This window comes from Pempheris klunzingeri, chromosome 19 (genome assembly GCF_042242105.1).
Source record: "Pempheris klunzingeri isolate RE-2024b chromosome 19, fPemKlu1.hap1, whole genome shotgun sequence".
Classification (NCBI taxonomy): Eukaryota; Metazoa; Chordata; class Actinopteri; order Acropomatiformes; family Pempheridae; genus Pempheris; species Pempheris klunzingeri.
Window position 1 is genome coordinate 3,974,452 of NC_092030.1, and position 205,323 is coordinate 4,179,774.

General features: G+C 40.1%; 2 protein-coding genes across 2 annotated transcripts; both read left to right on the forward strand.

The window, feature by feature from the left end:
- The first annotated feature begins 58,295 nt into the window (after nucleotides 1-58,295).
- On the forward strand, nucleotides 58,296-180,101 carry cntfr (ciliary neurotrophic factor receptor). The gene is made up of 9 exons (XM_070850680.1): nucleotides 58,296-58,377; nucleotides 92,288-92,521; nucleotides 149,234-149,351; nucleotides 151,163-151,329; nucleotides 157,575-157,738; nucleotides 171,140-171,208; nucleotides 171,611-171,731; nucleotides 177,567-177,693; nucleotides 178,650-180,101. Coding segments are annotated over exons 1-9 (1,083 nt in total). The 3' UTR covers nucleotides 178,651-180,101.
- Nucleotides 180,102-194,179: 14,078 nt separating this feature from the next.
- Nucleotides 194,180-197,232, forward strand: tmem267 (transmembrane protein 267). Its single transcript, XM_070850973.1, has 3 exons — nucleotides 194,180-194,217; nucleotides 195,580-196,044; nucleotides 196,775-197,232. The coding sequence occupies exons 2-3, from the start codon at nucleotides 195,637-195,639 to the stop codon at nucleotides 197,108-197,110; spliced, it is 744 nt and encodes a 247-aa protein (XP_070707074.1). The 5' UTR covers nucleotides 194,180-194,217; nucleotides 195,580-195,636; the 3' UTR covers nucleotides 197,111-197,232.
- Nucleotides 197,233-205,323: the final 8,091 nt, after the last annotated feature.

Below are 205,323 nucleotides of genomic sequence, written 5' to 3' on the forward strand. Positions count from 1 at the left end.
GGACCACAGAGACAATACATGAACTGCATTTGTGTGTACCATAAGGTGTGCGTTGCTTCTCTTCATCCTCACTTCTGTTTGTATCTTTATCTCTTTCCTGCCTCTCTGTCTTTCCCTCCCTCCTTCATTCCCTCCTGCCTCTCTTATCTCTCTCTCATGGGTCTATATGAAATATTCTGACCAGGCTCCAACAGTGAACACATAATTAGAAACCACTGAACCGTGACTCCAACATGGGGGCTTTTCTCCTATCTGTTTTGGGAAGGAGGGTTGAAGAGGAGGAGGGGGGAGCCTGTAAAACATCTTCATGGTCAGAATGCTACACCGGCCTGAAATGGTGGTGTCCTACAATACATTTAGACAGATAAGAGGAGAAAGAGCAGGAGAGAGGAGCGGGAGGATGAGGCAGAATGGATAAATGGATTGATAGATGGGGGAGAAGGGAGAGGAGGATGGGAGGCGTCGACAGTGAGATTGAAACAGAGAGTTATGGCTTGTCTTCATTAGCTCTGTTTTCCACAGCCAGGGCTAACACTGGTATCCTTCATTGTTTGGTTTTCATCTTAATTAATTAACCAGCCTCACCAAACAACACTTAGAGCTTAATAAAAATCACACCTGCAGGTGGTAACAATAACAGTAAACCCATTACATTTTTATTTTTTTATTTTTTGTGTTACAACATGTATCCAAAAAGATAAAAAGTACCCAAAGGTTTTTAGTTTACAGAGCACACCTCACGTTTGGAAAAGTAGAACCAGTAAACATTTGGTATTTCTGCTTTATTCGTGACTTAAATGAGAAATCAATGCCTCACCTCACTGCGGTCGTGTATAGCATGATATCATAGAGTAACCCTTATCTCACTTTGGCCATGCACGGCTGTATTTGCGTGACCTCTGCCTTATGATCGCCACATAGCTGTAATGTGATTTCATGATGTCATTTTTACTTTCCGTATGTCCTTTACTGCACTTTGTGATGTCACGTCGTGACTCACTGCGGACGTATTGTGTGTCTACACCTCTAATATGTGACCATGGTGTGACTTTTACCTGACTTTGTCCCTGTATAGCTTTATTGTGTTGTCATGGTGTGACCAGCTAGTTATGGTTTGTGCTGACGGCTTATTGCTGCATTAGAAAAGGACAGAGGAGCCTTTGGGACAGTTTTCATCACCACTTGTCCTTGGAACATGCACGCGTTCACACATTGTCACACATGATGCTGCACACACACAAATTGACACTCACAAACACACTAGGACATGTGCACTGCTATATTCTCACACACACACACACACACACACATGTGACATATCCACATGCACATGCACCCAATTTTTTATGAGCCCTCCCTTACGGCTTTAGCAGGAAATGAATGTCCAGCAGCTAAGGCTGTTAATTAACATTTATGGCTGGAGATGACCGTTGAATCGTTAGACTCGCTCGCTCAGCCTTCACGTCAAAGCAACCAGGGTATAAAAATCCAATCTCTGTCCCTGACTCTCTGCCAAAGTAATGATTGTGGATCATGATGTTGATTTGTTTTATAATATGGCTTTAAACGGCACTGATCCCCTTTGGGGGTACAGTATTTGTTTGTCCCCTTGGACAGTATGTGTCTGTCGTTCCAATGTGGATGTTTTGTACGGACACTGGGTGTGTGAAATCCCACATGCTAATGGAATATGGGATTTCCTATGGGTCTGTTTGTGTGCTCAGTAATTTCCCCTGTCTGCGTCCGTCAGAATTCAGTCTTCACAACTATTTACAATACAGAAACAAAAATCCATATTGCTATTGCCAACCTTGTTTGCAACCTTTCTTGCAATTACCTCAGGATACCTCAATGTGCATTGCAATGCAATTGCATGCATAATCTTGTATCTAACCCTAATCTATGTAAAAATTAGATGAGACAAGGATATCTACGGATTGTATCGGGCCAGTTACAGGTATGATTTAATGGGTGTGCATTGACCAATATAAATTTGATCAAAATACAGTCCTTTCTTTTATTGTACTCTGCTGTATTTTACTCACCAGCTTCTCTTTTTAGCCAGCACTGTCTGTGTAACAAAGGTCAATGCTGGTTAAAATGAAATGTTGCCAGCACCAGCTCATATCAGCTGTGGCTTATTAAGGCAAATTCAGTGAGTTACTTTATAACAGGCCAACATTAATCTTTTTTTCAATTATTTAAGCTGATTAAATTAGCAGTTTTGAACCAGGACCTCCAGTATTTGGATGAAGTGTCTGAGCTGGGCAGAATTTACAAGGCTACATATTATTTTGATGTATCAGAAACATATTTAATTATGGTAAATATAAGTATTGGATCGGACTTGGTATCTGCAGATACTCAGTATTTAAGGACTTGGATTGGAATCAGAGCCCAATAAACTATCCTAATAAAAAACCCTAACCACTGAATAATCAACATCACATATAGTTTTTCTTCTTCCTCTGTAATATCACTTTGGAAATGAACTTTAATCACACATCATTTTACCATCAGTAACAAGTGTCAAAAGTGTCTGTAGGTTCAATTCATTACAATTCGTAAGTAATTGCAATTTAAAAGCTGTGTATAAAACTGTTGCCGGACAAAACTTAATACTTAATGTTTCTTTTTTATTTTTCCTCTACTTTGTATTCTTTGCTTGCTTTCCGGCATAAAATCATACAAGTTGTTCAATTTAGTTGAACTTTGTAGTTGCTTTTGCCAGAGTGTCTTAATTATGGGCATACGCTCTCTTCAAATACAGTTCATAATGCACTGCAAAATGCCTCAATTGTGTCACCAGCTCATGTCTTTGATTGTGCCACAATGCCCTTGCTCTTATTCCCCTCTCTGCCTCTCACCCTTTAATTTCTCAGTTTCTCTCAGCCTGTTTTATCCCACAGTGCTGAGTCTTTACGTCTTCTCCCCCCTACAGCCCTGCCTGCCTTCCACTATTGAAACATTGATTACATACATGTAATGGTGAGACACATTGTGTGACTAACAGCACTTACAACAAAGAACTTGCAGTAGGGAGCAAACAAAACCAAGACCTCGATTGATCTTACATATTCTGTGTGGCGTATACTTATTTTATATAAGTATTATTCCTGGACCTCTGCTCTTTTTCGATTTTAAAGCTCAGTTCACTCGTCACATGTACAGTATACACACATGTACAGTATACACACATGTACAGTATACACACAAATGAGCACAAAACCACACACAAATGCAGGCACAAACCACACATTCACAGACATCTGAGTCAGTTCCAGTCACAGCCCCAAACACCTGTCTGCCAATCTTCCAATAGTGTTTTGTCCATGTCTGCTTTCCCCCAGCCAAAGGAAACTGTGTGTGTGTGTGTGTGTGTGTGTGTGTGTGTGTGTGTGAAGGGCATGTGTGTTGATATGTCAGTTTGTGTGTATGTGTGTGTGTCAGCGGTCTGACGGCTACAGATAAGGCAGCAGTTATCTTATCATGCTGAGCCAACCTACCCTAAACCCTCACAAACCTCAGGTGTCACAGCGCACTGGCTTTTCCCCAAGCATCCCCTCATTTTCATGTCAATTTCACACCATTTTGCTGTCTCTCAGTCTCTGCCCGACCTCCCCTCTGTCTCTATCCCTCGATTTGCTCCCCCCCCGTCTTTCTCATAGGCAGTTGAGCCCATTTTAGTCCAGTTGTGCTCCTCTGTTCTCCCTTCATCCCTCTCGGTTTCTCCCGCCTGCTCTTTTGATCTTTCTTGGTATCCGTCCACTTGGCCTTGCGATCAATCTCTCCCATCTTTGGCCAACTTTGACAGCGTTTGCTATCCCGCGTATTCCCTCGCTGCCCATATCTGACTCTTTTTTTCTCTCTGTCTTGCACTTCACATATCTATTTTTGTTTTCTCTGTATCACTGACCTCTCTCCCCATCTCAGTCCTACATAGTGCAGACGAGGTGACAGTTGACTTTAATGTTACCAGACCATCTCATTCATTCCCAAAGTCTTTCTCACTTCCCCTCTTCCACATTCTAATCCTTTCTTACCACACCTTCGTCCAGTTATTTATTCACGGCACAGCAGAGATGACAGCCTTTTTATCAATCTGCCAGTCATTTTGCCTGTCACGCGTTAGTCAGTCTTCAGCCTGCCAAGCTGTCCAGCCCTCAGCCCTTCCCTTTAGCCTCATAATAACATCTTAAATCATATGAGCTCAGTTTCTGTTCGGAGATAGTCATGAAATTATTCATACAATCCACTTAAGCAGACAGCTGAATAATCAGAGAACTGTTGGGTCTGGTTTAAATGGTGACAACAAGCAGCACTGTATCTAATTTCAGGTGAGCGCTAACTTTTAACAACAACTCCTTTTATGTATTCTAGATGTGAAATTATAATGATACAACACAGAGTTTTTCTTATCTCTAGAACAAAATGTTTTGAAGAAATGTGAAGTTTCTAGAACAATCACCGTGTTTTTCCAAGTTGAAAACAAGGAGCATAACCTGCGAAAAACCCAGCCAGTGCTGCATTATTAGGTTGAATTTTTAGCCAATTGTATTAGACCAGTTGTGAATCATCTTCAGCTCTTTAAAAGGAAAATCTAACCACCGCATTTTCGTCCATGGTCATTAATGATACCCCTGACTCAAGCAAATGTTTGGTAACCCTTGCCAGACCGCAATGAGTAAAATGCAAACAGGAAAGGTGAAACGTGTTTGCTGGCTTTGCAAAAGCACCTTTTTTAATTTGCTTTTTTTGTGGTTTTACCTGCAGATTCAAAGTCTTTCACTGGTATTTTATGCATGCAGTTGGCCATTCAGGCCAAAATGAAATAATTATTGAAATTTAACTTTTCAGCTCTGGTTTATTGTGTTTAGTACTTTTCAATTTCCCAGTTATCTTTCCGTCCTTGTAAATTCCTGGCAACACATCAGCATTTTAACTCACATTCTCAGTCCTTCCCATTGACTTTCATTTCAAACCAGTCTTTCTCAAATGGCCAGTTCAGCACCTTGCTCTATCTCCCTCACTCAAGACTGAACAACATCAAGCCCTTCAAAGCTCTGCCAGTACACCTCTCTACACCCTCTATCTTCATCTCTCACCAAATATGACCATCTTTGTGAAACTGTAAGCTGCCCTCATTCATGTATTAAAGAAAGCCTTTCAATTCATTTACCTTATATCACTTGTCCCTTTCCTCCCTCTGCCCTTGCATTCCCATCCCGGACCAACTCAGACAGTTGTTATCTGTTTTTATTCCTGCCACTTTCCTCCTCCTTCATTCTTTTATTCCCCTCTCCCTTCTTCCCTTCCTTATGCTTTGCCTGCATTTACTTCTCGTGGTGCAGAGGTGGACGGATGCGATGATGAGAGGAGTGATTCTGCTGAACATCCCTCAGGGGTTTCACTCTCCTCTCTTTGTCCTTCTCACTGGCTTGAGGGTTCATTATTTTTCTCTCCTTGGTATTCTGCATTTGTCTCTCTCACTGTTTGAAATGAAACCTTTTTTATTGCTTTTGGCAAGTTGCAACTAGTTTTCTACTCCTGATTTGCAGGAAGAAATAGCTTTGTGACCATCATTGTCACAAAATGCTAATGTAAAAATCCCTCGTTACTCAGGCCATTGCAAAAAGGCCATAAATAATCATGAATAGTTACAAATACTAGTCAATAATAATATTTATTTTAATGTTTTAGTGGTGCATAACTCATATTGACACAACATGGTTCATATTTCTGACAGTGCAGGGTAAAATGTAATATACTCTGAATATTTTAATATTTTAAGTAACAAGCAACAACCACGTCTTTGACATTTACATTACTTAGCTGACTTTCCAAGCATTAGAATAACTGCCAGATTTTACTTTTGATTTTTCAAAAACACATGAAACAGACCCTCCGGGATGATGTTTGGTGAGCATATTTTAAGGTTTGCTTTACTCAGGTGGATTTATTTGTCACCTCTGAATCTCTCCTTAGGAACAAAAACGGGTGACTCATGGTTAATGGGAGTACAGTGGGGGAGTACATGTGATAGTTTTCATATCTCTCAATTGTGAACGGAGGTGCATTTAGAAATACAGTATGAGTTGTAGCCTACAGCCATCATTTGTGTTCTGGTGAGAAATGAAAGATTGTCCTCGTTAAATGATTGCCTTGTAAGAAGTTCAAATGTTGGTCATATCCAGTGCAGAACCCAGTGCTGTCTATTCTTTTTCTGTCATAGAGCTTTATATCTTTAGTCTCTCCATTCTTCCCGGTAGAAATGGCTATTCATCTGTGTATAGTGTACACAGCAGCTTGCCTCATGTGTTTCTTTGTATTTGTTTGCATGTGTGTGGGTGTGTGTGTGTGTGTATCTTGTGAGACTGGCCTTGACCAATTGTTGACTCCTCCTTGCTGACCCCTAACAGAGGGTTGTTGCAGGCAGGATCTGCACAGCCTCGTGGTTCTGTCTGTGTGACTGTCTATGTGAGAAACAAAGCAAAACACATTGATAGTCATGGTTTTACATGCCCAAACTTGAAAAAACAAAAAACAATATTACTTTGCTCTATATTGTTTAAAAACTTAAATCTTACTGAAACACACATTAAGTGAGGGCTTAAGTTTTGAGCTCCCCAAAGAATCCCGAGAAGCTAAATCTGACCAATTACTCCTCCTATAGTTTATAGGTAAGTCAATGCCAAGAGTCTTTGTTTAGCTGGAGGGATGCCACATCAGGACACAGGTAACCAGATAAGACAGAAACTAAGGCTGCTGGAAAGATCTCAACTCACAACACATGATCACAGTTTACCTTCTGTATGACTGATGTCAACATTAACATAGTTCAATGACAAAATAGAGGTAAACTTATGTAATTAGGCTTTTACATGTCTCTCTCACACACTCCCACACACTAATATGCCCATTTAGATAAGATCATATGTAACATACATTTTAGTCCTGCTCTCTAAGAATATCCCACTTCCTGAATCAGCTCTGAATGTTAATGGATAATGAAGAACAGATATCACTCGGGCAGAGTGCTCTCAATGATATTTCACTGTCTTACTGACTTTTTAGAAATGATTCTTTTTGGAAATTTGTGGCAGATAAAAGTTCAAATACAAACACATGTAGAGTACACATGATCTAAGCACTACTATCGCCCTTTACTTTGTAGATTTTAATCTTATACCCAGCAAATTGATGTAAAACATTGTTTTTTATTCTATTTAGATTATATCATTTCTGCCCGTTTTCCTGAATTGTAAGGACTTGTACAGTGTAGCATATAGTTACCTTAGAATGATCACATCTTACTCTACCTCTCAGCCAGCTCATTCCCAGCTAAATTAGAGCCAGACCCGTGATTGCACGGGCTGTAACACTGTAAGCAATGGAAACCTTCAAATGTATGCAAAGCACAGGTGGCCATGAAAATAAAATCAGCACATTGCTGTATATATATTCACTTTACGGTTCATCTACATAAGACACTTGGTGGTGTCACATTTAAAAGTAGAATACAAACAGCTACATAAAAACACGTGCACACACACTCACACATGCATGGTCACACCCTGGCACGCTTGTTTCTCCTGTCTGTTCCTCTCCGTGTTTATGGCAGTGTATAGCTGAGAACTTTCTCTCACCTCTTTATGTAGTGGAATATGGCTGTGCTAAACCATCTCTGTGTATTTCCCTCTCCCTCCTGCCTCTGTTTTTTTTTTAACATTACAGTATGACAGAGAGACCCCCACCCATGGCATTATAATAGGCAGAGAGAACAGGATCCAAGATAAAGCATCTGCTGCAGTGATGTCAGAGGACAGTTATGAAGCAGATTATGAGGCTTATAGTCTGAACTTTCTGCCTCTGGTTTGCTCTTTTAACCTCTGACATCTTAACTGCACAATCCACATGGCTTTTCTTCCTCACGGTCAGATTTGCTTTTGCTTTTTGCCACATTCATTTATTTCGCATTTCTTGTCTTTTTCTTGCTTTCTCTTTGAAATTATGTAGATGACTTCAAATATTTGCCCGTTGGTCTGTCCTCACCAGATCACTGCAAGCAGTGCTCAAAGTGAGGCCTGTTGTGAATCTGGTGATCATTAGGTTCTCATTTTAAAATGGAGCTGCGTTCTGCTTTAGTTGTTGTTGTGACTTTACAGAAGAGTGAAGTTTACAGATGCTGGTTCAGCCAAAATATTTAAGGGAGACAGCTTCTCACTTGAACAACTGAATGGGATGAGGATGGCACTGATAATATACTTTAATGACTGTTTGCCACTTCAGCTAACCTGATTCCCATCTCAGCTTTCTCTGCTCCCTCTTAACAGCTACTTTGTTTTCTTTGTTCTCTCTTGCATGTCAGCATCATTATCCTGCCATCATATTCCTTTATCTTATTAAAGACAAAAATAAGAAATGAATCAAATCTGCACTTTCACACCAGAAAAAACATCAATTTAAGATTTCCTTGCTTCTTTGAGGATTCATGCTTTGTTGTGATTTATGCAATGACGTTTCTTGAAATTTCTACCAGTCTGTGAATGTACTGCAATTAAATTGGCAGGTCAGCCTGTTGTTTGTGGGTTTACCCCCCACCATACCCATAGTTAAATTATCTGTCTCTCCATGCTCTTTTGCCTTCATCTTCTTAACCTGATCCCCTTGCTTGCTAATAATAGCCTCGGCTTTAACAGAACAGGCAGGGAAACAGAGCAGAAGGGGAGAACTGGGGGACTGTTGGCTGGATTCACATTGGATTTTGTGCAATGTGCAGTTCAGTGGCTCCTATGGCTCCTTTTAGTCCATTGATTTACAGTAGTAACTCTGCAAGGGTAACCTTTTAATTTCCTTTCTTTATTTTTAGTTTGTACAACGTGATTTTTTTATACTCCTAAGTTTGCTCATCCGTTGGCTGTCCTAGATTTTGGAACTTCAAGCTAAACATGTGAATGTTTGAGAAAAAAAAATATTGCAGACGTATATATAAAATCAGAAACATTTCTGTCAGACCTTAATGAAAGTATAAGTGAGACTAATGTCATAGTGTGTTCAGATGGAAGACATTAATAAGAGGTAATGTTCAAAATCTGTCATGTTATAGGAAAGTGAGGAATATGACTTGACCTCATTACTTGCTTGCTGATGCTGAAGTGACAGAATAACAGAAAGAGACAAATGAATAAATGCAATCCCTGGTTTTGGCTGTTGGCTGCTGTGAATCTCCTTCTGCTGTAATCCTTTATCGCTGCAAAAAAATTATAATTCTGTGAAGACATCTGTTTGTAAAATGCATTATGTTTGGCCAGCAGACATGGCGAACTACCACATCTGTCAGTGTTACTGAGCAAGTTTGATAACTTAAACAGCAGGATACAGTGATGCAAACTAATTCATTTAGTTTCAGTCCACATGTCTATATTGCAAAATGGATACAAAGGTAATCCAGTGTTGGTTTTGCATTGCAGATTTATGGCCTGGTTTAGGATTACATAGCATAAGATCAAAAAGGTTGAAATACGGGCTCTGAGGCAAACATGGCATGGTGCTGCTGAGTGCCTCAGCCAAAATGTGACTTATTTTGGGTGCTTTTCCTAGTCCTGGTCTCTGAAGGAATGTGGACATAGACCACCTTACTGGGCATCAACAGAAGTTTAAATTTTACTAACATTAAGCTCATGCAATGAATTTGAAATTCAGAGTGTTAGCCCAATATTTTCATTTTAAATCTCCTGTCTGTATCTGTGATTGTTATATTTTACCAGGATTTGGCTGCCCACTGAAGTGAAAATCCGCTAATGCTGCGATGCATTAGTGTTATGATTGAATATTATTAAAAACTATGGAGTTTGGATATCTGTGGCTAAGGAATTAGGGATCTGTTGTTATGGGGGTGTTGAAAAGACACATGCTGAGTGTGTAATTATCTCTGAGAGTCTTCTTACATTCACATCTAATCTATTTTAATCCCACTCTCTGTAGTAGCTACTGTATATTTAGTTCCCCCTCTTATTCTCTTTTGGTCTTTCTTTCTGTCTTTCTTGCATAATCATCCTTTCACTCTCAATATACATAATTTTAGCTCAGTCTGCTAATACTGTCAAGCTGCCTATCTGGAACTGCACAGAGGCCTGTGGGATTTGTTTTTGCTGATTTTCTTGGTTTTCTTTTGGGGTTACTTTTTTTGCTTTTTTGTCTAGTGTTATTATTTGTGTGTTCTTAGCTGGTGTGAAATCTCATCGTGTCATCTGGAGAGTTGAGGAATTGCTGAATTGGAAAAGTACAGCTGGTGTCAAGGTCTGGAAGAAGGAGAAAGCAAGAGAAAAAAGTGTGTGTGTGTGTGTGTGTGTGTTTGTCTGTCTGCGTGTGTGGAGAGGCACAGAGCGAGTAAGGCAAGCAGACAAAAAGAGCAAGGGAGACTGAGACAACGAGAGAGGCAGATAGTGGAGGAACAAACAAGAAGAGCGAGAGGGAGAGCATCTAAATGGTGATGTTTCACATGATAGCACGCTCTGCAATGTTGCTGCATGGCAGCATCAGCAGATCTACCACCTTCAACTACTTTTTTTTTTCTGTCTCCCTCCTCTTGCGGAGCAGGTATGCAAGCAGGCATGCAAGCAGGCTTGAAATAAATAAATAGCCTTTCAGCCACGAGACGGGCTGCCTTGACTACATGAAAACAGCAACAAAATAGAAAACAAGCAGAATCTCTAACTGTGATTCTGAGGTCAGGTTCATCCGTGGTAAAAAATGTAGGGAGACATGATATCTGAAAACTGTTTGCACTCAATTAAAACACCTCAGGATGAAACGAGGAGGCCAAATAGCACTGAACAACTTTTTTACAGCCAATGCAATTAATTCTTCTTCATATTTTGAGTGCACAAGTAAATTCTGGCCAAATCGGGATTAGTAAGGAATTGATTGCTGTGATTACAGCAGGATTTACACAAGGCCAGAACATGTGTTTTCCCTCATCACTGTTAAGGAAAACTATTCATAGCCCTTAATGCTCCGGCAGTAGTTATTGCACTGAGATGAGCTGTCCGCTGGTGCTCTGATCATCATTTTTAAGTCCAGAGTACATAATCGTTTTCTTGTTGGCTCTCAAATGAAACGTTTAGAGGGCCAGCCAACCAGTTTTTCTTCCAGGTAAATTCAATAAAATGTCAGTCAGTCACAAATAATAAAATAATGAATACTGTTTCTGCTTTGTGTTAGTGTTAGTACCATGTATAATACAAATGTTTTAGACATTTATGGTGGTGATAGTTCTGGATGACAGCCTTGACAATTCTGTTGTTGGACTGTAAAGGTAGGAGGGAGTCACACGAAACATTATGCTTAGAGAGTGACATCTAAAGTCCGAGTGCCTGGAGAAGTAAATGTTGACTCACAGGTATCGATCAACAATCCTGTAAAGCCCCGGCAGATATTGTACTGTCTCTTTGAGGTAATGCTTTATAGAACAAATATATTTGCAGGGAATTCTGTTTGACTGCATGTTGACTTACTGGTTAATTATCTCCATTCCAGTTGGAATAATTTGAGCACTTGCATGCTTGTTCTCCTGGTGATACTATCCTGTTAGGCTTTAATTCTACTTTAGTATTAAGTTGACTTAATTACACTCAGCGTTTTAACTTTTTATTAAATTCTTTACTTTCAAACCTCAAAAGTTCAATTTCAGGGTCCATTTTAATCAGTTGTACCTGCTCTATTCTATTCTGTTCTTTTTTCCAGTATTGGAGTTTTTGGAGCTTTTTATATTCGACACTAGACCACTTCATCAGGAGCGTGACGTGGCTGTGGTAACAGCCATTTTACAGCACAGCAGATTTGGCTGATGTGCATGGCACGCTAAGTTACCATGAAGTAGAGCTAGTGTGGTTTTGTGTGTCCATATGAGTGTGTGCAGTAGACAGCGTGAGAGGCGTGTAATAGGCTCACCTGTCCCTGGCTGCAGACTGATGGGCAGGTGGAAAGACTGGAAACCAGATGGAAAGAAGGAGCAATGGAGGAAAGGGAGAAACGAATGCACAGAGCAGATAAGCCTGCACTGGGCTGCCTTTGTGCTGTATATTGTATGTTTAGATTTTGACTTTTCATATGTTTGAATACTGCCTGATTAAGCAAACACCATTACAGAGTGAAATGTAGATGTGATAGAGAGTAGAGGGGAGAAAATAATTTCAAACATAACTGCATCTCTTCCTTCAACACTGTAATTTATTTTTGAGTTTCCAAGATTTTTAGCAGAATAGTATCTCTTTCAATAGCATTAAGTGAAATTATTTTGCCAAATAAACTTCAACACTGAATGATTTTTCCACTATGTTAAAAAAAAAAATGGGAACAGCATAACAGGAGTGACCCTCAATGCCCTCATGGATGAGTTTTCATTGAGGATCATAACCAGAATGCCAGATGACTGTTTGATTGACTGCTGAATCCCAGATCAGATTGTTATATTCTAAACTCAAATCCTTTGCTGCATATTTTCTGAGCATGTAGAGTCTAACTCTAGGTTGCTTTTGACAGGGTGAAGAGGAGGATCGTGCTGCTGACGTTTTGTCCCGTCCAAGGTAAGCTTAGTTCCTCTCTGTTAATATTCTCTAGCTGTCCTTGCTGTAGTTTCAGCACACTGCTTCTCATTTGTTTGTCCACTTTTCAGTTTTTACCTAGTTTAATTTAGACTTCATGTTCTGCTTTCGTTATTTGTGCTGAGTAAGTTTCACAAGCCAGGGGTCCGTGAAACTAATTTCTTTTTCCTTTTAAACTGACTAAAATGTTGTTATAGTTATTTGTTTTCCTCCTCAACCATATAAGCAGTGGATCTGCATCATCTAAATTTGTCTTACCATCAGATCAAATTTCCCTTAAACCACTTTGAAGATGGTTTCAATACTGAGGAGTCCGTAAGAGATCAAATCAACAATGGGAGCCAGATGTGTGAAAAGCCACAAATACTGTGAACCTGTAAAGCATATGTGAGAACAAGGCAGATATATGAGATTGTGAGAAGCTTTCATGTCTTGAATCAATACTGAGATTCACAATCAACTGCTCTTAGTTGGATTTGATCTCAAGGTTATTGTTGGAAAATTCTACATTTTCTGATTCAACAAGTGATCCCAGCAGCTGTCCTACATCCCAAGTTGAGAACCTCTGGCCTGCCAGTTAGTGATCTCTGCTTCTCTGTCAGTTGCATGTCCTCGGTTGTATTCGATTGCCGTGGTGACATGCGTGTGTCAGTGGTAGGGTGTGTGTTACGTGTTTGTGTGTGTGTGGTGGCGGGCGCTGACAGATCTCCATGGAGGTGGATCAAGTTCCTCCGTCCAGAAAGGCCAACGACACACACATGTCGACGTTCAGATACAGAAACTTCAGAAATATGGGGATGTAGACGCACCCACCGTCACACAGGCACCCGCAGACACTCAAGTACACACACTCATACAGGAAATTCGCAGGCGAAGTGGACACACACGTAGACAGACATTCAGATTCCATACAGGCTGCTGCCATGCATTCAGACTGACAGCTCAGGACTATAAGGTTACATACAGGGGAGTCCATGCCTGTCGCAATGCTTTGAACACTAATAGTCTGTATACACACTTTTATGAACTCACAGAGATCGGAAGCTAAAGTTTAATGCCAGTGCTTTTAAATTTAAAAAGCGAAGACCTTGACAGATTTATTTTCATCCATGAATGACAGATGATATTTGCATACAGAATTAGCAAATGCAAATTGTTGCTCACTCAGCAGCTGCACCAGAGGAATTTTGGGTTAAGGGCCTTGCTTAAGGCCATCTTGGATGTAGTCGATGAGGGAGGGGAGGGCATTGCTCATTTGCTTTCCCCAGCCAGATTTCCCCCATACCAGTCTGGGGATTTGAACCGAGGACACAAGGCTGCAGGAGCTTTAGGCTCCTGCTGACAGCCAGGTGTAATGCAATGTAATTACTCTGGGATTCTGTTTTTGCCGTAACTGTAATTGAGTTCAAGTCCAAGAATTTATTCTTCCCATCGGGACGCTTGGCTTACAGCAAAGCGTGTGTCATATTGCAATAATCACAATAAACAAAGAAATTCAGAAACAGACAGACTCAGGAGGCTGAGACTCAGGAGAGCAGGGGATATGCCTCCCTTTAACAGGTAAGGATGATAATAGAACTAGAGAGAAATTATTTCTGAAGTCAGATCACTCCAGTCATGATACATAATCCATTATTCTCACATATGTTATGATGATTTTCATTTTTGACCATATGATTGCATTACAAAGACAGATAGATGGACTGAGGACTTCATAGTTTGATATTTGTATAGTTTGGATTTATAATGCTGTTTGTCAACTGGATCTGCATAAGCAAGTGTGAATTTGCAGATTCACAACAGTAATGAGCATCAGGTAGACAATACATCTTTCTCCATAATTTGTTTTTCACTATTGTGCTGTAATTGTTAACAGCTCCGTTTGCTATCGAAACACATTTATATTTAGACTTTCAAGGTCGCCATTGTAGCTGTGTTTTTATTCTTAAGGTAGCTTTCTGAGGTGATGGGGAGACGACAAACAGCCAAAGAAGTCTGCAATGTCTTGACATTTATTCCACTGAATGCTAAGTGGTTTTGCAGCACTGAACTTAGCACAAACAAAACAACATCATGCAGCCCACTCTACTCTTATTGGATGGTAGAAGTCAGAGTGACTAACTGAAATGACTGCTCCACATACAGAGATTAAACCCCACAGCTATACTTATCCATGATGCATTCAAAAAGCTGCTGTGAAGTGGTACATGTGAGATGGTCCACGAAAATGACAACCTTTCTGTCATCTTTCGCTCTTTCTGCCGACTGCACGCAGGTCGGCAAATTGCTTTGTAGACTCCACCGTGTCATCTACACTTGTACAAGCGCATGCATCTCCTGCCTGTGAGTGTCTGTGTGTGGGGTCGTCAGTAATGTGACACTGTGTGTTTTGATCCCTCGGGTCGCCTTGTCGCCAGAATCACCTTTACACACACACACACACAGTCAGTCTCCCTCACTCTCACAGGACACACATACGCACACTCTTGTTAATTTTTTATCAGATCGACATTTATCGATTTGTCCACAATGTACCCTCTACCAGTGCTTGAGTTATTTTGCAAATGCAGTTTCGTGTAAATTGACTTTGAAATTGATTAGTTTTAGAATTATGACACATTTGTTTTTATTTTTTTTCCTATCTGCATGTGTGTGCAGCAGTTTGTGTGTGTGTGTGTTACCTAAGATGACTTTGTGTCCGAATGGAAGCATCAGATTATGTTTTGATCCTTTTTATAACATGTAATATTCTTCATTTTTCCCTCAGCAGGTCTTAATTGATTTATTAGTTATGATGGGACACAAGGAGTTGTTGATTTATTAGCACAAGTTTTTGACATTCAAAGAAAGAATAACAAGTACGCAAGACAGTATAGTAGAGTTTACTGCAAGGTAATTGCTTTGATATTTACGATATTTCTTGTGAACAAGTTAAATGACTTCAATCTATTGTATGATTATGAAATACAACAGAATTATTTGTCCATCTGAGACTTTTTTGCTTAGACAATAGCATGTAGGGTTCCAGAGGCAGGATGGACATGTCATTCCCCATGATACTCCATGCTAAGGACAGTATGAGTATCAGTAACTGCCATCTCTGACCTAGAATTGTTGACATGGGAGTGATAAAGAAAGGAATAAACTAACACCAGTGTAGTCCTGACTGTGCAGACAAGCTACGATTTTACTCCATCTCGCTCTCTCTCGCATGACTCCGGGCCTTTGTTGACAGCCAAGATGTAGTCTATGCAAATTGACAAGGCAATATTAAGATCAGTGACGGCTGCCATCTCTGTGACCTAGAATTGCTGACAAGGGATAAGCCAATGAATTGTATTAACCCCCTGACAAGACGTTATTTTCCAGCCCTGTTACTGCTGTTAGACAGCTTTGAAGACATTGCAGGATAACGCTGCTGAGAGCAGTTTGTCTGCTCTGTAAGATACCGTTGCTGACAAGCCAAGTGCACTGCAGTCTTAAGCACTGTTGACCAGGGAATGGCAAGTCAAGGAATAGAATTACAGCTAGTTATATCGACTACACATGTTGACAAGGTGAGGACTGTGCTACCCTGCTCGGCCTTGTGCTGCTGACAAGACACTGGATGCTTGGTGACAAGCTGCTTGCTATTCCACACCCATGTTAGCGTGGCTAGGGTCACATTGGCATCTGCAATCTGGGGAAACTTGAGCCTATCTTTCCAGCAAACATTGTGAGCATGTGCATGTGTGTACCCATTGATAGGGATTAGCAAAGAAGTGTGAACCCAGCTCCCTGGGATGGCCCTGGTTACTGCTGGAGGTCAATGCATGTTCGCTCTAATGTCCGTGAGTGTCTGTGTGTGTTTGTGTGTGTGTATTTGCCAGGCAGTGGGGGGTTAGGCCTGGATTGCAACGACAATGGAGAGGAATTTAAATGAGAGAAAAAAGGGGATCAGGGACGTTTGCAAGGAGGATGGAAGAGGCTTTGGCACCATTGTTATTCTTCGTCTTTGTCATTCTGCCTCTCTATCTCTCTATTACAAATCCTTCACTCTCTGCCTCTCTCACTCTTGGCTGCTACATTCCTCACAAAAATCCCTCTGCCTCTCTTGATTTTATCCCTATCTCCATTATCTCCCTGTGAGTCCTTCCACCCTTGTTAATGTATCTCTTATTCTGAATCATAAGTGTTTCACACCGTGTCATGGTGGTAAGTCCCGATAATATTTTCCCCTGATCCATATTTGAGTTTTAGAGCACTGAGTATCAGCCAGTGTTAAACCAGAAAGTTCTTATTTTTCTTCATAATACAGCTCCTTTGTCTATACCACTAACTCTTCATGTGTTAGTGAAATGGTTAGATTGCCAGTTCCTAGTTTACTGCTAATACGACTCACAGACATTTGAAATGAATCAGGCTTTCTTTGCTTTTTCTTATGTCATACCTGTATTTGGGGAGTTACCTGCTGAAACTATAACGCAGCGAAAGGGTGTAGTGACTGTGCATGGCAGCAGGTCTTGTTCTCACATTGGGTTGCCAGATTTGGGGCACTTGTAGAGATTCAAAGTTGTTTAAGGGTGTATTATTTTATTTAATTTTGATTCTGTGCATTGCATGATTACATTATTAATGCTATATCTCTGTCAGTAAATTTGGCGAGTTAAAAATCTCAGTATGGGTCTTGTTAACAACATATTCGGTTTGGATAATCAGTGTTAAGTCTTTTGTAGCATTTTCCAATTAATACAAGGGATATGCCAATATTATTCAGGTTTTTGGAACATTCTCTGCACTTGTTTACAACACATTTAGAATATGTTTCTCAATTGGGATTTTTGCCACAGTTTACGACACATGGCCTCCTGCCTGTTTACAGTCAGCTCTGCACGTTGTAAACAAACCAACCAGCCAACAGTTTCTAAGGCTGGAGTACAAATGCATTCCTAAAACAAAAGTCCACATTTCTGTTCAGAAGATGAAACACTTTTACTTTTAAACATTTTGAAAGACTTGGATACCAACAGGGTTTTGGATGTGCAAAAGATTTTAAGTTTGTATGGTCGAAAAAGTTCGCCCCAGTGGAAAACTCTCAAGAAACCCTGTTTTGATGAAAAGAAGCAAAATGTCAGAAGCAGCTTCAGGCGTTCCATTTTTCCATATTTTGAAGTGATAAACAACATGTTAGTGCACCAGCACCTGTCAAACACAGCCGAGAGCCAGAGCATGCATAGCTGCATGTAAACGGAAATATTAGTGCAATGTTGATCTTGATTACTCATGTAACAACAGCCCAGTAGAAATATTGCCTTTTTCACACTAAAGGTAAAAACATTGGAATATATTGTGCTTTTATGCAGTGTCACTTAATTCTCTCTCATCAGTAGTGTTTTGCTTTTTCATCCTCCTGCTACTCACTGTCTCTCTGTTTCTCTCATTGTCGGTCTCTTCTGTCTCTTGTGTTATTACCTCTGCAGCCTGTGGTCAAATCCAGTCCAGTTGCTAATATAACAACTCTCAAAACAGGCTCATTGATTTTAATCTCTCTCTCTCTCTCTCTCTCTCTCTCTCTCTCTCTGCGTGTGTCTGTCACACACACACACTCACATGCATACATGCTTTCTCTCCCCATCTCCGTTTGTCTGCCCCCCCCCACCTTCCACCCCCACCCCTTTTGCAGCTCTAATTGCGATCAATTAGGAAACTTCAGAAGGCTGAAATAGGAGCTGTGACAAGGGGCATCCGCTGAGCTGGCAGAGAGAGGGAGAGAGAGAGAGAGAGAGAGAGAGAGAGAGAGAGAGGGAGAAATGGACGAGGAGAAGGGAAAACAGTGACACAGGAGTGGACAGAGGATGGGAGGGGCAGGAGAGAGAAGCCCAAGTTGGTGTCGAGAGATGAGCTAATGGTAATAGTCTGATTGATGTGGGCACAGCAGCTGAAAGTCACATCGTTTTTCATGCCAGGTATCGATTTCTGACAACCTCTTGTTAGCTTTGGGGCGCAGTGGATGGGGCATGGCACTAACATTGCCATGGTTAGGGAACAATGCCTGTTTTTCAGGCATTTGCATTGTAACATGAAATGAACAGAATTTGTTCAGGTTGTATGTATCGATTTTATTTGATGCAACCTAACAGGTGCATCATGATTTATATTATAAAACAACAACAGTGGATATAAAAGGTAAAAGACATGTCTACATGTCTGGCCTGGTCTGGATGCAGTGAAAATTCTGAGCTAAACCAGGTGAATTAAACCCAAAATGTTAGCACATGCCAATACAACATTACATTGAGCAGGAAGAATTTTAGTGATAACTTCGACTTAAAACCAGAGGCACACAGTCTATCTGCGTTTCTAGTGTAGTTTATTACCCACCGTTTGCTCAATTAATATCTGGCCCCTTCTGTATTCTCAACCTTGGAAGATGGAGGCCATCAACATGGCAACAATAATTGTAATGGGAACCAGAGCTTTCATTTGTATTCAGGTATTGTATACTAAAACTCTCACAGTTTGCAGGTTTTAGATGAAAACTCTAAAAGCGCAAACAGTAGCTTTCAAGAGGAAAGAGAAAACACTCGTAGCATCATAGCCTGCAGTATCCAAATTGCAGCATCTGTCGCTTTCTTTGACTGTAGATGGTGCACATGAGTTTGTCTACTCCTCTGAAACTCTTGCAGCTCTGCTACTGAGCGGGATTGACTTTGTATTGTGTTGGGTGCTTCACATGAATAATACTGTTTGTCCTTGTTTCATTTGATTTGAACTGCACAGATAGTTTTGTGTCTTTTTCCAACTGCAGCCTTTCAGAACAAAACTCCTAGTGAGGATAATGGGAATGAAGGCAGCTGATCAAATAGACCCGAGTCTCAACTTTCCCCTCATTTTCAGGTTATGTGTGTATTACAGACTGTCCCCAAAACCCAAACTTCAAGACGGCTTTGCTTTAACAGTCTTAGAGAAAAACAAGGAACTTCTTCCAGTTAGAGTCAAGTATTCCCCCCCAAAGGCGAAGATTATAAATAGCATTATTATCCGGAAATTTTCCTTCACAGAGACTAGAGCATGCCGGTCGCCTTAAGCTTTCTGAGGCAACAGCTGAAGAATGTTTCGACCACAGCGATTCTACTAGATTCATGTTATTTCACACAGAGCTCGACATGCAGATAAAAATAAGCTTGTTGTAAATAATTCTAATGGTGATGTTCGGACAGTTCCTGTCAGAGATATGTGTTCACAGCCTTGGGTTAGTTAAGTGTCTCTGTTTTTGATACATTTACTAGAGGCTGAGAGCCTCTGGTCTCATGTTTAGCTGGCTTTGCCTTGGGGCATGCAAACCCTTTTATCTTGTCACCCTAATGCATGTGTGTGTATGAAAGTGTGTGTGTGTGTGCGTGTGTGTTTTAGACATAAAGAGCAGAGGAAGACAGAGATAGCAAGAGAGGGAGATGGGAGGATCAATACTAAGCCGTCAGGAGGTCTGCTACTCCCAGAGAGAGAGGGAACAGGACACCCAGCAGAGAGTGGACAGAGAGAAAGTAATAAAGAGAGAGAGACAAAGAGAGAACAGAATCAAGAGGAAGAGGAGAAGGAAGAGACAAAAAAGAGGGAGGAGACATGGGTGGACAATGCAAAAGTAACAGAAAAGCGAGATGGATAGGGATGGAGATCGAAAGGGAGAGTAGATGTGGCCGGTGATAAATGAACAGATACAAAAGACCGGAGGAGAGGAAAAAACTAAAGTGCATGAAAAACTGTAGAAAATGAAAGTAGAGGTGAGGAAAACAATACTTATTACCAAGTTGAACACACAATAAGCAATAATTAAGCACCCCGTCCATCATGTCAGTTTAACTTTTCTAAAGTTAGCTGTAGACCATTTTCAATTTTGACCACATGACATTTCCATGGTTGAGAGACTTTGAGACCTTTCAATTATTCTAAAGCATCACAAAACAGCCAGTGTTATCTCTGAATCATGCTGAAGTGTCTAGAGCAGGACAATAAACCTCTTTCACTTGCTGAGCTCTGCGGGCGACATCTTAAATGTGAATGTTATGTTTAAGAGAGAAATAATCTCATAACTGAAATATCACACTTTTGATCTCTAAAATTGACAATATGTTCATCAGAATGTCAGGTGTCCTGTTAAAGTGTTATTTAGCCAATTGTTGTGCATTGTGCCAGCGAAATGCCTTAGATGCAAATGTCAGCTTGTCATGTTTGTATTTCGTGTCGCTCTGTAGTATCTAATACAGAAAGAATCTATCTGCAGCTCAGTGGATGCGCCTCAGTGTCCTGTGTCCATGCACTTTTACAAAAGGGTAACTCCCGTGGGATTTAAATGTCAAACTGGCAGTGTTGGTACCACACATGGCCTCCCCCTAATAAACACAATAAGAAAACATAAGAGAATATTTATAACATTCGTTTTGATGCATAATTCAGAGAACATAAACATCAGATGAGAAAAGAAGCGAAACCGTATCCCACAAGATCTAAAAGCTTCGACTTGACACTCATAATGAATATTTAAACCCTGATGACCTTACGCTGCGTATGTCTGTAAATGATTCACTGTTCTGCCTCCCACGTGTCTATTTTTATACCTTTTTGTCTTTTTTATTCCCGTTTCACCTCTTTTTATCTTCCTCTCTTTCTTCTCTTGACACTTTTTTTTCCCCAAGTGCTGGCTTCCCAGTACTTTGACATTCTTAACCAAGACAGATAGCAGTGGGTGGTGAGGCTGATAGCTGCAGAAGAAACTGCAGAAAGTAAAACTAAAAGAAAAAAAAAAAATCTGATCATCTGTGACTTATCTGTGAATATCATCAACTGTAATTATCTCTCTGCAGTGTATTTCAGCCCCCGATGATTAAGTTTCTTAATGGGCTCTGGGAATAGTATTATTTAATGTAGGGGAATAAGATGGGGAATAATACCCCATTATTATTAAATGTATCCGAGATGAAGAATTTCAATTGTGGGTTTCGTTATACTTGGGCCAATAATGACCCAGGTTCTTTAATGAAAGAGATGACTCTGAGGCATAACAGTTTTTCACAATGAAGCAAAAGGATGTAATGAAACATCTCTTCCCCACTAATGCTTTGTCTGGTTTGTAGCGTGGCAGGAAAGGGGGACTTTTACAATATATTAATACTGAATTTCACTAAATGATTTTAATCAGTGGGTCACAATAGTTAATGACAGGACAGGACAGAAAAATACAGATTTATTCTCAATATGATGTATTTAGAATATATTGCAATCTGTTCTAAGTGGATCAGGAATAGCATAAAGGTGGCACATGACATGAGGGACATTTGCATTGCCACAAGCCGGCTCTGAAGCCATGACAAAGTACATGAGGACAATAATCTCAAACACAAAATAAACTGAAAATGCGATGGGATGTGGTTCATCAGTATAATCAGTGGTGAGGGCACGTGTGAGTGAAACATGTAGTGTGAGGAAGCAATGTTGGATGAATGAAAACCAAGACAACAAAGTGCGGGGGATGGGAATTTATAGTGCGAGCGCACCAGGCCCAGACGCTTCTAACTATCCTGCTGGGGACTCCACCCTCCAGGTACCTGCTGTACTAAAGAGAAACATGAACCACAGCCAGGGAACTGTCACAGCATACATTAAACTTGCAGGGAAAACCCACATTTTTTTAATAGTTTTTTTGCGATTCTGACTACATCAAAAGCTGCCAAGTACCCAAAGCAATCTTCATCTATCTGGTCATGTTTGTGGCACTAACATCACCACATTAGCCAGTTTTTGTGGTTAATTTTGAATTCTGAAACGCATGACAACAAAAAGCCTTAAACAAAACAATCAAAAACGAAAAACTATTTAGTTTAGTGTCATGTGGCTCTAAACTGCATCAAGCCTAAATGACAGCAGCTTCACGTTTGCTGGCGAGGTTATCTAATATTAGACACATTCACTGATGAAGACCAACAGCCTCATTTATACCAGAATATGGCTCTGCAACCTGCATCCCTCTTTCTGTCTCAAGGTTAGGGCTCACAGGGGAGGAGAGGGATCAGGTTACACTAATGCATCATGGCTGCTGGAGGACACACATGCACACGCCTCGTCACCCTCTGTCTCACCCTATCTCCCTTTCGCTCTCTCTCACACACACCCTTGTGAGCTGATACCCTTGTGCAGTTCTAAAGTACCACCATGGCCTTGTGTTATTGGGCCCTTGCTACCTGCGAGCAGTCTGCTGTCTGTCTCAGGGAAAATCACTTGTCTCCAAAAATAAACTGAAACCATGTACACTCGCTAAATGCCTGGCTGAGGTTAAGCTGTGGCAGAGCAGTATATTTCAATTTAAGCTCTGTGTTATAAGATATCCAGCATTAAATTGGAACAAAATTGATTGGTAGCAGGAAAATTAATTTTGGAAATTTGATATTACAGAATATTCATTGATATTGCAAGCATTATCTGCACACAGCTACTTCAAACCTTTAGCTCACACAGCTACTCAAGTGTATTTTCATAATGCATAACCCAGAACATTTGTGTAAATACTTTGTATTGTGTTTGAATACAAAAATACACCTTGCACTTTGTCAGAAATCCATCTGTACACCTCTAATCCCTTTATTGCCCGGTTCTGATAGCGCTGATACTGATATTTCTTTTCATTATTGATCAGTCTTTTGATGGTTTCTCTGTTTTGCCTACAATCGTGAAAACAGCTCATCACAATTTCCCAGGCCACAGTCGGCCAAAACCCAGACACGTTCAATTACTGTTTAATATAAAGCAGTGGAAATCAGCAAATCCTCATATTTGAGAGACTGCAGCTGTGGAATATTTTGCATCCTGTATGTTGACTGATTTGTTGATTATCGAAGTTGTTGCTGATTCATTTCAAACTAATTCTTTCAGGTATAGTGCTGATTGTTTAACCACTGCAGTATGAAGGATTGTTGGAACTGTCTAAAAAGTCACGGTTGTTTCCAACTGTTGTTGGAAAAGGTCCGCACGTCACAGTTCACACTAAAATTGCTTTGTCATTTTTATGATTGTATTAAACCTATTCGGTCTGATTGGATGCATATAAGATAATTGCAACATTTTGACGTAATGAACAAACATGATCATCACTCCCAAGTCAATCAGCGGTTAATTTAGACGAGATGAGGATGAGAGGAGCTGATGTGTCATTACTGACAAACCCACATTCCTCCTACTCGTACTGCGTTCACCCCACCCCATCTTCTTTTCCAGTGTGTGTCACAATGTGCAGGGATTGCAGTTGCTCATCAGCTCATCCAAATTGCCACAAGCATGAGCTTGTAATTGTGCTTAGAACCAGTCTCTTTAAAGTAGAAGCCTGAATCTCCATGCCCATCCATTTAGCTATCCATCCATTGGTACTAAAATTGTTATTCAATGAACACAAGTGTTGATTTGATATTTTACATTTTAGACTGTTGTTCAGTCTAAACAAGCAATACGAAGACATCCACTTGAGTTCTGAGAAATTGTTAAGGGGATTTTTCATTATTTTTGACATTTAGACAAATGACCAATATAATTAGTCTGAAATTGACAGATGACTTCCATTAGTCATCGTTCTATACTATTATTATATACTTGCACACTCCTGTTCCTTTGAGAGCTAGATCTCCCAAAGTAGGAGGTGAAAGGCGAAGAAGCACTCTCTGTAGTCTATGTCACTGGGTTAAAACACAGAAAACACTTTCACACTCACATTCAGCAGGCGAAAACCTATGGACATCCATGCTGATAGGTAGAAGCCTCCCTGTACAGATAAGATGCACTTCCATGTGGCCCTGCAAGAGGCCACAGATTGAAATTTCCATCGGAAGACCGACCATTGACCTTTAATATTAAGGAAACACTAGAGTGCAAAGGGGTCATTTTCCCCCTGAATGACATCCTCTCCCTTACACACACATGCACACACATACACACTCTCTCCTCTGTGTAGTGAGAGAGCCTTATTGTGTGAGCCAGAGGAAATGCAGACACAGCAGAGGACAGGCCATCCATTGATCCGAGTATAGACTCCTCTCCTCCTCAGACTCTCCTCTCCTTTCTCTCCTACTGCTATCCCACACTGTCTCTGCCTTTTTTTCTGTCTCAACCCTTTGCCTTCTCTGCTCTTTGTGTTATCTGCACTCTCCACTCTCCCACATATAGTTTTTGTCTCCCTGTGATCTACCATCCCCCCTTTCTCTGTACTATCGGTTTCTCTCTGTCGACCATTTCTGTTACCTTTCTCACTCGCCAGCTTGTGTCTGGTAACCATGCTTTCTCCCACACTCCTGTCTGCATTTCTGTTACTACATTTCTCTTCATTATCTCTGTCTGCCAAAAATCACCCATCCTTCCCTTTCTCTTCGGCCTATTGTCCTCCTCTCAAATGCCATTGTCTCCCACCATTCATGGTACTTTCGGAGCAGAAACTTTGTTCAAAAACAGAAAAATGAAGTGAAAGATGGAGTCAAGGAACAAAAAGGGACAAGGGAAGGGTACTGAAAAGATTAAAGAGGGGAAAACCGAAAGAAGACAAGTAGAAGAGAATTGGGCAAAGGCAGGTTGTCGGGAGGAGGGGTAAAGAAAAATGGAAATAATGAAGAGATGACAAGTTGACCAAAGGATGGAAGAATTGCGGAAAGTGGAGTCAGAAGGAAGCAGAGGAGAAAAAGAAACGAGCACAGAGGGCAGTGACAGGTAGTTTGTATGTTAAAAGGTGTTGGAGCTGTGCCAGTAAAAACAGGCGCAGAGCTGAACAGGAGGAAGTGATTTAGAGAACACACACACTCACTCACACACAGCGCACCTTCAGAGATGTCCAAAGCAACCCTCTGGTGACTAGCAATCCTCACAACTCTCCGCCTTTGTACATCCCTCCTCATCTCACTCACTCCTCTGCCTCCTCTCCTTCCTTCCCTCCTTTACTGCTTCAGCAATTCCCTCTTCACCTTCATCTTCTCTCTCCCTCTTTCTTTCTTTGCTCTGACACTTTCTTCTGTCTCCCTCCTTCCCTCCCTCCCGCCCTCCTCCTCTCTCCTTCCTCTGTGCCCCGCTCCCTTCCTGCTACACAGACTTTTATATGAGCCATGTGGACCTCCCTAATGACAAGTGGACCTGTTTGTGTGTGTCTGTGTGTCTGTGCGTGTGTTGAAGGTGCAGACATGTGCATGTGTGTTTGTGTGTCTGCGCGTGTGTGTGTGTATTTGAAGTGCTGACGTGTGTGTGTGTGTGTGTGATGGAGGTGCTGACATGTCTGATCGCGGTGTGGTTCTCCTACTGAAGTCATGCCGATGGCCTCTTACCTTTGAAGAGGCCAGTGAAGAGAGGAGAGCAGGGCAGGAGCGGGAGGAAGAGGAGGGCAAAAAATTAGAGTGCAGGACCAAAAGGAAGAAAAAAGAAAGGAGGATAGAAGAGTGGAGCTACAGGATGGGAAGTAAAGAGGATCACAGAGCTTTGAAAAGCTTTTCTTATTATTATTGAGGGATTCTGTTCAGAGGGTTGAATAATTTTGAGACTGCACTAGTCATTAAAAGTGGCATATTATGTTGAATGTGGAGAAACCACCTGTTATATTAGTTGTGTTGAGCTATTTCAGTTGTTCTTGTTTGAGTTGTTCATTGAACACAGCTGACAGTTTGTACATTTTGCCAATACACCTAATCTGCAATGGAGGTTGAGTGATTTTAGGTGCAGCTGTGTATGTATAAGGAAGGAGAAGAAAGGAGTGATGCACATGATTATAGGATGCAGATGAGAGAGGAAAAGGTTACTGATCAGACACACTCCTGTCTCAACAATGCCAAGCAGATCCTCTTGATAGAAAGGCATACTATTTCATGGTAGTTTGTACTTTACAAGAAAAAGGTTCTACAGCATAGACCTCTAATAGATGGAGTTGGACAGATTCTTATTTTTAATGTAACACAAGCTTCAGAGACACCTAAAACCTGCATATCTGGTTTTGCTACAAACCTTTTCAGTCAGTATCATTGATGTGAGTTTGAAAAAAAAATCCATGAAACACTATTGAATGATTTTTGACTAGAACGTAAAAGTCATTGAACGAGACTTGAGTCAAGGATGTGAATGTGAGTAGGAAGAGATAGCAGAGGCACCCTGGAAGTTCTTTCTTTTTCTTTTTCAATCTTCAAGGTACAGGTCATTGGTCTGTTATTCCATATCTTACACGTGAGAGCTCGTTGATATTTGTATGTTCATATCTCAGTGGTCTAATTTAGTATGGATTTCTCCCTAATGTTAATCAATTTACAACATCTACTTTTTCTCACTAGACTGTCATGGGCATCACACACTGGCAGAGCCGTGTAAATAAGTATAGTATGGAAGTAATAAAATACAATAAAAGCTGCAGAATATAATGTCAGTATAGTGGTGTAACTGTGTTTGAACCGTCCAGTGCAGGGGATGTTCAGTTTAGTGTGGAACTTCATTTCAATGTGTCACACAACCCAAAGAATTACTGTCAAAATAATTTAATAATCCACTTGCTGTTATTATTCGCCCTTATATCTGTAATAAACTATCTCACGTCTCCCCATCCCGCTTCCCTCTCTGATGGCCGGCACATCACCTTTGACTGAAACCGCTTGCCTACCAAAAACGTACCGAACTGTGACCCTGAAACCTATGTACATACTGAACTGTGAATTTTGTGTACTACTACTACAGTAGGTGCATTACAACCCCAGTGCATCTATATCCATATGTATTTATTTTCCTTCTCCATACATCACATAGAGGGAATCTGGGTTGCTATGTGTGCCTTGAGGAAAAAGACAGCTCTCCAAAAGACAATATAGTTTGGTGAAGGGATCAAGTTGGCATTCTGAACTTTTTTTTCTACTCTCTGTCCAATTGTATTTTTCCAAGGACCCGTCACTCCTTCAGTAGTCTGATCCAGCGAGGTCTGTGTGACTGAAGCACCATAGCATCTCTTTGAAGTGCTATAGTCACATTTGAAAGATGAAAGGAAAGAAAGAAAAATAGACCAATTGTGTACTATAATAGACTTTTGGACAACAAAATGCAATTTAGAGCGTGCAGACACACTCAAATGCACACAGAGCAACACTGAAGGCTCCTAACGGTATATAGTGCCATGTGAAGAGGAGAAAAACAAAAGTGTGTGTCTCTGAACTACTTATTGACCATGTGTGTACTTGTATTCAACACACTTGTATTAATCAGTTATTGTGGAAGCTCTGCCTTCTGGGGACAAAATCTCCTTGACTAATGCTTAGATTAAGTAGACAAAGTATAGTCAACCCATTTCCTGCAAGTCATGCATTAAAACTTACCGTCTTGTAAGATATTCCATAATATTTATCATTAATGAATGCCTTTTTCCAAATTTTCAAGCCAGGCCTTCAAGTTTCCAACTTGAAGTTGAAGGCAACGGGTTTTGTTTTTCAACCAAGTAAACCTCATGTGTCAGTGTGTCAGTGTATTTAGTGAGTATTTCAAAACAAAAACCTGATGAGTGAACATCCTGGCAAATATACTAGGACACATTGTGAGCAAATGTCCGCTGTGTTGTCTCCCTTGACATTTTGACAAATAGAAATTAGTTGTGTACAGAGTGTATCAGATCTTGGAAATGTGAGGTCTCACTTGGCCCTGTTGCACATAAGTGGCTATGGGGTCCCAGAAGTTGGCGTAGGAAATGTTTGACAGTGTGGCTAGTTAAGAGTGATTGATGCCCGCAGCCCTCTCAGCTGTTGAGGAGAGATGAGGGGAAACAAGTGATGCAAATCGGATTGGAAGCTGCCTGCTGGCATCTGACTTCAGGAATGGTGATTAAAAACACATTATGACAAAGACAACATCTGGTGGAGCATTAGAAGTGTCAGCCGAACAGTAGTGGTGTGCAGCAGCACCCTGGCAGAGTAGCACAGAAGATGAAAGGTGTGCTCCAAAACTCCAAACTCCATTCTGAACAATGGGACATGAAAAACAAAAACAAGGTTAGAATTAAAATCAAATTTTCACTGCTTCATGATGTTTAGAGCAAACTGAAAATAATCGCCAACTAATTAGTTTTATTGTCATGGTATTTTCTGGTCTTTTGAAAATTGCTTTTGAAACCAGTCTAATATTTGCTCTGCAAACAAACAGTGGGCCTGCCAAATCAGAACATTTTGGAACATACACTATTTTGGAACTTGGCAAACATGATTATCCTTCCCTTTTATGTCCATGAAATGTCTGCTTTGGTTTGCTTCTTTCCCATAAAGATTGTGTCACCTATCAGCTACAAAAAAGGTAATTAAAAAAATTATTACAAATGGGGACAGTTTTTTTTTTATGTCACACCACAAAACAAAACATCTGTTCTGGCGCTGATACTGTAGGGCTGTTCATCATCCTGGTAAAGCATGCATGGATGATTGTCAGAATGAATTTTACTTTGGATGTGATGACTTTTTGTCAAGGTCAGTCAACTTACAGGATGGATCACAATGTCAGGTCTGACTCCTCATGACATTCATCAAGACAATAAAGCCAACAACATTATTTTTATTTATTAAAGACCTCTCTGTTACTATGGTTTTTGCTTCGCAGAGCTTCGTCGCTGCTTGATCTAAAACTTTTCTATTCTATCTGAATCAGATTCTGTATGTCATACCGCTGCTTCTTTGTGTTATATTTCCTGTGAGCCATAACAACTGAGGACAACAAACCAGAAAAGTAGCAACTTCATTGTTGTACAGGACTGTAGTGACACAACAAATGTAATTTTGTTGTTGGATGCACTGGCAGTTTGACATTAAAGTCAATAAAATTGCTTGTACACATGTAGACAGGTCAATAACTTTATAACTTTAAAGATTTCTGCTTTTTCACATGTTGTCAAAAACAAGTACCTTTCAAATTATAGCCATGTGTCCACACATGCAGTATGTCTGTACGTATGTGTAAAAGTGTGTAGTTAAAAACGTTTCATCCTGCCTGGCTTGATGTTTTAACTTCACACCTATGGTGGTAATGAGGCCAATATGAAACCAAGAAAATCAATGGTTGGCTGAAGCTTCGGTCTGACCCCCAGAGACAGAAACAGAAAGACTAATGGAGAGAAACTTAGAAAGATGTAGAGAGCACATGGAAAGACATAGAGAATATATGGAAAAATATAAAGGACATATGCATATCAAGTAAGCTTAATATGTAGCTCCCTAAACCAACAACCCACTGCTGAGGGTTTCTGAACAAGACACTGAACATGTAATAGCTGTAATGATCAAAAACAGCTGTGACATTACATATAGACATAGTATGAAGAGCAAAAGTCATTTGTTGCACAAAAAGTAGTTTGAAGGAATGAAAAACTGTCACTGCACAAGAGAAACACAATCATGACACTCCACGATTATATTTGCATTTCATTCACAGTATATCCTCAAATTCTGAGAAATACACTGACACTAATGTCAGTTCAACTCAAAAAAGAGAAGGTAGGAAGGAGTGACATTTCTTTCTTTTAAAGCTTGAAATGTTGTGACTTGTCAGTGGGCGACTGTCACTCCCCACTGAGTTAAATTAAAATACGGTTATTTGAAACCTCATAATCCTCTCTCCAAAAGCCAGTGAGAGAAATTCTTCGAAGACAAACCTTCTCATATTGACTTGACCATAACAATTCCCACACTTTGGCCTTTGCAATGATGTCTTAAATCTGTGAGATGGTTTTGGTAATCAAATGTGTTGGTCCGATTATGATGCAAGACTCAGAAACATTTCAAACAATTATACTGACTTTGGAGCAAATTAAATCTTGTGTTCTTGAACGATGGAAATTAATGTGATTTATAGTTTGGATTAAGACTGAAATCTAGTCGAAGAAGACATGGAAGAAATTAGCTGTGCTCAAATTACAGGTCTGTTGTGTCTATTGTTGTGTGTATCACGGTTCTCACTGAACATGTTGACTCAAATGTAACTTCACCCATGAAGCCTTGTTACTACCTGAAGTAATGTGGGAAATGATTCTGCTCCATAAAAAAATCATAAAAACAATAAAATCATGTTGAATTAAATTGTAGCTTGAGATTTCCTTTCCTTAGTCACTAGCATAGATGAAATGCAGACAAGGTTTGTCAGAAAAATTAAGAAAACTGTTAATGTAATAATAATAATTAAATGTTTGGCAGGTGTAACAAATGTCTGGAAAAGTAAAGAAACTGGAAGTGGCTGTGCCATGGAACACACAGCCAGAGATTAAATGTTGCACATATGCCATTTCTGAGATATTTTCTACTTAAGCAGCTTTGGCACCATAACATACAATCATTTGGGATTTGAGGTTCAGCTAACTCAGACAATATGTTTTGAAGCAAACACAATGCCACCTGGATAGAGTTTTACATTAATATAATGAGGAAATGTTGTTATTTCATGCAACATATCAGTAAAATGTGCACTGACAATTATATAATAATAATAATAATTAGTTTTCCTCCAAAATATCTGAACTTGCAATACAATATCTGCTTGTAGTTACAGCTGAATTATGTTTATGATGATTTTAGCCACTTAATTTATCACTTAGGAAAGATTGTGGTCTTGGCTTAGTACAGAAAAAAGTCTGTAGTGACTTGAGCCATGAAAACACAATCGATCAATATGAAGCCACTCAATGAAAAAAAAAAATATATATATATATATTATCGAGGCAGCAGTTACATTTGGCACTACAAAGTAATTGGGAAAGCTATTTATTACTATATATGAAGGTCATTTCTAGGAGACGGGGTTGCCATTGTATATCATTCATAAATTGATTCTTTTTTGTGTTGTGGTCATTTCAGTTCATCCTCAGAAAATGTTACATTTTTTTTACTATTTTCTGACATTTTGTTGACTAGACAATTAATTGATCAATTGAATTAATTGTGAGAGGGCTGCAGCTGTTGAAAATAAGGCTCAAAAAGTAATATAGAGCATGTAATGACTTTTTCAAGCAGCTCTGAGATAACCGGTTACGGGTATATGCAAATTAAAATTACTCTGGAAAAAAGAAGAAGAAAGAAAAAAGCAATTGCCCAGAGTCGATTGTTTGTCTGGCCGAGTGGAGACGTTTAATTGGTCATGGTCTTATTGAAGTGTAAGCACAGACATATGCACACAAACACAACCACACACAGTCTTAGCAATAAAAACATAATGATATGGATTTGCACAGACACAGACACACAGACACACACACAGAAGCACATACACACCTCTGAGACCTGGCCAGGGTCTCCAGTCTAAATGCTACAGTTCATCTGTGTGAGCTGTAGTGAGTTAGTAGCTAATTAGTTTGGCACAGCGGCGTTCTTCCCAGGCCCTGAGTGTGTCTGTGTGTGTGGTGTGTGTTGGGGGTGTAGTGGAGGGGTTAATCCTCCTTACTTGTTGTTCTACACCACTACCCCCACCCCCCCATAACCCCCCTCCTCCTTCCCATCAACCCCTTCTACTTTCTGCCTGTCTTCTTCCTCCTTCTGTTTCGTTTCCTCTTTTTAGTGTTGGCTTTTCAGCCAGATTCTTTCTGTTTTCTCCATCTGTCACTTCTTTCTCATTTTCCTTTCTGTCCATTTCCGTCTCACTTTGTCTTCTACCATGCATGATGTCTGCCCAGTTGTCCTTTATTTCTCTTGCACGTCCTTACTCTCCTGCATGTCTCTTCCTCCTCCCATGCATGCATTATTGTTTTATTTCCCACTACTCTCTCTCAGACTCTTATTTTCCCTGCTCATCCACCCGTCTGTCAGTCCGTCCATCCATCCATCGTTCCTTCTACCCTTCCCCCGTTTAATGAATGCCCCAGGTATTGGACTAATCCAGTGGTGGAGTGTTCTCACTATCTCCTTCTCTTCATTTCTCTGTATCTCACTGCTCATCCTCCATCTTTACATTTCTCCCTCATCCTCAACTAATGGAAGTCCCCCGCTATCTTTGTAATCCAGTGTCTCTTTCCCTCCACCTTTTTGTTGCTCTTTCTTTTCCCCTTCCTCTCTGTAGACTAATGAAAGTCTGTGGTGTTGGTCTAATCCCCTGGCTGTGTGCTCACAGCGTCTTTGTTGGTCAAATCTGACTAATGCCCTCCGTCTCACTCCACAGCACAGGAGCCTCTTACCTCAGCCCTCATGCACACACACACACACACACACACACACACACACACACACACACACACACACACAGTTTCACACATCACAGATGCCTTGGGAAATAATATAGTTTTGTTGAAAATCTATGTGTCTGTCTGGTTTGTAAATGCCTCTTAAAGAAAACTGACACCGTATGAGTTTACATGCACATACATACACACTCACACACACACACACACAAACAATGGCTCCTACCACTCGACTCTGATTTAGTGTTTTTTTGCACACTGTTTTTTATATACACACACCAACGTGTCTGTTTTTTATTCACACTCAAGCATATTGATATTAAAGGAAGGGTATATAACTTATCTTAGAAGCACTTTTGTTACATTTGTTGAATAACAGCCCGACAGCAATTATTTAATTGAATAGTCTGACGAAAAAAAGAAAAAGAAATCTGTGGCTATCACAGGCCTATAAGAAGCCTGTCCAATCATTATATTGAGCTGAATGACTTGGGTGTCTATATATGTACCTACATACCTGCACACACTCGTACTAGCAAGCTAGTCACACAGGAACAACGGCAGAGAAAACACATGAAGCACGTACCCACTGAGCTGCAGAACAAGAGGGAGCTGTAGCTCTCAAATCTGTGCATCGTGACAAACTGTTGTTTTGTGAGCTAACAGCACCAAACACACCCTCTGAGCTGACAGAGGAGTAACTATGAGTTAAGGTAAAGTTACATTTACGGGGTTGTAAAATAAGAATGAAAAGCTAAAAGAGGTTGTTAGTCATTGTTTGTGTACAGGCCACATGGAGGACCTTTGGGGGAGTGGCTTTGGAGGGAGGCCTGAAGGGAGGAGATGGGATTCTTTCAGTCAAAATCTAGTTCAGTCTTGCTAGTTTCTTCAGTATTACAGACCCAGCTTTTAACTACTGAAGCAACATAGTCAAATGATGTTTTAGTTATTTTTTCTTTTACTGATCACTAACATGCCATATGAGCATGACTAGCCGGAAGCTATTCATGGTACAATCTGTGCTTTCGTTATTACTAGCAATTCTGCTCCTAGTCCTCAAAATGTCGTCCCAGCTCAACAGTGATGTTGTGAACCTGGATGAAAATTTGAGATTTGGAGTAGTGTCGAGTTTTATAGATTCCTAATATGATGTTTGCTATGCTGGCCTCTGGCCACACATTAAGATTGGACACTATATTAATGGGAGCAACATTTAGGAGTGTTTCTAATTCAGAACTTCTTCCTATTTACTTAGTGTCTGTGCTGAACTGCATCACCACATGACTACAAAGACACTTTGACAAAAACTCCACGATGCTGTTGTTTAGGCAGGGAGTGCACAGCCATCAGTAAAAATACCTTCAGTTATCTTCAAATTTCCATTGGGGCTCTATAACAAATGACTTGCATCATCAGTTCAACAGCAGCCCTAATGGTAAGTATTCCTCAACTGGGTACCATTATAGTTTGTGGTTCAGGCAGAAAAGCTACATATTGCAGCTTTAAAGGTTTGCTCAGAGAGAAATGATCTTCCCCTCATTTGAATGAAGACCAGACAAAAACACCAAACCTGGCTTTACCAGAAAGCCACAGAAAGCAGTATGTCAGATTGGCTGATGTGTAGGCACCGTAAATGTTTGGTTAAATTAGACCTTCAGCTTCTCTGCATGGCACAACAGTAAATCTTTGCATCCATGAACTGCTGTCAGCATTGATCCAACCTTAACTCACTTACGCTGTAGAGACACTGCAGCTAGGCAGTAGACTGACCCTGGCAACGATGGTAAGGCCGAAGCAGATCATTGTCAAGCTCACCCCCATCAGTCATAGCCATAACTTCATTCAGCCAGTATGCAGGTTGACCCTCAAATGACTGCTCCATTATTGGGCAGACAGGGACCTCATGTAACCCCAGCCGTCCTCTGCGATGTCAGTGGCTTATATTGACATGCTGATACAGTACGTCCCAATAACACACATGAAAGTGTTTTAGTCATGTTCCCTGATAATGTGGAGCGACCTGTCAGAAATATGTATGCATGATAAATACAGTATGTGCTGCATTGTGTGTCACATATTGATTTTTTTTTTCTTTTTTCTACCATCTCCCTGTGTTTGCTGCTGGCAGCATAGCATCATTGACTTTGGATCATGATGTGGTTTTGTGTGTATCTGAGTATATATATGTATGTGAGTATGTGAAAGAGTGAATGCACATGGGAGTGTACATTTACTTTTATGTGTGCGGGTATGTGTATGCCCTCGTGTGTTTTTGAGAGTTTGGTCTTACACAATTCTGACAGTGTTTGTAATATTTTGCAGTCATTAGTTTCTCTGTTTATGGAGAGTATGCAATAAATCATGACAAAACATAACCAAACACAAGTGTGTGTTTATCAACAAGAGAAAGCTGTTTCAGGCCTTGCACATTTTCAGCTGTGAATGTGACACTGAGTTTAAATTGTCTCAGTCGTGCTAAAACTACATTGAAATTGAGTTCTAGTGTGTTCTAAGGCCACGTGTTCATATACTATAAAGTATAATGTATATGTATGGAGTTATTTTGTTGGGTAACAGAGTAATTGGCTTGGAAGAGGAGCATACAGACCTACAGTGTGGGAGCTTATATGGAAAAGCAAGCTGTATACATGTCCAAATCATTTGATACAAGAACATGTTATAGTATAGTATTATAATGGCTCATATTCAAAATTCAGATTAATGTATTTCCACAGCACAAAATGTGCAGGTGATGCAGAGTTATAGCCAACAATAATCAGAAAAAATACATAGTTTGAATAAAGTGGATAAGGACAGTTTTTCCATTTTAAAAGAGAAAGAGTATCATAGTGTGACGGCAGCAATGTATGTCATCCTGAATTAATCAAATTCTAATATCAAAAGTCAAATTGTGGAAAAAAATCACTGTAAATAGCATCAACAAATTAAAATGGTGGTCCCTCTCGAATGTAAATATATTTTTACCAGGTCTAATTTCGTTGCTGGTGGCATATTTTTGCACCTACATTGTATTTTGGAAGTTTAAACTCCACATGGCATAGAAGATATTCTTCATATTATCTCAGTCAAGTCTTGAAATGTAAAAATGACAAAAGTGTTTTTATTTATATTAGAGCTTGAAATTCATACACGGACTGCAGATGTTGTAATATGTCCCCAGGGGCTAAAATACAGGCACAACACAAGATAAATTCTTGACAGGTACGTTTTTTTCCTGGAATACTTTTCTTGAAAATTAGATATCATTTGAAAAAAGTGACACCTACTCACTTTTGAAAGCACAGAAAGGAAATAAATTATACACAGCACATTTTAAAGAACACCAGCACTTGAAGTCTCTTGTCAGCATCAATAATGTTTACAGCTTTGCCCTAGATCCACTGGCAATGCTAAATTATCCACTTTTAGGTAATGGTTTCCTTTTCAAGAATGAATATAAAACATCCAAGGATTAAGCCCATAGTTAAACATGGCCTTCAGTATTTATGTACTATACTTTTGAAATATCAGCATTCCACATCAGGTCTTTGTTTTGAACGTCTCTTTTCTATCCTATTACTCTTCCTCATGCTCCCAGTAAATGTAGAAGGCCATATTTCACACCAATTTCTCTCATGTGGGAAGTTAAACATGTACAAGTCAGCCAAAGGTGAAATCCAGCCCTGCCAAGGGAGATTTTAAGCTTACAAGGTCTCAGTCAAGACTCCTCTAATTCATAAAGGGTGTGTAGAGGGAGCGAACAAATGTTTGTAAGTGTGTGTGTGAGAATGAGCGTGTTCACCAAACTTCAAACTGTATTATCCACTGAGGTTTCTGAGTGTCTTTCTGTTTTCCCTACACAAAGAAAATAACAAGTAAATTGCTGTAATTTATTTTATGATGAACGACTAAATTTCACTGCATGCACTGCTGAGTCATCTTTAGAAACTGATTAATAACCAAATATGTCTAATAATGATCAAAAGTTAATTGCTCAGTATTCCTGCTATCCAGCTATCTAGAGTTGGAACTCATGGTGGTAGAAAGCCAGAAAGTGAAAGACAGTGAAAGTAAGGGGAAGAGAGGAGAGGAAATGATGAGAGGAATGAAAAGAGACAAGCAAAGTCAGCTGAGACAAAAAGGGTGGAACAGACAAACGGAGAACAGGGACATAAGCCCACAGACATGGAGAGCATAAACACCGGGGACGGTAAGAGGGACAGGGTGAAAGGTGTCCCCACCTCTCTTGGCAACCCTCTCCAGCTTCCTGTCTAAGCTGACAGAAGCCGCCATGAAATCAGCTCCCCTGCTCCTTGCCTCCTGCCTCGGGTGTAAAACCACGGTAGAATCAAGCAGAGAGAATAACGGAAGAGCCGGGGCACTAATCCACCCGGCGGCCTGCATGCTCGGGGATTTGGGACTAACTCCTATCACTTACCATGAAGGAGGAGGAGGAGAAGGAGGTGGAGGAGTATGAGTAGAGGCCAGAGAAATGGCTACGTTCCCCCTGTTCATCACATTGCTCGCCTCTTTTCTGCCCGTCAAGCCTCTGCTTTCACCCTCACTGCTTCCCACTATTAAAATATGGCCATTTACGGTGCACTCTCTCTCTGTCTGTTTCAATCTATGCAAAATTATTCTCTCTACATCCAACGCTGTCCTTCCTCTGTCTACAGATGATGTCATCTCTCTGTGCCTCTTTGTGTATACTGCCACTACCCCCCTCCAACTTTTTCAGTGAGCTTTATTAATATCCCTTTATCTCCAACCACACTGTGAGCCAATTTAGATCCCCAAGCAAAACAAACTTTGTTACTGCTGCCAGTTCACAAAAAAAGACATCCAAACGAGTTATGTAGATATGGCAGTTAACAACCTATCCATAGGGAGAGGTTTCACATGAGATTAGGGTTTATTGCTCAGATATTAATACATTTAGTGCACTAATTAAATGTATTAATTTTAATTTTCACTAATGTCGGTTTTATTAGATAGTCTACAATGGAGAATATGGATAACATGAAATAATGGTCCTCAGCTCAATTTAAGGCAACCAAGTAATTACAGCACATTTGACCCACACCACCAGGCTACAGTCATGTGCTTCTAAAGACAGCTACAACACATTTCCACTCCTTATGGTAAGCTAAATCATCCAGTTACTGCACATATGGAGCATAAAGACATGAGAATGTTATCAGTCTTTATCAGTTTTATCAGGGAACTTTATCAGTTCACCACAACCCCTCAACAGGATATGGATGAATAGATGGATGGATTAAGCTGCTATTAGAGATATGTCAAAATTGCTGACTAATTAATGGATGAAAACTATCGTTGATAAGACATATGGTAGATCAGCTTTTGGCTTCTGAGTCCATCTGGAGTCAATGTGAGTTACTGGGATGAACCCTGTAACTGCTCAGTATCTAAACCCCAGTTTGTGTGGATGCTGGCAGCTGCGGTGGTGGGGAGTTAGATATTGGCACCACTGTAAGGAGCTGGAGGCAGAATGTTACAGAAGCAGCTGATTGGATTAATAAAGAGCATGCTGATTAGTGATTGGCTGCTGCACGGGTAGTTGTGAGCAGGGAAGATGTCTTTTGAATTTCAAAGTGTGTGTATAAAGGAAGAGAAAGGGAGAAAAATAAGACTAAACTAGCCCCAATGAATTTTCTAAAGTAGATAGAGGGGACAAAATGAGACTATTACTAACCCATCTTCATGCACAGGGAGAACCACATCAGCCTTCTCTCTCTCTTTCTAAAAGTTAGAGCCTGAGATCGAAGCTATTAAGGCAAGGAGTTCTACTCACCCAGAAGAGATTGAACTTGTCACTTTGAGTAATATTGTCAATCAAAAAGGAGCAACCACACCTGGCTGAGTAACAGGGAATAAGATGTTAACATTGAGAGCAGGATAATAGCTCACAATGAAATACAACAACGTTGCTTTAAAAGTTCACTCCAACAAACCCATTTTACCTTATGATATACAAAGTTCTATACTATCTTATCTATAGTTTGTGTGCTGTTTTGTGTGAGCTTAGCAGCTCCACAAGGCCTGTGGGAGCTAATTGACCTTGCAGAAGTGAATATGTGCATTGAATCCAGCATATTGTGAATTAGCCGAACCCAGCAATGCACTGTAGATCTCATCCCATAGCTAATTATTATCAGCCATCTGCTAAATACATACGCTCTGCCATCAGCCATATTGCTGTGTTTTGACATTGTCTCCTTTTCCTATGGATGCTTTTGTGCTTTTTCTCCCTGCTGTTTGACAACTTTCCCCACTACTTTCTCATTGTCTTTCTATATTTATCCCTTTGTCTCTCTTGCTTTTGCAGCTTTGTTCTGTCTTTTAATCTTAGTATTCTATTCTATTCTCATTTTGGATTTTACCTCAGTATCTACAGTGAGGTCCAAGGCTCAAAGTAACACCCATGCATCACCTGAAACCAGCTTTATCATTTGCTTTGGTGTAAAATGTTTCCTGCGTAATGCTCTCTTTTCCACATAAACACAACACAGACACTGAAATGGCTCCATTCACTGTGTAGATTTGAACACATGGCTGAAATGACATGTAGTAACAATATCATTGAGCTATGACATCCATTATGTCACCTTTATGGAGCAGCTAAGCAGTTATATCCATCATAGAGAGATTGTTTTGGGGGGTGGGGGTGATGCAGTGATAGGATTGTTAAAAGAGATGGAAGGAAACTAAATGGCTGTGAAGAAGAAGGGATATATAAGTATAGAGATACAGAGGCAGAGAATTTAACATGTAATTTGTTGTGTGATATGCCAAATGAGATATAAAGAAGGGGCGGGAAAGCATTTGAAGAACAAAAGAGAGAAAGTCAAACTGTAAAAAAAAAAAAAAACAGGCCCACCAGAGAAAATACGTTTCTAGCTACAGCTGTAAGTAAGCTGTGCTCACCCGAGAGCAGAGAGACAGTCAGCCAAGATGGTCGCAATCGGCCCTTGACAGAAAACATCAGAGTTTGTTTGATTGCCTGCGATTACAGATAAGTGCAGTAGTTTCACATAGACCCATTTGTTTTGATAAAGACTTATCCTCCTCCCCAAGAGAGAGGTGAAAAGAAGGCTGAGAAAAAATAGACTGAGAAAGAATGGAAGGGATGAGGGAGGGCTCTCATTGATATTAGATCTGTTGATGCTAATGCTCAATTATTCCCCATCTCCTGTATCCATCTGATTTTCTCTTCTCAACTTCTTTCTAGATGTTATCTCTTCCCTTTTCTTCATTAGTTTTGCTGCAATTCTAAAGTTTACTTTTTTCCCCCTCCTTTTTTTGCTTTCCTTCCCCAATGACCTTCTCTTTTTCTCTATCGCCCCTTCACTTTCCTCCTCTGTACCTCTGTTAACACAAGACTGAATCCGACTCTTGGCAGTAGTAGAGGCAGCTGCCTTGTAGACTGTCCTACAAATCTAAACTGATGACACGCTCATGTTGTGATTCTTCCCTGTGCTTACAATACTGTTTTCATTGTTGATCGTGTTCCTCTTCTGTACCTACTGTCTAGCTCCATAAAGAGCTGACTAAATCAGTGGTTTTCAAAGATGAATCCAGACAGAATCTTGGTCAGAGCTAGACTAAAGCTGCACCAGGTGGCGGAGTTTTACATTTGCATGTTGTCATTCGACTTTCGACTTTCATAACTCTTGAATCAGTGACAGAGAGTTTCAGAAACACATGCATCCCATAATGGCACATGTGGCTTTCTTTACGTGATGAAACTGTGTTTTGTGCTTGAATTTCCTCAGACCTTGTGTGACCTTGCCATTGTGTTGCTATGAATTTGCTGTGATTACAGAGAATTCTGGACGCACTGGACAAATCAAAATCAAGGCCAAAAAAAACAAACAAATTTTAATATCATCATACAATAGAGGCATTTTTGCATATGTAGATAGAAATGCAACCCATCATTTGAGCAATGGTGCCATGCTTTATAAATGTAGAAATATCAATTATGTAATCTCATTAAATTTATTTATTTGAGTTTTAAGGGGGTGGGGACTCCCAGTGGCGGGGGGTTGTTCCCAGGCGGCTGGCAGCCAAGAGGCCTTTGGTTGGGAGCGGCCACTGTAATACTTGGTTTTGTTGAAAAAATCCCCATGAATAATAAGTAAACAAATTAATGAATAAGTAACATAAATGCCTGTTTGATAGAACAGAATAATGCCCTGTCATCCACCTGAGCCATCTCAGAGCAGCAATATGACGGCAATTATCATCGACAACAGCTTGCATTAGTCTCCGGTCACTGAGCCGCTTGTTTCCACTGCAGTGGCTTTCTTTGTCCCCTGCAGACATCCCATTTAAACCAAACCATTTATAGCCAGCCCACTGGCTGAGCACCGGACAGACTTCTCAGGGCCACTTGTCTGAGAGGATACACAGAGTGATGGCTGTCACAGACCCGTCATGCACTGGCCAGAGGCCAAATCCAGGCATCATAAGGTCATGTTAGAAATAGGAAGGGTGGAAACTTCAAATAAAAATGTTGCTGCTTCTGACATGCTGCTGAAATTACTTACTATTCATTATAAGGCCCTTAATGTGAATCTGCCCTGCGATAAAAGTGCAGTGGTAACTGTTTCCTTTCAAGTTCACAGCTGCCAAGACTGCTCCTCGTATGACCTTGTGGTGGCTGTAAACAGAACAAAATCAGAATTCTAACTCTAATTCCCTTAGGTGTTGTCCAATTCCCTGAAGGGAACTCGGCAGCACTCACTGTACGTTGTAGCACAGCTATGTTGCAAATATGAAATGAAAACTGTGATGTTCACCAAACTCATATCTGTGGTCTTTACCTTAGCAACAAAATTGTTATTCAATGTAAAAAAAAAAGGGCTTAAGTTGTATTGCAGTAATCCCTTAAAGTACACCAATGGTGGACTTAGTTTCAGCTCATTAACAACAAATGATCTACTACACTGCCAGCAAAATTCCCAAAACACAACATACATTTATACTGTGGTCTCCTGCGACGATGTTCATTCTTTTGTAAAAATGAACTTGTAAAGAGTTGAAACCTGCATAAGGTAATCCATCCAACTTCAGTTCATTGCAACATCAACACATGTGTCATCAGGTATAGGTGATTCAAAAAGACACATTAGGAACATTGATCAAGTAAGCAATCCATCAACACAATACCCTAAACAGGTTGCTTGACATTGTTACCATCTGTGCACAAGCTTGAATCATAGTTTTGCTGGTACTTTTCATGAACCAACACACTAAGGCAATTACAAAATGCTGTGTGTACCTATCTGAGAAGACATTTTGGCAATTTCATCCAACAGCTACTTTGTTTGGTTTCCATTTTTCCTTCGAATCATTCACAAATACTGTGGAAAGAGGAAAACAAACACACACGGTGTAGAAACAGGAGATGGGACGACAGAGGAGGCACATGCAGTGCTTTGCACTTTTGCCCATCACACATCATCTTCTTTAAAAAGCAGCGATGTTTCCATCGATGAGTAGAGTGGGGAGAGCCCCTTTCACCTTGAAATGTGCAGCGTTTCTGTCTAATCTTCTTTCCTCCTTAAAAAATTACCTTTCTGAAGGGCGCTGGGGTTCAGGGAATCAATAGATCACTCAGGCTGCAAATGTATTATCTTACAAAGGAAGGGGGGAGGGAAGGGAGGAGGGCTGAAGAAAGGGAGGAATGGATAGAGAAAGGATATGAGGCAGCGGAGAAGAGGGGGAGATGATGGAGGGAGGGCATTGGAGAGTGGAGAAGGTAGAGGAAGTGAGGGATAAGGAGTAAATAGGGTGAGAGAGCTGGCAGAGGCTAGATGGATCAAGCAATGGAATGATGAAATTGTAGAAAAATGAGGCAAGGACAGGAGAGGAAGGCTGGCAGAGGGAAACAAAAGAAAAGAGTTAGAAAAACATTTCCAGGTAGCTATTAAGGATGGTTAAAAGACAATTGGGGAGAAGGAAATCGAATGAGAATGTGGAGGTGTAAAACAAATGGCACCTGTGTACTATTCTAGTAATGTGATGAAATTCCAGGTAAGAATAATAACAAAATTCTACAGTCATATTCATATGTTTCAAAATGTGCAAGGTTGGTTACTCATGTTTTAGTGCAACTGATCCTCTTATGCCAAAAAAGAAAATGAAAGCCGAAGGTTTCATAATGCCTCTCAGGTTTGTGAGTGTTATTGTGACTGTATATGGAAGTTTAATTCCAACATTCAGGCCAGTAGACTGTACAGGGATTTGTCACAGTTCAGTAATGGTAACAACATGAGTTGGGACCTAAGTGCAGACATACAGGCAGAGCCAGAAAGTTTTAGTAGTTCACTAAGAGGTGACAGGGTTATGCACTGGACAGATGAGCGGGCGGACACGACAGGGTGCAACAATACTGATTTGTGGGAGCAAACGATGTGAGTGATTAAACGAAGCACAGCAGTTCAGGAAGGTGGAATATTTTTCATTCATAATTAATGGGCACATTTTTTTTTCTTGGCCTGTTTAGGGGTGGAACCTGCAGAGTATCAAAGCCTCAGGAGAGATAAGAAGGAGAACTTCCCACTTAAGTGGCTCTTTGATGCCATTTCTCACAGCGGCATTTGTCTTTATCTGCATTTCTAAGGCTGTGCCATTCTATTAAATCGTATTAATAAGGTTGAATGAATTCTTCCCCAATTTAGAAATAAAATTTAAAAAAAAAACACATGTATGAAAAAAAAAGACAATGCTTCCATACTTAAAATACACTAGATACTGTAACAGCATATTGGTGAATGTGGGAGTAGTATGACCTAAAGAACTGCTAGAGAATGGTACGTGTGTGAGAGGCCCCTGACTTAGTAATGATGTCATTATCTTACTCATATCGTTTTTGTGTGCACACACTGCACAAGATCGCTAGTAAGATGAAAAACCAACTTACCTGAACATGACATCGAGGGCAACTCGCCCCCTCTCTCCTCTCTCTCTCTTTCTCACACACACACACACACTGCACATGCGATGCACGTACAAACACATCCACAGACGGATAGATCAATACAGTCTCATTTCACACCTTGTGCAACCAAAGTTCTCCATTGCAGTGGCAGCAAGACACAGACAACAGATATAGATAGTTAGATGAAGAGAGGTAGAAAGACAGACAGAGAGACAGGGGTGCATGGTTCAGTGTCAGAAAAAAGGTATCCATGGAGAGCTGACACCCGATAAAGGTTGAAAAATTGAGCTTTTGATTTTTTTTCCCTTGCTTGGTAGGGGGCTGTCTCTCAATTACTCTGTTTTGTCTCCTCTCCCCCTTTCTACATTTTAGACATTAAGCTGACAAGCTTTCATCCATTTGTAGCTTACAGTAAATGCAACAGCAGATTAAGCTGTAAGTCTAACTGTGCACTGTGCTGTACAGCACTTCCAAAAATAGGAGACACAAAAGTCAGAGTGTTAGAGCTCCTACAGCATTTCTTTGACCCTACTTAATAATCATCTTAGAGAGGAGGAAGTTTAATAGAACAAATCCTCTCCTCTCGTGTCCTCTCCTCTCCTCTCCTCTCCTCTGATTTCCACAATTCTCCTTGCTGCTCCTCTCAAGTGAAAAATAAAGCGAGACAACAGCAAGCAGGTGGAATCGCCTTTAGTTTAATCTGTGTGACGTGTGTGCACATTTCAATGCCGGCAGGAGACAGATGCTTAAAATTTGTCCTTGCATAGTCCCTCCATTCCCCCAATGTGTGTGTTCGTATGTGCATATAATCCTCCCTCATTCACCCACCTCACATTGGCTCCACTCCACAGGCTGCAGACTTTAGTAATCGATATATATGTGTGTGTCTGAGTGTGCAAGCGAGTAATGGAGTGGAATCTGACAGCAATTGTCAGTCATCTCACACTGCTGCAAAATAGAATCTAAAATGGAGCTCTAAAAAGCTGCGCATATGCCTCCACTCATTTATATGTATGTGTATGAGAGCTAGAAAGCATTTGATTAACATCCAACTCTGCATCACCTCTTTCTGAGCCACCTCTAAACAATAAAAACCATTACAGCCACTTTGCTGTACACCAGTGAATGTTTGTCATCCTGTTGTGCAGGATAACAACACTGCAAGATTACTTTTGTTCAGCCGTTATTCATCCTTTTACGTTTCCATTCTTTTCAAAGAATTTCCATGCAAGTCATCTTTCATGAACTGGAATCCTGTTTGTGTTTATTCCATGTCAAAGCCCAGACTGCAGGTTTGTTGTCTTGTGTGGTTTGTTTAGTTGAGTGCGACATTAACCAGTTAGAGTCTACCTGCCCACTTACCTGTGGTGGAAAGTTACTATGCCCATTTACTCAAGTACTGTACAAATTTGACGTATAAATGTTGTACTTTTTGCTCCACGATGTTCATTTGACAGCTGTAGACACTAGTTACAGATTTGCAGATCCAGATTAACACTACAAAGTATAATCAATAAATTGATTAATGATCAATGATATATTTTTATATCACTGAGGATTTATTGATCCCTAAGGGGAAATTCCCAAGCTACAGTATATAGATTACTATACAAAATATATATATAGATATCCAATAAAACTCATTTATCTTTTAAAACAAAATGTTTTAGCCTTTTTCACTACACTACAGTTTGCAGATCTGATTATGGCAATCAAGGGTTTCATATTTCAGTGAAAAACTTATTATTGCCATATGCCTGCCCTCTAGCTTCACTCACTCAATCAGAGAGCCAGAATCGTCGTTTGAGCAAATGAGATGCCTCTGCATGTGTACACTAACAGAAAAATCACCCAGCCTTGTCACAAGGGAATAGCATGAAACCAAGAAATTACACAAGGGCCAACATGTATTGCTTACTGTGATAGATTACCAAGCTTGGGTACTTTTCCAGTTGGTGGAAGTTGTTTTTCATCATATACAGCAAAAATGACACCAAATGGCTTATTTCAAGGAAAGAAAACAAGCCCCATTGGACCTTACACTGAAGGCTAAATCTGGGCAAACACCAGTAGGGAGTATATAATAAAAAAGGCACCCTATAGACAGCTGATACAACTGTATCAGTGCCACAAGAATGCTGAAACATTTAAAACATGAACCAACTGAAGTATGGCCCCTTCTCTTATGAGTAAAATAAATCAAATTGTGGTTTTTTATCCCTCTTGAAAAGAGAGACCAATTAACTAGATTGTGGTCCTGCAGTGAGCTATCATACTTGACACAGTCAGAATTTTATCAAACATATTTTCAAATTGGTAAAGCCAAATGCATATAGTCCATTATAAACCCTGACTACTCACTAATAATAATAATAATAAGTTGGACTTATATAGCGCCCTTCAAGAAACCTAAGGATGCTTTACATAGAGAGCAAAGAATCAAGTATTTATTCATATTCAACTAGGTTATTCTGTAAACGACAAGGGGCTTTACATCTGTACTTAAAACCAAGAAGATGGTTTTAGAGACAGATTAATTAAGTAATACAAACATGCAATTTTTGGCCAAGGGAGGAGGAATTACAGGTCCAACTGCATATGTGGACAAAGAAAGATTTCAGTAGTTTAAGTTTCCACCAAAGCTTGAACCTTGAAAAATGCAAGGCCTCATGGGAACTCCTTAATCTGTAGAATTTGAACATTGGTTGATATCTTGGCGTTGTTTTTCTGTTAGTCAACAATCATCATTCTGGCTCAGTTCTTGAGTCATTAAATGTTTCCCGCTGGTGCGTGACAGTTATTGCTTGTTAGATTGAAATGAGATGAGAAAAGCTGAATAACTTCCCCCAAGATTCCAATAATACACTTTTTCATTTCTTGTTTTGACATTTTCATACGGATAATACCTAGCCACAGATGTCAAAACCCCTGTTGTGAAAAGATAAAAATACCACTGCTATGATCACTATTCAGGGTTCATTCTCTTACTCCTAAAGTTTATTCTTTCAGTCAGTGTAATTTAGGACCTTTGTTCAGCTTGGATGGTTGGATATTTGGTTGAGCAACGCAGGAGACCAGAGTTTCCAAATCCCGTGTGAGAAAAATGATTTTGAATGTTGAATATGTAAGTGCTGTTGCATAAGAGTCTTAAATGAGTTCATGATAATCGGTAGACAAACACAGTTACATAAACTGCACACAAGCATCAATCTGTGTGTACTTGTGTGTGCGCCTGACCGTCCCTGTCTATTGGTGTGTGCAGCAGCACTTTTGAATATGCTTTGTCCTCTGTGTACGTGTCAATGTACTCGCAGCACTGTGTGTGGATTCTCGGCCGAGGAGACTCCTGCTCCTGTTGTCCTAACTATTCTTCGTACCCTCCTCATCTTCTTTTTGTCCGACTTCATCGTCTGTATTCATTGTTCCACAATAGTACCACCTATTTCTGTCTCTTCCTCCCTACCTCTCTTCCTGCTGTTATGTTTTGCCGTTTATTTTGTTCTGACGAGCGTGACCACAACCTTTGAGACAGCTCTGATACGATATTTCCCCAGTGCAGGTCATTTAGATGCAGCCAGGGTGGATGCGGGGTGTGTGTGTAGTGCTGATGCTTGGCCAAACCTTTATAACGGATTGCATCACTAATAAACAATGAAAGGGCAGGAGCAAAGTGCTAGGAGTGTCTGTGTGTGTGTGACTCAGTGTATACGTGTGTGTGGGTAGGGACAAATGGGAAGAGGATGCTAATAGTTCTGTCAAGACCTTGATGAGTCAAACGATTACTTAGGGCAGCACACATGCAGTTGCTCACCTACGCATGGACACACACGCACACACATTTGTGCGGCTTCAATCAGATCTGTACCTCATTGAAGCAATGTTAGATTATTTTCTCTACCTTTTGAGATTTACTCTGCTGCTTTGTGTTTGCTTCCATAATCCACGTTTTCCATTGAATTCTAATCTCCTCTCTTTGCATGAGTAAAGAAAAATAGCCACTTGAAATTACACAGCCACTTACCAAGCACTCACAAAAATAAATAAACGTGTTACTTTCTATAATCATGGATTGTGCAGGTGGAGCCAATTTCAACAGGATAATAAGAATTCAGATGATTACTCACAGACCACCTCAGGCTGAGGGAAATTAAAAATATATATATTAACCTTTATTTGTTCAGAAAATGTTGGCTGATGTATGTTTATTTCAGCTACTCACACCCATTCTGCTATTCATATTAACAACTGGGAATTGCCAAATCTTCTTTTTGTTGTTGGCCACAGGGCAGCTCCACTGGAGCAGATGGAGGCCTGATGCCTTGCTTAAGGGCACCTTAGAAATACTTTGCCGTGGGAGAGGGAACTGTTATTATGTTATTTGTCTTTCCCGCCCACATCTAAGAGCTTGAATTGTCAAATTCCCATTTAAATAAGCTCCGTTTTCAATCTTCAATGTTTAATTTTAGTAAAAATTCAAATAATCTATTTCTAAACAATTCTTTATGGGGCTCATAGACAAAAATCTACTTTGCATTTTGGCTCATTGACATCCATACTAAAGCCCATATCTGCTGTATGCCAAGCTAAGCCAGTCTATATGAAGACAAATGAACTATTGCATTATACACCATACGAAACGGATTTAAATTCAGAGGTTGTCACCATCCCTGCTTAGTCATTGGTGTATCATCGCCCTACCAATTCCTCCGGGAAGTTCAGGGCTCTCTGCTGTGTGAAAATAGGAAACGCTGTCATCAGCGTTTACTGGAGGAGAGAGAGAAAAAAAAAGATACACGGAGAGAGGTCGAGAATGAAAAGGACTGGACCCAAAATAAGACAGTGAATGACAGAGGTGAGAGCATATGAGAAAGGCGAACAGAGCAGGGCAAAGAAAATGTAGGGTGAGGATGACAGATAGGCAACGGGTGGAAAGAGAAACGTGGAATGAGAGACATGGATCGAGGGAGAGGAGAAAGACAGCTCAGGTTAAATTGTTGAATTATAGTGTCTCTGGAAGAGACATAGCAAGAAAAAGGCTGACAGAATGTGTGCCTATAGGGCCTGCGGAGCAAAAAGAGTTGACTGAGGTAATGACTGACTCTCTCGCTCCCCATGACACACAGACATGTATAGATACAGGGTGAGCTTAGATAATGACATCAGTGTTAAGTCAGCGATGAGTAAGTGTAGTCCTCCAGAATAGTGCTGTTCAGCAATAGATGACTACTACTAAGCACACAAGTGTGATGCAAGATGATGTCCTGAGTGCTCAGCAGGTTTAGGTACATTCACTGCACTTGTGTGATTGCATTTGTGTTCTAAATTATAACTATTGTCATAACATAAAATAACCCCACAGAGGTATAACTAGAGGTCTCCCTAGCCCATTGAGCTTTGGGCAAGTTAAGAAGCAAATCAAGTTATATTTTAGGAATATTTAAATGTATAATATTTGAGTCAGTTTTCAATTTTTGGCTTTTCTTTCATATTGAATTACTTTTAGTGGATGTCATAGTTGTGTGTGTGTGTGTGTGTGTGCGTGTGCATGTGTGTATATATATTTATATATTTGAAATTGGAAAAAAGAATTGCACAACAAGCACAACACATCCTTGCACACACAAACACACACACACACCTATTTCAGTCATTTAGTTGCTCAAAAAGAACAAAGATGTAACTGTACTGTAGTGAATGCTCCAATATAGTTAGTATGTTTATCTGGTTACTGAGGTTCTTGGCCACCCAACTTACAGTACTTGTGAGATTTTTTTGTATACCTGGACTATGTGGATCCGTGCATGTGTGTATTGCGCAAGTGTGCTTAGGATTTAGTGCATTGTGTCCATTGTACTGTGTTGTGTGTAAGTTCTATTGTGTTTTCCTTGATGTTCATGTATATGCTTTCTTGCATGTGTGTGTGTGTCTGTGTGTGTTTGTATGTGTGTGTGTGTGTGTTTGTGTGTGTGTGTGTGTACAGTTTGTCTGCTTGTGTGTGAAAGGCCACCCAACTAATAGACAGACCTACATGAAGGCCATAGGAATCAATTCTACAAATAGCCTCCTGTGGTAAAGACCAGTGGACAGTTGAACACACAGCATTTGTGTGGTGTATGTGTGCACGATTGTGTGTTAGCCCGTGTTTGAGTGTGTGTAAGCCTGGTCTATGCTGCTACTGTATCCTCTATATTTACTAAAGAGGCTTGGCAAACAGGTTGAGTAAACATACTGTTTTTAGTTTCCAACACATGCAGGGAAACTCTCAGGCTTGCATTCATACAGACACACACAAACACACACACACACACACACACACAGACGAAAGAAAACTATCACCATCCTTGCTTGCAAAATTGTAAAGACAGTGGAATGCCAGGCAGAATAGACTGAAGATACTGTCATTCAAAAACCTTTTTTGCTTTTGAATTCTTGCATATTTGAATCTTGATAGATACTATACAACTGTAAAAAGGCTTGGGGGGGGCAAATGATTTACACATGGGTGCAGCAAAGCATTTGGACATGGGTTATTTGCATTTAGCTGTAATGGTTGTGCAAACTGATATTACTGTATTTTAAAAAACTACAGTGAGATTACATTATCATTCTGTGGTTTCATAAGGACTCGTAAAAGGATACATTGAATGAAGTCCCCTTATGTGTTATGGTCATGGTTACATTATCTTTCTTTTGGTTTGTGGTTTTAGATTTCTTCCTCACAAGTATATATTCAGAGCATCCAAGATCTGAAAAATATGTAGCATTCATGAGCTCTGTTGCTGAAAAACCCCACAGATGAACACTAAAGAAGCACACATGAACACTACAAGATAACAATGATGCATTCAGCAATTTCTTGCATTTAAAACATTCATCAGCTGACTCTTAAATCCCAGTTTCTCTTACAGTAAGGCAACAGTGCTTCGGGCAACAGGCAACAACCATCGGCACATGGTATCTTTGCATTTCAATGGTGAAAAAAAAAAAAGATAATTTTGAATCTGCCTGGGTGAAAACCTGGAACCTGCTGGACCCCATGGAGCCTAATGAGACTGACTTGCACACTGGTTGAAGGAGAAGTCAATTATTCCTTATGTAACATCAACCCTTCATCACACTGGCTGTAAGGAATGCTTGAACTTGGCTGGTTCAGAGCTCATTATTCAGCTCCTCAAAAGTTTTCGTAGATGTATAACATCAGTATTGCACCACTGAGTTGGATTCTAAGTCTGCATTGGTAAATGAATCGTGATTTAATGGCAACAAACTTCCAGACTCCAACAGACCCCAACCTGGGGCAGAAATTGAAATAATTGAGATCTCTTTCTGTAGTTTTATACTCAATTCATCACATGGTACAGTTACTGTTACAGACAATGCAATGCTAAAGTTTGCTTATTTAGTCTGTTGGAAGTGAAATACTTATCACAAATTCTTCAGTTACAAAAGCTACAAAAGACTGTTACCAAAGCTAGCAGTAAAATGATCAGAAAAAGATTACTAGATAATCAAGAGAAGTGGACATGAAATGGTGGTAGCAGTCCTCACCACATCTATGTTCTGTTTCCAACATTACAGGTAGCAAAGCCATCTAGAAGCACATGCATATGCATAGAAATTATACTTTGTTTACCAGAGTCTATCTACATCACAGAGAAATTGATGCAGTTAACTGCAAGTCAGTACTATTGATTTGGGGAGAGGCAGGGCAGCAACTGTGTGTGTGTGTGTGTGTGTGTGTGTGTGTGTTTCAACCACTGTGGGCAAGGCCTCAGCTCTGGTTCTGATTAACTCCCTGTAAAAACACCTCTGTTCAGAACATCACAGCCTGTACATCACACTCTCCATCATACGCACACGCACACGCACACGCACACGCACACACACACACACACACACACACACACACACACACACACACACACACACACACACACACACACACACACACACACACACACACACACATTTTCTGTGCAGCTCCTGGAGGCTCTCTCTTCACAAAGGGGAGTCTACACCCATCATTCAAAGCCTTATAGGCCTTAAGAATGCTGACACACACACGCTCAATCACACACACACACACACACACACACACACACACACACACACAAGTGCTCTGTTTTCGTAGCTTTGATACACTTATAGAGTTCAGAGGTGAGAGGGCTGGAGGTAACACTGTGTTTTTCCAGAGCTTTCTAACCATCTAAATCTGCTTCTACACACACAAGGAGGTCCAGATGGCTGGGTGGAGACAAAAACACACATACACACACATACACACACATTCATGCTCAAATTGAAAAAAAAAAAAAAAAGCCACACGATAAACACTTCTGAGACCTGACATAAGCATGATGAGGCCCAATTATCTGCCAGTTTTCAGGTTGTGTTTAAGCTGTTTATTCACATACAGCCTCAGGATTGAGCCAAGTTAATTACCCGTTCTGCCATGTTTAATAATATTAGGCTTTAATACTAATTCAATTCAGTACATAAATACTACCCATAGATTATTAGAGACAGCCTCCGCCCAGGATGAGTTCATACCACGGCCTCATGAGGTATGCACGTTAAATACAGGCTACTTCTGTAAAACTAACACAGGTTAAGTCCTGCACCTATGTGATGAGGGACTTCAACCATCACTGCAGCCGCAGCACTGCTGTAGGATACATGAGACATAGTCGCTGACGTGTTCAGGTCCTCTAAATCTCAGCCAGCTGAGTGCAGTCACATGTGATCAATGGCTGAATTTATCATTCGGAGCCGAGTGCTGTCATCCACATGCACATGCACGAGAGCGTGTGCACGTGTGTGTATATGGGCTCGTACCCTGCTACCTCTTGAGTCACGATTGACGTTGTCTTTAGCGAGCAATTACAGCCAGAATGACTGTGAAAAAGGTCACAGCCATCCAGCTATTAACACCCCGCACCAAATGCCAACTGTGCACATCAGCGTATGTGTAAGTCCGTATGCATGTGTGTATGTGCTGTACCCAAAATGCCAGTAGCTACACCATCAGGCTCAACTCCCCCTTCCACCCCACCTCAGTGCTTGTTGGTAATCTGCTGCAATCCTGCATGATTGATGAAAGAATTAATGTTGCCAAGCAAAGCAAAGCATTATGGGAATTAGGAAGTTGTATTATTGGATAGGGAGCATGGCATTAAAGGTTACAGTGGTAACAGTTATGTGTGATTATGTCTTTGTGTATGCGTGTTAACGTGCGTGTATAGTCAAAAAGGATTATTCGAAGGACAGTTATTGATGGATGAGGTGCCATGAATCCATTTTTCTTGTTATTATGGTCACCAAGGTTGGAGGCACAGTAAACACATTAACATTTGAGCTAATTAATGGTTAAATCCTAGGTGGATAAACACCTGTCAGAGTTTATAGTCAGTGTTGGCTGTTGGCACCAAAACAAGACATTTCACTTTTCATCATTTCAATAAGAATGCAGAAAATCCTGTTTCACCTGAAATTTTGATTAGTGGACTTTTTTTTTTTCTTTCATATGTCTGAGGACTTACAGTGAACTGAAAAATCTCCTGACAAAATTGCCTGTCTACATTAACTTGGAAAAAAATGGTGCTTCCGTATCATTGCCCCAAGGTAGGACAAATGTGTCAAAAGTAAGTCACTTAGTCAGTTCATTGATGATGGTGTGCAGAACAGGGGTCTTAGTTCTGCAGTGAGGATCCTTTTGATACACAAGTGTACCCTCTGGTCAGGATGCCTTACCACAGAGTTTCAAGGTTTTACTTTTCAGGATGATGAAATTAGAATATCCTCCCTGAAAGTATCCGGAGTTATTCACCCTTTCTCCTTGTCCGAGGCAATTTTTCCTTATGATTTCTAGTCATTTTAGACTTTATCACTATCCTGTGTATCTTTTAAAAACTTCCGGATTTAAATGGAGTGCTCATTTAGTAGGCTTTATGTTTTAGCTCCAAGAGAACAGTTGTGTGACTGCCTGTTTTGTATTCTCCCTGGCTGCTATATGAGGCACTCTTTCCTGTTTATGTACACAGCCCATCCCTCCAGATGGTGACTTGTGTTGCCATGAGCAAGCAGGCAGAGAAAAGTGTTGTTTTACAGACTTTTAACATGCTCTATGGTACCAGACACTCTGGTCTCAGCATTTTTGAAACGGGCAGCCTTACATCGCCTTACAATCCTTAAACCTCAATTCAGTACATAGACTAATGACTGACTGACTAAGATAGCTTTCCATAACCTTTAATCATTTGTTCCGTTTATGCTGTAAACTTTTTTTTCAGAGCAGGCGTCAGTTTTCTTACAGGATGAATATTATTCCTGCTAATGGCCATATGAACAACAATTGAAGCCATATACGGTTAGCCTGTAATGCGGACTGTACGGTTGATGTTCCTGAGGACTTTAAACTCTGCTCTAGCTTTATAAGCCAGAGGGCTAATTTATTACCCAGGAGGATGTTTGTCTTTATTTTCTCAACAGACGCATTTGTAATGACTTTTTTTTTTTTGACTCACTGGGGGAATTTGACCATTTTGTTTTTTGAGAAAATGAGACAGAGAGACATTATTTATTTGTTGTGTCTATATTTCAGTTGTTTATTTGATGGTTTTACCAAATGTGGATTATAATTAATTGGCAAGAAGAGGCCACTGACACTAACTGAACATATGACTGTGTGGACAAAAAGTCAAGGGACAATCCTCAAAGTTTTCCATTACTGTCTGTTCTCTTGTGTCAATTGGCCAACCAATGTTCCTGTGTGATTTTGGGTGTTTCACATTTTGAAAGAAAAAAAGACCAAAGAAAGAACGGGAGGACGTACATTTCTTTAAGAGAAGCATGCCTTCTGTTTTTTTCCACACACACACACCCAGGCCCGCCTCTTGTATTTCCCTCCTGGCTTTCCAATTTAAATGCAAATGTTCCCAAATCGGACTTCACAAAGACGCAGCGATGAATTATATATTTTAATTAAGCAGCCAAAAGAATCACGCCTATTCAGCCCTTTCCTCTCCAATAAGAAATGAATAAATAAATATGGAAGGAGGGAGGAAGGAGAGGGGAATAAATGGGAGGGTCAGGGGAGGGATGGATGGATGGTTAAAGGGAGGAGGGTTTGTATTGAGTTTGTGTGATTGCAGCGTTAACCGCCCGTGGGTTGTCATTATGTGAGCGATCCGAAGCTGTCAGATTTCAAAACTGTATTGTGTGCTGATAGACAGGCTAAATACCCCCACAGTTTCAAGCATACACACATACATACTCCAGCATCTGCACCCAGAGAATCCCAAATGCATTCATACACACAGACACACACACACACCAACCATTTGGATTTTGATGGGCGAACCAGCACTTGAAGAGCAGAGATGGGGATTGTGATGCTCTGACAAGGGATGCAATTTTAATTTCACCCCCTGTCACTCTCCTCAATATCTGCTCAGATGAAATACATATGAGCTGCCAATCACTCACACACAAACACACTCTGTCTCTCAATCATATGCACGCAAACTTTCAGTTACTATTTCTGTCTTTTGAAGTCACAGGTGCTCACACACAAAGACTCATCTTTTAATGTATTGAAAACTCAAATTTAGACTCTTTCCCTTTTAAATGCAGCAGCTCTTGAATATCATGAATTGAGATCTCTGTATTTTTGTATTTTACAAGAACTATCATGCATTTGTGAGAATGTGTGTGCTTGTGTGTATGCTGAACATTGGATGTGATGAAACAAAGATGCCCTCCTCAAACCTGCCTTGTGGCTAAATACTTGTAGCTAAGTCCTTGTAATGCCATCATGATGCTAATATGGTACGTTTCAGCTTTGTGGCAAAATATGTCTTAATTAGTCTGAATTAAGCAAAATGAAAAGTATGTAACCACAACATGTAGAAGATTCAAACAGTAAAGCAGTGAATGCAGTGGATAGCTTCAACATTACAACAAAACATCCAACGACAATGAAACAACAGGCCAAAATGACTACATACAACACGTTTTCCCTCTGTATCACTGCAAATGGTACAATATATCAGGTTACCTGTATTAAGACTCAGATGCTACCAATAGAAAAACTCAGGCCTAATAAAATGGTAAAGAGGATGCTTTTTTCCACCTCAGAGACTGTGCTTTTATTTTTTTTACTAAAAATATGTCCACATAGTCTTGTGTATATGAAGGAATAACATCAGAAAATTACAATGAACAACACAGAACTTAATGTAACATCACCACCAGCTGAATGAGGAATCAGATGTTTCCTGGTTTTGTGCATTTCCTAGTTCACCTGTGTTTTTTACATCCCCTCTTTGATACTGAGGACGGACTATGGGCTGACACTGTGGCGAAGTGTTAGTGGGACTAGTTCAGTCTCTCTATCTTTGGTTATGGTCGATTGGCCACATAGGGAGATTCTATAACGTGGGCAGCAGTGGCAACGTACACCTTGTGGACTCCTGTTTGGCAGAAAACAGATTTGTTCTTTGTCTCTTGGTGGTTAAAACAGTTTTTGTTTTTGTCATTATCCTAATGATTTCTAATGAGAATAACCGTCTCCTAATTACTTTGTGTTGCCTTGACATAAAAACACATTTAATCTTATTTGAAAAAAAACCTGAATTAATAATTTGTATGTGCAAGTTTTATTTTAATTTTTTCAGACACAGCTAAGAACTGTGTGACTGTCAAAGCTTGTCTTTTTTTAAACAAAATAAGTTTGGTGGTTCATGAAAATATTTTCTGCTATGTTTAATGTCTTTAACTGTTTTGTTGCCTTTTGACATTTAGTCAGACTGTAAAAGCTTTTTCATGTTCTTGCATGTTACTCAGCAATACTTGCAGGCGTGTTTCTGTCTTTCTGAGATGCTTCAACATGGTGAAGTGGTGTTCATATTCAACCTTAACAAAGAAAGACAGACACAGTATGAGTACACAGTAAGATATAGTATGAGTGAGGGAACTGGAAGGATACACCCCGCCTGTACTGAAGAAAGTGAGGAAGACAGGGTGAAACGGTAAAAGAGGAGAAGTGGACAAGAGTAGGAGTAAGAGGGGAAAAAAAGAACTAAAGCTGAATAAAGAACAAGAGGTAATGGGAGATGACAGTGGTTTGTGACAGCTGGAGTCTTGCATCTAAAGAACAGGGAAATTCACTTCCCATTCCTTGCCAATATTTAGAGCGCTTACTCTGTTCTCCACATGCAGAAACACACCTTCCTCACACACTTCTCAGCTGCAAGCAGACCCTTAGACAACCTTTGTGAGTTAGCCAACTATGTCTCTGCATTGAACAGAGGAGAGAAGACGGAGGAACAGCCCAAAGAGAAGAGGAGGCACAGGGAGAGAACAGAGAGAAGAGAGAGGTCACATTTTAATGGGAGGATCTGGGTTCAAGCTCACTTCTTGGCAGGCATCCGCCCTGATCAAGTGTCCTTGAACACAACGGTGAATCCCTACGAGCTCCAACAGTGTAGTCATGTTGGAGCTGACCCTGACCTCTGACCTTTCACCTCGTGGTGGAAGTGAGAAAACAAAAAGGTTTCTCAATAGGGATTATTTCCAAAGCTGCGTAATTAACACATATCTTGTGTGTTTAAGCTGTATGCATGAAGGAACTATTTCTTGGTGAACGATAGTCAACGAAAAGTTGACTAGGAGTGTGTGTATCCTATAAGCTGTCCTATAGCATACTAAAGTGAGCTTAAGAGGTGCTGGACTATGTTAGCTTTAGACAAAGCCAGACTAACTGTTTCTCCATTTCCACTCTTTGTGCTAAGCTAAGTTAGCCAGCTGCAGGTCGTAGCTCCGTATTTACCACACACATGTGAGAGTGGTATCAGTTTTCTCCTCTCAGCAAAAGCTGAGCTTTTCTTTACTGTATGATTTTACTGTATGCATGTCTTCTCATCCCAACCTCCAAAATAAAACAAATTACATCTGCCATTTAAACAAGACAACGGAAAGCAGGAACATAAAAAAAGAAGGAGCGAATGATTGTTTTTTAAACAAGAAATACTTAAACTTCAGGTTATAAACATTTTATGTGAGACAGCAATGAGGCTTTTTTTTTTTGCATGTGTTGTTTTGCATGAAGGCTGTGCGTTTGTTTATGGTGTGCTATACCTTTAAGAGCTGCCGGCCATAGCCCATCCCAGAGAGGATGGACCCATTAGGCTGATGAACAGAAAGAGAGAGAGAGAGAAAGAAAGAAAGGGAGAGAGAGAGGTGATACAGTCAAAAGGATAACAACAGTGAGAGAAGTAAAGAAAGGAATGCAATTTGAAATAAGGGAGTTAAATGAGTTGGAAGAAACCATCTGAGGATAGAGAAAAAGGTCACTCAGGGGACCATAAGAGTGAAAGCAAATAGAGAGACACTGAGACATACAGAGGGAAGACAGGAAGCAGCTATCTCTCCATCTCTTACATGGTGTTGTAGGCGTCTATGGGTCTGTCAGTCAATCAGGACGACAGGCAGACGCACTCTCTCGCCAGCTCTCTGTCTCTCGCACGCGCTCACACTGATGACTTTGCTGTGTGTGTGTCTACAGATGGCAAACCTTGTGACATCGTTGTGCTGTGTAGTTCTGGCCGCGGTGGTGGTAGCCTATGCTCAGAGACGCAGTCAGATTGGTGAGTATGCATTTTATCCTCCATTATCCTTCATTATGCCGTACCTCTTAGCTGCTGAGGCCTACTCTTCATGCTTTATCTTGTCTGGTCAACCCTAGTGTGCTCCTCTCTATCCTCAAAAAGTGAATGCCGTTTGTTTTCTCTCTTCTTTTTCACTTTCTCACATTCGGTCTCACTGTCCTTTACTCTACTATGATCTTCTTTGCTCTTCTCTTCCAGATTATGACTTTCCTTTCTTCTAGTCTTGCTGTACCACTCTATTGAGTTCTACAGATACATTCTTCTCTACTATGCTCTACTTTTTCAGCCTCTCAACTCCACTTAAATGATTCCACTTTGTGTTTGCTCAAAGTGTTTGTAAGATTCACTTTGTGTTCCTGGATTTTATCTGTATCATTTAGCCAGTCTGAGCTACAGTAGCTGGTTACTGACTGTCAATGGTCAACAGTGCAGCAGAAAAATAGAAAAGTACATGTGAGGAAGGTGGAATTGGCTTTTCCTCACTCACAAACAGAGAAACAATAGCTGACCCAATCAGGTTGTCATCCTTCACTGCATGGTGCTAATATTGTGGCCACATTACCAAGGCTACCTCCATAACAAATAAGGGTTCAACAAAGACGGCAGTCAGGTCAACTGGTGATCATGAGCATGTTTCAAATGATTTGTGTACTGAGGTTTTGAGGGAGACAAGAGAAGCTGAAAGGGCCTACATAATGCAGTGACTGCTCTTCACACAAGATGCATGACCATAAATTAGACCATGTGTGTGTGTGTGTGTGTGTGTGTTTAACAGGGGAGCCAATTTGTCACTTGACTTTTAGTGAATAGTGGCCTTGGCTTATTAGCCAATGAGGGTGGGCTGTTTCAGTCAGCTGACTTGAAGAAATCGTCTAAGTCAATAAGTCCCCAGTGACGCACATTACTATGTCACGAGGGTCATACACACACTAACACACACAAACACACACACAAGTGCACACACTCACATGAAAACAGAGCAGAAATGTCTTAGGAAACAGGAATGTTGTCTTTGGGGATTAGGTGAAAGCAGCAGAGAAGGTAAGTGAAAGAGGGAGTTGGAAAGGAAAACAAAAGAGGAAAAGTGGATGAAGACTGGAAGAAATTGAGAAAATATAGAAACAATTAAAAACAACCAGAAACAGACTGATTGAGAATGAAAGTGAGACTGACTAACAATTAACGTTTGATGGGAAACATGCAGCATAAAGCAGTGAGTAAATGACAGCTGTGCCCCAAACAGTTCTGTATGTTTAAACAGTGTCCCCAAATAATTGTGAAAACTAATTTTCTTTAACACAGGAGCAGGTATTGGCTATGATAGGAGTTGATGTTCCTTATTCTAGTAGATACAACTTATTTCTTTAATAAACAAATTGAAAATTGAGTTAACTTGTCACAACAAGACCTTCAGTGTATATTTTAGATGTATTGTGCTGTTTGTACTATTCAGAAAAGCAGAAAGAAAGAATGGTAGAGCGAGCAAGTAAAGTAAAGAGAGAAGAAGGTGAAAGTGGAACACTTAAGGGAATAACAGATATGGATAGAGGGGGGGATGAAAACATGAATAGAAGAAAGAGAGCTATGTCTATGGGAAGAACTGTGTGTGTGTGTGTGTGTGTGTGTGTGTGTGTATAAGTGTATAGTTGTCACTGTCTATCACTTGTTTATTTGTGCTACGTAAAATCAGCTGCCACATGCACACACATATACACACAATGCTAATGCATATATCTATCCAAAAACACAAATGTCAAGACAATATAGCACACATGCATAATCACATAACAGCAATAATATTACCAGTGTGTCCAATTACAGCCCTACATGTTGTGCACACACACACACACACACACACACAGACGCATACATACAGCTGTCTGTCTGAAAGTGCCTTGTTTCTCTGACAAACTGCTAGCCAGTTTGATTGACAGGATTCCCTGGGGTATGCCCCACTAGGAGGAGAGAATGTAAAACACACACACAACACACACACAAAGTAACGCTTGTGTGCACACGCATACACTGTCAATACAGACGGATTGGAGAGGCGGTGAACTCTGGTTAGGTCTGACTCAATTTGTACAAAATGCACATACAGAGGAAGGCAGACACTGTCTTGGTGTGTACTTTGGGGTGTGCATGTGTGTGTTTGTGTGCGTGACACAGAGTGTAGAGGAAATCCATTTGAGACTTCATAATTAATGACAGCAGTTTGTTAGCGAACAAAACCAATGAGAAACGCTGGTGGAAAACATCCGCAGACTTGAGTCAAACAAACAGATACAAGCCCCACATATACAGAAGTCAGTGTTATCTGGCAGGGGGAGACATGGAAAGGTAAAGAGAGCCAGAATAAGGAAAGAAAGACAGAGACGTGGCAGAAAGACACACAGACAGGGAATGACACAGGATGGAGCAAGATGGCAAACATGGCAAGAGCTTATTTGAACAGTAGAGAGCAACAAATAGTGTGTGTGGAACAGCACTGGACAGAAAGCATTCATGAAAAAATATCCTTTTGAGAGTTGATTAATTTTGTGAAAGATATTATTATCATTTTGTATGCAGTAAATGTTGGACATTGCCCAAACCTTCAGGTAATATTCATTTAAAAAACATAAATAAAAGCCAAACATTGTGATTCAGCAGTCACCAATTAATTCAAAATGATCTTGAATTATTTTACTGCAGCAGGTACTTGTGAGTACAAGGCTCAGGAAAATAATTTGTTAAAAAGGGGAACAAAAAAAAATCATCTACTTCATGAATGTATTAGCGATAGTCATATAAAACACAGCAATGTTACAAAAACTATGTGGGGAATGTAATTGGTCACATATTTAACACATTAACATTAACACAGTATATTTACATGGGTATTGCACTGCATTGTATTTCTTTAACAACAAGACTCCTCCCCCCCAGTAGAGAAACTTTTTTTTTGATACTGAGTTCATTGCATGTGCCATTTCCATTCAGCTTTTGTAACGTGATTCATGTTGTCTCAAAAAGGGGAAAAAAAAAACTGTTGTGGATGGAAGCCTTCGCAATGGAAAAGGCAGTCCCTTAATGAAACATCACTTGAAACAACTGAGGAAAAAGAAAATAATTGAAAGCTATGAACCCGCAGAGAGAAAAGGAGTAAGACTCGGAGGTCATGCTAATTAAGCTTAGTTGAATGAGAATTTGATTTTTGATTGCCAGTGAAAAATAGATGATGAGCTGGTTAGAGTGGGACAGGAAAGATATCGGGTGGGTGGAACAGACACAAGACAGATATGGGGAAAGACATGAGAGAATACAGAACAGATGACAGATGAAGAGACAAGAGAGAGCGAGCGTGGGAGACGCGGAGTCAGAGAGGGGCAATGCTGATAACAGTCAGTTATTCAGACAGTTTTTATGCTATATTACTTATACACATATACACACATTATCCCTGTTACCCATATGAAGACGTAAAACTTTGCTGTGGCCTCAGAATAAACTCCATTCTTAACATCCCAACCAGTGCAAACTGATAACAAAGAGTGTCTATGTCAACATGAATTTCCAGGAATTTATAGGTTTTAGCGTCCGTCTTAACTGTAAAGTACTTCTCTGCTCTCCTTCAGCAAGATGCAGAATGTGAACTAGTACCAGAGAGGGTGTAGTGATCTGCTGACTCTGACCTCTGAACCTCTCTTTGGCCAAGGAGGAGGATAGAAAAAACACTTCAAGGATGAATAACATCATTTTTATTCATCAGTATTAGATAGAAAGCAGTTTGCTCTGCTAGCAGGACTTAAGTTCATGAAAAATAGAACATGTTTTCAAATGTAAGCCTATAGGCAGGATAGTCTCATGGTGATGAGGTGTGCAGCATCAGTGTTTACTAGCTGTCCAGCCTTGAGTAGTCAGAATAAAGTCATTATTTGACATTTTATTGTGCAGAAGGGTCCTGCTCTGTTGCCGTAGGTTGTGAATCTGTGTGGTAATGTGTCTAATTCCTAAGGATGATCCAGCTGAATCAGCTCTGATCATGTGGTATGTCTTGTTTTACATTTTTATTTCTTCTTTCTTTGAAACATATATGGCTTTTTTGAACACTGCTGCTCATTCATTGGTGGCTCATCATGCTGCCGCCAGTGCTGATGTTCTCTTTGTGTTTGTGTCAGTTCAGGTTAACCTCATTTTGCAAAGAGTCTAATTATAATTGGATATATTTTGGACCAGTTCAGACTGTCCTTGGGTCCTCTCTAAATCACCACGTTGGTTTTATGTAGGTTTTTAATATGTCTGTTTTGAAACAGGTCCAAGCCCTATTAAGTTTTCACTTATGTCACTTGAAATACTGTAAATTCAGGAAACCAAGCAAGACAGATAAGGTGAACACATTATTTTGATGTTCTAATGATGGAAAAACTGACAAGAAAAAAGAATATTCCTGCTTATGGTTCATCTTCATACACAGACACAAAAAACTAGATTGTCAAATTAAACAAATTGCATTAATCATGGCTCCTCTGGAAGTCTCTGTTTCTTGCAGATTGTTCTCTTCCAGTGGTGATACAATCACTCACATTACACACAAAGTGGATCCTCTCATGCACGGAGAAACTGAGGATGGATCAGACATGGCCAAAATGGGCCTTATTTTCTTTCGCTACTTGTCTTAATCTCTTTATGTCTCCTTCTGCATCTTCATTAGTCTCTGTACATCCTTCTGTCTGTGTATTTCACACTGTCTCACTTTAATCCCAAGCTATACCAGAAAGTCCTAACCAAAGCACTACAATGCTATCACCTTAAGCAGTTAAGTACAAGCACAAGAAAAACTACCAATGAGCAAAGCACAAGAGCATTCAGTGGCAGAGGAGAACAAAACAAAAAATAAAGAAACTCAAACACAGGATAAAGATGTGGTGTGTGTGTGTGTGTGTGTGTGTGTGTGTGTGTGTGTGTGTGTGTGTGTGTGTGTGTGTGAATGTGGTGACATCATGCTGTTGACTGAGAGAGCATGGTATTTATGGGAGTCCATATCCTGATTGAGAGACAAACGTTTCCACTCATAATCATTCCCTCAATCTCTCCCTCCCTCTCCCTCTATGTCTTTGTGCCTCTCTATTCCCCCTCTCTCCTCCTCTCTTGCTCGCTCAGTGCCTTCTCCTCTTCCTCCACTGTCCACATCATCCTCACTTGTCACTCTTCCTTTTCCTTCATAACTGCCATCCTTACTAATTAATAATCCACTTACTAATTACATCCTCTCTCTGCATCTTTTTTTCCCTCCAATCCATTGCTGCTTCCCTCTCCTCCTTTCCTGTCTCTCAATCCATCGCACAGTTGGTCAACAGCAGATTTATCGCCCATGACATCATGCGCCGCTGACGCTACACCGCTGTCACTAAATGTTTTTGCGCGTCTCATCTCTGCCCTTAGCTGAGCTTCTTTACCTCGCACAGATTCCATGTAATTAAGGGAAGAGAGACGGAGATCAGGAAGCCGAATGGCAGAGGGAAAGGGAGCGAATGAGAGACAGCGGGAGAGTAGGAGGTTAACTCTTATACTAATTCCATGGTATTACAGCTGTCAAGGCTGTATTTATTTCTTGAGCATTCGACACGTGCTGCTGTGACTTTCCAACATGCCTGGGCGTACGTTTTGCTTCTCTACAGCCTTATTTATCCACACCCTTGTGAATGGATCATGTTAAATGTTCAAATTAAATTAATACTTATGTTTTTTTTTAACAACCCCCCCCTCCCAATCATAATGACAGCCAAGTGTAACCTAATTCATGTGCATGTGCAGATGCTAATACAAGCGGATATAATTAGCATTGATAGCTACAGCACTCTAAAAGCAAGATGGAAAATAGATATACCATTATATAATAGTATATCTATTTATGGGATAATTATATATCTTTTCAGGTTATTATTTATCTTTAAACCCAGTACATGTCACTGTAAGTAATTAGCTTTCTGTAGCTTTTAGTCTAAATGTTAATGTAGCATATCATGCAGGAATGGAAAGTAACTACTGTGATTGGAGGTGTAATTATGTTGCTTTTTCATGTTCTTTCACCTAAGTGTACTTTTTCAACTATTGCAATTTGAAATGCAACAATTGCAAAGTGGCCAAGCATTCTGCTCACTTGGGAGAATTCTTCATTTAGGTTTGATGGTCAAGTGATTTTCATAATAACACAGAAGAAATGGAACAAAACAGGTGCAAAGAACCAGGCTATTACATGACCATGTGTTTATATATAGGGTACCATAACGATAGAGACAGAAAAGTCAATGCAAGTAAGACAAAGTTACTGGGTTTAAATGGATATTGGACTAAAACGATCTCCCTGTCAAAACACAGAACAGGCTGGCCAAACTAAGATTTCTTATGATAAAAGCACTCGAAACATCAGATGCTGTTTGTATTTTGTGTAGACTTTTAGAAGTACAGAAGACAAATTTAAAGATAGAACTTATTCATGGAATCTTCCTTCTCTCTGATTTGTCAACAGAGGAAAAGAGACAGCTGCTGTGAAAAGAGTAAATAAGCACAAAGATTGATGACTGTGTGAAGGGTGTCTGTTTGTATGTTTTATATGTGTAAGCCATGTATTTGCCGGCAGGGAACCTTGAACGCACTCATTATCCTGAGTAGCACTCAGTGTAATCATTGTTCCCTGTTTGGCACACTGTTTGTATTAAATTCAAGATGGAGCTTAACCAGTTGATTGACTGACTGGATTGGCAGATGGATTACACTCAGACTGACTGGATGACTGGCAGGGATGCAAAGAAAAGTAATATTAATCCCATTCAGTCATGGCTTTGAAATGCAAGAAGAAAAGGAAAACATTTCGCCAAAGAGGAATAAAAGACACCACAATAATATTTTAAAATCAAAACAAGAAAAAAAAATCACATTTATAAAATGTGTTCATATGCAGTTGTGAAACAGTAAATATCCTGAGTCTTTGTGCCCCAAATTATCCAAATGTAACACTTTTTGACCAGGATCCTAGTAACTTTAATTGAATATTCTTCATTATTAATGCCATTATGGAAACCAGCAAAACCCTAAAATGCTTTGTCTTACCCTTGATACCCCTGCAGGCTGATTCACCAGCTCACTGGCTGATTAGATGGTTGGCTGCCTCACAAACTGTTTAGTTAACTGATTGGCTGATGAATTCTCTTTGGTTAGCAGAACCTAACAGTGTTGCATCCCTTTTGGAGGACCTGCAAGTGAGCAGATTGAGGACCGAGTGACTACTTGGCCGACTGATTTGCCTGTCTGATTGCAGAGACATGGAGAAGATACATCAGCTGATTGACACTGATATGGAGGTTATGTTGTTGCCTCTTGATTGGCTGCCTAGATTACACTACTGGCTGTTTAACTGAATAGTGGTTGGTCTTGGCCACGTGAAAGAGGCATTTGTAAAAGGGAAAATATAATAACGATGATTTATATTGGAGTGCTAAAACAATTAGTAAGTGGCATGTGGAGAAGGAGGAGGAAGGAGGAAGATAGATAATAGAGTGTATCAAAAAGTTCTTATTTGAAATAGGAAGAAATATAAAGAGAAAACAGAATGTCTCTAACATCATAGTTGAGTTGGCGTGTATGTGGATTGGCACCAGGGTCTCTAAGACATCCAGTAAGTGACAAGAAGTGTGAAATGTTACGCTGATACACACATAAACATAATTTTAATTTAAATCTGAATCCTTTGATTTGAATCCTTTCAAATGGTGCTGTTATTGTTTGTGTGAGTAATTACATTTGTAAGTAACTTTTGTGTGGTTGATCAATGTTCACAACGTGTGGCTTAAACCCAAAAATGAGATGAGGAGCAGCAAAGAAAATGTTTGTCCGGCACATTGAAATAACGCGTGCAGCCTATGAGATTGTTTTACCAGACAAGACTCAACACATTGACTTTTTCGTCCTTATTATCTTCATCGTTCTGAATTAATGGATGGATATTATATTATCAACCTGACATTGGATCCAAAACCGAACTGTTACTGGACACATAATCCTCAATCATCTTTTTTGTCCTAAATGTGTGTCACACATCATGAATTTAAGTGAAAAACAAAAGACAAAATGTGAGATATGAGAAAACAAATATCCATGGAATCCATTGCTGTTTGGTAGTCAATGGTCTGTAATTGGTCCAGTATAGATGCAGGGTTCCCGACTGTCTGATAAAATCTGTCTGCTAATGGACCATTTCCAACCAATCACAGTGCTTTATGCTAAGATATGGAATCTCAGAATCTCACTGTCTGAGACGGAGCGTTTGTGCGTGTTTGCACCGTGAGTGTGTATATGTACGTGTGTGTATGTTTGTGTATGTTCTTTCCATCTCTTTTAACTGATTATTTTTTTAAGAGGGATTCCCAGTAAAGCTTTGATCAAGGTTCTCTCTCTCTCTGATGGCTCCTTCCCAAAAATCTGGAGCAGTTAAAAACATTGTACATCCATTACAACATTATTTACAACACATTTTGGTCTACAATTCACAATACAATATGGCAGGCAACACCAGTAGCTTTGTCCATATTATCACTAACCTTTCTTCTTGTTGACCCTGGTGTACTGACAGATGATATACCTGTTGTGCTGAGGAGATGCAAGGGAGATTTCAGGGATTTATTTAGTGGTGACTAGTGACAAATTCAGCTTTAAGGTCACCTCAGCTCCTTCAGGTTTTGTAATATGCTATATATCATTTGACTTAAGTCATTTGGCCTTATTTGGTCGGATTCTATAATCACCGAGGGATGGCCCAGTGCTGTCCCTCTACTATAGAGATTACTTTATTATATCAATCATACTCTGTCATCCTCAATGACAAAGTAATGATTGTCCTTATATTATTTGAGTCTCAGAATGGTTTTACAAAAGGTAGTGCCTGTATTGAAACAATTTGTTTAGAATGCATGTGAAATCATTATTTGACCATTTGTTTCAGCACAAATGTACGGCGATGTACGGTTTCATAGCAAGAGAGGACTGTGACTCAGAGTTGAGGAAAGCATTGTCTACCTTTTGAAGTGTCCTTGGGCAAGACAACGAAAGCAACAGTTGTGTATGACTGACCCTGATCTCTGACTTCCTTGTGTTGCAGTGAGCAAAGCAGAACTTGCACTGTTACATTACTCATCAACCCCTCAAAGGCCCAGAGAACGCAGAGTCTAGATCCCACACAAATCCCTCTACTCTCATTTTATCCACTCCTGATATGCCCTCAAAAGGAGCACGATATGGGAGATGAGCAGTGTCATGTTTTCTTTGCCATGTCTTCCCACCGCATTGTTTTATCTGTCCATGCTACTGTCTTTGTCGTCACCATCTCTCTTCCAAGCTCCCCACCTCTCTTAGTATCACTTTCCTTAACAATATTTACCAGATAAAACCTAGTTCCATGATCTTTGACATTCAACACCTGAAAGTGGAAGTCACAGAGTTCCTTTTTTCATGTCTCTCTCTCTGACTTTCCCTCTGCCTGCCCAGCTCTCCTTTAAACACACCGTCAAGATAAAAGTGGAGGCAGGACAAAGAGGATGCGCAGGTGTAGCTGTGCTTGAACAACACTGTACTGCGTCAGCCAGAATATAAACTACACCACGGATGGTAGAATTCATTAAAATAACAGAATAATGTGTGTGTGTGTGTGTGTGTTTGTCTAATGTGAGTCATTAATGGAAGAGTATTCTAATGAGGCTCACAGCAGGTCAGGCCAGCCAGTGTTTAATGACAAATAAATAGTGAACAGAGTGCTGCAATGGCTTAAGGGTCAGGCAGCATTTAGCATTTTGGAGATGGAACAACACATTTTGTTACTGAGAGTTTTATTCATTATTTTATTCAGGAAGACGCACGTACAGCAGTGCATCTGTTATTCACTGGTTGTGATAAATCTTACCTAAAAGATGTGTTTGACTTTTTACTATAACTCTATAACTCTTCAGGCATGTTTGCATGTATGTTTCTGCCAGTTGATTGGTGAACCCCTCATAATTTTACCAGGAATTTTTTAATCGCCACTTTACTGACCTGACTCCATATTGTATGTGTGGCTTGGTTAACACATATGTGACTCCCGACATACAGGCGTCTCTAATCATTAACAAGTGCCAGCATTAATGTGTGGGAGAGACTGAATGCACGAATATGAATTTGTTGTCTGAAATTCTGAGTATAAGCTCTGTCGTCTGTGTGCAAGCGTGTGGTTCAGTGAACTTTTCCATGTGGCTATCATAATGCCCTGATTAACTTTCCACTTCCCTATTGTGCAGCTAATGAGTGTGTGTGTGTGTGTGTGTGTGTGTGTGTGTGTGAGTGTGTGTGTGCGCGTCTCTTTGTTTGCATTTGTGTGTGAGCATAATAGCAGGAAATAAAAGCAGACATAAAGTAGAGGTAAATATTTGGAAAGATTAGGAACTTTAAGTTGCAAGTTATTAACCTTACTTTGGAGGAAGCTGTAGTTCTAACACGCTGTGACTGGCCCCAAGGATTTCAGCTTATTTCCAACTACTGCACCATACAAATAGAAACCTCAGCACTTTTGCTTCTGTATGCAAACTGTATATCACGCTGTGTGAAAGGCATCCTGAATATACAAACAGTGCAGTTAATCTTAAATGTGATGTCATAGCTCATTTTTCAAAAAGTGAAAACACTGCTTATGAGAGCAAGTCTTCAGTGCATCTTGTCATTTGTGCATCTTGCTGTAGGACTACTGTCACTTGTGTGACAGACTGATGGTTTTCAAAAGATGGTTTACATGGTCCAAAATAGCTGTTATTTCTTTTTTAGATTAAATAAGAAAAGAAAATCCTATACACTCCTGGAATTTAGAGAGCAGACTAAAGCCAAGTCAGTGTTGGAAACAAAAGAGCTGCCTGCACTTTCAAAGAAATCAACTTAACAAATCAATTTATTTTAGTCATTAAAAAAGGCATTTCATTTGTAGATGAACAGAATGTCCCCTCAACTGAATTGAGTGACCATTTGCAAGATAGATTTTCTGTTTCCAGAGCCATTTTGTTGATTCCAGCCCATTAAATCTCAAGTTGTGTTTTCTTGTGCCATTAAAATCACTGAGCCCCCACTAGTCCTCCCAATTCCTCCTGATAGACTGTTCAATAAGTTGATGTTGCCAGGAAGCTAATGTAATTCCAGCCAGTATGAGCAGAGTTTTTGGCTAATGTTGCTTTGCAATAAAACTTTGTTCCAAGACATTGGAACTGAATCACCAGAGGCTTAAAAGGGGTCTTGGACCCCTCAATGGTGCAACACTTCTAAATATACACATTTAATTTGATCTATAGTGAAGAGAAAGGCTTCAGTGTGATGCATTGTGGGGAAAAAGCAGAAGAGTGGCAGGGGGGAAAGATTGCCATTTATCACACTGAACCTTAGTATAATTCAATTCAGCTCAACTTTATTGTCATTCCTCTCAACTTAAATCACTCGGCTTAACTCAAGTTCACAAAGAAACAAGAAAAAACTATCTGAGTGCAATGATGCAAGTGAGAGTGGAATGAAAACAATAAATGCCAAGACAGAACCCAGACAAGTAGACAAAACAGTGAAGCCAAATATTCACAGTATTGTGAAAGTGACTGGTGGATAGGATTTAATAATAATGGTAATACCTCATCCAGAATGGGCTGATGAAAATAAAGAGTAGAAATTTTGCATTCAATCCAAGTAATACCTTCAAAAAATAAGTCAAAGTCAGAGATGGATTGGTCTTGCAGTACAAACAGATCCACAGACAATGCTTCACTGTATTCTGATGGGAATTATTAAAATGGATCTGATAACTGTGTGTATGACAGATTAAAGCCTGAGAAAACATATCGATAAAGTTATATTAAGAAGGACACTGCCCTGAACTCCCTTTAGTCTGGGACCCTGCCACAGCTTAATATTTAGCTCTTCTGTCTCCCACACCAGCCAGACAGGTTGTCACAAGTCATGTGTCCTTTTTGAGGTTGGGTGCATGACTTTCAGCAAGGCAGTAAAACCCTGTCCTTAACATCTCAGGATCAGTCAATTAAAATGATAAAATAAATATGAAACACAAATGTCTTTACCTAGAGTGGATTCTATCTTTGATTGTGTTGGATGCTTGTTTTCTATCAGGAATAATGTGTATATGTATGTATATTTATTTTTTTCTGTGCAGTCTGAAGTACCAAAGGTCTGTCTTGTGCTGTCACATCGTGCTTGTGTGTCTGTCACTTTGTATTTCTTAGAAAACTTTTTAGAAAGAGAATTTCTAGGTATATGGCACCGCTGCGAGCAAAAACCTGCGTGGCAAAGAAAGAAAGCCACATTGTCAACTTAAAAAAAAAGTGGGGGGGGGGAGTAGGGACACTACATCTCTGAAAGAGCTGTTTGTCCTTCTAGAGTAGAGACGACAAAAGAGAGTAGAACAGAGGGAAAGTGTACTGTGTATGTCCGTTTGTGTGCCTGTTCGTGTGTTTGTGTATTTATTGCCTATGACATTGTGCAAGGACAGTCCTATCTCTCCCGGTTGAAGTGTGATTTCCTGTGTAGGAATGGGTACATGCGGAAAACCATTAGCTCCAAAACCTTCATACTGTATTGTCTGGGGACAATAGCCTCCCTGCACTCCTTTCAAATTCAAATTCCCAAAGCTTTCTTGTCCATCACGCTGACAAAACATTGACTATAGCTCAGAGATATTGAAAGTCCACAGAGGCTTAAAGGATTGTGGCGTGACAAGAAATTCTTTCTTCACATGGGAGAAAATATGCACGCACATAGAACCACACCAAGTTATACACATGCTTACTCATTTAGTTTTCTGAAATTAATTACTATATGAGCTTGTGCACTGGTTATAATCCTTTGGGGACTCTTTGCCTCACTGGATGAGGAGTATTTGCATGCAGAGCAGCTGTCTTGATGCATGTGTAAAACTAAGTATGTGGCTTCGTAGTCTTCAGAGGTCAGTCCCGCTGTAAACCAGAAATTTTGTTTAGTCGTTGTCATTAAGTCCATTTGGAAGGCAAACGGATGCTACAGTTGTCTTATGTTGAATGTAAAGACAACCTTTAAAATACTTTACAGGATATGCTGTGTGTTAGAAATAGAAAGAAAAAAACTAAAGTGTTATAAAAGCAGGAATCCTAAGAAATACAAGCTCATCCAGCAGAAGTGGTGTCGCTGGCGCTGAGTTTTCAATGAGCCTTTTTGCCTCAAGTTTTTGGAAGTGACTGTGTGGCCCAATGATTTGGGAGTTAGTTCCATTATTAATAGATAACAGGCTGGCTCTGTGCAATAACCACATGCCCTTAAGCAAGACACAGAAGCCCAGTCTGCTCCGTCATTGTCAGACATGCAGCTGAGGCGCTGCCCTGGGATACCGCATTGCATAATCCACCAGGACTAACAGGCCATTATGCAGTGTAATGTCCTGTCATAGTGTAGGTGACCAGCAATGGGGTTATGATGAGGTATCCCATTTAGACACCAACTGGGTAATAGCATCTTCAGATAAAGGGCCAGGAATTTCTCACTAAAGCAGTGTGTGTGGAGGTTAATACAGTGTCAGGGCAGGGAGCACCTGCTGACTATCGATTACTGAGCAGTTACTACAATGCTGAACTTAAATTAATTTAAAAAAAAAGTGGAACTGAAAAACCAACTAAAAATAAGGAAAAACTCTGGGAGGTAGAAGAACAAGTTTCTGCCATCCATCTCATCCATTCTTACCTCCCCCTCTGAAACAGTATTGGCCATCTTTGCATCATCAGGCAGCTCACATCCTCCAGCCCTCAACAAGCACAGAAAATAGACATTTTTTTTTTGATTTTGCTCTCTCACGTCCAAGGTTTGGGGCTGCATAAAGGCAGAGCTAAAAACAGCTTTCCAGATGTGGATTTTTCTGGTGTTCTATTTCCAAAGTCACCATAGGATAATTGTCGATACCTGCATGCACACACTTGATACCCAATGACTTTCAAGCTGTCACTGAGCTTAATTTTAGTACTATACAATATGTTCCTACTCTCCTGGTAGAAAGAGGGAATTTACACATTCATTATTGTGAACTGGTCTTACAATGATTCACTGGTTCAGTTTGACTGGTCAGATTTGTAATCTTGTTGACTTGTTCTTTAATGCAAAGTTTTCTAATTTTACATCATTTTATGATGCAGTCAATGCTCTTGTTCTGCTGTGTGGTCAGACAACATGCAACATGTCTGAGGTTTTGGTTTTAATTTCATAGAAAAAACAGTAGCTAACACTATGTTTAAGTTGAGAAAACACACATACTGTTTACCTAATCTTGTAAGAGTGTGTGTGTTTGTGTCTACGTATGAGTGCTTGAAGTGAACAGCACAATTTTACACCACATGTCTGAGTCCCTGCTATTGTTTCCTATTCTGCTCAGCAGTCTTTTTGAAAGGCTAACTATAATCCTAAACTAACAACAAGGCAAACCCATAGAATTTGAATTGAATTTGTGGTCAAACGTGTACAATGAAAGATCACAAAACTCGTGTTTGTACAGAATAATGGAGTGAGCAGAAATTGCTGGTGCTAATTAAAATTTTTATTTTGAAAAAAAACCTTCCTATTCTCCTTCACCTTGATTCCACATGCCTCAACATGCCCTATTGGTGTCCTTTGATGGAAGCTGCACTTTCTATAGATGAAGCCTATAGTTTTGGTTATCCTTGTGAGAATGTGTAGGGGATTTAGGCTTCTTATCACTGCTGGCCAGCATTGCTGAATTCCATCCTTGCGACCACATACACACTTGCACGAGAACCCATGGAGAACCTAATATGATCATGATGGTGCAGAGAGCATATAGCGCGATATTAATTTGGAGTGAACACAAACACTGTTGTCCCTTAAGACACTTTTCTGCAATTCTATGTTTGTGTGATTGTATACTTGTGTTTGATGGATGTGTTGGAAGGTGTGTATATGTCTGTGTACTACATATGTGTGTGTGTGTGGGGAAGAGATGTGCAAGATGTGCATTTTTGAAGGCAGATGTAGGGCTATAACTAATGATAACTGTCAATGTAAATGGACTGTTAGCTTATAGCAACTTGGTAAAATACATTTCCTGAGGATGAGGTCCTCTAATTGCCTCTTTTGTGCAAAATGGTACTCAGCTTGTAATGATTTTAAACAGATCATTTTGACACAACATTTGACTATTCAATTAGTTTCTGCAGCATTTGTTGGCTGCAGATTGATTTCTGAAAAGACTTTTCGCATCCAAGGTCTTTGTTTTTCTTCACTAGCATGTGCACAAGATCTGTGCATGCATGAGTGTCATTATACTGTGTTTGTATGTATGAGAGGGGACAAGACAGACTCTCTTTGGTTGTAACATGGACACACAGAGGACAGAGTACACTACTAAAGTGGCTCCAGCCTAACTCTTTCATATTGATTTTCTCTTGTTGTCAATCTGCCCACTCTCTGATGCGGTTTGTCCACCCATTTCTTTGTCTGACCAGCCAGTTGTTCTCCCAACCTTTGTACTAAGGGGCTCTGCATGTCATTGTGTTGTACAGAGGTAGAGAGAGTGTCAGTGTGGCAATGTGTAGCAAAGTCTAAAAAAAAAATAAAAATCACATGGTTTCACAAGTAAAAGTGGATTATCTTGTAACTTGCCATCAAATACATGTACGCGGTATAAATATTTTGAAGCTATATGCTATTTTAGTTTGTGTTTGTTTAGAAAAGGCAGCAGAGACTTTGCCATCTTTTTAGCATGAACTGTTGTTAACTTGTGTGTGGTGTTCCACATTTCATCCGGTCCGATATGATAATGGATCTGCACATCTTTTCTATAGCATTTCTTGCCGCAGCTGCTGGGTAGATCAAGTCTGTGGCACAATTTCAGCCTTTTTCATGTGCAAATTCAGCTTGTGCTTTCCCCTTCTCTCCCCTTTCACACATATCAACATGCAGTACATCTGCTTCCACCTTTTCCACTTCCTTGATCCTTTCTTTCCCTCTCATACATTAAATTCATTTCTCTGAGAAGGTCACAAGGTCCTTCAGGAGAAAGGTCCCAGGATTAATCCTTGACTTTTAAGTAATCTCACATCAGACTGAAATACAATAATAGAAAAGATACAATAGCAGCCGTGATTCCGGCTTCTTATGGGCACTTTGACATTTAGAAGCAATAGCTCTGATGTGTAATTTCTTGACGACTCTGAATCATCACATCCTCTGTGCTAACTGCCCCACTTAACCGCAACAGAAACAAAACAGAAGCAGTCTACACAACAGGTACGAGCTTTTGTCTGTTTAGAGCGGCACCCAAATTGAATCAATTAGTGCGAACACTACAGCAGCTCGTACAGTCATTGTTTCTACAAGCATTCTCAGTCAAGTTCACAAAAACAGAACAATAAGCTCTCTTTGGCCACTGTCATCAAAATGACCAAACCCTCTGCCAACACACTGCCACACACTACTCCATACCTGTCTCAGCTTAGGTTATATTAAGGTGTTTAAGTCTTGTGGTCAAGCTGAGTCACCTCATCAAGTTTGAAAAGTTATATTTTAAACAGGTCAATTTCAATATACCCACATTCCAATGGTACAAAGCCATCAGAATATCCCTTTAAGTGTTAGTGACTTTATTAAAGACTACTCATATATAATTCTTCTGGCATTGATTGTATTCATATATTTTGAAATGGTGGATTTTTTTTTTTTTCCTTTTTGGAAGAAGCCTCATTACTCACACTTTAATTCAATTAAGACGTCTTCTGCCTATAGTAGGAAGGTAAAGCATGCAGGCTCATGTGTGCTCAAGAGAATGGAAATGTTGAATACCCCTTCTTTCAACAAGCATAGGAGCCATGAATGCTCCTGTCTTCAGCTATGGCTTTAAGACATGTGCGCTCATGCCTTCAATATTGAGATACACTGTGCAAATGCCTTTCAACAGGCAGATGTGCATGCCCAGGCTGAAATAGGCAAGTGAAAAAAAATAGTGTTGTATAGTTTACAGGTCACTTGTGACCTGAATTGTGACATCTTTTTTTCCTTTCTGATATTCCCATGATGTGTTCTCAGGGGTGGACGACTTTAAGCAACCGAACAATAAAGAGCTTTCAGCTAATGTTACAAGAAGAGGAAGAAGAGAATTAATAGCATCATGTTGGGAACAATGCAAATGTTACTTCAATCATTGTTTTAAGTTTAGCGTGAACAGATAGATGTTCATCTCAACTAGCGGTAGGACTTTTGAGGGAAAGTCTGAGGACCAGGGGAATGAAGAGACCGAACATGACCAAAACTGCACAGAAACTATACATCTTTGAGGAGAAGTCTTGGATGAGAGTTTGAGAGGGAAGGACAGACAGATCCAAAGTGTGTGTGTCTGGAAGAGAGGTAGGGGGAGAGAGAGTGCCACGTAAGATTAGCTCACCTGGAAAGAAGTTTTAATGTTGTAAAGCAACAGTCCACCTCGCCTTATCAACAATATACAGTACGGTGGAGTACATCATGTGCTCCGTTAAACTCAAGGATGAACTCAATAAGCATAACTGTACCGATGGAGGACATCGAATGTGTACATTCATGTCTTACTTGTGTTTTCAGTAAGAAGGTAGCAGGTAGAGTAAGGTGTATAACGGGGTGTGTGTGTGTGTGTGTAAAAGAGAGAGGGTAGGCCTGTTTTGAATGAGAGGAGAGTTTGGAGCAGACGGAGAGGCCAAGCTACTGGAATGTCAACAAGCCAGAGAGAAGACTGTCTACGCATGACTCTGGCTGCTCACATGCACACGCACACGCACAAGGACGCACACACGAGGACACACTAATGCACATTTGATTACATGAGCTTGTACATAGTATACTGCTGTACAGATGCGCACAAGGACACAATGATCTTTGTGTATATATACCGAAATACACGTTTGAAACACACACACACACACACACACTCGCACAGACAGACTCCCCTATGTGCTGATACCCTGTTTGGAGCTGCGATGAGCCGTGTAAAATGAAGAGCAAACATACCTGGATGTCATTATAGCTAGACATCAGACAGGCTTACAGAGCAGAGGAGCCTATAACTAACCTTGTGTGTGTGCGTGTGTGTGTGTGTGTGTGTGTGTGTGTGTGCGTGCATGTGTGTGTGTGCGTGCAGATGTTTTTTATTTGTGCAAGTATCCACACATACAACATGTTTCTTTGCACATATGTGTGCCAGTGGATATGCTGGCATTTCTGTGACTATGTTATGAATATGTATTACATGGCTTTTTTGAAAACTCGATTCTGATAATTAATTAAGGCTTCCAGTGAATTACAGCATTCTACAGTCTGTTACTTCTATATAACAGACCGTTGCTATGGACACTGTTCAGCAGCGGAGAAAATAAAATAATTCTTAAATCAATAATGTAATTCTTAAGTCAGTATTTTGTGTCAGATTGTTGATTTATTTTGTAATAAGCGGGATAATGTACAGCTTTGTGCCGAAGTCCAATAATGACCGGCTCGCTGTACATTATCCCTTACATATATAGCACTATATAAACATATATAAACTTTTATATTACGTGTACGTGTGAATGCATTCAGGAAATATGTACTTTGTCCCACATGGAAATGCTGCCTCCCTTTTTTACTCACTTTTACTGAGTCACTTTTTTCTCAGTTTTCCTCGATCCCTTTATCTCTTTCACTCACTCAAAGAGCCCTCAATTTAACACAGTCATCCATAACATATGTTTTGACACTCCTTCTAAGCACCAACAAAGCCTCTTAATTTGCTTGTCCTGTTGTTACAGCTCTGACATTCTGCATTTTTTTTGTGGTCTCAGTCTGACCTCTCTGCGGCTACAAGTGTGTGTGTGCATGTACAGTGTGTGTTTATTGCAGGGAGAGACAATATGGATACAAATTAAGGTTGATTTGAGAAACAATGTGTGTATATCTGTGCTGAGTCAGTCATCATAATGATGACTGTGATGATGGTGCTATTCTGTCCCTGCTGTTTCAGTTCTTACCTGTAACACCCAAAACATTACAAAAAAAGACAGAAGCACACACCTTTAGTGGCTGTGACCCATGTTCAGTATCAAACCACCTTCATTAGAGAGAGAGAGAGAAAGAAAGAAAGAAAGAAATGACTGACTTTTGGTACATTAAGGTAGAAGTCTATTGATTCTGGCGGTGTCTACTCCGGCTGGTTCTTTCCGCTTGTTATTGACCGTCTGTTCTCCACTCTTTCACCAAAGCTGCTGCCTGTGTACTGTACAGTTTATATTTAGTGCACCAGGGCACATAATTCTAATTAATCCCCATATATCTTCATAAAGAGAAAGAGATGCAAATGATTTGAGGAAAGATACCAAGTTAGAGTTCTGGATTATAAAACTCCTATTCCCTAGTCTAACATGGAGATTATTCACATGGATACAGACACAGAGGTAAAAGCAGACGAATGCCTTATTTCCCTGCGCATGTATGAGTTCTGTTTGTGTTACAGTGAATGCATGTCTGTATTATCCACCTTTCTACAAAACACATTTCTCGTCGTGACGTCTCTCTCTCTCTCTCCATACAGTGCGTGTGGGCTTTGCATGCCTATGGCTTAGTACTGCTTACTTTTCTGCTGGTGTGTATGTTGTGTGTGAGAGAGGCCTGAACTGCAGGTCCTTGCTAAAATACACACATGCTCACCCACAGACATATGCTTCACAAACATTCTATGTCTATCAAATTGTGTTCTAATTTTCACAAGTGATCTGATCAGACGAACAAAATGCTCTTTTTGTCTTGTTTAGGAGTCTGACTTAGATCTTTGATCTCTATGGTTATGGTCATTATTCCTAATTACCATTATAACCCACTGCATTAATTAACCTACATTCCTTTGAACTCATAATAACTCCACAGTTGAAAGAGCACTCTCTAAGTCTCAAGTCTGTCTTTGAAGTCAAGAGTATTCATGAGGGCAACTGGAAAGAGAAGGCGATTGTCAGGAAAAATGATTCGCCGATAATGATTTTCATCGTAGCAACTGTTTTACTCAGCTTCATTAGTCTTCCTCTGACAAATGACAAGCGTGGAAATGTAAGTAAACTTTAGAATCAAGGACAGAGCAACAACACTGCGGGCTCTGCTCCAGTCAGATAAATCTCTGTGCGTGTACCACTGGGCTCCTCTAAAGTTATTTGTCTTGCACTTTTTTTCAGTCCTTTGTAGCACATAGCAATATGTGCATTCTCAGCTGCTTGGATTACAGATGCCACAGTGTGTTTTGCAGCCGTGGAACCTGACTGCATTTCTTTTCCTATCACACCTGGCTTGTTGTGTATCTGAGTGCACTTATGGTAAGATCAAGCCACAAAGAGAGCAGGTGGACATGCACATATCTAAGTATGTAGGTGTGTGTCTCTGCATGCACACACTGATGTGCACAGAATCACACTGTGAATTGTCTGCTGTGCTTGGTTGTTGCATTTTCACAGTCACACATGATTGATTGCAGCTTCAGAGCTACTCATGTGCGGGTCCCTCGCTACCTACCGGCACTTGGAAAACAGTCACACAGCCGACACTGGAAGCACACGACCATGGAAAAACCATTCTTGAATTTCTCTGAACCTTTGTGGCGACAGGGAAATAGCCTCGAGTCCCTCTTGGATTGGTGGTCCTTTGATCGCTGACTCAAATAACAATGAAAATAATGCTGGAAGCTCCACTGTTGTGCTATGGAGTTCTGCCCGCGCTCCATTTAGCTGCCGCAGCAACAGCTTGGCGAACCAGGCTGATTGCTGTTCCAAGTGTTGGGTGATTGATAGCATCATGGCAGCTACTGCTCGCTGGAGTTCAGCAGCAGGACAGAAATAACTTATATGCTTTCCACGTGCAAAGATGTGTAGTTTTACAATATGCACACAAATGATTTCTCAGTAATACTTCACTGCATTTCACCTTTTAGTTATACTAATTTAAAATTCATTCGAAGCAAGATTTTACCTTTTCAACTCTGCAAAGACAATTTCTACCAATCAGCTTTTGAAATGGACCTGCTATAGAAATCGAATGATTAGATCAGGGCATGTAGTTGTTGTGGAGTAGAAATGTCATCCATTTATCGACTCTCATTTACCTCAGAATCCTTAAGTTATCACTTCTAACTACTTCTCACATCATGATCTATAAAGAATTTCACACTAAGTAAGTGCACTGATATTCTACTTGTCGTATTACTTAGATATTCATTTCATTTCTATTCTTTGTGAAAAATGTTGTCTCTCCTCAATGAAGTCACAGGTCATGGTCACAGTCACACTCATAGTTATGGAGAACATTTCAGCTCTTACTCTTAGTATAAAATGGCACATAAACCTGGAACAGCTGTGTCAAAGACAACATCCCAAATCGCTTACTTTGTGCTGCATGACATGACATCAGACTACTTCCTGTGTGACGCTTAGTGTTTTCACTAGCATTACGTTGCTCTAAACCTGCTGCCTTTATAAGATGTTAGGAAGTTTTCAGGTTTTTTTGAAGCCAAGACATTTAAAGTATGACACCATGCTCTCAATAAAAATTGATAGTACAAAATTAAAACAAATTATGGGACTATTTCAAGGATTGAACAAGGGTAGAACTATTTCATTTTTGACTAAATGGATACTCTAACACTCTTAATAAACTATAAAGATAAAAACCTAAGTGATATATCTTCTCTATAAAAGTGACATATTTTGGAAATGAACTCATCTTTAATTACAAATAAATCCAAATAACTGTCAATAATGTGTTCAAGTCAGCATGGCAAGCCAAATGCACATAAAGATCGCATTTAGCTGGCCTGGATTCTGCACCAGCATGGTAGTCGCAGATTTTAAGGGAGGAAAAGAAGACTCAACATTTTTCATCAACCTCTTTCATTATTGGACCTATCATAACTTTTTATCGCGGGCAAGACACGTTTAGTTCCTGTCAAGAGTTTTTCAAATTTCCCTGCCACTTCAGCTCCTCTGTCAAGGTCACGGTATATTTGGACAGTGTGCCTTAGATGAGGGCTGTAATTTCTGCTGATATTATCTTGGAACCAAGGAATACTGTCATATATTACAGCCCATTAATTAAGGCGGCCATTTCTCCATCCATCCCTCTCCCCTCATCTCACCCTTTGATACCCTTCCCTCCTCTATCTCCCCTTTTACCCACTTATCACTTCATACTTTGTCTTATCCCCTTGTTAACGTCCTTCATACCCCTCTTATATGCCTTTTACTCTTTCCTTTTGCCTTTCTTTGCTCTTCTGTTATTCCTACTTTATCTTTTCTATCCTTATACTTTCTTCTTCTCTTTATCTTTTAACTCTCAGTGTTTCATCTCTATCTGTATTTCCCCTTTTGGTTTAATGAATGAGCAGTCTGGCATTAGTACTGACCTTCAGAGTTTGGCTCTCTGGGAAGGCTTAGGATGATGTTAGCTATGTTATTAAACAATAAGATTAGTGCTGCAAGGGAGGTCTCTGCAGGCTTATTTGTGATTATTATTATACAGTCTTGCCAAAGGGGAGTCAGAAAACATATTTATTAGATACATGGTTCATTATAAAAGCAGATAATACCAATCTCATCATCCCCTTTTTTTCAGGGTCACAGTGCTGCCACTCGTAGTGGACTTCAAATTATTATTAAATTGTAAAATTCTTACTTGCATATCTATTTCACTTTGGAAATGCACCAAAATAATTATGGGTCGGAATATTCATTCATATCTGAATTCCAAAGAGGCCTTGGCTGCCACGTCGCTTTCAGAACCAAACAATTGCAGCCCTGAGCTGAGACAGCCACTCTCATTAGAGACGGCGTCATGAACAGCATGAGGGGTCAACAAAATGTAAATCAGACGTTTGGATTTGGTTCTTTGCTGATGTGACAAATAATAATGCGATGCTCACCGTGATAGATGATATCAAGCAAGACTCCAGTCGCTGCATGTTGTCTCTCATAACAAGAGTTGAGGGAATGGAAACCAATGCCTGATGGGAAATCAATTTAGAAACCTTAAACTGTAATTTGGGAAAACAACAGTACTAATACACAGGTACTGTACTCCATACTAAATAGGTAAATAGGACACACTGTACTTGGCACAATAAATGTGTATTGATAAATTGTCATGATAACAGTTTTAAAATCAGTCACTACTACTACAAAATAAAATAAAAAATCCAATAAATGTATGGGATTTGCGGGACTCATGGGACAAGTATGATCCTTTAGGAACAAACTTGAGCTGATTAAGACAGAAAATGAACCCAGAAAATAGATAGCAAGTCAGGCTGAAAGCAGGAGCAGGATGCAGTCATTTCTCTCCCACCACTCGCTGTTTTCCTCTCTCAGCTGCGAAAACCTACAGATGTTTCTGATCAAAGCAGTGTTATCCAGCTGTCCCACTCCTTTTCTCTCCTTCTCCCTGTAGCTGACTCTCAGGAATCCTTCTCTCATTCTTCATTTCATGACCTCTCTAATCCAGGCTTGTAAAATATTAACTGCCCTACTCGCTCTCAACAATTCTTCCTCCCTCCTGCGCTGTCCTCCTTTCTACTAACTGCTCTCTCCTCTTCATCTTTCCTCCCCATCTCTCTTTCTCTCCACTTCTGCCTCTCCTTTTAGACTTCCTCTTATCTTCCTTGCTTCCATGTTCCTCCTGGAACATAGACATCTAAAATGTGAAGTATCAATTAACCCCGTTGCCTGCAAATTTTTCTGTCTTCACCAGCGGCTTCCGCAAGCCAGATGATGAGGGCGATGATCAGACTGATGCACACGGAAACACACATACATAAGCACACAAAACACTGTATGTCTACATGCGCACTGGGCCCGAGATAAGATGGCAGGAAACAGGAAGTTGATTTATTTAAGCGTTGGTGCCCTAACTCATGCACACACAGACACAGACAACATACACACACACACACACACACATGCACGCACACACATACAAACACTTACACAGCTGCAGCTGCCTCAGTGCTCACATGAAAGGAGAGGCAAATGCAGAGAGAGAGAGGGAGAGAGTGAATGTTAATCTCTCTGTGGGAAAGAGAGACAGGAGAGGATAAAGTGATAACTTAATTCCAAGATGTTTGCAGAGGAAGTGTATGTGTGAGAGCGTGTGTGTGGGTGGGTGCAGTACAAGGATGTATGTTGATGCATACCACTATCCCAGTTTGTTTTTGTGACGCCTGTGTGGCCCTGTATGCCTGTGTGTGTGTGTGAGCATACACTACATGTGGAACTAGATTTACAGAGCATCTGCATTAGTGTATTAATATGTGCGCTACTGTGAAAGTGTCAACAGCAGTTCATTGCGATGCTTATTATGTCATACAGCACTTAATCGGATCTCTGTCATATAAATCACTGGAGGATTTTTCATTTTGCAGTGTCATACCACACAGAAACACCCGAGGAACCTGCCTAACCCGCTCTGCCACAATTCTATCTACCTGTAGAAGAAATTATTAGAAAAGTATCTGAAAAAAAGCACCTATGTGAATCCACCAATGCAGGGTATACACTATAGCGACATATTTGGCATCCAGGGCACAGAAATGTAAGAAGTCTGTTCATTGTTAGGAGATAGTAAAAAATGTCCATTACAGTTTGCCAGAACTCGACATCAACAGTCCAAAAGAATGAATCTCAAAATAAGTCACAGTGGTATAAAACTGAGAAAAACAGCAATACCGTTCACTCTTATAACACACCAACAACTGATCAGAGCTGATCAGACCTTTACTCTACTGTTTGGGCTTGTACACTATTAACATTCTCACGATCATATATGGCAGCAACTAATGATTTCTTTCAGTATTGAGTGATCTATATATCAAAATATATAAATTCAGTGATTAAGATATGACATTTCTTTAAATAGTAGAAACTGCCCATCTCAATTTCCCAGACCCCAATATAATATTTGCAGTTTTGTTCCAAATAAGCCAAATGTAAGTCTTTAGTTGTATAAAAGAGCCAGCAGCAGCAAATCCAGATGAAACTACTTTTTACAAAAAGTAAAGTACAAGGAGCAAGTACTTTTTTTCTTCTTTACTAACTTTTTCACAGCAGACATTTTTGACTGAAAAGCACAGATGTTACCATAATAATAACATAATAACATGAATAACTAATGACTCTGTTCTACTCATGTGTCCCAGTAAGGCATGACAGTGTGACAGCTGACAGCAGTTATTGATTATATTGTTAATACCTTTGCTTTTTCTACTTTCTCTTATTTAAAAAAAAAAAACAAGTCTATTCCCAATATAACATTATCCAACGCTAACCTGAGTAGAATAACTAAAAACTGTTTTCCCCCTTACGTAATACGGCATATACAGATGTAGTCATCTAAAATGTTCAGCTGTGCCATGACACATCCACTGCAAAGCCCTGCTGGGTCCTTGGTTGGTCCTTGGCTGGAGTGCAACCCTGTCTTGATGATGTAGCAAAATGCAGTGCTGCTTCATAATGCCCTTCAGCACCATGCATCGGAAGATGCATGCATTTGTCTACCAGGAGGAGCAGTGTTTATGGAAGCTGAAAGGACTGTCGTAGTGTCACATGACTGATTTAGATGACGTGCCCTCAGTCTCATATTGCTGTGGGGGCCTTCATATCCATATGTAAAGAGAAGTAAACACAGGGACTGTATTTGTTTATTTGATACTATCTTTAGAAAACAGTTGAAGCTTGAGTAAGACTTGTTTGTGACATGTTCTTTTTACAGAGAATAAACAATGTGGCTATAGCCAATGGTAGCAAATGTAAACCCAACAGGGTTGCAGAAGCACTTCCATCTTTGAAATGTATGAACCTTTCATTGAGTTGACTCAAAACACATTTTTCAGGAACCAAGCTACCCACAATTAGAAGAAATCTGCTGTGACACATAGAAAATGAGATTAAGAGCAAACTGTCTTTATGCAATAATCTTGTTGATTTTCTCTTTGGCCTCTCTCTTGTCAACATTTTGAACCGCATCATTAAAGCCTAACCTTCTGACTTTTGCAAGCATTATTTTATTATTTCAACTCCACAGCTTTACTCTTCAAATTCAAACAAAAAGCAGCTTATGAACAAGTGAGCTAGTGAACATTTTTTGCGAAGAAATTATAAATATTTATGGCTTAAGGCTGCATAATAATATGAAATAATTGTGGAAATTATTTTTGATAGCTGAGTGTTCTCACAAGGTACTGAAAAGAGAAGTGAAGGCCAAAGCTGGCGGAGAGATAGTGGATGAGGCCCTTGTATGAATAACCCTCATGTGAGCCCATAAATAATTTGTTTCTCCTGCTTACTCTGCTTGTACTGACTAAATAAGGCAATTCAGTATTTATCTGGCCTATAACCAACCTATAACATTTCAAAACGTATTAACTGACTGAATAATAAGTATTAAGCGCATCGCCAAACTAAATACAGTAAAGCTCATTAGCTAATTATCCAACTTCTGATTATAGGATGGTTTTGTTCACCGGTTACTCTGAAATCTCAAAGAATAACTTATAAAATCAAATTTGGCTCATTCTAAAATGTAAATTCAAATAGATGCAACCTGTGAGCACAAAGGTTGAACAGAGGTTGAAGTATGCACCGCTTTTGAGCTTGTTAAAAAAGTTATGTCAAATAGAGACTGAAGAAAATTCATGCTTTCAATTTCAATTACAGTGAAAACACAAAAGGAAAAAAAAAGTATCTCTCTCCAGAAAAATAAGATCGATATCCACTGCTCTGCCAATCACTGTTCCAACTGTGTGCATTTTATTTCTCTGTATCAGTATAAGTGGCCCGGACAGCGTCAGCATGTGCAGCCACCGAGTGAAAAAAAATTTGATCTTCTAAACCTAAACTGATAATTCTCCTGGGCTCTATCTCTGCGTGTCAGCCAATCCAATATTTTACTGTTGGACTTTCAAAAGGCACGGCTCCCCTTAGGCATACAAATGCGATTCACCGATAAATGTGCCAGTGAGTTACAGCCCGGCTGGAGAGCGACACGGTCTGATATGTACATGCCAATGAATCCACGAGGAGGACACACACACACATATACGGAGAGCTACACATTGTCACAGACAAGGGTGTGCACACACACAATCACACCGAAGCGCACATGCAGGCATGCAGTGCCACGGACACACAGATACAGGGAATATAACACTTTGAGATGGTAAATCAGAATGCCAACGCTGAGCTTCAATTTCATTTCACGCCGCTGTCGTGGAGTGGGATCATAACTTAGAGCTGGTTACTCACACAAGACACACACACACACACACTTTAAACACATGTGCATGCATGCAAAGACGAGGCCACACTCTCGTACATGTGAGAGGCAGATATTCTTTAAACACATACAGGCCCACAGTGAAACAGATGTGTCAGAAGGGACATATAGCCGTAACAGAAATGATTCATACAACCGTTTTCTGATTCTCAGGTCTAAGCTCAGTTTAGATTTGTTTTCATCTCACAAATATCAAATTATTTGAGGCCTTTATTTCAGTTAGGTAAGCCTTAAACTAACTTCTTTATTCAACTCTAAGTCCGCACTTCATCAATAGTCCATTGATGATGCTGCAGTGGAAAGGTATGTGTCGTGCCTGGTGGCACCTGATGTTTGAACACGTAATTCTTGCAGTGTTTAATCAGCTATTCAGACAGTGAGGCTACTTGTTCTCATGAATATCCTCGTTGACACTTGGCTAATGGTAATTTGACCTTAATTGATCTTTCTGGTTGAATTGGTGGTTAATCAAAGCATAAAGAATGAAGACATGAATTTATTAGTGTCCTTCTGCTCAGCAGCACAAGATTCTCACAATTTCCTCATCGTCTTCACCATTTCCTCTTTTCCTTGCTCCTTCTCTCCCTTCGCAGCTTCTTTTCTGTTTTTCTGTTTTGCTACCACCAACTGGCTCTGCAATTGATTGGTGACCAGTCAGGGTGTACCCTTAAGGATAAGCAGTATAGACGATGGATAGATGGATGGATTTTTATCAATTTACAAAATGCAAAGTGAGTGAACGGAAGAAAAAACTAAATCATATTAATATTTGGTGTGACCCCCCTCTGTGTTCAAAACTGCATGAATTCTTCCAGGTACACCTGCATACAGTTTTTGAAGGAACTCGGCAGGTATGTTTTTCTAAACATCTTGGAGAACTAACCACAGATCTTCTGTGGATGTAGGCTGCCTCAAACTCAAACTGTGTGCAGGTGTACCTAGAAGAATTGATGCTGTTTTGAAGGCAAAGGGTGGTCCCACCAAATAAATAGTTGATTGCTCACTTTGCATTTTGTAAGTCAATTAAATTAAACAATTAAATTTGATATTTTTGAAAGCATTCTTACGTTACAGCATTTCTTCACATTTGCACAGTACTGTATATCTCCCTTCCAATGGTCTTGACTAGAACTGCTCTTATTATGACCTCCACCAGTATGTTGAACACACATGGGCGTATAATCCAACCCTCTTTCATGTCTTCTTCTGATCAACACTGCAATGCACTGCAGTGTCCCAACTGTAAACAGTTATGTGAAGCCATTTTATTGTGTGATGTTTAGTATTATATTGATTGAGGCATTATTTAGACAAGTGTGTATGATGTTGATAGATGAAGACGAGAGAGAGAGAGAGAGAGAGAGAGAGAGAGAGACGTGCGTGGCTCATCACTTATGTCAGTTTAGTAAGCAACCCATGGGTTCGTTGCCAGTGGGTGAGTGAATGTGTGAATGTGTAGCCTCTGGACAGAGATGTTTGCATGTAATGACCTGCAGGTCTTAACATCACTGACCTCACAACATGACATTATGTCGGCTCTTTATGGTTCTGCTTTGGGAAAACATTGCAACGCTGCATAACAAATTCAAAAACCTCAGTGCCCTGCAGAATCATACTATGAATAAAAAGCTCAGCTTTCCTGTTGTGGTGAAAAACCAAATGCATCTTCCTAGTAATCCCCTGAGCCCTGGTGTTCCCTATTTTTTCCACACAGTAAAACAACTGCATATACAAACTCTTGTTCTAACAGACACTGAAGGACACGAATACATTACTAATCAAAACATGTAATTATGAAATGAGATTCTCATCAGCGTCTTAACATTTCAATGGGTTTCAAACATAACATACTAGATATTTTGTAAACCTTAAAACTGTGACTTGAATCTTAAGATACGTTTTTGAGTGTGTGAACAGCATGCACAACATGCATTTGCATAATGGACTCACTGCTCACTGATTTATGCTTGAATGATCTGTAAATATCAGATACCTTTTGTATCAACAATACAATAAACTGTTTATAGATACAGTTTATCAGATTGGATTCAGATGAGATAAAAATCCCTTTCGGTTGCAGTAGTAGTGCAGTGTCCTCAATTCAGTTTCCTGTTATTGTTTATCTTGTGGGTTTTTTTTGTCATTTTACCACTGGTGCAACTAACTTGATTTCTTCTTTATCTTAGTGCACACAACTTGTCTAAATTCAAATATAAATTGCATTATCTGATCTGCTTTGCCTCTATGATCATGGCCTCTTTATTCATGAGGGACCCTGTCAGGTGGCATCAATATAGATCAGTAGAATGATTAACAAAAACAGTAAAATTGAAGCTTTGTGAAGGACATCCATGATTTTAATTCTCATTTGGTAGGGAAAGGAACAGTGTTCTAACACTGCTTACAATGCCCTGTCTATTACCAAGAGATCAATAGCACTTGAGCTGAATGTCATTATGGTTATTAGGCCTGCTTGTGTCTATGGAGATGAGGCATGAGGACATTATGCAGAGTGGTTTGGGGTGTCTGTGCATATGTGTGAGTGAGTACATGAGTGTACTCCGAAGTGTATCTGCTTGTGTTTCCACTGTAGTTATGAGGTATATTATGCACGTGTGGCATGTGTGCAGAATACTCATGATAAGTGACATACCAATGATGAATGCTAAGTTTCAGTAGAATTCAGAGGAAGTCTTTTCAAGGTGAGAGGGAGAGAAATGATAGAGAGAGGGGAGGGAAAGGTGAGCAGAGAGATATACAGAGGGAGACTGAGATAAGGGAAACACAGACAGTGAGAATAACTTACAGAGATAGACAAAGGTAGCACCAAATGATTGGTACAGCCGAGGCAGCAGTACCTAAATTTGCAGTCTCATATGACACATCTAGCCGAACACAGACATTGTCATATTTTGGTATTTGGTTTGTCTACATATTTTTTGTTCAAAATGACTGGTAGGTACAAACACTTGTGAAATTGGTCCAGTAGATCACCTCCATCGGCAGCCGAGAACTAGCAGTGAAGTGGCGATAATGGCAGCAGTGTAATCCTTTGGGGCAATTGCACCAGATCAATGTACATCCATTAAACATGCTTGTGTTTGCCACTGACAGGCTCAGTATTCGACGTGTCTGACAACATTATGGAAATAATCCCCACGGACACAGACCTGTGAGATCCTTTTTGTTTAACCTGAAACAGCCGTTTTATTGTGCTGTTCAAACCCATCAGACCCCATTGACAGAAATTTTACCTTGCAGAACATGGGATCCGCTGGTTTATGCTATTATGTGTTACACAAGTATTGTTGAATCCAAACTACTAACTACTGTGTAAAATGATTGTTTTTCTGGCTTCGCACCGAGTGATTTAACAGCTATTTCTGGTAAGGATCTTAAAGGTCTATCTCTGTAGGGATCCTCTCTGTATTGTACACAGGACACTTCAAATAACAATCTGAGCGTGACCGTGGCAAAAAACAAGCACTTTTAGTGGTGTAGTTTAGTGGTGTACTTTGACTAGCACAATGGCTCCGAAGGATCCGGCTACATTACAGTCATTACATAGTCTGCCAGTGAAGGCGATCTATTGGGCCAAATTCCAAAAGTTTTTGCACATACCAGTGATTTTGAATCCAAAATAAAGTCCAATTACCTTACATTCAAACCAGAACACCACAGCTTAAACAATGAGGTTGGAAATATTCTATATTTTGCTTATTGTCAACGGCATGAAAAGACCAAAACCAGCAATGAATTGGTCCTATTTTCAAGCACTGCCTGTGCAGCCAAAGTCTGAAGAAGCTTATTCCTCCAAACAAATCCACTACATTTAATTAATAAATGAATAAATAAATGAATTCAATTAAGTTTAAAGTTTAAGTTAAATAGATCGTTACTTTTAAGTTTGTGTGTAGTCAGTTTAACTCGTGGCTAGGTTTTTAATCTGTCTTGATGCAAGAGACCGGTCTATCTTATCAAATTGCAGTTGAAAGTGAAAAAAGTTCTGTTCTGTTGTCTGAATTAATTAAACCAATTAGAATCAACAAGCATTGAACTGGACTGGCTAACGCTGCAGAAAAAGTAAGTTTATGAAAACTGCCGTAACATGACAGCACACTTGCATGTGGATCGTTAGCTTGAGAGCTGATAGATACTGTTTAAAATACTTTGTGTGGTGTTTGAAAAAGATACATCCTCACATTCATTCCAATATGTTTACATACCAACTTTGAAATAGTTTATTGAGAAGAGAAAGACTCTTTAAAAAGATAGATGACAAAGCGAGATGGACTGAACTAAATGAGAGGAATGGGGTGAGAAAGACGAGAGAGTGAGGACGTAAAGTTCAAAGCAGTATATGGAGAGAGGCAGATGGCAGGGTGGGAAGTAAGGAGACGGGTCGAGGACGAGAAGTAAAGATAGAGGCCGACTGGCAGAGAGCGAGAGGAGGAGAGTGTGAACTTTGATATGACAGGTGAAAGACAAGAAGCTAAAGGGAGAGGACAGAAATGAAATGCAGAGAGAGGGAGAGGGAGCAAAGGCTAGAGAGATGAATGGATATTGGAAAGGACAGAGGTAGAGAAAGAGTGACGTAACCCAAGAGAAGAAGGATGGGATGTGGCGAGAGAGGAGGTCAAAGAATCAGTGCTGCGTTGAGACTAAAGAATTTCACAGAACAAAAAAACTGGTGATTTCAGCTAAATATTTGAAGGGAAGCAAGCTCCTCGTCTTTTTCTGAAAACCTGCTTGTAAATACTCCTTTCTGATGACATCGGTTAGAAGAGGATTATGATTTCACTCTTCTGCTTTGACAACAGTTTAATGTCACCTAAAGGTGGTCAAAGGATTTTGAGCTATTAAAGTTGAATACTGTGTTCTCTCAGAGTTATAAATGAATAGCACTCTACTGGATATATTGTAGAATTAGGATGTTTTTTTTAAGAAACTACATGAATGTTCAACAGCAAGAGTTCTTATTTTGCCTTCTCTCCTCCTCTCCTCCTCTCTCCTCCTCCCTCCTCTCCACTCTTACATGTCACATAAAGCACAAGGGCACCAGCATCATCATCAAAGCAAACATCAAAGTCAAACTGTATGGTTTTTGCTAAGATGGAAAAAAGTTTTTTATGTAAATAAAGTCACACATCCGTTCAAAGTAACTTGACAGAGGAGACGATCAAAGGAAACTGGCATTTCTTCCCACTCACATGCATATTCACACACATTATTTGGACTTCGGGAAATGGGGAGGGCAAGCTTGGTGATAACTGGGATGGACAGAAGGAAAAAAAAGACTGAATGAAAACAGAAAAAAAGAAAGATGGCGTGAATGAGAGACAGAGAGAAGAGAGTAATGGCTGGGGAGGAGTTAAGAAAATGAGCAGTACACGGGGAGGAAGACAGACAGAAGGAACGCACTGTCAGGTTAATGCTAATGGGGACAGGGATCTTGTCCTATTGAATATAGATGCTCTGGTATGGCACATGAAATATATATGAAACACTGGATTGACATTTGTATCAGCTGCACTAAGAGGCATGTCTGAGAAAGCCAGCTCAAGTGAAAAACAACAAAATGAGGCATTGTAGTGAGAAAGAAAGGAGGGAGGGGACACACAGACAAAAGGAAAGACGAGAGAGAGACATCAGAGACAAGGATCCTGACAGCATGTGATCCCAGGCCACTGGGGGCACTCTTTTTTTCTTTCCTTCATAGATGTTATAGTTTTTCTTAAGATGGGGATCAATATTGTATTGTTGTTTCTTGTTGTGCTGTTGATCCTCAGTGTTTAAGTGTTAATCTGAGGTCTTCGCTCCGTGTGGTCATGACAGGGCCCACGGGACTTACGAACAGAGCAGGGCTACTAACCCCAGTGTCCTGGCTAAAACTCCCATCAGGCTCACATATACCCTTAGCCCCTGGGGTCACGGTCCTTACAACTTTTCTGAATCCTTGGACAAAAGCAGTGTTGGTGTCAGTAGTGAGGTCAGTGGTGGAGGGATGACAGCAACACGGATAACACAAGTCAGAAAAGACTGTTTTTATATGAATGCTTTTTTTTCCTCCGGTACCTCTTCCTTAGATGTCTTTTGAAACCAAATCTGGCTCAGTGTATGGAAGAAAACATGACTTTCTTTTCCCATACTTCACTCTCTATCAAGAATTGATAATATTTGGAAGAAATTGGATCCCAACTATTTATGAACTGCACAGGAATGGTACAGTGTTTCCCCACCACCACAGATCAGCAGCCAAGCAGTATGTGGACAGTAAGACATAACCCAGAATTCACTGAAAAAGATGGAATTCAACTATGATATCCAGTTTATTAAATCAGCCGCAAACTGATCAAATAATAAATTCTACCTTCTGCTTCTATCTGTTTCTGGTTGCTAGGAGCCAGTATGCACAAATGGTAGTAATGTAACCATACAAATATGTCACTTGTTATTATCCATTGATATCACTAAAACGTATTCAATCTTCGCCTCTGTGTGTTTACAGTTGCTAGGAACCAGTATGAGCGAATGGGCAGTGATGTCACCATGCAGTGCGGCTCCCTGGACAATGACGCATCAGTGTCATGGAAGGTGAACGGGACTGATGTGAAGGCCCAGCATCGTCTGGAGGGACCCAGACTGATGCTGACTGAAGTGGATCTGGGCCACAACGGACTCTACAGCTGCTTTCAGGACCCGCATGGAGAGAGACGTGACACCATCTACCTCCACATCGGCCGTAAGTAGCCGACAATTGGCCTCCGAATAGTATTTCAAATAAGACATGATGAATCTTTAATCATCCCAAAGGGGAAACTGGGTCATTACAGCAGCAAAGAGTGACAGGAAAAAGCAGAGTAGAAATGACCATGATGCAATTAAAAAAGAAATATATGAATTAATAATGAGAAATGTTATGAATGTTGTGCTGCTGTCATGGCAGAATGGCTGCAGAGACAGTTGGGACTTGGCAATTTAAACTATGCTCATTTATTTTTGCAGCATGGTGACAATGACATGAACACTTTATATTGCTCTCCACAGTTACTCTGAAACTGGCACAAGCGTGATTTTATGCTGCTTTCACTTGATATAGCAGTTTTTTGACTTAGTTTTTTGTCTCGGATATTGTTGTTTGAGTTGATTTCGGCAGAATCTTTTTGCCGAGATGGAGGAATTGCAGAATTTGCTTTGGTATCGTTGTGCCTCTAGCTAGTAGATGCTAACTGTCTCATTCTGGTTTAAATTGTTGAGCTTGAGAGACGTGGGACATATGACTGGCTTAAAGGTGAGAAGGCTGTGACACTGCTATCATGGAAAATGACCTTATGAAAGTGACAGACCTTTGAAAAGGGCATTTTGACATAAGAATGTCTATTATGAAAATAAAAATGTCCTGTAAAACTCTTACTATGAAAACAAGAAGGATGAATTACCATTTTACTCCGACATTTGTGAAATAATTTCAGAAACTATTGTTTCCTTTATAGACTTCCACAATTTATTCATGTGATAATTCATTTCATAATTATTTGCTCATTCAATTGATGCTTTGGAGCTCCATATCTAAATGACAAAGTGTCTTTTTTTTAACATATTTTTGTAGCACAGTAAAAATGTTAAGCTAATTGACTATTTTAATTTTAACTTGTAATACTTGAAGCGCTCTTTCATTTAAATTTAAATGCGAATATAAAACTTGAATTGTCGTGATAAGAGTCTTTACTGAAGGACCCACTGCCTGCTGACACGCTCTAATGATTAGTTGTTAAAATGACATTCGGTCATTTTGCAGTTACGGCCACGCATTTTAACAATCATACAAAAACTAAAATGAGTGTCAATTCAACGACATGTCAGAGTGCCCTGTGAGTCGGCAATGGCCTCCTTTGAGATCCATTATTGTGATGGTGAAGGTTTTATACACTGGGCCTGCGCATATTCATTGTGTTGCAGTAGGATAGACTTGTACATGACAAGTACCCCTGGGGATAACTGGAATGAAAACACTTATGTTAAATGTGGTATTTAGCTAAAAATCTTTATTCATGCGTGGATTCACTTTTCAAACTGCACACTTTTAACAAAATTAATAAAAGTACTCAGAGAGTGAAGGGATTTTTTGGTCATTATACAAATGTTTTGTGATGGATATTATTGATTTAATACTTTCACAACATTAGGTGAGTGCAACATCATTATATATTATTGCAATAATTTATAATAATAACTTCAAGAATTCCACTGTATGCAGTGGCACCACTGGCTTTATTTAAGGCAAAAGCAATATAAGCATGTTTTTAATTTTATTTTCAATATCACATCTCCTAATACTTGAGATTTATTGCAACATTTGTCTCTTCTAATCTGCACCTGAACCTCCTTTCTCCTTCAGTTTGGCTATTTGAATACATCTGTCACTGCAGTAATGCTCTGAGATTGATGGCTGCCCGTCTACTCTATAATGACAGGCTTAAGAAAAAATATTTTCTCGTCATTTTCAGAGAATTAATTTTTTCCCCCATTGCTGGCCAGCATTTCCTCTCATGTAAGTGATTACTTTCTATTTTTCCTTTATTTGAGTCTTCCTATAATAAGGAATGGGCAACATTTTTAGATTAAATTACCAGAGGAATTATTCTGCAGCTGCTAGCTGGCTACCAGGTGAAATTAGATCGCTTTGGAATCAGCCTTGGCAGGTCACTTTAAAAGAATGCCAAAAGTGACACAGTTTGATAGACTGCAGGAGGAAAACCTCGATTCATCACCCCCGTGGCACTGAAGAATATGAGCTAATACCAGTTTGGGTCTTTCTGACCCGAGTCCACCTCGGGTCTAAATCAGAGAAAATTAGATTAAAAGAAAGGTGGACCGGTCTTGTTGAACCAAAATGTTACCACAGTAGATGGCTTTACTGTCAATCTACACAGCATATATACAAATAAATGATCTAATTTAAGCAATTTCAGTGTAAAAAAATAAACTAAAGCAGTATGGGAACAGAATTACCCTTTTGTTTAAGGGAAACTGCACCTGTGTGATGCCGTCCACTTGTCAGCAGAACCGATAGAAAGCCCAGTGCACCACCCATCAAGATTTTACTCCAGGCTGATGTTAAACGTAACATTTCCATGCAAATGTTTGATGAATGAGACTGTTTGGGAGTGTGACACTTTGGTTAATCATATCGGCAATGATGAATTACTGAATGCTGAAATAATACTGAATTAATGCGAGTTTTACGTTGTGGTAGATTATGTCAGCAGGGTGAATGATGCAATGCATAAACAGACCAGAGTGTGTGTGTGTGTGTGTGTGTGTGTGTGTGTGTGTGTGTGTGTGTTTGAGACAGAGAGAGGGATGTATACCCCTCCATGTCTGTGTGCAAGCTAGTGCATGTGTGTGCATGTGTTTCTTTTCACCAATGGTAATTTTCTGCATCATAAAGATGGTTTCTGTGTGTGTGTGTGTGTGTGTGTGTGTGAAACAGTTACATTGAGTAACTATTCATCAGGGGTCAATTACAAGTTTGTGAGAACAATATCTCAGTGGTCTAGGTCGATTTTGAATATAATTACCTTGATAACAGTTGGTGATTTTATGACATTTTCAAGGCCCACACTGGGGCGACTTTAACTCTGCCTTTCAACACATAGAAACTCGGATTCTCATCTCATATTTTCTTTGACTCTCTCTTTTTCCAGCGTGCGATTCTTTTTATCTGTCATCACTACCCCACTTTTTTCTGCTTTTCTGTTTTTCTTCTCTGTCTTCTCTCCCTGTCTTTCCCTCTATTTTTATCTGCATTTTCATTATGTTAACTGTCACCTACAAAACTTCAAAGTGTTGTGCAGTTACAGTGATAATGATATCATGACAGGCTACACTTGTTATGATTACCATCGTGATGATAGTTTGATTTTATGCAGTGTTTATTACTTACACCAGGGGCTTGTTATGTTTTACAAAGATAGAAGTGTTATCAGGAGAACAGCACAGAGCCATCTGTCTATGCCTTTTTAAATTTCTCCTTCACTCTTTGTCTCCTCAGACTTTGGGATTAACTCACATATTTCTCGCTCTTTCTCTTTGTTCCTTCTGTAGCTTTTTTTTTTTCCCCTTTCCCTTCCTACATCTTTGCTATCATCTTTCCTTGTCACTCTCCCAATATAATTCTCAAGATCTTCCGTACCCCTCTCCCCTCCATCGCTTTCTGTCTCTGTTTTGTCTTGTAGTTTGTGGTATCTGTTAGCTGTGTGTTTACACTGGTTTGCATTAAGAACAGAGGACGTCATTCCACGACCCCAAACCCGTCTGTGTGTATGTGTGCTTGCTCCACCTTCACACCGATTTTATGGAGCTTTTGTGATGTTTTTCCAGAAGTGTGTCAACATAATGTCAGCACAAGGAGACCACAGTAGTGTGTGTTGACTTGTGTTTTTATGTGAAAGTTTAATGCTGCTGTGATGTCTGTTTCTCTTCCTCTTTGCATTATTTCACAACTGCATATGGCTGTAGGATGTTTACATTCTGTCTGTCACTTTGAATATGTATAAAGCTACGATTACTTTTTCAAAAATATACAAAAATATGCATACATATTGAATCACGTGTGTGTATATGTGGGTGGATAGAAGTGAGTACTTGCTGTGTATTCTGTTCTGTGCATTTGTGTGCACGTGTTTTAAGCTGTTACATGCATGGCAGGATGTTCTTGCCCTATGGTGTTTAAAAAAGGTGTCTGTCTTATCATTAACACAGATTCCTATCAGCATACCAGAGTACTCAATGACATCTTTAGAAATGATCTTCACAAAGAGAAGTGATATATAATGGTATAGAGATAGAAAGTGGCACACTGTTAAAGAAAAATTAAACTGTACGGACCATAAAATTTCATTATAATTTAATAAGCAAGAGGTCATAAAGCTTGAAAGCTCTTTGGTGAAATACAGCGTCCTTTCCTCCGCCTTCACAATGCGAAAGTTATTGCTGTCTTGGCCTTTTCTGGCTTTGTCCGTTCTTCTTTCTGTTGCTGTCACCGATGGCCGTCAGCTAAACAATTTATAGCATCACAACATGGGCTGCACCCGTCCAGTTCTTCAGCCTCTCAGCGACGTCAACATCAACTACAGCGGGTCATATATCCAGCCCTGGTGACCAGTCACAGAGTCAGCTTGCAAGACACATAGTCTGCCAGTGAACAGCCAGTCAGTTAGCAGACCTGAAGCTATTGCAACAGTGCAAATACAAGTTAGTTACAACACACAGTGTGAACAGCTTTTACGATTTACACCTTCCCCAAGCAGGTGTAAAGTTATCTCTTATTAATTTCTTTTGTTGCTGATAATGTTTGGACAAAAGTTGTTGTAGTTGGTAGGAAACACCTTAAATTAGTTTCTAGATGAAATATCATACTTACTTGTAGTTGTACTTGTAGTACTTGTAGTCAAAGCAGGCAGCTGTTACAGAAGCCTTATGGTTAGCCTGCCACACAGACAGCAGACACACTTTCCACAACGGCATACTTTTTTCTTTTTCCCCTTAGAGTTATCATAATTCTTGAATCTTTAATGACAGTGTTCATTGGCTGAAATGAAGACCAACATGAAATAGAAAAAAGGTTGATAGCAGATGAAGTCGATATTGCATGAGGGGCGTCCTCCTCTAGGGTAACCATCACTTCCAAAATGTGATGATTTGGTGTAGCACTGTGAAATTGCAATGGCCCTCCAAACATCAGGCCATGCATATCTAAAAGCCCTGTCGCTGATCACTCTTCATCCTCAGAGCCCTTTAGCCAGTCATTCAGCTACCCAACTGACACTAGGCAAGAAAATGTAGTCTTTTTTTGTTTTCGCAGGCAATTCATGGGACAATCAGGGCAGTCTAGACTGAGCGCTCCCATTACTGTATTGACAAGATTTTAAACATCTATAATGAAGAAAAACATTTGTATTGTGAGCAAGAGCGGTGTGTGTTTAGTAACGAATTTATACCATAAATCATCACACAAGAAAGGGAGCTCTGGCTTCGGCATTGACTCATTCTTGTAAACAAATCCAGTCTGAGGCTCTCTCAGATCATAGCAGTGCCATTTTGTCAACTCTGCTGTGGTGCAGAATTTTATTCTTAATGCCACAAATGATGACAGAATTCTTAACCACCAGTATTGTGGGAGTGGGTAGCACGACCATTTTGCTTAAAGTGTGTGTGTGGTTAGTACTGAAAATCCTCAGAAAAAGGGAAAGCTCACTTAGAGGGAGACTCTTTCTGCCTCCTTAAAACTTCTTCAGTCTTTCACTCTCTGCTTGTCTCTCACAGCCTAACAAATAAGGAAGGCTAAGTATCTGGCATGTTCATCCGGTGTTGTACTTCTATAGAACACAATACACATCCTTAAACACAGTGGCACATTAGGATAGCTTATATCTGAGGGCATTACAGCAACCTATGCTTGCTCTAACAAAATAGTAATGTAATAATACATGTGTAGCCCCCACCGTTATCTTAACCCAAGGTTAAATTTAAATGAAATTAAAGTGGACCCACTAATTAAGTTCACGCTTAAGTAAGCCCATTCCTGCTCTGGTGTTTAAATGTTTACCTTCAAATGAAAGACCACAAACACAGGCACACATATACACGCACAGATCGGTTGCCTTCAGCCTCGCTGAGGATGAGTTGAACGAGAAGTGAGTTCTCTTGTTAGATTGATGCACATCTCTTACCCTCAGGCAGCTTATTTCCACACACACACACGCACCAATTGGTATCCATTTCTTTTGCCTGGGCAGCTTGTTTTTGTGTGTATCCGCGCTCACACACACACACACATACACTCAGGGGACATGTGTTACATCGCTTGGTAATGGAATTGTCTTGTCTCCTTGCAGACAGATCGCTATGGAGGAGGGTGAATACGTACGTAGAGCTCCATCTCTTCAGGGACTTCCTGTTTAAATCAGGAAGTATTTGGCCCCGCATGTAAGGCCACTGCTAGAATTACTCAACTTCCATTTTAATTACTCTCCTTGCTTGTCCCTGTACTCAGTCAGTCATAATAAACAGAACGTACCTGCATAGAGGATTTACATGGCCTTAGAATTTAATTCAACAGTTTGTCAACCCCATCTGGTCTCTCGGGTCTCATTTCTGTAAGCAAGGGAAGCAGCTCAGTCTGCTGAAATATTGAATATTTTTAATTCTAAGGCCTGGAGGATTGAAACAGGCAGAACAAACATGCAATAGTTTTAATCAGAAATAGCCTGACTTATCAAAGTAAATCTTGATGACAGCCTGGTGGAAATGATATCCTTTATTTTTGGCACTGCTGCATAATGTTTCTGAAATCATATCTTGTCTCTTTTATCCTGAGAAAGGCAGCATCTGCCAAAACCTTGATCTGTAAAATGAAAAATACAAAGACTGCAGTAAGTATCAGAAATTCACGAGTTATGAAAATGTTTGCCCCACGTCCGCAATGCCACCAACTATCTGGGAGCAATACCAGGATTTTCCACAACTCCAGAGGAAGTGCACTGTAGCTGACCTCTGACTTCTCAGCAGAACATAGGACCTTGCTGCGGGAATCAATAAAGGATAAACTGAGCTGTTTATCTGGAAGACTTGATGGGAATTATAATGCTAAGCTCAGTTGTCCAGTATTTATCTCAGTGAATTTCCACTGCTATATGTCCTGACTGTCTTCAGCATCTTAGGTGTTGTACTAAACATCTGAATATTCATCTGCAGCATCATTACCACTGCACTTCTTTCTGTTCCTCCCTCCATAACCGTTTCTCCTCTTTTGTTCCGCTCCATATCGTCAATTCCTTCCCTCTCCATTTTTTGCTCTATTTGCAGGACAACAGCAACTCCCATCACTTTATTGTAGCAGACAACCATAACAAATGGGAAAATGGGCCTGGTTTAAGAAGTCAATGGGAAGCCGAGAGGGAAACTCAAACATATTAAAAAAAAAGGAGTCATTGTGTGCTTTGGCCTCTTTGTATCCGTTGGGTATCAGGAGTAATCTGGCAAGACAGATTATTTTCCTTTTCTCTCTCTCTCATTGCTGCTGTTTCAAGGAGAGACAGTGTAGCAGAAATCATTAGCAGCATTAAGGCCTAAGGAAAACACCCTGCTTTTAATAATACTAGGTGTTTTGTCCATCCAGAATTTTTAACAGGATATGCATTCATATGTCAGACAAGAGCTCACATTTCCTTTGGATTCAATGCAAGGAGCACCTGTACACACATACTCATACACATTAAGCTAGATCCAAAATTTCAAAGGCTTTGAAGCTCAGCCAAGGTAGTCTTTTCTCAGGACTTGAGTCCAGTATTCATATATCACTCTCACCCATGTATCATTTTTTTCCCTGACTGCTGCTACATTTTTCCCTTCTCATATCTTAAAATTCTGGCCTGATCCCTCGGTTTCTATCTCGTTCTTTTTCTTTCTCTCTCCTCTCCTAATCCTCTTATACCACTCTCTGGTCCATCCCATATCACCCATTGCTTTCTCCTCCTCTTGTCGTCTTTCTCTCTGTAATTTGGTGTATATAAGCCTCTATTGCTTCTTTTCTATCTCACACTGCGACGTTACACTCAAGTGTGCTCCAGCTGGATATCATGCATGTTAATATGTATTGCATGGCTGTAATCTACAATGCAGATAAACACAATCTGTTGAATACTAAACCAATGTAGTTATCTTATGGTTGCATTGCATTCTGCAATGTTGAGGTAGTTTGAAGAAATGACTTAGATAAACATCTCAGCAGACTTTAAGGTGTCACACAACAAGAAAAGCCATGATGTTCCATGTCGTGGATCTAGTTAGTGGTATAGCAGATTAAAACAGGGAGAGTGAGAGAGTTCAAGCTTCCGTGTTAAAAAAAAAAACACAGATAGGTTAGAGGAAGAAGAGAAAGCTGTAAATTCAAAACTCTATGAAAGTGACGGCAAAAAGAGGGGCCTGTATATCAAGTTGGCTAGGTCAAGTGAAAATCTCGCCAGGAAAAAGCCGAAGTCAAGGGAGACTAAGGTAGATAAAGCAGGGCTAGAGACAGGGGAGCTTAGTCAAAGGAACAGGAGACTAACGCAGGAAATAGTGCAGGTACAAAGTGAGATTCAGGATCTTTGTGAGGATTTAAGAAAAAATGAAATTGTGCATGCACTGATGAGAAAAAGTAAAATAGGTGCTGTACTTTCTCTGCTAGTTGAAATCAAACGAAAGCCTGGGCACTGCAGCGTCTGGGTTGAATACAAAGTAACACAACATTTGATATGAGGAACGAATGAGCCCTTGAAATTTATTCAGATATTAAAATAGGGCAGTTCGGCCAGCTACAGCATTCATGGTTACCGTCATATAGAATGTGATTTTTAGCAGATTTTGTCACTTTTCAACTGTTGCGCTGAAATACCATTGATGCTGAAAGTAAGACTGGACATCAGAAAGTTAGAGACAAATTTCCTAATCTATTTAAACTTAGCACATCTATCCCTCAAGGCGTAGCTTTTTGTGTCTATGTGACTCTGCTGTTGTGTGTGACAAGGCTGACGTTGAGACATGGACAACCTGGAGCATTCCGGAAGTGTCAGAAAACTTGGTGTATGTTTTTTAAGTGGCATTAAAGCCAAGTGGAGCAAACTTTAGCAGCAGAACTTGAGCAGCTGGAGCAACACTTGTAGTCTTCTAATATGCTGCTCTTTGCTCCAATTAAATTTGCAGTGGTCCTGCACTGTTCCACTCAAATGCTCTGCATGAAACACGACCATGGAAGTATACGGTATCTGGTAATTGGCAGAGCAGGATGAGTGTGTTGTTGCTATCCAAGACCTTTTTGCACTGTGCCTCCTTTTACTAATCCCACACCATCTCTTACTTTCTTTAAAATGTACAGACTACCTCTTCCTTTTCATACTTCTTTTTGTTCAGTGTCCTTTCTGCACACCATACTCAATTATTCGTAGTTTACTAAACATTGAAGTCAAAAAGTTTATCGCAGCCCTTGGGTCAATTAATTATGTTGGTCATCTTTGATTCAGAAAGTGCGTTTTGATCAACCTCTTTCTGATTTAAAGAAAAAGGATTATCGGTAAATTAAAGTGTGCCAGGGTTAATTGCGTTTTTCTCTCTCTTTCTTACTGTCTCCCTCTCTTTCTCTCTCTCTCTTTTTCATGTGTCTCTCTCTCCCTTTCTCACTCTAATTACCCATCCAGAGGTAGTGGAATAAACTGACTGACTGTATTATTATCTTGTCTCCTCTGTTCGCTCCGCTTTCCTCCAGTTGACATGCAGCAAAACACAAATGTCTATGCTTTGTGTGTGTGTGTGTGTGTATGTGTGCGTGTGTGTGTGTGTGTGTATGTGTGCGTATATATAGATGTTGGCTCTGTTTGTAGGTGTTGCTGCTTGTGGTGCCTTTTTGTTTGCCTCATTTAATTTGTCACTCTCTTTGTGGGTGTGCATGCACATCTTTGTTTATGCCAAAATTGGCAGCTGCATTTTTGTGTATATGTGTGTGTCTGTGTGTGTCAGTGGCTGTCACTGTGTGTTTTGTATGTATGCCAAGAAGGTAAAGGCCTGTTCCCTCATGATTAGTGTCCAGTGAAATAGAAATTTCTGGGCTGTCTCGGCCCTTTTACGATCATATGTGTGTGTGCTTGTGTGTGTGTGTGTGTGTGTGTGTGTGTGTGTGTGTGTGTGTGTGTGTGTGTGTGTGTGTGTGACTGAGAGAGGGAGGAAGGGAGAGAGCGACTTTGACCAAAAAATATTCCCCCTGGTTCAGTGTCCAGCAGTGAGGTTGAGCAGTTTGCTCCATTGACGTCAAGCAACGGAGGAATGGTCAGATATCCATAAAAACATGCTCACCAGCCATTACTGTGTGTATGTGGCTGCAAAAGAGATTCAAATGTCAAATGTTTTCAGAGGTAAAACTGTCCACTTTTGCTGACCCTTTCAGCCAACCCTGTCACATCCATTCAGTTTAATGCATCCCTGACCTCAAAACCAAAACTCTCCAAAAGCATGTTGTCAAAGCACAGGCTTAGAAACAGTTCAGTGTTACAAAGATTTTCTTTAACCTTTTTTTTTTTTTAAGAACAGTTATATGTTGTCACGTGGGTACTTGGGTCCATGTCATAGTAAAGCTAAAGAATACACTTTATAAAGAAATGGGAAAATAGCATGAAACACCTAGAAGCTGTTATGCATAGAACTGAAGTGTGACACATAAAATCAGTAAAAGTTGCTGTAACGCTGTATTTATTGATTATGCTGGTAAAAACATACTGCAGCCTACATTGGGTACTTAAAGTGTTAATGCTGGGAAACTCTTATCAAGCTTTAGGAGACTATAGGAAAGCTGCATCTCAGACCAACGGGTTGTGAATAGTTCAGTGTTGAGGCAATAAGATCAATTAGTATAATTGGAAAAAAAAGTAAAAACCAGGTTCACGTCTAACATGGTGAAAGTATGAATTTAATGACCATGTCTCCTGAAATTACTTATTGTATTCTGAGACATTTCATGACCAGGGCAACTCATCACTCCTCACGTATCATTATCATTAAAGTTTAAATTCCAGTGCAGCCATTGATAAGTCCAAAAAAGCCATATCAATCACACAGAGATGCTTTCATTTTATAAAGATATACAAAATCATAGTCATTTTTTTCATAAATGGAAAAAAAAATGGGAAATGCAAGTTAGTAAGCATCCACTGACTCTCATCTGCCTTCTCTGATATAGACAGTGTCACACACCTGGAGTGTGTGTGGAGGTATGTGTGTGACAAAGTATGAAAAAGAGAGACAAAGAGTGTGAAGAAAAGGAAGTTAGAGAACACAAATTAGAGAGCATGACTGTCCTGATGAGAGTAAGACAGCACAGAACAAAATATGTGTGTATATGTAGCATCCAACATGCATATCCCTTGTATGGTGTTCTGGTTTGTGGACCCTATTTCATCCGTTTTCATGTTCTTTATCAAAAGATAAATTATACGATTAATACTTTTTTCAAACTCAGAATCATCAATATGAACCAAGGCCAATGAGTCTGAGTTTGGAAAAATTATTAATCGTATCATTTTGCTCTTGATAAAAAAATGAAAACAGGTCCCACAGACCTGAACACCATACAAGGGATATATGCACCCATGCATCTCTGCACGTGTGTACATGTTCACCATATTGTATATCCTTATATGTGTGTGTAATGGACTAGACATAATGTAATTTCATGCTGCAGGATAAAAGTGGCTTCTCCATTTCGTCTATTCAGGCCATTTTTATTTGATGCAGCAAACTAATCTGCATCTCCAAAGGAGATTGTCTCTCACTCACTCACTAACTTGTTAAACTGATGATAGTATACAGGCAGTCTTATAGCCCTCTCAGGAATGTATTATAGCCCCTCTATAGGAACAAAAACGACAACTTCTGTGGCATTTTTGAGCCGAAGAAACTGCTTATTTTGTGTATTCTGTCAACACAAAATCATGCAGCACTGTGCATGTCTAAATCCAGTGTCAGTTTCACTTTAGTGTTTATCAGCTAAATACTATTAGCAAAATACCTAAATGTAGGCTAAATGTGACTGTATGTCATGGGCATTAACACATGGAATGAATTCTAATAGTGTGACAGGATTGGATGGGATGGGATTGGATTATAGGTAAGGTAAAATCATTTAAGTGTCATGCACGAGAAAGTGCCCAGTCAACTTGGGCTTACAAGACACTACAAACATAACAAGAAAGAACAAACCAAATATTAATACAATCCTGCTGCTCAGACATTAAAACTATTAAACATAATTGTGCCTGTGACCTCAAACATAAAGCTAACAATCACATTAAAAAGTGAATTTTGTTTACAATCTCCCTCTGGTGACTCTCAGTATTCTCCAGAATTTAATTGAAGCGTGGGGTTTCCACTGCCAGAGGCAAGATAGCACATCTGTACAGGGCACAAACAGACCTCTGTGCTATGGTCAGGCTAAGAGTGACGTACAGCCCAGGGAAGTAAAAACCCTAATCAGACTGGCCCTTCTCATTTTTGTTTTACTAAAAATATCTTCTAATCATTTCTGCCTATAATTTTCAAATAGTTTTGTTTTGATCTGACTAACACTGCAAAATGTTGATGACATGTAGATGAATCTGTTACACCCCCACATGGCTTCCCTCCCTTGTCACCACATACTGCAAGTTTTGGGGCCATTTTATGAACATTTATGAACAAGAAAACATAGCTCTGTTCTGGACTGCGTCACATTTTGTTTGTTTAGAATAACACCATACCCCGGCTTCACAATCTAGAACAGGACAGACACAAGATTTATACAACTGTCTATAGGTTTTATAACCAAGATCCTTACATAGCTTAACCATATTAAGGGCAGTTTCCAGTGCCCTACCTGCTGAGTCTGATAAAGCTTCTATTCCTTCTTCAAAGGTAGAATAGTCATCTCGAGTAAGTCTTAAGTATTTGTAATATTCAGTGTATGACAAAGGCATTGAATGTAAATTAAATTTATACTTAGTCTGTAACTCTCTCATCTTCCTATAATGCATAACCTTATTTTTTTCCCTGAATCTTTACTTGCTACTCCAACAGAAAACAATATTCAACAAACTCTTAAGGTCGAATTCAGTCTGTGCACAGAAGACTACATCATCTGCATATAGAAGAATGGTAACTGTAAAATCCCCCAATCTAATGCCAAAGGTTTCTTGCCTTAATATCTAGTACTAGATCATTTATCAGTGGCAAAGAGCATGGGAGAGAGTGCGTTCTTCTGTTTTACACCAGATGGGGTTGGAAACCAACCAATTCTACGGTCACTGACCTGCTCACAAGCAACTGGAGTTTGATGAAGAGCTTTTAAGGCATAATAACATTTAGCAGTGATACCAGATTTCTGTAATTTGAAACTGTGAAGGTCATGATTTTTGCACTCCAAGGCTTTCTGCTAATGCTCAAAACAAGTAGAGAAAATATCTCTGTTAAACTGGAAATAAACTGGGCAGTTTCAATATTTTCAAAATTGGGAAGATTATGAATAGCAACTGCTTTTCTCAGTTTATGCCTGCCAACTGCCCTCATGATTTCATCTTTAGTGATAATAGCATTTAAGTGCTGAGTGAAGGAGTAAGAATCCTGCTGCATATTAACTTCCATAATATTTCTAAGATCAGCTGTCCTTGCAAGAAAACAACTCATCCTTCACTAAGTCCAGCCACTCAAATGCAGATCAGCCAGTCATGATGTAGCTTCAGCCATGTGAGGAGTGAGGAGCAGTAGTTTTAAAATTTGTGAGGAGGAGTAGTAGTTTTAGAATTTATCAGATACTGTTGTTGTGTTAAAATTCATTCAGTTATTCAGTACAGAGCTGAAGCTGAAGCTGCTCTGAAGTACTTTTCAGAGCAGCAGTAGTGGCAGTTTGTACTGTATTTGTCTCTGAAAAATAAATAATTATTGTGTTTTCTGCTCAAGTACTAAGATGTAACTGCAGCACTGCTGTCCTCTTGGAGATGTCTCAATTACACCAGCTTGTTGGTCCACTCTCCGGGGACCAGGCAGCTGTGAGCCTGGACTGTGGCTAAATGGGATGGTCCCAAAGGACGGATATACTGACAGAACACAGCAGCATGGGAAAAAAGAGAAAGAAAAGCAGGGACACGGATAAAGAGATAGAAAAAGAATGGGAAAAGTTACAGTAGAAGACATGAGTGTAGCTAACTTGACAGCTGCAGTGTAAAGATTAATCAACATAACCACAAAGTTTAAAAAAATATTGAGCCTGGCAATAAAATTTGGATTAAACATACTTTTTGAAGCTCGCTATTACCATATCTATAGGAATATAACCACCAGAAATGCTTCATAAAAAAAAAACAGGACTGAGAAACACAGTGTGAAAGACAGGGATATGGGAAATAAAAAGCTCGGCTTGTGTTTTGGACAAACAAACACTGCCCTCTGGATGTTCAGAAACACGCATGCTCACGCACACATACAGACACACACATGTTGCGGTGGGAGGATGAAAGGAATCCTCGCACAAACATAGCTCCCGTGTTGAATGAGCCGCTCTTATTGTGGAAAAACACAGAGATGTTGGTCTTGGCTGGACAAGAATGTGGGCTGTATTGGTGCTGTGTGTGTGTGTGCATGTGTGTTCTAGCTATTTGTTCAGGCTTTGTCAGTCAACACACACACACACACACACACTTACAAGTAAAACATGCTCATAAGAAGTCTAATTATCTATTTTACAGTTTGGGAAAGTTTGAACCTGGCTGTTTTTGGCACATTTTGAGTTGTACATCTAAGGACGTGTGTGTGTGTGTGTGTATATTTCAAAGACTTCATCTCCCCCCCTCTCTCCATCCTTCCCTTCACTCTGCTCCTTCTCATACGGTGTTTCGTCTTCTTTCATTTCCAGACGCTGATGTTTTTCATCTAGGCAACAGCAGCCAGTGTCATTCATCCACATGGTGTTTTTTCTCTCACATTACATAGCGTACCTGTTCATCTCATCTGCCTAAATTTGCCTTGTTAGCTTTCAAGTGTTTGGGAGGGCAAATCACACAGAATCTGATCAAGTGCTGTGCTGCTGTGAGGTGAAATCCTTGTAGCTTTGACAGACTCCACCGTAGAATGAATACAAAACATTCAGCTCTTTTTTTTTTTGTCTTTGATTTGAATGTGAATAGTGTTCAGTTAGCCTTGAATTGTTTTCATTCATTGAGGGTTATATAAGCTCTTTGTGAATTTTCTGTCAAGCTCAAAAAACAGTTAAGTCGCTGATACAGATGCATTCTTCATTCTGTACACTGATTCAAATGGACAAAATTAAGGTTGAAAAGTAGTTGAATAAAGCTTTGACAAAACAGTACTTCCTTCATCACATTTTGAGGAATCACAAGTGAATAATGAACCATACATGTGTGATCTTTATAGCATCCAAACTATTCTAACAGCAGATTGTTGTCATAAAGTATGCTCAATAATACATTTCAGGTAGTCTGCCAGCTTGAATTCTGAGAGCACTTATGAAGAATGTCTTTCTCTCTGTTTCCCCAAAGCCTTTGACACTAATCAAAGGTGTGAAATTAGTCTTTGATTCAGTTAAAGTGAGTGTTTAGCATGTTGGATGTGCAGGTGGAAGAATTCACAAGTGATTTTAACTAATGTTGAATAGTGCATGTTAAAAAATACTTTTTACCACTAGATTTCATCCACTGAAATCAATGAGGGAGGGGACTGTTTCACATACAATGCCATTATTCCTTTAACATTTCAATTTAACACATTTTAATGAAACACATTTCATGAGACTCACTTTACATTTTGCACTACTCATCCTTGCTCAGATATGTCTGGATATTTCTAGTATTTAGCCCCAAAAATCGGCATGATTGTGTATCACTGTAAAACCTCTGAACACCTATAACCTATAATCAAAGTAACACACTGAAGTAGAGGTATTGTAAATGCTCTCCGAATGCTTTTTAGTTCTGATGTGAGCTCGCTATATTGTGCTGGAGTTATTTTTGTTTGTCTCCATCCACCATGAAATTATCTGCCATAACACAGTTAATATGAATCTGTTCACTGTTTTGACAGAATAACACATCTTGTAAAGCATTTCAGAGACAGGTGAAATTTGTTATTCAACCTCCATTTCCGTGTTAACACTCAAAAGACTGTCAGAAGTCATGAACATGAAATTGTTAGGGTAAACAACATGCGGTGGAGACTAATTCATGAAATCCCCAGCACAAACCATTCCTCTGATACCTCAACAGAGAAAAAATGAGAAGTAATAATAAATAAATAATAATGATAATAAAATAATGTATATGTCTAGAGGTATACAACACTTTCTCTCAGGTCAGGTCAGGCTTTGCTAACAGGTATATGCGCACACATGCATTTGTCTGCATGTGTGTGATAAAGCGAGATTAACTGTATCAGAAAACTCAGAAGAGAAAAGAAATAATTTCAGATTTTTTTCCAGCATCTCTGGAGGGGAAAGTTATTGTCTGCTAATCAGAGAGAAAGATGAAATCATCAAAGCAATACTACAGTCTACTGATTCTGCCTGCATCTCCATGCTCAGTCTGCTTTCTCATTTCTTCTTCACCCTCCCTGTTTAGTTCCATTTTCTTCTTTTTCTCCAAGCCTGTCTGCCTCTCTTTTGCAACCCCTCTTTCTTATTCTCTGAGTGCCCTTTTTTTCCACATCTCTGATATGCATCTTTTACGTTTTGAGCCAGTTACTTCCTCTAACATCTGAGCAACAAAGTAAAATACAATTTGTTTCAGATCAGACTTTTAGATTTCATAATTTATAAAAATGCAGCTAACAAGAGACTAGCTCAGCCTAGGGAAATAAAGTCTGTACTGTTGTTGACTTTGTTTTCTAACATGACACATGCTTCCTGCTGTTACATGCTAGAAAAGGACGGCAGAAAAACAAAAACAAGATTGAACGTCCTTGCTAATAGGGTGTTGCTGCATAGAAAACGTGCCCCTTACTCAGCATTTTCCACGCCTGACTTGTTTCTCTGACAGTCTGTCATAATGGCTACAGATATTTACTCTATGTAGTCACACAAATTCAGTGTGCTCATTTGCAATTTACAAAGTGGACATTCAGCATTTGTGATAAGATTTGAAATACAAATTGGATTTATTGGCCTTAGGCTCTTCAAATATAAGTCAATATGGATTTTCTCTACCTCTCATCATACATAAAGCAATTTTATATCGTCTGTCCTTCCTTCCTTCCTTTTGTCTTGTCTCTGTCTGTCTCATAATTGCAATCACACTGCATGCATTTGTTTGGCCGAAGCATTAAATTGAAAAACATTGTCTTGGCTCTGCAGACCTGTTGCATTATCTCCATAAAGCCTATTAAGAAATAATTAACCTTCTTCATTTTGCTTAAGGCAAAGAGGGTTTTTTTTTTTTTTTATAATAATGACTTAGAACGAAAAGAGAGCTAGCTGACAGTGTGAAAATGACTTTGGGGAAATGAAGACAGAATTCTTATTAACACTGCACTGTTGTACTGAGCATGCGACTCATTACTATAGTTTGAATCAAGAGTATTGTTTATTTGAAATACGATGCAAAGGAATATGTGATTAGCCAAAAAGCCTGTAGAGTTTTTGAGAACCTTCAGTGCACTGATGTGAAGGAAAATTTGAGCATTATAAACATCATGTTTGACTTAACAAACCCTCTGGCAAGAGATATTGTAGGTTGGACAACAGGGGCTGTGAGCATCTGACTGTGATTCAAGTAAATACAGTGTAGCAGGATCATCCACATGCAATTCACATAGTCTTGTTGACAGGAAAGATTACTGTGGCCCTGACACAGGTGATTGTGTTTGTCTTTATATGGCAGTAAGCTAACCATCCCTTTGTTCTCCTGTTTGACAGATACTGTGGAAACTTTATGTCCTTACATGTTGAATAGCATGTTTGCCTGTACCCATGTTGTGCAACACTCTGTTCATTGGAAATGATGTATTGGAAGTGTACCAAATGATCACTGTCTCTATTTTCCCAATAAATACTATCAAGTTACGGAGTTCTTCCCAGGAAACTTGTTCAAAATAATGAGAAAAAATTATTCAGCAATTACAGAACCATAAAGTATTATCCATTTCCCTGATGGCTTGTTACTGTACTGATAAAAAAGAAGCAAACTTACATGCAGTAAGGTAGTTGGCTTGTACTTGAATTAATCTAATCCAGCATCTTCCACCCTAATGAGCTCTATGTACAGCACTAATAAGTTTATGCAGACATTTATTTAACAGTACATTCCAGTCAAGACCACACATTTTTACAAAAATGCTTAATATGTCACACCAGCAGTGTATAAAGTGATAGATATCATGAGCGACACATAATGGAGTCCTTGGTAATGCATTTTTCATGGTTACATAATTTCAAGCAATGCACAGTACATGTGATGTCAGAGACTAAGAAAAATGCGTCACTATGAAATGTCTTGTTGGCAGATTTAAGGGGGACGTTCAGAACATTTGAGCTCAGGTGGTTGGATACCAATACATGAGATAAAATACAGTGTGATTAGGCTGGAATTGGTGCCGTTTATCTAACAAGACAAAGCATGCTTCCGTTGATACTCCAACCTTAGCCTTTCATTTCCTTCTGTCCATCCTTGCTTTCTGTTGATAATGATCTTGGCAGGCCACAATGAATAATGTACACTTACCGTAATGGCTGGGAGAGGTTCAGAGAACACACACACACACACACAGGGACCATGCATGTGCACATCCACACACATTCATGAGCTCATAGAGAGGCATGCAGCAACGCACGCTTTCTTAAGAATGTGTGTGCAATGCAAAGCAGGCACAGGCACAGACAATCACACATACACGTGCACCCACTCATACAGCTGGGGGTAATTCCCTAATTTTTTAATGATAGGCATTAGAGAGCAGGGAATGTAAATTATTAAAGCATACAGCAATTAGATACACAACACTCCCAGGGAGACATACATTTACTCAGTCTTATACACACACAACTGAGAGTAGAAACACACACACTTTCAAACAGATATAAAGATTGTTTCAGGCATATGTAGGCACACATGAATGAACTCAATCATTCATCATCATTCAATCACAGGCATGCAACTGTGTGTTGCAGTTCCCCCCAACAGCTATAATGTCAAAGTTAATTACAGATGGGTGTATTTGACACTGGATGAAATGATCTGATATTCTTGATACTTGACTTTGAAATGTAATCCTTCTTTGGAGTTGAGTAAAGAGCTGTCAACACAAAGAAAGATAACTAGAATATAATGTAACTATAATCCACACCACAACTTTAACGGCAGTGGCAAGCAATATCGTTGGGATCACTTTCGGAGCCATTTGATGAACTATAATATCCGTTTCCCTAAACTGACATCACGGCTGAAATACTCAGCACATGCTTTGTGCCACCGTTAACAGAACGCCATTGTTCATTTGCGTAGATGCTCACATCGTAATAGCTATTGTTCTATTTATCTTTTACCAGTGTGGATGGCCATTTAGTCTCAGACATTATCTCAGACATAATAAGTTGATGGCATGTAAACTGTGTTACTGTGTGTTTGTTGGTGCATCAAATACATAATAATTGAACGATTTCAGCATCATTCCAATGTGGGTGTTGGTCGAAATTAAGCTAATTTTAAATTACATACAGCACTGTTTGGTAGTTACATCTCAAACTATGAATAGATAAGCTAATCATATTTGTAATTATAACCCTCGAACTAATCAACTAACTATTGTAACAGGGTAGATTATCTTGTGCAGGGTAGATAAAGCCTTTTCTGTCTATTTATCATCACTTACACCCTGCCATGTGCAGAGAATCCCTGCTTTGTCCTTACTGTCTTGATTCTGTGACCTCTAGGTTAATAGCGGGCTAATGTCAAACACCTCTGGCATCAAATACCCTTTTAGACCAGGTATTAGAAGAGCTTATTAGATCTGGCTGGTAGCGTCATTACAGAATTCAATCTCCGTGGTCTAACTTGTTTCCAGGTTCAAGGCATTTCCGAGGAGACAATGTCTGCTGTCCATTGCAGTTTAAAAAAATGAATTATTCATTTGAGGTTTCTACATGACAACATTTTTTCATATCTTCAAATATTCTTTGGATGTAGGCAGCTGGGCAGTTGCCTATTATAAAATTCATAATGCAGGCTATAGCAATGTCAAGGGCAATGTGTACAGCTTTGAAACACATGTGAGAACCAAGCTTTCATAGAACATTACTTACCCTTCTGTCCTTAGAGGTGGAATGTATTACTGGCTATTGAAAGTGAATTCAGATGCAAAGCTAAACCATTAGATTGGGATTAATGGCCCCATGGGAAAATGGAACATAGATTTTTTCATTTAGTTTAGTGGTAGTGTGGTGGAATTTAGCTCTTGCAGTACTACATCCATACGTTTATTTATTTATTTATTTATTTTACTTCTCTCCCCCATTTTTCAGACACACACACACAGACACACACCCAGGAAAGCATTGCATCGCTCATTCCATGTGTTGTTTCTGTCCTCGTCTGAGTCTTCAGTCTTGATAGCTCTATTACTATAATGCATAAAGTTGGCAGTTTACAGGTGAGGTTTGAGTGAGGGCAGTGTGGATTAGCTTAGATAATGGGCTGGGTGGCTGACCCACACATCATGGTGGGCAACCACTATACTTTTTGTTTTTTTTGTTCATTTTATGCAGTTAGCTCCGCCAAGTAGGGGGATGATTAAAATAAAAAGCAACAAAAATACACTCTACTAATAATTACTTTTATAGTCTTACACAAAAATTCACCCTGTGACATCTAGTGCGTCTCTGTGACGCCTGATATCTCAGCAGTAACAGCTGACACTGTGTAATGGTATTGTAATGGAATAGTAATGGAAAGCTATCATTTAGTAGTTGTATTGATCTGTATCAGAAATTACTCAAATGCAAAAACTTGGTCTGGTATCAGTGCAACCCTACATAGTATCACTGTAGTTACATAAGAAGACACATCGTTTATTCAGAATCAGATATGGCACAATAAAACAGGAGCTGAGGGACATGAGAGAAGTGGTCTAAACGTGGCCTCTGAATGCCTAATATGAAGTTTAGATTGTAAATTCCTGCCCCATGATGACCCTACGATTGAACCATCGTAACTTGAACTTTCCCAAATGTCCAGTTTCATTGTATATACCTTCCTTCCTACCCTCCAGTTGTTGCTGCTGCTCCTCTTGTGTCAAACCCAAAGCCCTGGTTGAGGTGTACAAGCTCTTGTGAGTTGCACGAGTGTAAAGCATCAAAGCTCTACTGCGCAGGCCGTGTACATTTTTGTCTCCCTTCCCTGTAGCGATCATGTTATTGCTCCACCTTTTCTCAGCTTCTGCTCTCCGGTGGGGGAACATCTCTCCACTCGGCCTGACAGTCACTCCCTGTCTTCCCTCATGAATAGAAAATGCAGCTCTTGAAGAATCACTTCACGCTCTTCTCCCCTGCCATCCTTTTCTCACTGCACATGACCTTGCTTTTGTCTTTCAAAGGGAAAACCTTTCCTACCTGGCCTCTATGTTACACTCTCTGTAAATCACCCTGTATGAGAGCTTTTTGTGGAAACTGATAATGCAAAATGTAAAACAGGTGAGTGCTAACAAATTGGATTAATCTGTAGTTGCAGCTAAATGTACAGAAGGTAACAGCTTTTTGTCATGTTTGTTGAAACAGTCACTATACCCTGACAGTAGTACATGAGATGTGAGTAAGTGATCTGTGAAAAAAATGTGGATTCCTCTCAGTGCTCCAAATGGCATCGGCAGGAATCTACTGCACCTGAACAAAAACAACCAATCAGAGCCAGGAGCAGCCTCCAATGCAGTGGCAATCATTACTCATCCACACGCTGTGCAGCTCCCCGTCCCCGTGCGTTCCCTCCCACTGCCAAGCTCCATGCCTTAGCCGTAGCATCAGGAAAGCTTTTGCAAATGTTACAAAGTGACAAATGCTAATGTACAGGCTCAGCATCTGTCTTGCTCCAGAGGCTAATGTGCTAGCTAACATTAAGTGTGTAATGCTAAGATCATGCACACCCCAAATGTGGAGTATGAATGTGGAGTATATTTTGCATTACGTTCATTCTGTTGTGTACGCCATATTATATACCTGCCCTCTTCAGTTGCTGCTGTTAATGCCTGTGCATGGCAGCCTCCTCTGCAGGGGGGAGCTCTGTAAGTTTCACTCTTTCAAATTCTCATGCAAAGTCCACCCTCTTCTCAGTCTTACCAACCGCACCACTACTAAATATTATACAGTATATCCTGTGTACCACATACGAGCATTTATGGATGTCAATAGCGTGTGCTTGCAAAAACCATACTTACATTTCTTATTGATTTTCTTTACTAACAGAGGTCAAACAGATAGCAGTTTCAATGACACTACAAAGAACTTGAAATGACTGTCATGGTGAAAGTAATCCATTTAATTTCTTGGGTATGTGTGTTTTTGGGGTCATATTCAGGGTGTTTCATATGTGGTTATCCTCATACTTGTGTGTGTGTGTACTTAAGCAAAAGCAATGATAAATGCATAGCAACGTCTGGCTACCCCTAAACCCACATGAAAATTGATCTGTATATAATCTGACTGGGGAATTTCCCTCGGCAGTATCAAAACCAGTCATTTACCCTTCACACAGTGGTTATGTGATGTGCTCACAAACACACACAGTGGAGCTAGTCATCTGATGACAGCCTTGCTGATGTGTGCCTTTTGGTTTTTGGGTCACGTTCAATGCTGAAGTGTTTTGCCTCAGTGTTGTTGACTGTTTATAAATGGGATGTGTTCGTACGTCTGCACAACTAATGATATGGGTGCTCTATTTGGTTTAGCCACACACAGCCAGCCACAGGCCGGAGGAAGGAAAGACATTTATGTATCTATTCTATTCAATCCTGTTCTGTTCTGTTCTGTTCTGTAATGCCACATGCTTGATGGTAATTCCTGTAAAAGTGTAACTGAAATATTAACAACATTGTGTCTTGCTCTGTTGTTTACATCGTGATTATGTAACACAGCTACAAGCATGACTGGAAGCAAAACCAACAATGTTGCAGTCTCCACTGTGGAGGAGTGAGCTCCAACTAGCAACCTGAGAGGTGTAAAAACTATGGTAAGCAGTGTAAGAAGGTGACAACAGAACAAATTATTTCACCTTTTCAAACGGAAGCAATTAGTTGAAAACAAGGAGAGCCAGAAATGAGGCAAAGACAACAACTACACTGGTATAGGATCAAATAAAACCTGCACTATCTTCTTAGACTGCTCTGCCTTTGCCACAGATGTGTGGTTCTGTGCTGATGAAATGAGTAATCGAGTATTTTTTCAGCAATCCTCAAGAATATTGTTTTCTGAGATATACATATCATGATGTTATTTTAAGGCATTAACCCCCCCCCCCCTCCCTATCCTGTAGTTTTGCTCTTCTTTGCTATGTTTTTGGAAGTGAAAGAGCAACTAGAATTAGTTGACAACCTCTTATAAGGCTACACATATCAGATTACTCTAAAGTCAATGTAATCATAGTCAGTTATTGATCCCCAAATCTCTCTCTCTCTCTCTCTCTCTCTGTCTCTTACTCTCTATTTGGCTCGTTCTTAGAATCATTTTCACCCTCTCTTACCTCGGTCTTCTATCATATTTCCCATTTTATTTTGTTCTCCCCCTCCTACTCTATCGCTAGTGATTTAGCATCATGTGATTAATGATGGTCATTAGAGGCTTCAATATCAACATGTCTTAGAGTTCACCAGATACGGCCCATGTAGCATCTGGCCATCCATGTGTATGTGTGTGTTTTTGTGTGTTTGCACGTACTGTATCTCAGTGTGTTGCTGCGCCTGCGTGTCCACAAATTACCCTTTAGCGAAAGCAGACAAGCGCACAAACACACATAAAACGCTTTTCCTAGAGGGTAATTTGTACGCAAACACACATACACATTCATAGGCAAGCATGCTCGGGATTTTATTAAAAATGTAATTAAGGTTCAGACACCTTGAAATGGCCCTACAGTAATTTGTTTACCATCATCATCTCCAAATAATGAACAAAGCTGAAAACATATCCTTTGAATTCCTGAAATAACACATTCAAATATGCTTACACATACTGTAATATGAACTTGTTTCATTTTAATGGCAGACAAACAATAAAAGCACAATAAAGGAAACCTGGCAGTTATGTTAAGTGTTTTTATAGGTGGGTGAAAACTGTTTTGTTAGGTTAGCATGATTTCTTATACATATTTGTGTTTGACTGTTTTAATTTCCCATCTGAACTGAAAATAAATGTGGCCGCAGGCATTTCGACAAAGTGAACTTCTTTGACAAATATGATTAAAGTATTCTATTGATTCGGGTTGGTTATTTAACAGGTAACTACTGACTGACTTCCAGTAAGTACTACCTCACTGGACAGTAAGTTTCAGTTTGTCGTATGATTACCTTTCAAAGATCAAATCAGAGGCAGGTAGAGTCTTTTAAAAAGACTTTTGACCCTGCAGGAATATAAGCTGAATATAAGTGCACTGAAATATCTCAGGTAAGCCTAAGTACAAGATAAAATAGGTCACTAGAAAACGTGTATTATAGCTGTTTTTCAACCTCACTGGCTGTTGTTTGTACATCATAAAGAGCAGTTTTGTCCTCTGTGTGTGTCTGATAAGAGGATTTCAGAGCTTTAAGGCAACAACACTTTGCACATACCATAAGCTCTGTATTTACTGTTCACTTTTTACCTCCATCTCACTTGGCCTTGTTGCTGTTATTTAATTAATGTATTTTTCCCTTCTGGGATCACACATAAATAATTAGCTGGATTTAAATGGGACAAACACCACTGTTGTTTTCATAGCACAACTGTGCAAACGGAAGACAGACCATAAAGCTTGGTTCATATATTGTTTTTTTTTATGGCAATCTCATATATCTGCTGCTTTCAATTGGTCTGGTTTTACTGCATGAACAGTAGAGTATATGAAAAGGTTCATTTGAAAATAGGGCTTCCAGCAACGGGAGAAAAAGACTGAAACTAAATCACATCATAGGTACATATTAAAGATATAAATCATCTTAGCTTTTACATAAATTACATTTTCAAAAAGACTGGCATATATTGTGTTTAAAAAAGAAAACTTAGATGTTTACAGATGAAAAAACTATGCAAATGTTAATATTACTATATCAACTTACTGTTGAAAGACCAAACAAAATCCAAATTTTTCTGAACAGCTGTCAACATGAGCATGTCAGCCCACCACACCGGCCCACAAGCTCAGACAAAATTAGCAGATCCCGTTTTGATTTATGTCAAGTTTCTTTTAAAAATCCTCAAAACTGTCAATTCTCAACATCAAAAGGGGCCCTGTTTTAACATCACACAGCTGCAGGATGCTCTTATAGATGATACTGCCTGTCAAAAAGAATCACATATCCTAATCACACTTGAAAATGTAACAGGCCATAAACTCAGATGCTGCTGTCTGAGAAAACCCAGTATTTATCGACTTTGCATGTGGTTGCCCATGATGCATCAGAGGACCATCTCCCTCTCTTCATCCCGTGACAGTGCGTCACCCCCCTGCTCCTCCTTTTCATCCCTGACTCCTCTCTAATTTTACCTATGATTCATTCTGTAATTGAATATTCCATCTGTCGCACGGGCCCATGTTCATGTTCTTTAGCCGCGCGGTGATGAGGTAATGCAATGGGCACTTAGCTGAGCAGAACACCCCTTATCAAAAAAAGTCTGACTCTTCTGTACACACACACACACACACACACACACACTTCCTCAGCCTGCTTCAGCTGCATCAAATTTGTCCACTGCTTTCCTACATTTCCCAGAAAGCCTCCCTGCAACCCTCAAATGTGCAAATTTATTCCACACAGCAGCCGATTTTATATTTAGACACAGCAAGCAATAAGACAAGCGGTTTTTCCAGCACATAAAAAAACTAGTCTCTTATTTAAAAACCAAGAAATTAATGCAGCTGCACTATCAGTGGAGAATTTGGTACAAGTCTATCTAATGATGGTTAAGAGAAAAAGAAAGCGTAAAATTATTAACTCCAGTGTAGCTGCAGTGGGTTGTTCTTGACGTCACCTCATCTACAGTTGGAATGTGGGTTTGGGTGTCTATGTGCTTTTGGACTTATGTATCTGTATCTGTAGTAATGTCATATGTACTAATTGTATGAATAATTGGAATTTGGGAGGCAAAAAAGTAGCTGGAACTTTGCATCAACTTCCTGTATTGACCTCCATATTTCTCCAACTAAAACCTTTTTTATTCTTTATCCCGTTCCCTCTCCTCTTGTCGAGAGGTTGCTCACCCTCACCCCTTCTGTCTCCCTCTTTCTCTCCCTCTGTGTCAATCTATCCCTCTCTGGCCATGGACTGTCACCTTATGTTTAGTGTGAGGAGCGATGGAGAGGAGAAAAAAGTGAAGGGGAAGCAGGGGAGACGAGGAAGCTATGCATGAAGGGAGGAAAAAAAACACAAGAACAGTATGGGAGCTCAGGATAGAGAGGATTGAGATGAGGATTTGGTGTTTAAGGTTTCTTGTGTGTGTGTGTGTGTGTGTTTCTGACCAATATGCACAAAAAGACTTGATGTATACATTTGTGTGAATGCGAATTCTGTGTGTGAGCTTACTTTGTGTCTTTGTGTTTGTTTGTCTGCAAGTCTGTGTGTGTGTGTGTGTGTGTGTGTGTGTGTGTGTGTGTGTGTGTGTTTGTGTGTGTGTGAGAGGGGACGCATCCTCAAAGAGCGGTCCACGGCAGGGGGTCATTCATGATTTCATCACCCAAGCTCTGCATAAAGCTCTCTCAAACACTCGTCTTTTTCTCTCAGCCCCTCTTTGCTTCTTTCCCATGCTCCCTTTCTTTTTTCACGTCTTTCCTACAGCTTTCTTCACACTGTGTTTTCTCTGCCCTCTCTGCTATTTTACCATTCTCCGGTCATCAATGCTTTCCCTCTCTTTCTCCCCCTTCCCATCTGTGGATTTACACCACTTTTGCCCTTATCTCCTCCTGGTTGTCTTTGATTTTATCTCCATACTCCATCTTTTTCTCTTGCTCTCAACTCCTGTTTCTAAATCTTATCTTCTTCACTCCTTGCCTTTAGGTTCCACCTTCTTTCTGTCTTCACTTTTTTTTTTTTGGAATTCAATCTCCCTCGCCTTCCTCTTTCACTCGTTGTCTCTCTTTCTGTAGAGTGATGCAGGGGCGCAAATTGAACCTTTGATTAGAAACATTTAAAACCAGCGTCTCACTTAAATACAGATGTGCAGGCATAAATATGTAGACATGCACACACTGTTGGTGGAGGAAGAAAGAAAACTTTATTTATTTATTTTTTCATAAGTCTTCAGTTTCAGCCGAGGAAAACGATACAAAGTTATGTGCATTTTTAGTATAGTTTGGGATGTTATTTGATTTTATTATTTTTAATTTTACTGTTACTTTCTACTGTTATTTCACGCCAAGACCCTGCAATCAGTAATAAAGGGGAAAATGCAAATGGTGGGCAGCATTTAGTGGCTCACTTGAGTATGACCATTGAATTATCATGTGTAATTTGGTGACTAGAAAGGGCTGAGGCCCATTTATAAGTGATATTACATTAGAGGGAATAAATAACCATTAGGTGGTGGTTTGGGTTGGTGTCAATCACAGCCAATCAGTTAAGAAGTACCCTGAGTCACAGACTGTGTCATAATGAAGCAGTCCAGACGAACTTAACTGATGAGGAGTTACAAAGTGCCCAAAGTATCTTGTCCATTTTTAAGCTGAATTCATGTTTCGGAAAAAATCGGATTCATATTTACTTAATGTGCACAGTGTGAATAGATTCACATAATACTTTCATGTTTTCATACCAGGTTTCATATTTATTTTCAGAACTAACAACAGATCTTTTTTCCAGTCATCATTATTTAACACAAATGCAGTCATAGTTTTCTTTTTCTTGTTTGGTGCACGCAAGAAGATGCACACAGGTATACTAGCTTTGGCAAACAAATGTTTTAATCATAATGACATTATGGCTTTATGGAATACATTAGTCATTATTTAGTGGCTAACCAGTTTGTGTTGCATAGAAGAGCCATACAGAAACCCCCCTACCTATTTCACAAAAGTTTAATCAGGGTACAAACACTGAAAGTGCCATATGCAGTTGCACGGTGCTTTGAGTGTATGCACCTCATCCCTTTAATTAAATGTTGCAGATGGAGGGTACCATTTCTGTTGCCATCAAACAACTATGGGGATGCAATCGACAAAAAGGGAAAGCTTTCATATATTCTACAAACAGTTTTGGCTGACAGATATTGGAAAAATCACCTCCTAACCTCCCCCAGTACAGACTGTGTCATATTCAATTTATTACCTTATTTCCAATGAAATTGCATTCCTGCTGTTGCATGCAAACAATTTATATGAAATTGAAACATAGATTTTTATGTCATTGGAAGCCACAGTAATTCCAAAGGACACCTGCATCTGTGCCAAGATTACATAAGATTACTTTGAGTCTGAGCAGGCAGAGTCTCAAATATTTTTAATGTTAAAATGTTCTTTTTTTTATTTGTTGTGACACTCTCCACTAATGCACTGAGCCAGTCTGTTTTAGGCACAAACACTCTGTACAGCCAAAGATGAAATTAGTAAACACACACAAACTGAAAACATCTTCTTGCATCCTATAAAATATCACTTTTCTGGTGTGACTAACCAGTGCTCCACCTACATCAACACAAAACATAGAGCATCAAAACTCCATTTAAAGCTAAGCCTACCCAACCTGTTCAAACTGGGAAATAATACAGCCTTTACAAGAAGAATGCATTCAAAAATTTAATTAGAAAATGACTAAATGAGTCTTTCAACTTCTTTCTATTTTCTCTTTTTTCTTAACTTACTGGTCAGAAAGGAACCTTGAATTGCATTTATCCATTTGAAATTTCACAAAAGGTCAATGCTATTACTGTAGCTACACAATCACTCCCTGATATAATGGTGTGATGGGCAATGCTCTTTTGATATTATATTTGTGAATGGCACACATCAAAAAACATGATTTTGAGAGTTAGTGTTCCCTATTTTCAGATAGAAATGTAGGAGAAGTGTGTGAGGCTCTTTTTTCCAAATTCAAACTTCAAATGACTGTCTTCATGGAAATCTGCAACATACTGTACACACATACACACACACACACACATACTGAGCGGACAGTAAGACTTGTGGATGATGGACCGGCTTTCTTCATTTCTAACGCAAACACACTGTCCCACACACACGCACACACACACACATACCTCATTGGCATGCCAATATGCCTGCACATGTCCTGTCAGATCCAAGAAGGCATTTAAAACACTAACAAGGCTTTTATTCACTTTGGCCTTATGCCAGCCTGCGACACACATATACACGTATGCACGGATGCATGCACACACACAGAGAACCCTCACAGCCTCCCAGATGAGCACTTGCAGGTTATGCAGATAAAATGAAGGCATACATGAATGACTGAACAGTTACACACACATTCACACGTAGAGCTCTGTGCGCAGAGTTCTACAATTACACAGGAATATTTTGATAGAAAATTCCCTTACACCCCAGGTGACTGACCCCCCGGTGCTGAAAAAACACACACTCCCCTCTCTGTCTCGCACACACACGTTTCCGTCAGCCAGATGAAATTGCCCTTCAAAGTAACCACACAATCAACAGCAGCACGGTTCTGACAGAGGACTCACAGCTTTCAGATTGCTCTTGTGTGATCTCACTGAAGTGTGTATTATAGTGTGTCATATTTCTGTGTTACTTTGTGTGTGTGAGAGTGAGTCTCCAGACGGGACAGAAAAGGTCCTTTCGCAGGTGACATCGGTGGTATTTGTGTGCCACAGCACGAAGTGGTTAGTCGTGTCACATTCCATCTACATCTAGCTAACACCGTAGCCTGCCCTTTGATACTCTGACACACACACACACACACACACACACATAAACACACATTTTGGTAAGCTGGTGCCCCCTCTTTAAATGTCCAACAGAAATAGAACAGTACACATCCATGTTAAGAAAGATCACTAAATTGGTCATTCTTTGTTTATTCATCAATGTAAGACATGTTATCTCTACTTTCAGCACATAATAATGGATGTGGCAGTGAATGCCATGTTACACAGGGCTAAACCCTGTAAAATAACTTCTACCAGCCCACGCACACACACACACACACACACACACACACACGCACACAAGCAAGCATGTGATGAAATACACATCCCTGGCCACTTCAGAGGGCAGTAATACAAATGTGCAGTGCATGCAAGCCACAGTGTTCGATTAATCAGCAGATGCTGGCAGTCGGCAGGTTACCGTTACACACTAAGCATATTTGCTTGTATGCCAGCAAAATGTGAGGCAGAAGAAGAATGCTAGTCGATATAAACATGGATTTAAATGATGCAGGTATGAAAATATAATGTAATTTTAACTGTTAAACAAGAAAACTCCATGTTACCAGTTTACAAATCACAGATTACAGTATTTACACATTTCTGAGCCACATCGTTGCACACAAGAGAACAATGTCCTCTTGACTGTAAATCATTTTTAATAAGTAACTTTCCCCGTCCCAAGGCTAACTTTTGTAATATGATCCATACTTTTATTTTTGAGCCTACACCCCATGTAGCTTTCCCCTCAACAATTCTGACCACTTTACTTAGTTTGAACCTCTTTTTCCACTGTCAGATTAAAGCCTTGCAAAAGTACATTATGAACACCAACCCTCCCCTTTAACATATTCTCTCTGCATTTAAGCAGACTTGAGAACAATGAGCTTTTCTCTTTTCAGTAGTTTCAGTGTAATGGAGAGCAGACACAGACTGGCTCTCAACGTGCCAGAAACACACTAATGTGTTTATAATGAAGAGCAAGTGTATTATGACTAATGTCACAATGAATGAATTTCAAAGTGAATCATTACTCATGTCTGCGCTCTTAATGGACGGCTTTCTTTTTTGCCCCAAAGTCCGACATTTTGCAAAGGAGTCTTTGTAGTCAAGGGGAATAAACATTTTATCTGGTTGCAAGAGCATTTTGATCAGATTTGCATTTTAAATTTAAATTCTGTTCCACAACAAACAAACTGAGGGTGGAAGTACTGAATAGTATGTAAATGGTGTAGTGTGTTTATTTATACTTCAAAATGCTATTTGAACCCACGCATTTTATTTTTTATGTAAAATTGTTTTCATAATTTGCAAGTATTTTGTATAGTATATGATTTAAAAAGTAAATATTTGGTAGACTAGCATTATGGTAAATATGCTATTATTAAACTTGGGCCATATCATTACATATTTTGGGTTCAGCCAAGCAACCTTTCAAAAACCCAAGTCTCAAAATAACACAAGCAAACTGATTGAAGCAGCTGTAGATTAGCAACCCCAGTGCTCTGCGAGGTAAAATGACTGTTTTTGTAAATGGAGTCTGGTGGTTTTGAAGAGAGCGATATAATGTCTGATTCTGGTTAAACAAAAATCTTAAAGGCCTATCTCTGTATTTAACAGTCTGACAAGTGGACATATTTTAGGTTTTAAAATAACATCCTTTAAGGCTGGATTCTCTGCATTTCAGACATGGAGATAAGTGGAAATGAATAATGTTTTTTTCAAATACAGCCTATCATTTGTTGTGACTGAAAAAAAATCTGACCTCAGATATCCTGTGTGAAACCAGACAGGAGGTTGTGTTGTTATGACAAGCGATCTGCAAGCCTGTGGCCTTGGCTGGGTCTGCCCATGGCCTTGTCCAGTCTGCCGCTATGTGGATAAATGACTGAACATGCTGTATACATTTGTGTGTGTGTGTGTGTGTGTGTGTTCATCTCCAGTGGTTGTTAATGGTAGCAGGTAGTGTTTAGCCAAAGGCGCACCGAAACCATAAACCTCAATATATTCCAAAACCAGTGTGGACTTTGGGAAGCTGTTATATTGTTGTTTCGCAAATAGTAGCACACAGTACTTCAATAACACACGCAAAAATAAAAATCTAATGGAAGGTTAGCATGACAAAAATATGCAAGGACACTTCAGTGCAGGATGTTATTGCCAGAGAAAAATATTTACAGTTACAAGCAAGCTTGCAACCAAGGGAGGAGATGCCGATGAGGTGAATTTTATTCAAGACTGAATATTTGTGTAACACCAGTAACACTGAGACAGTAGTAAGTACAACTGAAAGGACTGAAGCCATCTGTCTTGTTCTAAATCCATAAAGGCTTTTTCACACTGTTGGAAAGGAGACCTTTGCTGTTCGCTCTGAGAGAGTGGTACATTCGGTGAAGTGTGACAGGTGTTGTCAAATCCAGGTGCAGAAAAGCTGTCTGTCATCCACCTCGAAACAGTGATCTGGGCTTCACTTCAATCAAACTCCAGTGTGTTTCCCCGGGGTTCACACCAGATGTTAAATGTTAAGTTCAATAGCACGAGTAAGTGAATGTGTTACCTTAACCTTATGCATTTATGCAGGCAGTGTGCTGGCCAAGATCGTGATCAAATACACTGAGACAGAAGCATTTACTGTATTACTTTATTTTTTTGTTTTCCCTTCATTTTCAAGCCAATTAGGTAAAAACTGATGAAATGATAACACATACATCTGCACAGTTTGCATGGTTAAGAAGGAAAAGGGCCAGTTGTTGTGATAGTTTTGAGTGATACCTATAGTTTTACTGTAGATGCAAAACAACAGTACTTTACTATATAGTCATGCTTTTACATTTTAGTTTATGTTACAGAAAATGTTTTCTAAAGTCAAATGTTGTCTGAACGAGCAGCCATACTTAGACTAGGAACTCTCTGACCAAGCAAATGTAAACATCCCTGCCAGCTTTCAGTATTTGACAGTGTTAAATATTCGTGCAGTGAACATATGTCGGTGGGTTGGAAAAGGGTTCCATACCCTGCCTTAGTGTTTGTAAATCACACCTTTGTCTCCAATGGAGTTTATTTCTATCTCTTAATCACTCTATATCATCCTCTCTTTCTGCTCTTTTTTATTTCTCTGTCTCTCACATGGAGCGGAGATGGCACCAGCGATGGCGTAATCTTTTGTCTAATCTGTTAATCCCATTAATTATCACACAGCCATTATTCTGCCCAGTCATAATCCCCCTCAGAGACCTCCAGTACAAATACAGACGGGAACCAGTGCATGACATCTGCATGTCTGCATAATAACACCACGCAAACTCAAATACAATTCAAATTGCCTCACATAGAAGTTCTGAAAAGCAAAATAATACACCTCTCTCCTTATGTAGTAGTGAATGTATTTTCTTTAATGTTATGTCAGGTTCAAGGGGTGGACAACATCAATAGAGCCACTTTATTAACCCCCCTAGGACAGGACTTCGTTTTTTATAAAACAGGAGAAAATCTGAGTTTGTTTGGTGTTTGTATTCATAGATGTTGTTGATTTCCTTCTTTAAGTGTGATTTTTTTGAGCCCTGTTTGAACATGCAGTCTGATATCTCTCTGTTTCCCCCTCATGGAGCAGCTGAAAAAGATCAACAGTAGTTTGGAGATGCATCATTTTGAGAAAGCTATCCAGGCAACAAAACTTCATGATTTTATTCGAAACTGTCAGCAGATGCCCACACAGTTCTGGAGGTGAAGTCCATTGATGCCATGTCTTCATCATCTTTATCCATGGTGGAGAAACAGAGAAATCCAGAGGGGACGTATTTTATTCACATGCCAGTTCTTAGAGTGATGTTGTTGTGGTCTCTAAAACAAAGCTGAAGTGTCTCTAAGACGCAGTTAAAATTAGCTGATGTTCACATTTAGCTTAAAAATTCAAGATAAGGCATTTTATCTTTGCATGATCACTCACTGCTAACCAGGAAATGGTTCTCAATTGCCACCGTTTCATCCTTGAGAGAGGAAAGCAGTCTTAAAAAAGGTACAGAGTGGGATCAAACAGTAGGTTTCCACATGAACCTCATTTTGTTCTTATCTCTGAAGAACATTTTCAGTTCATCGCTTTGATATCGAGCAGGTGTTGAAGAGGCTTTTTGAATTGTAAACAGTTGAGAAGATTCTTTCTCATCATCAGTAACCAGTTTGAGACAGTTTATTTAGTTTTGTGTGATGTTCTGTCAAAACTAAAGATGCTCATTGACAAGGTTTAAAATGCCAAAGCAAATGAACAGTCTTGAGCATTTGCACTCTGTTTCTGGAGTTTTGCTTCAGCATTTCCGTCTGTAAGGAGGTTTTTGTTTTCAGGTGGTCAGGTTTAGCTGGTGGGATAACATCAGTGGTTCCATTCAAGTTCCCAAAATTATCACAGGAGGAGGGAAGCCCCAATTTGTAAACGCCTTGTAAACATCTCAATAGCTTCACAGGGGTAAATAAATAACTAGCATAGATAACATAATAAACTACTTATATGCCACAAACTTCCCAATGTAGCTAACCCAGTATAATTGAAGCCAAAGGAATAGGTGTCACTTTCAGTATCTCATCCGATCTTTGCAGTGATTGACATATGAGAATGCATACAGACAGCACATCCCAAATATAACCCCAAATGGGACGTGAGCTTGTAAGCATGTAAATGTGCTCAATGCTGATGCACAGACCATAATTCATTCCCTCAGACCACTTATCCTTATTAGTCTACAACAAAAGATTAATATTTCAAAACCATAAACAACAAAACAAACAGAGAAGCCACCGCGGCACCATAACTCAGGCCCAGGCCACTTAAAGTTATTGTAAACCAAATATTTAATATTTCAAACCATAAACTAAAACAAACAGACAAGCTCTTTGTCCTGCCAGAGTGCCATCCTCTCCTCTCCTCTCCTCTCCTCTCCTCTCCTCTCCTCTCCTCTCCTCTCACATGGATAATTTGTATACAGCATGTGTTCGTGCATTGTCTACGGTGTGTGTTTTGGTTTATCAAATTAATCAAATGCCCTAAATGGAACAGCTGTCTGTCTACAGGGAGGGAAAAAGAGATTAAGAAAAAACCGAGGGGATGTTAAAACAAAGACGGATGGATGGAAAAGGAGACAGAGAGAGCCATGACAACAAGGGAATGAGGAGGGAAGAGAAGGGAGGAGAAAGAATATACGAGAAAAGGGGAGGACAGCAGTTTGCAAGAGAGGATTAAAGCAAGAGTGAGAACGGGTTTGAACGATTTACAAACACAGCAAACACGTGACGTGAGACGGATGGAGAGGGACCAGCAAAGCAATTAACAAAATGAGAGGCAAGAAGTGAGTCAAAAATAACACATGGATATTACATTTTAGGGAGGAAAGAAAGGAAAAAAATGAAAAATAGGGGGAAAGAGGCAGACAGGGAAGCAGAAAAAAAGGAGCTATTAGTGATTGTCTAGATGATCGGTTCTTGTTGCTGTTATTGTATCTCGGCCCTGATGCAGTCCAGAGTCAGCTTAAACATAACACACCATCACTCACACACTAATGACTAGCTAGCTCAGTGCGTCTCTGAGAGTGTGTACGTGCGATTGTGTACTTTGTTTTTATCAATTTGCCAGGTCCAGCAGTCATCACATGCATCTTTGCAGAAGCTTTTCTTTTTACTGTTCTTAAAAAGCCAAATGTGGTAGAAAGGATGTTTGTTAATCAGTTTTATTGGATCACTGATTTGAGAAGTGCTGCGTTGGAGCACGGCTCCATTACGCATGGCCGTCTGTGTTAACCTTTATTAAATCACAATGACACCAGGCTGCTACAAAGTAAGTGCTACAAAATAACCACACACACAGCTTTTTGCCGAAAATTACACAGAAAATATGCCTTTGAATGCTCATATTACCCTTCTTAAATACATTAGTGCTACCCAAGACACTATATGGTTTATATTGATTCAGTGGATATGCTCAGCACATTAAATTGTGGGACAAATGTTCTGATTAGTATTGTCTATCCTATTTCCTATGCAATTATGGTTGTCTTTATTGATTAGATTAGCAGTTGTCAATATCCCATCCGACAGCTGGGTCCACAAGTCTTTTGTTTTGTGTCACCTAAGCCTTTATTGAGATTTTATGGACTGGAAGTGTATTGATTGGAAAATAAAGGGGATCTGGTTTAGATTATTTCAGCTGATTCTGGATTTCATGGACTGTATTGGTTCCTAATTTCATCCACAGATGGTGTACTTGCTATGGGTTTGTGAATGTTAACCTCATCTGTGGTTTTACACACACACACATACACACACACACACACACACACACACACACACACACACACACACACACACACACACACACACACACAGTATCTTATTTACCACTCTCCCCATTGCTTGCATTTGACAGAATTCTCCATAATTAGTTTGGCCAAGCTTGCTCTCCTGTTTTTAATGGGGTGAAATTATTTCACCGCATCAGCACAGAGGTTTGGAAAAGTTCATCCAACCACTCGATATCTCAAACCCCCAACTTTGTGTGTGTGTCGATCTGCGTGTAGACAATTCTGTGTGACTGCACTGGATATGTGTGTGTGTTTTGGCACAAATGTGTGTGTAAATGTTCTGTTTTGAATGTGATAATGACTTATTGATCTGACGACAAATTAATTTGTCACCATGGAAGTCTGCCTCATGATTAGTGGGTGACGTGTTTCTTTCTCTTGTTCACTCTGCTTCGTTCTAACTTTCTGTTGCTCCTCCGGGCTCCAGTTTCACTTTTCATTCCTCTGAGTGCTTTTCTCCTTTTCTGTAATTTTCCCCCTCTTTCTCTCCGTCAGAATGACAGATTTAGCATTGATGTGGTCGTACTGAGATATCCGAGGTAAAGCAATCTGTCTTGTGTGATTATGTGGTCAGAAGTTAAAGTTTCATGCAGTGTTAGCCGTTGTAGAGGTCCCCACATCCTGCATCTATCCCACTTTTCTACTCTTTACCATGTAACCGCTGTGGAAGGCCACCATATCCTGCAGCTATCCTGTTTCCACATGATTCCTTAAGAGGGTGAAGCAAGGAGGTAGCAGGATTGTATTAAAAAAAAGCACTTTGAAAAATGAAGGCAATTCCCGTTTTAAGATTTGCTTAAATCATTTCATTTTGTTAGCTTTCAATGTGCCTGATGCTCTGTAGTTTCTTTAATCTGCGTGGTCTTTTATATGTGGTAGTAATGTAACCTTTTACGTTGTCCTCTCTCTTGATAACATGAAGTGCTTTCTAACAAAGTTGTTATCGTTGAAGGCACTATATAAATAAGTGGATTTGACTATTAGATGGCAGGTACCCACCCTTGAACTTGCACTTTTTGCGTATGAAGTATTTATTAGGTTTGCTATAATTCATGCTAATGTCTTCACAGAGTGTCTCTTGTAAAAGCCGCCACAGCAGCTCAGCATCATGCCGAGAGCAGCATTGTAAACTTCAGGTCCTGAGCAGACTGCGTTTTGTCATTGAAATTGCATTGGGCATCTCTGCACGCCGGAAGATCAAAACAGCAACTGTTAGACAAAAAGGAGCTTCGATTTTAGGAGACATGTAATGTAATGTCAAGCCAACCCATCTTATTGGTGTGGAAGGCCAGAGATGGCATGAATAATTAGACTATTTTTGACTAGTTTCTTGTGATCTAATGTTTTCTTATGATCGTGAGAAAGTTGCTTTGTGATCTTTTGATTTTGACAAAAACAACATGTTACTCTTTGATGTCGACATTGCAACCAGTGCACTCATTTCATTTCGTTTTGATCACAGAATGGTAATACCATGATCACACAACAAACAAAGCGTGGTATGTTGAGATCATAAAATAACTATATGTTTCATGTTACTTTCTACTTAAAGCGCAAAATAAAGGGACAAGCATCCAGTTCTTCTCTCTCAGGCAAACAGGCTACTACAGCTATTTAATTTTGTTATGTGAATATTATAATTTGTCAAGACAATGTTTGTCAAGACAATTGTGGAACATCTAACTAAACTGAGAGGAGTCTGTTCTTCAGTTTCCTTGACAGCCGCTCATCTGAACACTTAGCAGGTATATTGCTGAGAAAGTGCAGTGTCAAGTGTGCGTTCCTGAGATCTACAGGACACATTTATGAGTAGCGTGTTAGTACTGCCAGAAGTACACACTGTATTAAGAGGACACCCTGATTAACTGTAACACTGCAGAATGGTATGCTGGGTACAGCTCGCTTTCCTGCGCTCGCTACTCACTGTTCATGAACACACGAGGGAAGAGAGACTGAAGAGATTGTTGCAAACTCCCAGAAATAGCCTGGTCCCAAATACCCAGCTGTTAGCAATGACTAGGCATACAAAAGTCTAGGTATAAAAGTTCAAGAAACAGTTTATTTGGATAAGCGGCAGCAGCACTAGAGGTCAAGCAATCAGCCTGTTCTGAACAGGCGCATTTTGGGCACCGCACTCGTATTTCTAATAGCTAGTATTGAGCTTTTTTTGTGCTTCAAGGTATTTTACTTAATCCCTAAAAATCCCACACATTCTTACATTTGAAAAGCTGAAACTGAATGTTTATTAATCAATTCAGGACTAGCTGAAAGGTCTTATTTGGTTGTTTCAGTGGATGGGGTGTAATAGAACATCTCCTCAATGGAAGTTTTGTCACTTATCTCAGTCTAATGTGTTTTTCATTAAAAAGATGATCAGGTCTTTAATATGGTGAAAGGCTGTTCTCCCAAACAGTGTAACAGGGGTGGACTGGTGCTAACTGCTGCATGTGTGAAAACTTTCCCCCCTCTGGGTCTGTGGGGGGGTGCTGTTGTCTGATTCCTCTAAAGGAGATTAATGAAAGCAGTACAAACAGAGAAGGAGGGGACAGACAGTGAGGAGAGAGAGGCTGCAAGGGAGGGAGTGTGCGAGTGGTAGTGTTGGGAGGTGTGTGTGTGTGTGTGTGTGTGTGTGTGTGTGTGTGTTGGCTGGGGAGTCTTCTGTGAAGTCCATTCATGCCCTGCTGAATCAATGGAATTCTTTCTCTCTCTCTCTCTGGTTTTCCCTTTTTCTTTCACATTTTCTCATTCCCTCACAGACTCTCTCTCTCTTTCCATCATCTGGTTATTCTCTCCCTCTTAGTCTCTGTCTCTCTTTTATGGTTTCGATCCCTCTCTCGCCCTGCATTCCTCCTGTCTTGCCTGTCACGGCCTTATGTCTGTGATGTCATTCAGGACAAAGAAGCCAAGCTTGCCTGGAATGTGAGACTGACTGAGTGAGACAGTGAGAGGGGGGAGAGAAACAGAGAATGGGTGAGAAGAAGTCAAACATAGAGAGAAACTTGGATAAATGTCAGATGCTACGAAAATATCAACACAGTGAATCGCACGAGACGGACAGAATGGCATGTTTATTTGAATGTCCAAAATATGTAGAAATGTCCTAAATTTGAAATAGTGTGCAGGCTATGTCCTCTCTGGTTCCATGAAACTTTTCAAAATGTTTTTTTTTTCAAATTCCCTGCACCTTTGTGAAAAAGGGGGTACAGAGGCAGAGACGTGAGGGAATAAATAAATCCAACAAGAAATCTTTGAGGAAAAAGACAGGCGGTATACTGCAGAACTAGCCCAAGAATCGTCCTGTTTTTATGCAGTTTTCAGTATTAAGTAATCAAGTGTCTGTACATCCATAGGTACGTTGCCAACAGAACCAGTAAGAGCCAATTCCGCACTGATGGTACCAATTTGCCAAAATGTAAGCCAAACATATAAAGGTCATCGAATAGAATCAGCAGCAGCAAAGTTGGTATTTTATATCTTAATTTTCTTCTGTTAACAGCTCAGCACCTGCATTTTAATCATTGCTAATCAAATCATAGATATCGTAGTTCTACAACAGTGACTCCCAAAGTGTGGGCCGTGGCCCCCTGGTGGGCTGTGTAGGTACATCAGGTCATCTAAAATAAATCAATTGATTTTCAATTTTGTAATTAAGTTTGAAATTACCATAAAACAAAAAACTAAACTAATGAAACAAAGCCATGGGAATGAAGTGTTATTCTTAATTTATCTGACCTGTTTTTGAACCTGTGTTACACCATAGTTGGTGGCCCGTTAGATTATGTGACCTGCAGTGTAGGTTAAGTTGGTCGGCATGAGGAGTGAGGGAGTGATGTTAGGGTAAGAATATCTGATGGGACACTGGAGCGTATCTTACATCTCTCATTGGCCGGGTGTCATCATTAATGGAACAACGCATCACTGGCGAGAAAAGGTTCAAATGGAGCGGTGGCTGAAAAGAAAGGTTTTCAATGGAGAATCAACCTCAACAAGCGAATCACTGAAAGATCAAAATGAATCTAGGAAAACAAAAAGAAGGACCTGAAGAAAGTACACATGTGAAAGTACACATCTTTTTTTGTCATGCACAAATAAATATTATATAATTGTCCAAATATAGATGCAAACAGTAAGCATTTAGGTATTAAATATGTCAATTGGACTAGATTGTAATTGAAATTCTGGTAATAGAAATAGAGGCCACTTCAATAGATAAACCAAAAGAACCAAACCTGTGTGGAGTGTTGGAGTTCTTGGTGTAGGAAGTATTTGTGATTGTTAGTTAGATGAAGTTACGTTGGGACCAGATATTGTTGTTGTTCTCTACATCAGTTCTCCTCAAAGGCATTATTTCACGTTGACACTGACGTAATTGGAATGAATGCATCAGGTTCCCATAACAAAGTTGTCTGTGAATACGAAAAATGCATTCAAAGATCTTAAAAAATTTAGGGGTCAATTTGTTCAGAAATTAGGGGTCAGTTTCCTCTTTACTTCCTTTAGCTCCTTCTGTTGCCAGGGAGCACTTCCCTGTTGGGTGTTTGGGAACTATTTCGATCCTCCAGGGAAATGAGTGACAGCGGTCTTTCTTCCTACACCACGCTGGTATGCATGTTCTCACATACCAATGCTGTCATTTATGTGCATGAGCAAGTGAATAGATATGGAAAATTCCCAAGGTGTTCAAACTGCTGAATGAATAAAACCACATGCCAGCGGTGCCCATGATCTAATAAATGGATGAAATAAACAATTAATGTTTCTGAAATGTGACTGTGCTTCCACTAATCCTCACTCCAACTAATGCCAAGGTTAGAAAAACTGAGGACAGGGTACAAGAAGGGAAAAAAACTGGTAAAAAGAGGAAGGTGGAAAGCATGACTGAAAGCAGATGTGATAGAGCAAAGACAAGTGCGAGGACAGGAAAAGTAAAAAGAAGGTGAAAGGAGAGGAAGAAGTCAGTGTAAGGTGGAGCAGGAAGTAGAGGAGACACATAAAAGGTAGAGAGAGAAGATGCCGACCAGCTGAAAGGCAGAGAGGAAAACGAAAGTAACACCGGGGGAGAGCAAAGAATCACATTGATATTCTTTCTAAGGCAGAGTCACTGTGTGTGTCCCAACAGAGGAATATTTATGTCTGGCCACACACACACACACACACACACACACACACACACACACACACACACACATGTATGCGTGTGGAGTGTGACCTCTCTACAGAGGCCTGTCCGTCAGACAGACACTCTGATGGATGAAGCTGTCAGTGCCTGTGTGTCTCGCTTATCAGGCAGTCAAATACCCTCCTCTGTAGACCACACACACACACACAAGCATGAACTCACACAGATACAAGCATGAACTCACACAGATACAAGCACACACTGAGACACTTGCAGAAGGGACGGAGTAGCAGAACAGATAGAAGGTGAGCGGTGAGATATATAAAAAACACAGGAGGCTGAAGAGAGAAGAAAATGTGAGAAGAGGTGGAGAGAGACACAGTGTTTTCTTTTTTTTTCTTTCTTTCTTCCTTCTTCTTTCTTCTCTACCACCTGCCATGATTGTCAGACAAACTCAGTGATTCTGTTTCATGCTGATCAAAAAGGGAACGACAGAAGCGGCGAGGGCTCTGGCCTGGTGCACTGAAATGTGCACTGGTACCAAATCGACCCACACACATCAGTTCCAGGCATTAACTCAGTCAACAGAGTTGCATCATTTACTTGAACAGTCGGGACATTCCGCTGAAAAGACAGAATATGATAAAAGGATAGTGGGTGTAAAACACCTACAGTGTTTACATACTTCAGTAATTACATTACAGTTACTGAATCTAGTCTATCATGGACTTCACTCTTAACCGGAGTTGGGGGGGGGGAGGATCAGTTTCTCTGTGCGTTCAGAGATCGCTGTGGGGTTTGTTAGCCAGGCCTCGGGAGATGTGGCCAGGCAGCAAGCCTCTACCAAAATAAATGTTAGCCGTTGGTGGTCGGTTGATATCACCTGACCATAGCCTGGCTTTTCTTTTAACCTCAATGTCTTGTTCTTTTTTTTACATCCATCCATGCCTCTTTTTATATCTTCTGTGCCATACTTAAGATATTTTATCACAAAGATTAGGATATTGAGTGGTGAATCGCATCATCCCTACATGTGTAGGATTGGAACATTGCTTACTTCAGATACTTCTAGTAATAATATCAACAGCAATTACACCTCTACACGTTGAGGAAAGATCGATCAAAGTATGAAGCACCTACTTTAGGATTAGATTATCCAAAAATGAAGCCTATAAACTAAGTTAATTTACAAATTCACTTACTCCCTGACATAACTCACTCTCTCACACGTCTCTCTCTTCACCTAGCGGCCATTAGTTCTCATAGCCTTGTTTACAGATGACAAATTAAACCAGGATAACCTCATCACTGCAACACTGCAGGGATCTTCCCCTCCATCACACACTGTGTCCTTGTTTACATCAGTGGTTTTCTGCCCTGCGTTAATCATCGACTCTGGGTTGTAGTTTGCAAAGCTTAATTATATCACTCGTTTATTCAAGGCCTAGAGAAGCAGGTGGAACAACATGGAAATATGATAAAAAACAATTGTATACTAACAGCATATATCACCTATTTCAGTGCACAGTGTATTATGTATATTCTGTGTAAAATGAACCATCATAAGTGATACTCAGGGGAGACGACAAAGCTCTTTCCAATTTTCCAAGCGAGTGTTTCTGGGGAGAAGGGAGGCGAGACTCCGCATGCTCTCATCCTCACTCTACTTTACTCTCTCAGGTAGTTGGCATAGAGCTCTGTGTGTGTGTGTGTGTGTGTGTGTGTGTGTGTGTGTGTGTGTGTGTGTGTGTGTGTGTGTGTGGGTGTGTGGGTGTGCTCCCATATGCATGCCTGTGTGGCTCACCCACATACCAGTAAATTCTGTTATCCTTAGGGGTCCGGCTGTGCAAGGATTACACCAGCATCCCACTCTAGTTTTAAAACACAAACAAACATCGGCACAAACACATAAAATCACACACAAACACATTCCACAGCATACCTGCACAACATACACTCTTACGTACACACACATTCACGCACACCAGCATGGCTTTGCTACGGCCCCACTTTTCAATTTTCAGCTCAATTACATTCCACTGTTACCTATTCTAAACCGAGATCCCTCTTTTCCCTCAGGACACACACACACACGCACACTTATTTAATGGTACTGCGTCCCACTTAAGCCCAAGATTGTGTGGCCTCCTCAACTTTCTCTGAAAGTGAGAATCATTTGGTACTATGGAGACTTTTTAGAACTTTTTTTTCTGTGTACTCTTGGTTGGGGATTTAAGAACGCTGGATTACACGAACATGGACGTCCACTGTTTATGTTGAATAAATCTTGAAAAATAAGTCTTCACCTAATAAAGTCATAATGTGCATAATGCACAGTCCCCATCCTATATATCACCAAAGCAAGTGTTCCAAGTCCCCCCTTAATTTCCTTGCTTTCAGAACTAAAAAGCACTCCAAGAGCTCCCCTTCAAGGCCAGAGTAAAACCATGTGATAGTCCATGAAAAGGAGCCCAAGCTCATTTCATGTTTATATTTACAAACCACAATTGTAATGAAAAATCAAATCAATGGCCGACTGTCAGAACACATATAAAAAAGTACAACAATAAATCTCAGAATGAAAAATATGTTTTAAATCTGAGAATTTCCTTTATTAAAACAAAGACAGAACTGAAGCAACATTGCTTGTTTTATTTCAGCCTGCTTTTAATCAAATTCCAACGATAGAATAACAGCAGCTGCTGCCTCTACATGGCAACAAAAAGTCCCGGTGTCAGTAAACCTATCAAATTTTAGTAATAATAGTATATGCCACAAACATTCAGTTTTAAAAATCATTGTCGGTGCCTTGGCTCCACCATGCATTTGCTTTAAATAAATCTTAGTATTCTATTAAAAAAGTACTATTTGGTCCAAATGCACACACACACACACACACACACACACACACACACACACACACACACACTCCCTGGTTCTAATAGCATTGCAGGCGAGTGTACAAAGAGAACAAACAGCCATGTAATGTGGCGGTTCCCTCTCATTGACACTGGGCACTGGAATGCAACACGGAGGGGGGATGAGGGGACATTGTGTGTGTGTGTGTATGTGTGTGTGTGTGTGTGTGTGTGTGTGTGTGTGTACCATCCTGTCAGATTAGCCTAATGATTAGCATTACTGAGAACTGACAGCAAGAGGAAGGAACAATGGGTGTCATTTATCCTCTTTTTCTCTCTTGCCCACTCACTTTCTTTTTTAGCTCTGTTCCTTGCTTTTAATCTCTGACCCCCACCCCCAATGTCTCCCTCACCGTCTGCCTGCCTCTCCCTTAATGGTTTTATACCCACATAGAGTAGAATTTTCTCTAAAATAGAATAAAACTGAATAGAATAGAATTTCCTGAAAGGAAGATTTTTTTTAATCTAAGGAATGTTAAAGGCAATCACATATGATTGAGTTTGCTGATAATATAGAATGACAGGTTGCCAACTCAAAGCCCTGTAATATAGTTGAGGCACAGAGTCCCAATAAAGTTGTTAGTTATCAACTATTGATAGTTGAGGCTGAGGTTGGCCAACACCTATGATTTGAAGTAGCCACAGAGAATAAGGGAGTTTGGAGGAAGTGATAAAGATACAGAGAGGGTGAGCGATTGGGGAGGAAGGGACGGAAAGGGGACGAATAAAGAGCGTGAATGAATGAAAAAAAATACTGTAGTAGTAGTATAGTGTACTCCACCCTGCTTGCAGTCTTTCTATTTGACTCTGAGGAGAGAAACTATTGATCTTCATGTTATATGTCCAGCAGTAGGTGCTTAAAAAAACAACAGTGATTTTAAAGTAGGGATTGGCATCTAAAGCCCACTGGTGGAAAAAATGAGCTCCAGCTACATGCTACAGCCTTTGCATGTACATATACAGTAAAACTGAACATTTGTTTTTTCTAATCAGAAGGAATCAATAGGAAGAAATACATGCATCAAAATAAATGAGTCATTTTTATGGTGTATAGGGGCAGACACAGACACAGACAGGGACAGGCAGAGCTGTTGCAACCAACTTACACTTTGGGCAGTGGTTACCAACGTTGGGCCCTCAAAATATATCAGAGTGGTCACAAGATGATTACAAGATAAAGAATAAGTTTAAAGAACATACATCATCTGTACTTTTTCCAATCTTTGATAGTTTTAGCTCTTCCATCCTCTGAAATACAATTGAAATAGCACAGTCTGCGAAGGGAACATCACTCTTTGGTTGACCTGTAGACCTGTAACAAGAGGTCTTGAATAAAATTCCCTTTATAGGGTCACAAGCCAAGAAGGAAGAACTGACTTCGGGATTCAATAAAGTTGACTTCATCATATCATAAATCCTTCATGGAAGATGGAAAAGGCCCATATTCTCTATTCATGTTTTATGGTTGTGTTTTTTGCCCAGATTTCTCCCCAAACTTCCATTTTGTTGCACCACAAAATTGACATCAGGAGGTAGAGTTGGCTGAAGTCAGAGGAATCAAAGTAGTGGGGGAAAAAAATCTTCCAGGAAAAGAATGTATCACGTCAACCCATCACTCTGATTCAGGATTGTGCTCAAAACATTATAATAATAATAATACAAAACATTAGCATGTTGAAGCCAAACAGGACTCAAAGCAATGAGGATAGGTGCGATATGAGCATCCACTTGTGGCTGTGCTTCTGCCAAAATACTGCAGAGGGAATGAGATCACTGCTTGTTCCTTCACTTCAGCATGTAGACTGACTCCTACGTGCTTTATTGCCTCAATTTAGCCGCCCTCCTTGTCTTTTCTTGCCTCCAGGACTGCTAAGCTACGGACATTTTTCTCTCAAGGACGAGGGGATTGAATTTTATGATTACACTATCTGCTTTGAAATCTTCACAGGAGGACATGCTAGAATGTATTAGATGGGATGCAAGCTTTACTCTACACCCTGTCATTTCCTTGCTGTGATGCTTGCTCTTTGTCGACAAGCAATAAATCTCATCTATGATGCACAGTGACCAGGTCATTCTACTCTGAGATGAAGTGAATTTAAGAACTGTGGAGGGGGAAGTTCACTTCCCAATTGAGCATCGGCATCAATGCTCGCATTTCACAGTGATATTCTTTTTTTGTTTTTTGTTGTTGTTGTTTTTGATGTTGATACATATAAACATCCAAAGTTCACAAGGACAAGTGTTCAGCTCTGACTCTGTTTGACTACAGTAGTACATTCAGTCTGTTGCTGGTCCAAGCTGTCACCTTCAGTTTAGTGTAAAACTAGCCTTTAACAAGCACACCATATAATCTTAGGAGCTATCAGATTATAATTTGTGTGTGTGTGTGTGTGTGCGTGTGGTTTTTGCTGTCTAATAAAAGGCTTTCTACAAGAAAGTAATCAACTGTGAATCACATCTGACTCAGTTGACTTTGAAAACCCATTGATTAAGATTTATTTGTACTGAACACCTTTAATTTGCCATCGTTTTTGAAGACAGACAAATGTTATCCTGCTTGGCCCTCGGTGATCGAGGTCGTGCAGCTTTTTCCCCAATGCTGTAATGAATTATTGGCACACCAACTGTATCATGAGCTAACTAACTGACACCGACATGATGCCAACAGCACTGATGCAGTTTTAACTTTGACTGTTGTTTCAACTCTCTCTCTGAGATTGCAAAGAGCTGAGATCTTCCAGCATGACAGGAGACCTGGGTTTGATAGGCTAGTGCATAACTGCTATGTGGAGGACCTGATTGAAACCATGCTGCTTAAAGTCTCTGTGCAAACATTTTATTAGAATAAAATTCCAGTATTGCCAATGATAGCTGTTATAGTTCCCCTGAGGTCTCCAGCATTGCATGCAATAGTGTTGCTCTTTTTGTTGTTTGGTTTTGTTGGTTGCGTTCTTGATGTGTGCAGTAGCCTGTTCTTTTTATTGTAGGCAGTGACATGTGTGTGGCCTGTTTGCCCTTTCTCTATCAGTATATATGTGTATCTAAAGGTTTCAGACTGTGCAGAATCAGCCTTTGTTCCTCCACAGTAATGTGACACCTTTCAGAACTCCATGAAGAGTACATGGTGTGTGTAAAAAGACAGCACTGTGTTCCAGCACAAAGCAGCTGGCTGAATTCAGAATGATGGCCTCAAGCTTTACAGGCCAGGCTCTTTTGATGTCTCTCTGTCTCTCTACCGTCCTGTCTGTGTGTCTGTCTCTCTGTCTGTCTGTCTGTCTGTCTAGCTTTGAATCTGACCACTAAATTTAAAGGAATCAGCTGTTCTGATTCAGACGTTGGGAATTCAGGTGGTACCTGAATCGCTCTGATCTGAATCCGCTGATTGGTCAATCCCTGCCTGTCACTCATTTCAACATCATGGACACTGCAGCTAAGAGGCACCTGTAGTGGCAGTGACAGAGCCTCAGGCTAATATTGCCATGGCGACATAGAGCTTTACCTCTTGGTGAAACTACAGACATCTCAACAGCTTGAACACACTCAAATTTCATTGTTGCACATTGAAAGGCTACCTATTACTCAGCAGTACTAACAAGATTTTCTGTGATGGAATGACAATTTCTACTTTAGTGTTCTGGCATTATTTCAACCTCAATAGCTTTCTTCCTTATTCCTTCTCTTCACCTGTAACTTTCTCCAAGTATCTTTTTCAAGATCAGTGTGAAGTGCTACCCTGCACTTTGTTTCAGTAAGAAGTAGAGGCTGAAGTTGGTAGTGAGGTGACACGGAGTCTAAAGAGAGCTTGTATTTCTTCTGTTAAGTACATTTAACAGCTACTTAGAAAGCGGTGAGGATATGACCTATGCCAGACACACAAAGTGAATTGGTTGGATATGTGGCAAGGAAGAAGAAGAAGGAAATAATAGGTCTGCTGTCCATCTACCACTTGGAAAGTGAAAAATGACTATTGATACCTTAGGATTTGAGTTTCATCCTGTATTAATCATCACATGGTGTTAGACTCAATCCCATGTCAGCCAAACTGTTTGACCTGCTGCAGTGCCCCTGGTGAAGGCAATTAAGCAATAACCTGGCCCCGGCACCATTGGATCCATGAAGTTAAATGACAAATTTCTCCTTCGCAGTTGGTTATGTGTCGGAAAAACTTCTCAGATGATCTTATTTTACTGCTTTTGTTTGTCCTCGCTGACTTTTCATGAGGCAGCAATGCAGCGACTAAAAAGGAATTGAAACAAAGTGAAAGATCTGGCGTGTGAGGCGACAGCTTGAAGAATTGAAGTCCCAGTTTTACTAAGAAGATTACTCTTAAATGAACAAATTACTCATGAATGGCACTCTACTGTTTCCCAACTTTCCTGGCAATCTTCACTGCACTGTCAAGATAAATAATAATGAAATATAGTAAGTATGAAGTAGCATGAAAGGAATGCCTGGCCTCTCATAAGCTTCTGGATTCAATGCTACTAGTTCATGCGGAGGTCTGAAGCAGGTTAGGCACACTCAAGGACCAAACACGTACAAATATGATAAAAGATAAGTATTTTTATATATCTGGAAGGCCAAACCCAGAGGGTTTTTAATCATTTTTTTAACCTCATTCTATTTAAAAAGCCTCTCCACCTGTGTTAGGATCATAAGAATCTCCACCTGCATTGGGCCATTATCATGTAATAGCTGTTCATGTGAAACAGCCATTCTCATGTATATTTGACAGTAAATATAGAGAGAAAGACACTGAAAAAGAGGAAGAAAATGAGTGGAACAGGAGGGATTGAGAGGGAAAAAAGAGAGAAATGGGCCAGTGGGCTGTGAAAGGACAGAAGTAATTAAAAGATTCCCATGCCACAGTTTGGACATTGCAATATATATTTTTGGAGTAATATTAAACAATGAACATTACTCATTCAGAAGTTAGAAATTAGACTCTGAGTGAAGTCTGTGGTCATACAACATATTTGGTCATCTCATCACATCAAAAATGTTTTCCGTCAGTGGCTTTGCGTGAAGAATGTAGCAGCTGGGAAATCAAGGTTAGATGAGATTGTGTTTATACGTGTGAAACTGTGTGAGACTCTTGTTTTCTATCCTGCGAAACACAAGCCGGAATTCTGTAGCTTTGAGGAAAATTTGTGATGTCAGGTGGCAAAGCGAGCATGTGTGCATGAGACAGAGTGAGAAACAGGCCCGGGGGGGTTGGGGAGGGGTGTGAGTGTCCAGGTATAATGGTCGTCTTCCTGTGTCTGACCTCTAGAAGCTGCTGACGTCAATGCAAACCTTTCAGCAACTCCTTCATACCTTTCTACAGTCCTTTTGAAGGATCATCCCAGTTTATTAGAGCTCGGATTAAATTTCTGTTGGTTTGGCCGTGATTTCTGTTGGTTATTCTAACATAATAAAACAGCATTAGCTCTTGATTGGAAACAACTGAAACATTACAAAGCAGACAATCTAACAGGAAGAGCAGAATGTCATTTAATTTATCTATTTAACCTTCTTTTTTGTGCACTTTGTTTCTCTCTTCACCCCTCTCCATCTTTCTCTCTCTCTTTATCTCTCTCTCTCTCTTACTTATCAACTCCTGATGCTCTCATAAGGTATTCATCCTCCTCCATTCATTCATCTCTCATGCACGGCTGTTTCCAATTGGCCTAGAGACATTCCTGGAATGCCACACCGTCATTGTTTTATGCTGTGTGTGTGTGTGTGTGTGTGTGTTTGTGTGTATGTGTAGATATAAGTGTGCATGCGCACTCCTTGTTCAGTCCCTCGAGTTGAGGAGCAGCTCCGGACCAGCAACTATTTGAGAGAGAGAGGAGAGATATATTCAGAAGACGAGTAGAAAAGAATCACATGACAACAAGAAAGATGTTGGTTATACATAAGCATGAGTTTGAATCAGTAAATTAACATTGTGTAGATTAGACTGAGCGCGCTCTATAATCCAATAGCACTGCAATAAAGGGCACCCTCACTAACAAATACACACAACATGCAGAGCACACACAAGCTATTCTTAGTTTGTTATGTCTCTTTTTTAATTGGTTTATTTTGAGTCCAGAAGTTTTAAAAGATACCAATTATGCCCTTGATGACCTGAATTTTAGTCAAATCAAATGTAATGATGTGCACACAAAGCTAAGATGCTATAGGAAATAAAACTATATGCTAATGGTTTAAAGACACTCTTTAAATATACTTAGTATAACTCAACACTCATACATGCACATGTACAAGTGTATACAAGTGCACATATTGTACATTATTCAATTACATATACATACAATTGCATATTCACAGTAATCTCATGCAGTCACACATACTCTCACATGTGCGTTCATGCTTCGGGATAACTTCAGAGCGCCGGATAAAAATATTACACCACAATTACATTACCGTTAGCCAAGACAGCTGGTCTGGACAGAAAGGCACCACAGTGTCTCTGTCTCTGTCTCTCCATGACTTTGTCCTACAGTTTTATTTACATTCCTTTTTCTCCTATGACACATGACTAAGCTAATCTAAAATGCAGTGAGCCCGGCGTTGGCAGGCCGAGTCAAGCAGAGACCAAAGCCATCTGCCTAAACGAGTTATGCCATTCAGAGCGGCGCAAACTCCAAGAGGATCCAGTTCTTCCCAGTAGGACTTCTAATATGAAAAACGTGATGAGATGTGCATGATTGATGGAAAGACAGACAGATAGATGGATGGATGGGTTTGGTGGCCATTGTCAGTCCCTTACTGTGTTACTGTGACACATAACTGTGTTCAGTAAAGATTGTGGTTTATCAAACTAATCTTATGAAAGTAAAAACTGAATCGAGGAAAGTGTGAATACGACTGTGAACGAAGAAGGTTGGTCAATTCTGTCAAGGCCAATGTCATTCCAGTTTGAATTTCATAAGCCCAGATTTTTTATTCAATAAAAACAAAATTAAATGGAGAAATTGCAGTAAAGCAAGAAAAGGCATTCATTTTTGTTGTCATAGCAAGAGAATCCACAAAAAACACACGAGCACAGAGAGACATGAACATGCACACACACACACACACACACACACACACACACAAACACATAGGGATGCACACGGACAAACACACACACAAAGCAACAGGGAGGCTACTAACACAACCAAATAGCAATTTCTACAGCGTCTGCAGCCTAGCAACCAGGCCACTGAATGTCATTGTCCCTCATCGCATTTCTGTGTGTGTTTGTGCGCGCCCTCCTGTGACAAAGATCCTCTTTTGCGAGACCCAGAATTTTTGTGTGACAGGTTTAGAATAGTGGGGCAGAAGAAGAGAGAGTATGGCTTATAGAGAGAGTATGAAAGAAAAGGGACCACAATACGTTGCTTTTTACTGTTTATTTATTTAGAGCACAGTGGTCATGAAAAGCAGCGCTCCAACACTGACTACATCGTGGCTTTGATCATGTAATCTAATGAATTTTAAATTGCTGTTTTGCTATATGGTTCTCTCATTGCTCTTATTCTGTGTTTCCATGCTTTATCTCTTGTTAAATATATATCAAAAGCATTTTTATTTATATTTATACCCTAAAATCTCTCTGTGCATTTAAATGTATCTAATCAAATGTGCTATCGGATGCTTATGGGCAGCTTTTAAAAACAAGCTTCAGTTCATAACTGATATAAAGATTAATAATGATTGATTGCATTTTCTCCACAGAAAAGATGTCTCTTTTCTGTTTTTTTTTTTTGATGGTCTCATTATGATTTATGAGCCACAGGCTGCAGTGAGTTGAGTCTGTAACCTATTAGCATTTAAAAGTAACCGTACTGACGCTTGTGCACGTGTGCGCACGTGCAGGTGTGTGTTTCATGCAGTTAACAAAGACCACCTTCAAAATTACATTCAGTGTTTAGCAATACAAACCACACGATGAAAGTGCACTAATTCAAATGATATTTATTCATAAGCGGCGTCCTGTCTGCCACTGACTCAGGTGAATTCTCACAGGATGGTTCACAAATAAAGAACAACATGCACAATGTCATGTTAATTTGAACTGGTTTTATTTGCTTAAATATTCATACTGTCTTTGTTCTACAGGTGCATTATCTTTTGTTCCATCCTCTCCCTCCTGTTTCAGCCTCTATTTTCATTAGATGCATAGAAGGCTTTTGATGTTTTATTGTTATTGAAGCAACCCAGAGTCATCCTTGCGTACGTGTTGAATTTCAAGTGCACATTAGTAAAATCTGATGAAAGAATGCTGTTCTGTCTCATATCCTCTCCATTTTTCATGTATCTCGCTCACTCTTTTCAGATATTTTTTCTTTCCCGTTGCTCATCTCATGTCAATCCTCTCTTCCTCTTTCATCCTTCTCCCACTTCCTCACTTCTATGGATACTCCTTTTCTTTGCCATTCTGTCCTTATTTCCCTCCTTCTTTCTTCTAGTCTTGGCAATTCTTACATTGATATTGAACCAAGAAATGTGTTTTCCTGTTAGCCATTGTCAAAATTGTTTAGTTTGTTGTGGCAGGTTCAAACCAACAGAAAAGAAAATTACAAACAAAACAAGCAGGCCACATCATTATAAATACAGTTAAAAAAAACTGACAAAATACATACTCATACAAGAAAGGGCTTGTAAACTTGAATGATGTGGACTTAGAAGTGGCTTTCAATGGGCAAAGTTTTAGTAACTTGCATCAGCATTAGTCCAGTTTTTGAATTGCCCTTGCTTCTTTCTGTTATGCTTGGCTTTAAACCATGATGAGCAGCTGGCATTTCGGTGGCAGCATCTCTCCTTGTACACATAAACCCTCGTGATATAGGGTCATTTAATATTGATGGTTCAGATCACGTTCTCCCCACCTAACAAACCACACCTCAGTCCCCTTAGAGGAGCCTGACAGTATGAACTGCCCTTTCAGATGTCTCAAGGGGGCTTTGATTGACACCCCTCATGCCTAGCAAAATGATCTAAATTACAGGAGTAAACACTCCAGAGTTTAAAAAAAAACACTTCAAACATGGCTGCTGTGAGTAAACGCTTGCTCCTCCTCTTAATGCCTGCAGTCCTTCACCAATCTGCTCTTTTTTTTTGTCTCTTAACGTTTGCTGCTTTTTTCTCTCTATAGCTGCGGTCTTCAGTTATCATTGAACTTGTAACTTCAAGTTCTTAACAAGCTGGCTTGATCGATTGTGAGTAATTCTACGAAGCCTACAGGACAACCTGCAGCTCTGATTCTGTGTGCGTGTGTGTGTGTGTGTGTGTGTGTGTGTGTGTGTGTGTGGGCATGTTTGTGTTCGACACTGTGTGTTTGTGACTTTGACTGAAGCTCTCAGATGAGGAGCCAATTGATTGATATGGCCCCAATTAGTCTCTGTGATTAATTGAGTGTGATTGGATGTCATCCCTGGCACCTCATTGTTGACGTTATTGACAGGCTAATTAGTTGCCGTGGTGACCGCTTAAACACAGCTGATTGTGTGTGACAGTGAAATGACCCCCTAGCAGCCTGTGGGCATGTGTGTGTGTGGGGGGGGGGGTGTGTGGGTGTGGGTGTGTGTGTGTGTTTGCCTAAATACACCTCGTGCGACCCATTCACAAAGAATGGTGCAACAATATCTGGATATCACAACAACAAATTACAAAATAATTAGACAGAATGCGGCTACATTATGTAAAACTGTTTTTATTCTAAATAAGAAATAGGATTATTTATATTAATCACTGTAATAATCATCAATAATAAGAAATACTTCAGACATGGTGGATGAATCAGGTACTATAGGCACTGGGTTTTTTTTTCTGGAACTACAGAAAGTCATAATGGACTCTATGTAGATGTAGCATTAGGTATCAGATAAAGGACAATAAGATATTTGTGGTATGTGTGGTTCTTTGCTTTTATCTTATCAGTTTTATCCAATTTTTGGTCAATAACTTATTATATACATTGCTTACTTTTTACTTTACTTTGTTCCCTATTTTCACCATATGTCTAAACATTATCATTCCCTCTCACTGCAAATCAACATTCAGGCCATTGTTGAAAGGTCATTCAGAGTAGAATTTCAAATACTACATTGTCACCATAACTCAGTTCACATTTCCAGAAATTTCCATTGTCCATTGACTTTCTCTCTTAACTTCAAATCACTAAAAATTGATGAATCTGTTATTTGAAACACTCTATTTCCCTCGATGCTGCTAAAGTTGGTAAAGACCCTTCTTTGTAGCATTGTTCTGTATAATTATTGCCTTCTTTTCTGGCCACACCCTGTTCTGCAAAAACATTGCAAGCTATCGTTTTTCCCACAGGGGAGAGAAATCCTGCTTGACTGAGCAGCTCATGCAGTCTTTCCCATGTCCACACTAAATGGGTTAGTGGCTCTTTAAAGACAGATTGACCCATCCCAGCCATCCAGCGTCGGTGTACATTACTGACCATAAATGAAGAAATAAATAAATAGCTTTTATCATACCAATAATGTTTTTGGAGTAAATACTGCTGATTGGATGGTTTTGAATTTGGGAAAACAAATCAGAAGTGGAAAATTCTTCACAAGTTAAAATAACATTTGTTTTTGTGTTTTGTGATGCCTTACTGGACACTGTAAGGAGAAAGAGGGAGTGGTAGACAAGAGCGCGGTCGACTAGTTGTGAAGAAAAGACTCTAATCTTGGAGGAGGCCAGAGTTGGTGGAATATCACTTTTTCTGGCCAACATCTTTTATTCTTCTTTTGCTCTACCACTCCAATATCCTTCCTTTCTCCACACACCATCTTCCCTCCCTCCCCTCTCTTTTTTTGCTTCCTCTGTCCCTCCAGTTTCCACAGATCTGCTCTCTCTCCCCCTCTGCTTGATCCATTAAACTAGACTGAGTGTTGCAGAGATTGCTTGTCCTGGGTCAGAAATACACATCAACTAGTTCAGTTTCCTACACATTTAACATTCAGACAGGGAAGGGAGAGAAATCAATGCAAACACATATTTTTTATTATTATTTTTTGATCATTTCTAAGTGCTTTCCTCTGTCATAGCTTATACACTGCAAATGGAATAAGGATATGAGGAAGCAGACATGTAGTCATGCAGAGTGACTGAGTGAGCAAGTCCGGGACATTGAATTGAATCTGCTGTCGGACCTGACCTGACATTTTAGTAACAAGATGGTCTCAAAACAAATTGACTCATGTTGAATTGCAAAGATGTCAGAACTGCCAGCACTTTTAAGTTTGCCTTAGTTTGAGGTTCATAGTAAAAATAAGCGATACTGTTAAACCTAACAGAACGCGATCCAGTCCGCACATAGCAATTTTAATTACTCCCCCTCCTTCTGAATCTAATTCTAATTAATTTGTGTTCTAAAAAATGAAAGATAAAAAACAACATGGGCAGTCACAACTAAACAAACAGATAGCGTATCCAATGAAAATAACCAGCGACACAACTTAATTTAAAGTGAGCAGCAGTGATGCTTTTAATGAAATATTTGATCAAGAATGAATTATTCAATAAGGCACAGCTGCTTTGCATTTGATTAATGCAATCTGTATCACTCTGATATGTTGATCTCTCTCTCTCTCTAGTCTCACTCTTTTTTTCCATGTCTCTTTCTCTGACTCAGCATATTTGTTGATAATATACTGTACATACAGTTAAGCCCGACATTATTCATACCCCTGGCAAATTTTGACTTAGTTACTTTTAGTTTTTAGTTTTTTCTTGATTGGAAATGACACAGGTGTCTCCCAGAAGATAATAAGACGATGTACAAGAGGCATCATTGTGGAAAAAAATATTTCTCAGCTTTTATTTACATTTGAACAAAAAGCGGCATGTCCGAAATTATTCATACCCTTTGCAAACTGTCACAGTCTATGGGAAGTTCTATACCATTCCAAATAGTCTGAGCTGTTCTAAAGCATCCTAATTACCCTGATTCATTGGGAACAGCTGTTTTAATCAACTCAACAGGTGAAAAACAGCAGCTCTCTGCAGTTGGTTTGTGGACAGTCATGGGTAAGACAAAGGAGCTCACTGAGGACCTGCGGCTGCGCATTGTGGCTGCTCACAAGTCAGGAAATGGCTATAAGGCCATATCTAAATGTTTTCAAGTTCCAGTGGCTACAGTGCAAAGTATTATTAAAAAATTACAAGAAGTTCCGCACTGTGGAAAATTTCAGTGGACGTGGTCGGAAGCCAAAGGTGATACCTTTGCTGGCCAGGAGGATAGTGAGAGAGGTGAAAAAGACTCTTGTACATCGTCTTATTATCTTCTGGCAGACGCCTGTGTTATTTCCAATCAAGAAAACACTTGCTGGTTGAATAAAAGTAACTTTAAGTCAAAATTTGCCAGGGGTATGAATAATGTTGGACTTAACTGTAGTAGTTAACTGTCCTCCCCTCTCTTTTGTTTTTATTCCCTCTGTAGTTCCCCCCCGGCAGCCCACAGTCACCTGTCGATCCAACACCTACCCTAAAGGCTTCTACTGCAGCTGGCACCAGCTCTACCCGACGTACATCCCCACCGCCTTTGAGGTGGATGTTCAGTAAGTGCATTTGTTTTATGTCGGGGTGCAACTCATGCAAAGAGTTCACTTAAAGACTTGACTTAAAGGGTAATTCCACTACAATTCATGTCTTATTTGTGTAATTTGGCAGTCATTGTCATCTGTTATGGTAAAATTGTACTCACCAAAGTGCTTAGATCTAGGAACATTGTGATCACATTGTTATGTAGCTATGAATAGTATGGATGGCCAAAAGTGTATAGATCATATCCACTGGAATTAGCTTTATTTGTTATATTTTTTCATGGAGATTAAATAATAAAAGTTAACATCTTATAGTTATTTTGCAGCTACCAAGGGCAGTTTTGATTTTGTGTAGTTAGGTTTTCAAAAAGGTTTTTCTTTCTTTTCTTAGTTTTCTTTATGCCATTGAAAACATGTGTAAACGTTAATTAAAAAAACAGGGCAGAAAATTATGTTCACACTTTGAATTATATATCTAAAAATATATATACACTGTTGCCCTTAAAGTTGGAATAATTGTTCAATACCCCCAATTTAGTTAAAGCCTGAATACACCGTTTTCAAAGGTTCATTGTGGTTTAAGTTTCACTGTGATATGTTTGGAAGAGTTTGATCAATAAAGTTGAGAAGACATACACTTTATTTATCAAGAATAAATCACATTGTCACAATCATTTCATGAGAAGAGGTAAAAAACATTTTATTCCAACTTTATGGGCAACAGTGTATATACAATTAAATACAACATAGCCTCTACAACACCCTCCCCTCTATGAAGAACTTGAAGCAAATGAATTGGCTTTTTGTATGAACTTATCCAGAAAGGATAGACACAGCCATTCAGTTTGCTGTTAATCACTACATTTTTGAAATGTTTCTGTGCTGTGAAAAAGCAAAAATGCATTCACCCATGGGAAAAGGTCAGACAACAGACTTCAGTTTGTTTTTCACGTATTAGTTTAATATTGATTTTTTTTTCATCCCCAGTCTCCTCAGTAATTAATTTTAAAACCATACAGAGAAGGAAGAAAAACACCACATTTACAGAGTTTAGTGTTAAAACTTTACACTGAAAAGCACATAAAAGAGATCATTTTGAGATTATGAGTGGGGGCTTATAAAGAAAAATAATAAAACTTCGGTTTCCCTCTATAGATAAAAACCTCACTCTACCTGTCCCTGGGCTGTCAGGCATGTATTAACAGTAGGTAGACCTTAAATACTCAAACTGTTTGGATGGAAACCCAGTAAGTCTGGCTCCTTCATGTTCTCTTTGATATTCCCAGATCACAGAGCCCCATAGCTCACACCACAGCAGGTGGACACTGCCTTCATTAATGTTGTAACACCAATATTATTCCGTTTGAATAATAATGAGCAGAAGGGCAGAGAGACCGAGAGAGGCATAGGTGAAGAGGACAATAGAGAGATTAACAGTAAGAGTATGACATGTGGCTTATCTGCAGTGAATAAGTGCTTTTAGCCTACAAACAAATGTAAAATAAAGTTGTAAAGACACATTTTTGCCTGTAAGCCAAACTCAAGTTGGCTATGTCTCAAACTCCAGAGTTATAGTCAGCATTTTTTAGTGCTGGAATTAAAATGATGTCCCAGCTTTGATATACAATGCCCAGACTGTTAAGAAAGAAAAAATGCTTAACCAGCTTCCTGCTCTCTTTCTACATTCCCATAACGGTGTGTATGAAGCTTCTTTCAAGCAGAAGCTAATAAAAACTTGAAGTAAACCATTCTGTCCTCCATACGCCTGTCACTGTTTCTACTCTACCTGCTCCTTTTTTTAGAAAATGTCTTCCTTTCCTTTCCAGACATAACCAGCGTTCGCTGGAGGTGCAGAGAGATCCGGACCACAAGAACCGCTGTCGTGTACGTTTCCCTGAAGTCTTCTCCAGCTTCCCCTACAAAGTTAACGTGACAGCAGTCAATGCATTGGGAAAAGCCTCTTCCACCATTTCTTTTGAAGAGTCCAGTATAGGTAAGCTAAATGTTTTATTTTGTGTTTTCTGTTCCATCCTTCTTTGCTACACCTGTTGTGGCTGAATGGTTGGAAGGTAACAGGAGTGTTACACTAATCTCCCACATACCAAATTTGATGAATTACAGGATTAACACTATTGGGGCTGCAAGTATATTGTGAAAGCACTTATGTGTGCTGGTTTTTGCTCAGAATGAAACGGTTGGATTTAAATTCTGCTCTCAAAGGGTTGGAAGTGGGCACACAATCATTTTTGAAATTTTAGAAATTTAGGTCAGGATGATACAGCATTTCAAATAAAGTTTACAAAATGTTTTTTTTTTTTTTTTTTAACTAATTTCAGGGACAAATCTAAAATCCCTTTCCCACACAGATTGACAAATATTTGGCAGAGAAAAAAGGACTAAAATGCAGCGTGTCTAGGCATCTCTTTGAGGATGCCAGCGCTTGAGCAATGTTAATGCATTTGTTTGACCACAGATGACTGATTTCATTCACTTCTGGTTCCCTTTGGAGATTTGCTGCGCACACAGTTATGCTTGGTGCCAGAAAGACAAAGAAAATTGAAATTTTAATGGCCAAATAAATGTCACCCAGTTTGAAAGGAGCAGATTTTCTTTGTCTTTAACCAACAGCTTAGTCCATTAGTGAGAAACACACTGACTGAGCACCCCTGTCATTACCGAAGGCACCAGATAATAAACATGCTACCTCAGAACCTTTTCTGCAGCAAACAGTATTTAATTGAGGCTTGGACGGGGCATGCCAGTTACAAATCAGTGGTCTGTTTCCTCACTCAAAGAGCCAGATAACCCAAACACCAGCTGCCATATAAGCACATATTAGTCATGTACATAAAATAAGAATTAGCCTTAAAAGTTAATTTCTTCTTTTTTTTTTTTAAATTACAACCTTTATTGTCATGTGGTAAGTAGTTTGAAAAAATGCAGTTTGGATGTTTTTCTTCCCTTATGGCCACAGAAGCCTCCATACTGTAATAAAAGCAAGACTCTTAGAATTCATAAGTGACTGGAAAGCAGTGAAGAGGAGAAATTCATTTTAAAGAAGGAATGAGGAGTACTTTGGCAGATAAGGGAAGTGCTGCCAGCAGTCCTCAGCTCTGTTGTATTGCTTAGAGCGCGATATGGGTGTGCATGACGCATAAACACACACACAGACTCCAATGGGGCTGTGAGCAATTGTGTGGAGTGTGTCGCTTGAGAGGATGAGGTATTGAAAGTGTGTGTTTGTGTGTGTGTGTGTGTGTGTGTGTGTGTGTGTGTGTGTGTGTGTGTGTGTGTGTGCACACGCATACGTAACTAAACGAGGCAGTGACATGCTCTGCCAAGCCCCGGACACAGGACTCATGAAAATGCTAATGCTAGCCGGATTAGCGCCTTGGCTCAGGAAATATCCTTCAACTATTGGTGATAGCAAAATACCCCACTGTTCTTTTCTTTCCCTCTGCTTTCTCCGTCATTCCTGCATGCCCTTCCTGTGACTTTGTACTTCTTTTTCCCCTCTTCCCTCCTATTTTTTTTTCCCCTCTCGTCTGTTTCTGTGATATCATCAGCCAAACCTTGTCAGATGAATTGTCATAAAATGCCATTTATGTGACAAATGTCTTCCATCCAAACTATTATTTTCAGCCTGATTTCTCAGTGTTTCCTTATAAGTCTTTATCTTTTAGTTAAGTTGCAGATATCAAACAATAAAATGATGTATTACCACTTTGGTAAGCTCTTTTGGCTCCAGTCCTCTGTAAGATCTCTTGCTTTTTGTTTTTGCACAACTTATAACACAATATAGCTTTGTCACTGATCACAAAGAGAAGCAGAGGCAACAAATTCACATGTGAACACTAGACCAGCATTCTGCAAATGTATCTTTGTAAAGATCAGTTTTTTTACAGAACATGCTTATTGAAAGGCCAAAACTTAGTCTGGTCTAAGAATTAGTCTGGCTGCAGTCTTGTCTTCTCGCTTTCTGTGTACCTCTTTAGTTTTTTACTTTTCTGTGTCATATTGTTCGCTTTCTCTCAACCCCTCCCTTCATCCCCTCTTTGTTCCTGCGTTGTTAAAAGTCTCTCTCATGCCATTCTAAGTTATAAGTCACATTCATTATCAGGCACAACGAGGCAGATCGTAAATAAATAAAACAATTTCATGCTTCCTGGTGCACTTCTGAATTTTGAGTGGGAGTAAGACGATTCTCAACTGTCCTTGTTCATCCGACCAAAGCTGGGATGAAATTAGATGTGATGAGATTGTGTGTGTGCGCGTGTGTGTGTGTGCCCTTACATGTGCATGCTGTGGGTACAGTTACAAAGAGAACCCTCAAGGAAGCTCCAGACTCATCAAATGATAACTTAAAGCTTTCTAGTGCCAACATGATCAAACGACAACAGATCTTGTCTAAGCGTAAATACTTCTACAGTTCAAGCATTTTTACTTTAGTTTTTTCTGACATCAGCACACCTGAACACCTGCTGCCATTTAGTGCTACATTACTCAGTCATTGTGATTAAAATGAATATACTATAACATAATCCCCAAGGGTGAACATAGCTGCTTTCACTTTTCAATAGCACGATTAAATGATCTGTCTTTTATGCCATCCTTTCAATTAGTACTTCAAAAGTGATCATATTCAGGTTTAATTTGCAGGTACTGTGTGGTTGCTTGGTTAGAAAACAGAAGTGTGTCCCAGGAGTAGCCAGTAACAGTAGATTTCAGGTGGTGTGTAGTGATGTGAAAAGGTTAATGACAGCCAGTTGAAGATACGTTAGTACCTCATAATAACACCCTGGTGCTGTCTCTAGTTGCTGCCTCATTTTCATATTCTCTGAGATCAACAAAGTAGCCCTGGCTGTACTGACAGGCTGATTTATTATTCAGAACTATTTATTTAGCAAAAACAACAACAAAAATTGTTGTGATACTTTGCTGATTCCAGCAGACTCAAATCTCTCCGCAAGGGAGGTCAGAGATCAGCATCAGCCACAAAAAAGCAGAAACAGAGCTGGCAGAGGTTCAGAGGTATATTTACTAGGAGATGCACTAATTACTACCATGCACAAGACTTAACAAGTACAACTGTCTGTAGGACATCAGGGGATTTCTTAAGACCTGTTGTACCATTGCAGTTTTTCAGCTAAAACAGTCTGCAGATCTGCTTCAAATTAATAGACACTACAAGTTAGAGAACAGATCGTTGTGTCCATGTTGTAGTTGAGTCAGGAGATGGAGGGTTGACAGACGTCAGTTCACTTTACCTCTACCTCATGATTAAAACATAGTCTACGTGCAACAATGTGGGACTTGAGTTTGATGTGTCCTTGACCGCTTGTAACCAGCTAGTTTTTACTCCTCCAGCATCAGAGTGCTCGACGTGTACTCTTATCCTGACTCTTAAAATGATAGAGGCATTGTGAATGGAGGAGCTGTTGTGCTCAACTTACAGAGGAACAATTGTCTTAAAAGAGCAGGCAATTTTGTTCCATTTTCCTTTTTGAAAATTATTTTTGTAAGATTTCACTGCAGATCGAAGCACTCTCCTTCTCCCCGTTTTTTTCCCATTTGTTCAAGTGCGCTGTTAGATGCTGTCATCCAGCACCTATTCCACAGTCAAACGATAAATAGATTCCACTTTTTTTTTGTTGTGTCTTTTAGAAAAGCCAATTTATTTGAAAGGAGATATGTGTGGGGAGAGCGGAGAGAGGAGCTACAGAGCCTTTTTTTTCATTATGCAGTCATGCCTTGATGCATTAAGTGATCAGATGTTCAAAGAATGTGCTCAAGCATACATTGGTACGTTGAATTCTACATGCTCATCTATCTGTCTAGATTTAGGTATATTTTACTGCTTCAATGCTGCATAGTGTTAGCCATCAGGACAACTTTTAAGCAAAACTTTTCTTTTCTGTAAAAAAGATTAGCCACTCTCCCTCCCACTCTCTCGTTCCATTATCAGCAGACAGTGCATATAATGGTCTCGCAAGTAGCTTGAAAGATTAGTCTTTTATGTTACAGTATACCTGTTCACTTTCATAACCAGCAGAGAGAGAGAATGGGCTGCAGTAACTGTTGCGACATGAGACTGAAAGGAAGAAAGAGGAACACTAATGTGGACGCAAATGTGAATGAACAGAGCCAAGGGAGGCATGACAGACGTTTTAAGGCCAGGCATGGACTGACACAAAAATGGGATGTCATGAAATCATACCCATACCCTCATCTTTTTTGTTGGTTTCTTTTTCCTTTTTTCCAATTTTATGTTGCTACATCTTTTAGTTATCGCTCTCTACTCCATACTGAATCTGGCTTTATATGTGTGTGACACATTCTGTTGTTTCAGTTTGAGGTTGCGTTTTTCAAATGATTTTCTTCTGTTTTATTCAATTAATTCCCAGACTATTGTCCCAATAGATTTTAAACCATTTGAGAGACCCCCCCCCCCCCCCCCCCCCCCCCACACACACACACACACACACACACACACACACACAAGTCATCAAAAGAGGAATGTGTTAATTGCTCATGCAACACAACACTAATACTCTATGTTTCAAGTGAGTTGAATACTGTAAAAGCCTTTGGGACAATCCGCCCATTCATATTCCTCTCTGTTTTTTTCTGTGATTGCACGTTACCTTCTGCTAGACACTGTTGGACAAAGCAGATGTGCTCTCTGGTCTCCACTGACTTCACTTTGGTTTCATACTCTGCCTGTGTGCTCTCACTTTCTCACTTTCATCTTTTTGCACATTTGCCTGAAGAAGGTCACAATGAGATTAACATCTCTTTCTCAAGGGAGAAAACTGTCGGCTTTTATCTGTCTCTCATCTTCTCCATCCCTCTTTCATATTTTTAATCATTCATTTTATGAAGGCCATACCAGCAGAAGAGATGCCTGTCTGTTTGTTTCTACCTGCATCTGTATTTACCTGTTTACTGTCTGTTCACTTGCCTTTTTACATGTGTGTTGTTATAAGACATTCAGGTTGTAATTGCCACGATCCATTTCTTATTGTAATGCCATGTGTGTACCTGGTTGAGAAATGGTTTCGTGTAGTTTAAGTGACGGGCCAGCGTGTTCCCTAGCGGGAGAGAACTAACAAAGACTGGGTCATTCAATATCTTCTGAAAAAGCATTGAATTGAATTCCCTCGATCTCTGTGTCAGTGTTTCATTCTCAGTGGACATGTATTCAGTAACATAACACTTCTACAGTGCCTTTTCATCAGGGACTGATGGCTTTTCATCTTATGCCTCACCACAGTTCCCTTAAACATTCTTAGCTTCTGTCTTTATACTTTTTTTGTACTCGTTTTGTCCTGTCACCGATACATTTAATACTACTACTACTGCTAGTAGTAGTAACACTACTACTACTACTACTACTAATAATAATAATAATAATGATAATAGTAGTAATAGTAGCAGTAGAAACACTTTTTCCAGAGTTGGAAGTAGAGAAACTGCTTCTTATGCAGGATTTTTTTAAAACTTAAATATTAAAAAGAGGATGGTTAAAATCAGTTCATCACAAAGATATGCAATGCAATTTAATAGCATCTTTCATTAGGCCTTCCCTTCCTGTTGTTTCATTTGACCTTGTCCTTCATCTTAAAAACTCCTTGCCCCCAGTTTATAAGACAGGTTGTCCGTCAAATATTTGAATTCTCAAGCCTTGTGTCTTGTGATGGGCCTGGGCAGATGTCCACTGTTCACCAAGTGGAGCAGGGGTGCAGTTAAAGTTCACCGGGCTTTGTGGGACCGCTGCTTGAACTAAATGATGAATGAAAAAATAATGACTTATATTCCTCAATTTCCAGAACTGTACAATTGCTAATTGGCCTCATATCAAGAACAGACAAAAAATACACTCGCTTGGTGAAATACTAACACGCAGGTGAAACCACCAGGTTTGTTACAAGTACACAGTTTTTAGCCCCTGAAACGTAGCAACCTATTGCAGTTAAGGTGATGCTGTCCAAAAAAGAATCGTAAAATAATGTGCAGCAAAGACCCTTGTCTTTCTGCTATAACATGAATACACCTCAACTCAAGATAACAATTATGACATCATCAGGGTTATTTTTTTAGACTTTCTCCAGAGCCACAGAAGATTTTACACCGTGGTTTTCACAGGCTGAAAAGTACTTCCCATCACAAGTAAATTGACCTTCATATCATAATTCAGTGGGATTCCCCATTAACTTCATGTTCTTGTCCACACTAAAGTCAAACCAGACCCGCCGGAGCGTGTGACGGCGACCCCGATCCGTTTCAACGCTCGGAGGCTGGAGGTATCCTGGCACAGCCCTGCCACCTGGCCTGACATCGACAACTTCCCACTGAAATACTTCCTTCGATACCGGCCACTCATCCGAGAGCAGTGGCAGCATGTGAGTAGCATCTTTGTATGTATGTGTGTGTATATGTGAGAGAGAGAAACAGAATTCACACAACCTTTCAGTTTGGCATTTACTTTTCATGGCCATGATTCAATACACTGAGTACAGATAGAATGACATGTGACATATGAAGCGCTATTAGTTTATCTTGTAGATGGAGCCAATACAATCATATGCCTGCGTTTTCACTAAATAACTCCACGTGTTCAGGAAACTGAACACATTAACCACACATTGTTAAAAGGAAAAGTGAATCAGAATTAGCTTCTTACTGATGAGCAGAATAGCTCATCTGGCTGACACATTTAATGACTGTCACAAGCCAAAACTAAAGGCAGTTAGGTTAGGGTTAGCCAAATGTTGTGGAGAGTTTGTCCAGATACATCTCCATTATCAAAAGCTATAAGTCACCACTGACACTTGTGACAGTATGATGCATTTTTTATCCTTTGAAATCTTTAGTGAGCACATCTTATCTGTTTTCTGAAAGTGGTGTTCTAAAGACAAAAACTTTCCTCCATACAGCAGACTGGTTTCATGAGTTTCACCTCATTGCAAACGTATTTCTCAAAAGAAAATGGTAAATCTGTATTCTAGCTTATCTTCCATTTCTTCTGCAACTTTAGAAATGAATCCTACTCTTGCTCTTCCTTTAGTTAATTAAAGATACAGATTTTTTTAAGATACAGAAAAAAACTACAAATTTGTTGAGGTATGAGTGTAATGGTCCAACCTGTAGCTGTTTCAGTTTGATCCCTGGTCAGACAGACATAATCTTTCAGCCTCTTTGGTGTATGTTACTGTATCTCACTATTTCTTGTGGGTTCAGTTCCCTTAGGGTTTGTAGAGTAAAAGCATATGTGTCAGCTATAGGGTTCCTGGGATGAAAGCTCCCTATGCAGTGTTATTATCATGCACGTCAATGGTCTGCAAAGGTGTTGTTCCAAGAACTTGGGTTACCGCACATGGAAACACACACACACACACACACACACACACACGCACATATGAATTATGGACACGTTCTTTTTCATTCTTTCTCTCACTCTTTCCATCCCTGTAAGCATCCTTCAACAAGTGTCTCTGTCCATGTCATTACCTCGCTCCGTCAGTATTTCCATTGTTTTCCTCCCATCTTTTCTTTTAATATCACAGCAGTTCACTCCCTTTGGTTTGAACCATTGTACCATTGTGGAGACTTTTACTCCAGTAAAATATCAGTATTGAGAATCATTTTAGGGCATTGATTTCACCAAGGATAAACTAAAGATGTAAATGCATCTGAGATGAGTAAACCCTGAAGACATCCTTGATTTTAATTCTCCTAATTACGCTGCTCTATGACCCTTAACAGTGATCTGGGCTAGATTGTATTCACAGTCCGTATCCCCCCCTTTCCTCCCTCCCTCCCGCTCTCTCTATGTGTCTCTGTCCCACACACACACACACAGCAGTTGGAATGAAGGACAGTATAATAATGTCCTCAGATCTTTGTGGTATAAATAGATGATTAAACCCGGCACACACACTCAGTTTCCCTTCTCACCCTCACCACTAATCAATCAATACGTGAACTGGTGCATGACGTGAAAGGTGGGAAACCTTAAGTCAATATTTGGATTGGGTAGGAACACGTAATTTGAAAATTACATAAATGTAGTTGATGACAGCTGAAAACTGCAGGGTTTTCCGCTTTCGCAGTGGTCTTTGATGAATGTCTCCTTGGTCATGGTTTTAATTTTGTAGCAGTCAGTATGGTTTTCAGATGGGCTGAAGTCAGATGGGAATTCTGAACCCGTCACCTGTGGACCTGTGAACACTTTATTGTTGAACTTCTGCCCCTTTTATTAGGTGTTGTCAGACAGTTAACAGAAAGTGGTTTATAGATGAATAATTGAATGAATTGATTCATGTTTATGGAATTTGTATGTGCATAACAACCTCGATTTAGTCCAACTATCAGGATTATGCCAACTTGATTGATGAATGTTCTTGCAACAGGTCAGTTTTAATAGAAATAAGTAGCAACCAACAGATAAGTCTTTATGGTCATATGTGCTAGCTTTTGGTGCACTGCTGTTTGATTTGTTTATGCTCCATAGATTTACATTAGCCCAGTAAATTCCCATGGTTCCAAGGCTTTGAGTTACCAGATTCACTCTGTTTAAACTCCCCTGTTGGTAAAACCTTGTGAGTGTGCCAAAAATTTGTGCAATTTTGGAATCTGATATTGACTTACAGGGGCACAAATCTAGTATCTCCAAGACTGCCTTTTATTAATTTAGAAATATATCTAAAGTTCGATTCTTCCTGTCAGAGTCAGATTCTGAAAAGCTGGTTCATAAGTTTATTTCCAGTAGACTAGATTACTGTAATGCATTTTTTGCTGAACTGCTGGTGTTAAATATTGAGGTGTTAAATAAACTAAAGTGTCTGGTTAATTGGGTAAGACTTTTTTTGCCTTTTATTTTGCCGCACATTAATGCTGCACCTGTCATGCAACATTAATAGACCAAACTTATTAGACCTCTTTGTAGGACAGCGTGGACATGTGCAGACTGTTTGACTGACATCAAGAAATGCACTAAACTAAGGTACATCTCCAGCTCTATCTCTCTAATTCAGCCCATGCAGGCCATAACACAAATCATTGAATGGAGTTTAATGAGGTTTCCGAAAAAAGATACAGCGTTTATTGGCCTCATATGTACTTGTAGCCTTAAAGGTTAAATACTAATTACAGTGGTTAGTATTGCTGAGTAATTTACCTTTAATGTGGAGAGACAGCAGAGCTGGGTGAGAATGGCTTTCTCATATAACATATTTAAATGTGGTTTGAGTCAGAAGTGAAAGAGGTGAAAGCGATGGTTTGATCGGACTGATCTTGAGAGGAGCCATCCATCCTCCTGGGGAATGAAGGGATGACTGGCCCAGATACTTAGAGTGATGGAGATTCAGACAGAAGGAGGGAAATGAGGGAAGTTTTGAAGTAGAGATGAATGGAGTGCATCAGAGAAGCAAAAAAATGTTAATGGATAGCAGACTCGGGTAGATACAATAAAGAGAAAGAAGCAGTATATATAAACGAGATAGACATTCATGGATACATGAAAGCATTTGGATGTAAATTATGGGGTGACAAAGATAATGTAGACTCGTGCATATCCTTGGATGAGCGACAAAGAACGAGATTGAGGAAAAGAATCGAAGTGCTTATTGCATTTGAAAAAGCCGTAATGTGAAATAAAGCCTATGCAGCTGAGAACATATTATTTTATTATAAAAACTGAGACTAGACGGTGGATCAGAGGTATGGAGAGGAGCATGATTACATGTATGGAGCAACGTTCGTCTCAAATAGATAGATGAATGGCTCAAAGTGTGAGACACACTGTGAGCAGACTCAGGGTGTGAGAGAAGAAAAAGGGAACATGAGAAGTTACTTTGAAAGTAAAGTTTTAGAAGCTATCAGTTACAAGGTGTTTTACATTAAAGGAAGGTAAATGAAGGGTTCAAGGCAAACCCTGTAATATGTTAAGGGATAAGATAGTGGGTGAAATAGATAGAGGGAGAGATTTTAGACTTAACTGAAACACAACCATTAGAGAAGGGCAATAGAGACTTTTACCTGTAAGTAACCGACATGACCACAGATAGAAAAACTGAGTTATTCTGATAATGAGTCACTGAATTATCTGCAAATCTGATCAGATAAATGAAAGAAAAGTAACTAACAGAGGCTTAGTGTATAGTGTGAGATGTTAAATTATTTCAGGGTGTGCATTTTTGTAATAACTACAATATATAAAATATAGACAACAGAATGTTGTGCCTGGTGTGATATCCTTTGGCTCGCACAAAAACTAAAAAACAAGAATTTGAGGATGGTCAGTAAAGCAGGTGGGACACAACAAGCTCAGTTTCACAACTTAAAGGGCAGCACACAGGAAATGTATGTCACTTCCATCTTGACATACATCTTCTCATCATCGCACAACAGTTTGATTTCCTGCGTGTGTCCCTGCTCCAGAAAAGGGATGTGTGCTACAGGATTCAACTGAAACAAATCAGATGATGCAAAACTATATGTCAGGTATCGTTAGGCAAGTAATCAAAAAAGCTAATTTGATCTTTGAGTACTGTGATCATCCACACCATAAAGATTTTGATGTCTTTTCCTTCTTTTGAAAGAGTCTGACACATAACAGCGAGCCAGTCTCCTGTAGTTCAGTAGGGAAGCTGTGATTTTCTTTTCCCAAGGAATCTCTGCGCAACACTTTGTCTGTGCCATAATCTGTAATTGAGAGTTAATTATCAAAGGCGCGAAAGACTTGACTTGTGAGAATACATCTGTATGCCTGTAAACATTCAGTGAATTGTTCTGTTTCCCATGGCTTTGTGTTGAATTGTTTCCATTCCACCTCACGCGCCCTTCACTGAGACATGAACCCAGACTCACTGCAATTAAAGAAATGGTCCAGTAACTGTGATAAGAACAATTTCAGATTGCTCAATATTCTCTTTGTGGTTTGAAACTGAATTTGCTGTGCTGTAATTGCCCTTTGGGGATGATGCTCAACTCGTCGACTGAAAACACACTCCACGCAGACACGCTCATGCATGGAAACACCCATACACAGGCAGAAATGAGCACATCCACATACTGATGCATACACACTCTTAAATGCTGGTAGGCATATACACACGTTCTTCTTCTTCTAATTACAGATTCATATACATGCAGATGCTATCCATGAGCTCTTGCATGCATATGCATGAGAGTTTGAAAAGAAAAAACACACACAGTCACAAATTATCCGTACTATGTGAACAGACATCTAACACATGTACAAATAGCACGCAACCAAACATTTCCATCTCATTAAGACATTACTAAATGTTCTAAAAGTCTGCCGAAAAGTCTTAGAAGTTCAGATACTATAGCCCTAATTTGCAGGCTGTCCAGGCTCTGTCCCACACGTACTGTTCATACATACAGGACAGAAGGCAGAAAAGTACAGATGTTGAAATGTTCATGATATAAGAGACACAAAAAGAGCAACCGAGAGACAGAATAAATGAAGCAGCTGGAGCAGCGAGGGGAGGTGGACTTAAAATTCTTCCTCCTTTAGTCTCTGTCCACTTCGCCAACACAGCGTAGCCTTTCATTCATTTATTATCCCACATTTTTTTTCCTCCTTTGTCCCTCTGTCTGACATGCTGCATCATCCATCTCCCTCATTCTCCCCCCACCCTCGCCCGCTCTCCCTCATTCTCTCCATCATTTTCCTGTCCTCTTTTTTGTATTCCTCCTTCATCCTCTTCTCTCCTTGTGTCTTAATTCCCTCATCAGTATTGCTTCACTTTTCTATCTCTACTCATCTACCAGCACCCTTGTCCCCCTCTCTCTCTCTCTCTCTCTCTCTCTGTCCATAACATAATGGTCTTTGCTTGTTTGCCAAAAGTCACTCTCACCCACAGACCACTTGAATGGATGAATCAATAGTGAGCCAGGAGCCCTGTTTGTATAATGGTAGTAGATTTGCACAGATATACTCTATTTATGTAATGTGTGTGCTTGTGTAATTTTCTCTGCATTCTCCTTTTATGATTTTGCACATTTTCCATGGTTTTGCGTGCGGTGGATAACAGTGTGCATATGTTTTGTGTGGTTTTTTTGTGAGCGACATTATTAATATGCCAAAAGAAAAGCAGATTGACGCTGAATAAGAGGTTATTCAGCTCAAGCTGACACTGAATGTCATGAAAGCTACACAGTGCCTCTGATTTCCCTCCTTTTCATCTTTTTTCCCACTTTATCTCGCCACTAGTCCCACCACCTTGTTTCCTTTTTACCTTCCCATGGTGCTCTTTCACTAGCTGCCATTTTCCCCCTCTCTCAGCAATCCGTGGTTTCACCATCACCCACTTATTCATCCAACCATCCATCCAACCATCCATCCATCCATCCATCCATCCATCCATGCATTAAGCCAGCTATCTAACCATCCATCCCTCAAGACATCCATTTGTATCTATGGGTGCACATGATAAATGTTTAGACCTTGTTTGGGGAAAACATCCCATCTAAAGGACACTGCCACAGACAGATCATTTATCAAACCCCATCTTTCTTGCATGCACACACACACACACACACACACACACACACACACACACACAGGATAGATTCAATTCTGTCACATATGAAAGTCATCATCATTTACCCGTGCTGTCAAAATACATTAATGTTGTATTCTTTACATTTACACAAACACAGAGATAGATACATACAGTAGGTCTGTTATGGGCTTAACTGGATTTTGTTCAATTTTAACAGAATGTAATAGGAATGACATGTACAGTACATAATTTTAATGATTGTTCTCATTCTTTTAGCCAGGGTGTTATATAAACAACATTATATAAAGAGGTGTCATATATATCAAACATCACAGAAAGAGTTTTCTTATTCTGTGTGTGTTTCCCTGATTGCAGTTGGGATTTTTCACTGTTTACTATTTGTGGTGCTTTGGAGGTCTTACTGCGTAAGGGTGAATGAAGATAAATGTGGCCACTGCCCGATCCTCAGCCTCTATTGATTTCTATATCACCGTGTCAATCCTGGGGTTGTCAGACACATACTCATATCTGCTCTGAGATGTCAGGACACACACACACACACACACACACACACATAGACATATACACACACACACTGTATGGACCTCATCTTAGGGGCTTGTGTCACATGGCCAACAAAGTTCTGACAGAATGAACATTGATAAAAACATTTAACAAACAAGACGGATTGTTCCCAGAAAAAACAAGATAGCAAGGAAGAGATTTAAAAGCCCATATTTATTGTGTTGAATTACTGATTAATGGAAGTTTTATCTTTATTATTTTAAACCCTGAACAAACAGAAACCAGTAGCTTACTGGATGGGAAAACGCATTCTGCCCAGGACAAATTGTCATCATTGGTTGCCTTTTAGCCTTTGGTTGGTCATAGTGTATCCAAACATTACACTTTTCGGAGGCATTTGTGAAACATTTGTAGGATTTCGTTTTGCCCAAAGGCAACAATTTCTGGTGAGCGGTGCCAGCTGTCTTTGGAGAGCTGAGGTTTAGCCACTGTACAGCCGTTTCACCACTCATCCTGTTCTGTCAGCTTCAGCTTTATCACGCATCGTTCTGTGGGCAGCAACACGGGCCGGGGGGGGGTGAAAAAAGCGGCCGAAAATTTGACTCAAACTTTATCTTTCATGACATGTTCGTGTTTGACATTTTTGACATGCCGGCACTGACAGCATGAACAAGAGCTAATGAGACACCTCCACTGCTGTTTTGTCGAAACTATCACATTCTTTTAAGGATGCGACCTGTGGTTTGGGATTTTGGATTGGCTGGGGAGGTCAGTGTCCTTTTACAGTAATTGCTGCCATGGCGATTGGGGCCTCAGAGGGAAATACCATCTGATTTCATCCTTTTAGTTAATTCATATCTGTCTCTCCAGCTTTTACACAACATCATCTATAACAATTAAGCATATTTGTCATTTGCCTCATTAGTTTTATTGTCTTACAAAACACCACATGGTTTAACAGCCACTTAGACGTCCCGGATGTCCGACTTTCTGTCCAGCACTCGAACACAGCATAGTATTCAAAGCTTTAAGAAGTAGTCGCTGTCAAATCAGCTGATTTGAAAACAACAAATATATTGTAATTTCATACACCCAGCCAAGTAACCTCCTAATTTCTATTAAACACAACTGCCAGAGCTAAATTATCACAAAATGAAGCAATGACAGGTAGAGTCGTGGTAAAGGCTAGAGCGTGTAGTTACAAAGATGAGGGTTTGGTCTCCGGTTCCCTCTAACTGCACATTGAAGTGTCTCTAAGTACCTCAAGTCTGCTTCCAGTGTGCGAGTCAGTGGTGGATGAAAGTGTGTGAGTGGGTTAATGTGAGCCGTTTAACACGCTCTGCAGTGTTCTCAGGATAAAAAAGCCATATAAATGCAGAACTCACTGACAAAGAAAAGAAAATTCATCCATCCATACGTGCATTCTCTATACTTATCTTGTGCAGGGGCAGCGGGGGGGTTGGTGCCTATCCCAGTTCACACTTGGCGAGGAGCAGGGTACAGGCTGGGCAGGTCGCCAAGGTTTTTTTTTTTTTCTTTTCTCATATATTTTTTTTATTTACTCAATGAAAAATATATGAGCACAGAAAAAAAGTACATTTTGGTACCATGACAAAAGTGTTTTAGACTTGTTACAGAAGGGGAAGAAGGGAAAAGTGGAGGATTTCTGATTCAAGTTCTATCTATAATGACATGTTCATGTTTGACATTTTTGACACGCCGGCATGACAGCATGAACCAGAGTTAATGGAGAGACACCTCAGCCGCTGTGTTGTCGAAACTACCACTTGCTTTTTAAGGATGCAAGGTGTAGTTCGGGGTTTTTGATTGGCTGAGGGGTTTAGCTTCCTTTTACAGTAATTGCTGCTATGGCGATTGGGGCTTCACAGAGGGAAATACTGTGTGAGAAATTACCGCTGGATTCGGTGTTTCTGTGTGTGTGTGCGTTCTCAAATGGGAGGAGTGCGCGGCGGAAAAATGGGAGCTGTCAGTCAACCTAATGAGACCAACCTTCTCAGTGCGCACACACACACACACACACACACACACACAGAGCCATCGGGCCAGTGGAAGTGCCATATAATTGGGTTTCCTTTCCAGGACAACAGACATGCTCACTGGATTAGATCTGACCACCGACGCCAATTCTCTCCATGTCTCCCTCTCTCTGCTTTTCTCTCTTATGCTTTCTCTGACTGTCTCTTTTTTGCATCTTTCTGTTTCTCTGCCTGTCTATTCCTCTATTTCTATACATGTTTTTTCCTGTTTTCTTCCTACTGTTCTGCTTATCTCATTATCCTTCCCATCTCTGAGCTGTTTGTATGGTGCTTTTTCCCACAACCTATATGTCTATAAATAACAGTATACGACAACTCATACGCTAACAGATATCAGCCCTCAGATGCAAGTTGTAATTAGAATATTTCATGTCATTTTGTTCAGCTTATTGGACCCCTTGTATGACCTGCCATTGGTGGTAATCATAGGGGTCAGTTGGAGTTCCTTTGTTTCTTTGCCTTTCTGCAACATCACAGTAAACTTATATTTGTTGAAATGAAACCATATTGATTCCAGTGGGAAAGTTATTTGAGGTTGCACAACAGTAAACACAAGTACAGTATACAAAAATGATTAAAGAAGGCACAAGAAAGAGGAATATAGGAGTTAAGAGACAAAGGAGAGAGAGGGAAGGAGAGGATGGGAAAAGGGAAAAAAAAAGGATGTGTGAAAAGTAAAGGGTCACTTCTTTTTCTCACAGCTCCTCATGCAATCCCTGAGGAATGTTCACATCTCCTCTCTCTGCCCCTCGCATTGTCTGGATTTGTGGAGAGACTCTTGAGGAGTGTGTGCGTGTGTGTGTGTGTGTGTGTGTGTGTGTGCATTGTCGCACTAAGCTGTGTGTTTGAGCGAATTTCTAAGCTTCTCTTCCTTGTCTTCCCCACTTTCAGTCTTTCTTTTTTTTGAGTTTGGGTAAGTGTTGTATCTTGGCAGTGAACCAGAATATTTTGCATTAAGACTGTCTGAGATAGTTAATCACTCATCTATTTTAGTTTATTTTATAAACTGTAAAGACATAGACAGATAAAATCCATAGCTTCAAAAGGCATTTTATAGTAGTTGAGGCAGCTTTAGAGAATATATGTACAACATGACACATCTTCACAAAATGAATGCATTGAAGGATTACAGTTTGATATCTCAAATGTACCATGAGTGATCAGTATCAAGTAAAGTAAACAACTAATTATGAAATGAATAATCACACAAATAAATTGTGTAAAACATACATGAAACACTAATTTAAGAAATTATTAAAACAACTCATTATTATGAAATGTGACTTCATTCTTATTTTATTATTCCTAACATAGTTTAATAGGAGTTTGTGCTTATTCCATAGCAGCATTTTTCTCAATAGCACTTGTTTTGATGCCACTCTCACTTCCCTTTTTTTTCTTTTCAGCTTAGGCAGTTCATTCTTGCTACCAAGCTGGCTAACTAGCTGGAGGTCAAAGTGAAAAGTCAGTATTAGCAGTGTAAGATAGCTCGTGCTGGTTAGAATAACCACAGACTAGACTGTCTGTTTTGCTTTTCAGATATTCTTTCTCAGAATTATTTTGGCAAAGTCGTTGCTCTAACTAAGAGGGCTAGCTGTCTAAATTTGATAGCAGTCATTGAATCTTGAGCCAAGTAAAATGTTTATTCAACAGCTCCAGTTTTTAATGCTCCTTGAGTCTTAACAGACAGCCTCTGTGGTTCGAGGTTTTTGCTGTGAAGCTGTGGAACTTTGGTTTAAGGAGGAAGCAACAATGAATTTGCATTTTCATGCATGTTCACATAGAAAATCCAGGTGTGCTGCTTCTTGTGTTGGATCCCTGCAATGATACCAGGCCATCTTATGTTCTCTAACATCAGACATTCCTGCTCACATACGCTGTTTACAGTGAACAGATACTTGATGTTTATGCATGAGGACATTTCTTCAGAGTGAGGACAGTGAATGGTCATTACTAACTCAAAATAGGCCACTTTGTGGTTGGCGCATTGGGTAGTCTTTAATATCATCATTATTATGTTATATTTTGGGATTTGTAAGTACAGCATATATAATGCACTGAGTCAATGGAACATGATTATAGTAAGGTAAATATTTGGGTGTTAGGGGTGGCAATGTGTTAGTATGTGTGCCAGCTTTCCCATGGGTTACATTTTATGCACACTGCAAAACTCACTTATTCTTTATAGCTCCAAACAGCTTAGTTTACAATACATCAGCCATACAGACACATGTGAAACATAAACAGAGAGAGAGAGAGAAAGAGAGCAACAAGTAAATATACATCACTTCACCACCACTGCCACCCGGCACAGGCTTGGTCTTGGAGTGTGAATGATATGACAGTTTTCTTTGGCAACGATTACAAAAGCATCTCCAAAATGCACCTCTTCCTTCCGTCTATCTATCTCTCCTCTTCCCTCCCTCATTCTCAGTGCCTCCCTCCTCCCTCCCCTCCACCATCTCCCCAGTATGTGATATTAAGTGCTGCTTTCACTGTTCCCTGTTTAGCCACTTGGCATCGCAGCAACACATCCATCTATCTGGAAATGTTTATCTGCAAGCTGTTTACTCCATATACCTCTCCATATATATTCACATACGTTCGCCCACACACACGCACACACCCACCCACCCATCCACCCACACACACACACACACACACACCCACACACACACAAGCACCATTTCCAGTTGAGCCTTGCAAACACAAACAACAAAGCAACAGACATGTACTGACACATGCACAGATTTACAAGAACACAAGGAATCAAACAGATGTACGTGTATGGCTGAACTTCCACAAGGTTTCACACCGTAGACATTCGTATGCAGACACACACACATACACACACACACACTTTAGAGTCAGCAAGGAATGCTGATAGAAGCTATGGTTGGATACGCTGGTTGGACTACATATAAACAGTGGAAGATTTAGCCTCAAAGGTTGCACATGCATACAAACTACATATACTAAAGTACACCCAGACAAATGCACCAAGCACTCAACAGGAACATGTAACACACACACACACACACACACATATGCTCGGATGTCATTGTTATTGCATTCCACTAATGAAATTAAGCCTGCAAATGTAGCGCTCAGTTAGGCAGATAAAGCCTGAACTTCCTTTCAAACAGAGGGAGAGGGGGCGAGAGACAAAAAATTGGAGCAGATAGAGAGAGGCTGTGAAGATCAAGGCAAAGTTAGAAAACAGAAGGGTCAACTTTACAGAGAGGGTGAGCGATGAGAGAGAGATTACAGGAAGACAGAGGAAGCACGGACGCCGGGGATGTACGAGGGGGTTATTTGTCGGATCGACTCCAGATTTGCACATTCTGAAGAACTGAAAGGGAAACTCCGATCGGAAGCTTTGTTACAGCAAAGATTACATGGTGGTGTGAGGGGTTTTCATCAAATCACAGACGGTTCCTGGCAGCCCTGGAGATATCAAGAATATATGAACGACAAATCTGTTTTATTTTGATCAGATTAGATCAACCAACAACTAACTTGGTGGGCACAATGTGTTAATGATTCATGACCAATACAAACGATGGCCAGAGCCCACAAAAAGTCCATGAGCTGATAGTTGTCAGAAGACAACAAGACATGAGTTCATAGTAAAAAGGTCAAGTATCATTTTAAGTAAAATGATAAGATATTCCTTTATTAGTTCCACGACAGGGAAATTTTATTTGTTTACCATTTTAAGTTCTTAAAAACTTGGTGTGTGTGTGTGTGTGTGTGCCTTGTTGCACTGGTAGATGGCAACCGAAGGCAGCAGGCATGTCACTAAATAATTTCATTTGACTTCAGGAGTAGAAAAGGCTACACATTCCCTCTCCCTATTTTTCCTTCAGACACAGGCCAAAGGCAAACAAACATGCGCTCACACACACACACACACACACACACACACACACACAACACTAACCATAAATTACAGAGAAGCAGCAAATCATTCTCTCATGCATCCCCAGTGACTCAAACATTTAGTTTAGTCTCTGCTGCGCTCTGCAAATTAAAGTGTGCACAAAAGGCTTTCAAATGTTGGCATGCATTATATCGTGTTATAAAATTATGTGGCATTGATGCCAAAGCTTTCTGGTATAATCATCAATTATGCCTCTGGTATTTAGCATGTGTGTCTGAGTGTTGGTATGTGTGGAGTGGGGAGGCTGTGGAGGCATCAAGGTTCAAGTCAGCAGTATGGTGTAAAACACCACGAGGATGAAGCAGAAGATTTGACCTATGCAGAGAATAATAATGAAAGGTGTGTTGTAAATAGATGAGCGCTGAATAAAAATTGTATTCTGTATGGCTGGGCTGAATCTAGCCACCATGAAACATTAAAGGCTCAGGCTAGGATTGCTATACTGAGCACATAATTTATGGGTAGAGCCGTATGGGTAGAAGGCCAGGACTTTCAGACTGAACGTTGACTTAGAACCTCATAACTGCCTTTTTTAGCTGAGAATTTTCATAATTCATCATGTTGGTACATTTCATGCTTCTCAGACCATAGAACTCATTCAAAAATGTGTTTCTAAATGTAGTTGTTTTGTTTCCTAGTTTAAAAATAGACCTCTAGTATAAAAGAGACATAACTGTAGCTTATCTTCCATGAACTTCACCCAAGTGTGCGGCTTCCTCATCCTGTCTTCTATTGGCTGTTTAGGTGGAGCTATCGGACAGCACCTCCCACACCATCACCGATGCCTATGCTGGGAAGGAATACATCATCCAGGTAACATCGCCTGTCTTTCCATTTTTACCCAGTTGATCACTGCAGACCAAATGCAATCCATATTGAATTCTGTATTATTATTTAACAGTAGTTAATATACAATAAATATGGCAATAGCCTTTTGATTTCAGAATAGCTCACCAAAATATTTCTCCTGGGAGGGGTAAATGGTGGCTGGATTTTAAACTTATTAGATGGACATACGACCTGTCTTTACCACTGATGAATTGTGTCCAGAATTTATTTTAATTTAGGGAAAGGAGCCTTCTGTTCCCACAATAATAACTGTATGTAAAGCAACATGATAAATAAGACCATAAATGGACAGACATCATATATGAATAAATAAATATCCATGCTTCTAATTTACTTACTACTTTCTACTGTCATTCTGGTCAACAGGTGGCTGCCAAGGACACAGAGATTGGAACATGGAGTGACTGGAGTGTTGCTGTCCATGCCACACCCTGGATTGAAGACCCTCTGCCGATTACTTCCACAACTGAAGTGGAACTTTCTACCGGTAGGTTACTGCCTCAGTTAAAGCCCGTAGCTATTATTGTCCCCTAGGTCCCACACACTGTTCTTCTGTAGAGCTTTCTGATATTTAGGTTTTGTAATGCATATAGGATATCGACTTTTAAACAAGCACTCTCATTCAGTCAAAATGTGAATTTAAAAAAGTCTGACCGAACTGATAATGAAGATTCCACTGTATAATGATATCTATCTTAAATAATCTGTTTAAATACATAAAAGACCACAAACAATGGAGACATTGAGATAAAAAGGAAAAAGTGTTGTGTTCTGAACTAAATGCTAACATGATGATGCTAAGCAAGTATAGTACATCTTTGCTATGTTTTGCATGTTAGCATTCAGGCATTCACATAATAGCACTGAAGGCAAAGTAAAGCTGAGGCTGATGGCAATCTCATTATTTTTGTAGATATTTGGTCATCATCCAAAGTGTTTACCTGATGATGGTACCAGATAGAACGTCAGAGGATCACCAAAGTGGTTACAATCCATCCGGGGGGGGTGTTAATTCTTACCGGTCCAGTGATTGTTGAGACATTTAATTCTGGACCGACAGACAGACAGCTGACCAAAACTGCCAGCATTCAGTGTCACAATGCTAATGTGGCTAAAAGGTTCAAGTTCTAGAAATAAAAATAAAAGAGAGGCTAAATCCAAATAAGTATGGAAAAATCATTGTGATGATAATATAGCGTGTTTTTAACATTATTCGTTATGCCCACGGCTGTCACGCAGTAAATTTCCTGAACCAGTTAGGTATGAAATTAAGTTTGGTTAATAACTTTCTTTATCATTAAATTGATTACACTATAAGCGTTTGATAGCCTTGAACTTTTATCACAGTTTAAGCTATAAGATCCAACAGCCCCCAGACAAATCAACACACATCGACCTGAGCGCCTCAGGGAAAAACAGCTTTTTAAAAATGCTCACGTCTCTGCTACAACCTCAGAGCGGCTCATTTACAGTACAACACTACTGCACTTTGTCGTTTTTGTATGCTTGTATTATAAATCATATAATTATGATTTAACAGTAAATTAATTATAGATTACTGTACTTTTCTGTGTCACCTGAGAGACACGTGCATGAATGTACTGGAATGCACACAAGGACAAAAAGTATGTCTGGGAATTATCTAGTCAGCAACCCTTCAGCATGTGGCACAGATCAAGGATGCCTCGCTTGTCAAAGAGAAATCTCTTAACGCGCTGAAGATCCCTGAACAATAAGACTTCCATTCCAGGTCTGAGCGCTCTTCTGTACATGTCCGACCACGCTGGAATAGCAAAGCACAAATGTTACATGTTGAAAAAGTGAAAAACATGGACATGTTTTAAAGTGTATCTGTATCAAAGGTCACATACAGGCTGGCCAAACCCTCTGATTGTGAAGGTCGTTGTGCTTTATTCACACACGCTGATCAGGGCTTAAAAAACTACTTCCACCTCCTCTGTATGTTTTTGTGACACTATATATTTATAATCTCCTAATAGCAGGTCTCTGTCAAAGTGTAAAATGTGTGTGTACGTATGGTTAGTGATAATAACAGTCCACACCTATATAGCATTCCTTCCTGTTATCACTGGAAATCCTGAATCCAAACTTACACCATTGTATGTCAAAATATTGATAAAGTCACTTTGGTAAGCTGTTTATTCATCAACTGTGCAACATGAATTTTACATAAAGCAGGTGAATATGGACAAAGGCGGGAAGAACTATCCAAAAATGAACCTAATTTTCTAAGAAAAAATGTCTACCTGTCTGTCTCTCTCATCCACTGAAAGATTTTAACTGTTTTAAAGTGCAACAGTGACTCCTGTTGGTCAGCAGCAGCACAGCACACTGATCATCACACAGTCAACAGTGAACGAGCTCCTGGAAAGACACAAACACATGCTAACCGGCACACACAGAACACACAGCCTGTTCTAACAGTACCTCACACACAAACATATACACAGTGCCACACACACATGCACAACATGTACTGTACCTCCCTCTGGTAGCATGCAGTATACACACACACACATACAAACAAACTCTGACTCGGTGCACAGTGTATTATTCTTGTTCTCAGGGAAAGAACAGGAGGTTATTGGGATTCTCCTCATGCCTCTTCTCGATCCAGCTGCGGCTTCCCTTCCCTCTCTCGTTGTCCTGTTCTCTCTTTCTTTCTCTCTCTTCCTTTAACCTCTCGGTCTCTCTTGCTCCTCCTCAGTCATCATTTTCTTTTCCATTTCCTCTCACCTCTCTCTCTATTGATCAGTCACTCTTTGTTTTACTCCTACCTATCGTCACCCCACCTTTTAAACTGGTCTCACTCTGGCCCTCTGCCACTTTCTTTACATATGGTACTTGCTGGATAAGTGGTTGCATCTGTGTGGTGGCATTATGCAGACCCAATTACTTATCAGTTAATAATAAATTAATATCACTAAAGTGACTTCAGGGTTGGCTGTTGGCCTTTACAATTAAGGCATTTGAGAACGAAGAAACAACGGATACTTCCTTCACATTTTTCATTTGTGCATGAGAAATATTGGAGGAAACTTTGTTAGAAAAAAAAAAAAAAAGTTAGTATGTTTAGCTGAGGTGGAAGAGTTGGCATACTGAAAAGGAACTGGACACTGATGGCTGTAGACAAAAGAATCATGTCATGCAAACAGCTTGAAACAGCTCCAGAAAGTAATAGAATAAATACTACAAATACAACCCCATTCTGTCGTCAGAACAGCTGACAAAAACACCAAAAGGACAAGTGTATTCATCCAAAAACAAATGCCATCTCATGTTGAAAGCAGCCATGAAGTACCAAGATGTATGAGAGCTGATGGTGGTTAATTAATTATTCAAATATGTGATGTCTTGAATGAAGGAAGTTGATGAAAATACTTCAAAAATCTATCACATAATTATTCAGTTGGCATTCGCCATCAGGGACGTACGCAAAGCAGAATCCCATCAGCAGGGAAACTAGGAAAATATCTGATTTCCTGTCCACAACCGGACCAATAAACAACAAAGTTCAGCCAACTTCTTTTCAGCTGACCAGCTTGTTAACATCTCCACACTGACCAATATTGCCTGGCTGCTCAGCCGAATAGGAAATGAACAGACTTCCTGTGACTTATTGATTGTGTAGCTCACAGTCTAAACACACGGTTACACTTTCTCCATTTCCTCTGTCTTTCTCCCGTGTTGCCTCCTCCACATTTCCTGTTCTTTCTTTTATTTATTTATTTCTTTTCTTTTTCTCTGTTCATGTACCAGCAGTAGTAGGCCGCCCGTGCTTCATGGAGATGAACTGAAATAGTTCTGTGTCTGTTCTGTTTCCTCGCATCGACAACCTCATTTCACACCAGTGTGGTGACAGACAGACGACATTTAGAAATCCCACCCTCAGTGATTGGACATTCGCCTAGCGACCACATTCCAGGAAGTAAAAAGCAGATCAGCTGAGGCTTTAAAAAGTTGCAGCCATCCTTAGTGTTGCAACCATCTCAGATATATGTTTCTGCCTCGCCCACTCGGTGAGACAGAAACTGGACACTGTCTAGCACCAAACAGGCAACACTAGATATCACCTCTAATATCCTTCATGTCCACAACTATTTATAAATGCTTAGTGTCTGTTTCAAGACATGGCAAAGAATAAGTGTGTGTGTTTATATGCATCCAAATGCTTAATAAGCAAACACCACCAGAGCTAAATGTTGCTGAGGTACTTTAAGGTCCTGCTGCATGCTGGCTCATCGGAAAACTACTTGCTTATTATGTCATTAAGGTGGCATGGAGTATTAAAATATGAGGCATTATTTCCAGCTTTTAGGGATCTTGCAATAAAGTTTCATTAATTTTCTCCATAATGTTAGGTGACTGACGCTGGAGCACTTGGATTAAAGTCACAGGTACAAGCTTGTGTGCATAAAAAACAAGGACTGTAAAGTAAAGTAAGACTAATGTGGATTTTGTTAGAAAACACTCAATCATTTAAAGATGCAGTCTGCAAGTGGAAGCTGAACTTAAGCTCTTTAAATATCTGAAAAACGAATCCACCAGTTTAAGTCAGCTCACTTTTAAATTCTGCGTCCATTTTGGATCAGTTTGTGGCTCTGGGTTTTGTTTTTTCCAATCACAAACCATTTTCTGTTTTCTACAGCTCTGACTGGCTCCGCCATAGCAAACATCAATTGAGGCTCATGGGTATTGAAGTATTCACCATACCAAACTAGCTTATGAAAACCATGTTTCTCAGAAGAGAGGTTGAAATAGATAAAATGATTGTTCATAAATAAGATAAACATACAGTATTGTTTGTTATCCTGAGACTGAGGACGTTATTAAAAGAAAACTTTGAGTTCCAGTTTCTCTTCCTCTGGTCTATTTGTTACTATTGCTATCGTTCTAATTTTCTCCCTCACTCCTCTGCCTGCCTGTTCCGCTCCTTCTCTCCTCCGTCACCTCCATCACCTATTTATCTTCCCTGTCACTGTTTTTCAGTCCTTTCTCCTCGTCACATTATTGTCTTGTCTCGTTGTATTTATCTGTCCCCAACTAGCTTGTTAGATCAACGTACACCCCATAACTGTCTCTCCTCATCACCATCACATTATTTCTGCATAATTTTTGTTTTCTCCACCACTCCAAAGTAAAATGTTTTGCTGCAGGCAGGAAGTATTGCACTGAGCTGCTGATCATGTTAAATGTGTCCTAGTTCTCTCTCACTCTCTCTGGCTATTTCACACCTGGCTGCTTCCTTCTAATATCTCCCCACTCCCAACGCAGTGCTACACTACAGTCATTAATTGGAAGGAGAGGGAAATCATATTCTCTCCAGTAAAAAAAAACCGCTGTGGGTTCTAGACTGAGCTGCAAACAGTGTGCATGAGTTAATATCTACTGTTCTGCCTGCAGCTGTAGCAATAGCCTCGTTTTATAAAGCAAACTGTGATATTTTCATTTGTCATGCAATGTAAAACGAAACTGAAGCCCTAAACACATCTCATTTTCAGCATATTCATGTTTGCTACAAGCTTTATAGTATCAGCCCCACACACTTGAGCATATTCACATTTATGAGAGTATCACTGAAGGCAAATTAAGCTGAAGGAGTACGGCCTAACAAATCAATCAAATGTATTGATTTATTGTTCTGGGGTTTTAGTTCAAAACTGGTGGCATAAATGTTTTTTGCTTTCAAATTTCAAGTCATGTAACATCTTCAGGGACTCAAGTCAAGTGCAGCCAAGAGCAAAAATTAGTCTCAAGTCCTCAATTTTGTGACCTAAATAGGACTCGAGTTGGTCTACAGATCTGCTTATGTGCTGTATAATCAAAACCTGTGTATTGGTGTGTGTATTGGTCCATCTCTTATCAACTGTGTACTTTAACTGCTGCAGTGCACAATACAATGCACCCTGTTTTTTTTGCTTTGTTTTTTTTTCCTTTATCTACCTCCCTCTCTATTTGCTGCCGTCTTAACCTCGGGGCTTTTCCTTCGTCCTCGTCTCTCTTATTTCCGTCTCCATATTTTATCTATCCTTTTTGCTCCGTCTCCATCCTTCTCTCTCGCCCCACGCCTTCGGTATGAATGAGAATTCTTTGTCCACTTCACTTCATAACTGCCTTGACAAGTCTCATATTGATTGTGCTTGCTGATTAGAATTGATTTCACTCTGCACTGTATTTTCCTTTCTGTTTGGTTCTTCCTGGTGTGATGAGCACTTTTCAGCGTCCATTCATCACAGCGATGAATGGATGCTGAAAAGTGCGCTCAGTAAGGCTTATTATGTTTTCCGATTGTTTTTTCCAGAGACCAAGACCTCCCCTATACCGTCCTCCAACGCACCACAAAAGGCTGAACCTCCAGTGGGAAGAGCTGCCAGGCTCCTCACATTTTTCTCCCCTTTGCTGTTAGGAATGCTGCTGCTGTTCATGTGGTGAGTGAACACACACACAAACACGCAAGCATACACACATACACACACACCTCTAGTAATGAGTGTACAACCCGTCATTTTTGCATCGATTATGAACTCAGTCATTTGGGCACATATTGGCAAGTCGATGCACGTCTCTTGATGTCAAGAGAATGTTTAATAGAACAAGAGCAACAACGATTGCGTGAGTTTGTTTTACGACCCAGCAGGGGGTCTTTCTTCATATTTTTCTGCAGAACCCCTACAGGGATTGAGGTAAAATCCAATCCAAAGCTGTCCCATTTCATTAATTTTACAGGTTTCACACTATAAATCACGTTGTAATAGTATGTGTCCTGCCAAAGATGTAGACGTTGAACAATGAATGCTCAATAGCTGAATATTATGCATCACAGCAAAGCTGTGAAAACAGGACATGGTGTTTGTACTATTTGATCACAAGAGAAGCACTGACAAACAGCATCCCAATAATAACATTTCACCCAAATCATATTAAAACGTGGCTGCATCTCCAGTTGAGCTGCTGCTCATTTTTACCACTTGAGGATGAACTGCGCCAGGTTTAGTTGGATGATTATGTTAAAAACGCATCCATCCAAACAGACCATTCTCCCTCCACTACACTCAGACCAACCGGGAATCTCTGTGTACGCTCCATTCCTTAACATACCATGTAAGTGTGAACGATATAAAAGGCAGATAGCACTGCACGAAAGTACACTTTTGGGGTTTTTGTACTTTATTCTAAGTGTTCTAAGAGGCAGTTCAAACTAGCTCCACTTCAACTGACTACAGCAGTAAAATGCTGCTCGCACATGGATGCATCAGTATTTGCAATAACATATTAGACCAGTCAAAGGGTCCATTTTACTGCAGCTCACAAGTAAAGAGACTAAAACAAGATGGACAAACTGTCGCTTCAGATGCCTTATTTGTGCTTCTGTCTCTTTCTCCAGATGTAAATGTCTTACTGATGAGGGCAGTAGGAGGAAGAAGAGGAGGAGGCTGGTCTTTTTTCTATTTTGCACATGTTTCAAGGATACAGTGCATTGATCATTTCCGTCCATCACACAGTTACTCACCGAGATTACTTAGACATGAAATCAGACGATAATAATGCGATTCAGCATTTTTGATTAATGGTGACAAAGAAATTCTTCAGAAGAACTTTTGAAAGCGGCACCAACCACCATCAACAACGGCAGCAGCAGCAGCAGCATCAACAGGAGCAGCAACGATCACAGCAGCAGTAATATCAGCATAAACAGTCTTATGTTACCACCTGGTGGCTTCGATGGGCCACAGCAGACTTTGTTTGGCAGACAACAGTTTGGTTTGGGAATCTCCTCTTCAAGGCAACAAAATCAACTCCTATGATGACAAAAAAAAATCTCCTCATAACCTTTTTGTTCTTGTTTTATTGATCAATTAGCCTTTTATTCACTTTCCTCTGAAATTGCGACACTGTACAGACAAACACACACATATTGGGAGCATTTGTGTGTGTTTGTGTGTACGGCTGCGTTACAGTCCCCATACAGCTAAATCATCATGCCAAAGACTCAACTCCACTCCCAACAAAATGGTTCCCAAACACTTCACTGAGCTTCCTGAAGCCTGCCTTCGTCATGCGTGTGTTTGATGCCAACTCAAGCAGCATGCGAATGAAACTTGGGACGAATCTGAGGAACCCTGCAGCTCCTGTTTGTGTAAACCTACTATTTAACAAAGAGGCCACAAAAACACCCAGTCAGACTCTGAATCTGTCAACTCCGGCGGCTGAATCAAACAGACGGAGCGAGTCGTTTTTCGATATGAGGACTAACACTTTGAAGAATTCAGTAACGGTAGTCTGACTTATTTAGACAATTAGCTTTACACTCTGCTTTCAGCGACTGGCAAAGAGGACCTGGATTGTAGAAAATGAAAAAAAATAAAATCAAGTGGATTTGAGACTGAACAGTTCTTTGCCCACCCATTTGTTTTGGTTCGACTTTGTATTGACGACGTTGGTTATTGAAACATTGATACGAGCTATGTTGGTTTTCCATTCTGCTCTGTGCTGTAAAATACAATAACACAAAACAGTTTGCTTTCTGACGCCTTTAAAAACATAAATAAATGTCTTTTTGCAGTTTACATTTCAATAGCCAATTTCACCAGTCAATATTATGTTATTCAAAGGAATATTGATGTGTTTTATTGTATTTTTTTATTTTATGACAAATAATAAAAACACACGTATAGAATTTTAGTTTTTTTTTGGTTTTTTTCAGACATTCATAATGGCTTAATTCTCCTTGATCCTATTTTGTAAACTATGATATGTAACTTTAACATTGAACAAAAAGTTTATTATTTAATAATAATAATAATGTATGTATTAGCAGTAGAATGTCGTAACCTGTACCTGGGGTCTTTTTTATAGATGTATATACAATGACAGGTTTCAACCATTAAATGTGACCATTTCACAATGAATGATGACACGCTGGCCTCATACTCATTTTGCCTTTCAGTCTGATACTCTGAGAACACAACATTCCTGCCGCTCTGACCAGGTCATCCACATGACTTCCCACTAGAAAAGCAAAATGGAGGTGAGGTCCTGATGTAATAACAGGGGTGACACATTTTTCATTTCCTGCCCATTTTCTGCCATAAACAAACACTGCTTCATTTCAACTTCTCCAAATCAGTGACAGTGACTTTGCTTCATGGTGGGAGAGGTATATTCACAGATGAGATACGTCAGCATTGTATGTGATTAGGCTGATTATATCTTTATCCCTTGTGTATGTGAACACAGAGAATTTGTGTCCATTCTTTGATTTCATTACATCTCAACAATTTGGTGTGAACTATGTGACATTTGTCCTGTTGTACACAGATGCTGACAGACAAACTGACACTGATTTGTCCAAATTCAAAAGGAAGAGTAAAAGTCAGTTTTCCACTCCATGAAAAACTCAATCAAAGTAATCATAATTCATCCTCTGGGAAACATGAATGTCTGTCCCAAAGTTCACAGCAACCCCTCCAGCAGTTTATGAGATATTTGAGTCTGTCCCAAAGTGGTGAACTGACATTAGCATCTATAGAGTTAAGTCAGTTTAGAGTCCCTCTAAAGTCAAAAGGTTATCTTTCCTGTTGCTCCCATTAACAACAACTGTGCCACTATCTCCTCACCAGTCTGTACAGAAAGAGCTGCTCCAGAGATTCTTCATCTGAAAAAGACCATCTTCGATCAAACCAAAGTCAGTCATGGTCACTTAGAATAAAAGGAGAATGTGAAAGCAGCATGATGTTTCATGTTTGTCGCCCAAGATGTGTGTATCTCGTGGAAATGAAATGATCTTTCCCTGACCTTAAAGGATTATTTTGCTTTACTATGACATGGATCATATTTTTTAGCTTTGGCCACAAATGTAATCGCAGAGATCTGGAAACACTGTGACATGGCCACAAGTGTGACGGGGCCAGAAACATCTGAATACCTGCAAATAAACCCAATATTAACATTCAGCCAGATTGATCCAACAAGGAAATATGAACACAGAAGATATGGTTGATCAAAATTCCCTGTTGACCTTAAGCTCTTCCTCTCCTCTATAATCTGTCTCACCGTCTCTCTCGCCTCTCACAAGCTTTCTTTCTTTCAATATTCTGACAAGTTCTGGCAGGCCGATGTGGAGACCGAGGACAAATCAATACACCATCTAACAGCTGTCAGCTGGGGTTCTGTGTGTGTGTGTGTGTGTGTGTGTGCGCGCAGACAAGAGTGTATCTGCTGCCGTGGGTATTGCATTCATTACTCTTTCTTTCCGTCCTACCCTTCCTTTCTTTTTTAAACAGGGGTGTCAATGAGAACCCAATTAATATTTACAATGGCAGGGCATGAAGTGAACAAGGACGTAAAGAGACGACACCACAAGAATGGTGAAGCCTTATGTTGTCCTTGTTGTTCTTGAAAATCATGCTTAATTGCTCATATAGTTCGTATAGTTAATAAGTAATTAACTGCTTCAGCTGAAATTTCAACCACATTTTAATTTAATGGCAGTTGGCATGTCCAGGCTCTCTTTGTCTGCATTCAGGATGTGAGCCAGGTTTCAAGTGTGTGTGTGTGTGTGTGTGTGTGTGTGTGTGTGTGTGGATACGCCATCCATAGCCTGTCAGTTCCAACAGCCTTGCTCTGCTCTAATGACCAGCTTGACCTTTCACTGATAACTGGATGAATGACACCACCTCTCCTTCTCTCTCTCTTCTGCCTCGGCTTCTGGCTCTCACCTCTTTAAACAGTCGACTCGCTGCCTCTGTGTCTTTGTTCCGTTACATCCTGTGTTTTACAATTTCTGTCTCTTTCTAAGGCTCACACACTATGTCAGCTTCCTCTTTGCGCTACAGTACCATCCTGTTGCTTTGTCTGGGCATTATTTCACTAGTTTATTTTCCACAGTTATGAGGCCACGTATACATTAAATACATCAAAACATGCACAGTAATGAGGAAGCTTTACTCTGTTTGAATTTCAACATGCAGTGAACGTTTTTCAATATCTTTAAAACTCTGTAACTGCTTTAAAATCTTGTTGATTGATTTCACATTTTTGGTGAAAGGAAAAAAAAAACAACCTTCTGCATTTGTCCACTGGAGGGCAGCAGAGGCGACCGCACTGTTCTCTGTCTATGGTGCTGAAACAGTCAAATACAATCTCTATCTCTGTGCCTCTCTCCACGGTGCTGAATAGTTAAACCACATTCTATCCTACCATCATCCCACCAGTCCCCCACCATCATTGACAAACTAGTTCCTATTGTCCTGCCCTTTCTTTACATGCAGAAGGGATGGGCGATGCAGAATATCAGTATGTCACATAGCAGTAGCACCCACTTGTTAGTCGCCAGTTAAGTGTTTAGGTATACGAACAAACCCAGAGTGGCAGAGCGTCTCCTCTTTCAGTCGGGCCTGATATTTGTTGAGTAAAAAGAACAAAAGAGACTGCTCACTTAATGGCACTTGTTTTACATCACAAAAATGTGACTTGAAAGGACAGGTAATGGAAAAAAAGGAGGAACATCAGCGGGGGTGTTATAATGAGCTTGGAACTCATGCTTGGCCAGATGGTTGGAATCCTAATGATGTTTTCCTCTCATATCAGCTAGTCACATAATTGTTCTACCGATTTCTTGTCGGCCTTAAACATACCAGAACACACTCGTCGCCATGAAATCAGGGGTCACGTTGCCACTCGCCCCAATTACTGTGCAAACATTGTTGTCCAAGATGCCTATCGGACTGCGGACTGTAGCCTCATTCTCTACATCGTGGTGATTCTCATGACTGCATTTCTGTGATCAGATGAATCTTGACAAGATTTAGACCATTCAATAACTCAAACTCAAGCCAACTGCTAAAACTGCACTTTGTCACTTTGTGTCTGAGCCATTCTGCATCTGAAAAACCTCGGCTGTCTCCAACCCCCCCCCTCAAAGACTCACACAGCTCACGATGATACTGAACAACATGATTCACAAGAGTTCAGGACAGGGTCAGGTTTTTTGCTGCAATTTGTTTTTCTTTCAGGTCAATCAAATTGCAAAGCTGCTGTGGGCATTTAAAGAAAATAAAGCAGCAAACGTGGAACTCAATGCAACACCGAGGAACAAGATCACTGGGAAAGGCTGACAAAGGGCATGTGGAGCTTAAATGGAGAATGTACAGATTGAATTTGAAATTCTAAATGACTTTCTCAACCAGGCCCATTAAAGACATCCCATTAAAGGGGATTAAACTTGTCTTGACAGATATGATCTTAGGATCTTTAATAGAGACGTTATTAGGGCCAGAGCACCAAGCGGTGCGAGGACCCTATTGAAATGTAAGGAAATGCATCTGAAATTAAAGCTGCAAGCAGCGTTGAAGGGCCCTCGCACCTTTGTGCATGTCAGGGTGTGCGGCGGTTTCGTCCTGTAGCCGGACACCGACCGTTCCATGCCAAGCTCAGAGTTTTCATGTATTTTGGACAGTGCATCAAGGAGTTACACGTCACTTCCTGTGTCCCCTATGTGGTGCTAGAGAACAGCCACTAATTGCATCCTATATTTCAGCTTATGAAGTGTTGACTACACCGTGAAAATTCCATGCAAATCAAATGATGATTGGCACTAAAGTCTTACTTCCTGTTGTCACTAGGTGGCGCAATGACTGTGGTCACTAACTGGCATGTAGATGTCTTCAGGCCGGGAGTCTTATTAATCATGACAAGTTTGGAACAGATTGGATAATGTACACTGAAGAGACAACAATTTCCTGTTTCATGGCGAACACAGCATCGCCACGGTGACAGCGTTTGGCGAAACCTCAAGAGCTTCATAAGTGAGCATCATCCACGTCTTGGGAATGTTTGGACCGAATTTGAGGCGGCTGTGGTTAACCTGCTGAGAGAGAGACGTCTGAGAATAAAACATGCACTTCCTCCCTCCTCTATGTGCATGTCTTCAGAGCCGGACAGTCATCAAACAGTAGAAGTGTGGTGGAGATAGGACTTTGTAGAGGGGAGTTACTGCACTTTTAATGCTCACGGCGAAGGAACATTTTCGATCGAAATTCGCCGCGTCGCCAAGGCAACGCCTTTTGATGAAAACTCACAGTTTTCACTGCGGACCAACACGGTTCAAGTCACCAATTTAAACCAGTCTTTCCTGGCAGGGGTAATAAAGACTGAACACTAGTTAGCAAGCAAAGAGGTTGAAATGGGCAACTAAAAGTGTCTGACAGTCAAATAATGAAACAGCTCAAAGTGATGGATAAACAGTCTGAAGTCTTTTCAAACTGCCAGATTTCCTCACAGAGCCGTGGCTCAGGACAGACGGGCTCTGGATCATGTGCTTGCTGCAAAAATGGCCAGATGAGGCTCCCTGGACAGAAAAGAGCACAACGGGCAGGTACACACACTTCACACTGTTTTTATTGATCCCAAATGAACAGTGCTAACACATATCATTTAATCACTCATGAAAAGTAAAGATGTATAAAGATATAATAAATGAAAAGACAAAACAGTGAAAAAGAGAAAACGAGTGGAGGAACATTGATAAATAGTTACTCCTACAGGACACAAGGGGGCGCTGTGACACCTGAACCCAAACTTCTACCTGCTCTGTGGAATGAACTCCCTGAAAAGAACTGATTACATTTTGTTTATGATGAACACATCTATAGAGTTATTGATAACTTTCCTGGCTGGTTGTGTCACTACGCTGCGACGTTTCTCGGGTCGAGGAAGTGACCAGTGTTGCCAACTCCTCAGTGAGGAAAGTGGCTATAATTACAACAATTTTTTGGATAAACGGTTTTAACTTGACATTTAACATTAACAACCGATAATGACCAAAAGATCCCCGTCATGACGGAGGCAAGTGACTGAGGCTGTGTGGCTCAAATGCAGTGACTGATTTTAGTGTGAAGAAACAGTCCGTCCCGCTCTGTGAGCTAGGGTGGATTCAGCGGCGGCTCTGCGCGTGCGCGATTCATGAGCAGCGCGCACGCGGAGTGGAGTGACTCTCCTCTGTCCTCTCTGCGGCTGCGCGAGGCTGCTGTGACAGCTTTGGGGGGGGGGGGGGCGCTTTTTGGCGCGTTTTTTGCAGCTCGTTTTTCTGCTTTGAAAAGATGTTTGGAGAAGGAGAAAGTGGAAAACTACCGTAGAAAAACATCATGAAGACGCAGAGTTGGCTTTGGTTAATGAGGTCAGTCTGAGGCTGAATGGCCGAACACAAACACGAACACACATGGTGGTCAGAAGCTAGCTGATTAGCTAACGCTGGCTAACGATCGCTAATGCTAGCTAACCATGCTAAGTGCACTGCTGCTTCAACAATGATGATAATGCTAAAATATAATAGTATGGTTGATAGGTAGAATGTTATGTGCATATTCAGTCAGTCCAGTGCAAGAGGTGGGGGGTCAGTGAGTGTTGTTTGTTGGAGGGGGTCGTTAAAGACTCTCCAGCTCCTGCTGCTCGTGTTCTGACGAGAACTAAGAGAAGAGACCATCTTTCTCCTGTACTGGCTTCTCTTCACTGGCTTCCAATAACATCTAGAATAGAGTTTAAAATCCCTCTCCTCACCTTGGACCAGCCCCTAGTTATGCTGCTATAGGCTTAGACTGCCGGGGGACTCCCATGATGTACTGGGCTCCTCTTCCTCTTCATCATTATGTCTCATGTCTCCGACCACTCGTCATGTTTTTCAATATTAACATATTGCTCATTTATTAGTCACACTCCTATTGTTAGTGCTGTAGTCTGTTAGTGTGTTGGCTGCTGTTTGTGTTCTCTCTCTCTCTCTGTCTGTCTATCTCTGTTTCCTTCTCTGTCTCTCTGTCTCCCTCTGTCTCTTTGTCTGTCTGTCTCTCTGTCTTCTCTGTCTGTCTCTCTGTCTTCTCTGTCTGTCTCTCTGTCTGTGTCCTTCTGTCTCTCTGTCTGTCTGTCTGTCTCTAAAGGGGAGTTCTTCCTGCCACTGTGTCCTAATATAATATCTGATGCTGCTCATGTGGGGATTCTTGAATCCTTAATGTTGAATTCCTGGATCGTTGGTCTCTCTTATTAAAGAGTTTGGTCTAGACCTGCTCTTTATGGAAAGTGTCTTGAGATAACGCTGTTATGAATTGCTGCTCTATAAATAAAGATTGATTGATTGATGAGCCGCTGACTGAATGAGCTGCCCAGCTGCCACAGCTCATCATGGAGGGGGTGAGAGGGGGTTTTCAGGATGACCTTGACCTTGATCTTGTGCTTTGTCCTCCTCTCTGCCACTGTCTCCAGGCTGTCCAGCTCCAGTCCAACCACTCAGCAGCAGCAGCAGCCGCCGCCACCGCTCCGGTTGGATGTCCATAGCACCCCGACACCTCGAGCACATTCCCATGAGAGCGGATGAGGAGCATCGTGTGAAACTGATGACGTGCAGAACAAGGTGGGGCCCACAGGGGAGCTATTTTAGCGTCTTGTTCATTGTTTATTTTTACTAATACTGACTTGATATACAGTGCTTAACAAATTTATTAGACCACCACCCAGTGTAAGGTGTTTGCCTCCCCTGCCCTAAATTAACAGTATTGCTGATTACCAAAATATTTTTTTTGTTTCTGTAATGGTTAACCCACCAGTATGTGCAAGCTCTTTAATCAAAGTGATGTATTTGAAATGATGTAAAAGGAACTGATGGACTGGCCAAGTCAAAGTCCAGACTTGAATCCTATCAAACAGATCTGGGATTTATTTAAAAATAGATCACACACAAATTTAATCCAAAGCAAGTCTCTGGGAACAGCTAGGAACTATTTGGAACTCAATAACAAAAGAGATGGTCGAAAAGTACCTGAAAACAATCAGGGCCAAAGGAGGTCAAACAAAATATTAAGATTTTTGGTTAAAATATGTGAATAAGGACTATTTAGTTGTTCCAGTTTGTTATTTGCCTAATAAATAATACAATGTTTAATTTGAAACAAGTTTTTGACAAATATTTGTCTTTTCTTGTTTTTATGACAGGTGGTCTGATAAATTTGTTAAGCACTGTATATAGTCAGTTATTGTTGGAGCTAGTTTGTGATCCCATTACCTGATTAAGATCAATTACTGTTATTTAAGTGTTTAACTGTTTTTCAGGGTTCATTTCTAAATGAATCAGTGTTTTATTGTGGCTGAGATCAGGTGAACCACAGGAAGTTTAACCAGCAGCTTTGAAGTGAGAAATCACAAACTTTATTATAGATGAAGTTCACCTGCAAACAGACTAAATGTGACAATAATGTCACTTATTTCCTTTTTACTTGAGTAAAGAGCTGTAGTTTTATTGTGAAAATCTCTTTCCTGTTGCAGGTGGTGCTCCTCTGGGCCGAAGAACCTGTGGGACACAACAGCTTGTGGTAAAAACGCTCAACTTGACCTAGAACATCAGATGGACGTGTTTAGACATGAAAGGTGAGCTTTTATTTTCTCCTCACAGAGCAAACTAATCATTTTCATCCAACTCAAACTCTGATTTCTTCCTGAACTACTTGTTGTTCCACTTTTCTAATGAGGATGATTTCCAGTTAGAAAACAGTTCTATAATGTTAATGTCACTAAATGTTGGAATTGGAGATTTGTGAATTGTTGCAGTAGATAATTCTCTGCTTGTTTGTAAAGGGAGAATCTAAAATGAAAGTACCCAGGTGTCTGGTGGGAAGAGTTGAGGAATCAGTAAATATGAACACAGGATGTCATCACGTCAAACTTTATTTAGATTGAAGAGTACAATTTCCAAATGAGCCATGAACGGATCACAAGTTTAACCTTCTGTCTGGTCCCTCTTTTTGTGTTTTCCCAGGATGCAGCCGGAGAACCTGAATCAGCTGTGGATCCAAACAGAAGATCCTGTGGAAATGTAGCAGACTGTAGTTACCTTTGTCTCACAGGAGGCACCCGTTAGCAGCAAAGTCTTGATGCATTCAACATATGATTGTCTCCTTTGCAGCATCATCATGTACCAACCAAAGAAAAGTTGTGCCGTCTTTGTGTTTTCCCAGGATGCAGCAGGAGAACCTGAATCAGCTGTGGATCTAAACAGAACTGTGTTTGTATGAGAGCCTCAGTTTAGCACTGATTTCTACATAAAGACATGAAATGAAGTGGAAGTTGTGTTTTACTTTTATACTGCTGCTCTTTATGGAAAGAGTTTGTAGATACCTATGGTCAGTATTTGTATAGCGCCTTTACATGACCTCCTCATTCACACACTGACCCATAGGAGCTGGGATCGAACCCCCGATTAAGGGATGACCCAGAGCTGGCCCCATTTTATTTTGGAGCAGAATCCTGTGTTTTACTGATCATTTGTGAACCCTCTTTAGTGATTTATTACAACAAGGTGAGTTTAACCCTAAAAAAGGCCACTTTAATATGGAATCAGATTTGTTTCAAAAGTTTCAAGCAAAACTTATTAAAAGTCAATCAAAATAAATGGATTTGAGAGAAAAGAATGAACTCAAGCAAAAAATTATAACCTTCAAATTAAAAAATGTCTCTTGAAAACAAATAACTGTCTTATTTTGTTCAAGGATGTAGTTTTGCTCAGTTGTCGCTCAAAAACTCAACAGCCAATAGGAACGCGCCCTTGAAAGAGCCCGCCCATGCGAGGTTTGTGTCATAACTCAAACAAAGAATCTGGCAGCGCAAACAAAAGCCAGAAGCTTAACCAAGAGAGAGAGGGCGAGAGCAAAACTACATCCTTGATCAAAATAAAAGACAGTTATTTCTTTTCAAGAGACATTTTTTAATTTGAAGGTTATAATTTTCTGCATTTTTTTCTCTCTCAAATCCATTTATTTTGATTGAGTGTTGCTTGAAACTTTTGAAACAAATCTGATTCCATACTTTAAGCAGATAGAAAATACTTTGCCAAAAGTACCTTCTACCTGGTTGGAGCTAAAACACTTAGTCATATTTTCCCCTCTAAATCAAGTGCCTAAAAATGAGCAAAATCCCCACCTAAAAATGTTTCTATGTGTTTTTGTGGCTTTTCAATAAAAAAAGCTGCCCTTACCCCTTACTCCAGACTTGGTGAACGCTGGGGAGATAGACATCCTCGCAAGCCACCTTCCTTTATGCTCCAGGTACTTGTGCCGTAGGCAAGAATCAAACCTGACACCTCTGATTCTTCAGTATCATCTTCATTTGGGGAAACCATCTGGAAAAAAAAACAAAAACAACTAGATTAGACCCCACAACCTCCAGACACTTTAAAAGTGAAAGATGTTAATCAGGTCATAGAATCACAAGCTAGCTCCAACAATCATTGACAATAAATCAAATAGTACAAATCAATAATGAAAGACTGAAAAACAGCTCAGCTGTACGCAGCACTTTGTTCTGCTGCTTGGTTTTCTTGTTTTGATTCAAGTTACTAACAATTGTGCTCCTTTCCCAACACATACTGGTGGGAAAGGAGGGACAGTGTCCCAGTGTCTCCTTGGGGTACTGAGTCAGCACCTTATCTCACTGAGCTACAGGTGAAGTCATGTGACTGTGTTCCTGAGCTGTTCCTCACTCCTTTGTACTTGTTCTTTTAAGGATTTAATCTCTTCACCTCACACTTTTAGCCATCAGTCCTACATCTCTGTCCCGGCCTAAGTTGCTGCTCTTGTGAGAACTCCTGGTCTTCATCTGGTTGCGGGTTCAATATTTCATCTGTTGGTGAACTGTTGAAAGCTGTCGCCTGTGGGATGGATTCTCTCTCCATCATCAGTAAGAAGGGCAGATTTGCTTTTGGTAGCGGATGATGAGAGGCACATTAGAACATGCACAATACTAATACAATACTCTAATACTTTGATCTACCTGCTGGTTTCAGGTCTTTAATGTTGCCTCTTATCATCCGCTACCAAAAGCAAATGATGAAGAGAGAGAATCCATCCCACAGGCGACAGCTTTCAACAATTCACAACAGATGAAATATTGAACCCACAACCAGATGAAGACCAGGAGTTTTCACAAGAGCAGCTTTTCAATCATTAGCTGACTTTTAAAATGTCACGTAACCTGAGCAAACTAACTGAGGAGTTAGAGTGATCAGACTGTGCATGTTACCACCTCCCCTGGTAAAAGACGTAAGCTGGTTAAACTAAAAGTCTGAGGTGAAGAGATTAAATCCTGACTGACTCCAGCCTGAGGAACAGCTCAGCAAGATAAACAGCTGATGAGGAGGATGGTTTAACTGTTAAACAGCTAAACACTTAAATAACAGTAATTGATCTTAATCAGGTAATGGGATCACAAACTAGCTCCAACAATAACTGACTATATACAGTGCTTAAATTTATCAGACCACCTGTCATAAAAACAAGAAAACACAAATATTTGTCAAAAACTTGTTTCAAATTAAACATTGTATTATTATTTATTAGGCAAATAACAAACTGGGACAACTAAATAGTCCTTATTCACATATTTTAACCAAAAATCTTAATATTTTGTTTGACCTCCTTTGGCCCTGATTGTTTTCAGGTACTTTTCGACCGTCTCTTTTGTTATTGAGTTCCAAATAGTTCCTAGCTGTTCCCAGAGACTTGCTTTGGATTCAATTTGTGTGTGATCTATTTTTTAATACAATAAATCCCAGATCTGTTCGATAGGATTCAAGTCTGGACTTTGACTTGGCCAGTCCATCAGTTCCACTACTCCAGATTCCTTTTACATCATTTCAAATACATCACTTTGATTAAATAGTTTGCACATACTGGTGGGTTAACCATTACAGAAACAGAAAAAAAATATTTTGGTAATCAGCAATACTGTTAATTTAGGGCAGGGGAGGCAAACACCTTACACTGGGTGGTGGTCTAATAAATTTGTTAAGCACTGTATATCAAGTCAGTATTAGTAAAAATAAACAATGAACAAGACGCTAAAATAGCTCCCCTGTGGGCCCCACCTTGTTCTGCACGTCATCAGTTTCACACGATGCTCCTCATCCGCTCTCATGGGAATGTGCTCGAGGTGTCGGGGTGCTATGGACATCCAACCGGAGCGGTGGCGGCGGCTGCTGCTGCTGCTGAGTGGTTGGACTGGAGCTGGACAGCCTGGAGACAGTGGCAGAGAGGAGGACAAAGCACAAGATCAAGGTCAAGGTCATCCTGAAAACCCCCTCTCACCCCCTCCATGATGAGCTGTGGCAGCTGGGCAGCTCATTCAGTCAGCGGCTCATCAATCAATCAATCTTTATTTATAGAGCGGCAATTCATAACAGCGTTATCTCAAGACACTTTCCATAAAGAGCAGGTCTAGACCAAACTCTTTAATAAGAGAGACCAACGATCCAGGAATTCAACATTAAGGATTCAAGAATCCCCACATGAGCAGCATCAGATATTATATTAGGACACAGTGGCAGGAAGAACTCCCCTTTAGAGACAGAGAGACAGACAGACAGAAAGAGAGAGAGAGAGACAGAAAGAGACATACAGACAGACTGACAGAGAGACAGAAAGAGAGACAGAGACAACACAAAGAGCAACCAACACACTAACAGACTACAGCACTAACAATAGGAGTGTGACTAATAAATGAGCAATATGTTAATATTGAAAAACATGACGAGTGGTCGGAGACATGAGACATAATGATGAAGAGGAAGAGGAGCCCAGTGCATCATGGGAGTCCCCCGGCAGTCTAAGCCTATAGCAGCATAACTAGGGGCTGGTCCAAGGTGAGGAGAGGGATTTTAAACTCTATTCTAGATGTTATTGGAAGCCAGTGAAGAGAAGCCAGTACAGGAGAAAGATGGTCTCTTCTCTTAGTTCTTGTCAGAACACGAGCAGCAGGAGCTGGAGAGTCTTTAACGACCCCCTCCAACAAACAACACTCACTGACCCCCCACCTCTTGCACTGGACTGACTGAATATGCACATAACATTCTACCTATCAACCATACTATTATATTTTAGCATTATCATCATTGTTGAAGCAGCAGCGCACTTAGCATGGTTAGCTAGCATTAGCGAGCGTTAGCCAGCGTTAGCTAATCAGCTAGCTTCTGACCACCATGTGTGTTCGTGTTTGTGTTCGGCCATTCAGCCTCAGACTGACCTCATTAACCAAAGCCAACTCTGCGTCTTCATGATGTTTTTCTACGGTAGTTTTCCACTTTCTCCTTCTCCAAACATCTTTTCAAAGCAGAAAAACGAGCTGCAAAAAAACGCGCCAAAAAGCGCCCCCCCCCCCCCCAAAGCTGAGAGCCACTCCACTCCGCGTGCGCGCTGCTCATGAATCGCGCACGCGCAGAGCCGCCGCTGAATCCACCCACGGACTGTTTCTTCACACTAAAATCAGTCACTTCCTCACCTCGTCACTGTGAGTGTGCCTCTCTGGGACAGAAGCTAATCTAGCTAGCTGGCTATAACGGCTCGCCATTAATGAGTAAAAAACTGAGCGAAGCCACTGTGGCATTAGCTGTTACTGAACACTGTTCCATGTTGACCCACAGGAGCTGGGGATCGAAACCCCGACCTTCTGATTGAGGGACGATCCACTCTACCACTGATCCACAGCCACCCATGTGGTCACACTGGGGAAGTGTGTGAAGCTGCTTTCTCAGACTCCACTGCTGCTCCTCACTTCAACATGCTCAGGACAAAGTGCACGGAAATGATTCATGGTGTTCTAGCACCATACTTTCTCTAAAGGTTGGTCGCAGATGTGGGTGAGCAGCGTTTCAGCCTCCTCCTCCTCCTTCCACAGATGGAGGTGTCTCTAACTACCTGGGGGTTGTGATGAGGTACTTTAGTGACACCAAACACACAATTGTCTCAACATTTCTGGGGCTTGTTGAGTTGGAGAGAGGAGATGTCAGATCTATAGCCCGAGCTGTTGTGGCCTTCCTGGAGAAGTGTTGTCTTAAAAAAGAAAAACTCCTGGGGATAGGGACCGACAATGCCTCCGTCATGACGGGGATCTTTTGGTCGTTATCGGTTGTTAATGTTAAATGTCAAGTTAAAACAGTTTATCCAAAAAATTGTTGTAATTATAGCCACTTTCCTCACTGAGGAGTTGGCAACACTGGTCATTTCCTCGACCCGAGAAACGTCGCAGCGTAGTGACACAACCAGCCAGGAAAGTTATCAATAACTGTATAGATATGTTCATCATAAACAAAATGTAATCAGTTCTTTTCAGGGAGTTCATTCCACAGAGCAGGTAGAAGTTTGGGTTCAGGTGTCACAGCGCCCCCTTGTGTCCTGTAGGAGTAACTATTTTTATCAATGTTTGTCCACTCGTTTTCTCTTTTTCACTGTTTTGTCTTTTCATTTATTATATCTTTATACATCTTTACTTTTCATGAGTCATTAAATGATATGTGTTAGCACTGTTCATTTGGGCTGAATAAAAACAGTGTGAAGTGTGTGGACCTGCCCGTTGTGCTCTTTTCTGTCCAGGGAGCCTCATCTGGCCATTTTTGCAGCAAGCACATGATCCAGAGCCCGTCTGTCCTGAGCCACGGCTCTGTGGAGAAATCTGACAGTTTGAAAAGAAATGACACAGTTAGATTATATCCACATGCAAATGCTTCAGACTATTTATCCATCACTTTGAGCTGTTTAATTATTTGACAATGTCAGCAGGCAGCATGGTGGTGCTGTGGTCAGCACTGTTGCCTCACAGCAAGAAGGTTCCAAGTTCAAATCCTGGTTTGAACCTGGAATGGAGTGTCTGTGTTTTGCATGCTAGCGTGGGTTCTCTCCGGGTACTCTGGCTTCCTCCCACAATCCAAAAGATATGCAAGCTGGGTTAATTGGTAACTCTAAATTGAGTTCCTGGATGTGAACGAAGAGGAACCTCTTAAAGACAAAGTAATATTCCCTTGCTGTTCCACACACGGCCTGTGGGTGGCAGCAGAGCGCCGCCGGCCATCAGCAGGCATCACACGACACAACAGAAGAAGAGGCGAGCCTGGGCGCTTTGAATAACCGACGTAGGAGGGCGATGGGGTGAGTATAGTGATGCCTGTCAACCGGTTGATCGAAAATGACATAAAAACATTTGAATTAGTTAATGTATAAATCAATTACACGCCTTAATAGCTAGTGAGACGTGTGATGTTGTGTAACTGACTGCCGTTTTAGCAGAGCTAATGGTGACAGCTGCTGTCCGCCTACACAAAGCAGCAGCATCTCTGACTGTCACTGTTAGCCGGCTAGCTGCTAGCTAGCTGTCTGTGGTGATACTGTAGCTCGGTAAGATGAGCTTTTCTACTTGTTTTAATGTTTCAGACGTGTGTTTGTTAATGCCATGCGAATAAGAAAAGACGCTAACTATAGTTAGCCTTGCTGACGTTGCAGCAGTTAACCGGGAGCTGCCAGCAGGTGACAAAAATAACTAACGTTACCTAGCTAATTAAATATTCATGCTAACGTTGGAGGATTTTTTTCAAAAGCAAGAGGCTGCAGTTACATCAGCAGCCAGTAACGATGAGAGACATCCAGATAGACTGCCATTTGAGGCTGTCCTACATTTCACTCAGTTGCATGAGAGACGGAGACCTATTTTACGTTCCCTGCGGGTCTCCATGAACACTGGTGTCTCTAATGAACAGTGTTTGGATGTGAAGGGGGAGCTGGGGTAGAGGAATGCTTGTCTCAGGTTTTATGTCCTCTTTGTTCGTGAAGGGATGCATTTATTTCAGGTAACGTGCATGTGTCATTTAGTTTAATTTAGTTGTGGTGCTGCAGTGAGATGCACATTTTTGTCTATTCGTTTGAATCTGAAGATCAAGATTGTGCAGTTGTGAAGACAAAAAGAGCCTATTGCATGCAGTGTGTGTGGATGTCATGTATAGTCAGTATAATGATGAAACGGCACTAAAATTAGTTTTAGTCATTTGTAGTAACTAATGTGCATCACTGTGATGTCTGATGTCTTTCTTCTGAGACACACAACGCAGTGTGGTATGAACACATCATCATGGGAGGTGTATTCACTTGATAACAAAACAATCGTAATTCCTCTCTCAAAGAGAGGTGTTCAGGTTTCACCAGCAGGGAGTGTACTGTACAGAGGTACACATCTTCAAAGCAACTCATTTTTATTCTAAGAACTGTCTGTGTGTTTATTTGGAATGCACTTTACATGTTGTTTTGGCCCAAAGAGCTCCCAGATGACTCCTAGATGACTGTGATGCAAGTGACTCACTCCACGTTCCAGCTGGAGTACTAACACAGTGAACACAGTAGTCCTTTCTATTTGATGCCTCCCCCTCACTTTCTATGATGCCTCTTGCAGCCTCAGCCCACTTTCTTCTCCTTCTCCATTTCCCCTCATTAATCCGTCTCTTTCCTTCCATCCTTCTCCAGTCTACCTGACTCTTGCTGACCTTCAGTGCCGATTGGCCCCCGCAGCCACCTGTCAACATGCAAGGATTCTACTCCAAGCTTGACTCCTCCCCCTCCTCGTCCCCGTTGTTGGGGGTGGGCCTCGGGCGAGAGGGTGCCCCCGTACCCCTCAGCCTGGCTGTGGAGACAGAGAAAGCCCAGGCCCTCCTACAGACATTCAGCTCCGCCTCTCTGCTGGCGTCTGCAGGACTGGGTGCGTTCTGTGTGGTGGCGGACCACACCCTCCAGCTGTCGGTCATCCAGCACCACCTGTGGCTGCGCGCTGCCTTGGACAACGCCACGCATGGATTGGTGGGGCTGTGGTCATGGGCGGTTGTTATTGGACTGAGGAAAAAGAGTGATCTGTATGAGGTGCTGCTGGCTGGTCTCCTGGCGTCAATCATAGACCTGGACCACTTCTATATGGCCGGATCTCTGTCACTCAAGGTAAGAGCTGCCCCCGACAAGCGTAATAAGTCTAGAAATATGCCATGTGTGACAAATCAGCAATGTGCAAACAGTCCACAAAAGTATAGGACTAATTCTGGAGAAAGGGTGCATTTTTTAAGATGAAAAAAGTCACTGAAAAAAAGAAGAAAAGAATCATGACTTTCTATAATGTTGATCAGTCTTGCATCTTTACACGTTTGCAGTGAGTAAAGAAACAGTCAGCGTTTGCCCTTTAACAGAATATCGTAGGCGTGTGCGTAGTGATTGTCTGGCACCATATTTTCTTGTAGAAATATTCAGGCAGAGACACTGAACACTGAACACACATCATCCTTGAACCAAATCAGGCCATTTGTGTGGCTTTGCTAGATCATGTCTACAGAAAGCAGCTTCCCAGGAATGAGAAAACAATACCAGACAAAGTGTGCAAGTACTGAATGAATCAAACGTCCAGTATCAGCTGGGCTCTCCTCAGTCACCACAGATTACAAACATGACTGCAGAAGAGAGTGGTTGAAAATAACATACACTCAAATATCAGTCATCAGAAGGCAGGGTCAGAGTTCTGTTTTTTTTAGTAGTGAGGGGTTGATGAATAATTCTCCTAAACTCCCGCAGCAAAGCTCTTGGGAGTAATAATATTAATACATTGTGGAATGATATTACTCTGTTGCAGAAGGTCTTGTAAAGTAGCTACAAGTTATTCCCTCTCCTACTTAACTTCCAGGCTGCCGTTTCCCTCCCTCAGCGTCCTCCCCTACACTGCTCCTCCCTCATCCCCATCCTCTGTCTCTCCCTCCGCTTCCTCATGTGGATCGGACGCCTCAAAGACGCTTGGTGCTCCCTGCCGTGGATGCTTTTCATCTCCATGGCGACCCACCATGTCCGGGATGCCGTGCGCCACGGCCTGTGGGTGTGCCCGCTGGGCAACACGGCACCGATCCCCTACTGGCTGTACGTCAGCACCACGGCGACACTTCCTCACTTGTGTTCGGTGCTCATGTATCTGACAGGAACCAGGGATGTGATCTCCACCAAACATGGCGTGGCCATCGATGTTTAGATGTCACTGACTTACCAACAACGCCCTGTGCTGATCTGGTACGCAGCCCCTCTGGGCTACAATGGTTTCAGATTTTGGAAACAACTTTTAAATACTTGAAATTACAGGAGATAATTACTGGATACTGTTGGCTTTGAGGAAACTGTCACCAACATAGTGGAAAACAAAAAACAATTTAAATTTGGGTTTTAGTGGATGAAAACATCTGTAAAATAACAAATTTAGCTTTTTCAAAAAAAAAAAAAAAAGAACATTCCAGTATTCATGGAATACTGTCATGGATTTTTTTTTCTGGTATCTGAAATATACCAGAATCTTGCTGACTTATCTGGAGAGTTGTGCTTATCTCCAATAACTGTCTTATGTGTTGAGGGAGTGACCCTTTTAAAGCTTTGGCATATCATTCTGCAGTGGCTTGACTGTCTGTTCACCTCCCCATAACCTTTATAGCAGACCACAGACTTGACCTCCACCAGTCACATCGTTCCTCAGCCCCTGAACCGTGACCGTCCGTCCTCACTGAACAACACTCAAGGAAAAGTCAACCAAAGGTCAACCACAGGCAGTGTGACACTGGCATGTTGTTATCAGAGTCACTTTCACCCTCAGTGCGTCCAGCAGTATGTTAGCAGTGAAATTGAATGCACATTCATTGCAGAGTGAGTAAATCATTACCACATTCCAGTGACAGATTCATTTGTTAATCACCACAAAACAACACTGGTCTTTGGCTGTTAATCCAGCTGTCACCTCGCACTTTTGCTGCTTGGATGAGCCTTATTTTCCCGTCAAAACTAACTGTTCTTACAGAACCCAGTTCTGGTAAATCAGCTGTTCAGTGCCAACCATGCCAGCCCCGGTTATGGATCAAGATTGTGAGGCTGTGTAACCTGGCGGCATTTTTCATTCCCTTTTATAATTTGCATCTTGACATGGCTTTGTTGAATATAGCTGGAAAAAACACATCCTTATTCAAAAACCATGGCGACATTGTGCCTCCAGTAAAGGTTTGGATTAGCTGCTCAGACAGATGTTTGATCCAAAGCACTTGATGTGTTGGTTGTAAAAGGCTCTTCTGCTGTGTGCATGGATCAAGTAAGAGGTCTTTTACTTTTAAGAGATACTGCGGTGATGACGCTGGTGTGACCCAATTCAGATTACCGGCCATCTTTCTGGCTTCCTATTGTTACACCAGTGACAGAAAACTGCTCTCAGCTCTACAGTTTCAAACTGGATCATTCACCGAGTCTTCTTTACTCTTGCAGATTTGGCTCAGTTGTTGAAGCCAAAGCAGAGGATGAGATGATGGTGATTTTGTCCTTTAAAGTCAGCGTGGTAAGTGTATTTATGGCGACCGCTCTATTTTACACCAAGCATAGAAAGGTTACAGGAACTGGAAAGATGCTGGATTTTTACTCTTGAAGCTGTAAACATTAAGTTCTTCTATAGTGTGTCAATCGCCAGTAATATCTGGATAATACTTGTCAATTACAGAAATATAAAACTGAAAGAAAAAAAATAATGAACTTGCTGTATATTGTTCCTCTGCAGTTTCGTGGCACTACTGTAACTTAATGATTGATACGATATAGTTTACATGCTGAAACTCCCAGCTGGTAAAACCATATGGAGCAGGAGGACATTCTGTTTATTTGAACTATTTATCATTATATGAATATTATTAACTACTAGTACACAGAACATTTAGAGGTGGCAAGGAGAAAGTCATTACACTATTTTAGATGTAGATGGATCCCACACAGTCATTCCTTAACAGTATTGTTTACTGTATGTCAAATTATACATGATGTCTAATAGAGTGGATAGTGGATTTAATAGTTCTTTGAAGGTAATTGATATGCTTTGATTATAAAAGGGACGGTAGGCACCTCAAGAGTTTTCTAACAGTCTGCTTCTGTCTTTCTGAACTGAAACAGTGGTTTAATCACAGTATATCAGCCACAACTACTTTAAATAAATTCTGTTTTCGTTTCTGCTGCTGGTGTTTTAGATTGTAGTGATGCTTGTTGTCCACTAGATGGCTGCAGTGAGCTATGGGGATTAACAATTTGTTCATTTGGTACTGATCCGGCTCTGTCAGAAGGGGAAATGTGCTGATACATATGACTTAAATTGTGTATTTTTAGTTGTTGTGTGTTACAGTCTTTGTTTTATTTCGCTGCTGTTGCACTATCATTTGCATTTCAATTATTTGGGAAACTGTAATTGGAAAGTGCAAAGAACAGATTGGAAACTATATTTGCCGCACTGTACTACGCTTACCTAACACCTACTTAACTGAAAGGATACACAATGGCTGCCGTCCCATTTTCAGTGAAACATCCTGTTTTACTACTGTTCATATTTACAATGTGACATTCATTAATGCAATATTATGTTGAATTTTGCACATTTTAAGTTGTTTGTGTGAGTTATGTTTTGTATTAGTTGAATATTTTTTATAAAATGATGATTTCAATAGTAAGAAAGTATAGACCGTAACAAGATAGTTTATTGTAGTGTTCTTTTTATCAATAAAATATATCCTATATATATTCTGTATTTGTGCATCAATATGTGTTGTATCTTTGCTCAACTAAACAGGATTTGTGTCTCAGATATACTGCATCAAAATAAAGTGCAATGAGATTATATAATGAGCAGAAAAAGAATGACTGCTAAAATTGGGTTTGCTGTCCACGGTACAAAACCAGGAGCCTTTCTAAATTCATTATGTCCTGACACTAAACAATGGAATAGATTCTTACTGTCAGTACAAGGATCCAGCGTAGAGAACGCAGAGATGCTCATTTCTGCACTGAAAGCAACCTTTTTTTTTCTTCTTCCTCTTTTCACCCACATCCCTACTGGTGTATGAAACAAAATGTATCAACTTGGAATTACAGAATTTGTGAAATGATTGAATAAAGTGATTGTTTAGTAGTAGGGGATGAGTTCTTCAATATGGTCCCTTGAAATCAGCTGTTCTCTTTAGCTACAAAACATTATTGTGAAATGAGAGCGTGTGTGTGTTGAATGTGGACTGGTTGGTGGCTCTTTAGAGGTAAAAACAGGATTGTGCTTTTGCTTGAACAAGGAAATAAGTGTGCAGGTTCATTCACTGACTTCTCTCTACTCGCGCTAATGGTATGCTACTTTTTTTTTAAGCATAGATGATATTTAAATGATGATATATTAAATAGTTTTCAAGTAAGATAAGAAAGAAACATATCTCACCTGACATGTCGGCATGTGGTCCCACTGCATCTGGGAATCTTGGGAAATGATCAGAATTTGAATGTGCCATTTATCCTGCTGATTAACAGTTCTCTCTCAAAGGCCTTGTGCTGAGCTGCTGCCTCTAATTGGGAATATCCTGAACACAGCAGAAAGGAAAGGAAGCAGTTGACCCCAGCCAGCGTTTTCACTGCCTTCTGCATTGGTCTAAGGACAATAACGTACACCCTCCACTGTGCTTCCATATCAGTGTGTGTTACCCACAACCACACCAGCACAGGACGTATGATCAGTGTCCACAAACCGGTGGTTATTCAGAGCGCAAAAACATTCCTCAGCAAAGATTTCCTCATCAACAAAGACATAAAAGTGGTTCACCTCGCATCAAAGACAACCAGCAGAGCTATAAAACATACGCTCCTGTTATTTTGAAGCTCGGGCCCTGAGGATGCTGAAGCCTGTGTGACGACATGTTTGCGGTGCAGGAAGTGGAGCCAGAATACCGAGGCAATTTCCTTCCTGTTGAACATCTTAAAAGATCCTTCCACAAAGACAACAACAGTGGGCTTGAGCATTTGGGATTCATCAGACACTGTCACAGGCACATTATGGAAACTTTGTAAAAGAGATGGAATGGGACGCAACAGGCTTTAGGGGAAATCTGGTAAATTTGTTAAGAATTGCAAGGACAAACAACACCAACGGTATGTGTGAGAGACAACCAATCCTCGGCACCACTGGCTCATTTGTTCAGAGTAACCGCTGTTCTTTGATCACCAACGCTACAACCAACCAAAGACTAAACTGTCACCTATGTTTTACTTAACCAACAGAAGAGGCAGTTTTAGTGGAAGAGGAAGAGAAGACATGGAAGAAAAGCTTGTGAATACCACAAGTGTGATAAAATAGTATTTATTTCACAGACACAAACAAGGACAGAAAGAAAAAAAAAAACAGCTTATGGTGATATTTGTTGTACACATAAAGCAACAAAACTATGTACATCTGTGAATGGATGCCTGAGTGTAATTTGAGTTATAAGAACTAAAACCAACAGGCTCCATCTGCCATCACATATTGCAGAGGAACACAGAAAGACTGACAATAACCACAAGAGTGTCCACAAAAGGGAGAAAAGACCACGAGAGTGAAACAGAGAGGTGGGGACAGTTTCACACTGTACAGAAAGAAAACAGATCACTGAACTTTAAAAAGAGGATGGTCAGGGTGAAAAACACCCACCGACACTGCACACAGCCCACGTAAAGTTCAGCCTGATGGATGGTCATTATAACTGTATCATATGTATCGAGTACATAAATCATAAAACCTCTTTAACTGAGAAAATATTGCTGACTTTCATTTTAGTGTTGGATTGGAAAAATATTAACTATGGTATCTCTGAAAGCCAACACTTATGACAAAACATCAGTTGTAGCATTTTAGATTCTCATATTTACTATACTTTTGAATTACTACCATTATTTGTGTAGCTATGCTGTATTCATCTGTGTATAAAAGTATTTAAGTGACAATGAATTCAAATTCATTATCTGAATTAACTTCAACCAGACCTTGAAGTCCTGGAAAATAATCATTTAATATCCAACACACTCTCACATTCAGTCAATAGCAAACAATTTTCATGTGCAGTTTAAAGGGATGAATAACAGGTCAAATTTGGATTTTTTTTTACGTTTTGTAAGTCGAACATTTTGCTGCATGTACATTTTTTTTAGTTTACACAAGCTCTGAAAGTTCAGATCCTTTTCCTTTAATAACTCACACCCATCTAATATCTATCTGCACACATTTTCTCCATTTTAGACAGAAACTAAAACACAAGCTCTGTTAAATATGATTTGAAAATGAAACATTTTTTCTGTCTTACTGTTGTTGCCACAGGAATCAAGAAGAGCTGGAGAGGGAAAACCCATCTGTCATTCATCTGACTGCAAACAAATGACATCAGACACTTGAGTAAAGCGAGGTGGAGGATGACAAATTCAGTAAACACACTGTCCATACAGTAATCGTACAGTAACACAGCTTCATATAACTGGGTAGAAAAACACAAATAAACAAAGCTGGGAAGCTTCTCCAGACATGGATTATCCTCAGGCACTAAGTCCTCTGGGGATCTCATCACTTTTGGGATTTGGGAATTTTACTTTGAGAATTATGTTATAATTTTCCAATTAAATCAAATGCATCTTTTGTCTAATGGGTCTCAGCATTGAATTGTACATAATATAAAAACTGTAAAACTGCTATTAAGCACTTTGTGTTTACAAATAAACACGAGACCGAGTTAAACCATGTCTGCGAATCTATCCCAAAGAATATGTTTTCTTTTTCTCTACATATAAACATCACTTATAATAACATACATGAAATGGATTTTTAAGTGCGATATACAATAATATACAAAAAAAAAGCTTCAATTGGATCCATGCATAATATGTGGAGCTAGCTTGAGAGAACATACAGTTGTCAAACTGGAAAAAGTTGGACTTGGATGCACCTTGTGTTTCTGATATAAACTACACAGTCAGTTAATCAATCAATCAATCAATCAATAGGCTGACAACTACACAGTTTTGGATCAACTCAATATAACTACCGGACCAGCAGAAAGAAAGAAAGAAAGATATTTTTTAATGTGAGCGCCCCACTCAAGCGGTAGAGCGTGTCACTTCAATCTGTTGCAGAAAGCTAGAAAGGCTAACAGGGTTTCTAGGTGCAGGTGTTGACACCCTGTACTCGAGGTATTTGGGCCTTTTCATACAGTTCACACAGGCCACCCGGAGTTGGTGGGATGTGAGACACGAGTACAGTGAGCAAAGTCGCTCTTGTCAGTCAGTCGTGTTTGTGGTCATCCCACGTGCACACCCACCAACCAACCCACCAACCGACACGCTCCCATTCAGCTACATAAACCTTCATGCTGTGACTGACCTGCTGGTAAAGGTTTGACCGATCTGTCTTAGAGATGGAGATAATCTGACTGTGGACGATCACTATGTTCAGCTACACCAACACTTTGCTGCACATGTCCATGGCTACTGTTTCTGTCATTGCCCCCTTAACTTTACCACCACCCCCCCGCAAAAACGTAAAATATTGTCACCATACCAAAACTCATTGACATTAACTCTAATTTACTATATGGAAAGCTTACTGGTGCTTACTGTTTCTCTGTTATTTCATGTGGTGCACAAAATCATATGCTACTGAATGTTTCCACAGTAACTGTCTACAAGCCGTACTGACATCCAAAGAGACATCCAAAAATGTGAGGCGTGGTCAGGACTGTAGTTTCCCAAAGGACTTTTAGGGAAGATGATCATTTCTCAAATGACTTTGAAAACAAAGAGTTTAAAAAACTTTCAGCTAGCGAGCCGTATCCCCTCATAACAATAAACAGAGCCAATGCATTTCTACCTTTAAATCTACTGGCTCCATCAGTAACATTCCTTTATCTGTGTAACCGATTTCTAGTTTAATACACATAACCTACACATTTTACCAGACATAGTTCACATATGCCTTTTATTCCTCTGCAGCTAATGTCACTCTCACCAGACATGAATGTGGCTGACTAACCCCAAACAACAACTTACATGTAACACTGAAGTCTGTATCAAGTTAAAAAGGGGTTATAGTAACTTAAATGGTCTAATGACTCTTACTGTTTTATCATTCAATCAAGAAAGTAGCAAATATCTGTCAGTCACAGCTTCTCAAATGTGAGGATTTGCTGCTTTTCTTAGCTAATGGGTAATTTGAAGACCTAACCTCACCTTAACCTTTAGGAAATTACAAATGGGATTTTTTTTTTCTTCATTTTTTGACATTTAATAGAAAAAATAATCTACGGATAAACTGATAATGAAAATAATTGTTCGTTTCAGTCCTACAGTGGACACTGTCATATTAAGCATGTACTTTAAATGCAAAACAAACAGCATACTGCACAGCTCAAATCAGAAGAGAGATCCTAAAACCTTGTACTGTTCGACTGTACTGAAGCCGCAATGGTACTGTGCCTTCCTGATTTTAAAGAGTAACTTGAAACCCTTGAAAATCTTGCTTTTGCTGACCTCAAGTGGTTTAACTTCTTACTTCTCATCGCGTTGTTTGTGGTTACGGTTGCAACAGAGCACACTTCTGACCACAGCCAACCAGACCACAGAGGAGAGCAGAACATTGCCTTCAAACCTGGTGTTGAGTGAAATTTAAAGAGAGAAATGGTCCTCCCCAGATAACACTGTTTAATCTGAAAGTAATGCTGACATGCCACCATTTCCAAAAGAGATGTGTGGAAGAGGTTATCAGGGGGTCTATATATCTATAGTTTAATATTCTCCAGCTAAGGAAGTATCTATGTAATGTGATATTGCTGGTGGTCTGTGAAAGGCCAGTATCTCTTTTCTGATCTCCCTCTTTCTTTCTCCCCCATGTGGGTCTTCACACACATCCAGGAACAATGGATGGATGGATAGAAAGAGGTATAACAACAGAAATAAAACAACACCTATATCGAACATCAGACAGCTACACAAGTATATCATGCAACATATAATCACTTGTCGTAAATGAAATAAAGTCGAGATAACCCAACCCGACCACCCCGGACTTTATTCTCTACGTCCATCCCTCAGGGCCGGAGTAACAGGGTGCTTCCTGCCCATCAGCTGAGACCATAATGCCCGTAACTGCTGCTTTGGCATCAGACGCACGAGGCTGGCAGAAGTTATGCTTCCTTCACAGCATTGATTCGGTCAGTCAGTCGATGTAATAATGAACATTGTCTGTTTCTGAATCTCCAAAAAATTAAAGAAAACGAGGAGTTCTGGGTGAGAGAAGAGAGGGAACTCGTCTCAGAAAAATAATCTTCCTCTTCCCACAAAAAAGAACCTATGTTCTCCCGTTTGGCAGCTGCACTTCCTGTCATTACCTGTTGCTTAAAAGTT

Coding starts and splice junctions, on each gene's coding strand:
- cntfr (XM_070850680.1), top strand. CDS start 58,296: ATGGCAAACCTTGTGACATCGTTGTGCTGTGTAGTTCTGGCCGCGGTG. Junction 149,352..151,162: donor GCCTTTGAGGTGGATGTTCA/GTAAGTGCATTT, acceptor TTTCCTTTCCAG/ACATAACCAGCGTTCGCTGG. Junction 151,330..157,574: donor TTTTGAAGAGTCCAGTATAG/GTAAGCTAAATG, acceptor TCCACACTAAAG/TCAAACCAGACCCGCCGGAG.
- tmem267 (XM_070850973.1), top strand. CDS start 195,637: ATGCAAGGATTCTACTCCAAGCTTGACTCCTCCCCCTCCTCGTCCCCG. Junction 196,045..196,774: donor CCGGATCTCTGTCACTCAAG/GTAAGAGCTGCC, acceptor CTTAACTTCCAG/GCTGCCGTTTCCCTCCCTCA.